The sequence below is a fragment of the Meles meles genome, chromosome 20 (genome assembly GCF_922984935.1).
Source record: "Meles meles chromosome 20, mMelMel3.1 paternal haplotype, whole genome shotgun sequence".
NCBI classification, from domain to species: domain Eukaryota; kingdom Metazoa; phylum Chordata; class Mammalia; order Carnivora; family Mustelidae; genus Meles; species Meles meles.
This window is the reverse complement of record NC_060085.1, coordinates 4,072,782-4,351,075: the sequence shown is the minus strand read 5'-3', so window position 1 is coordinate 4,351,075 and position 278,294 is coordinate 4,072,782. Positions and strand designations below refer to the sequence as shown.

The 278,294-nt window shown below is 54.4% G+C and overlaps 8 protein-coding genes and 1 pseudogene across 24 annotated transcripts in view; 4 read left to right on the top strand and 5 right to left on the bottom strand.

The window, feature by feature from the left end:
* The window catches only part of MLLT1 (MLLT1 super elongation complex subunit), a 65,015-nt gene extending 38,803 nt beyond the window's left edge, over positions 1 to 26,212 (top strand). Inside the window, exons 4-12 of one of the 2 annotated variants that reach the window (XM_045990616.1) lie at positions 5,838 to 5,981; positions 9,594 to 9,719; positions 13,684 to 14,238; positions 18,331 to 18,418; positions 20,268 to 20,376; positions 22,568 to 22,667; positions 22,969 to 23,040; positions 23,244 to 23,315; positions 23,502 to 26,212. In XM_045990616.1, the coding sequence (XP_045846572.1) occupies positions 5,838 to 5,981; positions 9,594 to 9,719; positions 13,684 to 14,238; positions 18,331 to 18,418; positions 20,268 to 20,376; positions 22,568 to 22,667; positions 22,969 to 23,040; positions 23,244 to 23,315; positions 23,502 to 23,630 (1,395 nt within the window). In that variant the 3' untranslated portion in view covers positions 23,631 to 26,212. The remainder of the gene's footprint in view (positions 1 to 5,837; positions 5,982 to 9,593; positions 9,720 to 13,683; positions 14,239 to 18,330; positions 18,419 to 20,267; positions 20,377 to 22,567; positions 22,668 to 22,968; positions 23,041 to 23,243; positions 23,316 to 23,501) is intronic. The other variant, XM_045990617.1, reaches the window with a different exon arrangement.
* Positions 26,213 to 29,076: 2,864 nt separating this feature from the next.
* On the bottom strand, positions 29,077 to 46,555 carry LOC123932815 (long-chain-fatty-acid--CoA ligase ACSBG2-like). Its single transcript, XM_045991449.1, has 13 exons — positions 46,492 to 46,555; positions 45,786 to 46,009; positions 42,353 to 42,441; positions 41,704 to 41,824; positions 36,957 to 37,037; positions 36,698 to 36,847; positions 36,408 to 36,584; positions 34,496 to 34,677; positions 34,158 to 34,391; positions 30,627 to 30,844; positions 30,229 to 30,386; positions 29,560 to 29,806; positions 29,077 to 29,165 (listed from the first exon to the last, which is right to left on the bottom strand). Exons 1-13 carry the CDS (start codon positions 46,553 to 46,555, stop codon positions 29,077 to 29,079), a joined length of 2,034 nt encoding a protein of 677 aa, XP_045847405.1.
* Positions 46,556 to 53,080: 6,525 nt separating this feature from the next.
* On the bottom strand, positions 53,081 to 77,048 carry LOC123932318 (long-chain-fatty-acid--CoA ligase ACSBG2-like). Its single transcript, XM_045990206.1, has 15 exons — positions 77,018 to 77,048; positions 73,230 to 73,459; positions 69,506 to 69,594; positions 68,396 to 68,516; positions 66,103 to 66,186; positions 63,425 to 63,574; positions 61,025 to 61,201; positions 59,067 to 59,248; positions 58,691 to 58,924; positions 57,116 to 57,333; positions 55,719 to 55,858; positions 55,308 to 55,554; positions 53,946 to 54,045; positions 53,681 to 53,785; positions 53,081 to 53,179 (listed from the first exon to the last, which is right to left on the bottom strand). Exons 1-13 carry the CDS (start codon positions 77,031 to 77,033, stop codon positions 53,972 to 53,974), a joined length of 1,962 nt encoding a protein of 653 aa, XP_045846162.1. The 5' UTR covers positions 77,034 to 77,048; the 3' UTR covers positions 53,081 to 53,179; positions 53,681 to 53,785; positions 53,946 to 53,971.
* Positions 77,049 to 104,141: 27,093 nt separating this feature from the next.
* On the top strand, positions 104,142 to 195,361 carry RFX2 (regulatory factor X2). 8 transcript variants are annotated; one of them, XM_045990192.1, is made up of 19 exons: positions 104,142 to 104,329; positions 154,507 to 154,619; positions 156,172 to 156,261; positions 158,249 to 158,328; positions 159,850 to 160,111; positions 171,149 to 171,223; positions 177,404 to 177,585; positions 179,710 to 179,829; positions 182,500 to 182,615; positions 183,495 to 183,613; positions 183,934 to 184,046; positions 184,503 to 184,657; positions 185,851 to 185,948; positions 186,249 to 186,320; positions 186,783 to 186,932; positions 187,501 to 187,709; positions 189,403 to 189,556; positions 190,578 to 190,620; positions 191,134 to 195,361. In XM_045990192.1, exons 2-19 carry the CDS (start codon positions 154,515 to 154,517, stop codon positions 191,244 to 191,246), a joined length of 2,256 nt encoding a protein of 751 aa, XP_045846148.1. In that variant the 5' UTR covers positions 104,142 to 104,329; positions 154,507 to 154,514; the 3' UTR covers positions 191,247 to 195,361. The 8 variants fall into 8 exon arrangements, with proteins under 8 accessions (XP_045846148.1, XP_045846142.1, XP_045846147.1 ...); XM_045990186.1 differs by having other exon boundaries at positions 183,363 to 183,613; XM_045990187.1 differs by lacking the exon at positions 104,142 to 104,329 and adding an exon at positions 152,662 to 153,090 and having other exon boundaries at positions 183,363 to 183,613.
* Positions 195,362 to 195,621: 260 nt separating this feature from the next.
* LOC123933312 lies at positions 195,622 to 195,802 on the bottom strand (annotated as a pseudogene).
* Positions 195,803 to 204,908: 9,106 nt separating this feature from the next.
* RANBP3 (RAN binding protein 3) lies at positions 204,909 to 256,466 on the top strand. 9 transcript variants are annotated; one of them, XM_045990196.1, is made up of 18 exons: positions 204,909 to 205,034; positions 223,767 to 223,822; positions 229,148 to 229,336; positions 237,055 to 237,091; positions 237,184 to 237,270; positions 239,152 to 239,223; positions 244,485 to 244,550; positions 245,289 to 245,381; positions 246,345 to 246,463; positions 247,538 to 247,657; positions 249,586 to 249,689; positions 250,812 to 250,890; positions 252,040 to 252,142; positions 252,705 to 252,814; positions 254,324 to 254,444; positions 255,270 to 255,412; positions 255,841 to 256,021; positions 256,128 to 256,466. In XM_045990196.1, exons 1-18 carry the CDS (start codon positions 205,013 to 205,015, stop codon positions 256,169 to 256,171), a joined length of 1,746 nt encoding a protein of 581 aa, XP_045846152.1. In that variant the 5' UTR covers positions 204,909 to 205,012; the 3' UTR covers positions 256,172 to 256,466. The 9 variants fall into 9 exon arrangements, with proteins under 9 accessions (XP_045846152.1, XP_045846151.1, XP_045846156.1 ...); XM_045990195.1 differs by having other exon boundaries at positions 252,690 to 252,814; XM_045990200.1 differs by lacking the exon at positions 229,148 to 229,336 and having other exon boundaries at positions 252,690 to 252,814.
* Positions 256,467 to 257,368: 902 nt separating this feature from the next.
* CAPS (calcyphosine) lies at positions 257,369 to 258,940 on the bottom strand. The gene is made up of 4 exons (XM_045990205.1): positions 258,664 to 258,940; positions 258,408 to 258,585; positions 258,063 to 258,269; positions 257,369 to 257,989 (listed from the first exon to the last, which is right to left on the bottom strand). The coding sequence occupies exons 1-4, from the start codon at positions 258,744 to 258,746 to the stop codon at positions 257,888 to 257,890; spliced, it is 570 nt and encodes a 189-aa protein (XP_045846161.1). The 5' UTR covers positions 258,747 to 258,940; the 3' UTR covers positions 257,369 to 257,887.
* An 863-nt stretch (positions 258,941 to 259,803) lies between these two features.
* Positions 259,804 to 263,744, bottom strand: VMAC (vimentin type intermediate filament associated coiled-coil protein). The gene is made up of 2 exons (XM_045989906.1): positions 263,537 to 263,744; positions 259,804 to 262,192 (listed from the first exon to the last, which is right to left on the bottom strand). The coding sequence occupies exons 1-2, from the start codon at positions 263,725 to 263,727 to the stop codon at positions 261,874 to 261,876; spliced, it is 510 nt and encodes a 169-aa protein (XP_045845862.1). The 5' UTR covers positions 263,728 to 263,744; the 3' UTR covers positions 259,804 to 261,873.
* Positions 263,745 to 264,815: 1,071 nt separating this feature from the next.
* Positions 264,816 to 270,223, top strand: NDUFA11 (NADH:ubiquinone oxidoreductase subunit A11). The gene is made up of 4 exons (XM_045992393.1): positions 264,816 to 265,011; positions 268,377 to 268,469; positions 268,561 to 268,683; positions 270,043 to 270,223. The coding sequence occupies exons 1-4, from the start codon at positions 264,915 to 264,917 to the stop codon at positions 270,153 to 270,155; spliced, it is 426 nt and encodes a 141-aa protein (XP_045848349.1). The 5' UTR covers positions 264,816 to 264,914; the 3' UTR covers positions 270,156 to 270,223.
* The last annotated feature ends 8,071 nt before the right edge of the window (positions 270,224 to 278,294 follow it).

The following is a 278,294-nucleotide window of genomic DNA, read 5'->3' as shown; positions in this document are numbered from 1 at the left end:
GAAGTGTCCACCGAGTGGACCCAGGGCCGGAGGGTTTTGTTGGGCTCCTCGGGGCTCCTAGAAGGGCCCTGTCTGTGCCCTGGGCCCCGGTACCAGGAGGGAGTCCGTCTGCGGCAGGCGGTCCGCAGAAGCCCCGGGCGGAGCTGTGAGCAGGGCTGATTGGAGCAAAGCCTGTGCCTTGAGAGTCTGTTGAATGTAGAAAACTTGAAGATCCCTACAGAAGTGGAGAGAGGAGCAGAGCAGACCGCGGGGCCACAGGGCGCTGCTCACTGCTCGTCCCAGCGTTATTTTTTTTTTTTTTTTAAAGATTTTATTTACTTGTCAGAGAGAGAGAGTACACACAAGCAGGCAGAGAGGCAGGCAGAGAGGGAGGAGGAAGCAGGCTCCCCGCCGAGCAAGGAGCCCGATGCGGGACTCGATCCCAGGACCCCAGGATCATGACCTGAGCCGAAGGCAGTGGCTTAACCAACTGAGCCACCCAGGCGTCCCTCCAGCGTTATTTTGAAGCAAGTGCGAGACGAGACGGCCTGCCTTTTACTCTGTAAATGTTTCAGTCTGTGTCTGTAAACAATAAGACTCTTTTAAAGTATTTAACCACAACGTCATGCAGATTAACAGTTCCTAAGATCAAATGTCCAGTGTCCGTTTTATTTTATTTTCACGTATACGTATATTTTAATAATTTGTTCAGATCGGGATTCAGAGAAGGTCGACGTCTCGTTGCTGGTCGCTGCGTTTCTTAAGCTTCTGTGAATCTCGCTTGTCTCTTCTCCCTTGCAAAGCATCTTAAGCTGTATGGGTTGTCCCGTGGGGAGGTTACGGACTAGAGCCCTGTAAGCTGGCAGGTAGATACAGGGCCACAATCAGGTTCACGTTTAACTATGTTTTTGAACCCTGAGGCCTTCTAAAAGGGATGTCAGACAGAAGTGCGGGCAGGGCCCAGATGGCCGGGACTTCGCCCCGAGGCCCTCCTCAGCTGGTGTGTTCTGAGGGGCACACGGGGTGGGGCAGTCAACCCATGGGTCCTCCAGGGCCAGCCCACCCTGCTGCAGAAGAGGGTGGGGCCCGAGGTGGTCGAGGGCAGCAGCTGAAACCACAGGTGTGGTCAGCCACCCCACGGCGGTGGGCGGTGGGCCGTGGCCGGGGCTCCCGTGGCCTGGACTGCCCGAACGCGGTGGATGAGTCCACGCGCCGTCAGCTTGGGCCCTGACACCAGTTTGTCCGGTTCCTCTGCGTCCTAGTCTGCTGAGTCTGGAGAGACACGCTGGCCCGTGGCCAGCATCCTGGATAGTGGGTGGCTGCCCGTGGCCCGCGCCGAGAACGTTGGAGGCCAGCTTCGGCTGCCTTTGCTGAGAGTGGGGCACCCGTAGGGTCTGGCTGGAAGGACAAGGATGTTGCTCTTGGGACTGTGGGCCCAGCACACCCTGAACTGGGGTGCTTCTCACCCAACACGCTGCTCTTGGAGGTGTTGCCGTGCCGCCTGCGTCTCCTGAGAAGCCACTGGTTTCCCGGGCTGGGGGTGTCGCAGGCCAGATGGAGGTCTCCGCGGAGAGGGAGCTCTGGTCAGCCCTTCTCAGTGCGCTGTGATGCACACCTCAGCTGCCGGCGGCTAGGCACACAGTGGGCACTTGGGGAAGGCCTCCGCCTGGCCCACGTGCTGCGTGCCCAGCTCTGGGGAGCCCTAAAGCGCCCCTCCTGCTTGGCTCCAGGGGCCAGGGCTTCCAACGAGTGCAGGCCACCCGTGTGGCACCAGGCAGCTCGCCCGCCTGTGCAGTTTCTTCGTCCGCGAAACGGGGCCGCTGAGAGCATCCGCACTATGAAGCCGTCGCATGTGTTAAGTGCTTAGAAAAGTGCCTGGCCATGGTAGACGCCGGTGGATGCCGGGCATGGCGGGCTTGGCCCTGGGCCTTCCGCTCCACCCCTGCGTGTGGCAGCTAGAGCCGCAGAGCAGCCCTTCGGCGGCCCCGTGAGCTCCTGTTTTCCTGCTGGCAGATCCTGTGGCTTCAGTCACTGTCTGGCGGGTCTCCCAGGTGACCTCCTACAGCCTAGAGCTCTTTCTGGTAAAAGCGATAGCTTCCCTTTCTCCACGGCACCAAGCTGAGGCCATTAGCTGCTTTTGCACTGAGTCCCCTCACAGAATTTCCAGGGAAATAGCGAGACATCTGGAGGAGGCGGAGGAGGGCGTTAGCAAGCCCCCCCCCCCCACCGCCCCGCCATCCCCTGGCTTCTGCACTTACAGCACGTGGCTGCGCTCCGTGGACGGTCTCTCCAGCCCGTGTCATTTTGGAGCAAGCCCCAGACGCCATGATTTCGTCTGTCCCTGTCTCAGAACGTGTCTCTAAGAGACGACGACTGCTTTTTTAATAATAAAATAGTAAGACCAGTATCACACCTACAAATGAGCAGTTCCTTAACGTGCAGTGTGGAAAGTTTTTTTCCTGTTGGAATCGGGATCCACAGGTAAGACCGCCGAGCTGTGATTCGTGAGTTGGCCCGGTGAAGAGGCGTAAAGAAGGGAAGAGTCTCCCTGTACCGCTGCTTCTCTCGGCAGTTTACGCGTGAAGAGACCGGCTCATTTGTCCTGGGTCGTTTGGCGTCACCGGCTCTCTGTCGTTTCTGTACGCGTGCCGTTTGCCATCCAGCGCCGTCCTCTAATTCGTGTGTTCCCAGTCCACGTGGACTAGAATGTGGAGTGAATCCTCCCTGGGAGGTGGTGCGATGGCCTCGTCTCTGGTCCGTGTTCGGGCTGTTGGCCGCAGCGGGTGAACAGCGCCCCCTTCCCTGACCCACTGGGAGGACAGAACGGCGGTGCTCAAGTTTCTGCCGCACGCGGTAGCTGGAGACGTCCGTGCAGGCTGCCTCTCGGGTCTTCTGTGTTTTCACCTCGTGGAACGGCAGGACAAATGCTTGATATGGGTTTTCTTGGTGCTTTTTTTGTTTTTTTCTCTCCCTTTATTTGCCAGGTTCAGACCCCGCCCCTATAGTGGCGTCCTGCAAGCCAGAGGAGGTTTGCTTCCTGGGACACAGATCTGGGCTTGTTCTTTCTTTCTTATTTTTTTTTAAGGGTTGCTGTTGTTTTTTTAAAGATTTTATTTATTTTTTTGACAAAGAGAGAGAGTGTACAAGCAGGGGGACTGGCAGGGAGAGGGAGAAACAGGCTCCCGCTGAGCAGAGAACCCAACGTGGGGCTCAGTCAACGTGGGGCTGGGATCATGACCTGAGCCGAAGGCAGACGCCCAAACACCATGCCACCCAGGCGTCCCTGGGCTTGCTTGTTCCTTCTCAGTCCAGATCCCCCCCCCCCCCGTAGACACTTCTGCCCCCAGGATGTGGCCAAGGCCCATCTCTCCAGGTCACCTGTTGCCAGCGCAGTCCTCCCTCCCTTTCCAGCTATAGCCATCTGGACTGTTGGGGCTCTAGGAAGGTCTGTGCTGTGGCCTGTGCAGCTTCTCCCCACCCCCTTCTTGACTGACTCATGGCCCCTCTCTAACTCTAACCCTAACCCTTCAAGGTGGCCCCCTGTCTACCCCCACTGTTGGGTCATGCTCTGCTCTTGCCTGTCTTAACGTCTCATTCCTTGGACAAAAATGTCCTGAGTGCAGGATGGGTCCCCACAGTCCCTGCCCCCAAGGGGTTCCCAGGTTGGTGGGGACACCGCCCCGCTGCGACAATTGCCTCCGTGAGGTTGGCAGGTACCGTGCAGGCATGGGGGGGCGTGAGCTGCATTCAGGGGTGCGGTAGAGTTTGATATGGGGGCTTCTTTCTCTTCCTTAGCGAGCAGTTGGAAAGCAGCTGGCCGGCGGCCCTGGAGCAGAGATCCCCATGGCTCGCCTTCACCCTCTTCCTGGGATTGCCGACCCTCCACGTAGGCAGGAGGAAGAATGATGCTGAGCCTTCCTCTCTACACTGAGTGTTTGACTTGGGAAGGCCAGCGCCCCCTAGGCCGACCTCCTCACCCCTCATCACTCAGACCAGGTCACATGTCCACCTCGGGCCAGGGGAACAGTTTCCAAGTCTGCTTTAGATGGGCCGGGGGTGGAAACCATTCCTGCTGACCCTGAGGGCTGCTGCGGGGAGAGCGAGGCCCGAGTTACCTTACTGGTTGGCACTGCCTTGGGAAGGCCTCTTTGCGTGTCTTCTCTGTACAGGCTTGAGGCTCCCAGAAGGCAGAGTCTGTGTCTCTTTCATTCAGCAGGTGCACCTTCTGCTTGTGGCCTAAATGGGGGGGAGGGGCGAGTTGTCCACACGCAACTGCAGGACCGCGCTCCTGTCCCCTTTATTCAGACACGGGCACAGGGCAGGCCGGTGTCCCACGCCCAGGTGTCGCCCATCCATCAGAGCTCAAAAAACCCAGCATGGCTCACATAAACCCTGCGACCGCTGGCCAGGGAGACGGAGGAGGAGAGGGAGGGGGTGAGGCGGCCCGAGCCCCTGGCTGCAGTCAGAGTGGCAGGAATGAGGCTCAGCCCTGGCCTCTGCTCCCTCTTCCCCCCAGGACTGTGACCCTGCCGGTCTGGGTAGAGGGAAGGGTGGAAGAAAGAGCGTGGGCATGCCTGTGTGGGAGGCTCCGTGCTTCTCTTCCTTCCTTACCCCTGCCTGCCCCATCCTGAAGTGAGAGCCCCTTCACCAGCACCCCAGCTCCTAGGTTTTCTCTCCTGCTGGAGAGCATTTTTAAAAATTGCCTATAATTCACGTATCAGAAAATTCCGTTTTAAAACGTCCAAAGTCCGTGGTTTTTTAGTATATTCACAGTGTTCTGTGGCCATCAGTCTTCTAATTGTAGAACATTCCCTCACCCCAGAAAACAGCCTCATCCCCACCAGCGGTCACTCCTCATCCCTAGGCCCCGGTTCCTGACAACTACAAGTTCCCCTCCCGTCCGTGGAGGGGCCCGTTCTAGACGTGTCACACACGTGGACTTAGACCGTGTGGCCTTCTGCGTCTGAGCGCCGTGGGCTCAGGGTCCGTCCCCCCGGGCAGCGCCTGTCGGCGTCTTGCGTGGAGGGACGCGTTATGTTCATCCGTCGTGACGCCGGGGTTGCGTCCCTTCGGACTGTGGTGAATCTGGCCGTGCCGCGGACACGGATGTGCTAGTGTTTGTGTGAACGTGTTTTCATTTCTCTTGGCTGTGTATCGGGAGACGCGTATGGGGCGGTTACTCTGCAGCAAACGTGGGGAGGGGCCCCCCCACGGCCCTCCGGGGTGACGGCCGTGGGCACGGAGCAGGGACGGCGCGCTCCAGGGGCACCCGTGAGATGTCCCTCTTCGTAGAGCCGCCGTGCTGGGGCAGGGCGGTGTGATCTCGTGGTTCGGATTGGCCTGTCCCCGATCATCAGGGATGCTGAGCATCTTCTCGTGTGCCTGTCGGCCGTTTGGACGTCTTTGGAGCTGCCCTCCCCCCTCCGCCAGGAAGGGAGCACGGGGTGGAGACTGTGGGGTCGCAGGCCTCAGGCCCCCGTACTGCCGCTCGCCAGCCGAGTCTCTAAGCCTCGGTCTCTCTGTTTGTTGATGGGTGCCGTGAGGGTCGAAGGAGAGGGGCTTCTCCACAAGCAGGAGTATGTCCAGTAACCGTCTGAGAACATCATTCTTCATGGTCTGTGTTTCTCTCGTGGAGCCTGCTTTGCTGGGTGCAGCGCAAATAGTCACTTAATTTATTTTGGATAACGGAGTAGAGAAGGAGGCGCACGAGAGAAGCATATAAGGGCCTTAGCGGGAGAGACAGGGAGGCCCGGCATAGGACGGGGAGAGGGCCACCGGCAGGGCGTGTGTCCTCTGGCTGTCCCCATGGCCTCCTGCCCGCCCCTCTGAGGTGAACTTCCTTGTCTTCTTTGTTGAAGGAGGAGCCCCGGAAGGTTTGCTTCACCTATGACCTGTTCCTGAACCTGGAGGGCAACCCGCCCGTGAACCACCTGCGCTGTGAGAAGCTCACCTTCAACAACCCCACCATTGAGTTCCGGTACAAGCTGCTGATGGCTGGCGGGGTGAGTGAGCCCCTGCTCAGACGGGCGCCGGGGGCGCCGGCCTCGGTGCTGGGGTGCCTGTGGGTCTCCCAGGCCTGTCTCTTCCGCATTGTTGGGTGCCCAAGACCTGGAGGGGCGGCCGCCCTGCGTCAGATCCAGGTGTCCCGAGTCGGTACTGGGGCGTTGTCCGCTGTGAACGACTAGTGACTAGTTACCCGCAGAGTTTCCTGGTTGACTGTGGTTAATTAGCATCTTTCTCCATGGGAAGGAGGGGTGGGAGGAACGGGCATGGGGCCAGGCTGTGAGCGTGGCGAGGCGCAGGAGCCAGCTTTGAACCGGATTGGCAAGGCTGGGCTGGGACTGCGCCATCTGGGGAGACAGCGGGGGCTCCCTGTGGGCTTCCCTGGTGATGCGCGCTGCCTGGTGGTTTTGTCCGACTGAGGCCAGGCGGAGACGTCAGCTCTCGGAACCCAGGCTTCTTGGGGAGCCATGTGGCTGGGCGTCCGTGTGTGGTGGCTGAGTGCCGGGAGCGCGGTTGAGAATTGGAGGAGGGGCGCTGGGTGTGGATGGGATGCTTGGGTGTGGAGGAGGAGGGGTGGCTTGGGGGAAGCTGGACCACATGTGCCGAGGGAGGGCCAGGTCGAGAATGTGGGGCATCCCAGAGCCCCCTGTTGGCGCCCCAGCATTGCTGGGCATTTGCCCAGCTGCCAGCCAGGAGGGCGCGGGTGCGGGCTGCAAGTGTGGGTGCGCGTGGTGGCCTGGCCGCCGCGCCCCCCCCCCCCCCCCCCCCCCCCCGGAGCACAGGAGTCTGGTTGAGCTTCTGTAGGCCTCCAGACCAGTCCTTTCTGACTCAGCTGGGGCTTTTACACTTTGTCTGTCTTTTTTTTTTTTTTTTAAAGACTTTATTTATTTGACAGAGATCACAAGCAGGCAGAGAGGCAGACAGAGAGAGAGAGGGAGAGGGAAGCAGGCTCCCCGCTGAGCAGAGAGCCCGATGCGGGACTCGATCCCAGGGCCCTGGGACCATGACCTGAGCCGAAGGCAGAGGCTTAACCCACTGAGCCACCCAGGCGCCCCTGTTTTTCTTTTTTAATAAAGGCACTCACTTAGTCATTGTAGACAATTTGATTATGTTCTGCCAGGTTCTTTGTAAGAAATGAGTCTGTGATCACCATCCAGCGCGTGACGGCTGATGGGAGCAGACAGGGAGGTGCCGGCACCCGTTCACAGAGGCACGCGTCCTGAAGCTTGCCTGGGCGTCCCGGAAGAGCCGAGGAGGTGGGCGGGGCTGCCGGGGTCCGGGGTGCTCCCCAGCTCGGCTTCGCCACCTTCTCTCCGCAGCCGGATGCCTCCCAGAGCCTGTCTCCCAGAGGCTGCGTAGCCAGCCTGGCTTTGGGAGGCACACGGCGCTTAGCATTCCTGGCCTCTCAGAGCTCCAGGACCCTGGAGGGACTGTCCCCGCTGCCCCCTGCGTAAGGAGGTTTTCTTTGCTAAGAAGAGATGAAGGCTCGATGTGCATCATCAAATAGAACTGGAGGGCGGAGGCGGCGACGGGGAGAGGTTGGGAGTGCAGGTCCGGCGAGCCGTGGGGCAGGGCCAGTCGTGGAAGGAGGAGGCAGAGCCTGGCACGGTGGTCTCTGCCCGGTGCTCCTCACCCCAGGGAGGGCCCCGGAGAACTGACTGGTTGGTCAGGCACTTTCTCACCCTTTGGGGCTGTAGGCCTCTGGGGCTTGCCCTGGGCTAGTAGCAAGCAGGGCCGTCCGGTTTCAGGGCAGCTGGAGCCCTGGGTGGGGTGGCAGCCCCAGCGCGCCTGCCGCGGTCCTCCCGTGCCGTTCGGAGCAGAACGTCCCCGCTGCGGCTGCCACTTGCCGTCTCGCGGCAGCTGACTTCAGACCCACCCGAGCTGATGTCAGTGCCGAAAAAACTGAAGTCGGGAGCCGACCCGTAGGTCGGTGAGACCTGCCTTGCTGGTGGCCCCTCTGCCGGCAGTCCCCTGGAGCCCTGTGACCCCTCGCCCGAGCTGTGGGCCCTGCTCAGCAGTGGCCAGATGAGCTGTGCTCCTTGCGGGATGGTCAGAGGCCTGTCCCCTCGGCTTGCCCCATCGGCGGCTCCTTCTGTGGCCGAGGGTCTGTATTTCTGTGGGGTGCGCTGGGTCGTCACGAGGTGCGGCGCCGGAGGTGGAAGGCGATCTGTTGGCTCACTTGACCTCTCTCAGAGGGCTGCTGTCGTGGGGAGAGGGACAGGAGAGGCAATCGCCGCGTTGTCCGGGAGCCACGTCGGGCCGCGACAGTCACTCGAAGGGAGAGAGGAGGCCTGAAGGCGAGAGTGGCAGGAAATGCGAGTGAAGCAGCGTGGGGACCTGTCTGTGCCCCTGCGTCGGGTTGTAGTTGCTTCTCTGTGTCCGGCGAGTCCTCGCGAGCCTGAGAACGTGGGGCTCTGCCCGCAGCCCGGGCTGCTCGGCTGGGCTCGGGGTGCCATGGCCAGAGTGTTGTGCTCGGACAGGCTGTGGGGAGCCACCAGGGAGTCGGGGGGCCACGAGGCAGGGGCACGAGGGGCTTCGTTGTGTTGCTTTCCACCCCGTGGCCCCTGACGCCAGCCTCCTCAGAGGGTTTGGCTGGTCAGGGAATCCCAGGTGCTCAAGGTTATGAATGATGCTTTTTCTACGGAGCTAAATGCTTTCCCCCCCTTTTTTCTTTTTTTCTTTTGTCTTTTTTTTTTTTTTACTGTGCGCTCTATTCTTTTGTTCTGCCTCATCGCTCTCTGGAAGGCTCCCTCTGAGTGGCTGGCCGCTGGTCATGTTAACACGTAGTGTCAGTACTCGGACGACCTGCCCCCAAGCCTTCTCTCCTTCAGCAGGTGCGGCAGGAGCCCGGGAGCCACGCTGGACTCAGTCAGTGTTTCCCGGGGGCACCTCCCGGCAGGACCCCAGGCCCTTCCTCCTGGCAGCAGTTGGCTGACCGAGCGGGGCGCCCGCCGCCCTCCCCGCAGGCTCGTGCTGCGCCTTCTGCAGAGAGCTGTGCCCACCCCTGTGCAGTGCCCTCCTGCCTCTGCCTCCCATGCTGCCGGCTCGGTCACCTCCACCTGCTGGACCGCGCAGGAGGGCGCGCCCCGCCCCCCGCCCCCGGAGACGGGGGACGCAGCCATCTGCAGTTGCTCGCTCCACCGCGCGGCTGCCCAGTGTGGGTGTCTGGCCGGCCTCTTGCCTTTCCAAACCGTGCTTCTGGTCCTTCTAAACTGCAGTGTGCAGGTCAGCTTGGGCCACAGCTGCTTTCTCGTGCTTCTCGGCACGCTCCGCCAGTCTTCCTGGCCTGGCCCTCCTGTCTGCCGTGCTCTGGACTCTCCTTCTAGAGGCCGTGCAGCCGCACCGGGGCCCAGCCATCCTGGGACCCCGGCTTCTCTTCGCTCTACGCCTCGAGCCCGCTTCGCTCCAAGCACTCAGCCCCCAGCCCCTCGTGGAGGACAAGCCTTTGATCCTTTGGGAAAAGTGGCCTCCGGCCCTCCCTTGCTCCTCCACCAGAAGGCCGCTCCCACAGCCTCTGGCCAGGCTCCTGAAAAGGCTGACTTCCTCTTGCCGCTCAGAAATCAGCCTGCCTCCTTGCTCACTGGTAACGTCTGTCTCTTCTTTATCACTAGGTGATGGTAATGCCCGAAGGAGCAGAAACGGTGTCCAGGCCCAGCCCCGACTACCCCATGTTACCCACAATTCCACTCTCTGCCTTCTCTGACCCCAAGAAGACCAAACCGTCCCACGGCTCCAAGGTTAGTGAGGCGGAAGGCCCAGTCACCCGGGAGCACTGGGGCCCAGTGGTGGGTCCTGGGCTCAGGGAGCCCCCTCTGCAGAGCTGGACCTTCCGTTCCCAGACTCGCTCCCTTGGCATCTTCCTCTTGGAGCGCTCGGCTCCACCGGGCCGCTCCCTGCCATTGCGGAGGGTCAGCGCCTGCGGGCCGCATGGATAGCCGCGGGGCTGTGGGCTCTTCGCCCTCTTCCTCTTAAGGCCAGAGAGCCCGCCCCGTCCTCACTGCTCCCACTGTGTCCGTGGGCCTTAGGACCCCTCAGACAGGACCCCGAGAGTCTCACGTGGTTGGGGGCCACGGACAGAGCGTTTGTGCAACAGCCACAGCCGTCCAGCTCCCAGGTCTCCTGAGCGTGGCCAGAATGCCCCATCTGCCGGGGCTCGGTGCCTCCTCCCCGGGCTGTTCCAGGCTTGGCCTCTTTCTTCGGGAGCAGCTCTCGGCGCAGACTGCTTATTTAGGGGAAGGGCCAGGGGGGACAACGTGGTGAGGAGGCTCGTTTCCCCCAAGAAGAAACATTTTAGTCTCTTGTCTCAGTCCTGTTGGGCAGGCGGCACTGTGCTTCCCCGAGACCTCTCTCTGAACTGTTCAGGAGTGGTCACTGGAGCCCTTCAGATAGGGTCCTGATGTGCATACAAGCTCGTGAGTGTGCGTCCTGTTCCCCTGTAGCCGCCTACGGGGCTCTGTGTCCCGGACGTCAAGCTTATCTGGCGCTCAGGGCACCTGCCTGTCCTCCTGCCACAGACCGAATGGGTTTATCCGCTTTGCGTCTTTGTGTTTCTCTTGCTTCACTCACTTGTTGGGTGCTGTGGGCTTGGGGCGCCCCAGGTGGCCTGGGCGGAGCTCTTGGCCTGTCTTACAAGCTCTCCTCGTCAGCAACCCTGGGAGGAGAGCCGCATCAGCCAGGCAGGGTCTTTCTGGCACTTTCCACAAGGCCAGTGGGTTTCTGACATCCCGGATTTGTCTGACTTACGCTGTCCAGACGTGTGTGGCTAGAGTCCAGGCACGGCTGCGGCTCGGGGGGGTTTCTCCCCTGCTGGCCCCCGGGCCTGTCTTTCCCTGGCGCGCGTGGAGGGTAAAAGGAAGAGAAACTCTTGCAGGAGATCTGGTGGCTTCTCTCGCAGCCATCCACAGTTATCTGGGGCTCTGCGGAATAGGAGTAGGAACTAACATTTCTTCTGTATGCGTCACTTGCAGGCCACCCAGACACCGCGAGGGAATGCCCTCCTGGGTGGCCAGGACACCGCCGGGGCTGACCGGGCCGCATCTGCTGGGGCCGCTCGCAGCCTCTCTCGCCGGGTCTTTGAGAGCCCCAGGAGCCCCCCCAGTGTGTTCACTGCGCACCCCCACCCCGTCCCTGCCCCCGGCTCTTTCTCCCCTCAGGCAGTGTGACTGAGGAGGCACCTGCACGGGGGGTTCTCAGGCAGCCAAAGGCAGGTTCTTCCCCGCCGATGGCTCTCCAGCCTTCTGCTCTGAGCCGGCAGTCTCACTCCTCTCCTCGGACGGCCCAGCCTTTGTGCCAGCCTCTCTGTCCGGCTGAGGACCTTCCTTCGGGCTCCGGCTGTTCCCCCCAGATTGCTTCTCTGCAGCCTGGAGCCAAAAGGTGTGCTCGGCCAGGCCACGTACTCTGGGCTGAGGGGGCTGGGGGGGAAGGCGTGGGTCCTCGTAGGACCTTGCCCGCTGGCCTGGGAACTGCTGGAGAGTCGGGCTGCTGCAGCCGCAGCAGATCATTCCCTGACGGTTCTGTCCGTAGAGGGCGCCCTGCCAGTCAGGGATCGCAGCCTCCTGGGAGCCGGGTGGGACCCTGGGAGGCTCATACTCCCATAGGGGTGGTGCCCTCTGTCCCCCCGCCCCGGCAGCCCCCCTGGAGCGCACACGTGGGGCTTCACGGGCGTCTGCACCTCGGTCTGGTGGCAGCCGCTTGGCCCACCTGATCTCTCTCTAAAATTTGGTTCTTAGTCATTTTGGGGTGACTAACAGCTTTAAGAATGTGACTGTGATAAGTCCTTACGCCTGGGAATATCTACGTTATGCTCAAGTTAGTGTGTGATTTTACCGAGCCCATGATCTGGGGGTCCATGTGCAGCCCCCCCGCCCCGCCCCCGGTGAAGAGCCGCTGCTGCGAAGGCCCTGGACGGCTGTGGAGGCGGGGCGGACCCCAGGGCTCGGGGCTGGGGGCTGGGAGGTGCCATGATGGGAACCACATTGGAGGCATCGGTCAACGTGCCTGTTGGCTCTGCTTGGACTCGCTTCTCGGCACTCGGACCGGATCGTGCAGCCCAAGCAGGCACATGGACACTGCAGGAAGAGACCGGAATGGCATGTGGGGTTTGCTTCCTGCCTCCCTCCTTCCGGGAGCAGCTTGCTGGGGCGTGGAGCCCCGTTCTGCAAGCCAGCCCCAAGGGGGCTGCCCCGTTAGATGGGCTGCTGGGGGCTCGTGCTGTGAGCATCCCTTCCCCCTGCCCTGGTGACATAAGAGCTGGGGCCGCAGCCCCCGGGGCGATGATTCTCCAGGGAGGTGGCAGCAACGCACGGCCACGTGGGGCTGTCCCCGAACCGTTGGCAGGTGTGGGTTATCAGTTTGCAAGAAGACGGCGACCCGCGTGGATCAGAGGTGGTCAAGGCTGCACCTTCGGTCCCTGTGGCTCTCTGCTGGGAGGGTCCCGTGGCAGTCTGTGGGAGCAGCAGGAGCCTTGCTGCTGGGGGTTTTCCTGGCTTGCCCACCCTCTCTTGCGTGCTCCAGGCTGTCCCCTTGGCACTTGGGGTGAACCAGTGAAATGTGGCTGCCTGCATGGTGCGGGTCACCCTCTGGTCCGGCTCTGTTGGTTTCCTGGCAGCCTTCGTTCTGCAGAGCCTTGGGGCTCCACCGTGTACCTGGCCGCCTGAGTGGGCTGGAGCCCTTAGCAGCTGACCGCAGCAGGCTCCTGTCTGGCGTACCCAGATACACAGGGTGATGGGGAGGGTTTCATAGGAAGGAAGCCCGAACAAGGTGTCCCATGGGGCTCCTGCCTGCCGACTGCACCAGCTGCTCGGGGCGGCGGGGGGTTGGTGGCAGTGACCGCAGCCCCCTGTCGGCTGAGTGCTTGCGGCCTGCCGGGCCCTGCGCCGTTGCCCAGTGAGGTAGGTGGCCCTGCCCTCCTTCAGAGGAAGCCCAGGTGTGCAGGGTTGGAGCCCCCCAGCCCAGCCTTCTCAGCAGCCCGGCTCAGGGCCCCTCTCTGCTTCCGTCCCCAGAGGGAGCTCGGTGACCTGGTGGACCAACGCTAGAGTCTGGGCTCCACCCTCAACCCTCTGAATTTCCAAGGAGGACACCCAAGAGTCACACGTGTTTTAGAGGCACTGCCCAGGTGGCTTTGATTCCGAGAGGTCTAGGAGCTGTGGCGCACAGGGCCTGGGAATCCAGCAGGTGCTCAGTGAAGGCCGGCCGTGGGGGTCAACGAACAGCTGTGCCGGCTGAGCACTGGGGCTGGGGTGCGGGTGACTGGGCAGGAGGCGCGCAGGCTCTGTGTGGGGACAGAAGATGGGGCGCCTGCCTGCTGGTGCCCCCCCCCGCCCCTCCCCAAGACCACGCGCAGCCTCCACCCGCCTGGGCCGCGGGGAAGCTGCGAGGTGGCGGAGTGGGAGCGGGTCGACGTGGCTCGCCTGTCTCATTTGTGACTCACCGTGTCCTCTTCTTGCATCCCTCAGGGAATGTCAGTTCAATTCAGAGTCTTAGCCTGCAGTCGCCGGGACCTGCTGACACCCCTAGTAGTTTAAAGGGACAGCTCCATTTAAACTCTCAGCTGCTGCCTTACTCTTTCGCTTTATGGAAGATTTTCTCTAGCTGAGTCTGAATCAGGTGGATTATACTTTGTAGGGGTCGGGGGAGGCGGAGCAGGGCGACCCCGAGATGCCATCTGACCGTGTCTTTCCCCTTCCTGCCCCGGCATTTCAGGATGCCAGCAGGGAGAGCAGCAAGGCCTGCAAGACCCACAAGACCGCCAAGGAGCACCGGGAGCGGCCGCGTAAGGACTCCGAGGGCAAGGCCCCATCCAAGGAGCCGGAGCGCGAGCAGGCCAGGAGCGCCAAGGACGCCACGCGGAAGCTGGGCGAAGGCCGGCCGCCCAAGGAAGAGAAGGCCCCACCGGCCAAGGCCGCGTTCAAGGAGCCCAAGATGGCCCTGAAGGAGACCAAACTGGAGAGCATGTCCCCCAAGGGCGGGCCCCCGCCCCAGCCCCCCCCCAAGTCTTCCAGCAAGCGGCCAGCCGCCGCCGACTCCCCCAAGCCCAGCGCCAAAAAGCAGAAGAAGAGCAGCTCCAAGGGGTCCAGGAGCGCCCCCAGCACCTCGCCCCGTACCTCGTCTTCCTCCTTCTCGGACAAAAAGCCAGCCAAGGACAAGGGCAGCGCCAAAGGGGAGAAGGTCAAGACCGAGAGTGAGCCCAGGGAGATCAAAAAGCCCCCAGAGGTGGAGGAGTCCAACTCAGAGGATGAAGCCTCCTTCAAGACAGAGGTGAGGCGGCGCCTTCCCCGCCCTCCCCGCCTTCCCCCTCCTGCCCCCGCCTTCCCCCGCCTGCCCCCGCCTGCCCCGCCCTCGCCCTCTCTCTCCGGGGCCTGAGCCGCTTGAAGCCTGTCAGCCCGAAGGTTACACGAGGAGGCTGGGGTCCGGGGTCCCCACTTGCTCTTTGTAGCTTTGGGCAAACCTCCACAGCTCACCGAGCCTGTTTCCCTTCTGGTCAGGCATGCTAGAGACAGTGCCGAGGGCAGAACAGTTTTGGTGCTTGGTTCAGAGCCCTCTTCTGCGGACAGCTCCCTGCACGGGCCAGGGTCTCGGGGACCGATCGTGGGCCACCGCGATGGCACCACTGGCGCCTTCCCTGGCCACGGCAGGGTCAGTCCGTCCGGAGACTCGCTCCCCCTGCTCCTGGGGCATCCCCGAGCGTCTTCCTCCGCTCTTCTGGTCTGGGAACTGCAGCTGGCCGCTGGGCCTCCCCACCCAGCCTCCCCACCTCCCCACCTGCCCTCCCCTCTCACCACCTGCTCTCGGACACGCAGCTCGCAGCTCCTGCCGCAGCAGCTTTTCTAGGCAACGCTGAAGGTCGCCGTTAGAGACAGCTGAGCCGTGGGGCAGTCGGTAGCCAGGTGGCTGCCTGGGGAGCCAGACCTCCCAGGGGCCTCCGGTGGCGGCCCCTTCTCTGCTCTGTGGCATCTGGGGTCAGAGGACAGGTGCTTGGCTAGAGGAGTGGCTGAGTGACCCCCAACTTGTGTCACCCGTCCCTGCCCCCACTGCCTTTTTGTGTTTCCAAATCTTCATTCACTCTGGGGGGCAGAAGCCTTGCCTTTGGTGTGGCCGCTCACAGCTCTGCTGGGACTCGGAGAGTGGCTCCCGGGGGCAGGCTGCGGGGCGACAGTTCGGCCCGTGGGTAACCATGTGCCCCGCTGGCTTAGGGGTACACACAGGGCTGTCAGTACCGTGTGCCCCACACGCCTCCATCTCTCGGTGACCTTGGAGCCCCCCGGGACGGAGCCTGTTCTGTGGAAGCCCCCAGCGGTCCCGGGCCACAGCGGGAGCTCCCTTGGCGGCTGGAGCTTCCTTGGCTGCTGGTAGCAGCTGTTCTGGCCGCCCTCTCCTCCATCTGCCCAGCACCTGCAGCTGTGGGCCGCTGTCCTTCCCTCCTCACCTCGGCTGCTTTCAGGCCAGGCCTTTCCGGGCGCAAGGCTGGCGGACCGGCACGGTGTGGGAGACGTGGTGCCCCCTCCCCCGATCTGCACACGGTGACCTGCTGCTGGCGCTCAGGCCGCCTTCGCGGTGTGGTCATCGTGAGCACTGGCAGGCTGTGTGGGGCACTCCCTGCCCCTGAGGGTGGCTGCCCTGTACGGGCCGGCTGGACATCCGGGGCCTGTGGCCCTGCGCACTGTGTCCCAAGGCTGGAGTTGCTCAAGGAAGTCTGGGTTCCTGGGCTTAGTCTCCTGGCTAAAGAAGAGCTTCCCATGTTCCGAGAGACCTCTGAACGACAGGGCTCAGCTGCTGGAGGTCCCTGCACGTGTGAGATCCAAACCACCCACAGGACGCCAGACGGTGACTCGCGGGCATTAGCCAACCCTGGGACGGCAGCGAGGGGCAAATGTCTGACGGAGGAGGCGGGCTAGCCGTCCAGACGCAGGCCTCCCCAGCCCTCGACCCTGGGGCCATGTGAGGCACCAGCACCCAAAAGCTCTGACCGTGTGAGGACCCCGAGTTGCCGTTCCCCATAGCCCTCAGAGGCGGCCGGGTAGCTCCTTGTCTGTGGCCCTGGGCCCAGCTCCGCAGCCGCTCCAGTGGCTTTTCTCTAGTCTCTTTGGCCCCTGGGGTTGCTGAGCCATTGGTCCCCATCCAGTCACGGCCTAGGTGGCCCTCCACCCTCCTTCTGGACACTCCATATGGCCTGAGGGCCGGGACACTTGGGCAGTGCTCCCAGTGAGCCCCGTGCGCTTTCTGACCTACACCTCCTTTAGGCTCTTGCCACTGAAACCATTTCTTGGTTCCCTTCCCCTGCCCTTCGGGTTGGCGTGGAAGGAAGAGGGACAAGTCCTCCTGAGAAGGGTGTCTCGCTGCTTGGCAGGGACAACACCAGTGCTCGCCTGTCTGACATGGCCCAGGCCGGTCCCTGGGGGCTCCCCACATCCAGAGTCTGCTGACCTGAGTCCCCCAGCCAGGCACGGCCACACCCCTGGTCTGGTGCTCAGCCCTTCCCGCCCCTGGCCCAGTCCTGTCTGAATCCTGTGCGCCCAGAGGTCAGTGGCACAGTTGACCTCGAGCTGGGTGTGCTGACATGTAGCACAGACACGGGTTTTAGGAAAGACCAGCAAAGTCGCTCTTTCCTAGGTAGGTAAACTGAGGCTGAAAGCCAGAGGTGCTGATGAGAAAGCCAGGGTCTGAACCCGGCTCGCCGGCACCAGGGTAAGAGCTCCAGGGTCTGCGTGCCTGTGGGGCCGCTTGGCTCTAGGCCTTTTGGGGTTTGGGGTTCGTGCTGGTGTGTGTCCCACGTCTTCGCTGGTCTGTGTTGATGGCTGTCTAGGCTGGGTTTCCCAGCAAGGGCTCCCCAGGGAACATCCCTGGCCGGTGGGAAGCGGGGTGAGGAGGGGGGACGCAGGGGTACGCACATCGCGAGGGCCCAGAGTAGCTTCCGGTGGGCTGTGCTAACCTGTCGAGAAAAAACTCCTTTAACTCGTCAGGCGAGAAGTGTTCTGTACCTGGGCAGCTGGCATCACTCTGTGGGTCTATGGGGGAGTTGGGCCCTCCTGGGGCCCCTTCCTCGGGCTGGGGGCTGCCCTCGCTCCACGGGTCATCTGGAGGGGCTGTCCCGTCCTGCAGCAGGCCAGGGGCTCTCACGCGGCGCCGGCCGGGACTGGACGGGCACTGCGGGCTGCCTACGCCTGTCTCCCGGCCCCCTCCTCCCTCCTCCCTCCTTGTGACGGCGTGTTGGGGGGTGGGGGGGGTGCTGGTCCCCGGTGCTGAAGCTGTCTCCCTTCTGAGGGTCCCTCGAGGCTAGACAGGGCTGGACAGACCCTGTCCCGAGGACAGGCCTGCTGGGGCCCCTGCATGCTGGGGCGCTCCGGGCCGAGGCCGACCTGAGCTGCAGGCTCTGCTCTTCTGCCCTTTGGAACCCGTGCCCCTGGCCCACGACCTCCTGGGCTGCCCCTTTGGAGTAGCTTGTTGGCAGAAACCAAGGGCCCAGGAACAAACGCAGCCTCCGTTCTGCCAGAGGCTCCCGTCACCCGCACGTGTTCCCCGCGGCAGGTGCAACCCCCAAGTATCTTAACCCCCCACCAATCCTGAGGCCTGGTGTCCTACTTTGGCGTTTACTGCCCCCTGGTGGCTGGGCTTGGGGCGGCTGGCCCCGGGAAGAGGAAGGAGAAGGGCCTGTGACCGGCGGTAGCAGGACGGGCCTGGCTCCTGTCCAGAGGGGCCTCACCTGCCTGTCGCACAGCCTCGTGGTGCTCGCAGGCACACGGTGGTTGGTAGCCCATGGCGGGAAGACCGCTTTGGGTCATCCCTCAGCCTCGGGATGGGCCGTGAGGAAACGAGCGGGAGAAAGAGAAGATGGGTTTGTACCCACCTTTCCTTCAGCTGATCCCGCAGGACCCCCGCTCACACCAGCCAGCGCAGGCCGCCACCGGAGGAGGTCAGGGCCCACGAAGAGATGAGCCGCCACGGACGCGCTGCACAGACGCGCTGTCCTTCCCGTCCCCCCCACCCCCCACCGCCAACCCCTGCACAGCAGTAAGAGCTTAACTAGTTCCCTGCCCTCCTGCCCCGGGGGGTGGACGGACATGTGGTCCGCAGCTTGTCCTGGAACTGCTAGGAATTTCAAGTCCCTTCGTTGCATTTTGAATGCAAACTTGTATCCTGGGACGAGGGGGGACCCAGAGCTTGTGTGAGCCTTAGGCCAAGGGTGCTGGGCTCTGGCGCCTTGGTGACCCTTTGGCTCAGGGTCTGGGTGGAGACTGGCCAGGCGCTCCTGCATTCAGAGAGCATGTACTGCCCGCTCCTTCCCTCTGGACTGAAAGTTTCTCTTGTTTTCTCTCCCCCTGCCCTGCCCATCCCCACTGCCCCGGGCTGAAGTCTGCGCAGTCGAGCCCGTCCAACTCCAGCTCCAGCTCCGACTCGAGCTCGGACTCGGACTTCGAGCCTTCCCAGAACCATAGTCAAGGTGCGTGGTGTGGAGGGCGGGCGGGGGACGGGTCTCAGCGCCCGCGGGGTGTTCTTGTACACGGTGGCCCCTGGCCACCCGGAGCCAGTGAGGCTCGGGGGTCTGGGCTCCAGAGGACGTCACAACTGTCTTCTCCGCACCGTTGACTTGCACGGGGGCTTGCTCCCCGCCTGAGCGTCCGCGCACCCCGAGCCTGAACGCCAGAATCGTTCGCAGGCGCGCACCTGGGGCGGGTGATAGGGAAGGCCCCGGGTGACAGGAAGAGTGGAGTGGGGGAGCCTGGCCCTGGATTCCCAGACTAGACCCCCAGATGCGTGTCCATAGGTTTGTGCAGGCTCAGGGCGACCGGATTAAAGAGCAACACTGAAGCAGGCCCCCCCCCACTGGCGGCCGGGCACGAGAAGTGGGGCTCTTCCCCGCTCTTCTGTCCTTGGTGTCCGTCTCCAAGGGGAGCCTCAGCTTTGCCTGCCTGTGCCCTGGGGCCTCTGGAGAGGGGCGCCTTTCTCGTTTGGGCCCCACCCCTGAGCAGACACCCCTCCTTGCCAGTGCCCCTGCCCCCCCGCAGACAGAGGCTTCATTTCCTCTGCCTACCCCCGACCCCCTCCTCACCTCACCCCTGCCCCATCTTCCCCCACCCCGTACTCACCCCTCCCCCACCCCCGTCCCCTCGGGCCCCCACACCCATCCCCACCGCCCCCTACAGTCAGGTTCAGACCCCAGCAGTCTGCATTGCATTTCTGTCTTTTCCCTGAATCCCTTTTGGGAAGGCTGGAGGGGGAGAAGCCCGAAGTCCCACTCGGCTGCTCTCAGAGCAGGGAGGGCCTTCTCAGGGGCCCCTGGCCTCAGGGTGCTGATATGAAAAGGCCACGAGGGGCTCACCCTCAAACCGGAAGCATTTCTTCTGGTGATTGAGGCCAAGATTGTCCTGCCCCCACAGTCTCGAATCTTTTTTCAAGGGTTGGGGAGAGCTGGGGACTGGAGCATGTGCAGGGGGGTGGGGGGGTTGGGGTGGGGGGAGGGTCTGGCCTGGAATCCAGACAGCAGTCGCTGAGGGGAATGGGGGATGGGATGCTCAAAGCCCACACTCTCTCCAAGGGTTCTTATCTACGGGGAAGGGAGGGGGAACCTGCCCAAGCAGGATCATGTGACCAAGGTAATTGAGGGCTTTGTGTCCCTCTGTTGCCTTGGTAACAGGAATATAAACCAAGATGCCGTCTGTAGAGGACTGGAACTGTGAGCCTCTGGAGAGAGGAGAGGACGGTTGGCCCAGAGCAGCGGAGGGGGTTGCCGAAGGGCTGGGCAGGCCCATACAGGGGCGCAGGCAGCCCGGGAGGGTGCTGTAGTCCCCAGGTCTGGCTGCCTCGCCCTCCCTGGCCAGGGCTGGCTTGCTGTGGCTCTAGGCAGAGGCTGTGCTCCCTGCACCCAGAGCAGAGGAGGACTGCCCCATCGGCCTGCGTAATGGAGGGGCCCCACAGTCCTGCTGCAGGCCAGGGGCTGGAGACCTGTGCGCAGGACCAGGGGCCAGAGGCCTGCGAGCAAAGCCAGGGGCCAGAGGCCTGTGCGCAGGGCCAGGGGCCAGAGTCCTGCGAGCAGGGCCAGGAAGGTAGGGGACAGAGGAGCCACGGGGTCCCTCAGGAAGAGGGTGGCCCTGGGGGCATTTCTTAGGGGTGGGTGGCGGACCTCACTCTGGCCGGAGGGACCTCCGAGGTAGGCTTGCATGGCTGTGTTTTGGGGTCATGGTTTCAGGAGGCTCCATGTGGCCTTGAGCGTGCAGGGGAGCCCGTAGGGTCCAGGCAGAGCCCTGATCTTCCTTCTCTGCCCTCCTCTCCCTCCCTCGCCGCGCTCCCAGGACCCCTGCGCTCCATGGTGGAGGACCTGCAGTCCGAGGAGTCAGACGAGGACGACTCTTCGTCAGGCGAGGAGGCCTCTGGCAAGACGAACGCTGGGAGGGATTCCAGGTGCCCGGGCCAGCGGGGAGCGAGCCGGGTGGGCGTGAGGGCGACCCGGGGTGGCTCGACCTGCCTCTGCTGCAGTTGGGGGGCTTGGGGAGGCAGGGCCGGGAGGGCAGCCTCCGTGGAGCCCCCAGCGTGCCTGGGGCTGAGGGCTCGGTTCCGTGAGGCTGAGGCTCTCTAGGCGGCCGGCTGGTGGGAAGGGCAGGGGTGCGGAGGGCACGACGTGCAGGCACCACCCAAGAAGGGAGTGAGGCAGTGCCCGGCAGCCCGGGGCCAGTCCCGGTCCAGGCTACACCGTGGTTGGGGGGGAGGGGAACTTGTTCCTCTGCTTTGGGGCCAGGAGGCCACCTCCCCCTCCCCCTCCCCCACGTGGGTGGCACAGGGTGAGGACGAACTGAAAACTCTCCTGGGACCTGCAGACACCCCAGCACGGGGAGATGCTGTGGCTGCCCACTGGCCTGGGGAAGGTAACATCTGTCCTTCCCTCGGAGCAGGGTGAGCCAGGCTCCTCCACTGGGTTCCCTCAGACCCTGGGAGCGCGCCCCCCTCCAGGACGGCTGTGTGTCAGCCTCCAGCCCAGAGCAAGTGTCGGCCTCGGCGCCAGGCCAGCAGATCGGCTGGACCAGGGAGTCAGCAGCCCGTGTCTCGGACAAACTGGGCATTGAGTCTGCGCCCCCGAGGGTCAGGGAAGCCTGACGGGGGCTTGAGTGGTGCTGTGCGGGTCGCGGTGGCTACCTCGCCGTCCTGAGAGGGAGCCGAGGGAGGCTGTAAAGGGGCTTGTGCTCTGGCTGGCAGGCTCGGGGCAGGGCAGCTGGGGCTGGGCCAGGGTGGGTGGGGAGCATCCCAGGCCAGAAGGGATGGATGGCAGTGTTTCCTGCCCCGCCCAATGTGCTGCTGGCCGTGTTGCGTGCAGCGTGTGGGGGACACTGGGAGCGGGGGGGGGGGGGCCGAGCGCTCACACCCGTGGCCCCCAGTCCTGAGGGGCTCCCTGAGCCGCACGGGGACCAGATGTGCATAAGCACCTTCAGTGTCCTTTTCCAGGGGCGGACGTGGAAGGTCGGGCCTTCAGGAGCGCAGGGCAAGGGGCCACACTGGCCCCATGGCTGCTTGGGACGAGCTGACAGAACCCCACCTTGTCCGTCTGCCTTGTGGGGAGCTGCTGCGCGGGGGGCCCACAGACGCAGGGGACTGCGGGGTGTGTGGGGCACCGGGGCTGTGCCTAGGCTGGCTGACGCGGAGACTGCCCGCCTGCCTTCCCTGCTGGGGACCCGCAGCTGTGGGAGTTGGGGCGAGAGCAGCCTCTGGGCCCCGAAGAGAGCAGGGCCCTGGGGCTGGGTGCTGCTTGTGGGAGGAGCCCACCCAACCCCTGAGGATGGGACAGTCCTGACCCTGGGGCAGTGAGAACAGAGCCCCCCCCCCCCCCCCGGGGGCTGAGGTTCTGGCCTCTGTGGGTCCCGCTGCCTCTCGCACTGTTCCCTGGGGAGGCCTGTGTCAGGCAGCGGGAGAAAGCAGCCAGCGGACGGCGGTGCGGTAGACGAGCTAGGCAGACGCAGCTGCGGGGCTGCTCCTTCCCGGTTCGGCCCTGGGGTGTCCCCAGGGTCTTCCCAAGGGTGCTGTGTGTGCCTGGCCCACGGATGGGCTCCCTCCACACCTGCGTCCTGGGCCTCCAGAGATTGGGGAATGCTAAAGGCAGCGGCCGGCACGTTCAGTGCAGAGATGGAGTGAGAGAGACGTGGCTCTAGGGTCATGCGTGTGGGGGATTCTGAACCCTGAGTCATCGCGCCCTTCTCTCTGAGACAGCCTGACGGCTCATCCCCAGGACAGGCTGCCCCGTGCCCTGGAGGGAGGCCAGCCGTCCCGAGCGCCGCAGCTCGGCGTGCGCGGCCACCAGCAGCAGAACCCAGCCCAGGAACGAGATCGGCCGACCATCCTCGGGTTGGGTTCCCACCCAGGAGCCCTGCGCGCCCCGCCCCCAGGTCCGGGCCTCTCAGGGTGCCGGCCTGCTGCTCTCGGGGCTCTGGGCTTGGAAAGCAGAGCTGCTTTCTATTGGCAGAAGCTGCCTAGAACTGAGTGAGGTCGGTTTAGGGGAGCGCGGAAGCGAGTGCATGGGGTGGACGCCAGGCCCGCGGGGCCGCAGCCCGGGTCCCTGGAAGGGTGGGTGGCGGAGGCCTGACCCGGAGCCGCGTCCTGTGTTCAGGTTGAGCTTCAGCGACAGTGAGAGTGACAACAGCGCGGACTCCTGCCTGCCCGGCCGAGAGCCGCCCCCCTCCAAGAAACCACCCCCGCCCAACAGCAAGGTGAGGGGGTGGCCCGGGTGGCCCACTCGGGAGGAGGAGAAGGGGGTCTCTTGGGTGATCGGTCTCTGCCTCAGCCCGCACATCCTGGACCTAGGGCTGAGGGACGGCCGGCGGCCTGCTCCTGGGCTGTGGTTCTCCAAGACTTTGAGGCTGAGGCTTGATTCCCCACCCCCGCCCCCCAGGCCCCAGAGAGGTATCTGCTCGCCAGGACGGGCAGGCCCTGGAGGGGTGGGAGGGCCTCTTGCGGTTGGGAGGAGGGGAGAAGGCGAGATCTCCGAGCAGAGCCGGGTTTGTCCTGCAGGCATCCGGCCGGAGGAGCCCGGAGTCCTGCAGCAAGCCTGAGAAGATCCTCAAGAGGGGCACCTATGACAAGGTGGCGGGCTGGGACTGGGCAGGTGGGGGTGGGGAGGACCCCGGGACCCCATAGCCGGATGCGCTTCTCCCACCGGGTGCCCTGTCCGGCCTTCCTCTTCCCCGGGGCCGTGGGCCAAGGTGGGTGGGCTTACAGGCCGGATGGGGCGAGCTGTCGGCGGGGGCTGCGGGCTGCAGGCTGAGCGTCGGTCCGCCGCCCCCCAGGCCTACACGGACGAGCTGGTGGAGCTGCACCGGAGGCTGATGGCCCTGCGGGAGCGCAACGTGCTGCAGCAGGTTCGTGCCCCGCCCCGGCCCGCCCCGGCCCGAGTCCTGGGGGTGGGGGTTGCCCGAAGTGTGCCTCCCCAGGGAGCCCTCCTCCAACCCCCGCCTCCGGCCTCCCCCGCACCTCGGAGCCTGCTGGGGGTCGGGCCGCCCCAGACCCGCCCCCGTCCCTGATGCCACCCGGCCACCACCTTCTAGATCGTCAACCTGATCGAGGAGACCGGCCACTTCAACGTCACCAACACCACCTTCGACTTCGATCTCTTCTCCCTGGACGAGACCACCGTGCGTAAGCTGCAGAGCTACCTGGAGGCCGTGGCCACATGACCCTGGGCCGGGTGCTGGGCCCTGTTCGCTGGGGCCCTGGGCGGCCGCATCCGGGCCCCGCCTTCCTCCTCCTCTCTCGACTCACCCACCCGCAGCACTGCCTTAGTGACCGCCCTGTCCTCGGCCCACATGGCCCGCTGCACTTTCCTCGCCGGCTCCCAGCCCGCCCTCCCCACCACCTTAGCGGGAGCCCTGAGGCTGCGGGGGGGCCGGCCAGCGCCACTGCTCCCCACCACGCAGGGGCCGTCCCCTGCTCCCCACTCGGAAAGCAGCGGGTGTTGAAGGCAGCACCGGCCTCGCTTCAGAAGGGGAGGAAGGGTGGCCGGCAGCGGGCCGCTGCTCCACGGAGGGGTGCGTGGCCTGGTCTCACTGCCCGGGCCTCTCCGAGCAGCCAGGGCCTTGCGTCCAGCCTCCCCGAACGGTTCACCCCCACCTCCACACGCCCCCCGCGCCCCAGGAGCGCAGAGGGCCGCCCCCCCGCCCCCCAGGCTCTCACTGTGCTGGGACCCGTCTGTATAGTTCTCTCTAGTGTGCGTGTGTGTCTGTAGGTACCAGAGCGGCTTCCGGGTGTGCGTTTCCGTGGCAGCGCTGCACGTGGGGGGTGGGGGGTGAGTTCGGCGGGACTTTTAGGTTAAGACGTTTCCACTGGTCTGGTCGTTGGGCCGGAGGCCGAGCTGGAGCAGCACGGGCCCTCTCCAGGCGAGGGGACGAGTCGTCCTCCCGGGCCGCGGAGGGCCCTGCCCGGGGCCGGCGAACACTACGACGGGCCAGCGGGTCCGCGGGCACCCAGGGGCCTGGGCGCACTCGGTGCCTGGTCGGACGGGCGGCCGCCCCCAGGAGCCGACCTGGGCTCCGCTGGCTGCAGGCCCTGCCGGGGCCGCCCCCTCCCCCACGGCTCGTCCTCTTCCTCCTTCCATAGGACCCTCTTCCTTCTGCTGTCGGAGTCTTCGAACTTTGAAAAAATGAGCTTTTGCCAAATAAGACGGGATAGTTTGTGGAGTTTTTTGAGGAGTGTCAGGACTCGGAGCCAGCTCCCTCGTGGCCGGGCCCAGCCAGTGGCAGGCCCTTCTGGGCACACGCAGCTCTGGCTGGGGCTCGGCCCTCCCACCCCTGCGAGTCACGCCAGTCCAGAGACCCAGCTACTCCCATGCCTGAGACTCTCCAAGGGCCACGCCGGCCCCTCGCTCTCAGCCAGGATGCCCTCGCGGCGTCAGACCCCCTGGGATGGGGCTCCTCGGGGCGGGGGCCCTGTGTGCTCAGCCTCTATTCCCCCAGACTGCGACTCAAGGCTCCCCCGACCACCTCCCCCGACTTTTGGGGGAAAGGACTGGGGTGGGGCCCAGAGGTGGGCTCACCCTCTCCCCCCCGCCCGCCATCAGAGGGCCCCCCCCCCCGTTCTGAGCTCCGATGCGGGGAGTACCAGGCTCCCCTTCCCTGTGGTTTCGTCTGTGAGGCAGACCCTAAGCACTCCTGGGGGAGCCCTGCCTCCAAGACTCCCCCAGACTTCAGCCTCCCTGGTGAAATCCCCAGAACTCGCTGGGAAGGCCCGGGAGCTTTGCAGAGGAAACCGCCATGACTCCTCGCCGTCTGCTCTGATTCTCTCCTGACCCCACTGCCTTGAGGTATTAGGAAGAGGGCGGGCCTGTGTGGCGGGCTCCGTGCCGTCACCGTCCCCTTCCCCAGGCAGGCCGACAATACTCCGAAGTGGGGCACCTTTCTTCTCTGGAAACTCTAAGACATTGGACTGAAGGAACCGGCCTGACGTGGGCCACACGGAAGGCAGCCGCTACCGAGCCCTCTGTGTGCGGAGGCTGCTGGGGGCCACAGCCAGGAGCCCGAGCTGGTCTTGCCCCTTCAGGAGCATCTGCTGAGAAGGGCCATAGGCCCTCCCGAGCTCCGTGTGGCAGCTTGGGCGGCGCTCAGCTCTGGAGCCGGGCCGTACCCAGGAAGCGGCTGGAGGAAGGCCAGGATTTGGCCTGCCCGCGGGAACAGCAGGGTCTGGCCCCTCCTGCTGCTTCTGGGGCTTTCAGAAGCACCAACCCACTTCTCAGTTACCTCCTCTGGCCAGAAGGCCCCAGTGCTGGCCCCATGACCACCCGATGGACGTGCCAGGCACCCAGGGCCCTGACCCCGACCGCAGCATTCCCAGCTGCTCACCACCACCACCACCACCCCCCCCCCGGCTGCCCGGCAGCTGGGCCTGCAAGGGCTCTGGGGGCGCTTCCATAGGAAGGGGCTGGCACTTTGTGGTGGCCTCGTGTTTAGTGTTAAGCCCCCTGCCCCCAGTGCAAATCCCTGTGTTTTGCTATCTCCTGAACAAAATGTAAACCGACACCTGAAAGCAAAAGGTATCGAATACCTTTTTTACCCATAAGGGTTTTTACAAAGAATGTGTCTCACTAGGAACTAGGACACTCATCGGCCTGAGACCAACTCCTGGATAAAAGGAATAAAGGAGAATCGTGTTTGTAATAAGTTACAGGATTGTTTCTGTCCTGGATTTTAAACTTTTTGTTAAATTGTGAAATTATGGAGGAGTTTTATAGAAAAAAAAGTGAAATAAAGTCAGATGGGAAAGCAGAGCTGTGTGTAGAGTCTCGTGCGTCCGCTTGGTTCCTCCTGGAACAGCCAGGAAGGGGGGAGAGGGTGGGTGTCCAGCCCAGGCAGGGGGCGTGGGGATGGGGAAGTGTGAGCACGTCGGCCTCCTGGAGGAACACAGACCACGTGGCTAGGAACCCAGGAGAGGGATGACGGTGGAGAATTTGGTCCTGGGTCCTGTTTTGGATGGTGTGTTCTTTCCCTGGAAGCAGGCAGCAAGGTTGGGGTTGAAAACCAAGCCCGACTTCACAGTGTGGGAGAACGGGTGTGTAGGGGGTGTGTAGGGGGGCGGGGGGAATGGGTTGGCATGGGGGATGGGAGGGATGGGGGGTGGGGGTGGGTTGGGGTGGGAGGACGACCAAGGGCAAGATAGGTAGAAAAGGGGTGGTGAAGCTTCCTTTGCTGAGAGCTGGGTGGCCTGCCTGCTGGTTTGTCCGTGGCTGCCCGAGTTCTCACCGGCCCCGTCCGCCCTGCGAGATCTCCATCCCCGAGTGCCCCGCGCGGCGGGCTGGCACCCGGCCACTCTGCCCACGGCAGCTGCGAGGGGGCCCCGGGGAGCCTGCCTTCTCAGCCTGCCCAGAACTCTGCTTCCCACATCAGGGCTCCCCCGCCTGTCTTTCCCACCGGAGAAAGATTCTGCAAGTCCCCTGGGGCAGTTTCTGCTCTGAGCTCCTGAAGAAGGGGCAGAGAGCGAGAGGGTCCCGGGGGTTCCCAGGGTACGTGGAGCCCCACCACACACTGAAGGGCGGACTGCCGGGGGCCAAGAAGGCAGCGGGGCGGAGAACCGTCGCACGGCCTCTTCCTGAGCCCGGGATGGCGCGGGAGCTGCCGCCGGAGCCCCCGCGGGGCGGCCGGAGCGTCCGGAGAGCCGCCGGCCTGCGGCGCCGCACGTAGACACATTCTGAGACTCGAGCCCGGGCACGTGCTCCCGCGGCTGCACACGCGTGTTGGCCCCGGGGAGCGCCCTCCTCCCTCCCGCGAGTCCATCTGGGATTCCCTGGCCTGAAGCCTGAGGAATTCTCATTAGCGGCAGGGAATTCAGTTCCTTAAAAAAAAGGAAAGAAAAAAGTCTGTGTCATCCTTGCTGCGTAAAGGCGTTTCCACGGGGTGCGGAGCTCGAGGTGGGCGGCCCCGTTCTCCCGTGGCTCTGCGGCCGCTCTGGGGCCGTCTGCCTCCCGCCGGATCGGCTGAGAAGTCAGCTCCAGCCTCTCGCCCCTTGGAGGCTTTGGTCTCTGATGCCTTTAAAGTTTCCTTTTCATCTTTCAGTTGGAAACAGTTGCATAACCTTTTGGTGATTTGTTTCTTTCATCCATAGGACGTCTCTGTCCCCTTTCAATGCTTTTGCCTTGGGTATTTCCAAATCTGACGTCGTAAATATCTATTTTGATGACTCCAGACGAGTCTGCAGGTTCCACAGGCACGTGATCCTCATTCCTGCTGCTTTTCCGCGTCCACTTTCTCACGCGTCCCTCTGGAGCCACGGTCCGCTCCCGACGGCGACAGCGCTCCCTCCCGAACAGCGGCCGCCCGCACACCTCTTCCTGAACGCATCTGCGAGCTCCGTCCTTGCGCGGCGCCGACGCACCCTAACCCGCACCACCCGTCCTGCGGGCGGGCTCGGGACGGGTTCCTCCCCCTTCTTCTCTTCCGTGACTGCAGACAACTGACTGCACGTGGGGGTGGCGGGTGGGGGTAGGGGCACCAGCGCCGGCCTCACCCGCCCGTCTTCCGAGGGGGCTCGTGGGCGGCGGCCTGCTTGTGCACCCGCGTGTGTTCCTCTCCGAGCATGAGGTGTGGCTCTTGGGTGCACAGTTCCCCGCTTGCCCTCCCGCCCTGTGTGCCGTCCACATCCCTCAACCCGCGGAAGCCTGGCGTCCTCGGCCCGCTTCTCCCTGGGCGGCCGCTGGGTGCTTATTCCTGGTCAGGCGTGATACAAGGTTTACGAGTTCTCTCCTCGGCGCTCCTCTCCTCGGCCCGTCTGTCACTGACGTCCCCTCACTGAGCTTTTCACTGCCGTGGCTTTGTCATTTCCTTACTACTAGTAGAACTAGTCCCCTCCATTAATGATCATTCCCTTCTTAGAGTTTCCCAGAGAGGCCCGTGTGGTTGCTTTCCCGGCTAGCCTCATCAGCCTGAGTTCTAGAACGTTTTATCTCGCTATCCTGAAGTTTCCTGTTAACATTTTAGTTTCAATTTTAATTAAAAAAAAAAAAAAAGCGTCCTGGCTGGCACTGGGTGGGTCCCCAGAGAATCCTTGGGGGCCGCTCGCTCTCTCCGGTGACTTCGAACAGCGCGGGGGTGGGGTCGTTCCTGCACCGTCTCTCCAGGGGGTCGCGAGCCTGGGCGGCCCAGCCTCACCTCTCTCACGTCAGAGTGTGTGCAGTGTTCAAAGTGAAGAAACTGTGAGCTTTATCACATCTGGTTTCGGCTTTCCCGGAGCCTTCAGCAGGAACTCCTCGGACACTGCGGCCGGGCTCCCTGTGGGGTGTCGGGTGGCGTCCCTGGCCTCCACCCCCCCCCCACGTGCCACTAGCACCCACCTGCCTAGTGGGGACAACCAAAAATGTCCCCAGACATCGCCATGTGTGTCCTGGGGGCGCAGGACCTCGCGGGGTAAGAACCACTGCTTTCGTGAAACCAGTTTTATTCACTTTCACCTTTAAACATAAAGCACCACCCCAGAGGGGGCATCTTAGTTAAAACCCATCCCGGTCGGCTGGGCACTGGGAGCGGCTTCCCTCCTTCTAGAAGGCAGCGCCTCAAACATCAGATTTTCTGGATCCTCCGATAGGGGTTCGGGGGCACAGGGGGATCCAGGTCCGGGGATGAGGCCAGGAAAGGCCACTGGTTAGTGGTCAGAGTCATCCTCGTAAAGATTTTCAATTTCAGCTTGGTAGATCCTGGCCACCATGGCCCTCTTGAGTTTGGTGGTGGCTCCTGTCACAGAATCACATGCAAGGCGGGGTCTTCCCCCCTCCCCCACCCCTGCAGGAGCCTCCCTCCCCGCAGGATGAGATGTTCGTGGGCCGGATTGGTCGTGGAGATGCAGGGGGGCGCCTGGGGTCGGAACAGTAGAAGGCTGGGATGGAGGGGTCCAAGGAGGGGAGGTACAGGAGGCCCATCCCAAAGTGCCCTGCGATTGCCCGTCCTGCACGGGGACCGCTGCTGAGGACCGCCCCCTCCACCCTCAGCCGGTTCCTCGGAGGGGCCGCTGAAACACGCAGGCGCCAGGGATCGTGGCCCGGGAAACGGTGGCGTCTTAAGGAGCACGAGCCAGGGGCTTGGGAGGGAGCCCCCCAGCAGGACGCCTTCCCGCCCCGCCCCCGCTCACCCAGCTCCCCTCCAGCCACCGAGAAGTCGGTCCTGAGGATGGTCCACTTCACGATCTTGGCGCTGTCGGAGGTGACCTCGGCGTTGGCGGCGTCGATGCCCTGACCGATGAACTCCAGGACGACAGGGTCTCCGTCGTAAACGATGTCGGACAGCCGGGTGGACTGGCTCCTGAGCTGCCGGCAGAAAGCCACCGCCTCGCTGGTCAGCGCGTTCCGGGGCTCCCCCGTGTCCGTGTTGATCTGGCACTGACATGGGGGGGGAGCAATGGGTCAGGAGGCTCCCTAGCTGCCCCCACGCCCACACCCAAGCCCACGAGCCCAGCTCCCCACACGGGGGCTCGCTCCTGTTGGCTTGTCTCTCTCCTCTCCACCCTGGGAGGGCCGCGTCCCCACCCCCTCTGGGGCCAGCAAGAAAACAAGCTCGGCTTGGAGAGACTTGCCCCCCCCCACGTCCCCACTTCCTCAGAGCTGGGTGGGCCCAGCTCAGCCCTAGCTGCCCTTTCTCTGGAAATGGGCCAGGAGCTTCCCCCCCACTCAGGGGGCCAAGGGACCGACCCCTTGCCTCTCCTCCCCCAGCCTCAGTATGCCCATCCTGAAACCGGGCAGCAGCCTCCGCCCAGCCCACAGCCCGGATCGTCGCGGGGCTCAGACTCGCAGCCGGGAGGTACCTTGAGCGTGAGCAGGGCACACAGGTAGGGCGCGTCCTGGCCCACGAGCACGACGTAGCGCACAAGGGGGATGTACTGCTTCACCCGCTCCTCGATGGGGTTCGGGTTGATCCTCTCGCCTGAACTGAGGGTGATGATATCTGCATGCAGACAGGGAGCTGGGGGGGCTGTGGTCTGAAAAGCCGCATCAAGTCAGCTCTCCCGCAGCCCAAGGCCACCCCCTGATGTTCAGAAACGACAGAGTTGGAGCCCAGGCACACAAAGGGTGTCCCTGCCTCCAAGCTGGACTTCAGTCCTCACCTCATTGTTGTGCAGTGCACTACCCGCACCACCGTCCACAGCAGCCCTGTGGGGCCCGCTCAGAGGCGCAGAGCACCTTGCAGCCTTGCCTTGCTCACCTCTGGTGTTGCCCATGACGTACAGGAATTTATCAATGTCCAAAAAGCCAAGGTCCCCCGTGCGCAACCAGCCATGGGCATCTATCTTCTCCTGGGTGGTCTCCTCATCGTTGAGATACCCCATGAAGACGTTCCGGCCCCAAATGTAGATGTCCCCAATGCCCTCCTTGTCTTCCTTCTGTGTCTTAATGTGGGTTCTGGGGAGGGACTTCCCGCAGCTGGGGACAGTGGGCAGGGAAGAGATGTTAGGGACACACCAGATAGAGATTCCCACTGGCAGAGGGGCAACCCCTTACCCTCCACCCCGCCACCCCCACACACAGCTTTTCAGATCCCAGGGCTTTCCTGCCTGTCCGGCTTCTAATGTCCTGTGGATGCAAAGCAGGGGGGACAGGGAGGGAAGGCTTGGCCCACCTTGACTTAGAACCAAGCTCGCTGGGTATGTGGACCTACCACACCCGGCTCCTGGCCAGCAGGAGCCCACGGATGAGCACAGGGGACAAGGCAAGAGGCAGGTGAACTCCAGACACCTTTTGGGTGGGACGGGTTGCTGTGAGAGGTATCTGGGCAGGAGAGAAAACAGGACCATCCAGGCAAGAATGAGGCATCTCACCACCTGCTTGTGTCCTCGGAAACTGGGGGTGGGTGCTGGGGCTGATGCTTTGCCTTCCAAAGTTCGAGGTTCCTATCTAGGCACCTGGACCCCAATCCTTGCCGCGCTTGCTCCCCAGGCTATCTGGAGACTCAGGGCGGGGCCTCAGCACGGGCCCGGCCAATGCCCAGGATATACCTGCGCGGACTGAATTGTGTCTTCCCCAAATTCCTAACCCCAAATGAGATGGTGATTGGAGCTGGTTGGGTTTCCGTGAGGTCCTGGGAGTGGGGACTGCATGACTGGACCAATGTCCTTTAAGGAGAGACACCCTCTCTCCACCATGCAAAGACACAGAGAGGGGCCAGCCGTCCACACCGCACGATCTCTCCACCATGCAAAGGCACAGAGAGGAGCCAGCCGTCCACACCGCAACCGAATCAGGGACATCACGGTCTTGCAGCCTCCGGAACTGAGACGAGTTCTCTGTGGTTCTTGAAGCCCCCAGGCCTGTGGTGCTCTGTCGCCGCAGCCAGAGCAGAGACACGCCCCTTGAGGCCAGACGCCCAGCTCCTCGTGCAAGGCAATCTCCGTTCACGGTCCCACGGCCCCCAAAGGAGCAAAGCCGCCCAGTGAAATTCTGGAAAACCCTGAGGCCTGGCTAGGCGCCTCTGCTCTGACTGGTCTCCCGGCTGCGGACACCACTTTCCTCGCTCGAGCTGCTCAGGACCTTGTGCGGAATGATAGGATTCTGGAAGCATCGGGGGCTGGCTCTGGCTGCTTGGATTGCGAGCCCCACCTCCCCCCACGGCAGGGATTCTTGACACCGGGTTCCTGCTGGAACCCTAGTGGTCTGACACCCCCGGCAGGCAGGGATCACTCCACATGCCAAGCGGTACCTAGAACGTGCGGCAACTCCAAACACCGCCACCCCATCGGGCGACAGCTCGGGCCGCGGAACCTGTCTTTCCTTCAGCCTCCGTGCCTGTCCCCCTTTCTGCCCTGCCTCTCTTTGGGTCTGGGGGTTGAGGAGACCCTGTGGGTGGGAAAGTGCTTGGTGACTGGCCTTCATCTTGTCTCTGCTGAAGGTCGCTTTCACCTCCCCAAAGCCAAGGTGCTCTCGGGAGGTACCGCAGACCCCTTGACCAGACACAGCTCGGGCTTCTCTGAGCTGTCTTCTCCACAACCCTTGGCCTTGGTCTCTAGGCACAAACCATCTCATCCACCCCTGAACAGAGAGACTTGAGAAAATCTTAGCATTTCCTAACGCTCAGGCCACACCCCCAGGATGGCCCCCGTCCCTCTTACATCCCTTCCAGAAAGCTCGGAGCTCCCAGGAGAGTTTCCCGGATGGCCCCCTAAGCCCCCTTTTAGGGTAGCTACTTTAAAAAAGCTTTCAGGCAAGTCCTCTCTCTGCCCTTTGAGATGCAAATCTACCACCCAGAACTTTCTCTGCTCTTTGAAATGTGAATGGTCAGGGAGGTAACTCTGGCTTTCTCCCCCAGCGCCTGTGGGAGGCTCAGGACCCCTCCCCAGAGGGCTGCTTGCTCTCATCTACACCTCCTGCCACAAACACACGGTAGGTTTATTTCTCTCCAGAGAAGCAAGTGCCGGTTGTCAGACCCGGAGTGGTTCCGTTAGTGAGCGCCGACCCCCTTTCCTGCTTTCTGTGACGGCCACTTCCCAGACGCCTGAAGCCCCCACCACATCCCTCGACCCCACAGACCCCTCGAAGACATCCAGTCCCTCGGCCCAAATTCAAGTGGAGGTCAGGTCACACAGGGCCCTCCTTCTGGCTGCTGTGGTAGTTGTGAATAAAATCTGTCCCTGTTACTTTAAGGTGTGTCTAGTTTTACCTTTGAAAGCGGTCGCCCCTTCAGAGGCCAGCCCCAGGTTAGGGAGACCGAGGGCAGGGGGAGAAAGGCAGCCCCCCAAAAGGGTCGTGACGTGTCCAAGTCAACTATTTTGTCCTGTTTTTTCAGCACATGCTGAGTCCTCCGGGAAATGTGCAGGGGTCCCTGAACGAAATCAGCGGCGGTAGTAGCCAGCCTCCAGATGGCTTTGCCCACGAAGAATCCACATCCTGGTGCCGCCCCCTCCCACCCTGGAGAGGGCTGGTCTTCCCGACCCCCACAGATGTCAGGGCAGAAATAGCAAAGTTCCACTTCTGAGGTTAGGTCATAATAGGGTTGCCAGATCAAATACAAGATGCCTGGCTATATCTGAATTACAGGTGCAAGTATAAGTATATCCCAGATATTACAGGGGATATACTTACAGTAAAAAAAAAAAAAAAGTTGTTTGTCTGAAATTCAAATGTCCCCGGGTGTCCTGTATTTTATTTGCTGAATCTGGCCACCCTAGACCTAAAGGAGAATGTGGTTTCCACTTTCCACTTCCACTTTGCCCTCTCTGGGGTCTTGTGTGGGGGAAGACTACAGCCACGGTGGGGAGAGGTCAGCTAGCAAAGGAGCAAAGCTGCCGTGTGCGGAAGCCAGCCTCCGAGCGGCTCCTCCGGCCCCGGTTGAGCCTTCAGATGAGGCCGCCCTGGCCAACAGCTTGACTGCGACCCCTTGAGGGACTCGGAGCGAGGACCACACAGCTCCTGATTCCCAGCCCACAGGGGCCACAGAATCACGTTTGTGGTACTAAGCTGTGAAGTTTCAGGGTAACCTTTACAAGGTGATGAATGTGTTCCCTCCCAAGGAGCCAGGGTGTCAAAAATGGCTGGACATTCGTAAAAAGAATGGTTGACACATTGAGGGGCTTCGGGTCACCCCACATGGGGATTCGCTTGCTTGTTTGACCTCGGATATGCGTTCCGCAGTGGGGAAGAACAGAATCGCGGGACCATGCGCCCCGGTCAAGGTCAGCCCATGCTGCCCACCCCCCACGCACCACCCCCGCGGCCACCTGTCCGCCCCTCCACTGGGACCCACCTCAGCAGCCGGAAGTCGTGCGGCCTGGAGACCGTGTGCACGCCCGTGCTCTCGGACAGGCCGTAGAGCGCGAGGATGGGCATGTTGAGGCTGAGGAAGAAATCCAGGGTGGCTCTGGAGAGCCCCAGGCCCAGGCTGAAGTACTGCCGGCAGCGATGGAGACCCAGGAACCTCCTGGCCTGGTTGAAGGTCAACCTCTTGGCCAGGCCGAAGCACAGCGGGGGATGAGTCTGCCTTGAGGAGCAGACCCAGGGGAGCAGAGCTGGGCCTTGGGACTCCACGCCGGCACCCCCCGCACCCCATCCCACCCCCGGGGCAGCCCTGAGACCCAGCCTCACCTGAACATCCGCTTCCTGTTTGTCCTGAGTCCCAGCCACATGGCCCACTGGTCGACCCTCCTCCGGAATGGGGAGGACGAGAGCTGGTCGGTCTTCAGGTTGTCCAGCAATCTGTCCCAGACCCACGGGACGCCATGGAACAAGGTGGGCTTCACCTCCCGGAGCGTGTCTATCAGGGAGCCCTGCATCACATGGCACCATGGGCTCCCAGCCAGCCCTGCCCCAGCCCCCTGGCCCCCTGCCCCACTGTAGGGCCAGGTGTGGGAAGCCCTTCCCTGCAGCCATGGCCGGGAGCCATGTCGTGAGGGAGGCAGGGAGCGCCAAGGGGGATGACCAGGACCATCTGCTCCCACCGGTCCTGATCAATTGGACACGCAGGATCCGTGTCCCTCCCCACGTGGCTCAACACATGTGAGATTCAGCCACAACGTTTGCTGCTCCTGGGATCCCGTCCACCCTCTCCCAGAACCCTGAGTCGGGGCAAGTAGCGGATGGAGAAGGGAAGGGAAGGTGCAGAGACAGAGACAGAAACACATGGAAAATGACAGACAAACACACAGATTAAGAGATGGAGGGAGAGAGAGACAAGATGAGACAAAGAGACAGAAGGGACGGGAGGGGAGGGAATGAGAGGACGTGGGGGATGGGGAGGGACAAACTCTGGCTTTATCACCATTTTCACATCTTCTCGGTTACCGAGAGAGATGCCCCAGTGCCCAGGAACGCAACATTGACAATGAAATGTGTAGAGTAAATTGGGACGAAGCCGAGCCACGCCCACCGGCCCCCACCGGAACAGAGGCCAGCCCCAGAGCTGAACTGGGTCACATTATAAAAGGCCTTTAAAGAGCTCCAAGAAGAAGAGCTTATGACACACGAAAATATGAAATCGAAGCTTTCGTGTCCGTAATGTTTTCCACCTTTTTCAATAAGAAATCTGCAGGAATTTGTTCTCTCCCTAAGCACCTACATGATTCACCTCAGTTCTGCCCCTCGGCCCGGGAAGCCTACATCCCCACCACCTGGCCCCTTGGCTGAGGGAGACGCAAGGATCCGGCGGGCAACCATGTCCTGGTTCTTCGCTTTTCCCTACTTCCTGTCTTGACAGGAAGTGTGTGATTTTCTACACTCAGAGTCAACGCGGCTGTGACTGAGGTCTCGTGACATATGTCAACGACCTCAGGACCCACACGACACCATCTTGACCATTTTCAGTGTACAGCTCCATGCCTTGAAGCTCGCTCACACCATCCTGCAGTCATCCCCACCGTCCATCTCCAGAACTTTCCATCTCCCCATGCGGAGACTCTGTCCCCATGCAGCACTGGCCCCCACCCCCTGCCCCAGCCCCTGCTCCCCCCCTCTCCTCTCTGGTCTGTGCGGATGGGACTCCCCTGGGGCCCTCCTGGGAGTGGGGTCCTGTGGGACGGGTCCTTCTGGGTCTGGTTGCTCTCGCGGAGCCCCGTGTCCTCAGGGTCCCCCCACGTGATGGCAGGTGGCAGGGTCCCTTCCTTCCTAGGGCTGGACCGTGTCCTGTCGGATGGGTGGAACTCATGTATTATTACCCACTGGTCTGTTGATGGGCACAAGGGGCGCTTCCCCTCACATGCTTTTTTAACAGCTCGATCAAGCCTCCTGTGCGGTGAGTTTTGCCCTGTGGGAGGAGCCGGATGGAGGCTTCCCATTCCCCAGAGCACGAGCTCATGCCTGCTCCAGCCCCGCCACTTCGCAGACGGGGAAACTGAGGCCCAGAGACGCAGAGGACCGAAGTCACACAGCAGGCTGGGGTGGGGGCAGGGGAGGCATCCCAGTCCTGGGCCGAGCTCCGCACAGAGGGGGACCCCCCCACCCCTCCAGCCTCCCCGGCCTCCCCTGCGCCCACGGCAGCAGAGGGCCCGGGAGCTCCGCTCACCCTCAGGGCATCTGGCTGGGCAAAGTAGAGGGCTCCGGCGACCGAGATGGAGACCCACACGTCGAAGAGCTGGGCCCCTATGTAGCTGAGCGGGAGGTAGTTCACCAGGACCTCCTGCGCCTCCGGGGGGCACTTGTAAGACAGTCTCTGGGCCGTGGCCAACGTGGTCCAGGTGATCTGCAAGACCCCGGAGCCGTCACCCGGAGGCTTGTTCTCCACCTCCGGGAGCTCACCTCCGTCCACACGAGCCCCAGAGCCCCGGGCCGCCCCTCTCCGGAGGGGACACTCACGTTGTCGTGGCTGAGCATCATGGCCTTCGGGGGGCCCGTGGCCGATAGTCTGTAGACCAGGGCGCAGCATTGGTTGGGCTTCTGGGAGTCGATGACCCGGTCCAGCGTGTCTTCCGAGACGCCGCCTGCCAGGTCCAGGAACCCTCTCCACTGCAGAGAGCCCGCGGAGGGGTGGGGGGTGGCCACGAGGGGACCTTGACCCTGAGACCTCAGCCCCCAGGCCACGCCCCCGACCCTGCCCTCCCCGGCGAGGACCTACAGAATACAGGTTCTGCAGCCGGGTCCGGATCTCCTCCTTGTACTGCACGATGGCTTTGAGGTGCTTCAGGGAGCCCTGGATCTACCAGACAGCGAGGGCTCAGGAGGTGCCGGGCAGGAGCTCTGGTCACAGTTGAGCCCCGAGCCCGCTTCCCCAGCACTTCTCCCACGGGCGGCAAGGACACTCCCCCATTTTTGGATTGTGGCAAAACACACAGGAATTGGCCGCGTTAACCATTTCAACGTGGACACTTGAGCGGTATTGAGTACATTCACGTGATGTGAATGTCACCTCTGTCTAGTTCCAGAACATTCCGTCTCCCCAAAAGGAAATCCAGTGCCCGTTAGCCGTGACTCCATTCCCCCGTCCTCCGGCCTATTCTGGATGTTTCGTATAGACAGAATCCTACACTCTGCGGCTGTGTGTGTCCGGCTCTTCTCACTGAACGTCACGCTGTCGAGGTCCACCCACGCTGGGGCGCGTCGATGCTTTCCTCCTTTTAGGGCCGAGGAGCAGTCCGGGGCGGGGATGGGCTGCCATTTATCCGCTCATCGGCTGGTGGGGCGCTGCACTGTGCCCCTGTCTGGACTGCCGGGAAAGTCTGTGTACGAACTTTTGTTTGCACACTTGTCCGTTCTGTTGGGTAGACCCCCCGGTGTGGGATCGCGCGGTCATATGATGGTGATTCTACCGTCGGCTTTCTGAGCAGCTTCCCACATGGCCACCCCATTTTCCCAACCCCCCCAGGCACGCACGAGGGCTCCAGGGGCCCCGCCACCTCACCAACACTTGTCACCTGCCCTTCTGACCATGGCTGTCCTCGTGGGTGGGAAGTGGCGTCTCGTGGCGGCTCCCCTCTGTGTTTCCCGGGTGACCGTGGACGTTGACCATCTTCTCTGGGGCTTACAAGGCCGTGCGTGTTTCTTCTCTGGAGAAATGTCGAAGTTCTTTGCCCACGTTTGAACCGGGCTTTCGTTGTGGGTGTGTTTTGTTTTCGAGGTCGAGGGATCCTGGGCCCATTCTGAAGGCAGACTGGATGTCCTCGGGTGTCCTAGGGCTGCTGGGACACACTACGGTGTCGGCTCTGAGCGGCTCGGTCTGCTCTCTGCTTAGAGTCTCGTAATCTCCAGACCCAGGAGTGGGAAGCCTGGGTCCCTTCGGGGGGCCCCACGGCAGGATTGCTCATTTGGGAACTGGCTTCTTTGGGTTGTTGGCAGAATCCGGCTCCCTGCGGCTGCAGGACCAAGGTCTGCCTGTCTCCTGACTGACTGTCAGCCGAGGGCCCTTCTCCGCTCCTGAAGGCCACCATATTCCCTGGCTCAGGGTCCCTTCCTCCATTTCCAAAGTCAGAAACCCGGGGGGCAAGGAGGTTGAGTTCTTCCCATCCTTTGAATCTCTCCGCTCTCGCCTCTGCCTTGTCTTTCCAGTTCTCCAGCTGGCAGGTTTATAGGAGACCCCTCCCCCGGATAATCCAGGATCATCCCCCAGCTCAAAGGCCTTAATCTTAATCCCATCAGTGAAATCCCTTTTGCCGCACAAGGTGCGGTAATCACGCGTCCCAGAGATTAGGACGTGGACATCCTTGGCATCAAGGGGCTGATCACACGGACCGCTGGGATTTCCTGAGAGGGAGGACTCAGGAATGGGGCCAGACTTTGGGTCTGAGCAGCTGGAAGGAGGAGGGAATACTGAGGGAAGAGCAGGTTTTTTGGGGGAAAATCCGGAGCTTGGGTTTGGACAGGCGGCGTCTGAGATGCCTCTCCGGCATCCCACGGCGATTATTGGGAAAGCTGGGGATAAGAATGCAGGAAATGTCTACAAACAGATATCTCCCGGGGAGAAGACACAGAACACGGAGAGCAGAGGTCTGCTGTCCCCGGCCTGGCTCTGTGATCAAGGTTCAAGCAAGTGAAGAGGAACAAGGAGGAGCCACTGGGGAGGAGAGCCGGGCAGTGCAAGTTTCATTATCGACATCGTCCCCACCGCAGCAGAGGCGCGCCTTCCAGGGGGAGAATGACCCAGGCCACACACCTGGTCGCCTGCCCAACCCTGTCTTGGGTTTATTTATTTATTTAGCATTAAAACATCGGTGGTTAAAAAAAATTACATAACAAAGTTTCCCATATTAACCATTTTAAGCAGATAGTTTGTGGTGTTGTGCATTTGCATGACTGGGAAACAGATCTCCAGAACTTCCCATCTCCCCACAGGGAGGCTCTGTCCCCGTGAATCATGGACCCCCCCACTCCCTGCCCCAGCCCTGGTTCGCACCCTCTCCTCTCTGTCTGTGTGGACGGGACTTCCCTGGGGACCTCCTGGGAGTGGGGTCCTGCAGGATGTGTCCTTCTGGGTCTGGCTCCTCTCACTGAGCTCAGTGTCCTTGGGGTCCTTCCACATCATGGCAGGGATCAGGGTCCCTTCCGTTCTGAGGCTGGACCATGTTCCCACATGGGGATGGACCGTGCCGTATGTATCCTTCATCCATCAGCGGATATCCGGGACATTCCATATTTTGACTGTTGTGGATACTGCTGCTATGAACTTGAATGAACCAAAGTATCTTCAACACCTTTCCTTACTTCTTTCAGGCACGCATCCCGCATGGGATTTCTGCTGCCTCTATAAAGCTTTGAGGATGCTCCATGCTGTGTTCTATAGTGGTCGCACCGGTTTACGTTCTCAACAGAGGACTGGATTGATGGACGAATAATTTACATTCAGTAAAAGTCACCTGTTTAGGTCCACAGTTTCATGAGTCTTTTTTATTTATGTTTAGAGAGAGAGAGCAGCAGGGAGGGACAGAGGGGGAGAGAGAGAGAGAATCTCAAGCAGACTCCACGCTGAGCTTGGAACCTGACCCAGGGCTCGATCTTGTAATCCTGAGACCACGACCTGAGCTGAAATCAAGAGTCAGATGCTTAAACGACAGAACTACTCAGGCACCTCCAGTTCCACGAGTCTTGACAAACTTACAGCTGTGTGACCACCACCTTCATCAAGATCTAGAATATTTCCATCGTCCCATAAAATTTCCTCAGCTCCTTTGTGGTCCGATTCCGCCTTTCAACCTGGGAGCCACTGTTCTGGAGTTCTGTCCCGTAGCTTTGCTTTTGCTGGGGCTTCCCATATATAAACTCCCACCATGGGTAACTTCTCAGCACGTTTTGGATGCAGCCTTGTGATTACACATAACAGGAGCCCAGTCCTGTTTGGTGGTACTGATGGACCACGATTCATCCAAATGATACAAAAACAGCTGGATCTTGGTTAATGGATGTTTGGGCAGTTTTTGGCAATCATGCCTAGAACAGCCACAGACACTCACATGCAGGGTAGACACATGTTCTCATTTCTCTTGGGTATGTATTCCAGGGTGGGAGGTCTGGACCATATATTACGTGTTCGTTTCACTTGCTGTGAAACCATCTAGCCATTTTCCAAGATGGCGGCGCCATCTCTGCCAGCAATGAAGCAGCATTCTGGTGGCTCTCTCTCCTCATCAACACGCGGTATGGTCTGTTTTAAAACTGGAGTCATCCTCGTGGGTGTTCCGTGGTGGCCCTGTCTTTGCCTACATGCCTCTGTCTGCTTGTCTTGGGTCCTCTTAGGGTCCCCACTTCAGAGGGTTCAGCTCAGGCTCCAGGATGGCCAGGAGCTGACCCAGAAGTTTCAGCTGTAGGACCATCACAGTTTCTCCACGGGAGGGAGAAGAAAACCCAGAGTCTGGGGCGACCAAACATGAGTAGGCATTACTCTGATGTCCACCTCCTCTGGGTGCTCCATATGCCCGTGGATCTCTCCCCATTCCTCCTTGGAACAGAGATCAAATAGGAATGACTGTACCATTGATGATCCTATTGATGATAGCGTTAACATTGAACACTGACCATGCTAAGCTCTGTCCTAGCCTATTTCAGGTGTACTCAGTTCATTCTCAGAACCAAACCCATTAGGTAGGTCCTATTACCACTCCCATTTTACAGGAGAGGAACCTGAGGCACCAGGAGGTCCAACACCTTGCCCCAGGGCCCAGACTTAGTGAAGTAGCTTCCGAGCCATGGACCCCACACCCAGAACCACCTCACTTGGAGCAGTGTTGGCCCAGAGAAATTCAGGATCTGTTGTACAGTTCCATTAAGATGAAACATCCAGAACAGGCAAATCCACAGAGACAGAAAGAGGGTTGCTGGTTGCCAGGGGCTGGGGCCAGGGGAATGAAACATCCCCACTAATGGGCGCAGGGCTTGCTTTTCAGGTGATGGAATGTTCTGGAACCAGACAGAGGTCTCGGTTGCATAACACTGTGAGTGCCCTCAATGCTACCGAACTAAAAAGGGTGTCAACGGTATATTGTATATTGTGTGCATTTTACCACAATTATTTTAAAAAGGTGGGAAGAGAGGATCTGCTTACAGTAGACACATTGAGGTCCCAGTTTGGGGTGTGTTGGGGGTCAACCCCTGAGCCAGCATTGAGCGGGCTCTGACCTCCTTGGGCTTGAGCACCGGCTATGGTCAGCAAAGCAAGGGCCATTTGGCAGGAACAGCACATGCCTGGCACCTCTTACAGGCGCCGGACCTGCCCATGCATGGAATCCACAGTTCCCAGCTTGTGAGTAACCGTGGGATGGTAGGTGCGTCATTCATTGGATCCGTTTTGTCTACTAGGCAAAGTCTGTGTCTTTACCTGAGCTGTGCCCTCCACCAGGCATGCCCGCCTGGCTCCCGCAGTTCCCCGAGTCACTGACCTGGATGATTTTCTGCAACTGCCTGTCATTATCCACCACAAAGATGTCTATCTCTGAGCTTTCAGCGATGACCTGGCAGGATTTGGGGGAGTTGGTGGCCAAGATGCCAACAGAGAAGCCTCTAGAAGCAGAACCCAAGAGGTGAGGACCCACTGGTGAATTGCAGGGTTTCCAAGAGGCCGGCTTTGCCAAAGGAGAGACAGTCCCTCAGGCAGAGCCCTTAGTATGGCAGACAGCCTCAAACACCCACAGTATGCCTTGTTTGAAGGTGGGTCTCAGGGACAGCTTGGGTGTGAGCCCTGCCCTCCAGAGGTTCCCGAATGGTCTGGACAAGTAGGGGAAGGCTCAATGCTGGAGAACCTTAGGAAGTGGGGAAGGGTTTTTGGAGGAGGGGTCATGGGTCTGGGCTTCACAGGATGTGTAGGAGTTCGACAGGTAGAGAATGTCAGGAAGCGTGAGCTGGTTGGTGTTCAGGGCTGAGCCCTTGACAAGTCCCACTGAACACAGACCAAATAGGAGCCTAGTCTGCTCCTTGAACTGGGGACTCTTCCATGAGACCCCCTACAGATTTAAGAGGAGGGATGAGCCTTTGCTGGGCTGGGGGCTTCCTGCCTCCATATACCCCAAGGAGATACCAGATAACTCTTACCCAGCCATGATAGCACCAATGCTGGCGATGACCCACTCCTCCGAGTTTAACCCCATGATCCCCACTCCGTGGAAGCGCTCCAGGCCCAGCTGGGGAAAGAGGCCCTTGTGAGGCACAGGGTGCTCATCTGCCACTTGCCCCTCCCTCCCTGCCCCGGAGTCAGAGCCTCAGGCTGAGAACACTGGGCTCCCTTTTCTCTGTTGACCATTTGGGCTTCTGTTTGCTGATAAAAGAGCTCATCTCCCCCATTACAAGCTACCACATATTCATCTAGGGCAGTGGTTCTCAACAGGGACGACTCCACCTTCCCAGGTGACTTTGGGTAACATGGGGAGACATTTCTGGGGAAGGGAATGTGCCGACATCGAGTGGGTGGGCACCAGGGGTGTTGAGAAACATCCTCTAGTGTACAGGACAGACCCGTCCGCAAAAAATGATCCAGCCCCGAGGGTCGATAGTACTGAGATTAGAAAATACGAATAAAACATGCTCCCCCCTCCAACATTTTTATGAATAAATATTTGACAAAATCAGGGCTGCAGTATGCCTATATTATCATTAACACGCCATTGTTGGTAAAACCAAACATCCTGACTGTTTTCCCAGCCTTTAAATATTTCTTTATGGTATCAAATATAACACCTCAATGATATTGGGTAACATAGAGATGTCACAGTTTGGGGGCATCTGGCTGGCTCAGTTGTTAAGTGTCTGCCTTTGTCTCAGATCATGATCTCAGGTTCCTGGGATCAAGCCCCGTGTCGGGCTCCCTGCTCAGCGGGGAACCTGCTTCTCTCTCTACCCTTCACCAGGCTTGTGCTCTCTCTCTCAAATAAATACATAACATCTTTTTTTTTTAAAGTCATAATTTAGTGACCCCCCCTTTATTGGTGGATACTTAGGTAAGATCCTTTTACCCCTCCATTTTTATTAGATAAAATATTGGGAGAACATCTGCCTAGCTCAAGCTCTGTATACCCACATTATTTGTGCTGACATCTGGATTGACTTAAAAATTCAAAATGGCGCACCATTCATCCATCCTGGCAGAACCAGGGGTTGCCACCACCTGGCCCCCAGGTGGGCCTTTCCCCTCCACTCTAGTCTTCCGAGCACAACTGCCCACTGCTCATGTCCTTGTCTAAACAGGGCACCATAAAGTCAGCATAAAGAATTGTTGATGTTACCCACTCCCCTGTGCTGACCCTGCCTTCTGCAATCTCAGTCAACAGCAGTTCCTTCAAGTTGCCCAGTCCAGAAATCCTGATTATCCTCAGTGCCTTTCATTCTCCTGGACACCCAACTCATCCAGACATAATGTTGGCTCTGCCTTCAGAATCTGACCACATCTCATCCCCTCCCCTGCTACCATACTGGTCCCACACACCTTCTCAACCTCAACTGGTGTCTCTTTTTCCACCCAGTCTGTTTTCTCTGCAGCAGCCACACAGTGCCTGTGAGTACCCAACTCTGGGCACATCTCTCTGCTTACAGACCTCCATGGCTCCCACCTCATTACTGGTAAAAGCCCCCAAGACCCAGCAAGACCTCTCCCTATTGCCCCCTGCCCTCATCACCTCCCTCTCCCCCTCATTCACTCTGCTTTAGCAACATGGGCCTCTTTGCTATTCAACCAACATGCCAAGTCCCGTCCCGCCCCAGGGCCTTTGCACATTTGTTCCCACTGCCTGTAACACTTATCCCCAAATACTCACCTAGATTCCCCCCTCCCAGCTGTTTAAGTCTTGTTGAAATGCCACTCTCAGAGAGTCTCTCTTTGGCCACCATAGGGTAAGATTGCAACCCCTTCCCCAGCTCGTCTACCCTTTTATTTTCTTTAGTTTTCTCTGGATCACTGTCTACTTCCTGCATACTTGTTTGTTACGTTGACTGGACAAGTCCCTAGAGGTCTCTTACTCCCTTTCCTAATCTGAATAACAGGCATTCCTTTATTTAAGACATACCCAAGGGGCTAGATTCTGGAGGCCTGCAATGAATGAGGTGGTCTAGCCCCTTGCCCTCTGACCAACTAAACAAATAAAATTATACAACTATGTTGCCACATGGCTATGAGAGCTGGGCAGAACATTTTCAAAGGGGCTATGATAGAGTGTGTTGGGGGCTGGTGAGTCTGGGGACCCAGGGTGATCAGGGATGACCTCGCTCAAAAGATGAGGCATTGGAGGGGCACCTCAGGAGCTTAGTCTGTGTCTGACTTGTGATTTCAGATCAGGTCACGATCTCAGCCTGGTGAGGTTAAGCCCTGGACTCAGCAGGGAACCTGCTTGAGATTCTCTCTCCAACTCCCTCTGCCCCTCCCTCCAGGAAATAAATAAATCTGAAAAAAAAAAAAAAAAAAAAAAAAAAAGGTGAGACATTGGCAAAGAGACACAGTAACTACGGTAAAAATAAAGCTAACGCTGATGTAATGCTCAGCGTGAGTCAGGGGCTGTCTGATAGGTGTAAACTTCCTGAATTCTTTTTTTTTTTTCTTTAAAGATTGTATTTACTTCTTTATTTGAGAGGGGAGAGAGCACAAGCTGGGGCAGGGGCAGAGGAAGAAGGAAAAGCAGGCTCCCGGTTAGGCAGAGAGCCTGACACCAGGCTCAGTCCCAGGACCCTGAGATCATGACCTGAATTACAAGCAGACACTTAACCCACTGAACACCCCAGGCGCCCCAACTCCCTGACTTCTTGTAGCAAACCCTTGTTTTATACTAAATTTAATAAAAATAAAGTAAAAGGATCTGTCCATATGTAACTTTTACGTTTTTAATATCATACATATAAAAAATAGATATAAAAATCCCCATTTTAGGGCGCCTGGATGGCTCAGTGGGTTAAAGCCTCTGCCTTCGGCTCAGGTCATGGTCTCAGGGTCCTGGGATCGAGCCCCGCATCCGGCTCTCTACTCAGCGGGGAGCCTGCTTCCTCCTCTCTCTCTGCCTGCCTCTCTGCCTACTTGTGATCTCTGGCAAATAAATAAATAAAATCGTTTCTTTAAAAATCCCCATTTTACAGATAGGGAAACCGAGGCACGGTGAGGCTGGGTCATTAAAAAAACGGCTTGAAGCACAACCAACACCCAGTGTTCCATTAGCTTTATGGGTACATACAGTGATTCCACAAGTCTATACTTGATGCTACGTCCACATGCGTAGCCTAAGTCATTTTTTAAACAAAAAAGTCACTGGCATCTAACCACACCTGGTGCTGAGCGAGGTTAAGTGATGTGAGCAAAAATGGGCAGGTAAGGGCGGAGCCAGACGAAAGGATGCCTGTCCAGGCCGGCCTGGCAGGAGGGGCGCTTAAGGAAGGGGCGGGGGGGGGGGCGTGTCGGGGAGTGGCGCAGGCGCGGTGGCCCGGGCACAGCAGTGCGCAAGCGCAGAGCAGAGAGCGCGCGTGCGCGCAGGCGCAGGAGGGCACGTGGTACCTTGAGGAAGGCCTTGGCGGCGCGCCGGCACTCCTCGTAGTACTCGATGTAGGTGAGCAGGTGCCAGCCGTTCCTGTGCTTGGAGCCGAGCGCGATGTAGTTGGCGTACCTGATGGCCGTGTTCAGGACCATGTCGTGCACGGTGATGGGCGCCTGGCTGGTGATGGAGTCCTCCTGCCGCAGGTGCACCTCGCCGTCGCGCTTTGACGTGCAGTAGGGGTGCTCTGTGGGCAGGCGGGGCTCGGGGGCAGTGAGACCCCGGGTGGGTGGAAGAGGGGCAGGGCTGTGGCCCTGGTGGCGGCAGGGGCGGTTAGAGCAAGGGGGGGAGGGGGGGAGTGGGGGAAGGCATGGCGGATGGAGGGAGAGAGACGCCGCCGCCAAGGGAGAAAGGTGGAGGGGGATGGGGAGGCACGGAAGAGGGCGCAGGGACGGGTGGACAGACAGATGCACCGGCCCAGACAGGGGGCTCGGCAGCAGCCCACCAGCAAGCAGGCAGCTCAGTCGCAGGCCCGCTGCCCCTCCTGTGGACTCCCCAAGGACCAGCGCCTCTGACCGCTGTGTCCACCTTCGCCATCTCCCTCCCCTACTCTCAGCCGCCCGGCCAGCCTCGCCCAGCGCCCTCACCTGACCCCGAAGATCCCGAGGCTGGCTCACCCACCTTTGGGGGGGTGACTGGTTTCTGTGGGGCCCAAAGAGCCCCCCTTACCTTTGGCTTTAACGTCTGATCGCCGATCTCTGTCAGTTGGACTCAGTGTCTTGCGTGAGGACATGGTATCCAGAGTACCTTCGGCCTCACTTCTTACGGCCTGGGGAGCATCGGGCCTCCTGGGACATCCACAGAAACACACTTGCAGTCTGGCGGAGGGCTGCGTGTCCAGGCCCCTGGAGGCCCGGGGCTCCCAGCCACTCGCGGGGGTGGTCGGGGAAGGCTGCTCTGAGCAGTGGGTAGGAGTTGACTTGGCAAGGAGGGGAGGGGGAAAGAGAGAGTGTGATGAAGGCCGTCTGGGCTGGGGTATAAGGAAAAGTGGGGGAAAAGGAGAAAAAGAAGCCAGATAGGTGGTGAGAGTGGGATCAGCACGGGGTCTTGCTGGCTGTGTTAGTAAAGAATTGCTTTCTGGTTCCTTCTGTGTCCAACCCCCACGCAGTGTGGAGACTGGCTGACCCCTGACGGGAGCTGAAATGCGTCAGCTCCCAGCCCCTGCCTTCCGCCCACCACACATTTTCACCCTTCTCTGTCATCGGGGAGGCTGTGCCCACGTCGGTCTGGCAATTCTTTTTATGAGCTTTGATGACCCCCCTGCTCTAGCCACAGGGGGACAGCAGTCTCTGGACTAGACATCCAGAATGTTCCTGCCTATGGCCAGCCTTTGTGACCTCACTGTGGATTCTGTAGCCTGGAGTCATGATGGAGATGTGGCCTGTTGCTGCTTGGTAGAGGCTTGTCTTAGGGGCCAGGGGTCTGCCCCCACAGCCTGTGGTTCCCAAGGTGACTGTTCCCAGGGAGGAGCTGGCGGGCAGCAAGATCTTGGCTTTAAAGCTGGCAGCTGGAGGGACTCCATAGTCCCTGCCCAGAGTTGTTAGCTTTGGGTGACAAAGTTCACAGGAGACCAGAAAGGGAGTAGTGAGATGAGGAGGCGCTGTGGAAGCCACGAGGTCTCAGAGGCCAGCGAAGCCGAGCGTGTCAGAGAGCCAGTTAAGGTCGGCAGAACCCGAGGCTCCCAAAAGGTGGAGAAGGACCTTGAGTCGCTGTGCCTGGGGGGTCCTGAGTTCACCTGCCCATTAGACGCGGTCTGGAGCTAGAATAGTTTCCCGGATGGCCATACAACTGGATTTTTACGTATTGCGTTGGATGCTGTTGAGGTCGATAAACCAAAAAGGCATTTCAGGGCCTCTCTGGTTCCTCAAAAAGTCAAACATAGAGTTACCATATGACCCAGGAATCCCGTTTTGGGGAATATACCCAAGAGAACGGGAAGCAGGGGCTAGAAGAGATTTTGCGCGCTCACGTTCCCAGCAGCCCGATTCACAACAGTTCAAAGGAAACCACTGTCCACGGATGGATGAAGGATAAACAAAATATGTCCATCCGTGCAATGGGCTATGATTCAACCTTAAAAAGGAAGCCACGCCGACACCTGCTACAACGTGGATGAACCTCGAGGACATTGTGCTCATGATACAAGCTGGACAGAAAAAGACAGATTCTGTCTGATCCCATTTGCGGGAGGTACTTAAAGCAGTCAGACTCAGAGAGACAGAAAGTAGAGTGGTGGTTGCTGGGGTGGTCGCGGAGGTTCCAAGTCTTGACTGATTTGGAAGAGAGTCACGTGAGGGGGAGAGCCAGGTGCTTTCTGGGGCCCGCAGTGGGAGCCTCCGCTTCCTGCTTTGGCCAGAGGTCTCCTCAATCTGCAGCTTCTTGGGCATAAGCAGTTGCCCTGAGTACCGTGGGGACAGAGGGAGTCTATCAGCCGCTGGAGAGATGATGGAGCCTTCTCAGCTGGGGACTTAAGAGTTGTTCCTGAGCAGGCTTTTCCAGCCCTATGAGCGATCCCCGCATCCTCCCCGCTCAGCTTTTTTGAGCTATCATGGACAAACTATAAAATGTACCCATTGCAACAATCCAGTGATTTTTACTAAACGTCATATAGTTATGAAGCCATCACCATAATCATCCTGAAAGTTCCCTTGTGCCTGTGTGACATTGACCGTGCTCCTCATCCCAGCCCTGGGCAACTACTGATCTGCTCTCCATCCCTTTGCCTTTATTAGACATGTCATATAAGTGAAGTGACACTGTGTAGCCTTTTGCGTCTGGCTCCTTCCACATAGTGTGAGTTCATCTGGGTGTGTCTGTTGTCCGTGCGTTCTTGTGGTTGAGTAGGGTTCCATGATTTGGATGGTACTGGGTTTGGTTTATTGATTCATCGGTTAGTGGACATTTGGGTTTTCTCCTAGCATTTGGTGATTATGAATAACGCTGCTGTGAACATTTGTGTACAAGCCTTTGGGTCATTTCTCTTTGGCGCATACCTAGGAGCTGAATTGCTGGGTCATACAGTAACTCCGTGTTCAACATTTTGAGAAACTGTCTAAACTGCTTTCCACAGCGGCCCTGCTGTTTTCAGTCCCTCCAGATGCTTGCTGACACTCAATATTGCCAGATTTTAAATTTTTAGCCGTGGGGGTGTGTGTAAAGTGCTGTCTCGTTGTAGTTTCGACTTGTGTTTCCCTGATGATTGGCGACATGAAGCATCTTTTCACATACTTAGTGACCGTTTGTCTGTCTTTAGAGAAATGTCCAGTCAAATCCTTTTCCCATTTCTAAATTTAGCCATTTGTCTTTTTATTGTTGAGTTGTATGTGTTCTCTGCATATTCTGGTTACAAGTTCTTTAGCAGATACATGATTTTTAGAACTAGTTTTTTCATTTGAGACAGAGAGAGAAAGCACACAGAGGGAGATGGAGAAGCAGGCTCACCCATGTGGGACTCCATCCCAGGACCCTGGGATCATGACCTAAGTCAAAGGCAGACACTTAACAGACTGAGTCACCCGGGCGCCCTGCAGATACGTGATTCTTTTTTTTTTCTTTAAACTTTTTCAACTTTTTAAAAAAGATTTTATTTATTTATTTGACAGAGAGAGAGATCACGAGTAGGCAGAGCAGCAGGCAGAGAGAGAGGGGGAAGCAGGCTCCCCGCTGAGCAGAGAGCCTGATGTGGGGCTCGATCCCAGGACCCTGAGATCATGACCTGAGCCAAAGGCAGAGGCTTAACCCGCTGAGCCACCCAGATGCCCCAGATACATGATTCTTAAATACTTTTGTCTTTTCAGTTTCAAGTTTGACATTTACTTGACAGTATGTTTTGAAGGTCAAGAGCTTTTAAATTCGGTGAAGTCCGGTCATGTCATGTCAATTATGCTGTGTGCTTTGCAGTCACATCTAAGAAATCTTTACCTAATCCCAGGGTACAAAGATTTTCTCCTTACCCCTAAAGTTTTGTAGTTTTGGCTTTTATATTTAGGTGTATGATACATTTTGAGTTAGTTTTTGCATGGGTGTGAGATGATCATCTATGTTCTCCTGTTTTGTTTGCTTTGGGCACGTTATTGTGACATTATTCATTGCAAAGATGGTCCTTTCCCCCACTGAACCCTGGGGCACCTTCATCAAAAATTAGTTGGCCATAAATGTGAGCTTTCCTTTCTGCACTCTCTGCGGTATTGACCTTGTACCACACTGTCTTGGTCAGTAGCTTTACAGGAGGATGTGAAGACAGAAGTCTCACGTCTTTGTCCTTTCATTAAAGGCAAGGATCTGGGGGACGGCAGGCAGGAAGAGTAAGTCATTCCGGGAGACACAAGGATTACAAGGACTCTGAATAGGCAGGCTCTTTAGGGCAGCCTGGGACGGCTGACGGAACCGACGGGCTCTGAGTTCAAATTCTTAACCTCAAAGCATGTTCAGAGAATCCATTGGCAGAGGCTATCGGTGACTTCTTAACCTCTTCCAGCTGTAGGTTGCTGTTAACGGTACCCTGAGAGTGGAAATATTGAAATGGTATTATTTGGGAAGAAGATTGTATGACTTTCAGTGCCCCGAACTTTTATTTATTTATATTTTAATTAATTTTTTTTTCAAATTTTTATTTAAATTCTAGTTAGTTCACATGTGGGGTAGTTTTGGTTTCAGGAGTATTATTTAGTGATTAATCTCTTACATAGAATACCCAGTGCTCACCACAGCAAGCGCCCTCCTGGATACCCCTCACCCCGTTTAGCCCACCCCCAACCCACCTCCCTTCCAACAACCCTCAGGTTGTTCTCCGTGGTTAACTGTGTCTTATGGTTTGCCTCCCTCTCTCCTTCTCTTTTTTCCCCCTTCCCCACATGTTCATCTCTTCTGTTTCTTAAATTTTGTATGAGTGAAATCAGATAGTATTTGTCATTCTCTGACTGACTTATTTCACTCAGCATAATTACCCTGTAGCTCCAGCCATGTCCTTTTTCTTCTTTTTTAAAAGATTTTATTTATTTGATAAAGATCACAAGTAGGCAGAGAGGTGGGCAGTGAAGCAGTCTTCCTGCCGAGCAGAGAGCCCGATGCAGGGCTCCATCCCAGGACCCTGGGATCATGACCGAGCTGAAGACAGAGGATTTAACCCACTGAGCCACCCAGGCGCTCCTCCAGCCAGGTCCTTATAAGTGATAGGATTTCATTCTTTTTGATGCCTGAGTATATTCCATTACACACACACACACACACACACACACACACACACTCAACATCATCTTTATCCATTCATCTGTCTATGGACATCTGGGCTCTTTCCAGAGTTTGGCTCTTCTGGACATTGCTGCTATAAACATTGGGGTGCAGGTGCCCCTTTGAATCACTATGTTTGTGTCCTTTGGATAAATACCTAGTAGTAAAATTGCTGGGTCATAGGGTAGCTCTATTTTCAACTTTTTGAGGAATCTCCATAATGTTTTCCAGAGTGGCTGCACCAGCTTCCGTTCCCATCAACAGTGTAGGAGGGTTCCCCTTTCTCCCTATCCTTGCCAACATCCATCATTTCCTGACTTGTTAATTTTAGCCGTTCTGGCCGGTGTGAGGTGGTATCTCATTGTGGTTTTGATTTGTATTTCCCTGAAGCCGAGTGATCTTGAGCACTTTTTCATGTGTCTGTTGGCCCTTTGGATGTCTTCTTTGGAAAAATGTCTGTTCATGTCTTCTGCCCTTGACTGGGTTATTTGATTTTGTGGGGGGTAGGCTCTGTGCTGTTGTCTCTAGAAAGTCTCATTCTGTGAGGGTCTTGCCCTGCACGTGAACCAAATTTCTGCCCAAATAAAGCTGCTGTCCCCCTGTGGTCACTCTCAGACCCCCAATCCCTCTGACTTATTACAGCTTTCTCGGAAAGAATCCGACAGAAACCATGCTGTGTTCCTTGTAAGTGCAGGTGTCAGGAGGTGAAGAAGACCTTGACCACCGGGTCAAGTTGGTGTCTCTCAGGTTCCCCACCTTAAACTGATCTTTCCTGCTGTTACAACTGATCAGAATTTTGTCGGGAGGTATTATGAGATGACACCAATTATCTTCCCTAGCATCAAAGCTCACCAGCCAGTGACCTCGGTGCCCACTGACTGCTCCTGATTGTCTCCCCCTCCCTCCCATCATGATTGCCAAACAGAGTCTTTCTCATCCCGTCATTCCTTCTGTGTTATCGTGTCACTGTATGACAATAACGACCACCAGTTATTCCGTGGGAAAACGGCCTCGGAAGGACGTGCATTGACGGCATGAGCTGAAGCAAGAAGGCAAGGCAGCACTGCGTTTGATCTCCAGGGGGTTTCGAACTTTTCAGCATGTCCACAGACCACCACGGATGTGTGCTTGGGGGCATCGATTTGGGTGTTACAATTAAATTTTAGTGAGCAGGCAAACTTGCAAATATAGAAGCTGGAAAATAAAAAAGAAGACAGACTATATTTGCATATGAAAAAAAACCTAAAAACCTACGAGGTCCATAAGGAAGGCCGTCAGATATGCCGTTATCCTGTGTGCGTCGCATTTGTGTTTTTTGTTTTTTTTTAAAGGTTTTTATTTATTTACTTGTGTTTTGTTTTGTTTGGCAAGGAGAAGGTCTTCATATGTTTCTAATCTATTTATAATTTTGTATTTTAAAAAGAAAAAGGGCCCTGGACTACGTCTGAGTAACGGAATCTTAAAAGACTGGAAATTTTCTTTCTCTTGTCCTTGTAGGCTGTCCCTCTCTGGCCTGGGAGGTATCCCTTCCACTGATCTTTCGGGGACCAGGCCTGTGGATTTGCCGTATCAGGGTTGGTCTGCCTATACGTGACCTTTGGAAGAACAACAAACTTCTGTCTTCTTTAAGTTGCTGTTATTTTGGGGCCTTAGGACAACAGAAAAACTCATCTGCAAAGATGGGGTTCATCAGGAACCATAGCTGTTAGCCAAGACTGATGGGGGCTTTGATGGTGACGGTTTACCCGTAACGAGGGGTTTCGGGCCTCAGACGTGCCATGCCATCTGCCTTCTCCGTGCCCCTTCACCTGGGAAGGTGTGAGTCTCCAACAGCTACCTTGTCAGATGGGGTCTGTTTTTACAGATTCCCACCCCGTCCATGCAGAGAGTTGAACTCACAGAGCCCGTCAGAATTTGAACCCAGAACTGATTCCAGAGTCCGAACTTCTCAACAAAGGACAGAGAGCTTGAACCTGGGGCCACGAATCCAGACATGGGATGCTGAATTACTTTATTATCAGAACTTCCTGGAAGGGTTTCCAGGTTGCCTCCAGGAAGATGAATCGGTTTGGGGACCCACTTCTTCAAACTCGTGAAGGCTTTTCTTTCTGAGGCCTCCGTCAGTCCTCTGGGGGGAAAAGAAAATCTGCCTGGAACCCAAGGGCTGAGATCTTTTTTCCGAAATGAGCAGTCCTTTACAAACCTCCCCGTAAGCTTCCCTGGGATCATGCCTTGAAGATTCACAGGGATTCAGGGATCTGTGATGATCCAGAATGACTGGAAATGTGGACACAGGCAGGGAGAGAGGCCTCAGAAGAAGCCAACCAGTCAGTCCCTTGCTCTTGGACTTGCAGAAAATAAATTCCTGTGGGGGAAGCCTGCGAGTCTGCAGTAACTTTGTCTCTGCAGCCCTGTAGCAAGTTCATGTGGGTGAGTTGGCTAGTGGGGGGCTCAGAAGACGAGGCTTTGACCACAAAAGGATTGCCAGGGCCCTTGGGACAACAGAAAATCTGTTCTACTGTCCTGCTCTTATATCCAGCTAGATTCCCCCAAACCTCTCAGAGACCCCTGGGGAGAGGAGAGGAACAGGGGTGGGTGGGTGAGAGTCATTCAGACCCCCATCCCTTACCATCTGCGATGGGCCAACACACCTCAATCCTTGGGTTCTTGGCAAGTAGCCCTTTTCCCCACCGAAGTTTCTGACGAAGCTACAGTATAACATCTGGGCATTTTTCTGGAAGAAAAAGCATGAGTTGAGCCCCGACCTAGAATCCCCGCCAAGAAAATGCGTGTTTGTGTGTGGCCTCCCAGCTCCACTCACAGACCCGCCTGCACGCAGTGGGACCACCCCTGTCGGACCCGTTCGAGGCACAGCCCAGCAAAGCCAGTCTCACCGTCGGGACAGCCAAGAGCAGGGAAGTCAGTGGTAGAATTTCTCAATTTGCTTTTTGTATTTCTGGGTGATAAAATGTCTCCTAATCTTTGTCGTCGGACCTGTCGAGAAAGGGGAGACCAGTTCAGAGGTGGGTATGAAATCAAAGTCCACATGTCCCGTGTGTGGGCCGCAGGGTCCTGTGGCAGGGGCAGGCTGGGGCCGGCTCTGCCATCAACTCCGCGCGTGCCTCGCCTTCCCCATCCGTGGGGGGGGTGACAGACCCCGCCCCTCGGCCTGCTGTGGGGTGAGGACTATGGGAGCAGGGAGGCAGACAGCGTGCCGACCTCTGTGGCTCATGTGGCCTGTGCATCCCATGAAGGGGGCACACCAGCCCCTGGTTTTATAGGCAAGGAAACGGGCTCAGAGAGGGCCAGTTGCTCTGAGCTGACCCAGCACATATACGGTAGTGGCAAGACTTGAATTCAGGCCCCAATCCATGCCCCCGGCTACTCCTAGGCTCTGGGTCACCTTGGGGTTCAGGCTTCCCAAGCTGTGTCCCGAGCAGCCCCACAAGGACTGCGTTTTCAAACTGGTCGGAAGAACCAAGGATCGGAGGGACAAGTCACTTGGAGGGAACAGGATTTGAGCCCAAGTTGTTGGAGGCTATGTGCTTGCCTTCACCCTAACTCTGCAATCCACGCCATCAGATTAGAGCTGAGTGCTGAGAGCAAGCCCCAGGAAGGACGCTGAGGGAAAGCAGAACCCCCAGCCACCCTGGCGTGAGCCATCCCCTCGTGGGGCACAGAGACCAAGATCTGAACACGTAGGATAATCCCAGACTATGGCGTGGCATGGGGGCAAGAAGGCAGCGGTGTCGGAGTGGGGAGGGTGAGCTGTAGAGTTACTCTGTTGAGGGCCATGGTGAGTCACGTTAGGTCCGAGAAGGCCACTCGAGGAAGTGGCCTGTAGGGTGAGACGTGGACAATGAGAAGGAACCGAAGAGTTGAGTTGGGCGGGGGGCGGGGGGGGGGCGTTCCAAGCAGAGGGAGTAGCAGGTGCAAAGGCCTGAGCTAGAACTACACCCGGAGGGTTGTGGGAACAGTGCGCAGGCCTGTGCGGTTGGGCCAGAGTAAGTGAAAAGGAGAGGTCAGCAGGAGAAAGGTCATGCACGGCCATAATGAGGAGTTTGGCTTTTATTCCAAGAGCAGGGCATGGGGGAGAAGGGACATGTGTGTGGGGGGGGAGCTGCGCACCAATGAGCTGAAAGTGGACCCTCGGAGCCCCAGTAAAGGGCACATCTCCTCAGTTCCCATGTGGCCCTGGACACTAGCAAGGGACCGGCCTCCAAGTGCCAAGACCACCTGCTCTCCGGGCAGCTCACCCAGCTCTCCGTGGAGGACAGAAAAGTCCTTCTCCAGGATGGCCCACTTATGGATCCTCTGCGCGTTGGAAATGGCTTCCTCATTCACAGCATCTATGCCTCGCTGGATGGCCTTGTAGACCAGGGGGTCCTGCAGCTCCAGGATCTCAGAGACGGTGGACACGTGGCTTCCCAGGTTCCGGCAGAAGTGGATGGCCTCCAAGCTTAACTTGTCCAGTGGCTCTCCGTTCGTCCTGTCGACCTCACACTGGCGCAGGACACCCTTGTCACCACACCCAATGACCACACACACTCCCTGGCCACATCCGAGGACCAGGAAGTGGGTCTTGAACCCACAGGGGTGTGTCCTCTGGACCCTGGGGCAGAGACTAACCCCGCTCCCGCCCCTGCAGGACAGCAAACCCATGTTACCTTCAACGTCAGCAGGACGCTCAGAAACTTTGCTCTATCTCCCACTAACACGGCATTACTGACTATGGGTATCTTCTCTTTAACCAAGTTCTCGATGGGAATAGGGGCCACGTTCTCACCGCCAGCCATGATAAGGATTTCTGGAACAAAGCGTGGCTCAGCGAGGGTTTGAGAGTGACAGTACAAAGGGCTTGCCCCCACCCCGGAGAATCAGAGAGAGATGCTGACACAGATGACCACTCACTTAGAAAACCCTAGAAGCAGAGAAGGACCCCCGCCCACAGCCGGGACTCCCACCATGCCCTCCTCCAAGCCCCCGACCCAGCACCACTCTGGTCCTCCTCTTCCTGTCTCCTTGAAATTCCCATCAAAAATGTCCAGGTCCAGGGCTCCTGGGTGGCTCAGTGGGTTAAGCCGCTGCCTTCGGCTCAGGTCATGATCTCAGGGTCCTGGGATCGAGTCCCGCATCGGGCTCTCTGCTCGGCAGGGAGCCTGCTTCCCTCTCTCTCTCTCTCTCTCTGCCTGCCTCTCTGCCTACTTGTGATCTCTCTCTCTCGCTGTCAAATAAATAAATAAATAAAATCTTAAAAAAAAACTGTCCAGGTCCTGCGGACTTCACTTGGACAGCGCCCTATGAATCTACTGCCTGTTTCTTGGGCCTCTGTACCCCTTCCAAGCCCTCCGAAAAGTCTTGCTTGGAAGATAACACAGTGCTTCTGGCCGTTCCCTCTGTCTCCGGATTTTCCTACCATTTGGCAACCCCAAAAGAACCTTTAAGAGAATTGTGTCACGTCCCACCCCACCCCCAGCCTCTCAAATTCTCTAAGAGCCCCTCCTCCTGTCCCAGATCTGTTCTTCTCTTTCATCTAAGGATGCTGGCTGCCTCCTGTCCCACCCACCCAAACTCCCTGTGTCTTAGCCCATGATCTTTCAGCCATCCCTACTGAGGTGGTTAAGGCAGTAGCATCGAACACTGCTGTTGGTTTAGGGAACCCTTCTCTCTACCTCGAACGCTTGTGGTTTGGACGAGGACTGCCAGGATGAGCATGTGACCAGGTCCGACCAGTCCGCACCCTCTAGTCTCTGCAGAGGTTTATCTCGAGATGGGATCCAGTGAGAGCCGGATCTAAAACTGTGGCTATGCCTTGGTGGTTAGGGTGAGCCTAGACTGTTGGCAGCCATCCTGTCACCAAATGGGAAAAGCCTCTCCAAGAACGGCTCCAAGGCACCAAGGACAGCTCTCAGGAAGCGAAGGACCAAGCAATTCCTTTGATGCTATTTTGGCACCTGGGTCCAGCCACGCCTGAAGTAAGACCTCTTGGACTACCCCACGTTTGAGCCGATAGTTCCTCTTTTTCGCTTCAACCTATTTCAGAATCGAGCTCACTGCCAAGTACCTTTGATGCGGCCGGTGATGTAGAGGTAACCGTGGTTGTCTATGCGGCCCAGGTCCCCCGTGTGTAGCCAGCCTTCGTCGTCGATGACCTCCATGGTCATGTCTTCCATTTCCAGATAGCCCATGAAGACGTGCCGGCCCCACATGCAGATCTCCCCGATGCCGTCCTTGCTGTGCTGGTATAGCATGTTCTTACATCCAGCCATGATTTTGCCACAGCTGCCGGGGGGCGGGAGGGGGGAAACCAGAGCTCAGGGAGACAAGGTCACCCACCTGGGGCAGCCTGGGTCCGCAGCCCGGGCTCCCTTGCGGGATCTGCTGCTCTCACCCTCCCCAGGACCCGGTGGGCATGAGGAGGTGTACCGATGGTCCCAAGAGAAAGAAATACAGATGGATTTGGACTGGACACAAAGAGGGTTTTTCCCAACTTCACCCGTAACAAAAGGAACGTGCAGGAGAGTCATGTTGAGGTACCATTTTTTTTTTACCAACTGCTTTAGCACCGTGGACAGTGTGCATGCAAAACGTTCACTTCAGCGCTCTTTGTGGAGAAGAAACCCTAAGTACCCACCGGTAAGGGGACCAGTTTGGTGAATGATGGTGTGTGCATGCGGGGGGATGCTCTGCAGCTGTTGAAGATGGGACAAGTGCTTTGTACAGGGAACATTCTCTACGAGATGGGAATCTGGCCAGCCAAATCTGTTTGATTCCTGAGCTTGGATGATGTGAGTCAGGGCCGATGGGAAGTTCATATTATGAACCTGGATAATGAAGGCCACTGGGCTATCCAACCTCCTGTGGTCCCCGAGGGCCAGATGGCAAGTAGTCATTGAAAGAGGCTGATTTTGTGTTCATTTTAGCATGGAAAATGCTTGGAAATGTCCAGGCACTGCTCATACCAGGTTAGCTTAAAGACAATGGTGGGGTGGTCTGGCCTCTGGAAGGGTGTTAGAGGTTGAGTTGAGCCCCTCTCTCCCGTCACATGTTGTATGGCTAACTCCCAGCCCCTCAGAATGTGACTGGATCTGGGAACAGGGTCATTGCAGATGTCTTGAGTTCATTTAATATGAGGTCATACTGGAGTAGGGTGGCCCCAAGCCCAGTCTGCCCGGTGTTGTCCTAGAAAGGGGAAGCTTGTATTTCAGACATGCTCGCGAGGAGAACCACGTGTTGATGAAGGCAGAGATCTGGGGGATGCGTCTAAAAGGTCAGGCTTGGAGCCTGGGAGAAAAGGAGAGGCTCCAAAGCCTTGGAGCTTGGGAGAAAGCTAGCAAGGGCCCATGGACATGTTTGAGATGGAGCATGGCAGAGATGAAGGGTCTTCGAGGTGAACCTGGGTTAGATGAACCTTGAGGGCGGCATCTGGAGGCAAAACTCACAGGTGACAATCCATGGGCTCTTGGACACATGGGGGCTTCCCTTGTGAAGATTTAGGGCTTGGAAGCCGGAGAACAGGCATCATCCTGGAGACTCAGGTCAGGGTTTATCTTAGCAGCATGGCTTGCCCACCCTCGCCCCTTTAACTCTAGTACCCCGTGTTGTTGGAGGGCTGGGGGTCTTCCCAGGAGGCTGGTACCTGTGAATCTTGTAGTTATTCTGGCTGAACATGCTGTGCGGTCCTGTGCATTCCGTCATACCGTATATCTCATTTATAGGCAAGTCCAGGCTTAGGAAGAACTGAGAGATCTGTTGGTCGAGAGGCGCAGCCCCGCTGACGGAAAAGTGGCAGTTATCAAGGCCAAGGTCACTCCTGACTTTGCTGAACACCAGGGCCTTCGCCATGCGGTAGCTCCCAGGAGTGTCATGTTCCCTGTGAATAAGAACGCCAACGCCCTTGGCATGGCTCAGCATCCATGGCGCTGAATGGGGGTTGGTGGGCACCCGCTGGAGAAGGCCGAGCCCCCTTCCACATGGCGCTCTCCCTGCCTGGCTCCGCTGGACCCTCCACCTACCCCAACATCCTTTTTGTATTGACCTTTAAGCCAATCACTCTTCCCCAGGAGAACACCTTCTTCCTCAAGCTTGAGAATTTGACGCTCTTTTCTTTGATTATCTCCTGCATCTTTTCCCAAATTCGGGGCACCCCCAGGAAGATGGTGGGCTTTACCTCCTTCAGAGTGCTGATCAGGGTACCCTGCAAGAGACCGAGCTGGGTTAACCACACCCGCCCCCTGCCTGGAGCCCAGATGTCCCATCTCTGCCCAGCCCATTAGCTCAGCCCTGGAGAAGCTTCTCTTGGCTGATTGGACCAAGGCGAGCACCCACCCCAGGGGGCCAACCCACTGGCGGGCTGGGGGCCAGTCTGTTCCCTCTCTGGGTGAAGCCTCGGGATTTGGTGGAGAGCACCCACTGGTGACAAAGGCCAACCCAAGGAGGCAGTGGAGTGTTGCACAGCTGTTAAAAAGGATGTAAGATTTGGTCCCAGACAGATCTGAGTTCATGCAATCCCTTTCAAAATCCAGGCAGACTTTTCCACAGACTGACAAGCCCATCTCGACATTTATATGGAAATGCAGAGAACCTAGAACGACCAAAGCGGTTTTGGAAAAGAAGAACAGAGTGGGAAGAATTACCACCCGATTTTGACATTTTTTTTCTGCAATAGGGTGATCGGCCGTCCCGGTTTGCTCAGAACCCGAGGAGCTCCTGAACGGTGGGATTCTCAGTCATAAAACCGGGAGTGTCCCAGGCAAACCAGGGCAAGGTGAGCACCATGCCAGAAAGCCAGAAACTCCCAGTTGGTGCAGTTTGGATGTAAGGCTGGACGTACGGGTTCAACGGGACGGAATAGAAATTCAAACACGAGTCTCTACATTTATGAGCAATTCTCAGTCCGTGAAAGTGCCTGCACGACTCAGCGGAGGGGAGGCTAGTCCTATCCTGAAAAGTAGAAGCAAGAGCTCCATTTAGCATCTTCTCCCCCAAGCAAAAGTGAACTCAGGACAGAGCACAGACCCAAGCGTGAGCGAGAAAACTGGAGGGTCCGTGGGGAGCACCACAGAGACCCCTGTGGCCCAAGGACAGGCCAGGGTCCCGCACACATGGCACCACACTCACGAAAGAAGAGAGAAAAGACTTCATCAGAGTTGAGAATGAAAAGACACGCACCCGGGAGAGGGCTTTGGCGGACTGATAATCTGGTCCAAAACCGCTGTAAGAAGAGACATGGCCACGTTTTGAAGTGAGCAAAAGGTTGGCACAGACGCTTTTCTCCCAAAGAAGGTCGCCAGTCGGTCACCAAGCCCGTCAGGCGGCGCTCGTCACCTGCTCGGCACGAGGGCTGCCGCCTCCCACCCACTTGCCACTCTGAAAACAGTCTGGCAGTTTCTTAAAACGTGAAGATAACTTTACCACCCGCCGGGTGCCGGGTTGGTTGTTTGGAAACTGGATAATTTTCGGAGATGATAAGGATACGGGCAGATGGGAGCTTCTCAGGTCCTGAAGGTGCGTGGGTGCACATGACGCAGTCAGCCAGAGAAGAAAGTATTTATCGAGTGGCTACAATGCCCCAGACACTGGGCACTGGGGTGGGAAGGGGGTGAAGAGGGACCAAGGGGACACTGAAGCAGAAAACAAAATGACAAAGATGTGGGTAAGGGCCTTGAGATGGGTTTGGTTTGGGGAGCTTTTAGGTGCTGGGAATACTGACTTAAAAAAAAAAAAAAACAACCCACACACATATTCTGCTTTCAAAACAAGTCACATCTTCATTTTGGATTGTTCGGTGCACAACCCACACAACCATATGTGGATGCCTTGATTTGGGTAAAGATAAAAACTATAAGAATGTGGTCGACTGTTTCCATTGTTCCTAAATGGAGTGTAAGATGAGGAGAGAGAAGGAACCCCCTGGATCCAGGGCACATGGACGTGAACCCAGCCACTGACCCCGGGCTGCCCTCAGCCTTACTTTGAGAGCGTCTTGTTGAGCAAAGTAGGTGAAAGCCCCAATCTTCATGGGCAACCACATATCCATCATTTGAGCTGCAATGTGGCTGAGGGGAAGGTAGCTGACCACCACCTCCTGCTTTTCTGCGGCACAGGACAGGCCACTGTTCTTTGCCACTGCACCCGCCGTCCACGTGATCTGGAACACAAGTCGGGCTTACGATCCAGGGGGCTCCCCCCGACCTCACTGGAGGGCCATTTAAATGTGATTACTTAACAAACACTTACACCACATCTGCTGTGTGCTGGGCCCTGCTCTCACGCTTTCCAAACATGAAGTCATCCCATGCTGGGTCAGTAACTACAATCCTTTATACTTTACAGGCGGAAAAACAGAAGCCCAGAGTGGTTAACGAACTTGCCCGAGGCCAGGAGGAGCTGTAAAAGGTACTGGGCAGCTTTGGACGTTGAACCGACCCCCCCTTGGATCCAACAACAGAGCCTCGCATCGGAATGTCTACATGGAAAGTCAGAAATCTTAACAGATCCAGTAAGTGGCCCAGGATCCCATCCTGGCTCCATCGTTTGCTAGCTTGGCGGCTGCAGGCTCTTTGCTCACCTGTAAAATGGGCACAGGGGCTTCTCGTGTCCTGCAAACCAAAAGGCCACTCATAATCCCATCACACAAATACCCCACAGTTAACATATGCTTGTTTCTCCTTCTCCAGAATGTGCCTCGATGTGTCGTTTTTGCAGACGTATAATTTTGCAGTCTGTTTTTCTCACTGGTGTCGTCCCTTTCGGGTGAACAGTTACCTTGTTAATCCTGCCACACAGGCCTCCACACCATTCCTCTCACACACGAGTCAGGGTCTTGCCTCAGGGCCTTTGCACTGGCTGTTTCCTCTGCTTGGAATGCTCTTCCTCCAGCTTGCCCCGCAACTGAGTCTTTCTCACACTTGCCATTTCTGCTTGAATGCCGTTCCCCCGCAGAGGGGCCGTGTCACGCCTCGCAGACTGAAGTTGCCGTCGTCTAAGTCACTAGGTGCCATCACATGCCCCAACGGTTCATGACACCTTACCTCCTGGTAAGGGGTTTAGCGAGAGGTTAAAGGGTACCCAGCTCAGCGTGGCGCCAAGTGCCCCGGGAACGCGAGCAACTTTGAACGGTTGATGCGTGTGGAGAGAACTGGGATCACTTACTCTGGGAGGCAGCTCGGAGAGGCAGAAGCCGTTCTCATCTCCGTCTTACAGATGGGGAAACAGAGGCCCAGAGAAGGGGAGGAACTTGTCCCAGGTGACACGGCTGGCAGGTGGGAGGGCTGGGATTCGGAGCCAGGCGGCCTCGCTCGAGGGCGACTCTTGATCTCGGCTCAGGTCGTGATCTCAGGGTTGTGAGACTGAGTGCCAAGTTGGGCTCCACGGTCAGCGGGGAGCCCGCTGGAGATCCGCTCTCCCTCTGCCCCTCCCTCCACTCTCTCAAATAAACACGTCATTCAAGAAAAAATGTGTGCCGTGTAGCCAGCCTGCTGTGGAAAGAGCCTGGCAGAACCGGGAGGGTCGCCGTGAGGACTTACCAAGCGTAAAGCTCTCAGAACGGGGCTTGGCATGTAGCGAGCGTGACTGTCTCTCCTGCTCTTTTTTTTTCTTTTTTTAAGCAGTGTATTGAGGTGAAACTGACACAGTCTGACACCCCCTGTTTGTCTGCACCAGTGAAGCCATCACCAGCCTCAACATCGTGAAATGGGGTCACCCCTGTCATGCCTCCCTTTGCCACCCACCTCCCCCCGCCGCCACCCCCGCAGCCCCAGGTCTGCTTTCTGTGCCTACGGCTACGTTTGCGTTTCTTAGGGTTTTGTGTAAATGGGATCTTTTAGGACCTGTTCCCCTTATTCTCCTGTACCAGTGGTCTGAGCTACTTTCACCTGTGGACTCCGTCCAGGCGCGCATGTGTCTTTCCCAGACACGTAGCCCTTCTGGAGTAACCGAAACATCAACTTCCGCTTTACTTCCAAGAAGCACAGAGCGTATACCCTGCTCTTCTACCGGCTCGTTTTACTGTCGAACACTGGTCTACGCTCTCTAGGAATAGATCAACTCAGTTCATTTTCAGAGCAGCCCGGGAGGCAGGGGCTGTTGTTATCATACCCAGTTTAGAGCTGCGCAGACAAAGGCTTGGAGAGATTAGGTATCTGGCCCAAGACCACGAGGCAGGATTTGAACACAGGTCTGCTCTAAAGCCCCTGATCTCCCCCCTGCACTGTGCTGCCCTCTTGGAAGCGCTTCGCTGGCTGGGGAGCCCCAGGGGGCCAGATCCCCGAATGCTACCCTGCCCCCAGTGGGGTGAGAACAGGAAGAGCCGGAGGGCCACTGGCCTGGGTGCTGTCACATTGGCACTGGGTTCATCACCACTGGCACTTACGTTGTCATGGCTTAGCATCACTCCCTTGGGATTGCCTGAGGTCCCAGAAGTGTAGATGATCACAGCGCACTGATTAGCCCTCTGGCTTTCCATGATCTGGTCCAGCTGGGAGTCGGGGATGTCGTTGCCCAGGTCCATGAAATCGTGCCACTGTGAAGAAGACACAGGCAGAGGATGGGGACTCGGATTGTGCGGGGGACCCTCGACACAGTGGTCCCCTTCCCCTGTCACGTCTGGGGCCGTGGGCTTCTCTAAAACATGATTCCCAGCGAGAGGGAGGACTCAGAGTCACCAGTCGTGGTGCCTCTGACAAAAGCCCTAAGATGTTTGCTTCCCCTCCTCCACTTCCTGGTAGGCTGCTGGGTCTGCACCTGTGACCGCAGCTGGTCCAGTCACAGTGAAGGTCAGGGCTTTTGCTGGAAGTGCGGGGACTGGAATGAGTCATCCGGGCATGAATGAGTCAAGATGTAGCCCCAGAAGCTGCCTAAGGTCACGCAGCAAGCAAACAGGAACTAGCAGTCGAAACCAATGCAGTCACACTCTGCTCTTACTGACCTTCCAGAATGATGCCTCGGAAGGAACTGCTGGGTTGTATGGACTGAGTATCACACAGGACCTGCAAAAATTCTATCACTGAGCCTCCCACCCACCAGGCTCTGGAGGAGGGCAATGCCCTGAATTCAAGATGGCAGGTGTGTAGCACCTTCCAGAAGCAGAACCAGGGGGATGCCAGCCCTGTGACATCAGGTCATGTCCAAGGGCATGTCTGCTTGGTTCAGCTGAGAGGGCGTTGCTGGCTTCCAGGGGGTGAAGGTGGGGGGCGCCACTCGGCATCCTGCAGTGCGCAGGACGGCCCCGCGACAGAGAGTTATCCACCCCAAACGTCTGTAGCAACGAGATTGAGAAATCCCAGTGTAAGCAGTGTGGCTAGCAAGAGAATTTTTTTTGAAGTATCCAGACCTCAGGTATTGTTGCTCCGATGGTCACTTTAAACCTCTCAAAAGTCTATGATTCCGGTCAGTTTTCTTCCTTATTTATTCATCCTCCGTGGTCTTAGTATTCGAGTGTTTTCTGGAAGGTGTGAACACTGGCAAGGTTTTGGTCGGCCAGAGAGGATCGTGGGCATCTTCTGTCCCGCCCGTGTGGGGGCAAACCTAATAAACGTCGTGACGTTGCGGGACTTGTGATTTGAGCCGTGGGTTTGAGAGTCTCATCTCGTGGATATTAACGGGAGCTTGTCCTTGGGCCTCATGAGCCTCCTGGCCCGGCTTCTGTGAGATAACCCAGTGTATCCTCACACACAGAACCCGTGCTCTGGCTAAAGCGTGTCTCTGTTGCTTGTACCGGCACGTTTCCTGACTAAAACACACTAAGGCGGGGCGCCCGGGTGGCTCAGTCGGTTGAGTGTCTGCCTTTGACTCAGGTTATGGTCCCAGGATCCTGGGATCAAGTCCCTCGTTGGGCTCCCTGCTCAGCCGGGAGCCTGCCACTCCCCCTGCTTGGGCGCTCTCTCTCTCTCTCTCTCTCTCGAGTAAATAATAACAAATCTTTGAAAAATGAAACATAAAACACCGTGAGGCCGAGTGCTTTTTCAGAAACTGTGATGGCATTTATGGTTTCACTCTTTGGTGGCCTTGCCCCTCCCTCAGGAAGAGGCGGTCTAGGTCCCCCCCCCAACCCCCCCCCCCCCCCCCCCCCCCCCCCCGCTCAGCAGACCTTTTGGTCGGCCGTGGCGGGCACAGTATGTTGGAAGTGGTGGTGTGTGGCTTCCAAGAGTAGGTTGTTAAGAGCAAGACATCTTCCACCTGGCATTCTCTCTCTGTCTCTCTCTCTCGATGTTTCTGTAGAGTTCTGAGCCAGGAGTAAGTGCAGAGATCCCTAGGTCACCATGCTGGAGAGGCCGCCAAGAGAGAGAGGGGGCCCAGGAGCCCCAGGTGCAGAGTCCAGACCAGAGTGAGGACTGGGGACTTAGTTAGCCTCCAGTGCAAAAACTAAAGGATATGCAAGCAACAAAATAAAAAGGACAACAAACCTTTGGCAATCAAGAGAAATTGTATTTTAGTGCAATATGTTTTAAGTCACTAACCGTCAAAAAATCCATGATGAATGAAATAATAAAAATTTTTTTTTGAAAAATCAAAAATTTAAGTGAAGACAGGCTCCACCAGGGCTGTTGGTCCAAGCCATGGCAGAAATGCTCAGCCCTGTATTCGTATTTATACATACTAAGTGATGGTTCATGGTTTTAGTGACACTATTATTGATGACTTGGCACATATTAAAGCCGCAAGTCAAGTTTTAACAGATTCTGGTTGGGATATAAAGTAAATATTTAAACCTAATGCTGTGGGTTTTCCCACACCCTACTTTTCAGTGATGTAGTATTTTTTCAATTGCCTTAATGTTCTGAAAAAAAGAAGTAAGAATAAAATGATTGTTGTTGTCTTAAGCCACCAATTTTGGGGAGAGACTTTAGCAATAAATTTATATTTATTATATATATATATATATATATATATATATAAATTAAATTTATAGCAATAAATAACCAGAACAGACATCTGCCCATCAATCAGACCCTTCGCACCAGGAAGAAAGAGGAAAGCCCTAAAGGCCCCATTGGCCCGCCCTGCGGGGCCACCTTCCCCTTGGCTCAGCAGCCCCCGCCCCACACTTACAGAGTACAGGTTGTTACTGCTTCCCTTCACGGGCAGCTTGTACTGGACGATCACCTTCAAGGGCTGCATCCTGCTCTGTGGAATCTGAAAGAAAGTTCCACGTGGGCCTCATGGCCCTGGGAGAGACTGAGGGTGGACGCCTCTCCTAAGCAATGGCCCCCAGTGACCCCAGCCTCTTTACTCTCCCCTGCCCAGCCTGTACAACACAGCTCTTTGTCCCAGCTGGCAGGACACAGCCTGATTGTAGGACGGGGTTCTTTGTGCGCAGTATCAGTAGCTCCAACACTTAAAGGCTGATGAAGACGAGAGCCTCCTGAGTCCTGCTCCCCTCACAGAGTCATGGTTGTTGGTTTATGAGCCCACCCCTTGCACCGTGCGCCCAGGATCCAGCTACCCTCCTAGCTGGAGCTAGGCAACAAAAATCCTCTGTGCAGGTCACTGGAACCTGGGCAAGCTCAGGACTTTCTACTTATACCGAGGGCTTTCAGGTTCAGTAGACCACGCCTGCGGGATTCTTGTACCCTGTTGACACAAAGGAAGGGTGTGGCTCCGCAGTTTGTCTAGCCAATCCAGTGATGAAGTCACTGCCAACATCCGGTATGGTAATTATAAATAAAACCAACTCTCCAGCATAGGTTGAGAGAAGAGGACAGAAGGTCTGTGAACAGTGGGACAGGAGGTTTCCAGAGAGAGAGGGAACCGACATCCAGAAAGCTTGGAACAGGAAATGGCCAGAGAGGTTTGAGGACTCTGTGAAGTCTCAGATGGCTAGGATGAGGATAGAGGGAGAGGATTGGGGTTGAGGCAGGGATGGATGGTGAGGGCCATGTCGGGGACACCTTGGAGGCAGTGGTGAGGAGTCTGGAGTTTATTCTAAGGACGTAGGGAGTCAGTGGGGAGTTGGAGGGCTGTAAGCCCGTGGGCGTCGCCTAGAACAAAAGACTTCCAAGCAGAACCGAAAATCCAGTTTGGGAGGAGCCTGTCAGAAGCCTGGCTTTGAATCTTGCATACAAAGAGTATGCAGTATTTTCTAATGGTAGAAAAACCCAAATTGTAAGCCAGTATTTGGAAGAAAGGACCCAGTCCTCACCCACTACTCATCCCAGTTTGTTCTGTTATGAACAGAACAAATAGGGAATGATACGAGTATTGGAGATCGTAGAGGCATGACTTAAGAAAACAATTTCAGAAAGCTCAAGGCTGAAGGGAGAAGTCTGTTCCCCCTGAACCAGGTCAGGAATTAGGCATCCGAGGAAGCTTGGTGGCAGAGTGTTCTACTTCACTGAGTCTAGCTGGATTTCATGAGTCTAGAAAGTCTAACCTAGCTTCAGAGATGTTAAAATGTGGGAAAACATGACCAACGATGATTGGAGGATGCCATTGACAGCAAGACACATCTCATCTCCAGAGACATTAACAAGCAGAGAAGTGTGTAACTCAGAAATATGATGTTGGTGCAGCAGCCACAGGGCCCTTGGGCTGAGTCACAGTGAATCTGGTCACCTGCCCTCACCCCCACCCCCGAAGGACTCCTCTACCCATGGGATCCACCTGCCAAAAGCTGGGTCAGGAAATTGCAGTTCATTCAAACACTAGTAATTGAAAAACTTTCTACAACATCCACACGAAGCTACCACAAGAAGAAAAAGGGAACACGAGGGGAGCCAAATTTTATACGTAAGGAAAAGTCACCACAAAGCTAAGGAAAATTGCCACCCAACATTCCAACATGGGATTTAAAACATACAAAGTAAACACAGCTGGAAAGGAAGAACACAAAGCAAAGCTACAAGCACTGAGCGAAGAGAGAGCCATACCAGAAAAGGTGAAACAGGAAGTGGTAGAACTTAGCGAAGAAATGGAAGAGAAAGAAGAAATTCAGGAATGATGACAGTTACCTAAAAAATGACCATTATAAGGGGGTGTAAGCCTCAAAATGCTTACATTTCTAAAAGAAAACAGCGGGCTGTATATAAAGTAATACATAAACACATTTAAAAAAATAGAAGCTTACAGGCTAGGGAGCCTACTTAAAAAAATAAAACAAATAAAGGGGACTTAAAAAAATAGAATCTCAGTAGGAAATGAAGTTAATACAAATTGGAAGTTAGATCCCTGCCACTCTACCCTGTTCCCCTAGTTATACGTGGAGGACACTTACTGAACCCAAGAATGGGGCCAGCCCCACCATCCAGCCTATCATTAACATCCACCTGGGATCAACGGGTCAGGTAGTCAGAGCCCTGCAATCCCCCTGGGTGACTGGTGGGTGGTGTTTGAGTTTGGGCTTTACCGAAAGGATTTTCCTTAACTGTAGGTCGTTCTCAACCAGCAGGATGTTCACTTTGGCATGACTAATGACGTACTGACAAGCCTCCGCAGAGTTGGTGGCGTAAATACCAACACAAAGACCCCTGGGGAAAGAAAACACACGTGCGTGTGTACATCTTAACATGGGAATGTTCTGGAAGGTGGAGGGGGGCGCACTAGAGGCAAGTTCTGAGTTTGCAGCCTTGGTACCAGCTTCCCTCCCTCCACAACTTCACCGTGATGAAATGAAGCCGCAAAATAAGGGTGAGGAAAGCAGCAAGTGCTATAATGGCATCGTGGTGGCTGATCACGGAACCCTCACAGCATCCCATTTTAAAGATTCAGAAACTGAGCCTCAGGGCAGGGAAGTCAGTTGTTCGGGGTCCCAAGGCAACTGAAGCTAGAGGTGGGGTTTGGACCGCCCCACTCAGGCACCTGTTCCCTTCATTTGACTGCCTTTTGTTCTTGCCTTTAACCATTCTGTTTTCCAAATTTGTCTTTCCCTGATGGCTAGTGATGTCTAGCAGCTTCTTCAAGGTCTTGTTGGCTACTTCCCTTTGTGAGCTTTCTGTTCCAGTCTTTTCCTTATTTAAAATCTTTCTGTCAGGACACCTGGGTGGCTCAGTGGGTTAAAGCCTCTGCCTTTGGCTCAGGTCATGATCTCAGGGTCCTGGGATCGAGCCCCACATTGGGCTCTCTGCTCAGCGGGGAGCCTGCTTCCCCTTTCTCTCTGCCTCTTTGCCTACTTGTGATCTCTGTCTGTCAAATAAATAAATAAAATCTAAAATAAAATAAAATCTTTCTTTTTTTCTTTAAAGATTTAAAAAATAATCTGTACGCCCAACGTGGGGCTCAAACTCATGACCCTGAGATCAAGAGTCACATGCTTGGTCTTTTTATTACTCAATATAAAAGCACCGTACGGATGGGAGATGCTAGTCCTTTGTCAGGTTGGTCGGTCAGTGGGTCTGTCTTGCCTCCTAACCTGGGGTTGCCCCTGAAATTCCCGATCACATCTCAGAGCCAGCCCCGGGCTGCCAGCCCAGAGTCGCGGCTCGCCCACAGTCAGAGTCAACCCAGCCCACAGTCTTACCCTGCTAAGATGGCACCGAGGGAAGCAATGAACCACTCGATGGAGTTAAACCCCAGGATGCCAACTCCGTGGAAACGCTGCAGGCCCAGCTGGGAAGGCAAAAACAAACAAACAGAAAGCAGAAACACAAAGACGTCTTGTTTCTGGGTGGGATCTGCTCACTGGGATGTGGGAAAGCAGATTCCAAAGCCCATGAGGTCACACTGGGAAAAGGCAGCATTGATCCTAAAATCTGGGGTGTGATATTTTTGTGACTGTTAGGAGGCCGCTTTGCCTCCCTCTGCATAAGGCACCATTTATTCTTGTTTGTATGTATTTTATTTTTTTATTGTGGTCAACTGCACAAAGCAATTTTGAGTGCACAGCTCAGTGGCATGAACCACACTCACACTGTTGTGCCGTTGTCACCACCATCCGTCTCCAGAACTTTCCATCTCCCCAAACAGAGACTCTGTTCCCGAGAAGCATGGACTCCCCACCCCCATGCCCCAGCCCTGGCTCCCACCATCTCCTCTCTGTCACTGTGGACGGGACTCCCCTCGGGCCCTCCTGGGAGTGGGGTCCTGCGGAATGTGTCCTTCTGGTTCTGGGTCCTCTCACTGAGCCCCGTGTCCTCGGGGTCCCGCCACGTGGTGGCAGGAGTCAGAATGTCCTTCCGTTGTTAGACTGAATAATAATTTGTTGTATGGGTGGACCACACTATACCTTATCCATTCATCTACCAAAGGACTCTTGGTTGCTTCCACATTTGGACTGCTGTTTATCATGGTGCTGTGAACATGGCGCAAAAGTGTCTGTCTGAGTCCTTGCTTTGAATCCTCGAGGAATTGTTGGGTCCCATTGTAATTCCGTGTTTTATCTTTTGAGGAACCACCACACTGCCCTCCATAAGGGCTGCCCCATTCTACATTCCCACCAGCAATGCACAAGTGTACTGGTTTCTCCATGTCCTCGTTGACACTTGCTATTTTGTCCTTTTTTCAAAGATAATGGCTGTCTTAATAGGTGTGAATTTATTTTTATAACAGAAGTAGTCCAAGAGTGATAGCCTGAAGTGGTGACAGATTGCACTTTTAAAGGTGTAGCCTTGGGGCTCCGGGATGACCCAGTCAGTCAAGCATCTGCCTTTGGCCCAGGTCATGATCCCAGGGTCCTGGGATTGAGTACTTCTCCCTCTCCTCTGCCTGCCGCTCCCCCTACTTCTACGCTCGCTCTCGCTCTCTCTGTGTCAAATAAATAAATCTTTCAAAATAAATAAAGGTGTATCCTCGATCTGAATGTACTTGAGAATGAACCGGAAACCCAGACCTGAAGGTAATCCTCCTTGGGGCAGGTCCAGGCTTTGCCACACCCCAGATTTTAGGCTCAATGCTGGCTTTTCTTAACGTGACTCCATGGAGTTTTGGGAACCTCTAACTTTGTTGGCTCTTTTAGTCATCATGGGGCAAAGCTGGCAATGACCCTGTTCTTGAGGAAAATGTAAGCATTTTGAAGATATCTGCCTGCCGGTGCTTGCTTCGGAGCATGATAAGTATTTCTGCTTAGTAACAAACAGGCTGTCTCCTCTGCAGGTAGACAGTCTTTAGTAATATGCAGATAAACGGATTTAGTACTGCTTAGATCCCTGAGGATTGGGAGAGTAGGGATCTTTGAATCCCCAGATCTAAGGACATAGCCAAAGAAGATCATCTCTCAGGAGAGGTGAATCGTCACAGCACCGTGGTGGGGCAGCCGAGCAGAGACTCCATCCTGAAAGACCGTTCTCATCATTGCTTGGTGAAGACATGAAGGTGTCAGAGGGAAGGGGAGAGAGGAGCTAAGGTCTGGGTCAAAATGTGACAGCACTTTCTATAAATCAAAGCCACCAGGCATTCCCTTTTATAATAGGAGCTACCTATCGTATCCTTATCTCTTGCTGCCTAACATATCACCACAAACTTAGCAGCTTAACCCAACACATGTTTTATTATTGCAGTTTTCCATAGGTCAGAAGTCTGGGGACAGCTTCACTGGGTCCTGTGCTTAGGCTCTCCAGAAGCTGCAGTTAAGGTATCTGCCGGGACTGTGGTCACCTCTGAAGCTTGAGAATCTTCTCCCACAGTTACTGTTTGCTGTATTCATTTCCATGTGGTTAAATGACTGAGGTCCCTGTTTTCTTTCCAGCTATCAACTGGGGACTGCTTTCCCAGAGGTGGTCTGTTGTCCCCTGCCACATAGCCCTGTCCACAACATGGCAACGTGCTTCCTCAAAGCCAGCGGAAGAATCTTTCGTTTAATGGTTTTCCTGATTAGGTCAGGCCCACCAGAGCCCTTGCTGTTTTGATATACTCAATGTCAGCTGATCGGGGAGCTTAATTCCATCGGCAAAATCTCTTCACCTTTGCCAGCACAGGAGGAAAATCCCATCATAGTCCCAAGTCCTGCCATACTCAAGGGGAGGAGTCTGTCCATACAGTGTGATTATACCAGGGGTTGGGAATCTTGAGGGGTCATTGTAGAATTCTGCCTAACATGCCTATCAAAGTAGCCAATATGCACATTTTTTATAATGTGATGTTGGCAAGAATAATAGGTAAGCAGAGTCTCTCACACACTCTGAGTGGGCCGATAGAAGCACTGTCTCTGTAAGAATTCTTTGTACAAAGAAGGTTCTCTGTGCCTCCATGTATGGTAGCAAGGCCCGGAAACACCGTCACTACCCACCAGTATGCCAGTATTGTTACATACATATTTGTAGTTGCTGAAAAGAATATGGATTTGTTTTTAGTGAATCAACATGAAAGGAACTCAGTGTGGCAAGCGGCTTCCAAGATGGTGCTCAGTGATTCTTATCTCCCGGGGTCTGTGTTCCTGTATAATCCCCTCCCACATTGTGTCAAGGCTGGTCTATGTAACCAGTAGAATACGGAAGAAGGGATAGTATGCCACTGAGATTAAGTCATGGAAGCTATGGGAAGATATGATTCCCATCTTGTTCACACTTTCTTTTGGATCACTCATTCTGGGGGAGCTGGCTGCCATAGTCTGAGGACACTCAGCCCAATGGAAGAGGCTAGGGAACAAGGAACCAAGACCTCTTGCCAATCGCCGGCCATGTAAGTAGGCTTACAAGTGGACCCTCTGTCCCTAGTCAAGCCTTCAGATGGACAGCTTGACCACAGCCTCGTGAGATACCATGAAACTAAATTTTGGGGTAATTTGTTATGCAGCAGTCGCTAACTAATACATAAAGCTTTTAAAAAGCAAGATGTGGGGCGTCTGGGTGGTTCAGTCAGTTAGGCATCGAACTTTGGCTCAGATCATGATCTCTGGGTCCTGGGATCAAGCCCCGAGTTGAGCTCTGTGCTCAGCGGGGAGTCTGCTTGACCCTCTCTCCCTCTGGCTGCTTGTGTTCTCTCTCTCTCAAGTAAATAGGTAAAATCTTTTTTTTTAAAGCAAAAAAAAAAAAATAGCAAGATGCAGAATGATGGGTAGAGTAGGCTACCATCTGTGTAAAAATTTGCTTGTAGAGAAATTTTATAATATATACACATAGTTTATTCCCCAAAAGGATTTACAAAAAACTGGCAATGATGGCTGCCTCCGTAAGAGAGGGGTCAAGAATTAAAGGGAAAATTCTCACCAGTGAACCTTCATATCTTGTGGTGCCTCGTGCATTTTATACCGTATGTTTGTATATGTAGAATGAATGATTAAGTGATGAATGAATGAATAACTCATTTACCTTGATCAAGGCTCTTGCAGCCTTCCGACAAGCCGCATAGTACTGGTTGAAATTCAGGACTTCCCACTGCTCACCGTTCTTTGTTGCAAGGGCTGGATATGCCCCAAATCGTTTGACTGACTCCCGAAAAAAATCAGGGATGGTTACTGGGGTCTCATGGCCTGGCCCATGTTTTGATAGCCTCAGAAGGACTTCTCCATCTCGATGAATGGTCCACAGCCCAGGAGTAACTGCAAATGGCCACCAGGGTTGGTGGCAAACATTTTTATTAATTTAATAACTTTGGGGGAGGAGTGTCCTTTTTGGGCTTGAAGGGCTGAGTGTTGAATTAATCCCACTCCCCGGGTGAAGTCATATGACCAATGCCAGCCCATTCACGCTTCCTCTTTTTTACTTTTCCTTGCCCCCCCCCCAACAATTTCCTGTGAAAATTTCACACGTACAAGAAACCTGAAAGGTCTGTAGAGCCAACATCCTCTTACCACGTGGTTTCCACAACTGCTGGCATTTATTCCGTTTGCTTTATCCTATCTCGGTCCCACCATCTCTCTACATCCGTCCATCACTCCGTCCATTTCAACGCTGCGGCTGCCCATCCATTTCCCCCTTGAACACTTTAGCATGTGAATCATTAGCTCGAGTTCCATATTATTTATAGGGTTTGTTTTTTTTTTTTTTAAGGTAAAATGGACGCGTGGCAGACTACATATGCTTTGGTCAGTGAAATGTGCGAAGTGGCTGTTGTGCGTTTCTCCCCAGTGGAAGGTTTAAGAGCTGGTGTGTGACATCCATACCCCGTTCTCCTTACAAAAATGGTGTGAGCACATGTCAGGGAGGAATCCTAGTGCCAGATACACATAATGCAGGCAAGAAACAAGCCCGTGTTTTGTTGAGCTGTTGAGGTTTGGGGTCGGGTGTTAAAGCAACATCACCCAGACCACCTGATTCCACCAACTTATATGGATCAGGCAAAGGGGCTGGCTCGAAGCCAATTTGTTTTCCTTCCTCACTCACCTCCTTTCAGGAGTGAAATGGTTGACCCCTAGAGAGAAGAGAAGAGGGTTTCCTGTGGAGCGAGTTGGTATGCAGTGTGTTGCTCATCACCCCCCAACCATGGGCCAAGTGAGAGAAGATTCTGGAAACCCTCTTGGAGAAATGGGTGTGTGACTCTTGACTTTGAAACTTATCCACTGGAGGTCTGGTAGCTGGAAATGGCCGAGCAGACAGCGGGGTTGGGAGAACACCGCACGTCTACCTGCTGGGGGACACTGATTTTTCCCCTTGACTGACATGGACCTCATGGAGAGACTTTTGGCCGGAAGCCAGTAGAAAGAATTCCACTTCACCTGGAGATCCGTGTTCAGAGGCAGACCGTGAGAAAAGTCACCAGTGGGCGCTGAGCAAAGAGCGTGAACTATGTATTAGTCGGCTAGGGCCGCCATGATGAAGTTCCCCAGACTGAGTGGCTGACACAACGGAAATCTGTTCTCTCAGTTCTGGAGATGATGCGTATGGGATCAAGGTGTGTGCACGGTTAGCTCCTTTGGAGACCCTGATGGAGAACGGGTTCCATGCCTCTCTCCTCGTTCCTGGCAATTTGCTGGCCATCTTTGGAGTTCCTTGGCTTCCAGAAGCTTCATCCCAGTCTCTGCCCTCAGCTTCACGTGGCGTTCCCCCTGTGTGCCTGTCTGTGTCCAACTTGCCCCTTTTCACGTGGACACGGTCATTGGGTTAGGACCCACGCGAATGACCTCGTCTTACCTAATGACACGTGCAGTGACCCCTCTTTCCAAATAAGTCACATCCCGAGGTGCTGAGTGTTGGGGCACGTCTTTGTGACTATTCTAGCACAATGCAAGACACTTACAAATAACATTTATTTCCCATAGTTTTGGGGGCCAGGGAGTCGGAGACCAAGGCTCTGGCAGATTCGGTGTCTGGTGAGAACCTGCTTTCTGGCTGACAGCAGCTTCTCACTGCGTCCTCCCTTGGCAGAAGGGATGAGGGAGCTCCCTGGGGCCTTCTTTATCAGGACACTGATCCAGTTCACCTGGACCTCGTGGCCTGATCCCTCCTGATCGGCCCCACCTTCTAATGTCATCCCCTTGGGGTTAAGTTGCAGCATAGGAGTTTTGGAGGGTCACAAGTATTCAGACCATGGCAGGGGGATAAGTTCAAGCCATGGCAGCCAACATCAAGGCAAGGCTAGTTCAGAAGTTCCCCGCCCCCGCCCCCAAGGAGAGTTAGCAACAGGAGGCATGACAGCTTACAGTGGGCAACGCTGAGTGGGGGGGCATCCTGGAGGGGATGAAAAAACAGCTCAGCAGGCCTCCCCGCCCCCACTGCTCCAGGCTTCCAGCCTGAGGCCTGGGAGAAGGAAGAAGCTTTAAATGGGACAGAAATGTGGAGGGGTGTCACCTGGACCCTGGTTAGGGATATTTTATTGGCTGTATTGGGTTGAATGATGCTCCCCCAGAATTCATGTACAGAATCTCAGAATGTGACCTTATTTGGAAATAGGGCCTTGGCAGCTGGAATCAGTTGAGGATCCCGAGATGAGATTCTGGATGTAGGGTTGGCCCTAAATCCAATGACTGGTGTCCTTAGAGAAAGAGGAGAGGACACAGAGAGACTCAGAGAGGAACATCACGTAATGATAGAGGCAGAGATAGCCATGATGACTTCCAAAACCAAGGATCACCAAGGATTGCCAAGGGCCACCAGGAGCCTGGAGACAGGGAACGGACTGTCCATCACAGCCTCTAGGAAGAGCCAACCCAGCCGATCGCTTGATCTCAGACTTGTCGCCTCTAGAGCCCTCACAGAAGGCAGTTTCTCTTGTTTCCACCACCCAGCCTGGGCCCTGGGAATCTGACAGTGACCGGAACGACATTCTGAAGATCGCTGTCACTCGAGAATGGTTATAAAAGCTGTCATTCCTGCCAACATTTTAGGCACTCGGAAGAGGGCAGCGGTGAAAGATAATGAGTTCACTCTGTCTTGTGATGTTCCCTGAGCTTTGTTCCGCCGGCAAAGTGGTTACAGCATACAGAGGAAAATCATTATCGCTTACCTGCACTATGGAGTTATTATATACATATAAACCACAAATGGTAACACAGAGTAGCATTTAATCACAATATACCTGTACTCTATGATATGTATTGTCTGTACTATATAAATACTATTACATCTGCGTGATACGTATGTAGGTACATCTGCATTGTATTATTACATCTGGTCCATATTACATCTGGACTCTATCCCTCTCTCTCTTTCTATATATAGAATTGCATCTGTACTTTATATATATACACACACACAATGATACCCACTATATGTCCTGTCATATTCATATCTATACTATATATATTAATTACATTGTATACACACACACACACACGTATAATTATATCCACACTATATATAATGGTTGCTGGGTGCTTTACCCACACGGCTGTCCTAATAGGGAGGTGTTGTGGTCAGCATCCCGTGGTACAAACAATACAAATGAGGTTTCCAAAGAGCGGGCCCTCACCCCCGTCACAGGCCTGGTGGAGCTCTGCTCAGACAGCAGCTGGCCTGGGCGGCCTGTGCTCCCTATCAGATGTAGGCAGGAGTCGCCCGTCCCTCCACCCCAGCTGTAGGCACATCAGCCAAAGCCAGGGACCCAGGCGTGGAACAAGTGTGCCCTGACTCTCGGGGGGGGGGGGGTTGCTCCTTTATGAAAAGGCTTGGCTGAGTCTGTGCCTCGTTCCCTTTCCCATATGCACTCGAGCACAACATACCTTTGTTTTTACTCATGTCTCCTTCAGGGTCCTTAATCTCCACTTCCCGAGTCTTGGGGTTTTCGGCCTTTCCAGGTCATGCTTCACAGCACTGCAAGGCACAAGGCAGGGAACTTAGCCGGGCCGGCAAAGGGGCTGCAGGTCTGAGGCCAGCTTCCATCCACTGGCCATGTCTGCCTAGAACCCTGGGATTGATTAGTCACGCTAGTCCCAGGCTCAGGAGGGGAGGAGAAGGGTCCGTGTGACAGATCGTAGAGCAGTTGTAAGTCCAGAGGGCATTCAGTCTGTGAGTTTCCAGAAGTCTCTTAAACGGCTGGGACGTGACAACCAAGCCCACGTGTGGTCCTGTGGGTGAGGAAACATCCTGAACTCTAGCAAGGGAAAGAAACCCATGGGAGAGTTTGACTCTGGTTGGTTGCCTTAAAGATAATATGACATGAAAACCTGAAGGACATAAAGGAAAAATAGAAAATCTTGCTATGTTAAGAAGTTTTTAATTTCCACGTGGCAAAAGAATACCATAAAAACTCAAAAGATTCACAACAAATTGAGAAAAAATACAGGTAACGTGTCTAATAGAGAAAGGCCAGTTTCCTTTACATGGGAAGAACTCCAGTGGATCTGTAAGAAAAACTCCCGGTACCCCAAAGGGCATAAATAGAAAGTTCCCTGAAAACATTTAAAATGACTTCCTTGTCATGAGAGAATACAGAAGAAAATATTGTGATATATTTCACGTGTCAGATTGAGTAGGCTCAAAAAGACAGAAAAACACTTTATATCAGTGAGAATGTGGGGAGACAGACACTCTTGTACATTGTGAGACTGAGGTGGCCCCCTTGGAAGACAGTGTACAGAGGTCAGACTTCAGATCACATGGTTGCTAACCCATCCTTGGAGGACAGTGACGATTCTGTCTGCCAGGGTCCTTGCATGCTCATGAACTGGACTTCATTGTTTGAAACCTTTCGTGTCCGATGGGTTCAACCACCACTCCTTAACCTTGTCTGATTTTCAGTGTGCTAATCCTTAAACCTATTAAGCAACATTCTTTTAAACATTTACTTGACAAAAATTAATGGTTGTTTTCCTAGACAAAATTATGTTCCCCAAAATTCATATGTTGAAGCCCTCACCCCCCAAGTGTGACTGTATTTGGAGATGGAACCTTTAGGGAAGTAATTCAGGTTACAGGAAGTCCTAATAGTGGGGTCCTGATCCAACCGGATTAGTATCTTTATAAGAGGAAAGGACACCAGCCCTTGCTCTCGCTGCATCTTGTGAAGACACGGCTGTCTGCAAGCTATGAAGAGGGCTGTCCCCAGAAACCAGCCCCCCTGACACCTTGATCTTGGACATCCAGCCTCCAGAACCAAAAGAAAATAAGTTTCTGCTGAGTCACCCATTCTGCACTACTTTGTTACGTGGGGTAATCCACTTGCATAAATGTTGAGAAGATACTAAATCTCAAATGCCATTTAGTGAACTTAGGAATTTAACAAATCAAAATTTCCGAAACATCCGAACATTGGCCACATGTTTCATTAATCAGATTCCCCTAAGCATGTAATTAAAATCACAAATCCAGTATGTTATTTCGTTCCAATCCAAGATGTCTGCAGATATCATCAGCGGTGCCCTTGGGGGCCAGAATTGCTGGCTGACATCATTTGAGAACAGTGTGTCGGTGGTTTCCGTGAAGGAAAATGGTCTTATCTTCCTCGTGACAAACATTATACTTGATACCAGAGTCAAGCAGTCCTAAACTCTAGATTTGCAGTTCATGTCCTACAAGAACCTGAAGATACACTGTCTGGCAAATACAGCCCCATAACCTGTGCATGGTTCTAGGATAGCAGACTCTAGCCGTATATTTCAGTGAAAATGAGTAGCTAGAAAAGCACATTATAATATGAACTGAAATGAGTCTCTGTGGCATTTATACACACGGAGTAGATCAATCAATGGAGGAAAGCAAATAGCCAAACATAGCCGATCTGAGGCTAGGAACACGCGTGCAAAAACATTCATAAAGTGTGCTACAAAAGAAGAAACCAAGAAGTCCAAGGTCCTCCTGGAGAAGCTCGCCCTGGCTCAGAAACTTGGTGTCCCTCACCCCGATCTACCCTTTTATCTTCATTTGTCCCTCCCTCCCTTCCTTCCTTCCATCACCCTCCCTCCCAGCCATCCATCCATCATTCCATCCTTCCCTATCATCCATCCTTCCACCCACTCGTCCATCTGTCTACCCATCACCTAATCAACTTCCCTCCCTCCCTCCCTTTGTCTCTCCCTCCTCTCTCCTCTCTCCCTTATCTGTTTCCCTTCTTCCCTCCTTGCTTTCTTCTGTCTCCTCCTGCTCTCTTCCCTCCCTCTCCCTGACCCTGCTTTCCCTCCCCTTCTCCCCCTCTCTTTCTGCTCCCTCTTTCCACATCAGGCTCAGTCTTCAAAATCGGTCCCCAAACTACTGCTCCCCCAGACAGGCACAGCTCTCTGGAACCTGGGCTCCCTCCCATGAGCCAGAGAGACCCTGCTCAATGGTAGATTCCATCAACCACATTCAGTGTGTGGATTCCAGCCACATCCCAACCCAAACAAGGCATCTGTGGTCAGTGGGGACTTGAACACTGACTGGATGTCAAACGACGCGAAGAAAGGATGGTCACTTTTTGAAGTGTGATGATGGCTTTGAGACTCAGTTAAAGAATCCCTGTTGCTGAAGGATTCCATGTGAAATAACACACTATTTGGAGTTTGCTCTAGAACAGTCCAGCAGGAGCATGGCCGCATGGAGAGAGACAAGGACAGCTCCATGTTGACAATTGGTGGAGCAAAGCAATGGATGGCTGTTGCTGTCGTTGGGAGGGGTGGATCATGACTCTATTTGTGTTGTATGTGTGTGTGTGTGTGTGTGTGTGTGTGTGTATGTGTGTGAAATGTTCCATCATAAAACTATAAAAAAATAAAAATAAAATGAAATGTTGGTCTGACCATGTCCATCCTCTGCCTGCAACTCTCCAGGGCTCCCACCTCCCTCAGGGTGTAAGCCCATGTCTTCTTTGTGCCCACAAGGCCCTGCGCGGCCACCTGCCCCTCCCTCCCCTCCCCTCCCATCTCCATGGTACATCCATCCCGTGGAACGCCACACCACAGGGGATGGAACTGTGGATGCAACCGTTTAAGCAAATCTCAAAGACCTGAGGGAAAGAAGCCAGACTCGAAAGGCCACAAGCCTTATGATTCCATTTATGTGACTTTCTGGAAAAGGCAAAACAGTTGTGACAGAGAATAGGTTGGAGATTGCCAGGAGTTGGGGGGTGAAGTGGGGTTGACTGTGAAGGGGGAGCAGGAGGGAATTTGAGGGTGGGGTAGCAACAGTGACTGTGCTGCTGGTTATACGACTCCAAGCATTTGCCAAAACTCTAAAACTCTACACCAAAAACATGAATTCTACAATGTGTGAATCAGGTGTGCTGTGGACCCTTCAAAAATGTTCCGTAGCTAGTTCATTGGGTTTTCCAGTATCACTAAAGGTAAAAACTTAAGGAGCAAATAGCCTGTTAGCAATCACTTCCCATCTCCTGTTGAAACTTAGTTCCTGTCCGTAGTATGCCAATTATGTATTGTTTAAAAGCCTAATCATGGGGCGTCTGGGTGACTCAGTTGGTTAGGAGTCTGCCTTCAGCTCGGGTCATGTTCCCAGGGTCCTGAGATCGAGCCCCACATCAGGCTCCCTGCTCAGTAGGGAGTCTGCTTCTCTCTCTGCCCTTCCCCACTCATGCTCTCTCTCTCAAATAAATAAAATCTTAAAAGAAATAAAAGCCTAATCACACTCCCCAGTATTGTTGCATGGTGATAGCATTCTTTCAAGCTATATTTTTATTCTGTCAGTCTAAAGAGAAAAATTTCATCCAGCCAGTTTTATTTTTTAAAAAAATTACATTGTGGGGCGCCTGGGTGGCTCAGTGGATTAAGCCGCTGCCTTCGGCTCAGGTCATGATCTCGGGATCCTGGGATCGAGCCCCGCATCGAGCTCTCTGCTCCGCAGGGAGCCTGCTTCCTCCTCTCTCTCTCTGCCTGCCTCTCTGCCTACTTGTGATCTTCTCTCTGTCACATAAATAAATAAAATCTTTAAAAAAAAAAAAAATAAAAAAATAAAAAATAAAAAAATTACATTGTATATAAAAAGGCTTACCTTGGCAAAGTAGAAAAAAAAAAGAAAAGGTGTACTATACAACAAAATTATGTTTCCCCTGCCAAAGTAAAACTTGGCATAAAACATAAAATGAGTAAGAATGTAATAAAAGATCTACCTCATGCAGGGCGCCATGACAAACATTTGGGTCTGCTGGAGAGGACCTCAAGGACAGATCTGCCCGGAGTTCCAACCGGGAGTAGAACCCATATGAAGACAAACCAAAGTAGACTGGAGACACCAAAGAATTACCCACCAAGGGGTGGGGTGGGGAACGACGGGTCAATGTATACAGAGTTTCCTTTTGGGGCGATGAACCATTTTTTTTTTAAAGATTTTATTTATTTGACAGACAGAGATCACAAGTAGGCAGAGAGGCAGCCAGAGAGAGAGGGAGAAGCAGGCTCCCTGCTGAGCAGAGAGCCCGATGCGGGACTCGATCCCAGGATGCTGGGATCATGACCTGAGCTGAAGGCAGAGGCGTTAACCCACTGAGCCACCCAGGTGCCCCGCAATGAACCATTTTTGCAACTGAACAGAAGTGATGGTTGCACAAGACTGTGAGCGTATTAAATGCCGCTGAGCATCCACTGTAAAAAGGTTAATTTGTGCTAGTGGGTCTCATCTCGAGGAAAATTCATACACACCCCAGAGAGGCCGGTTCATGGTCACTGAATCTGAATGTTCTTCAAGGCAGGGTATTAAATCAGAAAAGCAAGATGAATCTTGCTGGACAACATTGTATGTTGTATGGACAACATACAAAGAGGTGGCCGTTTGTGCAGGTGAATGGGTCTGTGTATGTGTTTGTGACTCAGGAAAATATGGTTTTGCCTCTGGTCTAAGGAGTTGTTGGCTCCGTGGTGGTCATAAAGCAAAATGCAAGCGATCTGACCCTACTGCTGAAGCTGTGAGAAGGGGAAGATGATAGGTCTCACATCATTAAGTGCCCACGGCCATCGGGGGGCCTGCCCTGATTTCTCTCAAGTTGAACCATCATCAAGAACGTTTCTTACACATTCAGTGAGGGAGAAGGACAGAGATGGTTCCTGGGACCCTCTTCTCCTTGTGTCTCCTGAGCACCTACTGTGTGCCAGGCAGAGTTCTAGGCACTGGGCAAAAGATGGAAAAAAATCCCTCCTCGAGCTGACATTCTAGTTGGAAAAAATAGCCAGGAAAGGAACAAAGATCAGTTCAGATCGTAACAGGATGAGCCTCAAAAAACATACTGAGTGAGAGAAGCCAGATGTCAAAGGACACAGACGGTGATGCTGTTTGTAGGAAATGTCCCAAACGGTCAAATCCATAGAGACAGAAGGCAGATGAGGGGGTGCCTGGAGCTGGGGACGGAACTATGGGGAGTGACTGCTAATGGGCATGTCCTTTCCTTTGGGGGTGATGAAAATGTTTTGGAATTGGTAAAGAAGGTGGTTGCACATCAGTGTGAATGTCCTGAGTGCCACTGACTTGTGCACCTCAAAGTGGTGAAGCTTGTGATAGGTGGGTATCCCTTCGATTAAAGAAAATCTCAGGTTGGTGATGATCCCAATGAGAACAACAGAACAGGGTGTTGTAGTAGAGAATGCTGGGGTGGTCAGGAAGGCCCCTCTGAGGAGGTGTCATCTGAGTTGAGTGAGACCTGAAGGATGTGGAGTTCTACTGGCGTGTGTGTTCCAGACAGAGCAGACTGTGGGTGCAGAGGCTTGGCTGTTCCAGGTGCAGACATATACAATTAGCCTCCAAGAGCAAGGGGTGTATAGAAATAAATGCAAAGACAGCCTTACCTCTTGCCTTACCCCTCACCTCCTTAGCTCCATCTACTTGGACCTTCTCTCTATCCCCACACACTCTATTCTCCCTCTCACCTCAGGGCCTTTGCACATGCTGTCTCTTATGCTCAAAACACTGTTCTCCCTAATCTTCATCTATTCCTCCCTCCCCAGACTCAGCCTCTGCTTATGAATCTGTTCTTCCCAGGAATATCCCTTGTTATCCCAGGCTGATCTAGAGCCTACTCCCTCTCATTCCACCCTCTCTCTCTCTTTATTTCATGATCTAGCTTTAACTAGGTGTGTGTGTGTGTGTGTGTGTGTGTGTGTCTATCTTGTTGATCACTATATCCCTAACACATAGCACAGTGCCTAGCACATGAAAGGGGTTCAATCAATATTAGATGAATGAGTATATATCCAAATATATTGATTCAGTAGACCTGTGGTTCCCAACCAGGGGCCATTCTGACCCCCCAGAGGACACTTGGCAATGTCTGGAGACATTTTGGTTGTCACAAGTTGGAGAGTACTACTGGCATCTAGTGGGTAGAGACGAGAGGTTGTTCAATGCCCTGCAACGCCCAGGATAGCTCCTCACAACTAAGGATCATCTGATCCCAAATATCAGTAGTGCCAGCACTGAGAAACTTTGGACGCGACAAGACAGTTACAAGGTGCAGATGGCAAGCACTTAGAGTATTTTCTACAGAGAAAGATAATATGGGAGCTCTACCCAGAGACATTTCCTGTGATCTTGGACTGAGAGGATCCTGGTAAAACCAGAAGTCTTGTTAAGACCAAGACTGTTGGGGCACCTGGGTGGCTCAGTCAGTTAAGTGTCTGCCTTTGGCTCAAGTCATGATCCCAGGGTCCTTGGATCAAGTCCTGCATGGGGCTCCCCACTCAGTGGGGCGTCTGCTTCTTCCTCTCCCTTTGCCCACTGCTCCCCCTACAGCATACTCTCTTTTTCTCTGTCAAATCAATAAATAAAATCTTAAATTAAAAAAAAAAAACAACAAGCCTGTTCATGATGGAACAGCAACGACAAACAAAGCAAGTAACAAATGGGTCTTTCCTGTGCACCGAGCACTATTCTGAAAGTTTTATGTGCATTAAATCATTTAATCTTCACAATAATCCTAGGGGGTAGGTACTGTTATTTGCTATTATTCCCCCATTTTATAAATGAAACTAGAACACAACAAGATTAGTTTGCTTGTGGTCACAGTATAATTTTTTCTTCTAGTCTTGGGAGCACTCATTCATTCAGAAGCAGCTGTAAGTGGAGATGGTATGACTCTTCACCCAAATCAAGGTTGAGTCCAACCATGTATTTAAATAATCTTTACCAGAAGCAGAATGTCTGTGTAATGAGGCGCCTGGGTGGCTCAGTGGGTTAAGCCGCTGCCTTCGGCTCGGGTCGTGGTCTCGGGGTCCTGGGATCGAGTCCCGCATCGGGCTCTCTGCTCAGTGGGGGGCCTGCTTCCCTCTCTCTCTCTGCCTGCCTCTCTGTATACTTGTGATCTCTCTCTGTCAAATAAATAAATAAAATCTTAAAAAAAAAAAAAAGAAAACAGTAAGTCAAGACAAGTCACTGACCGGGATAAGAGATTTTCTCTGTTCATATGCCAAGAAAGAACTGATATCTAGAATATGAAAAGAGCTGCTCTGGATTAAAAAGGCATAGATAAGTAATCCAACAGGAGATGGGCAAAAACATGAACAAGCAGTTCACAGGAAACATGAATGGATTATAAACACAGGACAAGATGCTCGTGTTCTAGATAATGAGGAACATGAATGTTAAATGAAATATTTCAATCCCAGTTGATACAGAAATGCATCCAAGTGCTGGAAGGGAAAGGGAATGGGGGCTCTCCTCCACTGTGGATGTGAGATAAAGACAGCACACCCAATTGACAAAGCTCTGGTGTTAACCATTAACAGTGAACGTATACATATACCTGAGTTGGCATTTTCACTCCCGGGTACATATACCCAAGAGAAACTCTTGCATATCTGCCCAGGAGACATGAACAACAGTGTTTGCAGCAGCAGTGTCTATAAGAACCCCACACTGGAAAACCCCTAATGTCCATCTACAGAAGAGTAGACATATCCATTATGTTGTATGACACTGTGAAGAAAAATCCAAGAACATACACAAAAAATTGGATGCATTTCCCGGTCATGGTGCTGACAAAGAAGCAGTTGTAGTATGATTTTTATATATAGTTCACAAACAGGCAACATTAATTAGTACTTGTTTGGGTGCTAAAACTACAGGAAAGTTTCTGCAGACAATTCAGGGTAGTGGTTACACTATCAGGAGAGGGAGGAACATGAGAAAAAGGTAGGACACAGAGGATGTACAAGTTACTAGTTACATTTTATCCCATAAAGTGAAATAGGCATAGACATTTATTGTTATTCATTAAATTTTCAGATTTTTTTGTATTATTTTATATGCAAGGTGTTTCACAATTTATTTTAAAGATTTGTTTATTTTAGAGAGAACATGGAGAGGGTGGCAGAGAAAGAGGGAGAGACAGAATCTCAAGCAGACTCCCCATTGAGCATGGGGACACAGAGCTTGATCCCACGATCCCAAGATCATGACCTGAGCCAAAAATCAAAAGCCAGACATCTAACCAACTGAGTCACCCAGCCTCCCCATTTCACCATTTTTTAAAAAATATTTTATTTATTTATTTGACAGACAGAGATCACAAGTAGGCAGAGAGGAAGGCAGGGAGAGAGAGGAGGAAACAGGCTCTCTGATCTGCAGAGATCAGATGTGGGGCTTGATCCCAGGATCCTGGGATCACGACCTGAGCCAAAGGCAGAGGCTTTAACCCGCTGAGCCACCCAGGCCCCCCCCCATTTCACCATTTTGAAAGGCCACATAGCATTTACTGTAACTGCAAAAATTATTCAACACTAAACATCTTGTCAATATGAGTTACTGCATTTAAGAGAGAAAGGGTGAAAAAACATACATGATCTCTTCAAGATAGAATTTGATGAAATATCTGTTGTTTATGAAAATTCTTAGCAAATAAGAAATGGAAGACTTTCTTTAACTTGATAAAGTATATCTGGCAGAAATATTCAATAAATATTATAACAGCCACAAAAGCTCTGGAAGAATTTCTAAGAAATCAAGAATAAGACAAAGATGTCAACTGTGACTGCTACTATTCAGCACTGATGAAGTTTCCTAGCCAATGCAATAACATAAGAAAAATAAATGAAAGAAATATGGATTGTAAACAAACAACACTGTCATTTTGCAGATAATATGATTGGCTCCCTAGATTATCCAATAAAATGAAAAGCTATTATAAATAAAAATTTCTGTAAGGTGATTAGGCAAAAGACCAATATTGAGAAAAAATCAATAGCTCTTTTGTACACCAACAGTGATCAGTGAGAAAATGCAACAAAAAAAAGATACTGAGGGTCTGGCTCAAGGCCAAAATGTGTGCCTGCAGTAAGGCTAAATCCTACTGAAATATACCACTGAATGACAGCCAGACACTGAATCCCAAAGGACCCCCCCACATGCCCCTCCCCCATACCAATGTCACTTGTCATGAGTCCTGGCCATCACAGCACGGCATTGGTTGCTGAGACATTTGGATACTCAGAGCGTTTTCTTCTTCCACAAAGATCATAAACAGGTTGCCTATCCTGGAAATCTGGACATGTGCTGCGCCTTCCCAGACCTCGTCACCGTCTGGGTCCAGCCAGGATGGTAGTGGTAACAAGAAGCAGAAAGGTGGGCAGTATTCCTTCCCGACAGCCCTTCTACCCCCACTCAACATTCCAGAACATTCCATCCCAGACACCTCTTGTGACATCACTGGCTGTCTCTAGCTCCCCACCCCACCCCCACCCCTGGAGGAAACTGCTTCTGGGGCAGGAAGATTGCCGTTCTCTTTTCACTCATTCATTGGTTCACGCGTACATATGTGCACACGTTGCACTCCTCCAATGGAATCTGTGAAAGTTACATGGAGCTACCACACTTACGTTGTGCTAGATGCTGGGGACACAAAGAGCAGCACAACCAGATGAGGTCTGTTCAGGAACCCAGCAGGAAACCTAGAATCATACAAATGAACGCAAACTTACAGTCGTGCAGAGAGACCCAAGTCAAGTGGGTTTGATGAAGGACCTGACATGGGGAGGTTAGGAGAACTTCCCTGAGCAGAGACAGCAAGGATCTCGCCACTTTCAATTACACTACCCTGTGTTATGTATCTTCAGACTGCCTCTCCTTCTCTATGTCTGTTTTGCTCATTGCTGCATCCCTGGCAGGGCAGAGAGTAGGTGCTTGATACGTAAAGATTTATCAACCAAATATTCTGCCTGCTAAGAGAAAAGAACAAGGAGTATTCCACTATCTCTGGAGACTTCGGGGTGGTTCAGGTCCATGGCTGACCAGTGTTCACCCCACAGAGTACTGAGGTGGCTGTGGCTGGGAGAGCCAGTGTCCACCAATAACCATTTGGCTCCTTCTCTAGACCCCTCGCCTAATGGCTGTGTTTCCCAGGCCCCTTATTCCTACTTGTGGTCATCTGGCTGAATCCTGACCCATGAGATGGGGAAAGAAGTGATGGAGGCCACTTTGGGGTTATGCCTTTAATGGACGGGATATGGCGTTCACTGATAGGCAAATTCACAGAGACAGAAAGTAGGATGGAGGTTGCAAGGTGCTGGGGAAGGGGGATTGAGGAATGATTGCTAACAGCTATAGAGTCTATCTTTGGGGGTGATGGACATATCTCGGAACTCGATAGATGCGATGGGCGCACAACACCCTGAATGTACTAAATGCCACTGAGTTGTCTGCTTTAAACCGATTAATGGTTAATCTAATGTGAATTTTCCCTCAAAATGGTTAAAATAATTAGAGTATTCTGACCCTGTGACATGATTTAATACTCAGGATGCACTCCATTAGGGCAACTAAAGATCAGAGAGGCCGAGCCACTTGGCTGAGGTCACACAGGAAGCCAGTGGCAAAGGGACAGAAGTCACACTCGGTTCTGTAACTGTGCTCTGTCCCAGCTCTTCACAGAACCTGGCTGTGTGGCCATTCCAACCAACAAAACATAAGGGCAAGTAAGCTTCTGGAAACATCTGCTTCGAAGGGCAAGCAGGAAAGGAAAGATCACTGAGCTTTCCCCTTCCCCCCTCTCCCTGCCTGGAATGGGGATGTCCTTTGTGGAGCCATGGCAGCTGTTTTGCAATCATGAAGCAACAGTAAGGGACTCAGGAAGCCAGCAGCTTAGGACACTAAGATCCTGGGCTCTTGATGGCAGCAGTGTACAGATGGCTGTATTTGTCAAAGCCAGCCTCCGTTCACATAGATTTCCCATCTGCTAAGAAAATATAAACCCTTATTTTTTTAAAAATTATTTATTTTAGAGAGAGAGAGAGTGAGCATGGACATGAGTGTTGGGGGAGGGGCAGAGGGAAAGGGAGAGAGAATTCTCAAGCAGACTTCCTGCTGCGTGTGGAGTTCAATGCACAACCCAGTCCCAAGACCCCAAGATCATGACCTGAACCGAAATCAAGAGTCTAGACACTTAACCGACTGAGACACCCAGGGACCCCCAGGCCCCAATTTTAAAAAAAATAGATTATTTTAAGTAATCCCTGTGCCTGATGCGGGGCTTGAACTCCTAACCCCGAAATCCAGCGGTATGCTCTGCCATCTGAGCCAGCCAGGTGCCCCAAGCCCCTCTTTCAAAACCCTGCTTTGGGTAGATTTTCTTTTAGATGCAGTCAAATGCTAACTGCTATAACCTTCAAGGGATATTTCCGGGCTGACCAGGTGTTAACAGTTTTTGAAGGACATAAGTTATCTAGCTAAGTAATTAGCCCCCCACATTTCACAAGACAAAAGTCTTTTTTTTTTAATTTTATTTATTTATTTGACAGAGAGAGATCACAAGCAGACAGAGGCAGGCAGAGAGAGAGAGAGAAGCAGGCTCGCCGCTGAGCAGAGAGACCGATGCGGGACTCGATCCCAGGACCCCGAGACCACGACCCGAGCCGAAGGCAGCGGCCCAACCCACTGAGCCACCCAGGTGCCCCTCACAAGACAATAGTCTTAAACTCACATGTTGCTCCCGTATTTTTGGCAGTGTGCATCAGTCCAGCTCTGTTGAAGAACACCTTGGCTGTATGTGTCAAAAATTTAAAACCTATACCCGTTTTCTCCTGTCCCTGTATTGTGTTAATTCAGTATTCTATGGGGCTGACCCATTACTTGTTTATATTTAAATTAATTCCTAAAAATATTATGAAAGTCACTGAAAAAATAAAATTAAGTTAAAAAAATATTATGAAAGTAATGCACATATGTAATTTTTTAATCTCAAAATCGAACTAAAAAGTGGGCAGAGGATATGAAGAGACATTTTCCTAAGGGAGACATGCAAATAGCCAGCAGGTACATGAAAGGCGCTCGACATCACTCATCATCAGGGAAATGCAAATGAAACTTACGATGACCTATCGCCTCACATCTGTTAGAATGGTTGTTGTCAAAAATATGAGATAACAAGCACTGGCGAGAACGTGGAGAAAAGGGAACCCTTGTGCACTGTTGGTAAGAATGCCAATTGATTGGTGCAGCCACTGTGGGAAAGAGTATGGAGGTTCCTCAAATTAAACCATTAGACCATCTGACCCAGTGGTTTTTACTTCGGGGTATATACCCAGAGGAAGTGAGAATAGGACCTCAAATCATGTTCATCACAGTGTTTTGTTTTGTTTTACAATAGTCGAGATAGGGAAATGACCTACAGTTGGTCTATAATTGGTTGGATAAAGAAAATGTGAGATGCACGTACACACACACATGGACATGGGAATCCTGAATCGCCATTAAAAAAGAGGGAAATCTTGGGGCGCCTGGGTGGCTTAGTGGGTTAAGCCTCTGCCTTCGGCTCAGGTCATGATCTCAGAGTCCTGGGATCAAGCCCCGCATCGGGCTCTCTGCTCAGTGGGGAGCCTGTTTCTCCCTCTCTCTCTTGCCTGCCTCTCTGCCTACTTGTGACCTCTCTCTGTGTCAAATAAATAAATAAAATATTAAAAAAAAGAAAAAGAACTGCCATCGGCAGCAACATAGATGGACTTTGAGGGCGTTATGCTAAGTGAAATAAATTAGAGACTAATACCATACGGTCTCACTTATATGTGGAATCTAAAAACAAGACGAAAGGAAAAAAACCGAACTCACAGATACAGAGAACAGACTGCCAGTGGCCAGAGGTGGGGCGGTGGGCGTGGGCAAAATAAGGGAAGGGAGTCGAGGGGTACAAACTTTCCGTTCTAAAAGAAGTTAGTCCGGGGGATACAATGTGTACAGCATGTGTTCGGCATCGTGGCTACAGTTAAGGATACAGTGTTGTGTATTTGAAAGTTGCTGAGAGAGTCGATCTTCAAAGTTCTCGTCACAAGAAGAACATTTTAAGTACATACGTTGACAGTGACAAGATTTATTGTGATCATTTTGCAGCATACCCAAATAGAATTACGGGGTGACCTCAAACTCCTATGTCGGTTATAGGTCAGTAAAAAATAGTAATAAAATAAAATAACAAGCCCCCCCCCCAAAACCCCCCACCGGTAGTGGCCCACGGATCGGTGGTTTAGCATTACCCATGTAGACCAGCCCCAGGGATGTTCATCCAGTTTTACTTTTCTAGAGAATATCCGTAAGTTTTCTCAGAGCTCCCCCTGCTGGGAGCTTCCATCTCTTACCCCCATTCCCACCCCCCCACCCGGGTATCTGGGGTCTCTACCTCTAGGCAGCAGAGATGGACTGCCCGGACATTAGTTAGGCTGCAGTGGGTTGTTTTTTTTTTTTTTTAAGATTTTATTTATTTATTTATTTATTTATTTATTTATTTGGGATAGAGTGAGAAGGGACAAGCAGGAGGTGGGGTGGAGTGCCTAGGGAGAGGAGGAAGCCGACTCCACTGAGCAGGGAGCCGGACATGGGGCTCGATCCCAGGACCCTGGGATCATGACCTGAGCTGAAGGCAGACACTTAAACGACTGAGCACTCCCCTCCCAGGCGCCTTGGCTGCTGTGTTTTTTAAATTTGAATTTTTTATTAAGATAATACAGATACATTGTTTCACCCTTGTCTGGGTATCTAAAGGCTCAGAACAATTTGTAACAAAGTGACAGTTCCCTGTTCCACTTCTGCCCGCTCGATCCCTTCCTCGAGTCACCAACCATTTTCAACACCTGCTCTTTCCTCTTGTATGAACCTCGCTTTCAGGCATTCTCTTTTTTGACTTCCTGTTATGACCTTGCTCTCCGATGATGTCCTATGTGCTTTAATATCTTTTCCCATTATATTTGCCTTAGGCTTACCGGTACCTTTCTGTCTTTTTTTTTTCCCCAAAGATTTTATTTATTTATCTGAGAGAGAGAGAGAGAGACAGCGAGAGAGGGAACACAAGCAAAGGCAGTGGGAAAGGGAGAAGCAGGCTTCCGGCTGAGCAGGGAGCCCGACTCGGGGCTCGATCCCAGGACCTTGGGACCGTGACCTGAGCTGAAGGCAGACACTTAACAACTCAGCTACCCAGGAGCCCCAGCTTTTGTCTTGTTTCGTCTTTTTGGTTTTGCCATGGACCTAAACATCTAAGACAAAGATTGACAAACTACAACCCTTACACCAATCTGGCCATCTGCCTGTTCATATAAATAAAGTTTTATTGATACACAGCCATGCCCATTCATGTATTTCTTGTTTCTGGCTACTTTGTGGTGTAACAGCAGAGCGGCGAAGTTGCGACAGAGACTATATGACCCACCAAGCCAAAAATGTTGTTATCTGGCCCGGACAGAAAAAGGTTGCCAACCCCTGATATAGAATAATTGATCAGTCCTTTCTTTCCCCTCCTGGGAATCTTGGACTCTGAGCCCACTCTCCCCTCTGTTCCAGCCTTCCAGTCTGGTTGTTTGTATGTGCGGTGAGGTCATGCAGGATTTGGGTGAGTCCTAAATTCAATGACTAGTGTTTTTATAGGAAACACACACACACACACACACACAAGGAGCCAGAAGGGGGCTCCCGGAGGAGACAGCTCCCAGCAGAGGTCCCAGTTCCCACATTCACATGTATTACATTCTCCTTCAAATATAATTTCACTTTTTGTAATTTGTGAATGGCTTGTAACTTCCTATCACCTGTCAACTATAATTTCACCTGTTGCGCCATTTGCAGAAGTTTCCGATTTCTTATCAACTGTGCACCCCAAGTTTCTTCCGGCTGTGCCTGTCAAGAATTGGAGGAAACTGGAAACCAACTACATGTCTGTCAAACTCCTCAACAATGTTTTTAAAAAGGTGAATGAGTGATGGGCTCCATGATAACGACGAATCTCATAGACATAATTTTACACAAAGAGGTCAGACCCAAGAGAGGACATTTCCAGAAGACTGAGATACCTAACGGATATCAGAAGGGAGTCCTTCTACAATTTGGAGTTGAAACATTGAGTTGCACATTTTCGTCTGTATCTTCACATTTCTTAATATCATTTTGGCCTGTGCTCACCACAAGATAAAAAGAATGTATCCTGATATGAATCGACGGAACAGCTTCTTTCCCCCGCTACCCAACACTCCATAAACCGAAAATGTTAAAATAAAACCAGAATCCACCATAACTTTGACAACGTAAGGAGCTTTGTTCCATCGGCGTTTAAACCCCAGCGCAGGAGGAATGGCAGGTAGGAGAAGCAGGCTCCCCGCTGAGCAAGGAGCCTGATGCAGGACTCCATCCCAGGACCCTGGGATTGTGACCTGTGCGGAAGGCAGTTGCTTAATCAACTGAGCCACCCAGGCGTCCCCCTTCTGTCATTTCTTAAAAGTCACTGATTTCTGTGCGTGGAAGCTAGACGGCTCACCCATTGTCAGGATCACAACTAGTGAGGTCACAAGTAAGCCACGAGGCGAACATTCTTCGTTTCATATTTCTGAAGCAGGCGGTAAGAATTCTCAGTGGCTTTGGTCATTGAGTTGTTTTAACTGCACCTTTTTAAAAGCTGCTCCCATGTCTTTTCCCCCCTCTTCCTGCCTTGCCCCTCTGATTGGCGGGCGACGTGGAACCTTGGCCCAGGCATCCTACCCCCTTCCTCCCCTGGTTGCCTAGAAGTGGTTAAGACAGTTTGCTGAAAACAAATGGGAGTGAAGAAAAAAAATGTGGTTGACGCGTATTCAGCCTGTCCTTTTCGGAGGCTGTTCGAGGTCACAGCAGTTTGCTATGGAAATGATTCAGTATCGCAGAGAAATGTGATGGCCGATGGCCAGAAAGTCATGAGAAAAAGATCTTGGTGGCGCACAGGTGTTTGCCACACAAAATCCCCTCTTCTGAGGCTGCATCGTTATGGAAATTGTCCCTTTAGGCCACCCTTGAAAGGATCCGATGCTCACGCTCAGGTCTGCGCCAAAAAGAAGTGGCTCTTAAAACACCTCCCCCAATGCATAAATGGCCTTTAAAGTTCTAATGGTGCTGGTTAATTAACAGTCATTAGTTAAATAAAAACAGTCAATTAGGAAGAAGCCCGTCTGGGAGGAAAAAAAGAAAAAAGTTTTAACAACCACGGAAGGGAAATCCTTTCAAGAAGATTTGGAGAGCGCCCAGAGGGATGTGTTTCGTACCATTCCTGCACTCAAGCTCATTTTAGTGGTCCTGTGGTTTTATTGGCTGATTCTTTACTTGCAAACATGTGGTTAAACCTTTTGTGTTGTTTGGTTTTTATTTTATATTTTAGCAGAAAATATCTTTTCATTTTATTACGCCTTTGAGGGTTTTTTACACCCCCTCCCCGCAAAAATCCCGTGGGACAAGTCATGTTTGTGCTTTGTAAATACAAGGACACATGCAGACATGCAGACAGAGAGACAGACAGACAGCCTCGATAGTAGGACAGGATCTACGGAGAGAAGCTCAGCCTTTCGCCTGGTGTTTCTATTCCCTGTTTATGTTTACTCTGTTCCAAGAAAACTCTCATATGCAAGCATGCTGCAAGGGGAGCAGCGGGGAGGGGCGGTCCTGGGTAGAGGTCAAGTGCGTGCTTGGTTCCCACCCCCACTCGGCGGCTCATTAGCTAGCTCTGTGAGTCTCCTGCAAGGACCTTCTGGCTGCAGTCAGCAAGACTGTCAGTCTGCAAAGGCGGCGGGACTCAATATCCTCAATATCCGTATCCGTCTGCAGCCCAACCCACGAGTTGCAGCAGCTGGAGTGTTGGCTGGGACATGGAAATTTCAGGGTTAAAAAAAGGTTTTTTTAAAGGTTATTTTTCAGATATAATTTCTATAACATAAACTTCATCATATCAACGTGTATAATTTGGTGGTTTTAGCAGATTTAAAGTGTCGTGGGCGGGGCGCCTGGGTGGCTTAGTTGGTAGAGTGTCTGCCTTGGCTCAGGTCATGATCCCGGGGTTCTGGGATCGAGTCCCTTATTGGGCTCCCTGCTCAGCAGGGAGTCTGCTTTTCCCTCTCCCTCTGCCATACCCCGTGAATGATCCTCCCGGTAGTTAAGAGGACGAAACAAGCAGGATGTTGCCTTCCATATACCCCCTTCCCTCTACCACCGCCAACGTTTCTGCTCCTCCGGCTTTGTGCACCACACTCTGGCCCTGCCATTTCCCCTCTAAACTCTTTCCTGTGTGATATCCTTGAGAGCAGTGTGTGGTTCAAGTAGCTTCCTTAAGCAGGCAAAACGCTCTTTTGGGAACGGACTGTAAGCAGACGCACTAAGGGAAATGTCAGCCTCTCCTCGGCCCACGGAGGAGCAGAGGTTCCTTCCTCTCCTCCCTGGCTCTCCCCCATGCCTAAGGTCAACAGGAACCTGGCATTTCTTTGATGAGGGATTACTTGGACCTGGACCCGCATTGGGATCCTGGGAAGCGAAGAGTGACGAACAGAAGGTAAGTCCTGAGCTGAATTTTCCTGCAGGAAATTCACCCCCCATCCCCTGCCCTAACATGATCTATAGCCACTCCTTGGGCTGGAGATGGCGGGATGGAGATGGAAAGTTATGGACCATCCTGGAGCAATCTTGTCTGTCTCTTGTGGATTCTATCAGAGGCTTACAACCCTTTTGATAAGCACAGAATCGCACTCTTTCCCTCCTCGTTCCCCTCGTGCAAAAGCTTCCTCAAAGTTTCTGCCCATCTCACCTTGAGGGATTTGGGCAACAAAAGAACTGAAGGCAGGGTCTCTGAGAGATGTTTGCACGCCCACTTTCCAGCAGCATTATTCACAAGGGCGGAGAAGTGCCGCAACCCAAAGGGTCCACCAGTGGATGAACGGATAAATGCAGTGCGGTCCATCCACGTGCTGGAACATGGTCCAGCCTCAGGAAGGAAGGGACCCTGACGCCTGCCACGACACGGAGGGGCCCTGAGGACACGGGGCTCAGCGAGAGCAGCCAGACCCAGAAGGACACATCCCGCAGGACCCCACTCCCAGGAGGGCCCCAGAGGAGTCCTGTCCAGACAGGAGAGGAGAGGGTGGGAGCCGGGGCTGGGCAGGGGGTGGGGAGTCCGTGCTTTGTGGGGACAGAGTCTCCGTGTGGGGAGATGGAAAGTTCTAGAGACAGAGGGTGGGGGTCAGTGTGCTTCATGCTGCTGAGCTTTATACAAAAATGGTGAAACCAGCAAATTTTATGTATATTTTATCTCAAATCTTAAAAATGTTTTAAAAAGATAGATTTGGGCAGGTTTGCACCTGCATGGTTGGTGATCTAATGTCCCTTCATTCAACAGTGATTTTCTGAGGAACACCGCTGCTCCAAGCTTGGTTCTGGCCAGACAAGGTTTCTTCACCGTGGCTCTTGACCGTAGGGCTGGATTATTCTCTGGAGCGGAATCATCCTGTGCGTGATAGCGTGTTGAGCAACATCTCTGGTCTCTTCCCACTCCGTGCCAGGAGCCCCTCTTAGTTGTGACAACCACAAATGTCCCCAGACATTGCTGGGTGTCCCCTGTGGGGCAGAATTGCTCTTGGTTAAGAACCTCTGCTGTAGGTGATGACGATCCCGGAGAGAAGGCAGAAAAGGTTCCTGCCCTCATGCAACCTGCTAAGCCTGGATGGGGTCGGGGAGAGGCGGTCCTCAGGAAGAGCAAATGGAAACGGCGCGGAACTGGCATTTCCACCGGTGACAAGACACAAAGATTATGAACTCCGGACTGCAGGTTTTTCAGAAGAAATCGCAGCAAAATATGGTCCCAGCCCTTGGCTGCACACCTATGCTGAGGGTGCCGAAGGGTGACGGCAGGAGGGAACGTGTTCAAAGGGCATCTGGGCAGGGAGCTTCCGGGGTGCTGAGTGCTGGGTATGGGGAGGGCCTGGTGAGGGCATCCCAACGGCACACCTGGGCTCTGGGACCCAATAGGGTGGGGTCTGTGTGCTGTAGCGGCTGCACGGAGGCATGCCAGAAACTGAAGGGCCAGAGACATCTGGGCAGCCGAGGGAGGCAGTTTGTTGCTAAATCAGGATGGGTCTGTTTGGGAAGAGGCCCTCATGAACATGAAAAAGCTGGTGTGGAGACATCTTTGATGCTTTCCTTAAGCCTGTGCTGGCTTCCCTCCACAGAGGAGCCAGCGGTGGTTCCCGAATTCCTAGGGACCAGGAAGAGAGTGAGATGGGCCAGGTAAAAGCAGTTGCCGGTGACAGCCCGCCAAGGTAGTGGTTGGGGTTGGGGGGTTGTGTATCCAGGGTCAGCCCCACGAGATCCCCTGCATTTCATTTCATGCTCTGCCGTCCCTGTCTTGAAGCCTCTAATAATTGTCAAACAAGGAGCCTTTCTCTCCACAGGCTGACACAGGCAGGATGCAGCTCAGTATTCCGTCTCCAGGGACTTTAGTTTTCTTCTTCTTTCAGGGGCGGGGGGTGAGGAAGCGAGAAGGGGAATGTGTGGTAGCGCTAGACATCAGCGAAGTGCAGACCTTTGCGTGGGAGAGCCATGACATTGCCGGTTGCCGCTCAACTTCCACTTGATCTTAGCCAAAAGGCCGAGAAGGGATTGCCGCTCAACTTCCAAGGATGTTTCCCTTCACGGAAGGGTCAAGGGCAATTAATTGGATTTTCTCGAAATGTGATGGGGCAGGGTCTCCACTTTGTCCCATCTCTATGGAGGACAGGGGTCATTTGACAAGCCTAAAGCTCCTGCTTCCTCACATCAGACCGAAGTAACTTACTACACGCAGCCAGTTCTGCTATAAGGTGATATAGGCATTCCTAAAAATCATTGCCCTGGGCAGAATTGCACAATAAAAACCACAGATCTGTGGTAAACTCGGATAAGGACAGCGATACCCAAAAACGTCATCGTTGAGTTACATGCTTTAAAAAAAAAAAAGAACTAATTAATATGGTAGCTGAATTTTAAAATAACTTTATTGAGCTACAATTCATATACCATAAAATTCATCTTTTTAGGGCATAATTTGGTGGTTTGAGATTATGCACAGAGTTGTGCAGTCATTACCACAATCAATTTTAGAACGTTTTTGTCAATCCAAAAAAAGCATGTCCCCATTAGCGTTTCCTCCCCATCCTCCTCCCCCAGCCCCTGACAACCTCTAATCCTGGTTTCTGTCTCTGTAGATTTGCTTATTCTGGAAATTTCACATAAATAGAAGCACACACTGTGTGGCCTTTAGTGTCTGACTTTTCTCACTGAGCATCACATGTTCAGGGTTCATCCATGTGGTAGCGTAAGCCCGTGCTTCACTCCTTTTTATAGCAGATCAACGTTCCATTGGATGGATTTACCATGTTTCCTTTATTCGCCCATTCATTGGGGGTTATTCGGATAATTTCTGCTTTTGCCTGTTTTGGATAATGGCACTACAAAAATCTGTCTACAAGTTTTTGTGTGGACATATGTTTTCATTTCTGTTGGGTATATATACTTGGGAGCGAAATTGCTGGCTCGTTCGGCAATTCTATGTTTAACTTTTTGAGGAATCAACATTCTGTTTCCCAGAGTGGCTGTATCACTTTACATTTCTGCTAGCATTGCATGAGTGTTGTGATTTCTCCACATACTTGCCAATACTTGTTATTATCTGTCTTTTTTTATTATCGCCAAACCAAGGTCATGAAGATTTACTCCTATATTTTTTCCCCAAGAGTTTTATAGTTTTACATTTAAGTCTATGATCTATTTTTTTTGAGCAATAGTACAAAGTTTATTGAGTAATAGAATACAAAGTTCCTGAAGAGGGAGTTCCTGAAGTCTATAATCTATTTTTTTAAAGATTTTATTTACTTATTTGTCAGAGAGAGAGAGGGAGATCACAAGCAGGCAGAGCAGCAGGCAGAGGCAGAGAGAGAAGCAGGCTCCCTGCTGAGCAAGGAGGCCGGTGTGGGACTCGATCCCAGGACCCTGGGATCATGACCTGAGCCGAAGGCAGCGGCTTAACCGCTGTTATCTGTCTAGCCTTATGCCGGTACCACAATATAGTTTCGTAGTATGTTTTAAAATCAGAAGTATGGGTCTTCCAATTTTCTTCTTCTTTTTCAGTATTATTTGGGCTATTCTTGTTCATTGAATTTCTATGTGAAGTTTACTTCTGTGAAATTATCAATTTCTGTGGGGAAAAAAAACCCAACTGGATTTTGATAGAGATAATCTGTAGATGAGTTTGGGGAGTATTACCATCTTAGTAATGTTTTAAATCTGATCCATGAATATGGGATATCTTTTGATTTACTTGGGTCTTCTCTAATTTTTTTCTATGACGTTTTCAAGTTTTCATTGTACGTATCTTGGCTTCTCTTATTAAATTCATTTCTCTGTCTTTTATTCTTTTTGGTCTTATTGTAAATGGGATTCTTTTTAAAATTTCATTTTCAGATGAATGTTAATGGTTCATGGTTATTATATAGAAAACCAGCTGAGTTTTATATATTGATCTTGTACTCTGCAACCTTGCTGAACTGATTTATTAGTTCTAATAGCTTTTTAATGGGCTCCTTAGGATTTTCGACATACAAGATCATGTCATCTGCAAACATACTTTTCCTGCTTCCTTTCCAATCTGGGTGCTTTTTATTTATTTTGTATGCCTAATTGCCCTGGCTAGAACATCTAGTACAATGTTAAATAGAAGTGGCAAGAGCAGACATGTCTGCCTTGTCTCTCTATACATCACATCTTCTTCATCCATTCATCTGTCTGTGGACATCTGGGCTCTTTCCACAGTTTGGCTATCACGGACATTGCAGCTATAAACATTGGGGTGCAGGTGCCCCTTTGGATCACCACATTTGTATTTTGGGGGTAAACGCCCAGTAGTGCAATTTCTGGGTCATAGAGTAGCTCTATTTTCAACTTCTTAGGAACTTCCATACTGGGGAAGCCATATCCCCCACTATGGAGATGGGGGAAAGCATTCAGTTTTTCACCATTAAGTATCATTGTTTTTGGTGCATTTATAGATGTCCTTAATCAGGCTGGGGAAGTCCTCTATACCCAGTTTGTTGAGTGTTGTTGTTGTTTAAATCATGAAAGAGTGTTGGATTTTGCCAAATGTGGGTTTTTTTTTTTCTGTTAAAACGATCCTACAGTTTTTGTCCTCTATTCTATTAAAATGATTAAAATTTTTATGTCAAAACAACTAACTTTGCATTCCTGGGTAAATTTCACATGGTGGGTCAATCTTTTTATATATTGCTAGATTTGGTTTGCTAGCATTTTGTTGGGAATTTTTGCATGCACGTTCATAAGGGATAACGGTCTGTAGTTTTCTCTTTTTTGTGATGTCTTTTTCTGGCTTTGGTATCAGGATAGGATAACATTGGTCTCATAGAATGTTAGAACGGCCTTACAGAGTATTCCCTACTCTTCCATCTTTAAGAACAGTCGAAGGATTGGTGTTAATTCTTCTTTAAACATTTGGTAGAATTCACCAGTGATACCATCTGGTCTTAGAATTTTCTTTGTGGGAAGTTTTTGGATTACTAATGCAGTTTTTCTCCTTTCATAGGTTCACCCAGATTTTCTGTTTCCTCTTCAGTCATTTTCTAGGAATTTGCCCATTTCATCGAGGATATCTGATTTATTGGCATACAGTTATTCATAGCCCTGCCTTACCATCTTTTCTATTTATGTAAAGTTGGTTTGATGTCCCCTCTTTGATTCTCAATTTGAGTAATTTGAGCCTTTTCTCTTTTTATCTTCATCAGTTTAGTTAACGATTTGTCAGCTTTGCTGACCTTTCAAGAAACTAACTTGTGAGATTCTTAAATTCTCTTTGTTGATTTTCTTATCTCTATTTCATTTATTCCCACTCTAATCTTTATTATTTCCTTCCTTCTGCCAGCTCTGGGTGTGCTTTACTTTTATTTTCCAGATCTTTTTTTTTTTTTTTAGATTTTTATTTATTTATTTGACAGACCGATCACAAGTAGGCAGAGAGGCAGGCAGAGAGAGAGGAGGAAGCAGGCTCCCTGCAGAGCAGAGAACCCGATGTGGGGCTCCATCCCAGGACCCTGGGATCACAACTCAGAGCCAGAGGCAGAGGCTTTAACCCACTGAGCCACCCAGGTGCCCCTATTTTCCAGATCATAAGGTAGAAGAATTAAATTATTGAACTGTGGTCTACCTTTCCTTTTTAACACAAGTGATTACAGCTATAAATATTCCTCTACATTAGCTGAATCCCACAAATTCTGATATGTTGTGTTTCATTTTTATTCATCTCAAAATACTTTTTGATTTCTCTAATTTCTAATTTTCTTAGTTCTTTTAAAAAATATTTTATTTATGTATTTATATATTTATTTATTTGAGGTGGGGGTAGGAGTGGAGGGGGAGGGATAAGCAGATTCTGTGCTGAGTGCAGAGCCCAACTCAGGGCTTGATCCCACGACCCTGAGATCATGACCTGAGCCGAAATCAAGAGTCAGATGCTTAGCTGACTGAGCCATCCAGGTGTCCCTCTAATTTTCTAATTTTAAAAATTTCTTTTAAAAAATAATTTATTTATTTTTCAGAGAGAGAGAGAGAGAGCGAGAGCCCAGGAGAAGGGAAAGCAGCAGGCAGAGGGAGAAGCAGGCTTCTTGCTGAGGAAGGATCCTGATGTGGGACTTGATCCCAGGACCCTGGGATCATGACCTAAGCCGAAGGCATATGCTTAACCGACTGAGCCACCCATGCAGCCCTGGTTTCGAATATTTTAAATTCCAAAGTATTTTCTATTTTCTCACCATCTCGTCTTTGAGATAGCAGAGTTGTACATGTGTTCAGTGGTTAAGAGATACATAAATAGTACTGTAAATATGGATCAAGTTGGGACAAAGTTGCATTTTCAAAACAAGAGTTATAGCAGAATGGGCTGTACAACATGGTCACAAGGCACCTGCCATCACGCCCCAAAATTTTATCCCTCAGCAACCCACAACCAGTGCATAGAATGTTCTCCAAAATGTACCTCCCGGCCACCTATTCAGCCCCACCCCCAGGTCCTTAATCCAAGCCACTATACTTGTCAGTCTGGGAAAACTCCAACAGTCTCCTGAGTTCTCACTGTCTTTCTTGCCTCCTACAGTCTGTTCCCCGGGCAGTGAGCTTTTTTAAAGTGAGAAATCAATCTGATTACATCTCCCTTCTGTTTAAAACCCTCCAATGGCTTCCCAGTCTGATAAGAACCCCTTCCCATGGCCTACCAGATTTGGAATGAATTGATCCCCTCCATCTCAGTACCCCTCACTGACTTATGACCTCCCCATTCATACTCCAGCCATATCCAGTGCCCCTGCTGTTTCTTTAAAATGAGTTTCCATCCCAGGGATTTTGAATTCTTGATGTTTTCTTCCCTTTGCCTCATTATTCCAACCTGGGCCCAAATGTCACCCTCTCAGAGAGCCCTAGAGTGACCAGCGCTTCCTGCTTGGTCCAGAAACTTCCCATATATAGTACTGAAAGCGTCACGTCCTGGGAAACCTCATAATCTCAAGCCATCCAGAATTGTTTTTTAACAATCACCCCTGAGTACACCATCCGAAATACCCCCGACCCAGTCATCCCCTGAGTTGTTATTATATCACTTTTCCTATAAGTGTGAGAATTGTGTCCCTAGCACCTAGAATGGTGTCTGACAAATAGTAGGCACTCAGTATTTTTGGCTAAATTAATAGTTGAAGGAAAGGAACTGATTCCTGGGATCCTAAGCTTATGACTCCATCACATAAAATTCTGAAAGAAACAACCTGTTAGAAAGTGGCAAAATCAATTCATCAGGTGACCATCAGCATTTTCATTAAAATGAATAGAATAGGAAAGATCAAGCATTCCCTAAAGTATCATGGTATGGAAATTTTGTTTTAGTTATTACATGTTTGTTTGGACCGGGCATTTGGGTCAAATGCATTTCTTGCTGCGGCGTTGTGGTCAAAATGTTTGAAAACCACCCAGCTACTAGTCAAATGCATGGGCTTTGGCACCAGACTGAGGGTCTGAAGCCCTTGCAAGCTGTTTGGCACTGTGCAAACTCACTCATTCCTTCCAGACCTCAGTTTCCTGGTCTGTAATGTGGGGATATCGCATGCACATTTCTCGGGATATGAGTGTGAGATTAAAGTGAGTTAGCATACCAAAAAAATGCTTAGATCAGTTTCTGGCACCTAAGAACAATTTAATCAGTGCTCACGAATATGATTATTTGTTGAGTGAATGAATGAATGGATGACGAATGAATGAATAGGTCTGAGGTCTAATCTTCCTTGAAATTGCCTTGCCTGTTTGTTTCCAGAACGAGTTTTGTCTCCAGCCCCTTCTCCTGAATAACTATATATGTTTGTTTATTCTGTTTATTGTCAATGTCCCAGGATGAGAATAAAATCTCCAGGAGAGTGTGGGTTGTTTATCCTATACAGGGCTGAACCTACCATCTGGGGCGGCGGGGAGGGAAGAGGGTTGGCAAACATTTTCTGTGAAAGGCTGGATAGTAAATATTCTAGGCTCTGCTTATGTCATTCCATCTTTGTGCAACGAATTAACTCTTCAGTGCTCAGCTCTGTCCATGGATTGTGAAAACAGCCTCTCAAATTCTCTTAAAAGATGGGCCTGGCTGTGTTCCAATAAAACTTTATTCACAAACACAGGCAGACATAATTTGGCCCAAAGGTGTCGTCCGCCAACCCTTAAAGATACTAAAAATACTGGATTCAGTAATGCAAGAATTTCACACATTTTTCACCTGCCACTGAAGTTTCTTCTTTTGGTTGTTTAAAACCTCTTAAATCTTTTTCTTTTTTTAAAGATTTTATTTATTCACTTGACAGGTAGAGATCATAAGTAGGCAGAGAGGCAGGCAGAGAGAGGGGGGAGGAAGCAGGCTCCCTGCTGAGCGGAAAGCCCGATGCGGGACTAGATCCCATGACCCTGAGACCATCACCTGAGCGGAAGGCAGAAGCTTTAACCCACTGAGCCACCCAGGCGCCCCTTAAAATATTTTTAAAGAGGTTTTAAACAGGGGCGCCTGGGTGGCTCAGTGGGTTAAAGCCTCTGCCTTCGGCTCGGGTCATGATCCCGGGGTCCTGGGATCGAGCCCCGCGTCGGGCTCTCTGCTCAGCGGGGAGCCTGCTTCCTCCTCTCCCTCTGCCTGCCTCTCTGCCTACTTGTGATCTCTCTCTGTCAAATAAATAAATAAAATCTTTAAAAAATATATATTTTAAAACTCCCAGCTTGTGGTCCATGAAAACCAGGCAGCGGGCAGAACTTGGCCCGCAGGTCGGAGTTTGGGGACCCCAGACTGAGACTATGCCGGGACGTCCTGAAGGCCCCATTAGTGTCGCCGAAATTTAGCCTTCCGGGAGCAGCGCCACCCACCGGGAGCCCCGCGCGCTTCCCGCTCGCCAACCCTCCGAGCAGCGCGCTCCTCCCGCCAAGCCACGCCCTCCTTCGCGGCGATTGGCCAAGCCTCGCCCTCATCCTCGCAAGGGGACGCCCCCTCTGACGGACACTGCGGGCAGCCAATGGAGTACCGCAGGGCCTCCTGGCGCCCGTGGGAGGCGGGCGTAGGCGGGCCGTTGAGGGGTGGGGCGTGGAGCCTGGTAACCGTTGCCGGTAACAACGCCCCGCCCCATCGCGGCGGGCTGGCTGGCGGGCGGGCGCGCGAGGCAGGCGGGCGGGCGGCGGGAGCGGGAGGAGGAGCGGCCGCCGCCGCCACCGCCGCCGCCATAGAGACTGTAGCCGTGGAGACTGTTACTTACCAACGGGGACCAACACGCAGCCGTCGCTGCTGCCGCCGCGGGAGCCGCTGCCCGAACCCCCGGCCCGAACTCCAGGTGACCGATGCGACCGCCCGGGGCCCGGCCCGACCGGGGAGTGCGGGGGGCGGCGGGGATCCGGATCGGGGGGTCGGGACGTTCACCCCAAACGTCCGGGGTGGCGCGCCCGCGGGACCCGTCCCTTCAGCCCAGTTCGCAGCGCGGCGGCGTCTGGGGGAGTCTGGGAACCACCCTCCGCCCTTTTACCCAAACTCGGGGGCAAGTGGGAACCGTCGCCTCACTTTTCAGAAAACTTCCTGAGGTGGGGGCCCCCGAGATCCCTCTCTCGCTCTTACCCTCTCACTCTTACCAAGTCCCCGACTTGGGTGTGCCCCGGGACCCCTCAAACTTTTACCTTCAAACTCCCTGAAGTGGGGCTCCCGGGAACCTCCTCTTACTTCACCCCCAAATCCTGACGTTGGGGGCGCCCAGGGACCACTCTCTCACTTCCTCTCAAGCCCCTACCTTAAACTGCCGGAATTGGGGGCTCCTGCAGACCCCTCTTATCTTTTACTCCCCAAGTCTCTGAAATTGGGGTCCCCGGGGGCCCCCCTCTCAATCGCGAGGGCCTGGAAGACTCCTTTTCACTTTTGCCCCAATTTCCTGGATTTGGGGTGTCTTGGGGACCGTCTTCTCATTCTGACCCCTCCCTCCAGAATTGTGAGCTTGAGGGCTCCCGTGGGACCCGGTTCTCACTGTTTACCCAAAAGTCGATGCGCTTGTCTTGGCGAAAACGCCCCCCTCCCTTACTCGCCCCAGACTCACCGAGAATCAGACTCCCCCGGGACCCGTTTCTCACCTCTTTACCAAAAATCCTCGTGGTTAGGCTCTTCGGACCCTCCTCCCCTCTCTCCCTTTGAGCCCCACATTCCAGAGTTTGGGGGATCCTGTGCCCGCCAGGGCTTCCACCCCGCTCGGGAAGCCCCTTTGCACAGCCGCCGCTCCCCTATTTGGACTGATCTCCAAGCGAGGAGAGTTTCCCCAGAAGTTGTGTGCGTGTGCGTGTGCGTGTGTGTGTGTGCGTGCGTGTGTTTTAATGTACTGACTTACTTTTTTAAAGAGCCTAACCTGTGGCCCAAAACTGCTCGGTGACATTTTCTCCTGGGATTGTGTGAGTGCGTGTGTGTTTGTGAATTTGAACCCCACCCCTAACTCCCCCTCCCCCCCCCCCAAGCGCACTCGGCACACACAGACACACAGACACCCCCCCCCCCCCGCCCCCCAAATACGCTATTCCTTTCCCCTCCTGAGAGAAGCCAGGGGCTCCCTCCCCACCGGTCCCTGTTGGCTGTTTTCGCTGCTGCACTAGGAAAGTTCGGTTTCCCCATCCTAGTGGCTATTTCAAGGGCCCCTGGGGCCGAGGTGCCCCTGCCGTTCCAGCGGAGGCGGGGGTGGTTCACCGTCCTAATTTTAACCTCCTGGTTGCCCTGCAGGAATGAGGGAGGGAGTCCAGGTCCGCGTTCTCCATAGACCTCCTGCCTGCTTCTGGCTGTTTTCATGGTGCACCCCCAGCACACACGCACGCGCATAACACAACTATTTCTTGCTCGGTGCGATTAACCGGCGGTGCAGACTTCCCTGAGTTTTTTCCCCTCCCAGCCAGCTTTATCTCGGCAAATCCAAAATATCAAACTTTATGTAAGACACTCGGTTTCAACTAAGACTCCCCCAACTAAATCATTATGCTAATAATAATGACCCCAAAAGCAACAACAAAACCTTTTTTTTTTCCCCCTGCGCATATTGTCAATATGTTTTTATCCCTCGGCTTCATGCTCTGAAACACTGTTTGTGTGCTTCTGTAAAGACCCTTACCCTCCATCCTGGGAGTATCAGGGCTGGCTGCCTGTTCTTTCTCCCACTTGAGTTTAAAAATGTGAGCTCCCCCACCCCCAACCAAGAATCCAGTTTCTTTAGTCACTGATCACTGCTATCTTGGCCAGCCAGTGAGCTTGGTAAATACCAGAGGGGACTGGGTAGTTTTCAAAAAAAGATTTCCGATACATGATGGACAAGCCGACTGTGTCTGTGGTCCTGGGCTATTCGGCTGGTTGAGGCTGGGAGTGAGTCCAGATACCGTTTGCTTCTGCAGTAAAAGCAAAACTGAATTATTTAGCTTTTAGGTACGTTCCTCTTGTGTGCCGGATAAACTCCAAAGGAGCATCTGGGAGCAGGGGGACAGTTATTAATTACACTAAGCAACAGAACGAGTTCTTTGAAATTCTATTGATATTTGCACTCTGGGCTAAGGACATACATTGCCTCTTTTTTCAAAGATTTTATTTATTTGAGAGGGAGTGCACGAGCAAGGCAGGGGCAGAGGGAGAGGGAGAAGCAGACTTTCCGCTGTTGGGCTCCATCCCAGGACCCTGAGATGGACCCTGAGATGGACCTGAGCCGAAGGTGGCCGCTTAATCGACTGAGCCCCCCCAGGCGCCCCAGGACATACATTATTACCTTAATATTCAGCTTTTAGCATGTTTCTCACCAAAGCATGGCCGGGCTGGGGCCAGTCACCAGAAATGCAGATGCTGGGAAATATCTCATTCCTATGAGCTAATTTGAACTTTCAGAGTTGAGTTAAATTAATTCTTATTCATCGATATTTAATTAATTGAACTTCGGTTAATGTTATAACTGAGTCAAAATTTGGAATGTACCGCTGAGATTTTTATAGACATTTGCGGTTGTTTTCCTCGTAAAATTCCAGGGCCAGTAGGAACCGTATCTTATCACTTTGACTCTTTTTAATTAACTGCAAGGTGACCACTTATTTAAATAATGCTTATTTGTAAAATGTGAACTATTTAAAAGACAAGGAAAGTTCGCCAAGAAATCATCTTGCTAGTTGGGACCCTTGCCAGACTTGGGGGGCCTAAGGTGTAAGGCCCGAGGCACCCCGCAGACACATCCGCATTTCCACTCCAGGCTGCGGACATTCCACCCAGTGGGTCCGTAAGGACCAGAACCTGAATCCAGTTCGGGTCAGATTTTATCTGTGCCAAACTGACAAAAAATTTTCCAGTTTTCAGAGCCTCTTGGAGATCGGCATTGTTATAAGGGATTGTGGACTGATGTATTTAAAAAGCCTTTGGACTCCCTCTCTGTCATTTAAAGGATGAGTCTCTGTCCCAGGCCAAGTTCTCTATAGACACGTGCCTGGCACCGGGGGTGTCCTTCCTTTGCTGAATGAGTGAATGAACGGAGTATGCGCGGGGAATGACAGAGGACACTGACAACCACTGACATGCTTCTTGGAGAACGCAAGAGCCGCAAGGGAATCCTTACAGGGGTGGGGGGCGAGGGGAGAAGGGAAGGAAGACCCAGGCTCTTCCTTGAAGAGAATTAGGGTGCGTGGGATAAGGAGTAGGGGACAGAGGGTGGGGAGAAGAGCCAGGGAGAGAGCCCCACAGGTCTGGGGATCGTCTGGGCCTGGGAGGCATGGTCTGCCTAAGAGAACGAGGAAGATCTTTCTCATAGATGGATTTCTGACAGCCCACCTAAGCACAAGGTGGCCAAACCGAGCTCCCCATGGGAGCTTCAATCTGCTCGTCCAGGCCCTGCACCCCGTTAGTGAGGACCGGCCGGCTTCTCCTGGTGGATGAGGCCAGCACTTGGTCGTCGGCCTCTTTTCTCGCGAACCATCAGCAAATGGTCCAACCGTACCGATCAGTGGCGATCTGGAACCTGACCGAGCCTCACCACCTCCGCTCCCAGTCCCCGCTCCAGGCCCGATGGATGGATGGCCCCGGCCTGTTTGTTAGCCAGGTCGGGGTGCAGGAGGGGGTCATATTACCTTCCTTGTGTTTCCCTCAGCGCAGAACCCTCCCATGGCTCCCGTCTCACCCCGAGCAAAGGCCAAAGTCTCTTCCCACTCTGGGCCTCTCCACCCCAGTCCTCTGTGGCCTCATGCCTGACACTGAACTTGCCCATCGCTCCACTTCAACCCCTCAGGCCTCTTGGGAGTTCCTCAAGCTTTCTGCCTAGAAAGCTCTTCACCCAAGTAAGGGGGGGGTGCTCTCACCCTGTCTTCAGGCCCCTCCCCAGGCCACCCACTCAAAAGCGACACCCACTTAGATTCCTTCCCCACTGTCTTTTTCCTTAGCCTTTGTCACTCGCGTGCGGGACGTAATGACGTAACGCACATTCATTTTTATTATCGCCATCTGGCCCCCATTAGAAGGGGGCCCCTTAAGGGGAGGAAGCTGTGCGTGATTTATTAACTTCTCTTTCCTCCGGGCGGAGCACGATTCGGACGCCGCGTGGGCACTCAGTCAGTATTGGTTAAATGAATAAATAAACAGTTTCCCGCCCACCTGTGGGGGAGGCTCACCCAGAAATGGACAGTCGCTCCTTACCTGCCATATGCCGCCGCCCCTGCGTCTCGGAACAGCTTGGATTGGACGGAGAAGGGCTCGCGTGTGCGGTGTCTCTGCTGCTTAGCCCCGGGGGCGGGGGTGCCGGGCGCTCCAGGAAAGGCGCGGCGCCCGTGAACTAGTGAATTAGGCAATCACACTATCTGTCATCGGGCATCCCTGGGCCTGGCCGCGAGTCGGCGGGCCGCAAAGACGGGCCGTTTGCTCTTTTCTCACCGTTGCTACTATTCTGGAGTAAACGAGCTGTCTTGGCCTGGGGATGGTGTTCTCGGGTTTTCTGACCCGTGCGAGTGCCGAGGAGGCATTAGGAAACTGTGTTTTGCCTGATGGAGCCGATGAGCCTCCCTGTCATTCCCGGGGGCGTGCGGGGTCGGGGTGGGGGTGGTCAGTGGCCTTCGTGAGTGTAGAAGTTCCCTGGGACAAAGATATCGTTCCGCAAGCCTTAGCGCTCGGCAGAACCACCACCAACAAAGGCCTGAGTCCCCCAGGCTTGGTTGTGGCCAAGGCCCCTTGGCATCACCCAACATCACCCCCTCGGGGGTCCCTGGCAAGTGGCCAACTCTGCCAGCAGAACTGACACCCGGGGACGTCTAGAAACTGGTTTCTCTTCTCTGTTCCCGCTGGCTCGTGGGTGCATCCTGGTCGGAGCCTGGAAACCCGCCACTCAGAGGTGAGACCCAGCCCGCTTTACATGCCAGGACTCGAGTCAGGCCCTCAGGAGCTGACAGGCTGGCCCGGCTCCTGGCTGAGCTCCCTTCGCGCTCCCCAGAACGCATTCCTGCCTTATGATACACGGGTTTCGTGCATTCGAAATCCCTGCCGTGCGCCCTGGCAGCTCTTGTTTCTTATTTTCAATTTTCTTGATTCCCTTGACTTTCCGAGAAATAATGTTGACTCCCCAAACCTTAGGTGGTACATTACAGCAAAGGGTTATCAGACACTGTGAGTCAGACCACACCTGCCGTAGTCCGTGTTTAAAAAAATGGGGAAAAATTCATACAGCCGTTAAAAACGCATCGTACTTCATGGAAGCCCTGGTACAGTGGTTGTTCTCACTTCTGTGCCCGGCGGCCCAGGCATGCTATGGGCAGTAAGCCTGTAAGACCGAGGCCTCTGCAGTTACTTTGAGCGTGTGCACAGTTTGAGCGTGTGTACGTGTGGAAGAATTAGGCCACTGGGCCCAGGGTTGCCCTTCTGGAGGTGACAGTTGAGTTGAGACTGAAAGGAGGAGGAGGAACAGCCGCGTGGAGGTCAGAGGGAAGAGCCTTCCAGGCCTGGGGTGGGGGTCAGGTGCAAAGGCCCCGTGGCTGGAGGACACAGCGGGACCCCGTTGCGGCAGACAAAGGCAGCCGTGAGGTTGATGCCTGGTGAGCAAAAGGAGGAAAGCAGAGGTCCCCAAAGGCCATGGGGGGAGAGTCTGGATGCTATTCTGAGTACAAATTAGATGGTCTAAGTCCAGGGCTGCCCGGTGGTGGCCAGCTGTTTACTGGAAGAGCTGCTTTCTGGACATCTGACTTCTGTTCGTTCCTTCATTCTTCGGAGTCAAGCACCAGCCTCAGAGGCTACAAAGACCAAGCGCAACGAGGAGAGGAAGACAGTCTCAGACGTGGTGGTGCTGGACGTCGCCGTGGGGCAGGCCGTTGGGTGGGGACAGTGGGGCGGTTGGGCTGGGTTCAGGGTACAAGGGAGATGAGAGCAGGTGTCAGAAAACTACGGCCCCCCAGGTCCATTCCCGCCTGCAGCCGGTGCCCGTGGGTAATGCTTTCTTGGGACTCAGCCCTGACTGCTCATTTACACACCACCTCTGGCTGCTTCTGCAGGGGAACCGCAGAGTGTTTGTAACAGAAGCACAAGGTGACCAGCAAAACCTAAAGTATTTACTGTCTGGGCCTTTACACGAAAAGTGTGCTGAGCCCTGGCTGGACGAGTGGGGCTTGTCTCTGGCGCTGGGCCGAGACCGTGGCAACGTGGCTTTGTGCTCCGGCACGATTTGGGAGGGTCTGGAATCTGGAGTCATAGTCCAGGCGATGGGCGACAGGGGCCTGCCGGACAGCACAGGCCAGGGGGCGCTGGGGAAGACAGCAGCTCCTTCTCAGGGCTCAGGGACTTAGGGACTCACTGGGCCAAGAGTCCAGGGGGGTGGTTCCAGGCGCCCAACGTTGGGGATCTGGCACAGTGTGTCACTGCGGTGAGTCAGGGACCGCGGGAGAAGCTGGTGTCACACGGGCAGGGAAAGTAATGAGTTCCCTCGAGGGCTCAGCCGGCTTGAGGCGTCTCAAGGGGACATCCGGGTGGGGACGGCTTTCCAGTAGGCAGCTGCATTGCAGGATCTGGAGCTACCTGGGCAGGTGCAGGCTGGGGGTTAGCTCCTCGGAGCCGTCAGAATACAGGTGGTCCTCTCAGCCGTCCGAGGAGTGGGTACGAGTGAGGACAGAAGCAGGAACCAACGAAGAGTCAGCAGAGGAAAGTGGTTTTTTTTTAAATTGTGGCAAAATACACGGGACGGACAATTTGCCGTTTTACCTATAGTCAGGTGTGCAGTTTGGCGGTACTGAGTGCATTCGCGACGGCCTGTGGTCCCTCGTTTCAAAACGTCTTCGTCACCCAACTAGAAGCTCTGTCCCCAGGAGCAGAAACTCCCAGTTCCCTCGCCACCTTCCCAGGCCCCTGGTAGTCTTTAATCTACCTTCCGTCCCTCTGAATTTACCTTTTCTAGATGTTTCTAGAACGTTTCTAGAACATGTGTCCTTTGGTGTCTGGCTTTTCTCACTGCGCACAAAGGCCTCCAGGTTCACCCACATCGAGCGTGTGCCAGAATGAAAGCCCGGAGTGTGGATGGGCCACACCGTGTCCGCCCACTCACCCGCTAGTGGACACGTGGGTTGTGGCCACCATTTGGCTACTGTGACAAATGCCGGACGGAGGAGATCTTGAAGGGATTTTGAGGCGGAAAGGGGAGCAAGGCAAGGACCGAGCCCCGAGGAGAGAGAGGTCCGTAGAGACCAGGAGGATTAGACGAGACCCGCCCCGTGGAAGGAAAGGAAACAGCCAGTCCCCAGCCACAGACAGAGGCCCGGCTCCCGCGCGCCTGTCTCCGCCGCACACTGTTGAAATCCTACTAGTGACAGAGTCCGCTGCTAGAGTTGTCGTCACACCCAGTTCTGTTCTAATTTTTACAGTGCAAACTGTTTATCTTCTAGAAGCAGTGCCGTGTTTCTAGGCTGCGTTTCTGTCTGAAGGGTGACCCGCAGAGGAAGGGCTGGGAAGCAGCCGCCCCCGACATTACCAGCCCGCAGATAGGTGCTCCTGCTCCTGCCCAGCCGGTGAGAACCCAAGGGAAGGGCCAGGCAGCGCTTCCCCCTCTCCATCCTCAGAACATGGGCAGATGTAGCCTGCTTCCAGGTCAAAATAGATTTGGAACCCCAGACCCACGGAAGATAGCCTCAAGTATGTGCTTCTGATTTTCATTTATTTTTTTTTTAAAAGATTTTACTTATTTATTTGATAGACAGAGATCACAAGTAGGTAGAGAGGCAGGCAGAGGGAGAGGAGGAAGCAGGCTCCCTGCCGAGCAGAGAGCCCGATGCGATTCAGGGCTCCATCCCAGGACTCTGGGATCATGACCTGAGCCGAAGGCAGAGGCTTTAACCCACTGAGCCACCCAGGCGCCCATGCTTCTGATTTAAAAAAAAAAAATTTTTTAATTTATTTGACAGAGAGAGAGATCTCTCAGGTAGGCAGAGAGAGAGGAGGAAGCAGGCTCCCCGCCAAGCAGAGAGCCCGATGCGGGGCTCCATCCCAGGACCCTGGGATCATGACCTGAGCCAAAGGCAGAGGCTTTAACCCACTGAGCCACCCAGGCGCCCCCATGCTTCTGATTTTTCAAATAATTTTTCATTTTCTAGAAGAATTCACCTTCGTGGGGACTTCTGTGTATGAATTGCTCTCCGGGAGTCTCTGTCCTATGTGCGCCCCCCTGCAGCGAGCTTCCGAGGAGCTCGCGCTCGGTCGAGTACTTAGTGTGTCCCGTAGCCTCGGGGGCCAGGTGAGGGCGGTCGAAGATGCCGCGGGAGTGGGAAACGGCCGGCTGCCCGTGGCAGCTGAGCTACGGCGGGAACAGGAGCTCTTTCAGCAGCTTCTCCGTTGTGTGACTCACGGCCTGGTTGTCCCGGCAGCTCTGGAAATGCCTCGCAGGAGGACATAGAAAGTATTTCTGGAAGCCCCGCGTGACTTGGCTGCTTGCTCATCCCACTTTACACCTGGGCACACGTCTTTCGGCTGGACAGTGCCCTCTGGGGCGGGGGGGTGGGGGGGGGCAAAGGTTCCTGGATTGGCGGTGATTTCATGTCACAGACTGCAGGGGGCGGGCGGGGGTCAGAGGGCCCGCAAGGCAGCGACAGGGCAGCGACATGGTGTCCCCCCCCCCCCCCGCCCCCGGGATGGCAGGCTCCCACCTTCCTCCCACCTGGGTGGTCTGCCCAAGCCTGGCGTCTGTCCTCATTCTAGCCACAGGGGTGACCGGAGTCTTCGTCCCTCCCCATGCCGTGGGCAGGCGCCCCGGCCGCCCCCAGCTCTGGAAGCAGTACTTAATGCTTGGGTGCCAAGGAGCAAGGAGCGTGCCCCGCCGACCCCCTGTCCGTGCACAGAGCCTGGCTGCCCGGCCTCCGATGATGCTTCCTGTCCGGTCTCTCCTCCCACCCGCCTTCTGGGCCGCGGCAGAGGGTCGCATGGGGACGTTCTGCTCCCAGAGGCCAAGCCCCCAGGCCTTTGCTGTAACCACGTGGTGCTCAGCTCAGCGTTCAAGGCCGTTTTGAGCCTCAGCTCCTTTTCCTCGTGGGTCAGTCCTCCAGATGGACTCAGCACACCTTACACGGGTCTCCTGCTTTTGGCTGCCCTCTCTCTGAACTGTCAAGTCTACTCAGCAAAATCTTTTCTCTCAGGACCCTTGCCTGGGGCTCTCTTCCCGGGGAAGCCCAAGACCCGACGTAGCGAGCCGGACGGACAGATGTTAGGACCAGGTTCGGGTCTCTCCAGTGCCTTCAGGATGCTGAGCTTCCACTGGCCTCCGTCGGCCAGGGGCGCGCACCCCTTCCCCCCAAGTCGTGACAACAGCTGTGTCTGCAGGCAAGTCCGAATGTCCCCTGCGGGGGGAGAGTTAACCCTATTGGGGACCCTCGGATTCTTCGGCCAGAAGGGGTGTGACTGCCGCATTGCTGCAGCCCGAGGCTCCTTGGACATGTGGTAGTGCTTTGTGGAATGTTCTGGGTCGTAAGCTCCTGGAAGACAGGGGCAGCGGGGCCTGCCACACTTTCCACGGGGCTTCATGTTTGCCTCAGACACCGGAGCCCAGAGCGTTCTTCCGAGAGTGAGGCCCGCATCAGGTAACGGCAGCCTTTGGTTTTAGCAGAAATCAGACATCGTGAAACCCTTGCCTGAGCTCCAGTATCCTTAAAAACGCCATGTTTTCGATTCAGTCAAGATTAACATTCCAGTCCTTTCGAGACGTAGTGTTCCTTTACCAAATCGCCAAAGAAATCTTCATCGAAGGCCCTTACCATTCATTGACTCCCCTTTTTGCTCCGCTAAAATCGCAAGTCACGTTCTTTTCCAGAAAGTGCAGGGACCTTAGCTGGGGGGATGGAGCCTTAGAACCCAGCCACAGCTGGGTCCTCCGAAGGAGCCGTGTACACAGTGGAGAATATTAAATGTCTCGTTCTGTGTCTAAGCCAATTGCAGCTTCTCAATTCGTGCTTGTTCTGCTGTGGAACTTTCGAAAGATTTCACCTGATCAGAAAGTTGATGTGAAACAAATCCTGGTCATCGTGGCCATCAGAATTGTCTCATCCTCAACAGGTGGCCCTCGCGTTTTGGGCAGGTTTGGAAGGCTGCCCTGCTGGGCTGGAGGACGTAGTTACTGAGGACCCCTTGAGGTTGTAGGTAAATATTTGTAACCCTGGCTCGCTTCCTGAAAGATCCATTTCCCCAGCGCTGTTCCCCAGCTCGGGAGCTGTTCCCAGTGGCAGGTGCTGGTTCAAGGTCATGGGCCCCGTGGTGGCGGTGGATGTGTGTGGGGTGAGTGTGGACGGAAGCTCATCTGATTAAAGGCACTCCCCCTCCCGTGGCCCCTTTTCGTCTTATCTTTGAAAGTGCGAACATGAGCCAAGTACCCACCCAGGCTGGGGCGAGCCCCCACTTCTGAACTTTCTGCCGCGGAGTTCCAGATTCTAGTTAGACCGTCACGTTTCTCGCTGGGAAGAGAAGTACCTGTTAACTCCGGTCAAAGTAGAAAGCAGTTAACAGGCTGGGATGCCCTTCAGGGAGAGCAAGGCCCCCCCTTGTTGTTTGCCGGTAGAGACCCTGAGATAACTGTATGTTCACTTGTCCATTTCCGAAGCTCTTAGCTAAAATGACACATGCCATCCTTTAGTGTGCCCTTGACCTTCTCTGAGACCTTCCAGTGCTGTAGGGATTCTTGTCCAGGAGAGCTGGAGACACCTGGATGCAGGAACGTATTTTCAAGCAGCCGTGGTTCGTGTCCCCCCCGTGAGCCCTGCTTCCCTGGATCCCGGGCGTTTCCAGCAGAGACTGCCTTCTGCAGCCGGGATGGGTGAGGGGAAGCCGCCTGGCAGCCCGGCACTTCTGACAAATCCCTGTGCTTAGACCCAGAGGGAGGGTTTTTCAAGAAAGGCAGAGAGTGGCCTGAAGATGAGGCGGGGAAGAAAGAGCAGCCAGCCCTTAGCAGTCAGAACCGTTAGGTCCCAAGGTTATGTTTTAAAAATAAAGGGTTGCCACGGCCTCCTACCCTGAGCACCTACCATATGCTTGGCGTTTTACACGCATTCCTTCTAACCCTGGCACGGCCCCAGCAGGGTCAGTCGGATCAGCAGGCCTGGACGAGGGGAAAAAATGCCTCCCGTGCTTCCTGGCCCCTTGGGTGGGGAGCCGAGGAGTCCTTCCTCCTGCGGGACCCAGCTCCGCTTGCTTTTTGGCCTCAGGGTCGCGCTCGGTCAGCGCTCGCCTTCTCTTCCCTGTAGCTTTAGAGCGGGTGAGCCCAGGGCCGGTGAGGACAGCAGCGCTGCGAGCGAAGGGGAGACGATTATCTTGCTACCGTCATCTCAGTGGTCAGCTTTGAAGGCGGGGGTCCCCCTGCCTTCTCCCCTCCCCCCCACCCCCCACCACCTGCATGTCCCCTTCGGACCCCGTCCTTCCCATTCCTGCTCGTGCCGTTCTAGTTCAGATCCTCTAGCCGAGCTTCCGACTGCTGCCCTCGGGAGGACGTGCGCCGGCGCGGGCCCTCCGGTCCGCCTTCTTCCGACCCTTTCATGCTCCCACTGCCCTCAACAGTGGCCTAAAGTGGCGGCTGGTTGGGGGGGAGGAGGGTGTTGTGCGAAGCATGACGTCTTTGTGCGACACTATGGCATATCAGTGCATTGAATGACATGCGCTCGCAGTGTTTTTAGTAAATAAAACATGATTAAATTACGAAATGGGATCGCGGCGCGCAGTGGCCACCAACAGCTCACGTCCTTTAAAACCTCTGCCGTCCAGTCTGGCACGACGGGCTGGCCCAGTGTTTCCCAGCGATGGGGGACTTGTAGAGCGCGTTGTGTTGTGTTGTGTACTGCTGGTCGCTAGCAGAGAAGAGGAAACCTGTACCAAGAGCTTAAGAAATATTTGTAGGGTAAATTGGCTTTAATTGGAGAAATACATCCATGATGTGTTTTTCTGCAAATCGGCAAAAGTGCCGTTACTTCATTTGAGCAGAGAGAGCCCACAGAATCTTTTAGTATTCCAAGCGAAGTGGGGCGGAGGGGGTTTCAGCAAACGTTCTCTAGCAAGGACCCGATAGTAAATATTTTAGGCTTTGGGGGCTAACCAGGTCTCTATCTACAACTACTCGCTCTGCCCTTGATGACATAAAAACGCGTGAGTGTGGCCGCGTGCCAATCAAACTTCATTTACGGGCACTGAAATGTGAATTTCATATCATTTTCATGGATCACAAAATATTTTGACTCTGATTTTCTTTTAATAGCCATTGACGAATATAAAGACCATCCTTAGCTTCTGGGCCATGCAAAACCAGGCGCTGGACTGGGCGGGGCTTGGCTGGGCGGGGGCCCTGGTCTGCTGACCTCTGCCCCGTGGGACGGAGTCCAGGAGCTCCACCCGGCATTCCCAGCCTTCCTCCGGGTGGCCCCGCCTGTTTTACCCCAAAAAACCCCCCTCCTGTGCCCTCAGCTCCAACCCGCTCAGTGTCTTTGCCCTTCTCGCGTCCAGGCCACTGCACACACCCTGCTGTGCCCTGCTCCTGCTCTTGAACTAGTCCCTCCTCCCCGTGTGCCCCACCCACCGCGACCTTGGTAGACCCTGCCCCTCCCGCAAAGTCCAGCATAGGACTGTTCCAGATTTTCTGCCCCAGGTTTATGGTGCCAGGTCCCAGCTGGAGTCTGTACCTGTCCCCTGTGCCACAGAGTCACTGGCGCAGCTCCTTTTCTCTCCCGAGATGAAAGGACAGAGACCACGTCTCACTGGCTTTGTGGGACACCAGATAGAGGAGTTACTTGTTGAACTGACTCAGAGTTCTTACCAGGTGCACATCTTACCAGGCTCTAGCAATCATTTTGCGTACTTTCTCGGAGCATAGGGCCTCATAAGATATTTGTGAATGCACAGTTCGGTGATTCCTTCTAGAAGTGTCCTAGATCACAGCTGTCCGGTAGAAGCGTAATGCGAGGTGCCTGTGTGATTTAAGATTTCCCAGTACCCACAGTGAAAAGTAAGAACAGGTGAAGTTAATTTGAATAACATATTTTATTCAATCCAATATGTCCAGCAAAATAGTTATTTGAACATGCGATCCACGCAAACACATTTCCATCGAGACGTTTTGCAGTCTTGTGCACGAAGTCTTTGGAATCCGGTGCCTGCGTTGCGCTCGCAGCACTTCCCAGTTTGGACGAGCTACGTGCCAGGGGCCCAGTAGCCACAGACGGCCCGAGGTGTCAAAACCAAGCCAGGCGGGACACTCGGGTCGGGTTGTCACTGTTCTTTTTAAAAGGCCACCGCTGTCTGAGCTACGAACCGGCGCTCAGACCCTTCCCAGTGCCCACGGTCTTGGGTCGGTCCCAAGGCGTGAGGAGCCCCGCCCACCTGACTCTAGGGTTTTCTATTCTGTGAAGTGGTTGTGGTTGGGCTTTGCCCGCGGGTGTCCCCTCTGTGCCACTGAGCAGTTTGACCCAGAATTCTGTAGTGACCCTTTCAGGACTTCGGGATCCTTCTGGGCAGTCCCCAATAAGTCTGTTTCCTTCCTCTTTTACGTTAGGGAAATCATTTCATTGTAAAGCCTCCAAAGAGGGCCCAAAATTATAAAGGAAAAAAAGAGCCCCTGGCTTCCTTCTCCCCTCTTTCTCTGCCCCTCCCACCACTAACACAGTTCGGTGTGGATCCTCCGGGGTATCTTGTATGCCTATAAAACGAACACACTGACGCGTTATTATTTTTTAATTGAGATGTAACTCATATGCCATAAAACTCTCCCTTTTTTAGTATGTTCATGAGGTTATACAGTTATTACCACTGTCTAGTTCCAGAACATTCCATGACCCCAAAAAGAAACACTTCGTCTGTCCGCAGTCCTCGCCCACCCCTCCCCAGCCTCCAACACCCATGAGCCCCCTTCCTGTCCATGGCGGGGCCTGTTCTGGGTGTGTCGCCCACATGGTCTCACACCCCATGTGGCCTTCTGTGTCTGGTTCCCTCCCTGAGCATCGTGGGCTCGGGGTCCCTCCACGGGGCTGTGAGTGTCAGCAGCTTGCTCCTTTTAGAGCTAATATTTTTTCTTTATTAAAAAAAAGGACCGCAGGGCGCCTGGGTGGCTCAGTGGGTTAAAGCCTCTGCCTTCGGCTCAGGTCATGATCCCAGGGTCCTGGGATCGAGCCCCGCATCGGACTCTCTGCTCGGCGGGGAGCCTGCTTCCTCCTCTCTCTCTGCCTGCTTCTCTGCCTACTTGTGATCTCTGTCTGTCAAATAAATAAATAAAATCTTTAAAAAAAATTTTTAAAGGATCACATTATGCCCACTTTTCTGCAACTTCGCTCTCATCTAACACTTAGTCTGTATCTGTCCTTATCGCTCTCTGTGTCGGCTTCGTTCCTTCTCGTAACTGCACGAGATCCCACTGAACCGCTCGCTGTGCCCCACGGGACGAAATTAGCACCTTATCGAGAGGCCTTGGGTTTATCCTTTTTCACTTTACCAACAACGCTGCAGTAAACATCCTTGTCCAGCGTATTTGTGCACATGTGTGGGATGTTTGCAAATGCCCGGAAGGGGAATATCTGGGTAGAAGGGACTTCCTTCCCTTCGCATTAGATCTTTTTCACTGATGTCCACGCACCAACCCTGCAGGGACAGTTCCTTTGCACTGTGTCCTTGCCTGTGCGACACCGCCCCAGCGTGTCCACCGCACCGCCTCCTCCCGCCCCCACTCACACCGTGGTCACCTTGACGAGATGCCTGTCCTTTCCCCTCAACTCCCCATCCCACCCAGAGCAGAGCGGCTCACGGACCTTGGGGCAATCTGGTGAAAACGTGTGCCCCCTCACCCCTCCTGGGATACGCACAGTGAACCCATCCATCAGATTCTGTCTGCCCTTCCGGAGGTCCGCAGACCCCTTGTCGCCCTTCTCCGGACCAGCTCCTGCTTCCGAAACTTGTTCCCCGTCCACTCTGCTCTGCCCCGTTCCGAGCCCACAGGTGGCTGACTCAGCCCCAGCCTGTCACCACGAGCTGCACCCAGGTCCGCGTGTGCCTCTGGGGAGGCCCAGCCATCCAGCCGGTTTGTGCCCACACAGGTTCACCCTTGTTGCCCTGGCTCTGAGCTGACTCTCCCCAGCGACGGCATTTTCCCGCCCCTCTGAGTTCCCCGCTGATGCCTGGTTCCAGCTCCTTGCCACCTTGGTCCTCGAGCAAAGCATTCATTCTGCGGCCCTCCCAGCACACCCGTCCCCGCAGTGCCGCGGGCCGCCCCGGGCCACCCTCCATCCATAACCTGCACCCCGGGTCCTGCCCTCCGCGTGCCAGCCAGGACCCGGCCCTGCTGCTGCATCTGCTCTTTCAGCTCGAGGCGGAAGCTCGTTCGGGCAGACCCCAAACCCTGTGCTCTGACCTCGGTCTTTCCGCTGTAGTGTAGACGCGTCCAGGTAGACGCTGTGTGGTTTGGATACCAGAAACCCAACGCCCTGATCACGGAGAAGGTTATCCATCCTTCATCTGTGTCTTCCTCTCACTTTAAAGGCAATGGGTCATAGTTTTCTGTTTACCTACCTTCTTGCCTGCCTACCTACCTGCCTTATTTAGTTTTTAAGTCGGCTCCACACCCAGCGTGGAGCCCAACGTGGGGCTTGAACTCATGACCCTGAGATCAAGACCCGAGCTGAGACCCAGAGTCGGAGACCTAATCTACTGAGCCACCCAGGCGCCCCATCTTTTTAACATCCTTTAAGATTTCTGAGACACGAACCTAATCTGGTGTCTCTTTCTTCGTGCTTCATGAGTGTAGAATATTCTAGAAACCACCCGCCCTTTCTCCAGTGGTCATGTTCACATAGGGCTGTAATTTTCTCGGCTCCAAAACTGGGCCCCGTTCTCGCTTCGAGTCATGGTGGTGAAGGGCCCTCCTCCAGCTGCCCATTTCTCCCTGGTGCCCCTCCCCTGGGTCTGTGCACCCCACTCGTCTAAGCAAACGTTTCGGCATTTCTAAAACAGACTTCCTTACATCTTAGGCTCCCTGTCACTGGAGGTTTCCAGACAGAAAGTCTCTTAGGGACTGCGTGCAAAGGGAATTGCGCTTGTTAGCAAAGTTTGTTTCTGGAAATCTTAAGAATTATTTTGACCTGAGACCCCTGGCTGGCTCAGTCTTGATCTTGGGGTCATGATTTTGAGTCCCCCGTTGGGTGTAGAGATTACTTAAAAATAAAACCTTTAATTAAAGAATGGGATTTTGAACTTACAAGTTCTCAGGCCTAATTTTCTCGTTGTTTTGAGCGGTATCACGTTTCACTTCTAAAGTAAAGCATCTAGGGACAGTTTTTGTTTATATATCCTCTGTTTTTCTGCTTGTCTGGCATTTTCCAACACATCTGCCGTGTCACCTTCCTTTAAAAATTGAGACCAAATTCACAGAACATAAAGTCGACCTTTCTTGGGGGGCACCTGGGTAACTCAGTCGCTTGAGTGTCTGACTCTTGGTTTCGGTTTGGGTCACGATCTCCGGGTGGTGAGATCGAGCCCCGCATTCAGGCTCCACACTCAACGAAGAGTCTGCTTGAGATTCTGTCTCTCTCTGTCTCCCTCTGCCCCTCCCCCTGGCTTTTGTACTCATTCCCTCTAAAATAAATAAATCTTTTTAAAAACTGGATCTTTTTAGGGCTCCTGGGTGCCTCAGCGGCTTAAGCCTCTGCCTTCGGCTCAGGTTATGATCTCAGGGTCCTGGGATCGAGTCCCACATCGGGCTCTCTGCTCAGCGGGAGCCTGCTTCCTCCTCTCTCTCTGCCTGCCTCTCTGCCTACCTGTGATCTCTCTGTCAAATAAATAAATAAAATCTTAAAAAATATATTTTAAAAACTGGATCTTTTTAAAGGACGATTTAGTGGTTTTTAGGATATCTGAAATGTTACACAACCATCATCACACCACCATCTAACTCTAGAACATTTCCCTGACCCCCCAAAGAAACCCTATTCCATTAAGCAGTCACCCCCGCAACCCCTGACACCCACGAGCCCCCTTCCTGTCCACGGATATGCCTATTCTGGACATTTCCCACATGTGGACTCACACCCTGTGTGGCCTTCTGTGTCTGGTTCCCTCCCTGAGCATCGTGGGTTCAGAGTCTGTCCCCAGAGCAGCGCCTGCGAGCGCCTCACCCCTGTTCGTGGCTGAGTAATCTTCCAGCATATGGATTGGCCACAGTCATCTGTTGATGAACATTTGGGTGGCTTCGACTTTCTGGCTGTTACCGGTAATGCTGTTGTGAGCACGTGTGGACAGGATTTTGTGTGCAGATAGATTTTCATTTCTCTTGGGTAGATACGCAGGAGTGGAGTTGCTGGGTCATATGGTCATTCGTATTCAACTTCTTGGGGAACTGCCAAGTGTTTTCCGTGGAGCTGCACCATTTTCCATTCCCACCAGCCACGAAGGAGGGCTCCAGTTCCTCCTCACCGACACGCTGCTTTCCCTTGCTTTTGTCGTAGCCAACCCAGTCGGTGTGTGGTGGTGCTTGTTTGGTCTTTACGTTCCTCTTCCAGGCGGCTAATGGTGTTGAGCATCTTCTCATGTGCTCAGTGACCATTTGTATACCTTCTTTGGAGAAATGGCTAATAAATGTGTCACCTCTCACAGTTTTCTTATCCACGTGTTTCTCTTCCTCTGTGAAATGCCCGAAGACCCTGAATTGTGAAGGTGCAGGACACACGTCAGAACTACGGCAAGGTTGGGGCCCCCAGGTGGCTCAGTGGATTAAGCCTCTGCCTTCGGCTCAGATCATGATCTCAGGGTCCTGGGATCGAGCCCCGCATCGGGCTCTCTGCTCAGTGGGGAACCTGCTTCCCCGTCTCGCTCTGCCTTCCTTTCTGCCTACTTGTGATCTCTCTCTCTGTGTCAGATAAATAAATAAAATGTTTAAAAAAAAAAAAAGAACTATGGCAAGGCAGTGGAAGGACGGCAGGGTCAGAATCGACAGGACATGGGGGCTGTCCTCCTTTACAAGAGTGTCCCTAACCATATGGGCACGGCGATTTCCAGAATGTTATTTGTAAATGAAATGTGCTGGTTGATTCCTGTCTCTTTATCCAGAACTATTTTAGTCTGTCTTTTAGAGACACAAGTCCAAACATTTGAGTCTAGTTCAGGTTCAGAAAACCAACTCCTGGGCTAAATCCAACCTGCCGCCTGATTCTGGATGGCCAAGAGCTCATAAATAACTTTTTATGTTCAAATGGTTGGAAAAAAATAAACAGAATGATAATATATTTGGAAACATACGACATCATGTGAAATTTACATTTCAGCATCCATAAATGGAATTTTGTGGGCAGATGGCCATGCTCATTAGTGTACATCTTGGTGGTGGTGGTCTTTGCCCTCCAATAGAAGCGTTGAGTAAGTGTCAGCAGGGACCATCTGACCCGCAAATATTTGCTTTGGGGCCCTTTACTGAAAAAGTTGACCAAGAGCTGGTCTAAGGAACAGTCCAGGTTATGTTCGACTAGAGCTAGTGCTAGAGTAACATCACGCGTATATAAAGACGATGCTGATTGGGAGAGTCGTGAACACCTTAGACTCTCTGCTAGTGATTAACATTACTGTATATATATTTTTTTGCTTCCTCCAATGCTAAGAGGAATGATACTTACTTTATTAGCTTCTCCTGTTTGCTGTAATTAAGCAGAGTCTTTGTCTGACCACATCCATCTTGCTGGCTGAGCCCCCTTTGCCTTTTTATGTCTCTGAGACTGTGCCTTTTTTTTTTTTTTCTTTAAATTCCACAGCACCCTGGCTTTTTTCTCCATGACATTCCTCCTCGTCTTTCAGGCCCCCAAGAGCCGGGGTCAGGTTTAGACCAAACTCTAGGATGGGAAGTTGCTCGGCGGCCGGGAAACATGTTTCTCTTCTTTCTGGTCTCTGGCTCTCCAGTACTCGAATGCCTTCTTTCGGCAGGTTGCCTCAGCTCTGGGGGGATTCGGTGTGCAAATCACGGCACCCGGGAGTGATTTCTGAGATGAGTTACTGCTGCAGGTGCAAGGAGGTGGGCTCCCGCGTGGGAGACACCGACGTCTCTAACCACCGACGTCTCTAACCACTCGTCTTCTTATTGCAACACACTTGTAACAGTGACGCAGAAGAAGTAAACATGTGTGATGGTTCATCAGTAAGGAGCAAAGCCGGTGTTTAGAGATCAAAAAACGCTATTTCCACATTTCGGCCATTTCCGACTGTGCTAAAATCCCACTTAAAATGAATTCTGCATGATCTCAAAATCTTCTGTTGTAGCCCAGTTTTTTTAGAGTTAAGACATTCCTAGGAATCACTGCTTGAGCCAGGACTGGGGTTGGGCTTCTCTGGGATAAGCTTGGGGGAGCTGGGTGGCTCAGTCACTTGGGCATCCGTCTTCTGCTCCAGTCGTGGTGTCGGGGTCCTGGGATCGAACCCCATGTCGGGCTCCCCACTGGGAGGGGAGTCTGCTTCTTCCTCTCCCTTTGCCCCTCTCCCTTCTCGTGGTCTCTCTCTCTCTCTCTCTCTCTCCCTCCCTCTCTAATAATAAAAAAAAAAAGTCAGTGGGACCTCCCCTTAACCTCCTTGTTGCTAGCAAAGATGGCAAATTAGGTATGTTTTCTTGGTTCAGCTGGGGTGGACCCTATAAAAAAATGTGAGTTCTTCCTTCTCCTCTCTATTTCCCGCTGGCAGATGTTTCTTTCTCAGGTTGCAAATCTGTGGCAGTCCTGGGCTTGGTGGCCTGTGGGTTAATTATTGCCGAGGTGGTCATTGAAGGAATAGCTACTTCAGCATATACTACTATACATAGTATATACATATATACTACTATAGCACAACCCATTTCTGGACTGTTTGAATTCCTAAATGTGGGCTGGTGGGAAAGAAGCCTAGCTGCCTTCAGACTGTGGCTTCCTGCTAAAGACGGTGTATGTGACTCACTCGCCTCCTGTGGCGGTCACTGGCCCAGTGTTTCTGCTGTCTGTGACTGGGGCCCAGGGCTGCCATCGTGCCCCTCCTTCCAGGAAGAGAATTGTATCACTTTCTTCTTAAGACCACCGACCTGCCTGGGTCATACAACGAGGATTGTCTAAACTAGAGTCCTCGAGTTTATCAGCTTAAGTTTAAATGCCACTGTGCATTTGTCTTGGCACAATGTCAAGACAAAAGACAAGTAGCCCAGTGCTTCCTAACCTTTCCTTAGTCGGGACCTCTTTGGGAGACTGCCGAAAGTTGGGAATTTCTCCCCAGAAGAACAGGTGTAAACACGTGTGACCGCACTTAAACTTCATGTTCAAGTTCAGGTTCATGGACTCTCTGAAGTGTGACCCTTGTGAATTCACAGACCGAGTTACAGGATCCTGCTTTAGCTACATGAATGGGCATGTGGCAGAGTTTAAACCACTTCCAAACATTCTCTGGATTTTTTAGAAGGGCCAGAAATCAGATGGAAATCTAGCACTTTGGTAATAAACAGAAAAGGCGAGGGTGCTCATGTGCTGTGGGTATCTCTGTGGAGATGTGTGGTCAGCTATGCAAAACTTCCATTTGAAAATAATCATGAGAAGGTCTCCACGGAAGACAGAAAGTGTGCACAGACATACCCCTCACTATTGCAAGGGCAAAGTAGTAATTCACCTCATTTATGTCAGGTTCTTTCACAAATTCATGTTTTGAGTGTCCTCTCTGGCAAGATTAGATCTTCACGTATGTTACTTTAACGACTTCTTTATAATATCTTATTCCAACGAGGGTGCCAGGACCATTCAGTAGGGAAGGGATAGTCTTTCCCACCAATCGTATTGGGAAGCTGGATATCTCCCTGCAAAAGAAGGAAGCTGGACCCTTACCTCACACAAGATTAACTCAAAGTGAATCAAAGACCTAAACATCAGGGCTAAAACCTAAAACACATAGGGGAAAATCTGCATGACATTGGATCCAGCAGTGATCCCTTGAATATGACACCAAAGGCAAGGTCCCGAAAGGGAAAAAATAGATAAATAGGGATTTATGAAACTTAAAAGCTTTTGTGCATCACAGAGCAGTATTAACAGAGTGAAAAGGCAACCCAAAGAACAAGAAAAAATATTTGCAAATCATATATCTGATAAGGGGTTAATATTCATAGTATATAAAGAACTCCTACAATTTCACAACAACAAATAAACAACCCAATTAAACAGTGGACCTAGGACTTGAGTAGACATTTCTCCAAAGGAGGTGTAGAAATGGCCGATAATCACATGAAAGGACGCTCAGCCTCACTCGTCATTAGGGAAACACAAATTAAAACATAACGAGACCGCTTTGCACCCTCAGGACGGCTATCAGTTAAAAACCCCCAAACAAACAGAAGAGTGCAAGTGTCAGCAAAGCTTTGGAGAAGCCGCAAGCCTTCGGGACGGCCAGCAGGAGCGCAAACTGTGTGACCGCCGTGGGAAACGGTAAGGCGGGTCCTCAGAAAAATGAAACACAGGCTCACCATGTAAGCCAGCAATTCCACTCCTCAGTGTAGACCCAAGGAACTGAAAACAGAGACTCGGACACCCGCGCTCACAGAAGCATGCTTCCCAATTAGCCAAGAGGTGGAACCCTCCCAGGCATCCATCCACAGGTGAAGGGATAAACACAGCTGTGGTTCGGAGGGTACTATTCTGCGGGAAAAGGAGGGAAATCTAACACCTTCTACAACGTGTTTGGACCTGGTTGACGTTATGCTCAGTGAATTAAGCCAGCCACAGAAACTCTGTATGGTTCTCCCCTTGTGGGGGCCCAAGAGAAGCCAGAGCCACAGAGACAGAAAGTTGATAGTGGGGGCCAGGGGGACAATTTGGGAGGGGCTACTGTTTAATGGGGACAGAGTCTCGGTTTTGGCAAGATGGACAATGAGGGTGTTTGCCCAACAACGGAAAGGAGCTGGCGCGCTCACCGAACGGTTCCAGTGATAAATCCTGTTCTGTATGTTACCACAATCCAAACGAATAATAATAGACTCTCTGGTTGTATCTTCTAGGATTATGTTATATTCCTCCACAGTTCCTATTTTGGGAGTCCCGTCTCACCTGCTGAAACCTAGGATCATAGCTTTAGTAAAGACCCTACGAATTTATTCTGTGCTCGTATACTCGTTGGTTGATGCCTACGTCGTTAACTCCGTTGACTCGCACACTGTTGCTGGGGAGAATTACACTTCAGAGTCAGTGGTCCTTACTAGAAAGGAAAGCACGAGGCAGACCGAGGACCGATTCCACAGCAAGTTCAGATGTGTTCTGCCCCAAATACGCATGTCTGGTGTTCTGGGTCTGGGTGTTGATATAAGTCCTGCAAGCTGGGAATATCTTCTGCATTTTCAAACGGTTGGAAAAAAAAAAAATCAAAAGAAGGCTATTGCGTGACACATGACAGTTATGTGAAACTCCCAATTTTCAGTGTCCATAAGGAAACTTTTATTGGACCAGACCCCAGGCCAGGACTAGAGTAAGGCAAGCGAGGCACTCACCGTGGGCACACAATTTAAGGCACCCCAAAAGCTCAGTTGTCAACATAAGTACTATTTTAATGCAGTATTTTAAACATCGAAAGAAATGCCACCAACAAATCCAGGATGAGCAAAATATCAACATTTTTTAAAAAGATTTTATTTATTTATTTGACAGAGATCACAAGTAGGCAGAGACAGAGGCGGGGAGGGCAGGCTCCCTGCTGAGCAGAGAGCCCGACACGGGGCTCGATTCCAGGACCCTGGGATCATGACCTGAGCCAAAGGCAGAGGCTTTAACCCACTGAGTCACCCAGGCGCCCCAAAATGTCAACATTTTAAAGACAGGTCAGGGTTGCTGCTTTCCTTTGCCCCAGGCTCCAGTGGGGCTCTGAAGGCAGCCGTGCTCATTCCTTACTTAAAGACTTGGGCTGCTTTCTAGAAACAGGGAGAGCTGAGTAGTTTCGACAGACACCTTACGGCCTGTGAAGCCAAAAAAGGTTCTCTGGCCCTTTAAAGAAAAAGTTGGCCAACACTGATTGAAATCAGCATACTATATTCATTCCCACCAGTGCATAACTATAATCAAACTAGAGATTCAATGCCTTGTCCGGGTCCTCCGTCTATTTTTTTATGTGCCTTTTTAAAAAATGAGTGTACACTTGTAAATTATTTAATTTTTGGATAATGGCATCTATAAGTCAATAGGGAAAATTAACACTGAATTAATAAGCAAGCTGATGCTTGTGGGCTGTGGTGATTGAGTAAGTGTATAATTACCTGCATTAAAATTGTAGAGGCTGTCGTTTATTTTCATGGTGACTAAATAATTAGTTAACCCTTCGTTTACTGGGCTTGTAACGTTACTTGGCTTCTTTATAAAATGATGTCTTTCCTGTCCACCTTCCATATATAGGTCTTAATAAGCTCAATTAAGAACTTAAGCATTAATTATTATTAAAATCTTGAAATAGTAAGTGCCATGGGAACTTCCTGGCTGGTTTTCCTGCTTTTACTCTCCCTCCCAGTAGTCTAAGAAGAGCGCTCTTTTAGGAACGTAAACCAGAATATCTTGTTCTGGGGCTTCTCTCGGGAACTAGAATAAAATCCAGACTTTTTTTTTTAATAAAGATTTTATTTATTTATTTGACAGACAGAGATCACAAGTAGGCAGAGAGGCAGGCAGAGAGAGAGAGGGGGAAGCAGGCTCCCTGCTGAGCAGAGACCCTGACATGAGGCTCGATCCCAGGACCCTGGGATCATGACCTGAGCTGAAGGCAGAGGCTTTAACTCACTGAGCCACCCAGGCGCCCCTAAAATCCCGACTTTTGACTAGGCCCTCAGGGTCTCTGTTGCTGTCTCCAGCTCCCTACCCTCTCCTGCCACAGGGCCTTTACACCTACTATTCCCCGTACTGAGAATGCTGTCTTCCAGCTTCTCATGTCTGGCCAGGTCTCAGCTCAGTGCCATCCTTCATGACACCCTTAACCAGCCTGGTAAAAGCTTGGGCACCCCTTTCCATCACCCCTCCCCGCCAGCTCTGTCCCTCTGCTGTGTCCTTTTGTCCTGGCCCAGATCTCTCTGAAATAACTTTGTATATCTGGCGATTGGTTTCCTGTCTGAGTCCCCTGCCTGAGGATGTCAGCTCCCCAAGACCTGGCTTGTTCACAGAGCCTGGACTAGGGCCTGGTCCTCAAAACGGTCAGTTTGTTCCTTTTTGTTTATTTGTACCTCACATTTACATACGGTCATGTTTACCTTTCGGGGTGTACCGCTCTGTGAGTTTTCACACACACACAGATCCTTGGAACCAGCACCCACCAAGAGGGCGTAGAGCTCCAACACCCCAGTGATTCTCTTGAGCTGACCCTCTGCAGCCGGACCCTAATGCCACACTTGACCCCCAGCCACCATGCTCTGCTTCCAGTCCCGTCACTCAGCGTGATACCTTTGACGTTCGTCGTTGCATGCCTCAGTGGTTTGTTCTTTGTCTGTCTGAGCTGTAGTCCCTTGTACGAATACACCACTGTTGGTCTGTCCAGGAAATGTCCTCTCGATGTTCAGCGTTGAATTCCTATTAAACCTCTGGTCACGAGAGTGGCAGCATAGTGTAGATCAAGTGAGTTGAACGCTAGTGGTATTCCCTGTGCACACCGCATTCCCTAGGCACAGTGTGCAAAGTTACGAGAACTGATGTGCTTTCCAGCACTTACGGATGTTACCCCAGCTGTTAAAATGGTACGTAAGTAATACAAGAGTCGTGTTCCTATAAAGGACCATCATCCGTGGAAGTCAATTAAGAAATGAAAGTTTCTCTCTCTCTCTCTCTCTTTTTAAGATTCTATTTCTTTCTTTCTTTCCTTGAGAGAGAGAGAGCCGGGAGAGGGGCAGAGGGAGAGGCCGAAACAGTTTCCGAAGCAGTGTGGAGCCCTGTGCAGGCTTGATGGCGGGGCACAGCCTCACGACCCTGAGATCATGACCTGAGCCCAACATCAAGAGTCAGGAGCTTAACCGACTAAGTCCCCCAGGCGCCCCAAAACTTTCTCTTTCAGCTTCCTGTCTCCCTCACCTCCCATGAAGAAAGCCCTATTAGTAATATGATTGGTGTCCTTCTAGACCTTTCTAATGAATTCACCTATTTTTATAACCTATATAGCTGCATCATTTTTACATGAATTTATTCTTGAAATAGTTGCGAGCCTGCCGTGTGCCAGGCAGAGCAACTTTAGAGAACACACTGCGTTTTTTTCTGATGACCTCATAGCCTCATGGCAAGGATGTGCCATAATTTAACGATTTCACCACGGAGGAACATTTAAGTGGTTTGTAATTTTTTGTGACTGCAAGTAACGCCATCGGGGATATGTTACCCTTATATCTTATTTTTGTAGCTTTTTGGGGGTGTATTTTATTTATCACGAAGTTGGCCCATCTAGAGTGTATAAGTCAGTGGGTTCTAATACAGCCTCAAGGTTATGTGACCATCACCACCGTCTAACTCCAGAATATTCCTCTTGCCCCAAAAAGAAGCCCCGTCCCCAGCAGCGGTCACCCCACGGCCCCTGCCCCCAGGCCCTGGCACCCGCTAGCCTACTCTCTGCAGATTCGCCCGTTCTGGACATTTCACACGAACGGAGCCCTACGATTCGTGGCCTTCTGCGTCCTGTTCTCTCACTGAGAGTCGTGTTTTCAAGGTCCCCGCGCTATGGCGTGGGTCAGAACTTCAGTCCATATGGCCCAGAAACATTCTGTCGTATGGCTAGACCACATTTTGTTTCATCAGCGAACGGACAGCTGCGTCGTTCCTACTTTGGGTTACCATGAACCTGCGGTTACGAACATTGGCCTGTGGTGCTTGGCCATTTGCCTCTTTGGACCTGTGTGTTTCTGCGGGATAAATTCTGAGGGAGAAACGAAACCTGGCTTCTGGCCAGCTCCTCCCCGTCTGACTACGCGGGCTCAGTCACGTCCTCGGCTTTGAGGGGTGCTCGGAGACCGACCCTGCTTTGGGCCAGGAACCCTCTGCTTCCCCCGCAACTGGCCTGAGTTCTGCATGCCAGGACGCGGTTCCCGAGAAGGGAACGGGAGCGATGATCAAATGTAATTGTTGTAACTGCAAGGCCGCGATATTACCTTGGAAGGAGAGCCTCTCCATTGGCCCGATGCTGGGACAGAAAGGAGTATGGGACAGAAAGGAGTATGAAGTATCGGCCGAAACAACGAGCCCCACAGATATGCCCGGGAATGAACGCTGAAATCACAAATAGCAAAGCGCATCCCGCTTTTAGAGTTTCAGATATTTAAATAGGCACAAATCGGCAGACGCTCTTGGCCCCCTTAATGGAGGGAATCACAGCAACGGCATTTGCTGACATTTATCGAGCACTTATTGCGGTTGCGGCTAGCGAGGAAACTCCACACCTCGTAGGCTTCTTTTTCTTTAGCACAGTGACCCACAGAGGTAGGCAGACTTGATTTTCTCCACTCACCAATGAAAAAATGGAAGTTCTGGAAGCCTTGAGTCACTGGCTGCCTGTAACCAGCTAGAAGGGTCTTATTTGTCTGGTGTCCTCGCTTTTTTCAGGCTGCTTGTCAAGGGGAAGACATGCAGGCCCTGGACGCTTTCCCCTGTTGCGCACTGAACAGGAAGAAGGTGCTGATCCCGGAGGAGAGGAGGAATGAGGGGAAATGCTACAGGGAGGGCACCGGCCCCTTGATGCGTGTCTCTCTCTCTCTCAGCGAGCACCCTTTCCCTAGGTGCACCTTGCCCTGCCCCCAGCTCCACAGCAGTCCCCATTTTGGGGGGCTGCTTTGGGCGGGCTACCGCGCCTCTGTCTTCTGGTTGCTGGAATGTTGACCTTGACTGGGGTGCTGCCCAGAGCCCCCACACCCTGGGGAGGCCTGTCTCGCGGCCACAGGAAGTCCTTTCGTGGTTGGCCGTGCTCACACACAAGTGAGGACAAGATGTACACTTGGCGTCTGCTAGAGAGGGAAGCGTCTGGCAGCTTTCTGCTGGTGTCCTGCATCCCCCCGGACGTTCCCCTCATTAGCGCGCCGAGTGAGAGGCTGGGTAGATGCCGCAGATCCCCAGAGAGGGCCAGTCGGCCCACAGCACTGAGGTCGGCCAGCCACATTTAATTGCATCTGAAGCATGAAATTTGCGTCGGGAGAGAGATTTGACTTTCCCAGGATGCCATCGCGTCTCTGTTCTTCCCGTCGGTAGTAAGCCTCGGAGGGCTTTTTATTGGTTCAGCCTTTCTTTCTTTATCTCAGTAGTCTCAAATCTCACCTGTATGAAATCTCTCAAATATTTATCTTTTTAAAAATCACGCTGCAGTAGTAGTGACTGCTTCTCAAAAGCAACGATGGTCAGGATCACCCAGCAGCTAGGCTGATCTTAACCCCCGAGACTCTTCTAGAAGAAGCAAGGAGGACTGGAAGCAGTGTTGGACCTGGGGGGACTTGACAGGGGCTGGGGGGGCGGTGGTGGTCAGGGGAGGCCACTCACTCTCACTTGAGTTCTGTTTCCGGGGACTCCTCTCGTGGCTCTTGCCACCTTCCAAGCAGAGCCAGAACATTTTATTCCAGTTTTTTCCAAAATTATCTTCTGCTCTGCCTTGGGAGCTGACTTGATATGGAGCTGGGCACGGAGTTCCAAGCCAGCAGCTCACAAAGCTGGGTGTTTGTGGGGACAGTGCAGATAGCTCCGTGGTCTCCTGCCTGCCAGTCCTGCCCAGCCGCGTGCCAGCCAAGAGCATCTCCCAAGGAAGACGAGGGCCCATCGCAAATCTTTGTGCAAGAGAAAAGCCAGTTAAAATATCTTCAAGGTTTTATGGCACCTTTTTAAGTTAAAAAAAAAAAATACATTTCCCCCCAACCTTATCATTAGAATGCCTTTCTAAAATGGCATCAATTTTAGTGTATCTTCTTAGAATTAATTAGTTTTGTTTAAAAACCTAAAATATCTCCAAGATTTCTCTCTTTGGATTTAATTAGAATAATGAGTTTAACGTTTTTTTTAAAACTGTTTTGCACTGGGGTTGATACTTTCACGGGGACAGAAATAGAATGTCCTTTTGTTCTCGTAGGATGGGACAGCGGAGACCGGACGAGGAGGGAGATGACAGGTTGGATAAACATGTCCAATTCTGCCCTCCGTGGCTTCGTTTTCATTTCCTCCGTGATCCCTGGGTCCTGCTGCTGGGTCTCTGACTAGATTCTGGGTCCCGGGCGCCTCGAGGGGCAGCTGTACCCTGGAGACTTAAGGCCCCTGCCGCCGGCGGGTGGTGCCCCGAACCGGCCAGAGTGCACTGTGCCGCCGGCCCAGGGCCGTGAGCACCCGTGGCCCCGCCGCAGGCCTCTACTTCTGGAACGCCCACAGCAGGACCGCAGGCTTCCTGGCCACGCTTGTTTATCTCACGTGAAATTTTGGGGTAATCTCACATAGTTCGAGCATGACTTAGCAAGAAGTACACTTCTGTTTTTCAGAGCGACTCTAGGACCTCTTCTCGCTCGAGCTTGCGCGTTTGTACGTTGACAGAGCAGAAGAATCCGCTGCATTCGCACTAACCCTGGTTACGGCGGGCGTGGGAAGATCGGACGTTTTGCTGGATTTGAAAAGAGGTGTTGACGCGTCCTAAAGGAGGCAATGGAAAGAGCCAGTCGTGTGTGGGTTCTGCAAGGCTGTTTGGTGGGGAGACGGCAGGGTGGGGGGGCGAGTGTGGGGCTGGCTCAGGTCACTGTAACCAACAGACGGGCTGGCTTCTAAACCACAGGCACGTCTGGTTCCCGGTTGGGAGACGAGGTGCCGCCGCGATCCGCGAGGACCCTCTTCTGGGTCACAGACGACTCGCTGTGGCTTCACGGGGCAGAAGGGAGGAGGGGGACGTCTCACCCCATTCAGGAGGGCTCCACCCTCATGACCTCACCCCTCCCCATAACCCCCCCAACACCTTGGGCATTGGGTGTTCCCACGTATGAATTTGGGGGAAACACAGACTTTCAGGCCTGCGCGTGGTCAGATGGGCTCATCCCCAGCTCCAGCTAGTCCTTCTCCGCCTGGCTCTGCGGGAGACTCTGCAGACCCAAGGCGTCTTGCATGATGTCCTGTTCCCACTCCAAGGCTTCCAGCCTTCCTCCTCGCTGAGGGTAGAGGCCTCCCAGCAGCCTCGCAGGGGCCGGCGGTCTGGCTCTCCCAGGCTGGAGAAGCTTTGGAGGGTGCTGGAATCATCACGGGGGGATCCCCTGGCTGAGGGATGCGATGGGGGACTGAGAGCCCCCAAAGATGACTTAGGGGCACCCCACTTCCCTGCATCTGGGTTGAGGCTCTGCCTTCTGTCCTGGGCTGGCGGACGAATGTCCGTGGTCAAATGTCCGTGGTCAGGTTCCGGCCGGCCCCTCACTCCTGCAAGATCTCTCCGTCCCATCGCGTCCGTGCACCGACACGCCACCAGCCGTTCCCCGCTCTCTCGCGGGTACCCGGTTCCTCCCACCGGGTCCTGCCCATCCCAGTGCACACCCGCTGTTACTTCTTCAGAAATCCTCTCTTGCCTGGACTTCCCCCACCAGTGGCCATGCCCTTCCCTTCCTTTTCTTTCCAGCAGAGACGTCCCGAGAGCTGTGTGTGCCTGGGGTCTCCCATTCTACAACTCTCCGCCACTCTTGAATCCATGTCAACACCTGTGGACTTTGCTTCCAGGGTTCCCCAGAACTGCTCTGTCGTGTCACAGCGATCTGTCCAGTCGTCAGTTTTCACCCCCCGCCCCCAATTCGGTCAGTGCTCAGGACACCCTTGCTCTTTAGGATTTCCTTCTCTTTAGGATCTCTAAGTGGTGGAGAGCCAAAGAGCCCAGCCCTGGGTCTCGTCTCTGCTCTCCTTTGAGGAGCTCAGCCAGGCTCATGGGCTTTAAATAGGCCATCTGTACACTGCTGGCTTCAATCCACATCCTGAGACACTCCACATCTCTACATCTATATAGTGATACTCTAGCCCAGGTCATCTGTACACTGATGGCTCCAGCCCATGTCACCTACATAGACTGCTGGCTTCAATCCACATCCTGAGACACTCCACATCTCTACATCTATATAGTGATACTCCAGCCCAGGTCATCTGTACACTGATGGCTCCAGCCCATGTCACCTACATAGACTGCTGGCTTCAATCCACATCCTGAGATACTCTACATCTATATAGTGATACTCCAGCCCAGGTCATCTGTACACTAATGGCTCCAGCCAACCTCTTGCCCCTCACACCCTCACATATATATTCTGCTGGCTTTGTCAGCATCCCAACGTGGTGTCTTAAGAGCCTCTCATACCTCACACCTTTAAAACTCCTCTTCTGGGTGCTCCCCAGGCCTACTTCTCCTGCAGTTTTCCTGCTCTCATCCTTTCACTTGCCAAAAATCTTTGAGCCCCTCTTGACTCCTTTCTCTCACACTCCACATCCAACCCATTAGCAAATCCTCCTGACTCCACCTCGAGAATTTATCCACATTCTGAGTGCTCTGCCCCCCTCCGCGGCTGTCATTCCAGCGTGGCCACGTCGCCATCTCTCACCTGATCATCACACTGCCCTCTTAACTGCTCTGTTTCCATCCTTTTCCTTCTTCCCTCTTCTCAGCCCAGCAGCTGGAGGGACCTGGTTAAAACCAAGTCAGGTCAGGTCATCCCTGGGCTGAAACCCTGTGATCACTTCCACTTCACCGCGAGCAAAAGCTGAAGCCTGTATGATTGTCTGTGTGGACCCTTTCCCCTCCTTCTTGTCTCCTGGATCACTCGGCTCAGGTCACCAGCCTCAGGGCCTTGGCACTGGCTATTCCCTCCACAGGAACGCTCTTCCCCCAGGTATCTGAATAGCTTGTCCCTCACTTCCCTTGTGTCCTTCGGCGTCTTCTCAGGGAGGCATCAGCAATCCTGTAAAGACTGCAACCCCGGCTCACCCCAGTGCTCCCTGTCTCTGCTTCATCCCCCACCCCCAACCGTGGCATCTAGCGCCCTTCTGACATACTATAGATCTTCTTATCTCATTTACGGTTTCCGTCCCTCCCCACCCACCCCCACCGCCTACTAGAATGTAAGCTCCATAAGGGAAGGGAATTTTGTCTGTTTTGATTACTGGGCAATGCCCGGCCCATGCTAGACCCTCAGTATGTTTTACTGAGATCAATGAATAAGGCACGTAGGACCGCGTCCACGTCAGTCCTCTTTCCAGAGACGGGGTTTGGGACCCTCACAGCTGTGTGCCAGAGCCTCCCTTCAGATAGGGTGTCCAGGCTGAATTGGCAGTGTCCCCTCGGTGGCGGGAGCGGGGCTGCTGGTGGTTTCTCCTCCAGTCTGGGGATCAGCATTACTGCTTTGCCACACATTAACAGCCTAAGAGTCTGGCTTCAAATCCTCCATCTTCCTGGAGCCCAGGTTCAGATTTTAATAGTGTGGCATCTGCCTCCCCTTATTCTCAAGGAGACATGTCCATTCCAACCTGTTTATTCTAAGGACATCTCCCGGATGCTCTATTATGAAAACAAGGTTTCTCCATGTCATCGTGTCTGTCTCAAAGGCCAGGTTTTCTGAACCTGGGCTGAGAGTTGCCGGGTTGTGTCTTAATCACGCACAGATCTGTTAGTGCCTGGTGCCTTTAGAACCTGAAATGCGGACCCACTGTGGCTAGAGCCACAAGCTTCCTATTCTGCCAACAGGTTTTAAGATCCTTGGCCACACTACCCCCACCCCCATGGAAATAAGGCGAAGGCCTCATTTTATATCCCTTGGAACTCTGCCGTCCCCTTGTAAGATGGGGTGCTGTCCTCTTCTGTTCCAAGTTCCAAAGCCCAAACTTCTCTGGACAGAGCCAAGACTAGGTTGGCTTTGAGGTTAGCCTCGGTTTTTTGGCTTTTTTTTTCTCTCTGTGGGTCAAGATGGGCCAACGCCAGGGACCTCCCTATAACCTCTTTCCGGGGCCGCGCATCCCTGTGCTTCCCAGGCCTGGCTTCCTCTTCCTCTTCCTCTTGCTGAGTGGGGCAGGAAGAGCAGATGCAGGGATGCCAGATGCTCTGGGTTCCTTCCCACAAAGTCCCAGGAGGCATTTCTAATGCTGAGTCAACGATCTGGTTCGCAACCTATTTATCTGCACACATGACATTTTCAAAAGTTCTTTAAACTAGGTATCTACTCCTCTGTTCTTACGTCTTTTTCAAAGAGCTCAATCCCCAGTGTGTTTTAGTTTGTATGATCCCTGCCCAGAAAACCCATGTGCAGCTATGAATATCCCACATTGTTTGCCCGATGATAAATAAGTTCTTTCCTCTTGGAGAAAAAGGCACTTTCTCCTCCCGGCACCAGGAAGGACTTTAGAAGTCCCTGCTCTGATGCTGACTGTGGGGAAAGCTGGTCCTTCTTGGGTTTTGTTATTTCAGAACAAATATGGTAAACTGTTTCCCCCTGGGTTGCTATGGAGAAGAGATTATTTGCCTTTCTCTTAGGGCTTCTGAAAATAATAGATTACATATTTGGGAGGGTTTTGTTTTTTTTTTTTTTTTTTTAGATCTGGTTAATGTGAGATAGAGGGGATTGCTCCCGGGATGACATTGTTTGGTTTGGGAAGTATTCTTGCTGTTGCCCAGCAACAGGCTCTTAGAGACGGGAGTGGACTGCGTTGTCCCTGGCAACCGTTGTTACTCAGCAAACAATGAGAGCCGGCGGAGAGCGCCGGGACTTCGGGCGGCAGGTTTTAATTGAACATCTGCATATATTTTTCTCTGATGAAATTATGTTGGCATTTGACTTGCCATGACAGGTAGCCCGGGGTCCACCTGGGGTCTCCTGGGCAGAAAGCGGGCTGTCATTTTGATATCTCATCCTGTATAAAGCCGGAGGAGCTGATGGAAGGGGAAAAAAAAAAAAACCAACTTCCAGCCATTTGTGCCGGAGACTGCTCGCCGCTGGAGACTTATTTCCGTCTTCAGTGGAATTTCTTTTTTGATCAGATTCCTCGTGTTTATAAAATCATTACCTGACCAGCCTTATCGAGTGCTTTCCAGCAGGACGTTTTCCTTGCGGCCGCTGGGGAGTATCAGAAAAGCCAGGTCGTGAACCCAGGGGGCCACACGCGTCAGCATCCACACGTGAGCGTGGCTGGCGACGGGAACCAGACCCAGAACCTTCTGGCTCTTTAGTGTTCCTTGCTATTCCTGCTAAAAAGTTGGGAATGCAGGCGCCCCTCCGGGGAATGGGCATATGACTCTTCTTGGGGAAGCAGGTGTGTCCCCGCTACCAGGAGCGGGACACCCTCTCCTTGACGACGGACGGTTGGCGGCCACTGGGAGGATTCTGATCAAAACTGTCACCCCCCCACCGCCTCCTCAGCCAGCCAGAGATAGCGAATGTTTACCAGGGCCCGTTGCTTGGGTAAACACTGCCCCTGAACTTCATTCAAAGCCGGTGACACATTTCTTCCCCCACCCAACCCCCCTGCACCGCCCTCCACACCCCGCCCATCCGCCAGAGCTATAAATGGGGCGGTGTTAGTCAGTGCTGGTTTTCGGTGGGGGCTCCGTCCTGCCGTGCTCGTCTCTCCCAGGCGATCTGTCTGACTAAGGCCGCAGCAGCCGCACCCGACCCGCCTGTATCAGAACCCGGCGCCCGCGGTCAGTCAAACAGCTCCGTGGTGAGATCCGCTTTAGTTGTACCGATCGGCTTTTTTTTTTTTTTTTTTTCGGGCAGTTCAGTCTGTAGCTGAATGCCCCGAGCAAATGTCCGTGGCACTTGCGTGCCTGTGCTCCAGCTGATAGCTCGGTACGATGTAAAGCATCTGAGCAAAGCTTCCCAACTTTCCTTTGCAGCCAGAACGTGTTATGGGATGTCATTTGTGTTCCAGAACAAATAAAAGCAGGTCATATATGTATATATATGGCAAGCTTGTTAGCCGCCAGCCCGAGGGGCAGGAATTAAGCTCCAGTTACATCAAGTGTTCGTGGAATCAAAATGAGTAAGTTCTGCCTTACACAAGGATCCCCCAGGAGATTAAGGAGAACACAGGGTGCTTCCTGTCACCTGGGGCAGCAGGACGGCTGGAGGTCAGTTGTGTACTGAGAAAGCTCCGTCCTTCCAAAGAAATGCTCCTCCACATTCCAGGAAATGAGCTGCGACCAGTGCCAGGTTAGGCAAAGTCATCGTTCAGGAACCGTAGCCTCATTTAAACATTCTCTTTTAAGGGGATCATTTCAAAACTGTCCCCAGAGCTCCCGCCCCCCACATCAGGCCTTGCAGCTTGGACAAAGGGCCTAAGGTGTCTGGGCCCTTTCACCGCGCTGGGGCAGGAGCGGGGGCCCGTTGACCTGTAGGGGCCCCTCCGGGAGTCCCGGGGGAGGTGGAGCTCCTGATTTTCAGCTCCGCCCTTTCTCTGCTTTGAAACTCCTGAGTGAGTTGCTGACCGGAGAGGAGTGTGGGGGTTTGCTTGGAAAGGTCCCGGCCGTGATGTGGGCAGCAGGAGAAAAGCCAGACTTTCTGCCCGAGTCCATCGTGGAGATCCTGCCCGTCGCTCTGGCTTATTGGCCATTCCTGGGAGCAGGAAGTTCCCTTGTCACAGGCAGCGCTGTCCAGTGTGTGGTGGGGTCACCAGGCTCAAAATCCCGGCAGATGGCCTGGAGGAGGGAGCTCCCGGCTGGCCCCTGGTCCCTGCCTTGTTCCTTCTCTCTCAGGCTGTAGGGAGCGCTCTGAAGGCTTGGTTTTTCTGGCCGACTGGCGGGTCCAGTATAACTGGGCGATAGGAACAGAACCCGGAGCAGCGAGCCTGGAGAATGGCTTGGCTAGTCTAGAAATACCAGGTTTAGCGAGGTGGCGGCGTTAGACCAGTGGTTCTCAAAGGGGGTGACTCGACCCTCGGGGAACACTGGGTTGTACCATGTTTGGTTGTCGTGACAGCGGGGCGGGAGCTGCTCCTGCCTCCCCACCGTGCCCCGGACACCCCACAGAGAACAGTCTGGCCCCCAGATGTCCGGTGTGGGGAAGGTGAGAAGTGGTGGTTCAGAGCAGGGCGTCTCAAACTTTAAGGTGCAAACAAATCTCCTGGCAATCCGGCTTGAAACGCAGGTTACAGTTTATGAGCAGTTCCAGAAAAGGCAAAGCAGTGCCTCTGCCCCTCGGCTGACCTTGTCCCCTCGGGGGCATTCGGTTTTCACAACTGGGGGTGCTCCCGGCATCAGGCAGGTGGGAGCCAGGATGCTGCTGAGCCCCCCGGAGCCCAAACAGGTCCAGCTCCAGCGACCGCAGCACTGAGGCATGGGAGCCCGCACGAGATGACGGGGGACTGGGTGGCAGGTTTCAGTCGCTGTGCAGGGTCTGGCCTGAAGCAGCTGGTGGCGGCTCCGTGCTTCTGCTCTAGCTGTCGTGGCCGGGGCTATTGGGGGGGGGGGGTGTTCTTTGAGGGCCTCGGTCCTGCTCTGCAGGGTCACATTCACCCCTCCTGGCAGGCATCGTCCTCACCATCGCTGGGACCCCCGTCCCGGCCTCCAGTGGTCCTCCACGCCGGAATGGCCGCCAGCCCCCTTCTCACTGCCGGCCGGGACCGCCGTAGCCTCGCCGGCCACCCTCGATTCCGGCGAGACGTGTGTTTGGCGGCGGCAGCACAGCACCGTGACCCGTGGTCCTGCGGGCCTGGGCTCGGACGGGGGCGGGGGAGGGGGGCGAGTGGCCGGGTAAGGGTCCCGTTTCAACCCTGCACCGAAAGTGAGAGGAGCCTGGCTTTCTCCACGGAACACCAGCAGAAGTGGTCGCAAAGCAGAGGTGGGGTGGGGGGGCTGCGGGAGCGAGTGTGCCCGAGGGGACAGGGAGCAGGGGCGGAGGGCCAAGAATGACACGGACAACAAGAGGGACGGCAGGTGGCCTCGGTCTCCAGGGGCAGGGAGTGTGCCCGGCTGGGCAGGGGTGGGGGGCACCACGGGATGCTCGTGGGGCCAGATGGAGGGAAGAGTGTCATCGGGGCCATTATCGACGGGTCCCTTCCAGTTACCCAGTGGCCTGAACTTTGACCTGCCTGAGCCTCAGTCTGTCTGTTGTGGTTTCTAAAATGAGGATGATAGGCTCGGTCGGTGGAGCGTGCGACTCTTGATCTCAGGGTTGGGAGTTCGAGCCCTGCGTTGGGGGTAGAGAGGCTTAAATAACAAAACAATTTAAAAATAAAATGAGGATGTTAACGGAGTGGCTTCCTGAAGGGTTAAGAAAGATCCCACGTGTGGCCTGCTGGGCCCCGAGTCTCTTCTGCACATCAGATGTCCTGGGCTGCTCGCTCCTCTCACTCCTTCCCACTAGGTCGTATTTTATTTATCGGGCACCGCCCGGGGTCCAACCCGTCCCTGCACTTCATCCTCCCACCCCTTTGTCAGATTAGGAAACTGAGGCCACAGCCCCAAGAGTGTAATGGAACTAAGATCTGAACTTGTGTCTGAGTCGAGTCTGTGCCCGTCCGGTGTCCCGGCCACCTTAGCGTTTGCTCTGAACTTGTGCCTGCCGTGGTTATGGGATCAAGGCTTCTGGGTCTTTTCCGTGATGGAACTGAGACGCAGGAAGTAGGAAGGGAGCCGGGTATCCGTTCCTGGGGGCCCCCACAGAGCCAGGCTCTCATCAGGCTTGGTCCGAACAGGCAGTCCCCATGTCAGAAGGTCTGCCGTGCCCAGAGCGGGCTGGGCTGCCTCCTGAGTGTGAAGGGGGGGCACGCCAGGCACCAGCCGGTGCACGACACTCAACCTTCCCAGGGACCCCGGATGCTTGACACCAGAACGTTCCGGACACGACCCACCTCTCAGTAGTGAGACTCTGTAGTCCTTGATTTAGAACACACGGTGCTCTGCAGGCCGGCCCAGAACCTCCAACATGCCGGGCAGAGGCCGGGGTCGCCCTCCATCCCTGGGAGACGGTCCCCAGAGGAGGCCTCAGGGCTGGATCACCACTTAGACATGGCTGGGTGGCCAAGGGAGACACCTGGTGACTCGGTTTAGTCCAGTGGCTTAGGAAACACAGAAGTGGCAAGTTTGAGGGAAAGAAGTTGCCTTTTGGGTTTCTTAGAGACCAAGCCTGGTGGTGTTTCCGTGATTGCGGCTGCGCGGTGGAATGCGGTTGCGGCCGAAAGCCTGTCTGCTGGGTGAAGGTGTCGGTGAAGGCGGGGTGGTTTTCATTCACTTTTCCCTCCTTGAATCCATGACGTTGCAAGTGGCAACTAAAATCAGACCACACGTGAGTCGAGGCAAGCGTAGCTTCGTTTGGGCTGTTTTTAAATTAATAGTCAAATCATGTCTCTTTAAGAGGAAAGTAAGTGGGTGTTGTCCTGTTACGATGGGGGGAAAGGCCCCTGTCCTTGGAGATCGGAGTAGCCTGTCCCCCCAAGGAGGACGGGGCCTTTGGCTTCAGGGGACCCCAGCCCCCACGTCCTGCCTGGAGCCCTGAGGACGGCCAGCTTCCAGGGCTTGGGCCCCCTCCTCTGCTGGAGAGCGAGTGAACGTTTGGCCCCAGAGAAGAAAACAGGAACAGAAGCCCAGTTCTTACCAACAGAAAAAGGAATTTGAATTCTGTAGATACTTTATTCCAGAGTAGCTCGGAGCCAGCTCCGGGATCCTTCCAAGTCCACTGCTGCAAAAGAAAAAGAAAAGTGAAAAGTTAAGGCATGACAGGGCACCCAGGCAGCTTAGGCAAGGAGGGAGTAATGAGCCGCCCTTGCTGGAAGTTGAGGCTCGATGCTTCTAGAACGGTGGGCTTTCTTTCCCGGGCCTGGTCTTTTCAGCCTCTCTGTCCGGCTCCGTGGGGCCGAGCGCGGTGCCCTCTGTTATGCTTCCTGCTCCTTGCTGCCTGCTCGTCCCTTCCCCTCAGGCCCGTCTCTCCAGCTCGTGTCTCAGACCCTGCACCTCCCCTAGAGCGGGGGCTCTCCATCGGGGCAATCCTGTCCCCTGGGGCACATTCGCCGGTGTCTGGAGACTCCGGGCAGAGGGAGGTTCCTGGCCTGAGGCAGGTGGGGTCCAGGGATGCTGATCAGCACCCCACAGTGTCCCAGATGCCCCCCGCTCAGCAGAGAACAACATGGCCCAGTGTCAGCAGCGCCCAGGCTGGGAGCCCTGCCTCGTGCCCACTAGTGGGCGCCTTGGCAGTGACCCCAGAGCAGGAAAGGATGTGGTTTCTACCATCGTGCAGCGTCAGTGAAGACACTTTTCAGCCAGGAGGAGACGGACGTGAAGTTCTCCGAACATACGCATCTCCTCTCAGAGCCTGGAGCCAAGCAGGGCTGTCCTGAGGGTCGAGCCCCAGCCCCAGGCCAGGGGGCACAGCGCGGACGCGCCCCCTGCTCCTTGGACCCGGCCCTCACACGGAAGGGATCGAGAGAAGCAAAGGGACAAGATTTTTCTCGTAATGCCACTTGGAATGTGAACACAGGCATCCAGGCAGACGCGGGGGTTTGAGACAACTGGTACTCTCGGAGAACATTCTGGACTTGTCGCTTCTCATTCGTGGGGAAAATAGGGATCGCTCTCTCGGGGGCCAAGGGAGCCTGGTGCCATCCAGATGCCGCCACGCCCCAGGAGAGCATGAACCTGTAGCTTTGAGGAGGCCCCGTGTCTCTCCCCAAAGGCAAAGGAGAAGGCCACATGTGTCCCCAAAGCGGAAGTTAAGGGGCCAATCAGAAGGAAGGTAACAAAACCCGGTGCTTGCTCTTTGCTCTTTACCCGCAGATGACAAGCTGTTTTCGGAATACCATGAGACCTATGTAAGGCAGGTGACCCCTCCACTTGGCATATGGAGGAACAGGAATAGAAATGAGATGGCTTCAGGTCGCAGTGAGTCAGCGCCGGCCAGGAGCAGGGCCCAGAACTGCCCTCAGCTTTTTCTGCGTTTCCTTTCCTGTCATTACTGGTTACTAGGCAACCGGAGTATTTTCCTGTAAACAGAAACCTCTTCCCTTTGTGCCCAGGGGCAGATCCATTCATCGGGTGTAATCCGGGGCAGCCGCCCCGCCATCCCCGGTCCCTGTCGCCTCTCACTTACACTGGGGGAACCTCACACAGGCTCCCCCTGCTGAGTGTCCCCGGCAGCGTCCCCAGGTCTGCTGTGCCTCCTCTGCGGTCCAGCAAGGCCACACTGGCCCACTTCATTCCTCAAGTGTGTCTTCATCGGGGACCAGATGGCCAATGAAACGTGCTAGGCTTACAAACAGCACGCTGGGTGTGTTTCTGAGCCAACCGGGAGCTGCGGGCCAACCTTACCAAGCTGGGCAATGGCTCGTATTCGAGGCCTCTGTAGACCTTTTTATTGGTCATCCTGAGGCCCCTGGGACCCAGTGGAGAGCGGCCACAGATGAAGGGAGTCAGGGAAAGAATGCTCGGGCCCGGCCTTGGGCAGAGGAACAGGAGAGAGGACAAACGAAGCTGACTGAGCAGATAGGGAAGACCGTCAAAGGTTCCCACCCAGTTCCTGTTGCAAGTTCAAGTTCTGAGCAGAAGTGCAGACCCACACATGGACCTGCGAGCATGTGTCTAGGGGTCTCAGGGGACGACTGGCGCTGAGGAGCCCGACCAGCAGAATTTAGAGATTCCCAAACTTCCTGCAGAATGTGGCTGGTCGGTGCCCCTGTCTTTGGGGCCAGCCCTCTCCCTGCGTCCCCTGCCCTGCCAGGTGGAAAGGTCACTAGATCCAGCCTCACACCTTCTAGAAGGACCACCTGACCTACTGCCCTCATCTCCAAGGACCGCTAGCGTAGCAAACCAGAGCTTGCGGAGAAAGGCCTCGACAAAATGGGCTGGCACTTTCCCTTTGGGGCTGAAAACTGATTGCCAGGTGGGTTTTTTATTCAACTTGTTGGTACGGAAAATTCAAACATCTACTAAATGAACACAGAGTATAATGAAGCAGGTGCCGCGATCCCCAGCTGCACACTTACCGTCACTCCGCCGCCTCGTGCCATTTACGCCTCCGCGGCCCCCCATCCTCCTCTCCGTGATTATATTTTTACACTGTCTTTCAGGTTAAAATTTACATACGGTAAATGCACAAATCTTGACTGTCTGATATTGACAAACGGGCATTCCGCGTAATACACACCCTGTTCTCATGGAGAACGTGTCTGTCCACCTGCCCGGAAAGTTCCTGCCTATCCCTTCCCCCTCGGTTCCTGCTCCCTCTACACCGATCTGATTTTTCTTTTTCTAATTAAAGATTTTATTTATTTGACAGAGAGACAGCGAGAGAGGGAACACAAGCAGGGGGAGTGGGAGAGGGAGAAGCAGGCTTCCCGCTGAGTAGGAGCCTGATGTGGGGCTCGATCCCAGGACCCTGTCGAAGGCAGACGCTTAATGACTGAGCCACCAGGCGCCCCTGATTTTTCTTTTAAACCTTCGGTTCATTTTGTCTGTTCCACATCATGTACTCTTTTGGATACAGTTTTTTGGACTCAGCGTAATGACTCTGAGACTGACCCGGGCGTTGCGTGTGTCCGCGTTCGTCCGTTTGTATTAACCAGAGATAACCCGGGAGCAGTCCACTACCAGCTTTCTCGCCACATCTCTTGTATTTTTTTTTAAGTGTTTGCTTTAGGGATTACAATCTTCATCTTTTACTTCAATCTATAGTCTCTCATCTCCCTCCTGATGATGGGCATTAGAGTTATTGTGCTTTTTGGATGTTGTGAATAAAATTGCTGTAACTCTGTGCGTACAGGGACTTTTTGTAGATGTGCTTCCATATTTCCTGGATGAACACCTCGGAGAGGAATTCTGGGCTAAAGGGTGGGCTTAACTTTCCAGAAAACTGTCAGACATTTTTTTTTTCCTGATCTGATTCTATCCTTTTACATTCCCACAAGTGTGTGAGAGATACGATTTCTCCCGGTGCCCACAACATTGGTTATTGTGAGACTTATTTTAGCCATTCTAGCAACGGTTTACTGGTATCTCATTGCGGCTTTAATTTGGATTTCCCTAGCAACTAACACTGTTGAGCACCATTTTATATACTTGTTGGGCATCTGGAGATCTTTGTGAAGAGCCTGTTAGAGTCTTCTGCCCATTAGGTTGTCTTCTTATTATTAAACTGTAGGAGCTTTTTACATATTGTGGATAAAACCTTCTGTTAGATACATGTTTTGCAAATATTTTTTGTAAAGCCCAGACTGTGGCTTAAATGATTTGTGTGTGTGTTTTAAGAAGTTTATTTATTTAGGGCACCTGGATGGCTTGGTCGGTTAAGTGTCTACTTTTGGCTCAGGTTGTGATCCCAGGTCTTGGGATCGAGTCCAGAGTCTGACTCCCTACTCAGCAGGGAGTCTGCTTCTCCCTCTCCTTCTGCTCCTCCCCTGCTCTTGCCCTCTTTCTCGCTTTGCTCCCTCTCTCAAATAAATAAAATCTTTTCTTTTAAAGTTTATTTATTTATTTTTAAAGTAATCTCTGTACCAGACATGGGGCTCAAAGTAATGACCCTGAGATCAAGAGTTGCGTGCTATTCCAACTGAGTCAGCCAGGTGCCCCTGATTTGTGTTCTTGAAGTCTTTTAATGGACGAATTTTTCAGTTTTCACAAATCTAATTTATCGAGTTCTTTGGTTATACTTACTACTTTCTGCATTCTGTCTAAGAAAATTTGCCTACGCCTCGGTGTTTTCTCGTAGACGTTTTACAGTTTTAGCTTTCAAGCATAAGTCTAGGATCTAATTTAAAATCATTTTCATGTGTGGGACAGGATAGGAATTGAAATTCATTTGTTTTCTTCTTCCCATATGGATATATCATTTGTTTAAACAACCTTCCTCTCTCTGTTGAATTGCCTTGACACCTTTGTCAAAAATCATTTGAGGAGGGAAGGAGTTGGGGCTTCATTAAGGAAAAAGAAGCAGTTGGAAATGTAAGTATGGGCTATTTACTTTTATATTGCCATCTTTGGTTTATTAATATTTCATATCATTTTTGCATAGGTGTTCCTGAGTGACATTGGTCTAAATACTTCTCTTGTAATATCTTTTTCAAGTTCTGGCACCAGGCTTTTGATGACCTCCTAAAATGAGGGAGGTATTCCTTTCTGTATTTTCTGATGGAATTTGTACATTAACTCCTTTTTCAGTGTTTTATAACATTGAACAGCAAAAGGCTCTGTTCCTGAAGTTTTCTTTGTAAGGCTTTTAGTAACATATTCAGTCTATTTGCTAGATATGACCTTCACATTTTCTGTTTCATCTTGTGTCAGTTTTGGTATGTTGTGTTTTTCCCCAAAAAATGTTCATTTGATCAAAGTTGGTGAATTTATTGGCTAAAGCTGTTCATAAGTGTTCCTTACGATTTTGGTTTCTCAAAGATTTATAACGGTGTATCTCATTTCATTTTTCATATTGGCAATTTGGGTTTTTTTTTCTTTTCTCTTTCTTATCAATCTTTTATAGAGAGTTGTCCATCTTTTTTTTTAGACTTTATCTTTTTTAGAGCAGTTTTTAGAGCAGTTTAGAGCAGTTCACAGCAAAGCTAAAAGGAAGGTACAGAGATTTTTTTCTGTGTACTCTCTGCCCTCACACATGCCTAGCCTCCCCCTTTATCAACATACCCCCACCAGAGGGGTGCATTTGTAGACGAGACTTGCACTGACATGACATGTTGTCATCACCCAAAGTCCAGAAGGGACATCAGGGTTCATGCCTGACGTTGTACATTCTGTGGGTTTGGATGGATGTATGATGACATGTATCCACCATTACAGTATCACACCAAGTCGTTTCTCTGCCCTAAAAATCTTCTGTGCTCCACTGATTCATCCTTCCTTCCCCTTAAACCTCTGGCAACCACTGATCTTTTTACCCTCTCCATAGTTTGTCCTTTTCCAGAGCTGTCATATAATTGGAATCATACAACACACGTGTTATTACTTAATAGTATACTATTACTTAATAGTATGAATTTATGTTTCCTCCATCTTTACGTGGCTTTTATAGCTCATTTCTTTTTCAAAGAAATTTTGGTTTGGGAGAAATTTTGGTTCTGTCATTTTCTACACGGTTTGTGGAGTTTTATTTCATTTTTTCTCCTTTATTATTTCCTTTTTCTGCTTCAGTTCAGTTTGCTTGTCTTTTTATGGCTTCCTAAGGCTGAAAACTTAAATGACTGATTTTTAAGCCATTTTTTCCAATTTGTTTATAAAACTAAACATTTCCTTCTAGGCACTTCTTAGCTACATCCCTAAATTTTGATATATGGTGTTTTCATTATTAATCAGTTCAAAGTATCTTCTAATTTCCTTTATACTTTATTCTTTGCCTATGGATTATTTTAGAGGGGTTTTTTAAATTTTCTAAATATTTAGCATTTTTCTAGACATCTTATTGACCTCTAATTTTTTCTCTTATTGTCAAAATGTGTATATACTCTGTATAATTCAATCTTTTGAAACATATTGAAACTTGTTTTGTGACCCAGAATATGACCTATCTTAGTATACATTCCTTGTAACGTTTGAAAAGAACGTGCAGGTTTGGTTGGTTGTGCGCTATAAATGTCAGATCTCTGCGGTTGGTGGTGTCACCCAGATAAACCCTTATTGCTGTTTTTGTTTAGTTTCTGTCAATATTACTGAGAGAAGAGTGTGTAAAATCTCCAACTGTGACTCTTTATCTATTTATTCCTTTAGTTCTGTTAATTTGTGTGTGTGTGTGTATTTTGAAGCTATAGTACTAGGTGCTTACACTAATACAATGATTATGTCACTATCAGTTTATGAGGATGAAATGTCCCTCCCTCATTATCTCTAGTAATATTCCCTATCTTGAAGGAATTTTGTCTCAGTATTATAGCCACTCCAGCTTAATTAGAGTTTGCATGCCGTATCTTTTTCCATTCTATTACTGTCCACCCATGTGTGCCTTTGTATTTAGTAAGTGTTTCAGGGGGCCTTGGTGGCTGAGTTGGTTGAGCATCCAACTCTTGGTTTCACCTCAGATCATGATTTCAGGGTCATGGTATTGAGCCCCACATGGGGCTTTATGCTCAGTGTGGAGTCTGCTTGGGGTTCTACCTTTCCCTCTCCCTCTGCCCTTTTTCCCCACCCCCCATTTGCATGCACTCCCTCTCTCTTTCAAATAAATTAATAAATAAAATCTTTTAAAAATTTAAAAATAAAAGAAGATTTCTTTTAAAAAGGCAGCATATCAGGGGATCTTTTTTTTTTTTAATTGAGGCTGACCATTTCTGTCTTTTCATTCAAATTTTGATCTTTGTATACTTAGTATAATTATTAATGTATCTGAATTTAGGAAAGCCATTTTGCTATTTGTTTCATCTTTTTTTCCCCTATATTCTTCATTAGCTGCCTTTTTTTAAGGACAGGTATGTTTAACGTTTCATTTGCTTCATTAATTTTTAAGCTACATGTTTTGGGGTGGTTTTTTGTTAGAGATTACCTTAGGCATCTAAGGTAATCTTAATGTATACAATGTATAATGTAAAGATACATCTTAATGTATCTTTAATTTACCACAAATAAGACTAATACATGTAAAGTGCAAGAACCTTGCATGTCTATTCCTATTTACCCCTCCTCAGTCCTTTGTGCTGTTATTGTTGTATAGATCACTGCTGCATATGTTACAAAAACACACAATAGATTGTTATAATTTTTTGTTAAATAGATGTATTTTAAAGAAATTAAGAGAAGAAAAGGAAAAAAAATACACTCCTTTGTAATTACCCACATAGTTATAATTTCAGGTGATCTTTATTCCTTCTTGAAGACACAAGTTTACCATTTCGTGTTATTTCCCTCCACCCTAAAGAACTTGCTTTTGTGTTTCTCATAGTGTAGGCAACAAAATTTCTCGGGTTTTGTTTATCATAAAATGTCTTTCACCCACCTTTCTTTTAAGAGTAGTTTTGCTGGGTATAGAATTTTAGGTTGACAACTTTTCCCCACCACTTTATATATGTCATCCCGTTGTCTTCTGGTCACTGTTGTCACTGATGGGAAGTTGGTTATCATCCATACTATTATTCCTTTTCATATAAGATGTAGTTTTTCTCTGGCTGCTTTCAAAATTTTCTTTTTCTTTTTTTTTAATTTTAGCAGTTTAACCATGATACAGCTAATTTGGTTTTCTTTGTATTTATCATTCTTGGGTTGATGTCTTTTGCCAAATTTAAGAGATGTTTGTCCATTCTTCAAATATATCTTTTTCCTCCCCATTCTCTCCTTTTCTTCTGGGACTTCAATTACGTATACGTTAGATTGCGTGTTCTGTTCATTTTCCTCAATTTTTTCCTCCTCTCGGTTCTTCAGTTTGCGTTCCATTGATTTCTCTTCGAGTTCACTAACTCTTCCTTCTGCCATCTCTAATCAGCTGTTAAGTGTATCAGTGAAATTTCCCTTTGAGTTATTGTACTTTTCAGCTCCAGAATTTCTACTTTTTTTTTTAACAGTTCGCCTTCCACTGACATTCCTGTATGTTCCTATATTGTACATATAACGTCCGTTAAGTTCTTGGACATATTTTTAGTAGCTGCTTTATCTGTACCACCTGAATTGTCTTGGTCTGGTTATAATTCACTCCTCCTCTCTTTTTCTTGGGTATGGGTCATAGCTGTTTCTTCTCATCATCCGTGGTCTGTATCCGACCCTGGATATCGTGAATGCTATGTTGCGGAATTTCTGGATTCCGCTGTGCTCCCCCTGCTCATGTTTATCTTGGCTTGACTCAAACCCTGTCCCTCATATGAATTTCTTTTTCAGCAGCAGCTGAAATCTCCTCCTAGTTTGTTCATCTTTGAGCTGCTGGGTTTCCCCCCAAACCCCTTCTCCACACAAGTGTGGTTTAGTCAGTTGGCCGAAGATTTGGATGGATTCTAGGCAGATCTGGGGGTGTGCCCCCTCTGTGGCTCTCTCTCTTTCAGGATTTCCCCCTTACTATTCTGAACTCTCTCCTCTCACACTCAAGACAACCAGATTGTTGCTTTCTGCACTGAAGCATTCATGGACTGGGGCGTGCCCCTGGCAAAAATTCAGAATCACTGGTCTGACTGTGGCAGAGTCTTTCAAGGGTGGACTCCCTGGCAGGCTCTGCCTACCTCGGCCACCCTTGCCCCACTGTGTCTTTAAATTGTGTGTGTGTGTGTGTTGTGTGTTTTAATATTTTGTTCAGATTTTTTAAAAAGATTTTTATTTATTTATTTGACAGACAGAGATCACAAGTAGACAGAGAGGCAGGCAGAGAGAGAGAGGAGGAAGCAGGTTCCCTGCTGAACAGAGAGCCTGATGCGGGGCTCGATCCCAGGACCCTGAGATCATGACCTGAGCCAAAGGCAGAGGCTTTAACCCACTGAGCCACCCAAGCACCCTTGTTCAGATTTCTTAATGATTATCTACAGGAGGGTTCGTCCCATCAATGCTCTACGGTTCCTGAAAGCCAGTGTTGTTGGATGCCTCTTAATAAGCAGTTAAAACAAACAAACAAACACCTTAACTTTGATGTGTTAAGAGCCCTTGATTAATGGACCCAAATAAAAAAAAAATTTCAGAGAAATTCAACTCCGGAAACCGGATCAGCCTATAGGCAATGTATGACCTTGGTTATCTTAGATGGATAGGGAAGGATTTCATGCCCTCAACATGCGGGAGCAGCCAGGCTGGCCCACATGGCATCCGTCAGTCTGTCTGTCTGATGCTAGCATTAAGGGATGTGTTCAGGGGGAGTAGAACAGTCAGTCTCAAAAGGTCATTACATTTCCCAGGAGAGTCCTACACAGCCTTAAAATAACTAGGTAGGTTGTAAATGACACCTTTTTTTTTTTACATTTGGTTTTATATTTCTTTTTTTTTTTAGATTTTATTTATATATTTGACAGAGAGAGAGAGAGAACACAAGTAGGCAGAGAGGCAGGCAGAGAGAGAGGGGGAAGCAGGCTCCCCACTGAGCAGAGAGCCCGATGGGGGGCTCGATCCCAGGACCCTGAGACCATGACCTGAGCCGAACTGAGCCACCCAGGGGCCCCTGTAAATGACACTTTGCGTAGACTCTATCTGCAACACCACGTACCATTCGGTATACTGCGGTATGGGCTGTGATACTAAGGAGACACGGATTTATTCATCTGGTAAATATTTATCAACTGCTCAAGTCACACACGGCCCTGAAGCACTACCAGAAGCCATCGCACGGGATGCTTTCGTCCCAGCTGTGCTCCTCATGGTATCCATCCCTGCCTGCGTTTCCCGGGGTTGTCATTCAAAGTACCCCAGACTCGGGGGCTTGAACCCGAAGGTGTCGGCAAGCAGTGTTCTCTCTAGGGAAGGATCCTTCCTGCCTTCTCTGGTTTGCGGTGGCCCGAGCCATCCTTGGGTCCCTGTCATGTTGCTGCATCCCGCCCTCTCCGCCTCCATTGCTACGTGGCCTTCTTCCCCACGTGTCCTAGTCTGTCACACCAACGCCGTCCTTGGATTTCAGGCCCGCCCTACTCGGTATGACCTCTTCTCGACCCTTACCTTGACTATATCTGCGAGGACTCTCCAGATGAGCTCACATTCAGAGATTAGGAGCAGCCCTGAGTTTCGGGCGTCACTGTTCAACCCACTGCAACTCCCCAGAGTGACTTGTCCCTTGTGCCCAAACTCCTGTCTTCAGTGTCAAGGGTTGTGACCTGGCTCCCGAGTTCCCAGGATTTGGCCATTTTCTTCGGGACTTTATAGGCTTCGGGCACACTGCTGTCATTTCCCACCAGCCGCTAATCCATTTGTCTTTACGGGCCGGCGGCTTCATCCTCCTAACAGTGCGGGTCGTCCCTTGTGGCCCCTCCAGTCCTGTCATGTTGGGGAGATGGGGCCGCAGGGACTCCGCCCTGGACCCAGGGGGCCGTGGACCCCAAGGTTTTGAGTCGAGACAGTGCCATTTGTCTACCCATGCTCCAAACCCACATCGCTTCACCAAACCCGAATTACATGAACCAAGGACCAGCAGCTGTGGTCGGTAGCCGAAACCTGGCCTGTCACCCTTTTTTCCTAAATAAGGTCTTACTAGAACACAACCAGGATCTGTGTGTGTGTGTGTGTGAGAGAGAGAGAGAGACAGAGACAGAGATAGAGACAGAGACAGAGCAGTGACCAGTCTTGTGCCAGGACAGCAAAGTCTAGTAGTTGGAACAGGACCGGACGTGCCTAAAGTCTTTGGACCTTGGCAGAAAAGCTTTGGCGACCCTTGGCCTGAACACCGAACACTAAACAGTGTGACAGACAGCACGGGGCAAACAGCGTGTTAAACTAGGAAATACACTCGTGTGAAAACCTGGCATGATCTTGAATAACTTGCATTCTGGAAGGTGCGTTCTGGCCCCAGTGAGCCGAGCGTGGGCTCGCTCTCAAGCCTCATGCTCTCACGGGCTCCCCTGATTTTAACAAGGCTTTGGAGCACAATGATTTCTGCCTGCGAACAAGGATCTGGCCTCTGAGTCAGCTTTCTCCCTCCGTCACCATGGATTCTCTCCACAGAGAGACCGAGTCCAGCGATTTCCTCCCCCTGCCGCCGAAGGGACCCACTTTCTGGCTTCAGATTGGAACAAAGTGATGGTGGGGGACAGGTGACTGGTTCCGACGTTGGGGAGACTGTAATAAGACCTTGACTAAGCAGCTTCCTACAGAATGATTCCAAAGGTCAGTTTTGTTGGGAAGGCGTGGAGAGTGGGAGTCCCAGGAAATATACATTGGAAATTCTCCATCTCCTCCTCCCCTGGAAGAGAAGAAAGCAGGCAGTGTGGGTCACCGCGTGGCTCTGGGGACATCTAGTGGTAAGGACTGAGTCAGGGAACCAGGAACCCGCCACAGGCACAGGCCACATCCACGGATCCATCCAGTGGCTCTCGTGGTACCAAAGGCTTTGGGAGGGGAACGGGCCGAGTCCTAGAATCATCCGCATCGGGGAAGATGGGGTTAAACCAACACTCAGAGATTAAACACCCGCACCGGGCTCTCTGCTTCCGTCTGTCATCGGTAGAGGTGGGAGTTCTTGCGGGGCTGGGAAAGCTTATGTGAACTTCTGGCATCCGTCCTGGGCACTGCAGTGTGCGCCGTGTGCCGTGCTCTCAGGCCTCCTCATGAGAAGTGGGACTTGATAACTGGGGGGGACAGGGGTGCACCTGCCCACAAAGCCACGCCCTCTCCACAGTTCGCATATTTACCAACTTCTCCAGGGCAGCTGGTTCTTAAAAAGCCAAGACTGTTTGCCTGCGAGCATTTTCGTGGACTGGTTGTTTCGTATCCTCTGCCACGCTGTCTTGGTATAAAATGAGGCTTTCGGGGCGCCTGGGGGGCTCAGTCGGTGAAGCCTCTGCCTCCAGCTCAGGTCACGATCCCAGGGTCCTGGGATAGAGCCCGAGTCAGGCTCCTTGCTCGGCAGGGGAGCCTGCTTCTCCCTCTCCCTCTGCCACTTCTCCTGCTTTTGCCCTCTTGGTCTCTCTCTCAAATAAATAAAATCTTTTTAAAAAAATGAAATGAGTCTTTTTGTATAGAATTTTTAAACTACCTCTTTGAAAGATGTACGCATCTGGCTGCAAAGAAATGCCCTTTTATGCTTTCTCGTGGGCGAGGATCTCTAGGAACAGAAGGCAGGACTTCTATCCAGCCCAAGATAAAGTGCTTCTTCTTTTTCTTTTTTTTAATTCATTTAAGACAGAGAGAGAGAGAGCATGAGCAGGGGAGAGGGACAGAAGGAAAGAGAGGGAAAAGCAGACCCCCCCACTGAGCTGGGAGCCCGATGCAGGGCTCCGTCCCAGGACCCCTAGATCATGACCTGAGCTGAAGGCAGATGCTTAACCATCTGAGGCACCGGGGCGCCCCAGATAAAATGCTTCTTTACTCCCATTGTGTATCGCCTTTTCCCCCCTTGGACAATGTCTGGAGATAGCTGGGGTTGTCACCATGGGGTGGGGCGGGGCGGGGAGAGCAGTGCTCCGGGCATCTAAGGAGCAGAGGTCAAGGGTGCTGCGGTCCGCGTGTAGGACGCATCCCGCGCCACTTGGGACTTCATGATGGCAACCCCGCTCCACTCAGTCTCTCTCCGCCTTTCTTTAGAACTGAGCATGCAGAATGCGGAGAGTGGATCCGATTCGCCGGCTTCTGTGACCCTGTGTCCGTCGGCGGCAGCGCAGGCCCCCGTGGCCCAGCCGGTACCAGCCTCCCCGCAGGTAACAGAGCGGCCGCCTGCTGCCTGGGTCTGGGCTGTTCCGGGAAAACCAGTGTGGCCGGGGAGGGGGGATCGCATCCTCTTAGGTTCTAAAAAGCACCCGAGTCAGCAGAGAGAGGAATCTCTACTTTCCCAAATTAGCATGTCCGTCGCTATTTGTTGAAAAGGTCCCACCAAGGACTCAAGGATATAAACATGAAAAGAAACCAACTTAGTCTGTTCCTATCCTTGAATGGAATTTTTCTCATACCTGGGAAATGGCCCTTTTACCCAGGGAGACTTTATGGATAAGGCTAAAGATTGGTTAGAGTTCTAGCATTCGAATGGATATGGGCTTGAAAATTTGCAAGGAGAGACCTGCCACGTGAAGGCTCCTGACTTCCAGGTTCCTGCCGTGGGTGGAAATACACCACAGACCCAAACGCGGAGCTGACACGAAACCACACCAAGCCGAGGCCAGTGGAACAGACTGCAAGCTTGGAGACGTGTGCAGAGGTCCACTGGGGCCATGTGACCCCTCACGAGCACGACTCCAGAAGTTAGAAGCTTGATAGTTGCTGAAGCTAGAAAAGCCCCCTCATTCAGCAAAGCCCAAAAGGCAGACCTCCAAGTGGTTATTCATTTTAGAATGCCTAATCAGACTCGTTTAGCTTTTATTTCTTGCAAATACAGCAGGGCCCCCCCACCCCGCCCCGGGGGCCTCGCAAGCCCCGGGCGCCAAGGGGCTGTGATCTTTCCCTGCCCACTTGGAACCTGACCCATCAGCCCTCCACCCCTGGCTGCCTCGGCAGGCCTCAGACTCCGGCAGGCCTCAGACTCCTGCGGGCCAGGACCTGGCTGTCAGGTGCCAGGGCCCACACAGCGTCCCCTCCCCAGTTCCAGGCCTTCCGGCCCCCCGCTAGAGATGCTTCCAGTCTCCGCAGCGGCCCACATGCCCGTCCCCTGCCCCGCCCCCCAGGCACCGCCTCTGCTCCCCACGGAGACTTCCTGCTGCCTACTTGGGGCACTCCCTTTCTGGAAAGCTCCAAGCACTCTTGTTCATGGGCGGCCCTGCCTTCCCTCAGCAGTAGGAGGCTCTCTCCTTGCCAGAGAGAGGAATTCCTGCTGCCTCGCCTCCCCAGGCGCACCCCTCACGCTTCACGTCCCAGCCCTGCGCTGTCCCGCCCAGTTTCCCACCACGGCAGCCGCATTCTGTCCCCAGCTTGGGGCCAGGGCCGGGGAAGGTGATGTGGACAGCTGTCTGGGGGGGTCCTTCTTGTCACCCGGCCTCTCAGCTTGATGCCGGCAACAGCCCACGCCCCCTTGCGGAACAGACAGAACCCAGGGAGGGAGAGCTGCTGGGGACAGGTGGGGGTGCGCGTGCTCGTGCATGTGAACGAGCGCGCGCGCGTGTGTGTATGTGTGTGTGTGCATGCACCTGTGCACACACACACCATCCTGTCCTCCTGTCAGGCCTGCTTGTGTTCCTGGAAGGTGGCGGTGCTCTGGCTGTAATCTGTGTTTGCGATAAACTTTGACTAAAGTCTAAATGTCCTTCTCTCCTTCCCTTTTAGAGGGTGTTGGTCCAGGCAGCGGGCTCGGCTCCCAAAGGGGCCCAGATGCAGCCAATCTCCCTCCCCAGGGTGCAGCAGGTGCCACAGCAGGTAACCACGGGACAGGGGGCACGGGACACGTTAACCCGTAATGATCCGGAGCCCTCTCTGAACGAGGCATCTTTTCCTGTTGTTGCTGCCCTTTTGTCTTTGATATCTTCAGTGCTTTGCCAGAAGGTTCTTTCAGAAGCTGTGTTTAAAAAAAAATCTTTTACTGCAGATAGTTCGCCACAGGCCAAGAAAGCTGACGATCTTTCATCCATTCAGAGCTCCAGCATTCGGGGTCCAAGCCAGCACCTCGATAGAGCACTGGGGTACCGAGGTAGACACGCAGACAGAGAAGCCACGTTTCGCGACTGAAGGAACGTGGAACTCGCTGGGGAAGCAAGCGTGGTGCCCTCAGACCAGTGCCGCGACCCAGGAAGTGCTTCTGGTGAAACCCGGGGACCCGGGAACAGAGCTGCAGGCCCTGGGCCCCCAGCCACACAGCTGCACAGAGCCCGGCTGGTCCACAGCAGTGGAGGGCAGACGTTTTCTGGAAAAGGCCACATAGCACGTGCTGCGGCTTAGGGGTATGGCCGACCCGGCCACCCTGCTGAGCACGGCCTCTGTCCCTGAGAGTGGCTGTGCACGGAAGTGCAGGGGTGGGGCTGTGCGGGCAACTTCGTGTCCAAGGAGAGGCAGGCCGGACTCTGCCAAGGGCTGGAGGTCGCCGGCTTGAGCTCGGTGACACGCTGAATTCCAAACAGTGTGGGCCCTGGGAACCGGGCGCATTAGCCTAGTGACCGCGGAGACCAGACAGCACGCCCCTGTCCCCAGGGGGCTCTGGCTTCGCTTGCTGGTGTGTTCAGAGGCACTGGTCTGAAGGCAACTGGGGCAGGTTTCAGGGTCTGGGACAGAAGCAGAGGCTTCCGGGAGGCACAGCAGGGAACCAGCGCCTCTGGCTCAGCTCCGTGAGGGAGACTCGAGTGGTGTCGTGATACCAGAAGCTTCCTGTGGGGCTGGGCCGGCCCCAGCCTTTCTCTCTGGGCGGCTTGGACTTGCAGAGTGCCTTCTGCATCTCCCCCCATCCCGAGGCACAGGCTGGCCCCAGCACATCAGTCCCTGGAACCTTCTCGGGGATGCTCCCTATTCCAGGGGCTGGTGTGCCTCCTGCACCGCGCTGGCTGGTCCTAGGAGTGGGGGATCAGCCCCAGCCTGCCGCACCACAGAAGGACTTAGAGGCCACCGTGAAACCCGGCCCCTGGTTCTCTCACCCCACAAGGAGGTTGGATGAGGCATTCGTTAAGGTTCCCTCTGTGGGGAGGGCGTACGCTTCTGCGCATGGAGCTCGGGCATCCCCCCCCACCCGCCCCCCACACCCGGCCAGCACCCCTGTCTGCCGAGATGCTGACCTGACGTGGCCACAGGTGAGGGCAGGGGCGTGGCAGAACGGGGCTGGGGGCTTCCTGGGGCCCCTCTCCGCCTCCCACTGCATTCTGCTCAGACTGAAGGTCTCCCCAGTGTGGTTCCCAGGACCCCCGCCCCTCAGGAGAGGGGTGCCAGGGCCACCCAAAGGGGACATCAGAGAGACCATGTAGAGTATGACCAGCTCGAACCCTCTGCCCTGCCACGGATGAGGGGTGTCTGACCCTCCCCCCACCAAGATCAAGTTCTGTCCACAGCTCTGGCTTCCGCCCAGCGGGACCTGCCCCTCTGCCCAGTGGCTGGCGGGCGGCAGGGACCGACCATCCCAGCTAAGCTCTGCAGGACTGGGCCCCCCGACCCCGGCCCGCCACAGAATGGAGGCTGCCCGCCTCGCTCCCCTCAGGAATGAGCCGCCGCGCCCAGAGAATGCGTTGGAGCCATAGGTCGGGAGCAGCTCCACGCCCGTGGGACCTCTTGGGGACCAGCTCTCCTAGTTTCTTGGTCGAAGGGACGGCTGGGGGCAGGAAATCGGAAATGTAGGAGTCAGTGTTCACAAAAGGCGAGGGCAGACGCGCCGGGGGCCCCCCCAGGAGCCCGCGTGCGTAACGCCAGGTCCCCGATGTCGTTCCAGGTGCAGCCCCTGCAGCACGTGTACCCGCCGCAGGTGCAGTACGTGGAGGGCGGAGACGCCGTCTACACGAATGGAGCCTTGTACGTGGGTCTCCCCTCCCCTCGCAGACGAGCGTGGGCCACATCCAGAACTTTCCTTCACGGCTCCCCCCACCTCTTCCCATTTGGGCCTGTGTGTGCGGGAACTTCTCCTCCTCTGGGTGATGTGGGACCTGGTACAACGGTCCTAGGACAGGAGAGCCCTGTGGAGATTTCAGAAATCATAGGCTTCTTCCTGGTTCTCACTTCCAGAAAAGGCAGGCTTTCCACCAAACAAAACAAAATATTCCCCAGTCCGGCCTTTTAGTCTGAAGATTCCGTGTTCACAGTCCAGACACCATTGCTCTCTCCACCTCTTCATCCTTGCCTGGGTTCACCTTTGGCTCTTTGCAATGTTGATAAAACTTGATTTTCTGTTCATCAAGGACTTCTAGAGAGTTCTGCCCTTGAACTATGGGGTGCTTAGGGCAGAAAATGATACATTTTCTGTGAAGCTCATTGCGCTCCAGATGGGAGCCCTTTGGGTCGTTTGATTCCCACGACCTCCTTCCAGAAGTTCAGGGGACGGGCGTGAGGGTTGGCTGCGGTAATGGCCGGAGCTCTGTGCGTCTCTGCCACACGCCACTGAGACCTGCTGTGCACACGCGGACCACGTCCGTGCCTGGGTGGCCCGGGAAATCCGAGTGAGGTCTGTAGGTCGCCCCAGTGTCAACTTCCTGAGCTTGACCTTGTGCTCCGGTTAGATCGGCTGTCACCCCGGGAGGCGGGACAGAGGTGCAGGCCTCCTGGACGCCAGTCGGTGGGGCCTCGCTGCCACCCAGAGGTCACCAGCTCTCTACATGTCACTAAGCCTCAGGCACCACCTTTTCCTGGGGCCAGCTCTACATGAGCCAGCAGCACCTAAACATTTGAGTCTCAAACCGCAGGGTGTATCACTTCATCCAAATGGGGAAGGAATAGCAGACAAATTCTTGGTATCACTTAGAAATTCTTTTTATTTGGCAATTTCTTTTGGCGAACACTTTCTGTTTTGCAAGAATCACAGACTCTGAGGCAGTTGCTGACTTAGGACCGAGTCCCGTGTGCCCTTGGTCCCGTCTCCCCGAGCGGTGACATCTGGCCAGAGCATGATCCCAGGAGACTGGCAGTGGGATGGGCCGTCAGCGAGCCCCCGAGCCTCGTTCACACGTAGCAGCCTACACACCACCGCGTGCGTACATGCGTGCGCGTGTGTGAACGTGCGTGAACGTGCATGCAGTCGAGGCCATCCTACCCCTGGTGCAGATGGCACGTCACCGCAGTAAGATACGGAATTGTTCCGTTTCCACACAGGAGCTCCCCCTGCAACCCCATGACACAGAACTTTTCAGTGGTGGTTCCGATGAGTCATCCCGTGATCCTTAATATTTCCAGAAATGATCACTTTGAACTTTGTTTGCACCGCCCTGACATTTCGTGTCTGAGTGACCCCGCATGCTCGGTCTCCAGGGGCTCCAGCTGTAACGGGAAGTCTGGCCGGAGTCCCGTGGAGACTCAGAGGCCGCCCTTCTCTCTCCCCGACAGACGGACGGCCTATGCCTACAACCCCGAGCCTCAGATGTACGCCCCCAGCAGCGCAGCTTCTTACTTCGAGGCCCCGGGCGGCACCCAGGTGACCGTGGCAGGCTCCTCCCCGCCAGCGGTCCCCTCCCACAGCATGGTGGGCATCACCATGGATGTCGGGGGGAGCCCTATTGTCTCCAGCGCGGGAGCCTATCTCATCCACGGGGGGATGGACAGCACCAGACACTCCCTGGCCCACACCTCCCGGTCGTCGCCAGCTACGGTATGTATGAGGCTCGCGGGGGCAGCAGGGTAGCCCCTGAGTAGGCCCCCCTCAGCGGCAGGGATGGTGCGTGGAAGGCAGCCCGGGGTGCTGGAGCCGGAGCCCTGGCACCTGGAAGGGCGTGTGATCCGAGGAAAGTCTCCACCCCTGGGAACCAGGTACTCTGTGGCAAACAGAGAGAGCCAAAGGCCCCCCCCCACCCCAACGCTGGGCTGCAGTGGAAATGGCGTCTAAGCCCGGCCTCACCGTGCCCGGGGGACCACCACCGCTGGTGCTGGTGTCGCTCTCCTGGAGGCCCTGGGCCCTTCCATCCGTGTGATCACTGGAGCAGACTAGGCTCAGGGCTGTCCCCCTTGGGAACTGCACGCACTCATTGCCGCCACGCTCCTGCCCCAGGCAGTTCCTGACCTGCCTTAAAAGTCTGTCTTCTCTTAGCGTCTGTTTTCCATGCTTACTTTTATCTCATTCAGAAAATTAACACCGAGTAAATGTGACCCATTTTGGCGTGCAGCCCTGAGGTTTGACACAACAGCCTCGTCCCGCCACCCATAGCCCCTGGCAATGCTGATCCGCTGTCTGTCACTCTCGCTCTGTCTTTCCGGGAATGTCGCATCCAAAGAACATACATAGTCGGTGACCTTCAGAGGCCGCCTCTCTCACTCGCAGGGTCTCTTTAGAGACTCAGTCACATCGTCTTGTGAATCAGTGCTCACTCCTCCGCCCCTGGGTAGAGTTCCGTTGCTCCGCAGCTCTTCCATCCAGTCACCACTTGAGGGCCATTTGGGCAGTTTCCAGTTTGGGGTGATTGTGAAGAAAGCCTCACTACGCGCTCACGTACAGGTGTTGGTATGGACATATGTTTTCCTTTCTTTTGGATCGATACCTACAAGCGGGATTGCTGGTTCAGACGGTAAGTGTGTGTTGAACATTACTGGAAACTGCCAACCGTTTTCCCAAGTGGTTGTACCGTTTTGCGTGTCCCCCCCGCCCAGTGATGTATCTTCACCAGCACTTGGTGTTGTCAACCATTCTTCACTTTCCACGTTCTGATGGATGCATAGTGGTTGATCGGCATTTTCTTGATTGCTAACAGTGGTAAGCAGCTTTTCACGTGCTTGTTTGCCTTTCATTATATGCCCTTTGGTGACCTCTCAGTTCAAGTCATTTGCTGTTTTTTAACTGGATTGTTTGTTTGCTTACTGTTGAGGTTTGAGAGTTCTTTATGTATCCTGGGTACAAGTCCCCCATCAGATAAGTGATTGGCAGATGTGTTTTTGTGTCTTTAGAGTGTCCTTTCATCCAAAATTGTGTCAAGTGTTTCCTCTCACTTCACTGTTGCGTTGGCTATTTACATAATTTTAGAATTTTCTACAGAAATTTGTCGTCCTATCTATATCTACAAAAAAATTCATTGCGAGATTTTGGTGAAGCAGCATTAGACCTATAGATCACTTTGGGGAGAACTGACATCTTTCTGATGTCAGGTCTTCCCATCCATGAACATAGTATATTTTTTCCATTTACTTAGATCTTCTTTGATTTCCATCATCAGCATTTTGTCATTTTTTGCATGCAAATTCCATACATATTCTATTAGATTTATGCCTTAATATTTTATGTTTCTGGAGCTATCGTATGTGGTGTTGATTTTTAACTTTGTTTCCAGCTGTTGATTTTTGGCTGTTGGCCTTCCATCCTGCGGCCTTGCTGAACTTACTTGTAAAAGCTACAAGACTTTTTTGTTGTCTGCAAATAGGTACAATTTTGTTTCTCCCTTTCCAAGCAGGATGACTCCCATTCCTCTTTCTCATCATTTTGCACTAGCAGGATTTCCAGTATAGTGCTGGACAGGAGTGGCAAGAGCGGACATCCGTGCTTCGTTCCCAGTCTTAGGGGCAAGTCTTCGGTCTTTCTCCGCTAGGTGTGATGTTGGCTCAGGTTTCCATGAATGCCCTTTTTTAGGTTGAGGAAATTCCCCTCTATTCCCTCGTTTTCTGCAACTCTTTATCATAAATGAACATTAATTTTTGTCAGATGCTTTTTCTTCATTTATATGATCATGAGTTTTATCTTCTGTACATTGTTACTGTGATGGATTATGCTGATTGGTCGTCAATTTAGAAGATAACTTCCTCTTTTGGAGTGGGGCTAATAATCTCCCAAAATAGAAGATGATCCTCCTGTCGCCTCCCTGTCCTTTTGGTCCTCACGTGCTTTGGGGTCACCTGACATCAGAGAGTCTTCCTCCAACCCCGGTGTCTCTGTCCTCTATGTCCAGAGTGCTCCCCAGGACCCGGTTCTGTGGGCAGGGTGGAGAGAAGTCACTTGCTCTCCAGAGGCCTTAATGTGTGGGGCGGGCCCTGGTACACCAGCTTGCCCCTTGCCTCACTCAGTCCCTGCAGCCCACCAGGGCCTGGGCAGCCACAGGCAACCACACATGGCCTCCCTTGGAGGACTGGCCAAATAGATGTGAGTTTCGAGCTGGTATCGATGAGAAAACATTCCTCACAGACCACATTAACTGTCACAGACATGACAGGTTTGATGTCAACGAGTCCAGTCAGTGTGTGATACCAGAATATCCTGGGATCACGGGTCCCAGATTTCCTAAGAAACGATAGCGTTCTCCATGGTCCACACTATCCTGTTGCAAAGAAGTGTGCAGCCCAGACACCGGGCAACGAGGCTACCATGGTTTCTCATCTGAGTTGCTTCAGAAGATCCATGTTTTTAAATCCTTTGGGAATCCGTGAATGGGCTGTGTCTGACACCCCTCTCCATGCGAGCCCCAGGAGCGATCATCTCAGAAGGCAGTCCGATTCCTGACCCTGCCCACGCTGTGCTTCGACTTGCTTTGGCATGGGAACATCTCACGCGCGTCGCAGCGATCTGAGGGGCTTTCCGGGAGCTGAGAACAAGAACAGCCTTGAGATTGCAACAGAATTGCAATACGTCTCCGGCATCCAACACTTGAGGCCGGCCAGCTTTTTCCGTCAAGAGCTTTGGGACCTTAAGTCATTTCTGGAAACAGCGTGAAGACCAGAGGGAATCATCTGTCTAGCCTCAATGAGAGATTGCAGATTCGGGGCGGGGGGGGGGGGTGCAGATTTTCTTGAGTCTTTAGTTCCTCAGTGTTATATAACTCTTCAAACTGAGTGGCCTACATGAGGAGCGCTGGGTAAAACCACCTGCTGTGGCACTTAGAACCACACGGAGCCCGAGGTCTAAACCCAGAGGCTTGCTCTCGCTGTTTCTGCCCAGGAGTCGCCCTTTGGGTCGTGTCGAGGGGACACTGGGGGCTCTCAGGCTGCACGAGGTAGAGACCCTGCCATCCGGGGCTGCAGGAGGCCAGGCCGTACAAACACGGGGCCCCCACGGGCCACACAGCGTGGACCGATGAAGACAACGTTCTCACCAATTCTTACACTAGTAGATATGCGGCCTTCCTGCCCATGGCGGGACCGTGCCATTGCCGTGGTTCATTAGCGCCTCTAGGTCTGGCCCTCAGGAAGGATATGCTGACCCAGGGGTCACGTTCCCCATCTGAGTGGCGTCTTTGTAAACTCTTCGTTTCCAGGAAATCGGAGTCCTAGGTCACCAGGAGCGGCGGGTACTGGGTATTCGGATCACACAGAGATCGGGACGGTGTCCTCCCGGGTGACGCCGCTCGGGATTGCCACGCCCCAGGTCCATCAGCACGTGCCATGCCGAAGCCAGAAGGGTGAGGAGTGAGGTCACCTCAGAGAACAGCGGCAGGCGGGTCCTGAGCTTTCTCAGGCTGCGTTCCGCTACCGAAAGAGCTTGTGTCCGCTTCGTGGCACCTGAGGTGACTTTCAGATGTGCCCAGGACTGCACCGTCCATTTCTTCCTCCCCCAGACGAAGGGCAACCCGCACGTGCTGGCTTTGAGAAGCCGGGGTGTCAGCAACCTGGCCCTCCGGGACACTTGGAGTCTTCGAAAATCCTGAGATCTGGTTCCCAATATTAAAAGACACACTGTTTAGGGCCCTGGACTGACAGATTCGAGTTCTCCGACATACAGCCTGGAGATACGCCCCTTGAAATCACAGGAATCTCTTTCCTGGCATCGTCAGAAACTCAGCTCCTCCTTTCCTACACACAAGGAGCGTCTCCCCCTGACCACCCGCACGTGGGTTCAGGAAAGTCAAATCTCGTAATCTCTCTCCAGCTCACCAGCGCGGAGTCCAGGCCGGGGAGACTGCGAAGGGACCACTGGGGCTCCCTGGGTGCGGCCTGGCTCCCCACACGTGCCCCTCCGGGGTCTCACGGCCTCTCTTCCATGCGGCCGGCGGGGCAGGCTTGCCACCACACGGCTCCGAGTTCATGATCAGTCGCCAAACGTGTCTTCTTCGCAGCCTGCATTTCCAGTGAAGACGCAAATATCACCCATGTACCAAGCATTTGCTAGAAGCTTCCTCATCCTCTGCACATCAGAGCTTCCGTCCAACTGTCAGAGCAAAAACTCTGCAAGCAAATGCACATTGAGAAAGGGAGTTTGCCAAGAGCATAATCTGCTTTGTTCTGGGATTCAAGTATTTCTCATCACCTTTTTCTTTAATTTAATAGACTCCTTTTTTTTTTTTTTTTTTAAATTTTAAGTGCCACTTTAGGTTCAGAGGAAAATCGAGCGGGAAGTCAGAGAATCCCTGTAGCCCCCCTCCCCCCCCACGCCCACGGTTGCCCTCATTAGCCTTTCGCGGAAGTTCCGTACTGTTGTCACCCTCCATCTCGACCCACGGTCACTATCAACTAAAGCTCGCGGTTCCCATTAGGGTCCGTGCTTGGTGCTACACATGCTGTGGGTTTTGACACATATTCAGTGAGATCAGCACTTCGGAAGCTGGTTTTGCACATTTCTTCGTGCAGGTGGGAGTAGTACGTGGGTTTGCTCAGGAGCGCCGCTTTTTTTTTTTCTCTCTCCTGCCTCCGGTGACAAAGTTAAAGAAGGAGAATGTCATCCTGGAAAGAAAGCAAGAAAGCACGCTGTGGCGCTTATTCGGAAACGTCGCACATAATTTACCAGGGACGTCGTTCCTGTTCCGGGACGATACAGACCCACTTAGAAGGTCAAGGGCGACTGTGGACAAATGGGCTGGTCATTGATCTGATAAAATCCTCTTCCATTCTTCGCCCATTTCTCAATTTCTGGTATTTTCTCTCATGGCTGTGGATGCGAAAGGACCACAGTGTGTGGGGCTCTGGATGGGATCCCGGACCCGAGAAAGGACATCAACACAGTGGTCATCACATTCTACTTAGGCCTTCCATTGACTCATCGCAGTGCATGGGGGTTGGTTTCTGGGCCTTGATCCTTGTGCTAAGATCATGCGAGATGCTAACAGATGGGAGGGCTGGCTGAAGAGTACACAATTCTTAGTGCTACTTTTTCTACGTTTTTGTAAGTCTGGAATTATTTCCAAATGAAAAGTTTAAAAATTCTTTCATTCAGTAGACCTCTATTGCTTGAAGTTCTAAGAATTGCGAGAACTAAACACGTCAGCCGCTGAAAATGATTATCCAAAGTCCCCAGGGCGCTCACAATATTGTGCAGCTATCCCCTCTCTGCCCACGTCATTTTTAAAAAGTCAGTTGAACAATAAGGTCTAATACATCCGTAACGTGTATTCTTGGTAGAACTATGGGGCAGCGGGGAGCAGCAGACTATGCGCAGCCAACTCCAGCCAGCTGCCTGACTTTGCAAATAAAGTTTTATTGGCACACGGCCACGCCCATTCCTTCACTTGTCTGTGGCCGCTTTCCAATCCCACCGACAGAGTGGAGTAGTTGTGGACAGAGACTGCCTGGCTCACAGAACCCAAAATATTTACTTTCTGGCCCTTTACAGAAAAAGTTGGCCAACCTTGATCTCTAAGAACTGGCTCAGAAAGATAATCACACAAGATTCCGTGATAGCAGAACTGAATATGTGGCACAACGCTGCTGTTGCGCCAGCGGTGGTCATTGTGGCCCTTGGCAGAGGGGACCCCTATCCAGTGGCCCCTCTTTTTTTTAAGATTTTATTTTTTATTTATTTGACAGTGAGAGATCACAAGTAGGCAGAGAGGCAGGCAGAGAGAGAGGAGGAAGCAGGCTCCCTGCTGAGCGGAGAGCTGGATATGGGGCTCGATCCCAGGACCCTGGGATCATGACCCAAGCCGAAGGCAGCGGCTTAATCCACTGAGCCACCCAGGCGCCCCTCCAGTGGCCCCTCTTAATGAGATTATTATGTTATCAATGGAATGGCCACTTGGGCGTAAGCTCATGACCTCAGGGAAGTAACCTCCACCCTCCTTAGGAGCCCCCAAGACAGTCCTCACAGCAGGTGGAATTTTGCTAGGATTATACATGAAAGGAGGGGTATTTTCTAAATAGTGACTTATTTGAATATACTTGGGAGCTATTAAGACGTGTCTGCTATTTGCTATTACGTTAGGGTTCTTGAGACACTACATCTCTGATCGGGAGTCCTTACGTGTTCTCTGCCCTCCTTCCGGACAAGCCCTTAACGCGTGACATGTGTCCTTCCCCTCCGCCCTTATTCTGTTCATAATTCATGTAGCAGAAACCAGTATTAAGTGGCCAGTGAAAAGGAATATTGCTGCATTCACTGAGTGAAAAATAAAAATGAAGGTCCTGATAAGGTAAGAAACGGAAGCATAAGCATGTGCACAACACCAAGAGGGAAGGAAGCTGCGCAAGTTCACAAACCGGAAGTGATTTTCAGGAAGACTGCCCGGGGGGCGGGGCGGGGGGGCACCACTGCGTCCGGCCTTGGCTCCTCCTTACTGTTCCATCCGCTGGCCTGTGCAGGTAGCATCTTGATAAGTATTTTTAAATAGCAAAATGCTGAACTCCAGTCAAATATAAAATTAGTTTTTATTTTAAGCATATTTAAACACTAACCGCTCCAGCCACTGAGAGGATTGAGCCAGGCGTTTGGATTCCTGCGGTGGGAGTCACTCCGGCCGGTGTGTAAGGAAGACCCGACTTCAAGTGCAAACGCTCCTTGTTCTTGGAAGCAGGACCCGCCGCCTCCCGCACGGGGCTGGGCGGTGGCGCCACAGCGCCCTCTGCTGGACGGACGTGCGCACTGAGCCGTCAGGGCTGACTCCGGAGCGTTAACCTCCGCATCCCGCCTTGGGCGCGGTGCTGGGTGGTTTCCTGACCTTCACCACCTACTGATGTTTACTCGAAGATTTAATTTTAAACACAGTGAGGGGCCTCTGGGTGGCTCAGTGGGTTAAGTCTCCGTCTTGGGCATCGGGCTCTCTGCTCAGCAGGGAGCCTGCTTCCTTCTCCTCCCCCCCCCCCCCATCTCTGCCTGCCTCTCTGCCTACTCGTGATCTCTCTCTGTCAAATAAATAATTTTTTTCAATCTTAAAAAAAAAATAAGACACAGTGAACACCTTGGGAGTTTCCACTGTGCATTAAATTAATTTCCTGCATCCGGGGACTTGATCAGACCCTACTTAAGAGCTATGGGTTCTTTAGGAAGATCTTAGGCAGCAAGCCTTATTTTGTGTTCTTTTCCACAATAGGGTTTTTAGCAGTCAGTCCTAAACATGTCCGGCACTCCTCTGGGTGTCCCCAGGACCCTCCCAGGGGTCCTACGGGGTCAAAACTGTTTTCATAATAATGCTGAGCCATCAGTCACCACTTTCCCTCCGCTGGCATCTGACTGATTGTGCAAAACCAACATCCATGAGCCCCCCGGGTCACAAATGCTGGTACAGAGCTAGGCAGAGGCGTTGAAGTCTCCCAGAAGTCACCGTGGTCTTCACCACCCTGCACTCACAGTGAAAAGGAAAAGAGAACAGCGGGTGGGGTCCTGCGATTTCCAGTTAAGGGTAACCCACGGTCCTTGGTGGAGCTATTAATTGCTATTAATTGTATTAAATCTCAGTCCTAGAGTTGACATCTTTCCAATAGTCTGTGTGACAAAAAGCACTTCCTCTGCCAAAGGATGATGACTGCCCCAAGGAAAAGCCGCCGGACAAGCAACTATGAGCCAAACCAGCCATTTTTGTCAAGAAACAGTGCTTGAAGGAACAACGGACAAATGACGATTATTCAGACTTGGGGAACTGGCAGGCATTTTCTCAAAAATGATCGGCGTGAGATGGATGTATCCAGGAAAGCAGCCGACTGATGTGGTTGCCAATACATTTTCAACCAAAGAAGAATTACAGTTTTGAGCTTAGTGGTGATATTAACCAGTGTGATTTTTCAATCCTGTGTCATGAAGCATGTCCGCATTTGGAACATCTGCCAAGTCAGTGGACCAGTATTTTCCAAGTGACAAAGCCACGCGTGTGGGGAACAGATCCATTCAAATGGCCAGGGAGAATAGTGGTTTTTTTAATTAGTTGTGTATTTTTTATCAAGGTCAAATTCACATAACATAAAACTCATCATTTTAACCACTTAAAAGTATATGATTCAACAGCACTTAGTACATTCTCAATGTTGTACAACCCTTACCTTCTTTAGTTCTAGAACATTCTCATCAGCCTGGAAACTGGTAACCCTGATGGTTTAGCAGTCACCCCTCCCCACCATTCCCTCCTCCTTCAACCTTTGCTGACTGCTCTGCTTCCTGTCTCTAGATTTTCCTGTTTGGGACAATTCATGTAAATGGCATCATGCACTCTGTGGTCTTTCGTGCCTGGTTTCTTTCACTGAGCATCATGCTTTCGAGGCTCACGCACATGGTAACATGTACCACTACTTCCTTCCTTTTTGTGGATGCACAGTGGATACAAGACCCTTATCAGATATACAGTTTGGAAATATGTTCTCCATGTTCTGTGGCTTGTCTTTTCACTCTCTTAACAGTGTCCTTTGCAGTACAGAAGTTTTTAGTTCCGGTGAAGTCCCGTTTATCTCTGTAAAGACTTTTTTTTATCTTTCGTTTGTGCTTTTGGTGTCATACATAAAAAATCCATTGCCAAATCCAAGGTCACGAAGATAAACTTATTGTACATGACTGCTTTATGTCTTCTTCTAATCGTTTTATGGTTGCTGCTCTTACATTGAGTTCACTGATTCATTTTGAGTTGATTTTTGCATATATTGTGAGGTAAACGACTCTGTTTGTTTGCGTGTGGAAACCCATCTATCCTGGCACCGTTCGTTAGAAAATTTACTTTCTCTGTTCAGTGGTCTTGACACCCTTGTCAAAAATCAGTTGACCATAGACATACGGGATTATTCCTGGATGTTTAATCCCATTCCATTGACCTATGTACATCTATATGTCTGTCATTATCCCAGTATTGCCCTGTTTCAGTTTCTGTAGCTTTATAGTAAGTTTTGGTTGAAATCAGGAAATGTGAGCCTTCCAAATGTGTTCTTTTCAAGATTGTTTTGACCATTCAGGTTCCCTTCAATGCCGTACAAATTAGGATCAACTTGTCCATTTCTGAAAAAGCAGCTGGAAATTTAATAGAGAATTTGGATAAGCATTGCATTAATCAGCTTGGAGAGTATCACCATCTAAATATTAAGTCTTCTGATCCATGAACATAGGATGACTTCTCTTTATGTGGGTCTTCTTTAATTTCCATCAGCAATGTTACAGGTTTCAATATACAAGCATTTTACCTCATTGGCTAAATTTATTCCTGGGTATTTTATTTTCTTTGATGCTATTGCAAATGAGATTGTTTTCTTTATTTCATTTTCCTATCATTCATTGTTGAGAAATGTAACTGATTGTTGTATGTTGATCTTGTATCCTACAACTCTGCCGGGTTTGTTTATGAGCATTCGTAGGTTTTTTTTGTGGCTCCTTCCGGATTTTCTATGTCTAAGATCATGTTGTCTGCAAACAGAGATAGTTCTACTTCTTCTTTTCCGATATGGATGTCTTCTGTTTCTTACCGTTGCCAGACTGCCCTGGCTAGAACTTCCAGTAGAGTGTTGAGCAAAAGTGGCGACTGGACACACACAGCGGCGGTCGGAAGAGGGGATGGGCAGAGCCGGATCCCTCTTGTCCCTGCGCTCTGCCCCAGGAGCCCCGTCCAGCTGCTTTTTCCAAAATACGTGTTCCACCTGCTTTTTGCACATGCATCACTGAACGAAGTCTGCCTTCCCGGCGTGTTCAAGGATGGTCAGGGTGTGCCTTGGGTTTATTCCCTTTCATTGCAGTTCTCTGCCTGTCGTGGCGGGCTCCAGCAGATTCCCCACTTCCACTTAACATGTACAAGGGGGCGTCAGATTCGGCGCACACAAATGTGGCAGGGGCCGCACACAGCCGGGTGTCTCCTCCTGTCCAGCGGCCTGCTAGACCACCTCAGCTCCCTGCTTCCATGAGGTCCTTGGAGCCCAGCTCAGAACCCCTTCTCCCAGGAAGACCTTCCTGTTAGCTCCCCGTGACTGTCCCTGGGACTTGTTCTCACTCCTACATAAGCTTGTCTGCCCAGCCATGCTTTGTAAACCTTCAGGAGCATATCTCCGGGACGCGTCCAGTGGTCCCAGGGTTTGACACCTCTCAGTGGCAGGGCCAGGGTCTTTGGCCTCGTTGGTATCTTCCTGGAGCACCCAAGAGGGAGACCCTGGGCTTTGGGCCAGGCCAGGCCGGCCGGGAAGTCGGCAGTGCCACCGGCTGTCCTTGGGTGGACAGCGGATTCTCTGCAGCAAGCGGCGACGGGTCCGGGGGAGCAGTGGGTGGTCGTTCTGCTGGCTTTGCCTCTACCTGGACTCCCGCCTCTGCTCAGGGTTCACGCAGACGTGCTGAGCTGCAGCAGCCCGTGTTTGCAGACTGCTTCCTTGGCGCCCCTGCCCCGGCTCCTGCGCTCAGCCGCATGTCGGGAGTCGCGCCCCGCTCCCCGCAGCTTCCCCCCAACCCCGCACCTAACCACACGCCCGCACCCGCGTCAAGCCTTGTTTTTATCTTGTAGGTGCTTGAATCATTATTTGGATATTAATAAAAACCAATCTTGGCTGATGCTAACCATCTGATTTCCTTTTTTTTTTTTTTTCTGTTTTGTTTTGTTTCTGCACACATTTTCTTTAGCTTGAAATGGCGATTGAAAACCTCCAAAAAAGCGAAGGGATCACTTCACACAAAAGCGGTTTACTCAACAGCCATGTAAGTGTGTGTCCACCTGGCGGCCTGCCCCGCCACTCTCGTAACCTTCGTAGGCATTTTAAAAAGCAAGCGAAGGCCATGAAATGACCCTTCTCGGGTGCTGAGAGAAGGGGGAAAGCCCACCTAGGATGCTTCATCCAGAAAACAGACAAACAAACAAAAAAAAACAACCTTTCAGCAGTGTGAGGGAAAGGGTCCTGCCTCCAAGCAGTAACAGCACGTACCCTCCCGGCGCTCCCAGCGGGAAGCATGAGAGGGGGCAGGCGACAGGCGTCATAAATAACATGACACTAAGAACAGGCAGGAACCACAACAGAGAAGGCGGGACTCGGAACGCCTTAATGACTCTTAGCTGCGTTTCCAGTCCGTGATCAGCTCTTCGGGGAAAAAAATAATAACACTAGGAGAAAAGTGCAAAGCAACACACTTCTACTGATTTTAACTGTATGGCATCTTTCTCCTTCACTCTGCCCCTGGGGAGACTGCTGGTAGCTTCCGTGCAGGAGGCAGCTAATGTCCCTGTCTCTGGGCAGCTTTGTGAGGCAGGACGGGACTGTAAGAGTATTCCCTAAGACCCTTCAAGACTTTAGGACTGCCCAACGCGTCAAGTGAGGCGTTGGCTCAAAGGGCCGTGATGTTGGGGCAGAAACCCAGCTAGGGAAGGTCCAGAAACTTCTAGGTTTCTGGACTGGCACAGGTGTGCTGGGCTGCTCCATGTACACATGACGAGAGCAAAAGCCCTGAACTCCTGGGCCTTAGAGGCCCGGTCACTGGAAGGGAGAGCAGTCTCACACCTGTTGTTGCAAAGCAATAAATATACAAGGAAATAAAAGTGTCAGGCCCCTGCTGAGTGCCCTCCCTCTCCTCTCACCCTGGACTAGGTGGCTCATGGCCTCCTTGTCGCCAGTTACTGCTGGCCAGTGTCAGCCCCGTGGCCAGATCTGGGGAGGGAGCAATTGCCAGCGTGTGCTTGCTCAGTCTTAAACTCGGGCCACCGTGCGGGCAAGTCTGCACAAGGACCTGTTCAGCAGGGCCCTGAAGCAGACACACGTGGCCTCGACAGTCAGCCCGAGGAAGGCAGAACGGGGTGCAGACCCCAGGCAGGCAGGGCTCCGCAGGAAGTGTAAAATGTCTGCGGGGAAACGCATGAGCCGCTTGTCTCTGGCTGCAGGGGTGCTTCTGGCTTCTAACACATTTCCTTTGGAAGGAGACTCCTCTGACTGCTTCCCTGCTGGTTCGGTTTCCAAGCAGGAAAGGCTCCCCGTGTCTGTTTCCCCCTGGCCTTGTGTCGTGTGTCAGGGAGCCGCGAGCAGCCGGGCCTGGCCGTGGCGGCTTAGAATCAGAGAAGAGAAATAAGATCTTTGGGAAAACCACCTGGTGCTCGTCCCGCTCATTTGAGAGCGGGGAGGGGAGGGAGAGAATGGGTCCTGGCCCCTAGGAGGGCCCCATGGCCCTGCGGCCGCTGGCCACACTCACTTATGACGCTTGTCACCCTGGCTGCTCGCAGCCCACAGTCTGAGTGCGGGGCGACGCTGGCCGAGCCCCAGCTCCTTTGCAAGCCCCGCCCTAGGACTGACGAGCCGGGCTGGGGGCCTCACCCCATGGACCCGTTCTCCTGGTGGCCTCCCAGCCGACCCTTCTCAGAGAGCCGGGGTGGCGGCGGCGGCATCGCACCCGCACGCGCGCTGGGAACGTGCGGGCAGTAGGCAAGCAGGGCTGAGAAAGTGCGCCCAGGTCACACCAAAGCGCACACAGACACCAGCCGTGGAGGTTTCCTGCTGGAGCTGCTTCCCGTGCTCTGCGGGGTTTGCTTGCTTCCCGAGGACGAGGACGACGACACACTAGCATGGGGCCGGGGGGCAGGGGCAGCGAGATGCCCCGAGCCTGGGAGACGAGACAGCGCCTTCCAGACCCAGCCAAGGTCGGGGTCTCCGGGAATTTCCCCAGCCACCTTCGAGGGGCTGAGTGAAACCCAGGGGGTCTACCGGTGGAAGAAACCTTCCAGCCTGGGGTCAAAAGCCCCACAGGAGGCAATGGGCCTCGAGCGGTCTCAAAGGTGGGGACGGGCAGGTTTGGTGGCCTGAAAGCCAGGGAGAGCTGTGTGCAGGGACGGAGGCAGAGCACTTGCCCCGGGCACGAAAACACCTTCCCCACCGCAGCTGGGTGCCTGGCCGGGCCTGGCGGGGGGCACTTCAGTCAAGGTCCCCTGCCTCGAGTAGGGGAGGGGCCTGGGCTCCTCCCAAGGCTGCCCCTCAGCCATCCCCCAGATCCCTGCTCAGAACAACCCCCCCCAGGCAGGGACACCCCCCCCCACTGGCTCACAGTCACTATCACACAGGGAAGGCGTGGTCTAGATAATAAACTCCTGCTACTTCCAGACCCCCGGAGGAGGACCTGCTCGTAGATTAATTGTATTTAGATTCTGTGACTTTTTTTTCTAACCGAGGAGCACAAATTGCCGATGATCACGTGGTCTTCAGTTGGTGGCAGACCGCGGGCCTGTGTGATGACAAAGCGTGCCAGGCAGACCAGGGTTGGGGTTTGGCTTGAATCGGCAGCTTCCTGGGCTGGGTCCCTTGTCCACAAATTGCTCCAAATCATCATGGCAAAGGCCTCCAGCAGCTGTCTCGCTCAGACCGCTGGTTTCTTTCCCGAAGCCCCTCACCGTCTTGCTGACCGCACCCCGGCTCCCGGTGGAACGGCGGTTTCCCAGGGGGCACCGCCGCCAGGCCTCTCCCACCAACAGCTTGGAGCTGCGGCTCAACAGCGGCATGTCCAAAGCCGAGCCCCGACGGCCCCTCCAGTGCCCGCGCCTCCCACCATCCTCTGCTGCTCACCCTCTCTTCCCATCCTTCTCCCAGACTCCCCGCCTCCAGATGCTCTTGACCTCACCTTCAGAACCATCCCGAATCAGAGCACTTCTCCTTCCCCCACCAACAACCCGTCCTGGCCACCACCTAGTGATCCCTTGGCTGCTGCCCTCCCCCAGCTTCCAGGCCCTTCTCACAGCAGTGGCCAGAGCGATTCTACTGAAACCAAAGTCAGATCATGGCACCTCTCTGTTCAGAAGCCTCCAGGTCCCCTGTCACACTCCAAGTAGAAGCCAGCATCCTCCAAACAGCCTCCAGGGCCCTGCCCCGATGGGCCCCGTCCCTTCCTTCCCCTCCCCTCCTCCTCCTCCTCTCACAGGCCCTCTCACTGTTCCTCCAACACACCAGGCCCGGTGCTGCCCCAGGGCCTTTGCACAGGCTGTACCCTCTGCCTAGAATGCTTCCCCGTGGCTCCCTCCCTCAGCTCCGTCAGGACGTAACACTGGTCACCTGAATCAGCTTCCTCTCTGTTGCAAAAGGGGGAGAAAGTGTAACCGATTGTTCCGGGGGCTGCCAGAGGTGTCCGCTCTCCCCAGAGTTACTTCTGCTTGGGAGATAACCACGCATCACTGATGTCAGAGCCAGTGTAATTACCCAGTGAAGAGATCCATTTTTGCTTTCCACAACATGGGGCTGGGGGAGGGTGATAAGCCGAAGTGAACGTTCTTCCCCAACGCTTCCTCATCCCTGTGAGCTGGTCCCGTTGAGGGCCCTTCCAGCGCACCACCCACGGAATCTGACCTCACCCTTCTCGCCTGAAAGTCCATGTTCCCCTCCCGCTCCCAGACGATTCCCTAGGAAGCGGCGCTCTGGGCTCCCTGGGGGGTTAGGGAGGCAGAGAGAGAAAGACTCTGCACCCTGACCTTGGTCTTCCCGCGTGCTGGGGGCCCCTCTGTGCTTCAGGACCCCTTCTCTTGGTCCAGAGCACTTCCTGGGGGTGCAAACGTGGGCAGACCCGGTTCCATCTCTACCTGTGTGGGGCTCTTATTCTGGTGGGGGAGACGAGCACTAAATTTATCTCCGAAGAAAAACCCTGGGGCTCAAAGGACCGCCTCAAATGCCAGCCCTTCCTCAGCTGGATCCCGACCTGCAAATAAGAGAGGGTGGCAGCCGGGGAACCCAGTTACCCCCGTGCTTGTCGCTGGGGGGGGCAGCTTCCTGGCACCGATGGGTTTGTGCTCACCCCTCCAGCCCCTCCAGATGCCCCCCTGTCCTACCGTCCCGCAGCCTCCCAGAGCCCAGGCGGGCAGGGGTGCTCACGGAGGGGAGGAAGGGGCACCCCGAGAGTCCGAGGGCAATGCCACACTGACGTCACAGCAAAGGCTTCAGCTTCCAGCAGCGAGGGGAGAGCAGTCAGGGGCCAGGGAGGACCCAAGGAGGCGGCTCCTGGGCCCGAGCAAGACTTTGGAGAGGACGGGGCGGCAGAAGGAGCACACTGGAGAGCTGGGAAACTAAGTATCAAGTGAGGCACCAGGAAGTTCTTTTCTGAAAGGGGCCGCTGAAGGGAGTGAGGGTCCTTCCCGGGCGCCGTCCCATCTCCCTGGGCCTCTGCAGGGGGGGCTGCGGCTGCCCTCCTCCGCCGTCGCTCTGTGCCACCTCGTGGCTCCCTGTCCTGTCCCGCAGCACCCCCCCCACCACCACCTGCCTCTCGCTCGGCCTGTGCTGGAGCAGGGAGGTCCGGGGCTGAGATGAAGGGACGCCAGGCTTTCGCCTGAAGATAGCCCGAGACGGCCAAGAGGCGCCAGGTGGGGCTTAGAGGAAACAAACTTGGCCCCGAGCTGACAACTGTAGACGTGGGCGTCCCTTACTCTGTTCTTGCCACCTCTGTGCCTATTAGAACCTTCCCGGAGTAAAACTGTCTCTTAAAGGGGAGACTCCAGCCCAGCCCCCAGCGTGTGTGCTGGGTCTGGACAGGGCCAGTGGCCCGAGGTTGGCTGGGGCTGAGCTGTCCCTGGACTGATGCTCACTTTGGGTCTAGAAGGGCGCAGAACGTGTGCGACGTGCCGGGCCCCCCTGGGTGGGCAGAGGACAGGGAGCCCCTACAGCTCGCGGCTCAGGCAGCCCTCCCCACCCCTGACCAGCCTTCCCGCACAGGTTCCGGCCTCAGGCCTAGGGCCTACGCAACCGCCCTCCTCCAGATCCCCAGCATGGGTCGGGGCTTTGGTATTCACACCTCAGACGTCTCCTGATCAGGGAACAGACACACACTGCTCTGGGGGGGTCTGGGCAGGTGGACCTCCTCTGCGCCGCTGCCCAGTGTGAGGGCTTGACTCTGTGTGGATGGCTCCAGCCTTTCTGACCCGATGCTGAGCTCTTGGGGGGGAGGGTGGGCAGCGACTTGGCTGCCTTCCGGCCTGGGCACAGAACCTGGCACGGAAGCCGCCCCTCAGTCCCATGTCCCCTTTCTGCTTACAGCCTCTCTCTGCGTCAGGGACATGAGGATAGGTCAGTCCACCTCTGTCCGCTGCCCTGTCTTTTGTTGTTGTTTCAGAAGGAAAAAGAAAAGGCTTTTCTGAGAGAAAACACACCACACAATCCAGAGCGTATGGTTTGGGCCACGCGGTCATCCCACCAGCCGTGGGAACACAGACCTCTCAGCCAGCACACATGTCCTACCTCAGAGAGGAAGGGCAGCCACTCGCATCAGGTCTGAGAGCTGCTAGGAAGAGGGGCAGGAGGAAGGGGTGTCTAGGAATTCTCAGCCTGTTCTAGTAGAATCTGGCTGCCGCAGAGTGCAGAATTCCTGGTTGGGGCCAAAGATAGTAGCACAAGCAATAGGGCAAGAATTCAACCAGGACTTTCATATTCACTGACCAGCGATGAAACAGGTGGCCAAGCTCCAGCCATCTTAATCCTTAGATGAATGATTTGTCCTTCAATCACAAGATATTAGAAGGTGGACACACTCCAAAGGCCCACGTCGCCCCCTTCAGTGCTGGGGGCAGTGCTCATGGGTCTGCGGAGCTTCCTTCAATCCTCTCTGTCTTGACATTCCTGTACGTTTAAGAGACATGTTGTATCTAAATGATTAGGAAACACACCCAAGAGGTCTCAATCCCTTGCAGGTTTTTGTAAATTAAGTCAAGGAATCTGAAAACCACGCTGAACATTGAAGGAATAAATACAGGAGCGGAGAGAAGCTATTAATTCATGTGCCCAGAATCTCTCCTATCCAGATCGGTGACAGTGGCTATGAATTTCCTCCTCATGTTAATGGAGAGAAAGTATGCGCTTCTCTTAATGAGTCCACGTTAGCGTTTCAGCATTTGGGGGGATCCTGACGAATGGAAGCATATCTTTCTTCGTCCAGCTCCAGTGGCTGTTGGATAACTATGAAACCGCAGAAGGCGTGAGTCTCCCCAGAAGCTCTCTCTACAACCATTACCTTCGGCACTGCCAGGAGCACAAGCTGGACCCTGTGAATGCCGCCTCCTTCGGGAAGCTGATACGCTCCGTGTTCATGGGCCTGCGGACGCGGCGGCTGGGCACCAGGTGGGTACATGGGGGTGCCGGGATCCCCACGCCCACCCGTCCTCCTCTGTCCCCTATGCAGATATGGAGCTTTTGGAGAAGGTGGTCTTTCTTCTTCTGTCCACATGCCTCTGGGTGGACTTGGAGTTGTTCTGAATTGGCGGCCGCACGGGCCTGACCAGTCCAAGGTGTTGGCTGTGGGCCATCTCTCTCCTGGTGACTTTGCTTCAGCACTCTCTCTTTGTTTAGAATTCTCCATGGTTAACAGGTTTTCTTAAAAAGCAGCCTCTGGATTACCACGTAGAGTTGGATTCATGATTTTTTGATGCTTTCTCCTCTGCCTAGACCAATCCACCACAGCCTGCACTTGGCCTACAGCAGCCAGGGACTGTCACGTGTCACAGACTTAATCCCAGGCAGGAAACAAACGCTCCTCCCATTAGAAAACAGCAGCCATACTCTATTCCAAGTGGGTGGGCTAAAGCACACAGAAGGCATTTCCTGCATGGCTGCTGTCTGTGAGGTCACACGGGGGGGTGGGGGTCACTCACACACCCTCAGAAACTGGTGTGGGGCCAACAGAATGTTCTCTGCCACCCTCTGATCCTTTATAGAGGACATCCTTACAGAGCATCAATGGATAGAGGAGAGAAGGATGGGGAGCCCCTGTCTCTGGGGCCATAGCCACTACTGCCTTTGGGGCCTCTCCAGAAGGCTCATGCATGGCCCCCGCTGTCAGAGTGTCCCAGATGCTGGCCTCAGGATTGGGGCTTTTCTCCCCCCTGCTTTTCCTCCTGGCACCAGCCACGCTTCTACCTCATCCAGATAGGACACCCATGCTCCACCCACTTGTCCCTATTGCCAGATACGTCTGTCCTTCAGTACTTCTCTCCTGAGGAGCCCTTCTGGCCTACTTCTTAACCACATTGTCTAAAGCCCTTTGATCATTCATTTCTCCCACAATAAGCTGATAGTGTTTCCCAAAGTTTGCCATTTTCCAGATCCTGTTGTCAGACGACTGGGGGCAGGAGGTGGTGATGATGATGATGTTGATGGTGGTGGTGTTGGTGGTGGCGGCGATGGTCATGGCAACGGGGAAGATGGGGATGATGATGGCGATTGCGTCGATGGTGGTGATGATGGTGACGGTGTGATGATGATGACGATAATGAAGGTGGTGACGGTAATAATGACGGCGATGATGGTGATGGTGGCGGTGATGAGGACAGCGATGATGGCGATGATGGCGATAATAACGGTGCTGGCGGTGATGACGTGGTGAAGTGGGGAAGACTGTAATAGTGTGATGAGGAGGAGGAGGAAGGCGGTGATGGTGATAGTGAAAGTGATGACGGTGACGATGACGGTGATGGTGTGACGGTGGGATCGTGATGACAGTGATGACGATGGTCATGGTGGTGATGTTGGTGATGGTGGTCGATGGTGATGGTGTCAATGGTGGTGACGATGGGAATGATATGATGATGACAATGACGGTGGTGATGGTGCTAGCGACAGTGATGACAATGGTGAAGATGGCGATGATGGGACGGTGATGACGGTGACGATGGTGATGTTGGTGATGGTGGCGGCAGTAACGGTGGTGATGACGACTAGTGATGGTGGCGATGATGGGACAGTGATGACGGTGATGATGGTGGTGGTGATAAAGACAGTGATGATGGGACAGTGATGACGGGGATACCAGTGATGATGATGACGGGGATGCCAGTGACGACGCTGATGGTGCTAATGGTGATCATGACGGTGATGGCGATGGTGAAGATGGGGATGATGATGGTAATCGTGTCCATGGTGGGTCATGATGGTGATGGTGTGATGATGACAATGACGGTGAGGATGGTGACGATGATGGTGGGGAGGCCATGCCCGATTAAACAAACTGGACCGCTTTTCCCACTGCAAGACTTCCCAGAGCCTTTAGAGTACTAAGATCCAAGGGGCAATCTCCAAGTAAAAGAATTTCCTAACCTCTCTGATCACGGAACGGCCCCGTGAACATTTCCCCCATGGTCCAGGGAACACTGAACCCGAGCACCCAAAGTGAAGGGCCAAGACGGAGCACTTGTCTTGTCATTCAGAACATCTGCAAAGAGAGCTGACCCTGAGATGCTTGGTTTCTAGGGGCAACTCCAAGTATCATTACTATGGGATCCGCCTGAAGCCAGACTCGCCCTTGAACCGGCTGCAGGAGGACACCCAGTATATGGCCATGCGGCAGCAGCCCATGCATCAAAAGCCAAGGTGGGTGACCTGGGCCCGAAGGAGCCTGAGAACCAGCTTTCCTGCTCAAGGCAAGGGTCAGGTCAGGTCTGAGTTTCACTTGGGAGGACATACAGAGAAGTGTTTCTCAAACATGAAATACAAAGGTGGGAGGGGACTCTCCAAACTGTGATGGAAAAAATAGATTCATATGAACCTGTCTCCAATGCCCTGGGAGAGCCAAGCCACAGGAGGCTGGAAACACAACCTCGTCCAGCTAACAAAGCCTTCAGATCTTTCTCTTTAAAAAAAAAAAAAAAAAAAAAAATAGGATTACTTTTTGTAAAGGTTTTATTTACTTATTTATTTGACACAGAGAGAAAGATCACAAGTAGGCAGAGAGGCAGGCAGAGAGGGAGGAAGGGAAGCAGGCTCCCCGCTGAGCAGAGAGCTCAAAGTGGGACTCGATTCCAGGACCCCAAGATCATGACCCAAGCCGAAGGCAGAGGCCCAACCCACTGAGCCACCCAGGCGCCCCCAAAAAATAGACATTATTTCTTAGAATGGTTTTAGATTACCAGCAAAATTGGGTAGAAAGTGCAGTTTTCCATATGCCCAGTGTGCTCACATGCACCGTGCTCCCGCCATCAACGGGGCACCGAAGCCGTGCATTGCTCACAGCCGGCAAACCGACGCCGACGCTGCCTTATCACCTCATGTCCAGGTCAGTCTGGGAGCTCCGTTCCACTGGGTTTGTACAAACGTAGAATGACATGTCTCCGGGATTATAGATCACACAGAGTCGTTCCGCTGCCCTGAAAATGCTCTGTGTCCTGCCCATTCATCCTTCCCTCCTCCCCTCGACCTCCGGCAGCCACTCACCCTTCTGCTGCTCCCAGAGTTTTGCCTTTTCCAGAATACCATAGAGCTGGAATCCTAGATCTTCAATTTTCAACTATGGCGGGGGGCAGGGGGTGGGCAAGAGGTAACCCTGAAACTAACCCAAGAAGCCTGGAGAAGGAAACTTATCTACTTAAGTCGCTGCTCCTTCCTGACATTTGGATCCAATGGCTGGAAAGGCCTGGTCATTTTCTGGAATGTTCTCTCCTCTATCCATCACACACTGCCTCATCTTTTAAGGCAGGGCTCAGCAAACCTTTCTGTAAAGGGCCAGAGAGCAAATATCTTAGGTTTTGCAGGCCAGACAATCTGTCCAGACTATTCAGCCCTGCCGTCGTAAATGAAGCCAGCCCAGGTGATGCGGAGAGCAGTGGGCATGGCTGTGAGCCAATAAAACTTTATGCCCAAAACAAGGAGCAGCACCGGCCCTCCACAGCTGTGGTCTGCAGGCCCCTGGTTCAGGGCCCCACTCAAACGCCATGTCCCTGGCCGTCCTGCAGCCACGTCTCCTTCCCTGCTTCCCTCTGTCCCTGGCTCCTCTCCGGAGTCTAGACTGCTCCACGCGGCCCCTTCATAACTTGGCCCATCCGTGTACAGCTCAGACCCCACTTTAGCGGCTCTAAGGCCGTCCCAGTGACTCCAAACCTCATCTCCAATCGCGGGAGTTGGAGGTCACAGAAGACAGTCTCCAGAACATTCTCCAGTAGCCAACACGAGAGTGGAACCAACAGGCCATCCTGAAGCTGCTGGTGCACAGACGTGGACTTTGTAGCCGCTGCTTGGTGTTAGCGTCGGGCGCCCCCAAACACCCGCGACTCAGCGCACCAGCAGAGGGCTACCTCGGGAGTTGCCACATGTCCCATGGCGACGGGCTCATGCCATTTACGCTTGCAACCCCCGCCCGGGTCCGGCGCTCCACACCTGTCTGAGAGACTTCTGTCTGTCCTCACGGGAAGCCTGGCCCCACTTTCCACAAGGAAGGGCGCTCCCCACTGGAGTCGGGCCCCCCCTGCTCTCCGCACCACACGCCGTCACCACCCCGCAGCCGTCTGCTGGGCTCAAGGCACCCCGGGCCCCGGGGAGCCCTTCTCTGTGAGGGTCGCCCATTCGCCATCAGGACAGCGGTTTTCTGGCTCTGCTTTTGCTCGGGGCAAAATGAAAATCCCAGAATTTCCTTTGAGACCATTGAATAGTAAGATACTTGTGAAGTTCACTTATCTTCTGAGGGAGAAGTATTAGGGGAAAGAGGATACACACGCCCCCACACACAAGCAACCCCGAGTACCCCGAGTATCAGCGGCTGCTTGGATAAGCAAATGTGTCCGTCCATCCAGACGATGGAATGTTATTCAGTCTTAAACAGGAAGGACCTCTGACACCTGCCACCACACGGAGGGACCCCAAGGACACCGGGCTTAGCGAGAGGAGCCAGACCCAGAAGGACCCATCCCACAGGACCCCACTCCCAGGAGGTCCCCAGAGACAGGAGAGGGCGGGAGCTGGGGCTGGGGCGGGGTTGGGGGGAAAGTCCATGCTTCAGGGGGACAGAGTCTCCGTTTGGGGAGATGGAAAGTTCTGGAGACGGAGGGTGGGCATGACTGCGGGACGGTGTGAGCGTGCTTCATGCCACAGAGCTGTGCGCTTAGAGACGGTTACGATGGTGAATTTCATGTTGTGTGTATTTTAGCACAAGTTTTTAAACATTATACACACACCCGCAGCCCAAACTGAACCCCGCTCGGCTCTCTGCTCCTTGAGTCCCTTCGGGCCGCACAGCCGGGGCCTCATGGTGGCGCCGTGTCCCCTGCCCAGGTACCGGCCAGCCCAGAAGTCGGACGGCCTCGGGGACAGCGGCTCGCACGGCAGCCCGCGCAGCGCGCCGGAGCAGGCCGTGGCCGCGCAGAGCCTGTCGCACCAGCAGTACCTTGGTGAGTGCCCCCCACCCCGCGGCAGGGCCGGCCAGGAAAGCGGGGTCCGTTCAGCTCTGCCGGCACCAGCCACCTCTGCGGGGCTGCGCTGAACAGCCCGGCCTGCGGAATACCTCTCCAATCACGCAGACGTGTTCTAGGTCAACCTTCAGGGCCTTCCCCAAGATTGCAGAGGAGTCAGCAGGTGCCCCCAAAATGAGTGTGTACAGAATGACCATCAGAAAAAGAAGCAAAGCAAAGGAAATGCCCATCGGGAAGAAGACCAGATATATTGTAAAACCTGTTGCCTGGGGACCTGGCTGCCCTCCTCGGTTCTCTTCCCGAGTTCGCTGGAGCATTTAGGGTGCTCAGGATTCCTTACAACTGGCTCTGCGTCCTGGTGGCCTGACCCACGGCTGCCTGGCCCTTCCCTGCCAGAGCGCCGCACCCCGCCCCCGCCAGCCCCGCACCTGACTCGAGCCTGCCTCTCAGCTCGTGCCCAGGGAGGCTTGCAGAGGCCGCGATCACAGACACACACACCGAAGATGGCTGTGGCCTTTGGGGATATTTAGTGTGTTTTTCGAGCCCAGAGAGAGCCCTTAAGGGAAGCAACTTGGGACAGCCACAGCCGGCCCCCTCCCCAGACTCGCTGCCCTGGGTGGCCCCCAGGCTGGGGTGACGGGAGCGCCCGTGGAGTGCCGGGGCCTGGGCTCAGGGCTCATCTGTGTCAGTGTATTCACTGTCCCCTATTCTGTCCCCGAAAAAAAGCAAAGCTTCAGAGTTGTGAGAGCCAGGGCTGGCGGTGGTGGGGGTCACCGGCAACCCTGACCCGAATCCCCCAGCACCTGCGCCGGCTGCCTGTGGCCCTCCTGCAGCCCTGCTGGCCCGCTTTCCTCCCAGATGTGTCTCACGTCTTCCCGGAGTTCCCTGTGCCCGACCTGGGCGGCGGCCTGCTGCAGGAAAGCATCTCGCTGCACGACGTCAAGGCCCTGCAGCTGCTCTACCGGCGGCACTGCGAGGTGACCACCGGAGGGGGGGGGGGACCCGGAGGTGGGGGCAGGGCCGGGTGGAGCGCAGAGCGACCTCGCACCCCGCCCCAGCGAGGCACGTCAGCCTCCCACGTCGCCAGCGCTGCCAGACTCTCAGACCATCAGGTGTCCCCGGGTGACCCCAAGGAGGTGGGAGCGGCCCCCTGCTGCTTCTTATGGTGTCGCTCCTGACTTCAAGGCGCCCCCCTGCGGCTCCTGTCACAGCTGCCTGCTTGGCATGTCCCGACGACACGTGATGGGCCACTTTAACACGCACATCCGTGAGGTCACCGGGCTGTGTTTATTCACAGGCAACTTTGGACGTCGTGGTGAACCTCCAGTTTCACTACATTGAGAAGCTGTGGCTTTCCTTCTGGAACTCGAAAGCCTCCTCGGGTGATGGCCCTGACTCTCTACCTGCCAGGTAACAGCCTTTGTCACTCCCCTGCCTCCCCTCCCCCGTCCCCAGGGAGCCGCTCTGGCTCCTTTCCCAGGACCCCAGGGCTAACCTGCAGGCTGTGGACACCCACATGGTGACCCACAGACAAACGGGTCCCTTTCCCAGAACTGGCGCTCAGAGCGCCCCCCACCGTGTGTGTGTGTGTGTGGTTTCCCTGTGTGTGTGTGTGTGTGTGTGTGTGTGTGTGTGTGTGTGGTTTCCATGCTATGCGTTGCCCATCCCCTTGCTTCTGCACGAGCGACTGTAGAGGGAACCCTATGCCGTCCCAAACAGAGGACGTGTTATCCCCTGGCCACAGACAGGAAGGTGGGCAGCGCGGGCCTGCTGGGGAATTGGAGGTGGGGATGGGGGACCCTGGGGAGGGGTCCATCCCGCCACCCTGCAGGCTGCGGCTCACCCCGGCTCTCCCATTCCCCACAGCGACGGGGAGCCCGAAGGCGCCGTCCTCCCAAAGGACAAGCTGGTGTGTCTGTGTAAATGCGAGCCCATTCTCAAGTGGATGAGGGACTGCGACCACATCCTGTACCAGGCCCTGGTGGAGATCCTCATCCCCGACGTGCTGCGGCCGGTGCCCAGTAAGCAGGGCTGCTGGCTGCTGCTCTCTCCGCCACCCCTCTGCTTTCCTTGCCCCCCGCCCCCCCACCCCCAGGAATGAGGCTGCGGGGAGGCCTGCCACCCTCGGGTTGCCGCCTGCCAGTGCTGGCTCGGTGCTGCGGGGTTCCCAGTGACGTGCGGGCCTCTGAGTTCCTCTGGGGCCCCGGACGCCCCGCAGGAGATCCCTAGAGGGTGGGCGGAGGTCAGAGAACAGCCCACCCGTCAGTGGGGTTGCTGAAAGCCCTGGAGAGGGTCTCGATCCACTGTGCCCCTCTGCCCCCCGGGAACCACCTGTGGGCCCCTCTCCCAGCAGTGACACGCACCCCCTCCCCCCCACGGGGCACACCCTGCCGGTCCCTTACAGGCTCTCCCTTAGGGTCTCCAGGCTCCTGAGGAACCTAGGCCCTGAGGCCTCGCTCTTGATGAAAGACTGAGGGGGTGGGGAGTGGCCCGTGGGTACGCCTGATGGGGCCCTGTCGATATTTGCGCCAGTGGGCATGACCGAAACTTCGGTCTTTCTTGATGAACCGGTGTGCTGCTTTTGGGCCAGAAAATGGGAAACGGCCAAACCATCGCGTTTCTCCTTCGGGCTTGCCTGCCGGACACTGTTCATGGCGGCGCTCGGTTAGAGTCTCTGTGTTAAGGTTTGAGTCGGGGTATATTTGCTTTCACATTTTTGGAGTTTTTTCTTTTTAAGCAGTCCGATTCGTTTCTTATTTGCAAGCCACCTCACAATAAATTTGCAAGTTGGTGGAAGATATGTACGTGAATGTGTCTGGCTCGGGGCTTCTCCTCGGCACTGTGGACTCTCCCTGGAATGGGGGGGCGTCCTGGGCACTCTGGGGGTTTGAGCCTGGCCTGCTTCATGCCAGGAGCTCCCCGCATTGTTGTGAGGCCACAGACATCTGCGCACATCCCCCAGCGTCCCCTGGGGGCAGAGTCATGCTGGGCGAGGAAATAACAAAGGCAGGAGGGAGATGAAGGCCCCAGGCGGCCCCCAGTCCTTACCCAGCACCTCCCTCAGTAAATGCCCGAAGTCAGCCAGGTCCCGCGTCCATCCCTCGCCTTCCCTTACTCTAACGGCTTCACTGCGCGTGCGCCTCTTATGTTCCCGCTGATCCTGGTCAGGGTCAAGACCCTTTCCCACTGTAACTATCGTGGCTTGTGTCTCCAGGTACCTTGACACAGGCCATCCGTAATTTTGCCAAGAGCTTGGAAGGCTGGCTGACGAACGCCATGAGAGACTTCCCGCAGCAGGTCATCCAGACCAAGGTAACCGCTCGGCTCTGCCCGGGCTGGGAAGGGTTCCCGGAGGGGCTCTGCCTCCCGGCGAAGCAGGCCACCCCCAAGGGTCCTGAGACCCATGAGTCCCCCCGCCCAGGAAGCCTCGTGGATGCTGGCGCTGTGGGATGGACACCAGCAGGGAGGGGCACGACAGAAGCTGTCATTTGCTGTGCTGCATTTGGGTGGACACATGGAATGTCCCTATGCGCCTCATAGGAGGGAGGGCTTAACCTTGCGGTCGCCCTTCCTGCAACAGTCTCGCCACAAAGCAGAATTTAAAATGTGCAGAGCGGGCCTCCATGCACGGGAGAGCGTGACCGCCGCCCTCGCACACGCCTCTTAGGAGAGACCTGTGGACAGGTGAGGCCACGTTCCGAGCATCGGTCCTCCCTGACTGCGGTCTGGAAGGATCAGTTAGACCAGCGACTCTGAAACCTCAGAGTGCATGGGAGTTGCCAAGGTCATGGTTAAAATCGCAGAGTCCCAGGCCCCCCCACCACAAAGCCTGATCCAGTGGCCCCGAGAAATCTGTATTCCCCGGCCCTGGCCCCTCGAGAGAGCCAAAGGAATTCTAGAAACAGCAGCATAAGCCACCTCACCGAGGCTATGGCGTCTGCTCTAGATGCTGAGACGCCTCGGTGAGGTTCGTATCCTCTGTTTAGTCTCACTCTCGGGTCCTGAGACAGTGGGAAGGGTGAGTCCCTCTGCTCCCTCCCCTCCGCACTGTCCTGGAGCCCAGGCACCCTCCTAGGGGGAGAGAGAACCAGCTCTCACCCGCCCCCCTTCACCTCTGCGCCTCCTGCCCCTCCCCCCCGGCCACAGGTGGGCGTGGTCAGCGCCTTTGCCCAGACCCTGCGCAGGTACACGTCCCTCAACCACCTGGCGCAGGCGGCGCGCGCCGTGCTGCAGAACACCTCCCAGATCAACCAGATGCTCAGCGACCTCAACCGCGTGGACTTCGCCAACGTTCAGGTGACTTTCTCCAACGCCATTCCCCGCTGCCTGGGATGGGGCACAGGGACCCGGCTGTAGATCGGCGATGCTGTGTGTGTGTGTGTCCCATCCCGCTGGCCTCGCCTCCCAGCCTCCAGAAAAATGCTCAAAACCATAAAACGCAACCAGCAGCAAAACCCGGCGGGCTTGAGAACAGGGTCAGGGCGGAAGCCCCCTGCAGCCCACCCAGGGGCCCCAGGCCTCCAGGAGCTGGGACCCATACCCTGGTTCGCCCTCTTTAAGAATCTACCTTCCTGCTGCCGTCTTCACAGCTGTCTCCTCCGGGCTCCGAAAGTGCAGGCTGTGCTCATGCGCGTCCTGCCACAGCGATCCTGGCGCCAGGTTCAGGCTCCGGGTTCACCCACTAAATAAACGCACACTTTTAGCAAAAGGAGCACTTAAAGTAAAACACCGCAAACGCACGGTGTGTAATCTGAGCTCTGGTCCCGGGAAGCATGGTTTACACGCTGAGAACCAGGACAGGCTCCCTCTCTGGCTGCTGGCCCGGTGGGGGGAGCCCGCCCTCACCTGCCGCCATGCCCCGCAGGAGCAGGCCTCGTGGGTGTGCCAGTGCGAGGAGAGCGTGGTGCAGCGGCTGCAGCAGGACTTCAAGCTGACCCTGCAGCAGCGGAGCTCCCTGGACCAGTGGGCCACCTGGCTGGACAGTGTGGTCACCCAGGTCCTGAAGGAGCACGCCGGCAGCCCCAGCTTCCCCAAGGCCGCCCGCCAGTTCCTTCTGAAATGGTCCTTTTACAGGTAAGTCCGGCTCGGTTTCCAGGAGAACTCGGGGAAGGCACAGTGTGCGGACGGATGCAGCGTCTGGCCTGCGACTTTCCTTCCAGACCTACGTTCTCCCCTGGCTGATGGGAGGCGTCGGGAGAAGGGGGCTGGCGGGGCCTCAACAGCCAGGCCACAGCTCCCAGGGCCGGGGAGGGGGGCAGGCAAAAAGACCACCGCCCCCCTGGGGACCCCAAATCCGAGTTCGCTTGTTTACCTTCGGGGGCTTGGCCATACAAAGCCAAGAAGCATCTGAGCAGAAAACATCCCAAATCCCAAGCTGTTCTGCCCTGTCCACTGACTTGACCTCTGGGTCCGCACCTGTTCAAGCGACCTTTGCCCCCCACGTGCTGGGCTGTCCACAGTCATGGCTAAGCTGTCCCAGATCCATAGCCCGCTGAAGCCGCCTGTGTCGCCCCGCTGCCAGAGTGCCGGCAGAGCGCCCGTGCACGCTGGCCCGGGGAGGCGTGCAAAGCCTTCAGTGGGACGGCCCCCACTGCTCACTCTTGCACACCCCGTCATGCCCACTCAAGCACAAAGCTTCAGCCCATTAAATAAAACAGAACAGGGCACGCTACCATTTTCAAAGTTGATTGGAGCAGCCCCCAGGCCGCAGGTGGTCAGTGAGCGAGGGGAGCGGTGTTCGCAGAATATTTGCGAGAACAAAGCAAGGAACTGAGGTCACTGCCTTTAGCTTAAGCGCCGCCGCAGCAGGGGGAGCCTGGCCCTTCGCAGCTGGTGGCTCGACGGTCACTCTCAGGAGCCCGCGTGTCAGCTCTGGCTCAGTCCTGGTTTGCTTGGGCCCCAGGGTGTCGGGAGCCCCTGCTGTGCGAACGCCCTGCACAGGGGGCTCACACATGTCTTCCCCCTACCTTGTCCCCTCCTGGTTTTTCTTTTGCTACCACAGTGACAAGTGGGGAAACTCTGAGGGGGGCTGTCGGGTGTTGGGGTCGGGTGCCAAGTAAGCTCAGCCCTTTAGGTCAGGGGTCGCTTTTTCTGTGGAGAATCAGAGAGTAGGTACTTCGAAGAAAGAAAGAAACTCGTCAGCACATGACACGTAAATGAACAGGCATGGCCCATGTGCCAATAAAACTTTATTTCCAGACGCTAAGGTGTGGATTTCAGGTACTTTTCATGGGTCACGAAACGTAATTCTTCTTTGGACTGTGTTTCCAACCATTTAAAACTGTAAAACGCATTCATAGCTCACAGGCTGTAGAGGAATGGGCAGTGGGCTGGAGCCGGTCTGGATTTGGGCTTCCCAGCCTGGCTGCAGTTGAAAGAAGCAAAAGTTCCCTGAAGTTCTGTCTTGTTTGACACCTACACCCCTGACTGAGGAGTGAGGCTGGATAGGAGGGGATCTCAGGAGGGAAGGCCGGGAAGGGCTGCCTGCTGTGGGCAAGTCGTAAGGGCACCACGATGACCACAGGCCATTGGCTAAAGCTTGTGTCAGGGACACAAGGTCACGTTCCCACAGCCTCTTGCTTACAGCTGACCGCCCTGCCTGCCTTTCCCACCCCCACGGGTCCCCACCGCAGTCATAAGGGACACAGGGGTGGTCTGGGTGGCTCGTGAGTCCCAGGGGCCTCCTGAAAAGCCTGGCTCATCTGCCTGCCTGCAACCCCGTGCTCCCCGGAAGGCACCCCCCAGCCTCTGTCTGCCCATCCCCCAGCTCCATGGTGATCCGCGACCTCACGCTGCGCAGCGCCGCCAGCTTCGGCTCCTTCCACCTGATCCGCCTGCTCTATGACGAGTACATGTTCTACCTGGTGGAGCACCGCGTCGCAGAGGCCACCGGAGAGACGCCCATTGCCGTGATGGGAGAGGTGAGGGCCCTCCCGCCCTGGGGATCCTGGGACAGCATGTGTGTGTGACACAGCGGACAGAGAAGACCTTTGCCAGAGGCCTGTGGGTGGGAAAGGGCTCGCATGCTGGAGCCAACCGACCTGGGTTCAGACCTGTCCTCTGCCACCGAGGGCGCTCCTGCCCCTGAAATGAGGCCTGGAACACCCGGCCCGTGGCGGGTTGGAAAGCACATAGAAAGTGTACCATTCTGACCATTTTGAAGTGAATGATTCAGTGGCATTTAGTACATTCAGAGTTGTGCAACCACCACTTCTAATTCCAGAACATTCCATCGTCCCAGAGACTAACCTCACCCCTGTCAACAGTCACCACCATCCCGCTCCCCAGATGCTGGCACCCGCTACCCTCCTTTCTGCCAGGATCTGTCTATCTTGGGCATCCCACAGGGGTGGAGTCCCACAGGGGTGGCCTTTCGTGCCTGGCGTCTTTCACTCAACGCAATCCTGTCAAGGTGCAGCCCTCCACGCTGTAGCGCACATCTTTGCCTCACTCCTTCTGTGGTTGACGAGATTCCCTGGGATGGCCGGTCAGCATTTTGCTCTACCCATTCGTAGGCTGATGAACAAACTGGCCGTTTACAGCTTTGGGCTGCTGTGACCATCTGAGCACACGTTCTTGTTTGAATACCTGTTTTCATCTCTCTCGGGTACATTCCTAGGAGCAGAATTGTTGGGTCATGTGGGATTGTTTTGAGGAAGAAATGAGGTGATGCTTGGAGAGCTTTTAGTACACAATAAGCCTGTCACCATTCAGAGGCCACAATCCCTGTCCTCTTGGTGGCCTTTGCAGTGGGCACCCACTCAGCCCTCCAGCAGCTCCCAGGCAAGATCCAGAAGGTGCCAGAGGAGATACACTAGCTTCAGCGCCCCTTCTCCTGGGGGAAGCGAAGCCTGTGTTAACTGTGGATTGAGGACAGTGCTAACATTCACCAGGACCAGGCCCCTTCGTGGAGGCCCCTGACTCTGGGCTTCTCTCTTTCAGTTCAACGATCTTGCCTCCCTGTCGCTGACGCTGCTCGATAAAGGTGGGTGTGTCCGTACCTTTTCCACGAGGCTCTCCCAGGGGCTCTTCTTCCCACCCTGGGCCTAGTTGAGATCAAGGCAGCTCCCAGGGCGGTTGAGGGCTGTTAAGAGCTGCAGGTGTGGCCAGGACGGCAGCAGGTGTCCCAGTGATGCTCATGCAGGCCCGGACCCTGCTGGGGCTCAGAGAAGCTGCCCCACACCTCGTCCTCAGGTGGCTGCTTTGGGCCACCGTCTAACCCTGCTCCCCAGGCACCCCCACTTCAGGCCCTGGGCTGCCTGCATCCACCTGCCCCTACCCCAGCCCATTCCCTGCCCCACGCAGTAGGGGGCACCAACTGCTGAGGGGGACCCTGCCAGGAGTGTGACCCAGCAGACGCACACTGGTCAAGGGAGGGAAGAAGGCCTCCCTGGGCACTGCAGGGCAGCATCCATGTCTGTGCCCCTGTCCGAGCACGTGCTTCTCTCTCCCTCCCTCCTGCGCCCCACACCCCTCATCCCCAACACTGACCCCGCAGATGACCTCAGCGAGGATCGCGGCAGTGAGGCCGACTCCGACGCCCACAGCCTGGGCGAGCCCCTGGTGAAGCGGGAGCGCAGCGACCCGAACCACTCCCTGCAGGGCATCTAGGTCCGGGGTGCCCCCCGCAGGCTCCAGCCCCGGCCTCCGAGCTCTACTGTAATGTGCCTCTTAGCTGGTGGGACCTTTGCTCTGACTCACGGGGGCGCCGGTGCACACTCAAGGGACACGCCATTCCTCCGAAGAACATCATCGTTACCCACAATGGAAGGTCCCATCGGGCTCCCAAGTGCCTGAGCTGCTCACCTCGTGCCTCCTGGGTCATCTTTTCCTTCTGAGTGTGCTTACCCTCTCCTCTGCCGGGCCGTGAACTTCGGTCCGAGTCTCCGCATCCCGCCCGAGACCTGGAAGGGGCCGTGCTGGGCGAGCTGGCACCTCTACATTGGGCTTCTCGGTTCAGCCGCTTCCAGCTTCCACCATTCTTTTTTAAAATTTGGATCCCAGGAGGGAAAGGGTGGTCCTGCAGCTGCTGGGCAGTACTGAGCGGACTGGTGTCCACAGAGCCCCCTGGCCCGGTGCCCCGTGGTGGGAAGGGACCACCTCTGCGCTGTGCCCAGGGCCTCCTGCCCTGTCGGCTGGGCCGAGGCGTGGAAGTCGGCCCCCAGGAGTCCCATCTGCAGACACCACAGGTCCCCAGAAGCAGCTGTCAATCACCATGGCCCCATGTGGCCCGAAGAACAAGTCACGGAAATGGCCTGCCCATGCCAAGATGTAGTGGTGTCTTCAAGAATCAAAACCAGAAGTTTTATCAGCAACCGGGAGGATCTGGGTTCTGTCCAAGTTCACGCCAACATCAAGCCAAACTGCTGGGTCTGGAATGAGTTTGTTCCGAGGGGGCTGGGTGCTCGGTGTTTCCGTGGTGCCTTCAGAGGGCAGCCATCGGGCCATGTCTGCCTGGCTTCCGTTCCATAGAATCTTCTGAATGCCTGCCTTTGAATTAGCAATCCTGGAGCACTTCAACCCGGCACGAGCCCCATCTTGAACTGCTCAAAGTCAAAACTCTTCGCTGGGTGAAATGAACCCCGAGGACTCGCATAGCCCTTGAACTATGAACACTCCGGATCTGTATCCGCCATAACACACTGCACTCGGTTAGCTCCGCGCCAGAGTCCTGCCCCCAAACCAACTGCAACAAAGACAGACAAACCTCTGGTCTAGGAAGCACCATCTTATGAAATGCAATAGTTTCTCTTTTTGGAAATATGTTTATATCAATAGTTTTGTGCTCTAATTGTTATTAGAATGTTTCTTATGAACATGTATATTGCGGTATATTCGGTCCCCCATATTTTTTTTCATTCATGCAGAAGGTACTAATGTAAACTCACGTGGCCTTGAGAAAAACCTTACTTCCCGACAAGCTGCGCACTCCTAGGTCCACCCCAGGTGTGCAGAGCGGTGTGGAGGGGAAAGACGGGAAAAGCTATAGGCGCTTGTTTTACAAACCAAGTCTATCATACTCACAATGTTTGTCTGGTTTTACAGTTCAAGACTTAGACGAAACCAGACAGAAAGAATGTCTTTAAAATATATATCTCCCCTCCTGGGAGCCATTTAAGCTCACGATTTGTGGATTGTGATGGCCTGTCTTTTCTTCCACGTGGGGTGAGCGGTACAAACTGGTTCCTGCCTTACGCTCCTGCCTTTGCAGGATTCCACAAGGAACAACACAAGTGACGGTAAAGACATGCGTCTTCCACGCCCGTTTTCGTGCTTCGGGATCCACACTCCAGCGCTTGCCCACCATACGCGGGCGGTCGCACACGCGCGCGCGCACACACACACACACACACGGTGGCCCTGGAGAATGCAGACCTCCCTCCAGGCCCATCCCTTGCCCCGGACTGCCAGCCTGGCCGGGCTCCTGCCAAGCGAGGCTCTGAGGAGAAGCAGCGGCCTCCAGCACCTTCTTCTTGGCTCTCTGGGGAGTGTTCCAGAAGGAGCGGATTCCCTGAGCTTCATTTAGCAAGGCCAGCTCTGGGCAGCCCAGGAAGATGAGGACTATCTGGAAGCAGACCAGACTTACCCAGATACGGCAGAACGAAGCCCCAGCCCCAGGCACCAATGAAACCCTCCGGTTGCTCCCAGGACTTACTCGGTAGAGGGTTGGGGGCCAAACTTGGGAGTCCCCTGAGAATCGCTGCGTGAGCTTGTTTGAATGTGGCCAGTGCCTGGTGGGATTACCATGGGGGCTGGAAATCCGTGTTGTCTGGACCACCCCTGGCGGAGGGGAGGGGATCGGACACAGGATTATAGGACTTTGAAGAACCCCTGCAGAGGAGACCCAGCAGGCTCAGGAACGAGGGAAGGCCCACCGATGGGAAGATGTTCCAGAAACACGGGACGCCATTCCTGGTCAGCCGCCCTGAAAAGTTGCTCCTCTGTGCCAGGCAGGTGCCCCACGTCCCCCAGGGATACTCAGCCTTGGCCCCAGCCCAGGCCCATCTATCCCCAGTAGACGTCCTGAGGCCCCTGGGTGGCGCTAAAATCATCCGCCTCCGGAGACCTCCAGGGGCCTGCACTGGGCTCAATGCTCTGCCGTCACTGTCTTAAGATTCTCAATAGTTTTTGAACAAAGAGCCCACGCTTTAGTTCTGTGCTGGGCCCCAGGGCAAATTTTGTGGCCAGTCTTGGGAAACTCCCGGAACATGACTATGCAGACTCCCCTTCAGCTGAGCGGCTGGGCCCTGTCCCTGTGGTGAGTCTCTGCCAGGCTCTGAGAACCCAGCGGAACCCCGACTCGCCCCATCCTCTTGTGGTTCATGATTGCAGTCCCTCTGCAGCCTGACATCCCTGAGCACGGCCAGTCCTTGCACCAAGCAGCAGCCACCCCCAGCCCTCACTGTCTAAGAGCCAGGCCCGGTGCTGGGATGGCAGGCTGCCTGGAGGAGGAGAGCCAGGCCCTGCTCCTGGGCCTGCGTGGCTGGTGATAGAATGAGCCCAAGTGATGTCTCCATGACCACTGCCCCAGGAACCAGAGAGGAGATGAGCAGGGGAGACTGCCGAAGGCCCACAGCCTATCAAGTCCCCTAGAAAGTCCACTGGGTAGGGCCAAACAACAAAGGGAACCTAGTCCTACCAAGAGCCTCTGGGAGGTTCTAACTAATTACAACAACTCCACAGACGCTTCTATCCAATCTCCTCTTCTTGACAGTAGGTGTTACCCACATTGTACACATGGGAAAATTGAAGCTACTGGCTGGAATGCAGATATGATGGCTGGAGCATCAGCAGCCATTTTTAGACCTTGAGGTGGGGATCCTATAATAAAGAAGGCAAAGCAATGAGACAGAAGGAACCTGGATCCCTGGTGATCATGGAGCTGCATTACAATCCTGACAACCCACAGCCAAGAGTTCCATAAGCTGTACTGGGGAGCGGGGGGGGGGGGGGCAGGGGAACCCACAGCTGTTCCTGCCTCTGGGAACTCTCTGGAAGAACTCTGAAGCAAGCTGTGAGGTGCACCCCCTGCACATACACACACGCTCCAGCTGTGAGTGCACTAAGAAGGGAGAGGCTCTCCCTGGCTGAGGATATCAAGCCCTCCACCACTTTCCCTCCTGCAGCTCTGGCTGCTGCCCGTCTTCTCCTGGCTCCCATTCCAGAAGTTCATCCTTCCACACCTTCTGTGACCTTGTCCAAACCCAAATCAAAATGCTCCTCCACGTGCTGCTGACTTGCCCCACAGCAGCCCAGCCCACCACTGCTCAGAAGTGTGGGGTGCCTTCCCCCCCACATGGCAAAACAGGAGCTTAGCAGCTGACCTTTCAGGCCGCCGGCTCTTGTCTCCGTCACGGCGCTGCCCACCATCCATCCAATCGTCCAGACCAGAAACCCAGGGCCACCTGCATTGCCCCCACCCCTTCTAGCCTCCCCAAAATGCCCATAACATGGTCAAACTCTCCTTCCTCCTTGCCACTCCCCAACTCCTGGCCGGGAAGGCAGCGTGGCGGGGGAAATAGGGCTAGGCTATGAGCGTTTGAGTGCCGACTCCATGGTCACGGGCTGTGCCCTCAGGTACATTACAGCTGACCCTTGAACAACATGGGGTTAAAGGCGCCAACCCTCCTTGCAGCCAAAAATTGCACATATAACTTTCGACCCCCCAAAAAACTTAATAGCCTACTGTTGACTAGAAGCCTTACCAATAAACAGTCAATTAACCCGTTTTGTTTCTTATATGTATTATCTACTGTATCCTCAAAGCAAGCCAGAGAAAAGAAAATACTAAGGAAAGAGAGGAAGGAAGAGAAAGGGCATTTACAGCACTATGCTGTGTTTATTGATATAAATCTGCACTATACTGTATTTATTGATATAAATCCGCACGTAAGTGGGCCCACGCAGCTCGAACCCATCGTGTTGGAGGGTCAGCTGTACTTTTTTTTTTTTTACTAAACACATCTTTTATTTACTACTTTAGTGGGGAGGGTGCACCGTTCCTGGAGGTACTGCAATACCAGGTCAATGCGTGGAGTGGACGGAGCAAGCTCCTATTCCAACTCCCTACTCCAAAAATCTATTTAATATATTGTCCTCGGATAGAGGACGTATCAGATATTAAACTGATAAGAACAGATACCGCGTCAACTGTACTTAAATCAGATCCTCCACCTCTACCTCACAGCCTTGTGAGCTTTAAATAAGTTAATACTTAGTACTGGAGTAAGCACTCAGTTGTGTCTCAGCCTCAGCACTGTGGACACTTGGGACCAGACCATGCTTACTGGCAGGGCGTCCTGGGCACTGTGGAACGTGCGGCAGCCTCCCCGGCCTCACCCCTCCCTGCCGAGCACCTCCCCCCTCCAGTCACGACAACCACAGATGTCTCCAGACAGCACCCAGTGGCCCCTGGAGGGGGTGGGGCAGCAGAAGGGACCCCGGGTGAGAACCACTGGGTGAGAGCACTGTCATGACCAGTTCCCTGCATCTTTTGAACCTTGGCAACCACATCAGTTATCACCTTTCTTCCTCTCCCCACACTTCACACAAACCCTTACCCCCTCCATGCTCTTATTTCTCGCTCCTGGAACTCAGGAGCGGTCTCATCTGGGGCTCTTTCCCCTTCCCTGTACTTCCCACCTAACCTCCATGCCTTCACACACACACACACGCCCACCTCTTTAGCGCTTCTCTTATTTGACGCCTCCTCCAGGAAGCCTTCCTGGAAGCTCTCCCACTAGATTAGTATCCTTTATACGCCACCTTTCCCATAAGCACTGTGGGTGCGTAGCTCTTGTCTGCCGTGCTCAACACCGTATTTCCCCAAATCTAACACAGTGTATATGTAGGCTCAGCCCACATGTAGAACTGAGTAAAGGTCTCTGGGAGAAGGTGCTATTCACGGTAATCATGGGAATGGAGGGGAAAGGAGGAGAGAAAATGCATGGAGAACACTAAGACATGGCCAAAGGAAGGAAAAATCCATTCAGGAGGGCACCACCAGAATTATTTTTTTTCTAATAGGAACTGGGCTTTAGAAGAATTTTTCTGGTACAGTGGATTATACATAAGCCAGAAGCAAGGCCAGTTAGGTACTTAGTAAGATGGTATAAGTGAGGGGTAGGGAGTCAGGGTAGTGGAGATGGGCTAGTGGAGATAGAGCTGGGGAGGACAGCAGGCAGAAGCGAGAGGTCCACTACAGCCCCGTGCCCAGTGGCAGATCAAATGGTTATGAAATCAAGTTGGTGGGTTATGACCAGTTTAGTTTTTTTATTTTAAGATTTTATTTATGTGAGAGAGAGACACAGCTAGAGAGGGAACACAGCAGACGGAGTGGGAGAGGGAGAAGCAGGCCCCCCGCAGAGCAGGAAGCCCGATGCGAGGCTCACTCCCAGGACCCTGGGATCATGACCTGAGCTGAAGGAAGACGTTTAACGACTGAGCCACCCAGGCACCCCAGGTTTAGTTGTTGATTTTTTTTTTAATGGACCATGATAAAAGTAAAAAACATGAGATGTATGGATGGGATAAAGATAAACTTAACTTTGTAAAGCTGTTTCAGTATAATAGGTGCATAGACATACACAAGAGGGCATCAGGCTGTCACGTGAGCCTAATGTACAATGTACTGGACATAGGAAACGCACTGACCACACATACGTATCAAAAGCCACAAGTACTAACCGGTAATTCTCAACCTATTTTGAGGTCATGGGTCTCTTCCAGAATCCTCTGTGATAGATGTTGGTGGGGTTTTGCCATCCAGCATCCGTTCCACCTTCTTTTGGATTAACACCCTGATTCCCTTTTGAGGAAGGACTTTTCTCCCTTGGATTTAAATACCACCTCTACGTGGGCACTGGAAGGAATGGGCTAGGCACGGGGGGGAGCGATAAGGTGAGGAAGGGAGAGAGGGAGGGAGACCTGGAGGGCTTCCTAGGTCCTAGCCAGGACTTAGGGCTTCATTCAAGGAGTGAGAGGCCCATGACCTCAAAATAGATTGAGAGCTCCCCTCCATCGGCTCTCATGTATGACTACCCACCCGACACCTCCACTTGGATATCTCAAGTGACAAATGGCATCTCAGAGCAGCAGCTGCCCCTGGAGGCATTTGCTCAAGGGTTGATGATAAGTAGTTGGAGGCACGAGCTGGCTGGAGTCATAAACCGGATGGACGGGGAAAGCAGGGTGGGGGGTGCCGGCTAACAGTGCCCCACCATGCTGGACCCAACCAACACTTTCTCCTAGAAGTCTGAATTGTGAGCTGAATGTATGGCTGAAAGCAACAGAAGTGTGGGGGCTCTCCGAGAGGTGTCCCACCCATTCTGCTAAACTGGCCACCAAGACCTGCTGGCGCCCACGCGGTTTCTTCTTTTCCCCTTACGAGCATCTTTATAACTTTCCAGCAACTTCTCCCATTGCTTACATTTGCCAGAAGTGTTCTGGGGTTTTTGCAACCTGTGTCCAAATCGACACACCCTCAGTACCCAGGAATTTTGCAGTCGCACTCAGAAGGGATTCTCCGACCTCCCTGAGGTCCTCCCAGATGAAGGGGCACCGTTTAAGAAGCGGCTCGGAGTGTAAGCGGCAGAGCAGCAAGCGCAGCGCAACCAAGACAGGATCTGTCTCCGCTGGCGCAGCCAGCGCCTACCTGACCTGGTTCATGGAAGACGCCAGACCCCCCAGCTGAGACCCCTCCCCAACTGACACAGAGCCTTTGAGTGCCCAACGAGTTCAATTACTTGGAAGGAATTGAATGGCTTCCCAATCCTCTGCCGCCCCCCAGTGGTCACTGTGTGACATGGCCGCTTCCTTTTCTCCAGGGGGACACAGAGAGCTAGATTTTTGCCCAGACATGAGGCAGGGTTTTTTTGTTTTTTTGTTTTTTTTTGTTTTCTTTTTTAACTAAATTGCAACAGTGCGAGATAGGAAAGGCCACAAGCAACAGATTGAATGAGCTAGCTTCCTTCTTTCCCTCCTCTTCCTCAAATAGTCCATATTTATTTACATAGATTCAGAGTATCTCCCCATGAGATACTCAGTAATTACACTGGGCAAAGTAGGAACCCGGCAGAGGCTGTCTAAACCAAGCAATCTGAATTGTCATCAAGCACGGTACAAATCGACATCATATGCCTCCTGATGGGACGCACCTAGATCGACACATCACTCCTGCGTTATTCCTGCCAAAAATTGGTAACCTGAGTTTAATCATGAGGAAACGTTGAGTCAAACCCAAAATTAAGGGACATTCTTCCAAATACCAGTGTCATGGTCAAGAAAAAATTAAGACCAAGAAACTGATCCAGACACATCTGAGAGCAACGTGGGATCCTGCACTGGATCCTGGGACAGGGAAAGAAATCAGTAGTGAGGAACGGTTGAATTTTTTTTTTTAAGAATTTGTTTATTTGACAGAGATCACAAGTAGACAGGCAGGTGGGAGGGTGGGGGGAAGCAGGCTCCCCACTGAGCAGAGAGCCTGATGTGGGGCTCGATCCCAGGACCCTGAGATCATGACCTGAGCGAAGGCAGAGGTTTAACCCACTGAACCACCCAGGAACCCTGGAATGGTTGAACTTTAGATAAGATCTGTGTATTAACGAATGTTATTGCATCCGTGTGAATTTCTTTGTTTTGGTCATTGCACTGTGGTTTTATGTAAGATGTAATATTTAGGGAAGCTTGATGAAGGAAATATGGAAAGATGTTAGGGTTTGAAGCCGATGGCCCAGAAAGAACTCTTGAGACGTCTTTAGTGCAAAAAAGGTGGTTTTATTAAAGCACAGGGGCAGGACCCAAGGGCAGAAAGAGCTGCACTGGGGTCATGAGTGACTCATTGTAACTTTCAAGTTGGGAGGTCATTAGGGATAGCGTAAGTCTCTAAGGAATTCTGGAAGCAGGGTTTTCAGGACCTTGAGGGGGTACCTTTGTTAGAAAAAAGATCATTTATTACTAATAAAACCTTAGTCATGAGACCCTTCAGATGTATATCGATGGGTCATATGCTTGGGGGATGACTGCCAAAGTATATCTTGGCAGGGGGGAGGGGAGTAGAGAGAAAGGAAGTTTTCAAATGAGTTTTTATATGTTAAAGTAGATTTACAGGATCCTGGGGGTCGGGCTAAGATTGCCTTTTGCTCTTAGCAAAGTAATGTAATAAGGCAGTTGACTGTCTGCCTGTTTCAAGGACTTGTCAATAGGCTGGAAGTAGTAAGGAATTTAATAATTTTCTTTTGCCTTTGTTTCCCACATCAAAGATTATATAGAATTCTTTGCGCTATTTTTGCAACTTTCATTTAAGTGTATTTTAAATTGAAAAGTTAAAAACCACAAGTAAAGTATAGTACGTATTTCCTCCCAATTCCGTACTATATTTAGCTGCTGCAGAATATGGGAGTGAGGGATGCGATTGCACCCAACTTGGGTCAAGGCCCACCCCACCCCCCCATCAACATTAGCATCAGCCACATGGGACATCCTGCTGTCAGGAACCCTCCGTGTGGACTGAGGGAGAACAGGAAAGGGTGCTGAGTGGAGGAGGCAACCCAGGATGACCCCCTTGCCCTCACCTGACTCTTGAGCTCCTTGAGGGTGGGGGACTGTGTAGCTAATTAATCTGTGGGGCCCCAGTCTCAGTGTGGGGCTGGGCACAGAGCAAACACCTGCCCATGATGGGAAGAGGAGAACCTAATTGCAGCCGTGAAGGCCCTTTTTACTAGAACCCAACTACGGAAGCCATTTAGAACATGGCTGTGATGGAAGTTCACAGTACTCAGAGCACCGCCAGGGCTTGGGGGTTCCTCACACTTGCCTCCTGGTGATCCAAGGAGGAAGCAGACAGCTGAGAAGCCAGCCAGTCAGCAGTTTATGGTAGATCCTTTGGGTCCTTCCATATCCCACTCCCAACCTCTGTATTAGGAAAAACTCCAAACTCATTGCTGTGGTTTACAAGGTCCCTCATGCACCCTCATCCCTGACCTCATTTCCTCACTCTGTTCTAACCGCACTGAACTCCTCTTGGCTCCTCCAGCTCACCAAACTGGTTCCTGCCTCAGGACCTTTGCACTCACAGATCTTCTACTAAGTGCCACCTCCTCAGAGGGGACTTCCCTGACCAGCCAATCTGAAGTATCCCCTTTTTCTTTCTTTCCTCCCTATCTCCCTTTCTTTTTGAGTAGACTCCTTGTCCAGCTTGGAGCCCAATGTGGGGCTTGAACTCATGACCCTGAGATCAAGACCTGAGCTGAGATCAAGGGTGAGATACTTAACCAACTGAGCCACCCAGGCACCCCAATTTCCCTTTTTCTCTCACTGTCACAATACGCTGTTTTAGTTTTTTGTAGCACTAGTCACTATCTCCTACGTTTGCCGGTCTATTGTATATCTCCTTACAAAAGAATGCAAAACTCCACGAAGGCAGGGTCAAAGCTCCAGGAAGCCAGGATCTGTCTTGTTCATCCTGGGTCCCAACATGCAGAACAATGCCTGATGCACAGCAGAGCCACGGATACACACTGCTGTGTAACACCCGTCTCCTAGACTTACGGGCTTGTAATGGCAGTCGTCATTTACTTGGTCTCTCATGGTTTCTATGTGTGAGGAATGGGAGCGCGGGCTAGCTGGGCAGTGCTCAGGGCTCTGCTGTGTGGTGTCTGTGTCTCAGCTTCCTCACAGCATGGCGGCCTCAGGGCAGATGGGGCTGTTTACACGGAGACGGAAGGTTATAGGTTTGCTGTTCCAGCAAAGCAGATGGAAGTTGCATCCTCTGTCCCTGTCATGACCTAGCCTCCTAGGTTGGCGTCACTTTCACTGTGTCTACTCATCCACTACTAACAAGTCCACCTCCACTCAAGGGAAAGGAACGGGGACCTCACTTTTTTGATGGAAAGAGGGTCAAAAGAATTTGGGACCTTGTTTTCCGACTACTACAAGTGATAAATATTTAATAAATAAATAAATGTCGACTAAGTGAATTTGTTAGAGGAGACCAGATAAAGCAAGAACAGGCCTGAGGGGCGACTGTTGGCAGCCACTGGCACTTTGGAGACAGTTGTGAAACCAGCGGAAACTTAGTTGGCTCGTCAGGCTGATAGGTCTAGCATCTCTCTAGGTCCCTTGAAAAACAGCAACTGGGTTATATTTAGCAAGTGATGAGGTGTTGCTGGGAGGTGCCCAACGTGTGGGATGAATGTGGTATACGAAATGACTCTAGGAGACATACAGATATTGCATTAGATGACACCGAATCACATGGTTTAGTTATCCCATTTTCAGTCCTCCTTTAGTACTTCTCATCGTGTCAAGGAGAGTCTCCGCTGAGTGATTATATGCCTTTAGTTACCCTCTAATACTGTGCTAATATCTCTTTACATTGAAGAAAAAGCAGGCTTGGGGCTTAGCACCTTGGCAGTCAATGTTTACCCAGAATTTTCAAATTTTCATGTTTATTTTTACAATTATCTCCTACTCATGGCTCAGTGGTTTTCTATTCAGATGGTGATATACGCTATTTAGTGTAAATGTAAACCAATAAAAGGCCTGAAAAGTATTAAGCTCATTAAGGGTCAGAGTTAGATACATGGCAAAAGCCAAAAAGATCTACCCAAGAGAAAATATATATAAAATGGAATATAATGAATATAACGAAGCCAACAAACTAAAAACGAGAAAACCTGAGCCTACACACTGCCGGAGACCTGATGGACTTAATGACCACCAGGGTCCTTTCGAGCACTGGCATTCCGGCTGTTCCTAGAGAATTTCTAACACAAGGTCTGTGGCCTGGGCTTCTATTTTGGTGGCAAAATGTAGGGTAGGAAAATCAAGGTGTTTATTAAATAAAATTAGTGCAATTCTTAACAGTATTAACCATTTCTCACCCCCCAAAATAAGCGAAAGTTTCTGAGCAGTGTTTCTCAAGGTCGGACATGCAAAGGAAGCCCCGGGGACTCTGGTTAAAAATGTGGCTTCTGATTAAGGTCTGGTTTAGGACCTGGGGTTCTGTATTTATAAGAAGCTTCCAGGTGATGCTGATGTTGCTGATTTGGGGACCACACTGGAGAAAGAGCAAGCTCTGGGAACAAATACAGTGTGTTCTGAGCATCTCCTCCCAGCTCTGAAATGAGTGATGCTCGCATTAGAAGACTGAAATCAGCCATGGTTGAAGAATTTACACCAAGAAAATCAGCACTACAAACCAGGGCTTGATTTCATTGTTTTATTAATTATGCTCTAAGCTAAAAAAAAAAAAAAAAAGGTGATAGGAAATATATAAATAAAATTTATAATAAACGATAGCACCCAAGCACACATATAAATACATATAAGTACACACAGACTGATACACACATTCTCCTCCAGAGAAGCAGCTGTTAACCATTTGTGGGGCCCCACAGGTCCTACAGGTGCATACAGGACAACCACGTAGATTAGGGATTGGCAAAATCTTCCGTAAAGACCCAAATGGCAAAAAAAATTTTTTAAAGATTTTCTTTATTTACTTATTTGGCAGGGGGAGAGAAAACACGAGTGAGAGGAGAGGCAGAGGGAGAGGCAAACTCCCTACCGAGAAGGGAACCTGAGGCAGACTCAATCAACCCCAAGCTCCTGGGATCGTGACCCGAGCCGCAGACAGACGCTTAGCCGACTGAGCCACCCAGGGCCCTTCCAAATGGCAAATATATATTTTTTAAGATTTTTATTTACTTGACAGAAAGAAATCACAAGCGGGCAGAGAGGCAGGCAGAGAGAGAGAGGGAAGCAGGCCCCCCGCCGAGCAGAGAGGCCGATGCGGGACTCAATCCCAGGACCCCGAGATCATGACCCGAGCCGAAGGCAGCAGCCTAAGCCACTGAGCCACCCAGGCGCCCCCCAAATGGCAAATATTTTAGGTTTTGTTGGTCTGTCGCCGTCAAAAAGAGGCGGCGCGGCTGCTGCAGCTTGAAAAGCAGCCACAAACAACATGTAAGTTAGTAAGTGTGGCTCTTTTCAAAGAAAATGTTATTTGTGAACACTGAAATTGAAACTTCATCCAACTGTCCCATGTCGTGGGATCTTCTTCTTCTTCTCCTTCCGATGTCTTCCAACCACGGGAAGTGCGGGACCATTCTTAGCTCCCCGGCCACAGGCGGCCGGCCGCCGCAGGACCCCCTTGTTGCGAGATCACAATGGGAGAGAGCGGCGCGGCGCTCACGGCGCGCTAGAGGCGGGACACAGAGCCCCGGCAGAGGGCTCAGCAGGCGCACAGACCCGACGGCTGGAAGGACTTCGGCATGCTCCGAGGCCCGGGGGACCCCTGTGGCTAAACTGCCCCGCGCAAGAAGGGGGCATGAGAGCCGGACGCGGGGAGCTTCGTGAGCCTTAACGAGAGGCTCAGAATTTACTCCAAACTCGGGAGAGAGCTCTCCGGGCGCGCGGAGCCAGGATGGACGCTTGATCCAGTTTATATTTAAGGACTATTCCGCCTGGCGCTGGGCGCGACCGGAGCGCGGGGCCCGACAGGGGGCGGCGCGGTGTCCCCGGGGGAGAGGCGAGGCTGGCCTGGCCCCGCGTGGCCCGTGTCCCGGCGACAGAGCAGAGCCAGGAATGCGTTCAGACGGACTCCCGGCAGGTGAGCCGAGGCGGCCAGGAGGCGCGGCGGGCCCGACACCTTCCCTCCAGCCCGGCTCCCAGACCCAGACCCTTGAGGCCCCGCCCGCGCCAGGCGCCGTCCCGGGACCCCCGTCCCGGTGCCCACGCCCCCCTGTTCCCACGCCCCCCCCCCCCCGCGGGCCCTCCCCGCCTGATCCCTCCGACCCCTCCCCAGCCTCCCCCACCGCCCCACGTGGCCTGAAGAAAACGCTGGTCTGAATAACTGGGCCCTCGGAAGGGGAAACTGAGGCGCCCCGAAGCCCTCCTGTCAGGCCTGCGCTCGTGGGAAACTACCCCCGCCCCCCCCCCCACAGATCCAAAGATTCACCTCGGGAAAGGTCTCGGTCTCGGCTCCCTCGGCGGCTCACGGTTCCACCGCAAGGAACTGGGAAACCAGCAGAAAGCTGGGGCGTCGAAACACAGCCCGCTCGGCGCCGCCTCACAGAACGTCAGCTCCCCAATGCGCGCGACGCTCACCACGCATGCGCCCTGCTCTGGCCCCGCCCCCTTAGTCGGCGGGAAAAGGAGGCGGGGGCAGTTAGTGCGCAGGCGCGTGCTCGGAGTGTGGCAGGGCCGGGACCGCCCGCCGGAGCGCGAGTCCGCGCCGGTCTCAGCGCGCAGGCGCGAGCTGTTGGCTTCGGTCGGAGTCAGATCGCCGAGGTGCGCACGCGCGGGAGTTTCTGGCAGAAAGCAGACGAGCCCGGGCCGGCGCGGGGCCTTGTGGGAGGGCTTAAGGAAGTAAAATGGCGGACCTGGCGAACGAAGGTAGGGGAGGCGCCGTCGGGGGCCAGCTGCCGGCCAGGGAACGGGCGGTGGGAGGCCGAGGGGCCACAAGCCCGAAGGGTGAGCACCCCGGAGTGCGCGGGACTGTGTACTCCGGGATAGCGGCCCAGCGGGCCCCACAGCCGCCCCCCATTTCGTCCCCTCAGGCCGGGCTCACCGGCCCGGCCCATCACTCCCGGCAGCCTCGGCCCTGCCACCGTCCGGCCAGACGGCTTTGAGAGGCCGCTGGAGCCATAGCTCTGAGGCCCTTCCGCTCCCCGGGCCAGGTCGGGGCCCGAAGGGGGCGGTAGGCGCGGCCTCAGCGCCGTGGCTTCAGATGTAAATAGACCTCCGGGCCTGGTCGTCGCCCAGCGCGCCACGCTCCCTCCCGCGCCTCCTCGTTCCCGGGGACCGGCTTGTCCCTTTCCCCGACCTGGCGCCGAGGAAGCCCACCCCCGAATCCGGTGGGGTTCTCATCCTACGCGGGCCCGCTCCATGCCCAGGATGGAGGACACCTGATCTGTTCCCCCACCCCCTCCCCGAACTCGGCCCCCAATTCCCGCCAGTTCCCCCACATCCTCAGTGGCGACCTGAGAGTCGCGCCTCGGCTCCCTGCATTTAGGCCTGGCCACAGGATGTGGAGCCCTGAAAGCGCCGGCTGCTTTTTGGCCCTTTTTCGCTGCACTTCCAGAGAGGGGGAGAGAGAGACAGACAGACAGACTGTGCGAATTCCTTCCTCTCTGGAGCGCTGACATCCCACCCGAGCGTTTTTGACAAGGTTACGGTTCCAAAACCTCTCGAGAAAGCACTCCATAAGCTGGTAGTCTGCTCGAATCAATAGTGGTGTCGGTATCGCAGCAGCCTGAGGACTTCCGAGGCCTATTTTTAGCTCCCTCCGTTTCTAGGTGCACGACTGTGGTTCTGGCAAGCTGTCTACCTGCCTGGCCCGCTTCCCCCATACCATGCTCTCTGCTACTGGAGAGTGTCCCCAGGTTTCCATACCGACCTGTAAGAATGCAGGGATGAAAGAGTTAACTGCCCACCCTGGCCGAGCCTTCCGGGGGTGGTACCCTGCACCTTTCAAAGCCTGACTCCTGTTGTCTTGAAATACTCCTCACTCACAAAAGATCCCTGAAATAGGTACTGTCAGCCGGTCCTCTTGGTTAGGAAACCGAGTTAGAGCGCTGAAGTTACTTGTCCGAGGCAGGTCACACAGCTTGTGAGCTGCAGGAATGTGTGAATCAGGGAGACGGGCCTCAGAGCCCAGCCCCCCATACACGCCCCCACACCCCCTGCCACCTTGCGCTGTAACTCTTCTACAAGACGGAGGAGCCCGCAGAGGGCTGAGGCATCCCAGTTCATAAGATCCAGTTAGAGGCAGGAGAGGGAGTGGAGACAGGGGAATCACTGTGACATGCTGCAAGTATTTATAGGTTTGGCCCATTCAGTTTCTTGAACTTGTTGATCTTCACAATAATATTGTCAGGTTTTACTAGCAAGGTGGGCTTATTCGGGAGTAGCAGAGAATGGCAGGGTAAGACAAGCAAGCAGGGACAGAACCATAGGCGAGTTTCGCAATGAAGGACAGGAACAGGATTTTAGGGAGAAGGGGAAAGTTGAGCACTTGTTTGAACCAGAAGTCTTTCCGAGAAAAGCAGCAGTTGGGGGGGGGGGGGGATGACAGTTTCTCATTGGCTGAGTTACAGTGGTGGGTGGTTTCCTATAGAAGACTCAGGCTACCTCCTCTGTCAGGGCCTGTAATTGACATTTCTTTCCTGTAGATGTTCTGTTGGGGGCTGTAACTGGCTGTTCTCCCCTGATTTCTGTTGCATGGTGAGGCAACCCCTTTTGGCCTCCCTTTGACCCCCCGCCAAGTTTGCTTTAGTGAGGTTTTTCTCATTATTAATTTTCGCAAACCGAAGACTCAACATATCCAGCATCATAGTCGACATCTGCATGTAAGTGTCTTATCGAACAAAATCCCTGCCTTTACCCCCAACACCTGCCCACTCCACAGTCTTCCTTCTATTTGTAGTAAACGGCAAGTCCTTTCTTTAATTACCCAGGCCAAAAACCTTGAAGTCACCTCTTCATTCCTCTCATATGCCGCAGCAAATCCTGTCAGTTCTGTCTAAAATATCTCCAGAAAGTGACCACTTCTCATCACCAGCGCTGCTTTTCACCACTTGGGCCTCCCTTCCAACTTTACCCATCGAACAGCTCAGTCCAGAAGCCAGAGTGGCCCTGTTTTACCTCCCTTTCCTCCCATCGCACCGCTCTCTCCCAGACTTGCTCTGCGCGAACCACTCTGCTTTCCTCAGTGTCCCTCAGTGGGCTCTACACTCACCGCCTTTATGCCTTTGGACCTTCCGGTTCCCCTGCCTGAACCAGTCTTCCCCCAGATGCCCCTGTGGCTCACTCTTTTCACCTCCTCCAGGTTTTTACTCAAATATTACAGAGAACTTCTCCGGCAACATATTTTAAATTGGATCCACATTTCCTATCCCCTGTATCCCACTTTATTTTACTCCCCAGCACATAGCAACATCTGACGTACGAACTTTACTTGTTTGGTTGACTACCCCTCTAGAATATAAGCTCCATAAGGGCAAGGATTTCTGTCACGATCACAGATGGATTTCCTACATCTAGAACAGTGCCTGGCACAAAGTAGGTATCCAAGAGACGTTTGTTGAATAAATGAATGAATTCATCACTGAGGACCCGTATTGTGAGGTGTACTTTTGAGCACAAAGGGGAAGTTGTGGATTCCTGTTTTCCATGGATACCATTTCTAATATATGGGCTGACACGTGAGCTTTTGATTGCTTAATTGAACAGTAAGTATAAAACAGGAATAGAATGCTTTATACTGAAAGTGTTTGCCTATTCAATGCTACCCTCACTCAGTACTTTGTGTAACACTAGTTCTGGCGTAGTTGTCCTCAGGACGTAAATCTTAGTGGCTTTTTGGCTTGTACAGCCTGCTGAGATGTTTAATTTATTATCTGCTGTGTAAACGAGGGCTTTCTTGCCTTTGCGCTTTGAAGTTTCATGGACTGCCCCATATGTGTGTTTTTCCTCCTGCTGTTTGAGCTCCAGTCAAATGCCCTCTTAGCTTCCATTTTTCCAGAGTGCTTTTCCAAGCTGGTCCTTCTTCACACCCAACCCTTCTGTCGCTCTTCCCTGGGCCATTGCTACCTATGCGCCTGGGCTGGGGCATCAGAGTCACCGGGCGAGCTTTCTTAAAGCCAAAAAGGCTCAATCCCCACACCCCACCCATTCCGATTCTGTGGGGCCCTGGACATCTGTACGGTGAGAAAGCAGCAGGGGTGATTCCGATGCGCAGCCAGGGTTGAGAACCACTGGCTTGAGTGGTGCAGATTAGGTGTGCTGTGCTTGTTCGGAAGGAAACGTTTCCAATTGTGTATTTAATACAGCATCTTGTTGGCCTTCGTTGCCATGGTGATCTCTTCAGGGATGGTGACAGCAACTCCCACAGCCCTTTCTTGGTACTCCCATAGTCTGACTTTTAAAGTCCAGTTGGAATGCTTCTCCCCTAGGAGACAGAGAAAGTGTGTGCGTGGGGGTCTGTGCACGTGTTTACACTTGTGTCCAGGGATACTCTCTTCTGCTTGGCATTTCGCTGTTGATAAATCCCAAACACATTCATCTTTCTCTCCCTGAGTTACTCAGCATCATAGATGGATGTCAGGATTTGAATGCTGAGTTTTGTGTCTTTAGAAGGTAAAGAATGGGCAGAGGGTGAGTAAAGTGTATTTAACCTATAGAATATCTTGGATTCCAGATCCCAGTGTTTAAAGATAGCACATACATATGAATCCTTGCTGGCCTGCGGACATGGTATAAAGCAGCGTTCTCACCTTTGGCCCTACTGACATTTGGAGCCAGATAATTCTGTTGTGAGCGCTGTCCTATGCGTTGTAGGGTGTTAGCAGCATAGCACCGTCCCTAACCCTACCCACCGTTTCCCGGTAGCACACATCCTCCCCTGTACCCCTCCCTACCCCAGCGGTCGCGACAACTAAAAATGTCCTCAGACATTGCAGAATGTCCTGGGGCAGGGGGGTGAGGTAATGTCACCCCTGGGGTAAGACCCGCTGGTGTGAAATAACGGCAGGGCACAAGCTTTGCCTTGCCAAGAACTGGGTTTGTGTTTAGACTCTGCTGTGTACTCTCTGGATGACTTTGAGCAAATTTCTTAACCCTTTTGAACCTCGGTTTCCTCACCAGTGAAATGGGAATCATGATAATCATGGGTATTTCATGGCTTCTGTGAGCACTGGATGAATCAATACATATGAATTATTTAATACCTATCTGCACACACAGTAATGAACAGTAAATGGTAGCTATTTTTTACTACAGTGGACTCATCCTGTGGAATGGTTTGGTGTTAAGTCTTCAGGAGAGAGAGAGAGAGCAAGAAATGAGTGTGCCTAGTGAGGCTGGCCCTGGGGTGAGCCATGATGGGACCCCAGCTGGAGCTGAGCTGTCAGCCCTGCTGGGCTCTGTCTTGCCTTCCACATGACCACCTGCCCAGGGTTCTCACCTTCAACACCACAGACGTTTGTGGCCATCTAATTCTTCGGCACGTGTAATGCCCTGTGCCTTGTAGGGTGTTGATGAGCTTCTCTGATCTCTTCCCGCTAGACGCCAGCAGCACCCTCCTCCCTCCCCCATCATGACAACCAAGAATGTGTGCAAACATTGCCCATGTCCTGGTTGGGGGGGCTGGGGTGCAAAGCGGCCCGCAGTTGAAAACCTCTGATTTAGCCTGACCAAATGTCGCTCTAGACATTTTCACGGGTGGCTTGGCTTTTCTCAGTTTTCACCTTACTTGATGACTTAAAACTTAACGCCTGAGAGAATGAGCTACAAGTGAATTGATCGGAATCCTCGAATCACTAAATTCTCACCATCTCCTGCCACAAACTAAACTTTTAGGATGAGTAAGAGACAACTGTTTCAAAACTTGTCGTAAAGTGATGATAAACATTAACTGGGATTTGTTCTGAGATAAGAGTGTGTACGTGTGACTGTGTGGTGCCCCTTCCGTCCGTAGCATGTGGGGCTGGTGGTGGCTGGGCGGTGTCATGCTACCTCTGAGGCTGCAGAATCTTTATCCATTTTGAAGAAAAATTATGTTTTGGTTCCGTTATATAGACCGAAAAGGTCAAAGTTCTGCAAAACTTTTGAACCGTGTCTTCAGCCTGCCTCTCAGTTAACTGAAAAGTGGGATGACCCCAGCGGTCCTGTTGTCGCACATTCATTGTGTGTCAGGGCTAGTCGGGGTCTGGTTTGTTTATACTCTGGGGGAGTTAGAGCGAGTGGAAGCAAAAGGAGCGAGTGGAGGTTAGAGCAGGCGAGCTCAGATGGCATTTGGAAGAGTGGCAGTGTGTGGGAGTGGCAAAGGGGGCATTTTCGGTACCAGTTCAGTTTGGCCTAGTTACTTTGTTCAGGCACAGAGAATAGGCCGGGGCAGAGTGGAAGGTGAGGACCATCTGGGGGGTCTGAGAAGGGCCTTTCTTGTGTTGTGAAAACCCCGAGACAGGCAGGGGGCCGAGGAGGCTGGTGTTGACTTGGCCCAGTCTTGGTAGCTCTCCATGGTACTTTGAAGCCGTCCAGAGGCAGGTGGGTTTCCGCCGTTACCCGCTCAGGATCTCGTGGAGCTGGCGGAGGTGGCAGCGGGCAGCAGGAGTTCTTTGTTTTGTTTGAAAGGGATTTGTTTTTGCCACCTGTGCACAGTATCCTTCCCGGGTCCCGTGGAGTCTTGTTCGTGGTCGGAGTGAGTTTGTACTACTTGGGAGAAAACCATGTAGCTAGGGCCTCAGAGAAGAGCCCCCCGGCTATCCACAGTTGGCTTCATCCTTGGCAATCTTGACACTCGGTGCTGTTGCCTAGTACTTGTCGTGAGTCTTAGCCCTGAGTGCATTCCATACTTGTTTAAGGAGCCTCTTGAGGAAGATTAAAAGTGACGCCTGGGCCACCCCATCAGTGATGGTGGCAGGAGGTCCGGAGTGTCAATAGTTTTAAAAAGCTCCACAGATGTTTTACAACACGAAACCAGAGTCAAAAACCACAGGCAGAAGTTGCAAACTTGCTTCAGGGGCGAGCAGATGTGTTTAATTTGGCCCGTTTAGGAACTTTTGTTTGTTTTTAGTTAGGAACAAACATTTAAGAGTTCTGAGATTTCAAGGGGGGGAAAATAGTCTAGGTTTCTGATTTCTCTTGAAAAGCAGGAACCAGGCTCTTCCAGGGGTCTTGTGCAGTAACAGGTCGCCAGGACGGAGGAGCAGCTGCCGCCCTTAAGATAGGACTGTGTGCCCCAAATTATAATGTTGAAGATACAGCAAACACATGACATGCATAGGAGAGAACATTAGATGAAAATTGTAGACGCACTGTTCGCAAATATATAAGACATGTCTGCAAATAAGGAAAAAGACTTGGAATGCTCAGAATAAAAAGATAGATTGTGTGCCCCCCAGGACACCACAGTCCCCACCAAGTAGTTTGGGATCTGGCCCGCTTCCTTCTTTTCCGGTGCTTGCCTGACCTTGGTTGGCATTTGGGTTTCAGCCCTATTGTACCGCCTCTTAGATGCAGCTGTCTGTGCCCGTTAGCAGAGAACCTCAGCGTAAAGGTTTTGACGGTCTGTGATGAATTCAGGATTCACTGTCCTCTGACTGTTAGCGCTCAGAGAGCAGCATGTGGCAGTGATTCTCCAAGATGGCCCGGCAGCCCCTGGGAGTCCCCAAGACCTTTCAAGGAGACTGCAGGTTTAAAACTGTTTTCATAACAATACAAAGACACGGTTTGCCCTTTTCACTCCCATCCTCTTGTGAACAGACAGTGAAGTTTTATCTGAAGGTTGTAATAGCGTCATACAGCAGCAGATGGACTGCGAAAGCAGATAAGTGACTCTAGCTGTCTTCTCTTAAACCAGACATTGAAGAGATTGGTCAAAATGCAGAATAATGCCAATTTTCTCACTAATTTTTTTGTTTTAAGAATTACTTTTCATAAAATTTATTGTTTAGCTAAGCCTTTACTATTATTATCCTAAAGAAGTTAACATTTTGGTATTTTTTTAGCTTTAATGTCTAACCTGGGAAGTATCAACAGCTGTAGCCAACAGTTACAAAAGCTCGTAGAGAGTTTCAATAATTTACAAGCGTGGAAAGCCGTCTTGAGACCAAGCAGTTTGAGAACTGCTGGCATGTGATAGCAAAGACTCATTGTAAAGAGCCTGAGCGGAGCCTGTTGTGAGCTCGGCGTGGGTTTCGGCCCCATCTCTCCAACCCCGGGCAGTTTTAACTTGGGACTGACTGGCAGACCCCAGGTGACTGCTCGTGGCACAGTTGGAAATACCTGGATTGCCTGTCCTTGATTTGTGTCTTACCTCTGCCATGTACTTGCCCAGGATCTTGGGCAGGATGTCTGACCTCTGTTCCTGCATCTGTAGCCTGGGGATGATGCTGATCAAGTCTGAGGGTCATTGTTCCCAGAGAATGTTTGTCGGGTAACTGACCCACTGGCACGTGCGGATGTGCTCTCAGTTTCTAGTGGATGTTGCTCTTGGATTAGCTGTCTGGATGGAGAAAAACCTCCTTTTGGATTCTGTTTCTCCACCTCAGTGTTATTGACATGGGGGCTGGCAGGGGCTGGCAGGGGCTGACCTGTGCCTCGCAGGGTTTAGCAGCATCCCTGGCCTCTACCCACGAGATACCAGTGGCATCCCTCCCCCCCGAGTCATGACAAGGAAAAATGTCTTCAGACATTGCCAGATGTCCCCTCCCGGGCAGAATTGCCTGAATTTAAGAACCCCTGGGTTAGGGGAGTCCACTGACCCCCAAGATACTACATTCCCTCATCATTTGACCTAATGCGGTCCTAGGATGTTGCACACATTTAAATGTACGAAGTATGGGGAGGGCGAGAAGAGGTGACTCACAGAAGCTAGGGGGTCACCCCAGTTTGTACTGTCTGACCCACTGGGAACTTATTTTGGTGTATAGTGTGAGTAAGGGATCTTACTATGGCTTTTTCCAAGTAATTAATGCAGAGTTTCTCACCTGCAACATCGTTAGCATTTGGGGGTGGTTTGGGGACCTCCTGTGCACTATAGGATGTTGATCAGCGTCTTTGGTCTCCATCCACTAGATGCCATTAGCAGTTCCCCCACATCGTGATAACCAAAAATGCCTCTAGACACTGCATAGTGTCCCCAAGGGGCAAAGTCACCCCTGGGGGAGAAGCACTGGGTTATGAGATTAAGTAACACTGTCCAGGAATAGATTATTTGCCAACTGGAATTTAGGGCTCACCTTCCCAGCCACCGTTTCCACTGTGGCCTCCTGGCAGATACAGAGGCATTGTGGACCTCATATCCCTGTGGTGGAGGAACAGCGTTTTCCATGACCTTCAGCACTGTCTCAGGTTCAACATAAGGACCTTCAGAGAAGCTCTGGATCTAGGCCATTCCATGTCACAGGCTGAAACCAAAGGCCACACAAGCAAGGAGAGTCAGCTGGTGCAGTGCACCTGCTTCCAGCAGCTTCCAGCCCATGCTCATCCCTTCTAGTGGATCAGTAGCACTGATTTCATGAGCACTCGTTCTCTTCCGGAAAACTTACCCGTGCAGGGCCCTGTCCTTGGCTGTCCCTCTCAGAGAGAAATAGGTATTTGCAGAGACAGTAGTAGTTCCTCCGTGCACATGTTTAGAAGGCAGGCCTGGCTTCGTACAGTAAGTTTAAAGTGCTCTTGCTTTAGTTAAACTCCCCAGGTTTGCCGCACAGAATCTCGGGAACTTGCTGACCCCGAATGAATGCCTGTGTCACATTCGTAATAGCAGAGCGGGAGGGGGGCGCCCGGTTCTTAAGAGTTTGGCTTTCTCAGGTCAGGAGTGGGGGGAACAGGCTACTCTTGCCACAGAAGGGAAATGATGTCACATTGATGGTGGTGGCCGCTGGGGGTCTGAGAGTCCAGGGCCTGGATCAGTCATTAGCACCATTGGAGGTCCCCCCCCACCCCCGTTATGGGCTCTTATTGCCAGACGAGCGGGACTTGATTTAGCTGACCACGTCTGCCCCTGAGAGCAAGATGACTTCCCCCACCCCGTTAAGATCCCCTCAGTCTTCGCACAGCTGGGGCTGCAGCAGGCTCAGTCTCCAGAATCTGCCCGAATGCCCACTTTGCCCGGCTCCATGGCCCGGGACTAGCCCAGGCTGCCATTATCACTGGCACTTGTCACCTGGATGACTCCTGAAGGCTGTTCAGTGGTCCCCTCGCATGTGCTGCCTCTGTGAGACCGGTCCTCCCCAGCAGCCCCAGGGAGGTCTTCCCCAGAATTTTTTTTTTAAGATTTTATATATTTATTTGACAGGCAGAGATCACAAGTAGGCAGAGAGGCAGGCGGTGGCGGGGGCAGGCTCCCCACCGAGCAGAGAGCCCAATGCGGGGCTTGATCCCAGGACCCTGAGATCATGACCTGAGCCGAAGACAGAGGCTTTAACCCACTGGGCCACCCAGGCCCCCCATCCCCAGAATTTTACACGAAACCTTTCTCACACAAAAATGAGAAGAATTGCGTGAGGACCGCTCACTGACAGTGCGACCCTTCAAAAATATAAACCAGGTCCTATCATGACTCCTCTGGCTTCCCTTTAAACTGGATAAATCCAGACTCCTCACCGCAGCCCCCTCCCCGACCTCACCTCCTACTTTCCCCCATGTTAGCCTCTAGGTTCTTTCTGTCTGTAGGACTTTTGTACCTGGGATTCTCTCTACACACTATACTCTGCCTTCACCTGCCTTACCCCCTTATGTCCAAGGTTCAGATGACAGCTTAGGGCGGCCATACCCAACCATGCACCCTATAGTGCCCTCCTCCCCATGCTCTTCCCGCCACCCTGCTTTATCTTCCTTATAGCACCTATCTCTTCCATCCTGGCACATGGTAGGTGCTCAGTAAATCGTGCGGCTGCAAGCTGGGCTTATCTGGTCGGCTTTCCATCAGGTCAGGCTTGAGGGATTCTGAGCAAATGAGCATGTGAGTTGTCCCAGCATCTGGGCAGCTTTGAGACGGGGCCAGATTTTGAGGCATTTATCAGTGTTGGGGACCTAGGAGTTGGAGACAGTCCTTGAATCCAAGACTGGTGGTGCTTTAAGGCGGCCTCAGTGTTCTTGCAGTCTTCTGGGTATAATTATAATAATGGTCGTAATGCCCAGGCCGAATTCCTGCTGTGTGCTGGCCACTTCCCAAACACTTTGTCTGCATCATTTCAGTTAAGCCTCCCTAGAACTGCCCTGGGTGTAGCACCGTCCCTCTTGGACTATTGGGGAACAGGGAAGGTCTGTTGGGTCGCCTAGGATCCCAGCCATAAGTGCTTGAGGCCGATTTGAATGCCCACAGAAACCAGAGCCTGCGTGTCCTCAGTTTTGGTCTGCTGCCTCAGCAGAAGTTCTGTGGTCCTGGGATTTGCTTCCTGTGGGGGCATTTCCGTTGTCTTCCCTGGAGCTTTCCCCCAGGCTTCATTCAGCCCCTTTGATTTCACCTCTTGGCTCTGCCCATGTCGTGCCACCTAGTGGCAAAACAGAAAAGTGCTGCAAAGCTGGTTCTCTGAATTTCTTTCTTTCAGGTGAAATTGCTGACTTTGTAGGATTTATTTAACACGTTTGTGGGGTTTCTCTTGGATTCAAGGCACACGGATGCCCAGAGCACAGGTTGTGTCCCAGCTGCTTATAGTCTGGGCGAGTGGGGGGTGGGCAGGGATTGGATGGTTTGACTACAGGGCCGGTTTGTGTAGAAGGAAAGAAGGCAGAATGGGGCTTGGCCTTCGGTGGGACCTCAGGGGACCTGAGGCACCGCCAGCTTGGAAGTCAGACTTGGGCTCCTGGTTCCAGCTCTGCCGCTTACCAGCTTTGTGACTTCAAGCAAAGCACTGTCTGTCTGAGGCCTCTCCATCTCATTTCATGATTCACAGATGAGAGATGATAAATAACATGGACATCACAGGAATGTGGTGATGTTAAATGAGACTGGGTGTCCCAAGCACGTTCTTCTAGGTCTAGTAAAGACCGTTCAGCAAATGTGACTCGCTTGTTGCTCCTGATGTTGTCTGAGGTATAGGGACACAGCAGTTTAAGAACATTGAAAAGTGGCTTGGGTTTCAGGAGATGAAGGTCATGGCAGGATGAAGAGCATTCCAGAAAGAAGTGCATAAAATAAAAGATACCATCATCTCCAAAAGGCCCCCTGTAATCTCTCCGAGACCAGTGTAGAGTTGCCTGGGGAAAAACATACTCAAGTACCAAAAAAGGAATTAAGGGACCCACCGCCCTCTGCTCGCTGGGCTGGGTGGCCACTGAGCGTTCAGGACACTAAGATCAAGAGAGGCATCACCTAGCAACAGCATGTTTGAGCTCACTTCCATTCTTTCCTAGAGAATCAGTGTGCGAATACAGCTGACACGTCAGTGACAAATTCACCTTTATGTTGCTGCTCAGAACTGTTTATAATAATTCCTGAGAAGAGAAATGACTTGAAGGGTTGAGATAGTGAGTGTCGTAGGATTAAAGGAGTTGTCACGCCTTAACAGACTGCTAGTTGTGTTGCCAAGATGTGTTCCATATTTTTTGCACAGATAAGATTAAGACACATCAGCCCAGGATTAAAGCTCATTTTACACAAGTACTTTGCTGACATTTTGGTCAAGAGTTCCAAGTGGGTTTCCAGATGGGGGCTGTTTCCTGGCAGGTGTTTGAGACATCATTTAGGAGGGGAATAAACAGAACAGGCCAAGATAGTCCAGATTTGCTTCTCTGTGTGTTTTCCTGGGCCTCCGTAGTTTCTTCTGTTTGGTTTAACGGACAGTCCTTGGAGACGAAGGTTGGAGGCAGCCGCTGGGGGTGTCCGGGCTTGTTGCAGGGCCTGCCCATAGTCCTGTGCACTTGACTGCTTCCACAGCGCGGACAGAACGTGTGTGTGTGTTCAGCCTAGATTCTGCGTATGTTCTGCAGGGCACTGTGTGGTTAAGCCTTTGAAAGATGGAGACGACACGTCTTGTTTCACCATAGAACGTCCACATCTCCGGATGTGTCTTCGTTCTGTCCTTAACGATCCTAAGGACCCGCTGTTGGCCTGGTGGCCCTCTTCTCTGAGGCAGAGGGTCTCATGACTTGAAAGCTTCAGGCCCACCCCAAAAATCGTTCACCCTCTAGTTTCCTTTGTGCTTTCCTGGAACGATAACTGACAGCTGCTTTCTTCCCGATGTCACTTCTCAGAAGAAAAGAACGCCTGTGTCGTAGCTCCAAGGCCCAGCTGGGCAGAAACTAGGGAAGGAAGCAAACCGGAGTCTTAAGTTCTCCCTCTGGCCCTTGCACCTGGATGGCAGTGTAGCCCAGATGCAGTTAGAGACCTGGCCCCACCTTGGACCAGTCACTCAACCTCTGAGTCTCCTGTTTCCTTCCCCTTAAAGTAAGGACACCGGTACGACCTCTCCCCAGAAGTGATTGCCAGGAGTCAGGGAGATGGGTGATGGAGTGCCTGCCCGACCGGTAAATACACACGCGCCGCCTGCTGGCCCGCATACGAACCCACCCGAACGAAGTTCGGGGGAAACCCGCTGAGGAACGTCCTTGCTGTCAGTCACACACACTGGCCGGGAGGAGTCTGGAGCTGGGATCCCGAGACCTCTGTTAGCCTGGAGGTGGAGAAGCATTCTCTTCTATCCCGGGGCCCCCTCCGGGGTCCAGGCCAGTTCTTTGCTCCCCTTCCCTTGCCTGTAGCGGGCAGCAGACGCTCCACCTCCTGACCCCACGGCTGGGCAGCTGCCATCACCCGCCCTGCCCCCGAGAGGCTCTTCTACACTGGCTTCGGCGTGAAACACCCTTGCGGTGCCCTTTCCTTTCCCCATGCTTGCTGCCTGGGAGATAGACACACATTCCTTTGCATTTTAGGATTTTGTCTGTCAGTCTCAGCACAAAAAAGACACAAAATCCTGAGTCCTGGTCCCTGGCATACTTACAGGGGTGGTCTGGGGAGCTTAGTGTTTCAATTCTCTCACGTGTGGGAAGGTTTAAAACTCTCGTCCTCCTGATCCCAGAGTCCTGGGATCGAGCCCCGCATCGGGCTCTCTGCTCAGCGGAGAGTCTGCTTCCTCCTCTCTCTCTCTCTCTCTCTCTGCCTGCCTCTCTGCCTACTTGTGATCTCTGTCAAATAAATGGATAAAATCTTCGAGAAAAAAAAAAACAACTCTCGTCCTCCTTTTGGGGTTCTTTATCACTATTTGAAGAGGTATTTTATGGGCCCTCCCCCTAACACAGACAGCATACAGCAGATAATGGACGTTCCTTTCAGGTGAGGCCTTTTCGGGCCTTCCCACACCTGTACCCAAGGCATCTGAAGATTTTCTCTGTGTCCGGGGGCCCCGGCTCAGTTCTGCTTTAGGAGAAGGGCCCGCCTCGGAGCCCCCTGCTTCTGCCCAGAGACTTCTCCCTCCCTCCCCTGTAGGGAGAATGGTCTGTGGTCCCTCGGGTCGGGAAGGAGCCTGCGTATCGGGGACCCCTGCCTTCTTTGGAGCCATCTTCAACTCTTTTCCTCAAGAAAGGACCTGCCTGCGTGGTGCTCACCTTCCAAGAGCTTCTCCAGTAGACAGCGAAGGGAGGGGCGCACCCTGCTCCTACGGCTCTGGGCCTGGGTGGTCTGTTTTGTGTCTGTCCTGGAGGGTCTGGAGTCAGCCGGTGTGTTCAAGCGCTAGTAAAGCAGCAGGCGCCCGCAGGCGCCACCTTGACCTTCCTGGAGTTCTTCTGGTACACCTGGCTTTCTGCTGCCTTAGTCTCCCCCATTCCTGCTCACCTGGCTAACTGCTGCTGTCCTTCCGCTTGGATGGTGCTTCCCTCGAGAAGCCTTCCTGGGTGCACTCCTTCCGCACAGCCTGACCAGAGCCTCTGCTCTGCACTCTGAGTCCCCTTTACACTTCTCCCGCGTTGCGGCGTTCCGCTAGAGACTAATGGCAGCTCTGGGCAGGCAGGGGACATGTCTCTCCATGTCACCACCATACCGGAGAGGCCTGCATGAGGCCTGGCACCCAGTGGGCACTGGGGTGTGTGGCGCTGCAGAAAGCCGCAGTTGCTGAAGGAGTGTTACGGTTGAGTCTGTGCACACAGCAAGCTGTGCATCTGGGGGAGTGGTTCCCAGGCTCCGCTGCGTGGAGTGGGGAGCCTTGTCCGTCGGGACCGTGTCAGCGGAGCCTTCAGGAGCAGGGCCCGCGTGAGGATGGGTGAGGGGGTGCGTGTGGAGAAATCCCAGACATCTGGCGGAGGTATGAAACAGCCGAAATCTTTTTTTTTTTTTTGACAGAGAGAGAGAGAGAGAGAGAGAGAGGAAACACAAACAGGGGGAGAGGGAGAGGGAGAAGCAGGCTTCCCGCTGAACAGAGAGCCTGACGCAGGGCTCAACTCCAGGACCCCGGGGTTCGTGACCTGAGCCGTCCCCCTCCCCCTGTCAGTGCCTCAAGAGCTCAAATCTGTAGCCTTTCTGCGACTGGGCTTGCCTATCCTTGTTATTACCAGGACTGCAGAGACCAGACCCAGGACAGTCCCTGGCCTTAGGGATTACCACTGGACTGTCCCATTTTGCATCTTTACCTCACAGTTGGGCGGAGGGTGGCAGGGGACAGGAGGGAGAGCATGCCCTGTGGGCCAGATGTCAGGGGGGCTCACTCCTTTCCGCTGCTGGCGTGTCCCCACCCCTGCTGTTTGCCTGGGCGTTCTGGGGCCTTTCCCGCCTGGGGCCTGATGGGCACCTGGGATCACACTGGGGCTCAGGCCGGGTGTGGTCTGGCCTGCGTGAGCTGAGCTGGAGAGCTGGGATGAGGGCAGAGCATCTCCCACATGCCACCCCGAGGCGCGGTCGTAGTTTGAGGCCTCTTGCGCTCTGGGTGTCAGCCCACTTCACACACCAGTTTCGGCCACAGTCATCCTCAGAATACAGTTCTCAGGCCTCGTGTCAGGGAAGGGATGAGGAAAGAGGGGTTCCCTAATCAAATAACTTTGGAGAACATTTAGGTACACAGATTTCTTTATTGTTGATTTTCTTAACCCTTACTGTGCGGGTGTCTTGAGCCAGTGCCCCAGGGAGGGCGGCTTTTTTCACAAACTCATTCAAAGAATTGATTTTACAGGAACAAAACACCTGGTTGAGAGAATCTGGATCAAATAGTTGGCATTCGATTAACATTTTAATACTTTAGGTCTTCACGTGGCTGAGTCTCTAGAACTCTCTGCTGGTAGTTTCCCTTCGCTTGTGACAGACAGGCTGGGCTGGGCACTCAGGCAAGTCACAGAAGCCTCCTTCACTGCTCTGCTCCCTGTTCGTTCCCCAAACCGGGGTTTCAGCTGCCTGGGCGAAGGCTGCTCGTCCAGGTACATAACCAGAAGCAGTTCGACAGGAGCCGGTTGAGATCACAGGCCGAGGCCGCCGGGGTGAGCGTGGGACAGGCCTACTCGGAATGGGGTGCGCTCGAGTTGGCCTTTTGTAATGTCAGTGCTGATTTGCAGCTATGAACTTCGGTGCTCCTGGAGCTCAGTGGGAGTTAAATCTGTGTGACTGGTGCTTTCTGTCTTTGGTGGAGAACTGACGGACGCTTGTTGCTACGGTTTAGTTAGTGGGGTGGGAGTTCGTTATGACCACCAAACCATCCGTCGGTGAGGGTCGCAGTGGGTCCTGACCTCGCCAGTCCTGGCGACGTTTCATCGGCTCCAACTTCCTGCTGAGCATCTGTTACGTGTGTGGCTCTGAAGGTGCCGCGGTCCACATAACAGAGGCCCCGCTCCTCTGGGGCTCCTGATCCGGGGGGAGATGCTGCCAGCGAGGAGATGGACAAGTCACCCCCCGACAAGCTCCAGGCCCCGTGCGCAGATGCACCCATCGCTTTTCATCAGGTATTTGACCCCGTGGTTTTCTGCCCCTGGCTTCCTGTTCGCCATTTTTCCTGTAGGGCCTTGCACAGAGTCAGGGCTTAGTAAATATCTGTGCGAGGACACGGCAGCTGGTGTTACAGGTGTGAGGACCTGCAGAGGGGTCTAGTTCAAAGACTTACTGGGCGGTCCTTCCTGGAGCACACCGGCTGCTGGCCCAGAGCTGTTTCAGATGCCGGATCCGTGGTCCGTCAGCCTCCCTGACAGGTAGCCTCAGTGTGACCCGGGGTGGGGTAGAAGCCAAGAGCATGCCCTGGGGGCCCAGGGGGGCAGCTCAAACTGGGAGCTTCCTGCAGGGTACAGCGCGGGGACCTGAATGAGTGTTAGCCCCGGAAGAGAAGATGAGAGTGTGTTCCGGGCAGAAGACCAGACGTATAACGGAAGCACGGGGCGTGCAGGGGACAGCGGGCCCTTCAATGTCACCGTAGGGGTCCCGCCAGGGTGGCCTGTTGGAAGGAGCTCCGTCCCTAGTCTGGGGGGCAGTGCTGAGTTTTAAGTCTGTGTCTCACACCATTGGCCTGGCTGCTCTGCGAAGGGGGACTGAAGGGAGTGAGAGCGGAGGCGGGGAAAGGAAGGTCTTAACTGCAGTAGTGATGCCTCGGCCAGGAGTCAGTGCGGGGCTCCGCGTGGGCCTCACCGGCTTCCAGTTCTCCGGGAAGCTGCTTTCAGAGCTCCCACCCCACGGCCCTCCTGTGGCCTCTGTCCACCCCCGGCTGAGCACCGCACCCGCTTGCATGCGGTTTTCTTCCGGCAGACGGACCTCTCCCAGCTCCTGCTCAGACCCTGCCCTGTGGCTTTGTCCTGCCCAGAGACCAGAGGCAGCCCGGACCTCTCAAGTTTGCCCAAATCTCTGCAGCCCCTTCTGGGTGCCTGCAGGTCAGCCGCCACAAGAACGTTTTTCCCCTATCGTCCGCATGGTTCTCCCTCTGTTCTCGTCCTTCCTCGGTCGCCTTCCATCCGTTTCTCCAGCTTATCAATGCCGAGTGCTGTTCTTTGACCACAGGGCAGCCAAGGGAACAAGGCGCGCTCCGACCCCATGGATTTGATGCCGTAGTAGGGGAGACAGAGCATAAACCCGTAATGACTGCTCTCTCTGATGGTGGTACCTCCTGTGAGAGAACGTGTCTCTGCTCCACTGCCAGGCCAGGCAAGGGTTCGTCTACCGAGTATCGTGTGTGTTGAAGTCTGCAGCGGCTAGGCCTCGCCCCTCAGGCTGGAGGTTGTTTGAGGACAGCAGCGGTTAAGACGGGCTTAAGCAAAAATGAGCGTCTGTTGGCTTACCTGAACAGCCAGCGGGGGTGGGGTTAGCTTTAAGCTGTGCCGACCCCGCCGTGTCCCCAGGATGCAGGTTCCTCCCCCGTCTGCAGCTCTGCTTCCCGCTGGATCGACTCTGGTCCAAGGTCCCTTTGGTGACGTGAGACCGACCGCTCACAGTCCCGGGGTTGCCTCCTGCCGGCCCTGCCGCCGCAGCAGAAGCAGCACCCCCTTCCCCGGTAGCTCCAGTAAAAGTCCCATCCACTGCCAGCGGCCTGGCCTTACCACGTGCCATGGTGTCCCCTGGGGCCGGAGTACCAGGTACTCTCCTCCCCGGACCCAGAGCCAGGGGCGAAGGAGGGCTGGTTCCCTGAAGAAGTGGGGGACCGGAGGGATGCTGGGCTGGGAGTTCCTCCCCGTGTGCCTTCACTCGGCCGCTGGCTGGGTCAGACGCAGAAGTGAGCTGAAGGGCAGTGGTGGAAGTGAGGCGGACGCGCCGCTGCCGTCCAGAGCGCCTCCCGCATTCCTTGGCTGCCATTCACCGTCTGGCACGGCGCCTCCATTCCCTCCTTCGTCGGGTTTGTCGGGCAGCACCAGCCCCCATGCGGGGAGAGGGCTGCTTAGGGAATCACGGCAGTGGGGCAGGCGGCGTCCGGGCCTTCCCCATGGGTGAAGGTCGTCCTCCTGCACAGTCCCAGCTGGCGGCAGGGGCAGGTGGCAGAGGGCTGCGGATGCGGCTGCCCGGGGACAGGAGGCCGAAGGGGTTGCCTGACAACGGCAGGTGGCGCCGCCCTGGGCTCGTCACGGGACCAAACAGTTCAAGGGTTTCTTCCCTCAACAACTGGGCAAGATGGACTCGGGTTTTTTTCAGCTCCTCAAATTCTTTTTTGTGGCCGGCGATCTTGCTTCGAGATCCATGCGGACTGTCGGGTGCCTCAGCAGGGTAAGCGCGCCGCAGGCCATGAGCTGTGTGGCCGGAGGCGGCCGTCCGGTCCGGCTACCCCCAGGCCCCCCGCTGGCCTCGAAATCGGAAAAACCTAAACTAGTCTCCAGCATTTGAAATTGGGGAGTGCCACGTAAGAGCTGACCCCTCTGCGCCTCGTCCCTGCAGGGCGAGCGCTGGTGGCGCTGGGGGGCAGCCGCGCCCTGGGTGCCCCACAGCCTGCTGCGCTGCCCGCGGCCCTCCCCCTGGCCTGGGGCGGGGCTCTTCTCAGTGCGTCTTGAAACCTTTTTCCTGGTGTATAATAGGCACGCGGAAAAGTGCACACACCCTAACATTAGGTGCCGGGTTCTCACAAACGACACGCCCACGCAGCCGCTTCAAGAAACCATTTTCTGAGCGATTTGATGTTCTTCGGAGTTACCAGTTTTATTTTGGGTTTGTTTTTTGTTTTTAATTTATTACAAACAAATGTAGCTTTGTTAACTGTATGACTGTAGTGTTGGGGGGAAAAAAACCAATTTTTCTTTTTGCAGAAAAACCTGCCATTGCTCCGCCCGTCTTTGTGTTTCAGAAGGATAAAGGACAAAAGGTAAGGGGCCGGTATGTTCTCTCTTCACGATTACTCTGATTTGTTTTATCCCAGAGGGCTCTCCCAGGTTACACGGCCAAGGGGGCCAAGGGCGCTTCTGTCTTTCAAGCCACCACACGGAGCTTGAAGGGAAAAGGTCCTGTGGCTTCAAGTTACCATGTGAGAGGTTAAGACGGGCGTGTGTGGAAAGGGCTCAGATTTCTTGCTTTTAACAGTGGCAGAAAGATAGTTTCTAATCTCTAATGCTTTGTTTTAGAAAGAATGTACATTAAGAGTAGAAGAGAAGAGGTAGACGGAAGAGGGGAGGGAAGGAGGAAGAGTATGGTGGGTTAAGGGGGAAGACATCACCTTTACAGATTTCAGGGAGATGCTCTGAGCCCAGCCAACTTGGCATAAACGCACTTTGAGGAATTACTGGTTGGCTTGCGTTATGTATTTACCGTCCATCTTTGTTACACATTGCTTTCCCCTCTTGGATTTTAAATGCCTTGGTTGCCCTGACGTGGGGAATACTTTGCCCAGTTCGTAGCAGTGAGCTAACAGCTTCTTAAAGTCCTGCTCTGTGTGGCGGCAGCGTTCCGACGTCACGTGCGCTCTTTACCTAGAAGTCCTTGACGATTTGGCAAAATCAGTGTGGAAGGTCCGGGTTGTGTCCAGAGTTAGTTGGTGTTCTGCGGTCGACGCTTCCCAAGCTTTTAAGAAGGACTCTGTCCAGCAAATGGATGGTCCCTCCCACCCCTGCCGCAGGACAGCAGATGTGATGTAATACCCCTTACCAGATTTCAGAGGGAGGGACCAACGTGCCGCGCTGGGTTCTGTGTGTTTTGAAATCCGTTTGCATCTTGTTGATAAGAACAGCATTTTGAGAGAATGCTCTGGTAGATCCCCAGTCCCCTGGCAGGGTGGCCAGCTCTGAGGTTGGGGGCTGCTGCTCTGGCGATTTGGGATTCCTAGAAGCTCAGCTGCGGCTCCTAGATCCCATCCCTCAGCCTGAGGAGAGAGGCCAGACTTCTGTGTGGCCCACATTGTCCTGGACTGCATTCAAGTACTGTGCCAGGAAGGAGCATGCGTGTGTGCAGGGGGGCAGGAGGGAGAAGTGGCTGCCCAACCACCCCCACAAAACGGACCCCCTTTCAGCGTAGCTTCTGTATGAGCCAGGGCTGACCTGCTAGGCTTGCTCTCACATTAAACTTTCCCATTGTTCATTCTTGTGCTAAAGAAAGAATCATAACACCCGAGGAAACATTCTTCCTACTCTGTTTCGGTTTTCCAGGTGGTAATTTCAAGACACATCAGCCTCTGCGGTTTCCTCTCCCATGGGCCCTGACCAAGACATATCACTTAATTACATGTATTTTTATCATTTGTCTTTTGGAGCTTCCGTCCCTGTGAAGGGGCTGCGTTTCTGCTAGCTTTTAGAAATGCCCGTGTTCAGTTTCTGTTTTAGATATGAAAGTTGCTTCTCTCAGGATTTTGTAGAATTTTGAATTTTATTATGATCTTTTGAACCACATTTAAACGGGTCAGCAAACTAATCAGACCTGCCATCACCGCCTGTTTCTATAAAAAAGTTTTATTGGCACACAGCCATACCTTTCCTTCTGCGACAGCAGAGTGCAGTAATTTGGATGGAGACATACGGCCCACAGAGTCAGAAATAGTTTGTAGCTGACCCTTTCTTTATAGAAAAAGTTTGCCAACCCCAGACTTAAAACAAGCAGTAGGAATTAATAATTCTTTAAAGCTGAGACATTTGGACAACCAGCAGGACAAAACACTAAAATGTAATATTTGGCTGATTTTAAAATATTTTTTAAATTACTTGTTTCCACACCAGTACTATTTTCACAGCTGAGGTGGTCCTTGTCTGTGGCCTTGTAATTCAGAGGCTGACTCGTATGTGTTGCCTGCGGAAGGTTGGGGCAAAGTTGCATCCGACGAGGAGCTGGGAAACTGCTCGTGGTCATCTTAAAATGTGCAGATGTAGTTCTTATCAAAATACACACTCAGAGCCAGCTCTGAACGGGCTTCTAAAAATAACTGCTCTCCGGCTCTTCGGGGCTCAGCCCTCCGCTCCTGTCGTGCCTCTGGGACAGCACCGCCAGCAGGACACGGGGAACCTCCGTGTGTGTACGAAAGAGGAGCCTCCCGCGAACCGTCCGCCGGGGCGGCTCTCTGAGCTGCTGGGTGGAGAGTGGCCAGGCAGAGACGGAATCTTCCTTTCTTTCTCTGCTGCTTAGGACAGCTCGGAAGTACGAGAGCAAGCCGCGTTTGTTTCTCCTCGGCTTCCCGTTTCCAGGGAGATGGGCAGGCAGAGCTGCAGGCAGCAGCCGTGGCATTTCAGACAGAAATGGGGGTTTGAGCCTCTTTCAGGTCCTGTGTCTCTCGCCGACCTCCAGCCCGTCTGCCCCTCAGCCCGCAGAGGCAGAGCGGGGAGCAGGCTGCATGGGCTGCCGTGGCTTGTTGCCCCTTTTCTCTTCAACTTTGTATTTCAAAATACTCAGGTCCTCAGAGAAGTTGAATGAATGGTACTGTGGACATTTGGGTGTCCCTCCCCAGGCCTCACCAGTGACATCTTTGTCGTAAGTGCCAGAAGCACACGACTCCAAGTGGCCCCCATCTGCTGTTTCTCCCCTAACTCCTGTCGGCGCTCCCGGGGTGAAGACCGCTGCTCTCTGTGGCCACTGCTGCTGTCACTCCTAAGAAAAATGATCGTGAAGTCAGAAATGTCCTTTAGTGTATATAGTCCATGACTGTGTTGTCCTGTCACCAAAATGTTCCTCACAGCTGTGTCTTGAGCCATTTCTTGATCCACAGTGATCAGGAAGTCCCACCGTCAGCTGTGGGACCGCCGGCTTCCCTTTCAGCGAGCAGTCTCTAAACCAGCCGGGGGGCTGCCCTTCAGAGCTCGTGGCCCCCCTGCCCAGGAGACACTCCACAGGCCCCACTGTTACTACTGAGTCCTGACTGACGTAAAAGATTTGAAATCGGAAAAAAAACGAAGCTGCTAGCCCAGGTGTTTTGTTTTGGTTTTGGTTTTTGTTCAGTAGCAAAGTCACTTGGCGTTTTCTGTCCTTTCCATCCAAGGCCCAAGTTGCGTTTATAGCAGGCTGCGGATTGGTGGCGGCAGCCGCCAGTGGTATCGCCGGACAGGCTGTCAGAGCCCCCGTTCCCGTTAGAGAAAACGATTCACGGTTTGACCTCCAGTCCTGATGCCTAAAGCCCCGTCCCAGAGCCCTGCTGACAGTGCGCCATTTCCCGTCCTGCCTTCCACGTTCTCACCCTTCCTCAAGAGGGCGCTCTTCGTGACCGCTTGCATTTATGCGTTTCTGGTTTTAGTGGCAAAAATGAAACTTTTTTTTCCCCTTAACTGCCTTGCATGGAGACGGTTTTGGTTTTGTTTTGTTTTGTTTTTTTCTTTTTGATGTGAAGAGACTTCGAATCTTAGAAGGTAGTAGTTTCATTGACTGTGACGACTGTTTCTTCCGGATACTTTATCTTCCAAAAGCTTACTCGTCTGAACAGGTGAGGTCTCACGTGCAGGGTGTCGTCCGTTTGTGAGAAAGACAGAAAGCCATTGCAGAAATGCTGTTGAGCAGGAAGTAAGGCTCCCTGAAAGTGCTGCCACAGAACGTCTAGACCTCCTCTGGAAGCCTACTGTTGATGCAGCAAGCCTATCCTGTGTGCACCGGTTTATTTTTGGATTTTTGTCAGCCATGTGAGTTTCAGGATGATGTCAAAAGCGACCAAAATCTTGATGTCTGATTTTAACAAACATGTTGAGGAACTACAGGTCCTGTCTTGGTTCTCTAGAGCTCACTTTTCTTGTCCAGCAAAGTCACTCGGACCCAGGTAGAGAGTGCTGGATGGCGTCTGTGTTTCTTTTTGGTCCTCTAGTTTGGGCTCCATTTCGAGTTCAGCACCACCAGGGCACTTGAACACTTACGCTCAAAAAGCAGGGGTTAAAAAAAGAAAATCCCCTGTGGTTCCAATTAGAGATAGGCCGTTTTCTGTAGAGCTCTGGGTTTAATTTTTCTCTTATCAGGTGTTGGTGCTTGGACCAACCTTCATGTCCTGAGTAGGTTGGAGGAACAGCTTGAGAAGAAAGGCCTTTGTGCGTGTGGATCTCCCCTGGATAGGAAGAATAGAGTTTGGTGATTTTTTAGGTGTGTGGATGAGTTAACATTTTGTTTCTTTTGCCTTCCTCAGAATGTTTGAAAGTTCTCTTAAATCCTCTTTACAGAGTTCCTTTCATCCATCAGGCTCACCTTTAGGAACTAGCCCCCAAGCCCCGTCTAAAGAGGTTTAAGTCACTTCACACTTGGAAGAAACACGGCCAGGTCTGTGGAAAGACAGGGCAGCCACGTAATTCAAAAAGCGGGAGAAATGGCTCCGTGTTGCAGACGGTGCCGAGCAGATCTGGGGACCGGAGCCTCTGTGTTCCAGGACACAGGCTTCTTAACCCATTCCTCAAGAAAGGAGTCAGCCACAGGGCTCTGGGTCCTCGGGAGCCCCTCCAGAGTCCCAGCACCTCGAAGGAAGCTAGAAGTATTGGACTTCCAAGGACAAAAGACTTCCAGAACCAGCTTTCTCTTGCCCTGTCTGTTTTCTAAATACACCCTTGCCGAGGTGTTCAGGGTGACCATGGGAGAATTCTAGGCCAAGGGGCTCCTTCCTCCACCTGAACTCCCCAGGTGTCTGCCAGCTGGCTTGGTCACCACACATCGGCACTCACTGAGTGCCGAGAAAGCGTTGCCTTGATCTCAGGTATAAGCAGAACAAATTGGAAGCTGCAGGAAGCACTCTAGCAGAATGAAGAAGCTGTGGACCCTCCACGCCCCATTTTGTAGCTGTGTGCTATTCCAGGCCTGCCTTCCCCACCTTAGTGGACAGACATGGTGCTGAGGGCCGACTTTCCCATCAGTATTCTTGCAGAGATGGGTCCTTAACCCCTAGGGACAATCAGACATAATCGCCCCTGTCCCCCTCTGATAGAGCCTCTGCCCCCATTTTGGTCACCACGAGTGTTGTTCCTCACGTTCAGCCCATAAGCACCGTAGCTCTGTGCTGCCTGCTTTTCCGAAGGGGGCCCAGGCCTCCCGCAAAGTTAAACCGCAGCCAAATCCACGTTCATTTTCCGTTCTTCCATTCTGGAGGGCCAGTTTTGTGGAGCAAAACAACAGCACTTGCCAGCTTTCTTGGCTCGTCCTCCCAGGCAGGAGCTGCTGAAGCCTGAGCGTCTCCAGCCCTTTGATCCCTGCCCACCCCCGTCCCATGTTGCGGCCTGTATTTACATTGAAGGAAAATTGTCTTTTTTGCTCCCAGTCCTCTGCAGAGCAAAAAGACTTGTCGGATTCGGGAGAGGAGCCTCGGGGGGAGGCTGAGGCCCCCCACCATGGCACGGGTCACCCCGAGTCAGCTGGTGAGCATGCCCTAGAGCCTCCTGCCCCCGCTAGCGCTTCCGCCAGCACTCCTGAAGCCCAGCTTCCTCCTTTCCCGCGAGAACTGGCAGGGGTAAGTCCGCCTCCACCCAGCATTCCACAGCCTGGGGGTCCCAACCCAGATCAGCCCCTTTCCCTTCGGGTTCCTCAGATCTAGACCCTAAACTGCAAGCAGCTGATGATGACTGAAAACGTGATCATGATCTCTGCAGCTCCCTTTAATTCTTGGTGCCAGAAAGTCAGGACAGATGGAGTCCCCTTTTACACGGAGACTTTCTGAATGGGGGCATATGTACACCCATAGCAAGGACCTAATCCTGTTTCCTGAAAGAGACATGAGGGGTCGAAAGAGGGATTGAATAATGGGCTAGAACCTTCCAAACCAAATTCGTCCCCCTCTCTGTCCTTCCTATAGTTCTTTGTCCTCTCCCTGAATTTGGGCATTCAGGTTCAGGGTCTTAGAAACACCAGAAGCCCCGACTTCCTTGATCTAGAGGAAAAGGAGGTGTCTAAGGCAGACTGCTTTGCAAGACCAATTGTGTTTGGACTGTGGTTAGGCTGTGAACTGCTTGTCTTCAATCAAAGCAGGAAGAAGAAAGGACTCTTCCTTTGAATCCAGAGGGAATCCCTTGAGCCCTTTATCTTTGTATTGAGAAGGCTTTTGAAGATTATAGGTGGAGAAGATTGTGAACTCTCGAGAACAAGAAATGTCTTGAGTGTTTGGAGGTTGATAAAATGGGAAAGGTAAACATCATCCTACATTCAGGATTGAAAACCATGTGGGTGCCTAAGCCCCCCCATTCTCGTGGCAGGGAAAAATGGCTCCCAGGCAAGCAAACAAGGGGCCCTGCTGTGCACACCAAGCACTGGGCAGCCATCCAGGGCGTCACAATCCCAGACATCAGTGATCCCCTGTGTTCTGAAGGAAATCACTAAAATTCAGTAACAGCCCCCAGACCCTGGGACACCCAGGAAGAAGTGAAGGTGAGGTTGGAGGCCAATTTTAACATTTTGGAGCGGAGTCAGTGCATGGTGGGAAAAGAAGGAACCGTCTCTACCACGTGCCAGGTAGGAGTGAGGGGGCAGTCCCTCGTGGCATACAAGTGGGTTTGGGCCCAGTAAAGACTCCAGCCGGGAGGCACTCACACCAAAGTGTCGTAGGGGCGCAGCCCTCCTGAGAGCACTAGACTGACAGAGCAGGAATGAGGAGGTGATCGCTTTCTCGGTTCGGGGCCAGGCAGCTCCGGGAACCTTCTCCTGAGTCGGTATTAGGAGTTACTGTGCCTTCAGCCTTTGCAAGCACAGGAAATCGTGTTCTCAGTTCCCTGAAAACAGATGACCTTCAGGTGGATCTGCCCAAGAGGCTCGGGGCGTTTTGCGGCTGCCTGGTTTGAACGGCACGCTCAGAGAGCAGCCTCGGACCGAGGGGGCTGAGGGCTTTCCATTGCGAGTAGCAAACGGGGTAGGTCACAGAGGTCGAGGCCCAGCAGCTGCTGCTCCAGAGGCACCTGGGGGGGGGTCTCACCTTCTGCTTGTGGCTAGGCCAGATGTGGATTTCTGAGGCCTAGCCAGTGGGACTTGACTTCTCAGTTCCTGTGGACTCTGGGTCAAAGGCTCTAATCCCAAGAAATTCAAACCATCCCCAGCCCTGCCCTGGAAGGTCAAGTGTTAACAGTAGGGAACCTCAGGCTGGGTTGTGGGTCACTGTAGGAGGAAGGCAGGACTGGGGGGAGCGGTTGATGAATGTACCAGCAGAGCGGCGAAGGCCATGCGCGCGACATACACACGTGCTCTCAGTCCCGAGAGTGCCACTGTCACGTCATTTGGTGACAGCTCTGAGCCAACCGGGGCTCGCCGCCTTGGGCTTTCAGCGCAGAAGACTCTAGCTTGTTGTCTCTGACTCCCATTAACCGGCGTTCTTTAGTGATTGGGTGTGTTCAAGGCAGAGTAAGTGTCTTTTAGGTCAATTAGGGCATAACTCAGGGCCGATGGAACCCGATTCCAGCTTCCTCTCAGGCTGCCGCGTTTCTTTGGTTAGCTCGGACTGGTCGCTTTTGCAGCCAAACAGATTGGGATCTCGCCCCGTACCACACTGGAATGCAGGAGACCTCCCACCTTCACCCAGCCAGTCGCGCCCATCACGTTCAACGTTCACTCTGTTCTTTATTGCTCGATCCCCAGAGGGAATGTAAAGTTGCGAGTTCTTTATAATAAATCGTGACCCTCTGAACTGGTGCTTACAGAGGACGCGCTCATCTTTCAGTCTCCCCAGACGCTGGCCATCGAAGACTCAGTACCGGGAACAAGCCTCTATATATCAGACCTCCTGGTTCTCAGAAGACAGCTTGGAGTAGACCAGACCATGTCCGGATTAAGCTCTCTGATCCGGAGAAAGCAGGCAGCTCTTAGTGCTTACTCTGAGCCTGGCTTAAGTCCCCTGGACTGAAGCTCAGAGCCTAAGCCTTGTGGAGCCTGAAATGTGTTTATTAGACCCACCAGGAAGCTTAGACAGGTTCCGGCACCAGCCCCCTCCCTGGACAGCTTCCCTCATCTTCCAGCTTCTGCACGGGATTTGACCCTCATTCTGCTCCCACCTGACATTCAGAGCTTTGGAGGCCACAGCTCTTTTTCTTTCTCAGTGTCTGCCTTTTTGGTCAGGACTTCTGAGCCGGTCATCTGGGTAGCAGAGTGAACAGCGTGGGATGGCCAGCGGTCCATTTGAAGACAAGGACGAGTCAGCGGGCTCCTCCCGTGGTTGATTTTTCGTCCTGGGCATCCATTTTCCTGCAGCCACAGACAGCAGGCTTTATCACCGGTCAGTCCGTATCGAGATCACTGAGGCCCAGGCAGACCACATGGGGATCTGGCGCGGTCTTGTTTTCTGGTCTTGTCTGCGAAGTCAGGAAGGCCCCAGGTGCTGTCAGTCCCGCTTACCGTCGCTGTGTGTCTGTGTGTCATCTTCTGAGACACAGCGTCTAGCTCCATTCCTCCCCCTGGACTGGCCTGGCACCTTTGTCCTCCTTGAGGCCACACCAGGCAGCCTCATGCGGGCCATGTTCTTTCAGGGCTTGGGAGGGAGGGGAGGAATCCTTGGTAAATGCTAGCGATCGTCAATTTTCAGTTTCATCCTTTCATCCGAAGCTGCCCACATCGGCAGTTCCGGGCCCCCGTTCTGGGTTAGACGTTACCATCGGTTTCGTACCGGGCAAGGATGTGCACACCTCACGGAGTGAGCCACTCCCCTGCGGTTCCCATGGCTCTGAGGAGGGCAGGCTGCCCCTCCTGCCGTCCCCCCCCCCCGCCCCCCGCCCCCAGCAGCCGCCGTCGTGGGGCTTTGCGCCTTCTATAAGCCCACTTCGCTCGCTCGTGCTTCCTGACACCCAGGAAGTGCACGGACGGACTCTCCTTGGGCTGCTTTCTTTGCTGCCTCCTTATGTAGAAGTTGGTGTGGATCATGTTCATCATGTGGTGTCCCAAACGGGCACTGAGCCCAGTGTCACCTAGGTATCATCCCAAAGCCCTAATCTTCACAGAGGTGGATTCTCGCGTGGGAGGAGGCAGGGGCGGAAATGGGACTTTGACACCTGCTTCTGCGCTGGCTCCTCCGCAGAGAGGAATCCCGGAAGCCTGCTCGCACAGTCGTCCTCACATGAGTGGCCGTGGCCGTGGCATTGGATGCAGACTTCCAGGCTCTGAGGGTTGCGGCTACAGGGCGCACCCCGTGTGTATCCCAGGCATTGTTCTCAGCTGACCCTGGAGTGGCTTTTCTCCCTCGCTTGGGGTGAGGGGTAGCCCCCGACCACCAGGCTGCTGGGTGTGCACAGAGTGTGTGTGGAGCCAGCATTGGCCTCGTTTGGGGCTGGGGTGGCGTAAAGGGGAGTTGCTTCACCCCAGACCTTTCCCCGTTGGGAGAGAAGACAGCACGAGACACCAAGACAGCAAGCTCAGACCTTCAGTGCAGTTGCGGGGATAGGAGATGCAGACATCAGGCTTCTTCTCACTCCGGCCACTGTTGAGGATTTCTAGAAGAGTCGGTGTATCCAAAGGCAAGCAGAAATGACTTCCTCGTGCATTCTGTCTCCTTGCTTCCTTGTGCTAGTTCCTACTGAGGAAAGCTGCTGGCATCAGTTTCCTCACTGCTTCTGAGTTAGCTAGTTCAGACCGCACAGGGGATTCCAGCAGCTTCTGGAAGGTTCTCCCTGGTGGTGTCATTTCCTGTGTTGTCCTCCCCTGGCCTTGGCCTCTTAGCCTTTCCGGGACCAAGAGGCCAGTCACATGCCTTTTAGAGGAGATTTAGAGTGTGGGTTTGAGGGTCTCCTGGATCTGAATCTTGTCTGGCCAAGCACTTTTCTCCAGGTCGCTGAAGGAGCTATGGCCAATCGGGCTCCACTTACTGCAGTGCACACAGGCCGGTCGTCCTTGCGCACGGCCTCCTGGGGGTTGTGCGCCTGAGCTGTGAGCAGAGCAGCCAGACAGACGCAGCAGATCATTTCCAGCTGGGACACAAAACAGGCTAGAGGCCCGAGGGAGGCTGGGCGGTGAGGTGGAGAGGAACAGCTTCCACTCGCTGGGTGGTAGGGCAGCGAGTGAGCACGGGCTCACCCTGGCGGAGGCTGGCGGAGGCCTTGGTGAGGCCGCACTGCACAGACCTGCAGGAAGTGCGCTCCCGGCCTTGGGGGTGGCCCACGCAGAAGGGACGTGGAGGCAGGAGCAATGCTGGCGTGTTCGGAAGACAGGAAGGAGACAGAGGCTGCAGCGGGGACAGACAGCAGGGGACACAGAGGCCTCAGCTCCTGGTCTGGGCCCACTTCTGGGCAGGGGCCCCTAGCACTCATCAAGTTCTAAAGGAAACTCAGATTGCTGGGAGGTTTGGGGTGTTGTTGGCATAGATAAGAAAGTTACGTGCCATTAAGAGCTCCAGAGTACACAGAGCTAAACGGACAGAACTGAAGGGAGGAGAGACGATTCAGTCATAACCTTGGAGAGCTCAGCACCCTACTTTGGTAGTCAGTAGAGCATAGGGACAGGGTGAAGAGAGAGGGCCTGGACAGCACTCTAAACCCAGCTGGCCTAGCGAGCTGTCTGCCCTGGGGAATGCCAAGGGCACTGCTACAGAGTGCCCGGGACATCCTCCAGGTCAGCAGACCATTCGCTAGACCACAAAACAAGTTTTGATAAACTTAAACTAACTGAAATCATGCCAGGTCTTTTCCAACCACAGTGGAGTGAAATCAGAAATCTGTAGATTTCTGGAAATCCACACACGTGGAAATGAGCCCTGCTAGCCAGCGGGGTAAAGCGAAGGTAGGTGTGGAGGTCTCTTGGGGTCGAGGTGGGGGAGGCGTACCCTTTTTGGCAGCTGAGGAAACAGGAAGCTAGAGTCTGGCCAGCGCTCAGGGCCACTGTTCTGCGTGTAACACGGGGACCCATGCCTTAGCGGCATCTCTGAGGCCCACAGAGGGCTGCGATGTGTGTCCCTTCGCTGAACAAATTCCAGGTGAGCTCCTGCTGTGGGCTGAGGGCCAGTGACCTCCTGGAACTCGAGCTCCTGGGGACCCTGGCTCAGGTGACACTCAGAGTGAGAGGTGCAGGGGGCAGGGCTGAGGGGTTCTCATGTGAGAAGCCAGGGAAGAGTGAGCAGAGTGAAAAGAAGTCAGCTGACGAGGGAGGGGTATTCACAAGGCCATTTCGGGATCCCAGAGGTCGCTGTCAAAGTGGCAGATCCCACGGGATCCGAGAGGCTGTCTCTTGTGGGACTGGTGCAGCCGGGATCCACTGAATGACGGTGGAGAGGCCAGTAGCCATGGGACCAGAGCTGGGAGTGGGCCCAGCCACTGTGAAGGAATAGGAAGGGGCTGCCCGATGACTGCACCTCGGGGATGTCCCCCAAGGAAGGGGGCAGTCCCGAGAGAAAAGGCCTGCTGTGCCTGTGGCTTGGCTCTGGGTTATCAGATGCCACCCCAGGCCTGGACCCAGGGAGAGGAAGGCACGGCCAGAGTATGGGTCTCGGCAACACCGCCAACGCTTAGTCCTGGGCTCGGGACCCTCTTAACACCCACCTGGTTTGCCCACCCTGACCCCTCATCTGGGTCCCTGGGGACATGACTCCACATCCTGACTTCCCAAGGGCATAACATCCAGCGGAAGTGAGCTCGCTGGGAGAGCCCCACCCCCCACCCCCCACCGGTCCACATGTCCACGTGTCCGCCTTGGCTGGGTGTCAGGTCAGATGGAAGGCTGCCTCACCTGCTTATCTCTGTGGCCCGTCCATCTCCCTGCGGCGGTGGTGCTGGCACCCCCGTATCCCAAGGAAGGAGACAGAAGCCTGGGCGAGAGAAATGATTTGCCCGAGGTGTACCTTCAGGTGTCAGAGCTGGGAGAAAGTGAGCTCTGCGGGCCTGCCAGAGGGCTCAAGCACCTTCGCACTCTGCTCTCATGGTTCCGCTGCCAGTCAGTGCCCAGCTGGGGCATGGCGGTACCTTCACAGTCACAGTTGCCCTGAGACCCGTTGGCCCCCTGTTGTGTTAGGAGGGGTTTGTTTCCCAGGTGCTCTGAGGGACGGCCTCCTCGCAGCCTTCTGATCCCCCCTTGCAGGCGTGGGGACACCAGGCTCCCTTTCACGGAGGCTTGCATTTCCAACTCAAACCCAAGTTGTTGGCCCACTTTGGAGGAGAGTTCAGGTTGGGATCCTTTTCTCTCCCTGTCTCTTGGGTCGGGGTCCACAGACTCTGGGCCTCTGTCTGCAAACTAAGACGGTGACGTATGCACGTGGCCCTTCACGGAGACGGTGCCGCCAGGGCTCTCGCCATGCCCACAGCCCGTTACTGACAGGGCAGTCGCTGCATTTCCGCCCCCCCTCCCCCCGCAGCCCACAGAGCACTTTCCCAGGCGTGCCTCTAACCCCTAACAGCTCCTCCAAGCAGGCGGTCCTCCTTTGGCTAAACTTGACCCCTAGGGACTTTTCTGAAAATAAGAAAATTGGCTCCTCTGCTTGCGCTCACGCAAGTGGCCCAGGAGGAGTGGGGCTCACCCCTCGACGTCTGCTTCTGGCTGCTTAGTTGTGAAAAGTTGCAAGTCTGTGAGGGATTGGATATGCTCTAGGGGTGTGAGCGGGGCTCATCTCAAGGCTTCTCGATGGCTCGTTGTTCATGCTCTAAAGCTAAAGGTTGTTAAGGAGGATTTTCTTTGGCTGCCTTCTGTCTTAGCTTGTGATTTCTCGGTAGGTTGTGTGGTGTGCCGAGTTGTTACATTGGACGATTGTATTCCCAACACTTTGCAGCAGGCTTAGGTCTGTGGCATCAGAGTCCCCTGTGGCTCTGGAAGTAATGGTCCACCTTGGAGCGGGTTCCGCAGTGTGGGCCGGGCCGGGCCGGGCCAGGGAAGGAGATCTGCGATCCGGTGTTAGGCCACTTTACACAGTCCTGCTGCCCTCCAGAGTGGAACAGGTCGCTTGCCGGCTCTTGGCAGAATGAATTTCAGCCAGATGATGTTTCGCTGTGCACACAGTTAGCTGTGACCTGTGCAGAGAGAGAGAAACTAGTCTTCGTGCGGTGAACACGTTCTCAGCCTTTAGGAGGACTCCTTGGCCCATGGCCTGGTAAGGCAGACACAGAGGGCTCCTGGGAGGGCTTTTGAGCATTAGGTTGAAAGTCTGTCCGCGTCCTGGGTGCCTGAGCTCAGGGAGTTGGCCCTGAGCGCTGGTTTCAGGATCCGTTCATGACAGAGCTCGAGCTGCCGGGTGCTGGGCAGCCCGGCCCTCGCTCACCGCCCTGCCGTGTGCTCTCATTTCAGAGGCCAGCCGGAGGCTCCAGCCCCGAAGGTGGAGAAGGTGAGGAAATCTCTAAAACGTCTCGTTCTCTTTGGTTGTAAAAGTGGAAGCAGCCTGATTTTTCTCCTCCTCCTCCTCCTCCTTTTCCATAGATTCCGACCGAGAAGATGGAAATTACTGCCCTCCCGTCAAGCGAGAACGAACGTCCTCTTTAACCCAGTTCCCGCCCTCGCAGTCAGGTAACCGTGGCAGAGCGGCGCCGGTCGGTGGGCGCGTCCGTGCTCGGGAGCCCGCCGGCCCCTGCCATGCCTCACGCTCGCGCCGGTCTCGTGCCCACATCCAGTTAGAGTCGACCTGAGACTCGGTCTCTGTCAGGAACGAAGCTGGAGGTGCGCCCCCCTGGAACCAGTGACTCTCGACAGGGTCGTGAGGCCGTGGACTAAAAAAAGATGCACCAAGAAAAGGGTCCCTCTGAAAAAGGACTGTCCGTCCTGTTGGGGGCTCTGGGCATTAATTACTTGTCCTGCTTCCCAGGTTTGTGGCTGTGTCTCTGGACTAAAGGTGTAGGAAGTGGGAAGTAGCGTGTCCTCCTGACCCTCCAGCCGTGTGCCCAGAGCTTGTCCGTCTGGTTGAGAAGCGCAGACACATACACAGTACATGGCAAAGTGGCCCCAGAACTCTCTTGGTGATGGGGCGCTGTGAGCTCCCAGAGGAGGGGGGCTTTATGGAACCTTGAAGGGTGGGCCGCAGGCCAGGACCCTGGGGAGGTGGCTGGACCCCGAGGGCGTGGAGGCTCTGGGTAGAGGCCAGCAGACCAGCCCAGGGACTTCTTACAAAGACCGGTGCAGCAATGAGGCAGTTTCCCAGGATCAAGAGAGATGCTGGGGTATTTGGGGGAGGTTCTGTGAGCCCTGGGGACAGCCTTGCAGATTCCAGGGTAAACATAGCCTCAGGGCTTGCCCCCTCTCCTCCCCATCTTGACTTGGTCCCTCCCGCATCCTCCGTCTTCTCAGTCTTGGCTCTCTAGCACAGAGACACGTAGAGACACACAAATACTCAGGAAGGGTCCCCAGTTACCCAGCTTGGCATTCCTTCTTGGGCGGTGCATGTGAAGCATTTTATACCTGTGAACCTAAAGGATAGCACTTTAAGGGGAAGAGATGCCCTGGCAGGCGGCTGCTGCTTGCAGACGTAACAGGAGGGCCCCACGGAGAGGTCCTTTTGAGGCGGATCCTTCAGCACCTGGATTTCACTCCTGTTTCCCTTAACACTCACTGGGGATGCTGTGGCGCCCTGTCTCCTGACTGCCGGAGGCCCTCCTGCAGGGCTGTGCTGTCCTTTGTGCAGGCCTTGAGCAGCCTTCAGGACCGTCCGTGGCTTCTGGAGACCTCCTTTTCTCCCTTGTTGCCAGGGCGTTCCTATGAGACAAGGGAGCTTCTGCTCCCTGATCGCTCGTATTCCTTCCCGATCACTGTGCCCTGCTGAGCCGCATCCTGTGGCAGAAGGTGCAGCGGAGAAGAATGGTGATTTGTGCTATGGCCAGAGGCTACAGGGACAGAGGACCGCCAAGCCTCTCCTTCTGCTCCAGCGCACTGGCATGGGAAATAGCTCTTAGTCCCTGGGAGTGCGGACAGGAGCCCGTATCTTGGAAGGCGTGGTCTGTGTCCTGCATTCTGATTCTGCTTAGCTGTGTTTTGTCTATGCAGTTCTTCAGCTCTGAGGCCCATTGCATTGTTGCCTGGCCCGCACCCAGGGAAGCAATGGATAAGTGTAAAGTAAGGTCCCAAACAGGTGAGGGGATAGGAGCGCAGCCAACCAGCGAGGCTTTGGCAGGTGACGAGCCGGGCCTGAGGCTTGGTACATCCGGTTCATTCTGCTTCCCTCCTGGCTGCTCCCACTGGGGTCTGTAGTGCCAAGGAAAGCCAGGGTCGTGAGGACAAGACAGACGGCCACAGTAGACTACAGCATCTAAAGGCCCGGTTCGTAATGCTGAGCCCCCCACAGTGTGGCTTGGAGATGGAGCCTTCAGGTGGGAGAGGTGATCGGGTGCCCGTGTGCCCTGCCTACTCACACTGTTTTTCCTCTTGTTCCCTTCCCCGCCCGCACCTCCTTGTCGGCAGTATCAAAAAACAATGTTTTTATGCCATCAACCTTCTGCGAGCCATCTGCAGGCAATTCTGACTCAGAACCAGGTGAGCCCTCATGTCCCTTTGCCTTTTACTACCAGTCACTGGGGGTTTTCCCGGGATGAAAGCAGTTGGTACTGTAAAATAGGATCTTAAAAAGGAACAGGCAGTTTGAAAACCGGATTCTTTTTCAGTTCCTAAGTGTTTTCCCAAATCTTCAGCTCATGGATTTGGAATCCAGCACGAGGCAGGCTTCATAAGGCCTTCATTTCTTGCTTCTACAGGAGGGCCTGGTCACAAGAAGCCTTTAAGGTGTTGGTTGGTTTTTTTTTGTTCTTTGGTTTTTGTTTGTACAAAAAGCAACTGTAAAGAGGTATATTACTCGTTTTTCAAAATTACACACAAGTAATACATTCATACCGCTTTTTTGAAAAGGCAAGTGGGAAATACGTAGAGTAAACGAATCTGCCTGCCCCTTTCCCTCTCCCACCCCAAGGTAACTGCTGTGAGGTCAGTGGAATTTTCCTGACCCTTTCCTGTGCATTAGAATCTCACATTAATCCATATTGCTTAGACCTGTTCAGATAAATATGTAAGCATATTTAATCACAGCTTTAAACCTTGAAGGAAAGTAGCTTGCTCCCCTCTGAAGACTATGGAAAACCTTCCTTTTTTGGTCTTTCGCTAGAGATCCAGCTCCCAAGATTTCCTGAAAGTTTCTCCCACGTGGCTGAAATTCCTCATAAAAGATTTAATGAGCAAGTTCAACTCCCCGAATTCTGTAACCCAACCTGCCTTATATGAATTCATTGCCGACTTCAAAGGCGTTGCAAGACAAGTCACACTCTGGCGTGAGGGCGATGCTTTTATAACTTAGGGGGTGGACTCAATAGCACCATTTCAAACAATAGACTTTATTTTGACTCTGAAAGCAAACTGTTTTGAGCTGAACCCCTCACCGGGTCCTGAGAAGGAGTTTGGTTTGTCAATCTTTGGAAACCCCGGGAGTACTGGCTTAGCACGTAGCGCTGTGAGCTGGAGGGGGGGTTGTTAGCCAATGTGATCCTTTTCTGGTCTAGGGGACCAGGCCCCGCGTCTAGAGGCGCGTCTAGATCGCCTCGTGCTGTCCATTTCCATTCCAGGTCTCGCCATCATCACCTCTGAGATCTTTCTTTGAGTGATGGCCTCACTCCCTTCTCTTGCCCCACACAACCTTTATCCTGCCGCCCTGAGAGCAGGGCCGCCCTGAGAAAATGGGGGTTCCCAGGCCTGCTGAGGGGTACCGACGCAGCCTCACTTCCTGGTCCCTGAGGGAGGCTGGAGTCCTGTCAGTCCTCTTCTGTCCTTGCCTGCCTCCCTTTGTTTTTTAGCTTTTTTTTTTTTTTTTTTTTTTTTTTTTTTTGCTGGGGGAGGGATTTTTAACTGATGCAAGAATTTAGTAAGGCACTTCCTATCCCTTTGCCCATTCGATTTCCCCAATCGTCCCAATGATGTGCGCCTTCATAGCAGAGAGGTCCGAGCCCAGATCGTATACTCCATATCTCACTTTCCATCTGGAATACTTCCTCGTTCTTTGCTTGATGTTTATGGCCTTGAAGATTACAGGCCAGTGATTTTGGAGTTTTTCTGTCTGGGTTTGTCCACTGATTCCTGGTGGTTCCGCCCAGGTGGTGCCTTTGGGGCTAGAATTCCGCAGAAGTGAAGTTGGGTTCGTACTGCCCCGTCCCGGGTGGTGCGCGGAGCTTGCCTGTCCTGGTGTCTGTGGGGCTGATTTCGCTCGCTAGGTTAGAGAGGGCTCTGTCGGTTTCTCCGCTGTGAGATCATCCTCTTGTGTTCTGGAGAGAGACTGAGATGCGACGAAAGCTCTTTCCTCTCTCTGTTGCCTTCCACTGTCTGCCTCCACCAATGCGGGATTAGTCATTACTCTGACAGTTGATCGCCCAAGGGGCTGGGGGGCTCTGCCTTCCCTGTTACTAGTGCACTTAATTGGAGTTCTGGAAGAAAGCGGTCCTTCGTGCCCACGTAGCCCCTGGTTACGGCTGCACAGCAAGATGGATGCGTGGATTCCTGCTTTAGTTGGCAACTTACGTCCTGTCCTTACTAGCACAGAATTTCTTTTAATCGTCCCAGATTTGGCTTGCGGGAGTCCCGCCAAGCGGATTCCTGTGTCCTTTTGCCACAGCTCATTATTCTTTGAAGCCCTTTTTTCTGTCCTAACAAGACGCTCCAGGCTCATCATCGGCCTCACGGTCCTTCTCAGTGGAGCGCCGTCTCCAGAAACCAAGATCCACGTGCTCAGCAGGCTCACCGCCGCCAGGCTCTCGCGGCGCTTAGGCCCCCTTCGTGCCCAGAGACGAGGACACACACCCCCGTACATATGCACACACCTGTGTGTGCGCGTCCACACGTGTCTCTGTCTGTATCTGTCTGCACGTGTGGGTAACCCTGGGTTCACGTGTGCTTCCAGTCCAGCACCAATGGGGTTTGCCTGAGGCTCCCTGCTTCGTACTTCTGCCTCTCTCTCTCAGAGAGACCTGGCTCCCTTTGTCCGCAGTGCCTGTCCCCATCGCTCTAGCCCCCTCCCCCACCCCGTACATGCCAAGCACCCTCCCACCTGCCCTGGTGCCCCCTTGCCCCTGCCCAGCCTCCACCAGGCTGTCTCCTCTTAAAGTCTTTTCAGCCTCTGGCATATGCCAAGTTGAAGTTCCCCTGGGGGATGAGCATTGCTTTCCTCACACGTCACTTGGGGTCTTCCCCAGGCAGGGCAGAAAGCACCCTCCAAGGAGCCCGCTTGCTTCAGTCCTAATTAGGGGGGGGATGGAGGCTGCTTTAGAGGGAACCACCTCTTACCCCAGTGAGCTCACAGTGGGGGCACGTGTGTGCCCTCAAGAAGATGCAGACACGAGGGGCACCTGGGTGGCTCAGTGGGTTAAGCCTCTGCCTTCAGCTCAGGTCATGATCCCAGGGTCCTGGGATCAAGCCCCGAATCGGGCTCTCTGCTCCGCGGGGAGCCTGCTTCCCCCTCCCCCTCTGCCTGCCTCTCTGCCTACTTGTGAGCTCTCTCTCTCTCTCCATCTCTCTGTCAAATAAATAAATCTTTAAAAAAAAATAAAAGGCACAGGCATAGTCACTCGTTCACCACAGTGACCCTGTCCTGTGTGCTAGGGCTCTGGCGGTCAGCAACAGCTTTTCAATGCACCCTGGCCATGCTATAGGCAAAGTGAGTTTTTTGAGGTCACAAAAAGAGAGCATGTCTATGTTGGTGAAGATGGGGACCGCGGGCTGGCCAAGGCTTGGCTGCCCTGTGAGCACGCCTCCCTGCTGCCTTGGGCTCCTCCTGTCCCCAGTCCTCAGTTGCCGTGCCAGGTGTCGCACGCCTTGTCTGTCTTGTCTGTCATCTGTTCACTGCGGTGCTCTGCGTGATCTCTCGTGCGTCTGCGGGGTGGGCCGGGTGCCAGGCCCTGTGCTAGTGGATGCTGGGGGCAGGGGTCATCCAGGCCTGCGCCCCCGCCGGCCAGCCTCAGCTGGCTGCGAGGGTCAGTGGCTGCTAGTTTTGCTCCACACAGGGTGGGAAGGTGGAGATCGATCGGTAGCCGCGACGTAAGCACTGCAAACCCAGCTGTAAGGCCTTTTAAAAATTATCTCAATTGTGAATTTCATCTCCAATTTTTTTAATGCTTGTAAATTGCCAGTCATCTGCTGAATAGCCCTGAGCTTTGGAAACGGGATTCACTATTTCTCTCCTGAAAAGGAACATCTGGCAGCACGTCTTCCCCGCACCTGCGGCGTCTCATTCTCCCGAGTGTGGTTTGTGCGACCCTCTCTTACGGGAGAGACCCCGGCGCCACTGACGCAGGCTCTCGGCAGCCCGGTGGACTCCGTTCCTTCATACTAACTAGCAGGGAGAGCTTTTGTAGTTCTGTTTTGGCCCAGGGAAAACAGTTTGGCCGACCAACGTGCAGACAGCAGGAAGAAGGCTTTCCTGCTTCATTGAGAATTCTGATTTGACTTTGTTTTATGCCTCTGAGTTTGGTCTGATAAGGCATTCGTGTTGTTTCGGTGTGCAGCTGGGTGGTTTTTAGAATATCCAGAGTTGTGTGTGTCCACCGTCATTAATTCAGACCATTCCATGACCCCACAGAGAAACCCATCCCCATGAGCTGTCACTCAGCACCCCCTCCCCCAGCCCCTGGCAACCAAGAATCCACTTTCCGTCTGCGAGGGTTTGCCTGTTCTGGGTGTTTCATGTAAACAGAGTCACGTACTGCGTGATCTTCTAAGACCTCCTCCCATTCGTTTGTCTCTCTTCCAACGATGTTTTATTGTGTTTTTTGGTTTGCTAAATTGATTCCCAAGTACTATTCTCTTCGGTGCTGTTATAAATGGAATAACAGGTTCTCATAACTTCATTTTGGACTGTCCGCTGCTAGCACAGAGATACAGTTGATATTTGTGTATTGATCTTGTTTCCTGCACCCTGACAAGGGTGTTTTCTGGTGAGGTGGACCTTTAGCCCAAAAGTGAGGCTGCCTCTGGTGGCCCCGGGTGCTGCTGTCCCTGTGCTTTCCCGGGAACAGACCTGATCTCTTGGAGCCACAAGGCTTTTTCTGCTGATCCTTCCTGACAAGGCAGATTAGACTGTCCCCACTCCTCACCCCCTTATGAGATAAGCCACCTCACCAGCATACACACAGGACCAGTGTGGACCAGTGGCCCAGCCGAAACCAGGTTTTAAGCCGTCGCCCTGCTTCCTTCCCCTCGCTTCTCCTGGGCCTTCGCGTGTTCTTAGGAAGCAGCAAGGTGAAGCTCTCCAGGCACATCTGGAAAGAGAGAGCAAGCCTGCCATCTGCCACCTTTGATCTTTCCCCGCAGAAGACGCGTCTCATTTCCCAGACATCTGCTGGTGGCACAGAGGCTTCTCCTGATTACACATGCGTCCTCTGACGAGTCCTCTAAGAAAGGGAGACTGGTCCCGGGGACCTTTCATTGGGTGGCTCCCTGATATTCTCCAGGGCCCAGGGGTGGACCAGCCTTGCACTGTCACTTTTCTCTCTCGCCTTCGGCAGCCCCCCCCGCCCCATTGTCAGCACCTAGCCTGGAGCCAGCACTTCCGGCAACCCCCTGGCGCCTCCTCGTCCAAGCTGCCTTATAACCTTGGTTGGTTGAACCGGGCCTCTGCGTTTCTGTTTTAACTTGGAAACATTGCCCTGGTTCTCCGGGCTCAGGGACACTGAGGTCCAGACCACAGTCTTCCCCTGCCCTTGACCCTCTCAGCTTTGCTACTGCCTAGGCAGGCCTGCTTTTTATCTTTTGTCTTGTGCTTATAGAGGAAAAGAGCAGTGGATTCCGGTTGAAGCCACCAACATTGATCCACGGCCAGGCACCCAGCGCAGGTAGGTGCCCAGCTTTAAGGAGCAGAGTGAGAGGGCTGTCTATCTCACCCTTCCTGCCTCTGCATCTGTTTGCAGAGCGGCCTTATGCAGCCCCGGCGGCACGCTCCGGGCTCAGCCTGCTCTCTAGGTCAGCTCAGTTCCCTGTCGCACACGCCCTGAAAAGCCGCTTGCAGGAGCCCATCAGACCAAGGAGATTGTCCCCACCGTGAGCCCTCCACCACCAAGGATGGGGGTGGGTGGCGAGGGAGCAGACTTGGCTTGGTGGGGGGCTCTGTGCCCAGCAGTAGCTCAGTTGGTTCAGGCTGTGTCTCCCGAGCATCCCGGCCCCAGCGTGCCACGGAGAAAGCCTAATCAGCGGAGTGGCCACGATGCAGTGGCGTGCCGCTGGGGAGCAGGGCCTGGCAGTGGTGCGGAGTTGGAAGTGTTCTCTCGTGCTTCCTGCCCAGTCTGTGTTTGGCAGATGGATTTTCTCGGCATGACACTTGGAAAAGCAGGTGCAAAGGGTATTTTTATGTGAGCCCGAGCAGAGTCCTAAACTCTGGGGGGCTGCCTGTGGTTCTCTGCTTTCCCTGCACCATCTGCGCTTAGTGCTTGAGGACAGCTGTCCCTTGGTTTCCCCCTGTAGCATTACTGTACTCACTGAATTAATTTCTGGAAAACCCCTGAGAGCCAGTACGGGGCTGTGTGTTTCTGCCTGCGAGGTCCAAGGGCCCCAGGCAAGCCAACCTCTGTTCTCAGGTCTGCCGAGCCAGAAGCCCAAGGAGCAGCAGCGGAGTGTGCTTCGCCCCGCAGTGTTACAAGCCCCACCGCCAAAGGCGCTCTCACAGACTGGTAGGAAACAGCCCTGGCACCCAGGCTCCCACGCAGGGTGTAGAGCATTCCTGAAGCGGGCGTGGCATGGCTGTGTTTTGACACAGGTGACTTCCGGCCATATCTGCTGAAGGCACTCAGAAATAGAGAGCCGGGGAAGCAACCCCTTAAGTCCGTGGTGAGCCCAGGGAGGACAGAGCGTGGTCCTGCCGTCTCCCTGTGGCACCAGGCCAGGGTGACCGGCATACTTTCTGCACACGCTGGCTTCATAAAAGCTGGCTCCCTCCCGAGTCTCTGCAGTCCGTCCCAGCAGGTTTGCAGGTGAAGGTCGGCCCTGTGTGTGCAAGAGACTCGAAGGGTCATTTGGGTCCTGTGTGCGGTCTCACCTGATTTGCCATCCGTAAGCCCTGCCCCTTCCACCGTGTTTCCCTGGTCTCCTCACAGCTCGTGGCGGTTGCTGGACCCTTAATTTCTTAATGTTCATGAGCTTTTCTTGTCTTCCTCCTGGTCTCTCCCTGTAATTCAAAAAGTCTTCGTCAGAAGCGATCCGACATCCCGCACGAGGGAAATAGTTATCTCTAAAGAGTTCCAACAGGGAAGCTTTCTGATATGCTCTGCCAGCCAGTCAGCCAGATCGAAACCTGTGTGTGCCACGCGACCCCAGCTAGTCCCAGGGAGAAGTCCGCAGACTCAAGATGTTACGAGGAAAACCGTGTTTTCTAAAACTCGTAACTGTTCCTCGTTTTTCTCTTTTTTACCTTAGCAATATCGCTTCTAAGTACACTGAAAATTCCTTTGTGGAATAAGCAATAAGATATTCTCACTTCTGTCAGGTTTTAGCTCTGGGTTCGTTTGGGGTTTTCTTAATGTAAGAATTTTCTTTAAAAAGGAGAAATTACATGATTGGTCTAAATGGTAGAAGGGAGCACTCGAGGTCCCACACTAAACCCATGTGACCGCCCTGCTGTCCTCTTGTCCTTGTAGTCCCGAGCAGCGGCACCAACGGGGTCAGTATCCCAGCAGACTGCACAGGGGCCATGACAGCGACATCGCCCGACAACCCTGCACGGAGAAGTCCCTCCGACGAGGCACGAGCACTTGAGGTGTGTCTGTGCTGGGCAGGGAGCGGCGCGGTGGGGGCCGGCGGGAGGCGTGTTAAGGCTTTCTGGATTTGCTCAGCGGCGTGCGTGCGCAACGGCGGCTGATGGCCAGAGTTGTTAGAACACCCGGGATGGTCTGTCCGCTGTTCCGGAGCGCGGCCCTGCCCGGGCCTGGCACCGCCCCGCTGCAGGTGGCCGACGGGCTCTCTGCCCAGCGGCTTCTGGGGAGTCCCTGAGTCTGGGGGACTGGCTTCCGTTGATGAGGTCTTGTGCCATTTTATACGGAGAGCTGTCTGCCCTGCCCATTTCCACACCGGAACAGCTCAGGGGTTCATACACGTGGGCCCGTTCTAACTGAAGAAATCTACCGGGGGGGAGGGGGTCAGCTCAGCACTTTTTTTTTTTTTGAGCAATGTCTAGGGTTCTGGGAGGGTTACATAGGCCAAAAGCATGTGTTTTCTAGTAGTATTGCCCGGCAGCTGGAGAATGAGGGGCATGTTCTGAAGAGCCTGCGTTTGCGGGGGGCGGAGGCAGATCCGACGTGCGAGCTGCAGCACCGCACCACGGCTTCTGGACACAAAGCCAGGTTGCGTGTGTGTGTCTCTCCTCGGCCGTTTCGGCAGCTGAGCTGCTGCCTGAGGCTCTGTACCCTGCACCTCCCCCACCCCCCGGAGATGCTGGCGCGCACGTGGTGGAGATGACAGGCTCCGGTTCATTTTTAGAACATCCCTGAGTGCACCCCTCCCGCACCCCTCGAACCAGTTAGCGGAATTAAAATTAGGGACCATCTCTGCAACCTGCTGCTACTTGGACACTTGGATAGCTAGGGCGGCCGGCGCAGCGGGTCTGCTGCACGGCCGGGAGCTGGAGGGAGACCGAGAAGCGGCCCGGCCTTGCCGCCTCCGGTGTCCCTGGTGATGCGAGGACAGGCCACGCCTGGGCAGCGCCAGCCGCCCAGGGACCCGTGCCAGAGGAGACACAGCGAGCAGATGGAACGGCGAGAGATGGCCCGTCTTGCTTCTCGGGGCTAACCTGTCACTTCTTTTCAGTTGTCGTCTTGTTTGTGTTTCTAACTAGGAGAAAGAGCCCCAGAAAAATGAGTCTAGCGATACTTGTGAGGAGGAAAACTGTGAGAAAAAAGAGCAAGTTGCACAGCAGGCGTTTGTGTTCGGGCAGAACCTGAGGGACAGAGTCAAGGTGTGTGACCAGAGGCCTGGCTGAGCGCTTGCACTCCTGGGTCGGTCTGTCCTGCCTCCTCCAGGTTACACCACAGGACTCCACTTTTCCTTACAAAGGGCGGGTGGAGCCAGAGACGGTGCCCGTGCGCTCGTCCGGTGGCTCGTGCTGCTCCCGGTGGTTTCCTGTGCTGCCTGCCCGCCGTCCCGCACGGCACACGCCCCGGCAGGCTCCCCCGTTCTCCCGGGAGCAGCAGACAGAGAGGCAGCCAAGCATGCCTATCCCTGAGAAACCCACATTTTCGGAGCAAAGGAGACAGACAGCGTGACCCGATGCTTTCAGCGTGGCCGGAGAGATTGTTGTCTGACTCATGGGCTTCCCTGTCTTGGCACTAAGCAACGTGGAGACCAGTTCATTCGCAGCTGTTGGAGGCCTGTCCTGGGTGCTCTAGGGTACTGGGCAGCATCCCTGGCCCCCATCCTCCAGGTGCCAGGAGTGCCCCCCTGCCCACCATTGTGGCAACCAAAAGTGTCCCCTTTGTAGTGCTGAGGGTTCCCTTTGGGACAAAGTCACCCTTCATTGAGAATTATTACCTTATTTTATTAAGGCAGGGCAGGTAGAAAAAGAACTTTCCTCTCCCATCGGAGGCAATAGCACCTGTCGTCTCCCCCCCACTGCCCCCAAGCGCTACTGGCATAGTCTGGGGACTTTGAGGCAGGGGTGGAGAGCGTCTGGCAGTGGCAGGGGTCTGGGCTCGGGACCCCGTGCGCTGCTGCTCTGGGAGACCAGAATGGGGCAGCACTGCCTTTCCAGCCGCCGCAATGGAGCATCCCTCTGGGCCATTTCCAGCAGCTCATCTGGCAGGAGCTCCTTGAAAAGCCTGAGAGCATCAGTGGCTGCATCTGGGGACATCTGTGGTTGTCACAACTGGGCTGTAGGCACTGTTGCCCGTCCAGCGGGTGTCAGCCGGGGATGCTGCCCAACGCCCCGCAGTGTCCGGGCGGCGCCCCCTGGAACAGCGGTCTAGCCCTGATGTCCACGATGCTGAGGAAAGGGAATGGAAGTCTCTCCGGCACGTGGAAACCATCGGGCTGTGCCATCTGCCTTCTCCTTCAGTGCTCACTGTCCAACAGAGACACATGCCCAGGGGTGAAGAATAGGCTGTTGCATGGATTCAGCTGAAGTGATGAGCCCCTTGGGGGCTGCTCGCTCCAGGGAGGAGGACACAGGAGAAGGAAGGGCCTTGAGGTCCACCTGTTCTGGGGAGCAGGGTCCTGGCCTGCGCTGTCAGGTCGATTCTGTTCCTAGAGTTGAGGGGGATGTCTGCCTTGAAATTGGGGTGGGGGGGCCACATCTTACAGAGGCCCAAGGCTCACGCGTCTGTGGTCTCACAGTTACATGCCACTTTCTGGGTGGGGGTGACTTCCTGGCACCCCGAACCTCTGCTGTCTCACTCATAGGTCGAGGTTGATGATCTCTACCCCCAGGGTTCCCGGCAGAATCACATACAGTGACACGTTTAACAGCTGGCGTGGCAGTTAGCTAGCAGAAAAGAAGCCCTTAAGAAACAGTGCTTTTACTATATTCATCATAAACCCCTTAAAATTCCGGGTTTGGAAGCGTTTTATGACCTCTCATTACAGAGCATTGGTGAAAAGGGCAGTAAGATACCAACCTGAGGGTTTTGTTTTGCTTCAGCAAGGTAGAAAAAGCTTCCCGATGCCTTACAAACTTTCTATCTTGACTGTTAAAAGCAGAAATGGTGAAGTTGATTACAGCCCCCCCACCTCGTGTGCGCGTGGCGTGTGCGCGCGCGCACACACACACACACACACACACACACACACACAAGCTGTGCCATGTGGCCTGGGGGTATGCAGACGGGCGGAGCCGGAGAGGTCCCGAACAGCGGTGGCCTGAGCAGTAAGTGTTGCCTCTCTGTTTCCCAGCTAACACATGAGAACACTGAAGTAGCGGACATGGAGAATGCCGGACACCCCAGTTCAGAAGCGCCAACTGCGACCAACTATTTCCTTCAGTATATCAGCTCCAGGTGTGTGTCTTGGGCCTGGTGGCCAGCTTCAGAGCGGCCCAGAGTTGTCCGTCGCCCTGAGCTTGGGGCCCAGGGAAGAGACAGCCGCTGGACTAGGAGCCAGCCCGGTCCTTCTGGGAGGCAGGATGGAGGTGGGGGGGTGGGAGGAAGCAGATTTCACCAAAATCCTGCGCGCCCCCTCCCCGGCTCCTCCCTTTATTCCCACTCTGGGCACAGCTGTGGAGGGGCCAGGATGGTAGGCTTCGACAGACAGGCAAGGCAGGACCCCTGTTCTGCTTGGCCCCCAGAGTGACCTCCGTCACCTGGATCTCATGCCCAGAGCAGAACCCAGTGGGCCAGTGGCTGGCTGGCCGCCTTCTGTTACCTGCCAGGTCTGTGGATGCGCCATGGGTATTTCAGAGAGAAAGCGTGTCCCTGCCTAGGGACAGGCCGCCAGACCGGATAGAACATGGGTTTGGACTTCAGCGAAGCCTGACACGAATGGTGGGACCTCACACTTGGCTGCCCGGACCTTGATGAGCACAGTGCAGTGGATATTGTCTGAAAGACACGTTTTTCTGCACCGCAGCATTTCCCAAGTTGGGATGCACTCACACCTGTGACACTTTAAACTGGACAAAACGTGGTGACATCAGCTCCGAGGCCATCCAGTGTTACTGCCAGTGTCCCGGGCGTGGGAGGCGCGCCCTCCTTCGTGCAGGCCGGGGCTGGTGGGTTCTTTCAGGGAAGTAGGTGGTGCCTGGCCTGACCTCTGTGATCAGCCTCTCCGAGCTGATGTCCTCTGTCACCCCGATGTGAGCCCAGCCTCGAGGAGGTTGGGGATGATGAAGTGGCTGTCAGGCACGTCATGTAGTACCCACACACCATGGACCCTCGGAGGGAGGAGCCAAAGGTCAGTTGACCCGTCGGCACAGCCTGACTCAGAGGCTTGTGTGTCCCTGGAGGGCCTGACCTGTCCCCCACAGGGGAGGCCGAGCAGTGCCTACAGCCGTGCTCTCTGCACCAGGGGTGGGCCTTTACCCACTCTGCCCGTGCACACGCGCGTGCGGCCCAGGCGAGTGTGCCACCGGCCTGCCCTGCTCCCATGGGGAGCCCCGCACCCACAGCGCGCCCTCTCTTCAGTTTAGACAACTCGACCAATAGTGCCGATACCGCCAGCAACAAATTCGTGTTTGGCCAGAACATGAGCGAGCGCGTGCTGGTGAGTGGCCCCTATGGGGACTGTTTTTCCTGGGGCCCCAGGGCAAGGGACGTGTGAATATAGCTGCCCCTTGGCCTTCTGTAAAGTGGGGATGCTTCCAGTTGCAAGAGAAAGAAGACCCAGTTCCGACTTGGGGCAGGGGTTTTGCACCAGGAGGCTCTCTCGGAGCTGGTGTACGAGCTTCCTGCCTTTCTTCTCTGCCGGCCAGCTAAGCCTCGTCCCAGGACCAGCTTCCCCTTAAGTCAGGGGCCATGCTTCCTCCTGGCCAAGGCCGGCTGCACTGATAATCATCAGACCAGAGTCCTTAGCCACGTGCCTCTGAGATGCACCCTGAGACACCTCTGGAGCCAGTCCCTTGGCTCCCCCTTCAGCAGCCCGTCTCTGCCCATGAGGCTGCAGCGCGGAGAGGGCTCTGGGCACACGGCCTTGAAGGGCCCGTGCAGTGCCCCAGGTGTCTCCTGCATGCACCGTGGCCAGGCTGTCTCCCCTCCCAGAAAGCCTGGCAAGCTTGGGATAGGGTTCTAGGATTGTTCGCCTGCTTCCTTATCTTTGTTCCTTTTCTTCCCTTGTCGAATGTGTAGAACCCCACTATTTCCGTTTTGAGTGTGGTGAAGGGGCCACCATGTGTCCGCTTTGTTATTTCTGTCTTTGTCTCAGTCCGTGCCACTTTGGGGGCCTCCTGCTGCTTTTCTCGAGTGGCAGTACAGTCCTTTTCCTGTTTAAAATGAGACGGTCCAGAAATAAACAGCTGGTGGCGCGCACCGCCCTGAGATGTCAGGGGAGGCCCCACGCGCGGACTTGGACGGCAGTTCGCCTAGAGCAGAAGGGCAGTCGGGAGGACGGAGCTGCCTGTTTCGTGAGGGCGCTTTTCTGCTAGGTTTTACCACCAAATGGTGCTCGAGGATCACTGTGTGGAGACACAGCCGCAGGCTGGAACCCACCGCCTGGGGAGGGGTTGTCTGATCTCCTCTGCTGGGTCCGGGTGGGTCCCCAGCGCCGGGAAGGAAAGGGCTCCTGCAGGAAAAAGCCCACTGCCCGGAGGCAGTGCCGAGAGCGGCCGCGCCGGCAGACCGGCTTCCCGTTGGGCTGCGGCGCCCGCCAGGAGCACCGGGCCATGCTCTCCTCCCGGTGTGCTTCGGTCCGCTGCAGAGCCCGCCCAAACTAAATGACGTCAGCTCAGATGCCGCCAGGGAAAATGCAGCTGCTGAGTCCGGGTCCGAGTCCTCATCCCAGGAGGCCACCCCCGAGAAAGGTATGTCGCGGTGCCACCACCTTCTGGGAAGCGTACCGAGGGACAGGGGCACTGCCCATCCCCATCCCCGCCCAGGAGGGACACGGGCCCCAGCTCACGGCCGCATTGGTAGCCACACGTGAACCCCGCGCCGGGGCGGAATTGGAAAGCCGTGGCGCTGGCTTTCAGCACGCAGAGAGGGCCCTTGCTCCTCCTAAAACAGAACATTTGGGATGGCTCTGGGGGTCGGGTTGTGGAGGTGGCTGTCCCCCTCCCTTCTTGCCCTGAGGTGGGGGAGGGGAATTTCTCTCCAGGGCTCTGTGGGAAGACTCCTGTCCCCCGTCCTCTGCCGAGTGAATGGCAGTGGGCGATCTGGAGCCACGCTGGCAGCTGGCTCCCCGATGGTCCCCCGCAGCATCCGGGGCCACAGCGCTGTGTGTTTGGGGTCCGCTCCCTGTCCCAGGAGCTGGCACCCTTGAGACAGAGGCAACCCTTTTGTTGTGCCTGCTGTGAGGAACACATACACGCACACACACCCCCCAGCAAATAAATAGTCAATGTCGTTTAGCTAATAACATTTCAGAGTCCCTGGCCGAGTCGGCAGCCGCCTACACCAAGGCAACAGCACGGAAGTGTTTGCTGGAAAAAGTGGAAGTCATCACCGGGGAGGAGGCGGAGAGCAACGTGTTACAGGTGAGGCGGGTCTGGTCGGGGGCATCTGGCTGCAGTGGGCCTCCTGGCCCTTAGGTGGTGGTGCGAGAGGCCAGCCGGAGCCCCCAGCCTCTCTGTGCACTGAGGGGTTGGACCCCCGTCCTCCAGCACGCGGGCTTCCCCATGCAGCGATGGAAGGGCCGGTGCCCATGCTCCGGGCCTTGTGGCGGGGTTTCTGAGAGCGTAGCCCTAAGGGACTTCTGGTCTCGCTTCGGTGTGGAGCGGAAGGATGTGTTTTGAGGCGTTCTCGGTAGTTCAGGGAGAAACTTGTATCGGGCCCCCAGAATGAACAGCTGTGATGGTTTGGTCAGGCTGGCACCCCGTGTTATTTTATGAGGGAACCGGGATCCCGGGTGCACCCCAGACCCGTCCTGCCTTTCCTCTGCTTCCCGGTTCAGTGTGCCTTGTTCACCTGCTTTGCACTGTTGTGCGCGTGCGTGTGTGTCTGTGACCTGCGTGTGTAGAGCCTCGGAGAGTTTCTGATGTGGCACTTCAAGAAGTACACGGCTCCTGCACGCTCGGCACTCTCCGAAGTGTCTGCGAGCAAAGACGCGGCTCGGTGAAGACCCGCACCCTCCGGGGCAGGGCCAGCGGGGTCCGCGTCGCGTGTCTTTGTCTGTCGAACGCTTCACTGAGCCGGAAGACGCACACCGTGGAGTTGACTCTTTGCAGTGTACAGTCCGGTGGTGGTTAGTGTGTTCACGTAGTTCGGGAGCTGCCGCCACTATCCGTGTAGGACATTTCGTCCCCTGGAGGAAAGCCCCACCAGCAGTCACCTCTCAAATGCCCTCCCCGGCCCCCACGAGCCCCCTCCCCGTCCGTGGAGAAGCCTGTTCTGGAAATGTCGCCCTGCGGACTCATGCCCCACGCGGCCTTCTGTGTCTGGTCCCCTCCCTGAGCGTCGTGGGCTCGGGGACTGTCCCCAGGGCATCACCGAGGGATGTGCATAGAGGGACATTGAGGTTTCCAGCTTTGTAGCCGGTGTGAAGCATGCTACGGTGGACGCTGTGTACAGGCTCGTGTGCAGACGCGCGTCACTTCCCTTGGGTAGAGCTCTCGGAGGGGGGCTTCTGGGCTGCACCGCGGCTCCACACGTAACATGGTGAGGGACATGTTTCCGCAGCAGCCACGCCACGTGCCATTCCCGCCAGTGGCGTGTGAGCTGCTCGGTGCTCCACCCTGTCCCCGGTGCCGGCTCTCACCCTGCTCTCAATGCCTGCCTAGTGAGTGCGTGCTGCTGTCTCCTTGGCATCTGCTTTTTATCTCCGGTTCCTTAGTGACGCTTTCCTGCTCCTCTGACAACGTAAAATTCACCTTGGCTGGAGGAGAGGATGCAAAACTGGCCAAGGACCAGACGTGCCCCCGGGCCAGAGTTGGCTGGCCCCTGCCCAGTAGTTCACGCAGGCCGGGTCGGAGGCTTCCCGGCGTGGGTCCACGCTGGCATCTCCCCGCCAGGACCCCACTAACCCCGAGGGCCGCCTTGTGTTCCAGATCCAGTGTAAGCTGTTCGTCTTTGACAAGACCTCACAGTCGTGGGTGGAGAGGGGCCGGGGGCTGCTCAGGCTCAATGACATGGCATCGGCTGACGACGGGACACTCCAGTCCCGACTAGGTGAGAGCCCCAGCACCCGCGGCCTGCAGGCCCGGGCCCCACCCCGAGGCCCTCGCTGCCAGCTCTTCTGTGATTGTCCTCTTTATGAGTGTGACAGTAAATGAAACTACCTACTTAGCAACTCTTGAACATGTTTTCTAATAAAGTGCTGGCGGTTTTATGACGGAAAGGGAAAATAAGAAATCAGACAGCCCCGTACAGCCTGTAGGCCTTGCCACACACCTTCCCCCGGCCCATCCCGGCTGCTGCACGCGTGCCTCAGCGGTGGGCCCACTGGGCGCGGGAGGCTCAGGGAGTGGACACGGGGTGGTCACTTGGACCCCACCCGCAGCCTCCCTGAGCTGGCCCACGCTGCTCCATCCGGGGCCCCGGGTTGGGGTGGGGAGAAGTTGGCTGGTGGGAAGACAAGGTCTCCCCGCCGCGTCCACGGGGTCAGGGCACTTGCGGGTTGGACGGGGCGCTGATAAACCAGGCAGGCTGACGGCGGCCTTGGGTAGATGTGATGCGTACTTCCAGAGAAGGGGGGAAGGTCTGGAAGAAGGTCTGTACCCTCTTTTTCTCCACTTTTTCTCCACTCTCTGCTCTGCTCTGCTCTGGACCAGCAGAACCCTGTCTGTGCCGGACATGGCCATGAGGGAGCTGGGTGGCACAGGGCTGGCCCCCAGCGTGTTGGGCTCAGCAGACTGGCGGGCAGCTTATATGGACCTTGAGAGAACAGCGGGGTTTCGCCCCCGTGGTGTTTTCCTTTCCAGAATGTGTCCATTCTCCCAGCTGGCTGTGGGGTGGGGGTCGGGGCCCAGGGCTGAGTGGCCGTGTCCATTGCAGTGATGCGGACCCAGGGCAGCTTGCGGCTGATTCTCAACACCAAGCTCTGGGCCCAGATGCAGATCGACAAGGCCAGTGAAAAGAGCATTCGCATCACAGCCATGGACACTGAGGACCAGGGCGTGAAGGTTTTCCTGATCTCGGTGAGTAGCCCGGGGGACGGGACAGGCTACTACCGACCTCCTGGGGAGAGGAAGTACCCGGCCCAGCCCCCACAGGGCTGCAGTAAGCACTACCCCTCGGGGGTGCTCTGCACCGGCAGTATGGGCCAGGTTGCGAAGGGGGAGGCCTCTAGGTCGGCCAGTTTCCAGAGGGATCCGTGGAAGAGACAGGAGTGGGCCTGCGTCACCACGTGCCATCCCTGCGATGCACCACGTGCAAGCTCTGGGTCCCTGGGAAGGACTGGCCGGGGGCACCTGGAGCTTCGGTCCACCGTCCCTGAGCTTATGGAGGAGAGAGGGTTAGGGTTCTCCCAGACTCAACCGGGGACTATGGGATCCCATCACTGGGGGGCAGCAGCCACCCTGACCAAGAGCTCTTACGGCCCCCCACTTCCCTCCGCCTGTCCCAGGCCAGTTCCAAGGACACGGGCCAGCTGTATGCAGCCCTGCACCACCGCATCCTGGCCCTGCGCAGCCGCGTGGAGCAAGAGCAGGAAGCCAAGACGCCTGCCCCGGAACCCGGGGCAGCCCCGTCCAATGAGGACGACAGTGACGAGGACGTCCTGGCTCCATCGGGGGCCACTGGAGGCGGTGAGCCAGCGGTCCCGGCCCTGGCGGGGATTGGGGAGCCTGACCCCGGGGGATGGGGCTCCAGCCAGGGCAGGGACCTGATGGTGAGGCCGCTGCTTCCCAACAGGTGCCGGCGAGGAAGGGGAGGGGCAGACGGCCGGAAGCACATAGCGCCGGGAGCCGGCTGCCCGCGAGCCTGCTGCTTTGTCCGTCTGTCTGCCCAACCGCCCGCCCCACCCCGCCGGCAGTGTGGAGGCGCGGGGCTCGGGAACCACACTCCCCGCTGGGTTGGCCACAGTTCGGATCCGCATGTCCCGTTCAGAAGCAGACTCGGGAACTGCCTGAATGTGGTTTGGGACACGAGACCTCATCATATTGATGAGCAAAACGAAAAAGAACATTTCTTCCCTCCCCCTCCTTTGAATTGAAATGGCACATTAAGACTTGTCACGGCTTCTCACTGGGACTGGGACGCCTTGTTTCTTCACCCCTCCCTCCTCGTGTCCCCGGCCTCTCTGCCGCCGCCGCCCGCCCAGGCCACCGGGTCTGTCCACACGAGTATAAACACTGGGCCTGCTGGACGCTCTGTTAACTACCGTATCCAGTTTCCCACACTCTGATCCGGGGCTTGTATTTTTAGATCTTTTTCCCCCAAGGCTTTGTGTTTGGTTTCTGAGGTTAAGACTCTCCTGTGCATTGAGCGGGTGCAGCTCCGTCCTGGGCCACATCCTCCTCCCGCCTGGGCTCCCGGCCTCTGTGCTGGGGTGGGGTCAGGCCCCCACTTGTTCCCCACCCAGGCTTGCTCCAGGGCCAGTCATGGGGTATTGAGGGGTTGGGCCTCAGATGTGCAGAGAGCTTATCTAAAAACAGGGTCACTGGACCTGGGAGGGTCCCTACCCAACCCTTGCCTTTCCCCGTCATGTCAGTCACCCATCGTTTGGCGCCCAGGCACAGACCTTGCTGCTGGCCATCCCTTGCCCGGCCCTGGACTACATCACTGCCCCCGAAACCATCCAGGACCAGGGGCCTCTGTGAGAGGCAGAGGAGGGACCTTAGCGGGGCCTTCGAGGGGGCGGGCAGGGGGCTGGTTCCAGGCAACCAGCCGTCTCCCGCACTCACCCACCTGGGGCGGCCTGTGAAGAAGGGCCCTGTGTACAGGGCTCTGAGGGTGTTCCGAGGACAGTGCCCAGCCCCACCGTCGGGTGAGCGGAAGGCTTTGTCTCCACAGCTGCGCCGCGCACGCCTCGGCTTGGTTGTGTGCAGCCTGGGCCCCGGGAAGACACCAAAGGCCCTTCCAGCAGACCCAGTCACACTTTCTGCTTTAAGCCTTAGCCGACTAGTGACAAGTAAAACCAGATAATGCCCATGTGTTTTGGAACATTTATGTAAGATTGTCATATGAAATGTATTTGGGAACTACATTAAAACTTTTAACTAAAACCCTGGCCTCCTGCATGCCCCAGGGGCCTCAGGAAGCCGGACAGCCCGGCCAGGAACAGCCTCCACCTCTCAGAGCCGCCTGGCCTGTCTGCAGGCCCCAAGCCCCTGCCCCACACCCCAACTCCGGGCAGGTGACTAAACTTGGCTGCCTTCCAAGACTGGCCGGCTCCACGCTGAGCTGTGCTTCACGGAAAGGCTGTTTGCTTCCCTGCCCAGGGGCCGGCTGGCTCCCGGGGGGGTGGGGGGCAGCTGCAGCAGCTCTGTGAGGCCCAAGGTCTGCATAGCCTGGACAGAGAGGGCCTTGCTCCCTGGGGTCCTAAGACCTGATCCAGCCAGTCCTGGGGCCTCCACGTTGGGCTGAACCCGAGGCTCTGGCTCAGGGGGCCAGGGTGGGGGTCTGTGCTCTGGGGTGGGGGCGGGGGCGGTGGCTGAGCAAGTGTGCACGGCTCACAGCTGCCAGGCGCTGGTCATCATGGCCACAAACTCCTCATCTGAGTCCACGGAGGTGCTCACGCCGCTGTAGTAGTCCTGAAATTCAGCCAGCGTGACCTGGGGACAGACAGGCTCTAAGCAGGGACCAGAGACCCGGGCGGAGGGTGGGGGGCTGTCTGCGGGCACCCACCTGCCCGTCCTTCTCGGAGGAGTCGAAGTTGTCCAGGAAGCGGCGGAGCACCTCCTCCTCGGTCCACTCCCCACTTCGCACCTTGGGGTGGGCGCGGCCACTGTACACCCCCCGGAGGTCGTCCACGGTCACCACACCATCCCCACTGCGGTCCAGCTTGGCAAAGGCAGCTGCAATGACCGCCTCCCGGGCTGGGGACATGGGGGGCTGGAAAGGAGCAGGGAGAGATTGGGGGGTCTAGTGTACCCCAGTCTGGGGCTCCCGGGCACCCAAGGTCAGCACAGACATCAGCGAGCCCATCGAAGCACCCCCCGCCCCCTCGGACAGCAGGGTGAAGGGCCTCACGCGCAGTGCCCTCAGGAACTCCTCCAGGTCGAGCGTCCCGCTGCCATCGCGGTCCCAGCGCCTGCACACACCCTCTGCTTCGGCCGCGTCCAGCACCAGCCCCAGCTCAGCCAGGCCCCGCTGGAGTTCCCCCGAGTCCAGGGTCCGGCTCCTGTCCCGGTCCAGGCGGCGGAAAAACCTGAGGGGTATGGGGCGCAGTTAAAAAGTGGTCCCTGGGGCCAGGGGTTAAGAAGTTTTAAGGGGACAGCTGGCTCACCTGGCCAGGCCCTGGATGCCCACGGCCCCTCGGGACAGGCACTGTGCCCGGAGCTTCTCCACAGTGGCGTCCACAGCATCCATGGCGGGTCGGGCGCTGGGCAACGGGCCGGGGGAGAGTTCAAGGAAGGACTCCCACTCGGCTGACCAGGCTCTGGCCCGGTGCCACGAGCCTGCCTTGTGCACCTGCCTGCTCACCTGGCCTGCAACTGTCCTGGAGTCCGGACAGCCACTCCTCTGGCTCCTGCCTGTTCTACCCAGCGCTGGCAGTGCGTCCTGCCTGGCAGGCCTGTTGCTAAGGGATGGTGGCTCAGGAGACTGGGAGGGGCCCCAGCTGTAACCCTCACCATGCCAGAGCCTCACGCTCTAGACACGGCCCGGGGCGGGGCGGGGCGCAGAGTGGCAGGGCCAAGAGGGACAGGGCAGTGCTCTCGCTGGCACCACCACCCGCACTCTGCCCTGCTCGCTTCCAGCCTTGCAGTGCCCGGGTCTGGGACAGAGTCAGACTCAGAGAGGGAGTGGGGGTGGTCCCCCTTCCCGGCCACAAGAAGGAGGGATGGACCACAGCCCTACGGTGTCCCAGACAGAGGCAAGGCCATGCCGAGGAGGCTCAAGCCCCAACTCCTGTGTGACCTGGAGCAGCTCCCCTCCCCTCTCTGGGCTCTACTGGTCCCCTGTCCTGGTGCTCAGACCAGTGTGGCCAAGCCAGGACACAGCAGTCTTACAGACTCTTCTAGCGTTCAGTCAGACAGAGCAGTTCCCGGTAGTTATTCCAGAGCCGGTGTGGGGTTTCTGTTGACGTGGGCCTTTTGGTGGTTGGTTTTTTCCATTCTCAAACATCACGTGGTGGTCTTGCTTCTAGCAAGGCAGGGGAGCCAGGGCACTGCGGTCCCAGATGAAGAGGTGGCCCCGGCCCCCCATGGCATCCAAGAAGCGCCGAGGCCACCATCACAGAAGGCCTCTGATTGAGACGCCCACTAAGCGTTCCACCGACTGGCAAGACCGAAAATGACACTGAATTTCCAGGAAGTAAAGTGTGCCCCGTTTGGGGACCCATCTGCCGCAGAGACCCAGAGGTCATCAGAGGCTTTTCGAAGCCTGGACTTGGACACCACACAATGGTGGTGTCGGAAATCGCTGCTGCTGTCAGAAACCAGTCCACGGGTTGCACGCAGGCCGGCACTGTGGGTCAGATCACTGCTGATGGGACACCGTCGGCCTTATGCGAAACTGCAGTGACATTCTGGCGGCTCGCTGCAGTCCATAACTCTTCGAGTGGGCAGAGAAATGCCCCATTGTGTTTTTCATGAGGGTTATAAAAATCACACTTCTTTTTCCCCGTAGGAAAACGTAAAATACCACCGCGGTTATTATAACTCTGCTTTCGCATCTCCTCATCTGAAGAGAATCAGAATGTCAACAGTAACCCCTCCGGAAACTGGAAGTGGCCCAGGCCCTCCCGACCCCGAGGCCAGCTGACTTCACCACCCTGAGCCTCACTTTCCATAGCTGTACGATGGGGAAGCCTGGGCTGCAAAGATTAGACACGAGTGCCCGTGACTGTAACTTGTGTCCCCCCGCCTAGCAGGACCCCCCCCCCCCGGGGCCACCTCTCCAGCCCCCACACAGGAAGAAAGGACGAAGGCCCAAGGCGAGGAAATCATCCAGTTTATTCTTAAACTCAGGCAGGCCTCAGCCCGCCTTCCCCTCGTACAAGCAGCACCCCTTATTGACCCAGAGAAAATGGGGCCATTGTTACTGCGCTGAGGGGTCACTGTTAGACACCGGGCAGGTTAGCAGCACCATCCTGAGGGCTGGGGACGGACAACGACCTTTCCAGGCCGAAACGGGCCCTGCCCCTCAGTGGTTCCTGGTGTGACGGTTCCCTGAGTAAGGAGGCAAGAAGACATGGGACCTGGCTGGGCAGAGAAAGGCACAGGGTTCCCTGGTTTGGTTGGGGGAGGGGGGAAGGCACCCTGAACGTCTCTGGCCAAGAAGAGCAGCATAGAAATAAGGAGTTTAAAAATAGATTCTCCAGGGAATATCAAAAGGAGCGAGCTGTTTGCTAGAAAAGCCGAACTGGCTAGGGCCGCATCAGATGTGCTGGGGGACCCTGGCTCCCTTCAAGGGCCCACAAACCCCATCCTGTTCCTACTGAGGTCCAGGGTCCCAGGGTGCCCCTGGCACTGGTGATAACGAAAGCGCTGCCCTCGGGTAGCTTACACTCTGGTGACAGGACATCCCCTGAAGAAAACAATGGGTAACAGCAGGGGTAGGCAGGGAAGGCCCCCCCACGCCCCCACCCCCCAGAGAACACCAGATCTGAGTGACAAGGAATGGGTCATGGGACAAGCAGAGGGAACAGCCAGCGGAAAGGGATGCCTGAGCTCTCCCTGGGGCAGCACCCCAACCCAGCCGCCAGTATGTCAGCATGTCTCACACCCCTGCTCTCTTCTGGGTTAAAGGCTGACAGGCAGGCAGGTTTAGGGGAAAGAATCTAGGATTAAAAGTTCATATAACCAGTGCAAACCGGCACAAGCCTTGAGGTTCCCAGTTCTTGTCTGGGATGAAGAATAAGAAAGCTTTAGCCTGGGGTGAGGGATGCTTCAGAAGGAACAAAAAATTGGGGGAGGCGGGAAAGGGGGAGAAAAACGTGAGGCCATCTGCCTGCACAGGCGAGAGATCTCAAACTCAGATGCCTCAGGGGCCAAACCTGCAGCCCTACGAGAGATGAAGCAGCCAAGTGGGCCTCACACTTTGGCTAAAGAGGGTACCCTGAGCTCAGATCCAAGTAGGCGTGGCCAAGACTGAAGCCAGAAATCCAGATTTTTGTGAAATGTTGCCAATTTTTTCAACAAGTTGATTGATGTAAAGTTTTGTTTAAAAAAAAGGGGGGGGGGGTGCCTGGCTGGCTTAGTTGGTAGAACATGCAACTCTTTATCTCAGGGTTGTAAGTTCAAACCCTACATTGGGTGTAGCTACAGATTACTTAAAAATAAAATCTTAAAAAAAGAAAAAAAAAAAAAAAACCTGTCTGGGCTAAATGCCTTTGGGCCTTAGGCCGCCTGTTTGAAATCTATGACCTTTTAGCAGGTTTTGATGGTTGCAAAAGATTACGGCTCTGTCATGGGGCCCCCTCTGGGACACTGGTGACCCCCAAGGACACCCACAGCAGTGGAACTCTGTCTCCATTGTGTAATGTCCTCCAGGCTCACACCGTGGTCCCAAACACTGCAGGCTGCAGGTGGTCCCTGTCCTCCTCTTCCCCAGTGCTGTTGGCAAGGCGTGGACTGGGCCCACCAGGAAGTGGGTGGCTGGGGTCTCTGGTTGGCAGGGGCCCCAGGCGTTCAGCCTCCGCCAGGGCAGCCAGCAGCCCGGCCAGGGGTGGCCGGCGACGGCAGATGTCCTGCAGCAGCTCCGCCCGGGGCTGCAGCTGCCCAATGAGCTCATCCCTCTGGCGTACAGCAGCCTGCAGGCTGTGGACAGTGGCTTCGGAGGTCAGCAGCTGCTCCTGGAGAGCCGCAATCTCACTGGCAGAAGGCAAGACAGAGCAGTTACGGTACTGAGGGGACCAGAGATTCTCCTCCTCCCTGCCCCTGATTTCCCGGGGCTCCCCATCAGGATAAAGGCCACGCTCCGCACCACTGCTTCAAGACCCCCTTGTTACGGATTGAATGTGTTCCCTCAAAGTTCTTATGTTGAATCCCTAGCCACATCCCCCCATGTGATGTATCTGGAGATGGAGCCTTTGGGATGAGCTCATGAGAGTGGGTCCCTCATAGAATTAGTGCCCTTGTAAGAAGATACACCAGAGAGTTTGCTCTCTGGCCTTGTGAGCACACAGCAAGAAGAGGACGATCTGCAAGCCAGGAACTGAATCTGTCTGTGGGACTTCCCAGCCTCCAGAACCGTGAGCAGAAATCTTCAGTTGTTTAAGCCCCCCAGCCTGTGGCATTCTGTAATAGCAGCCAAAACAGACTAAAACCCCCTGATTGCTCCCCTGCAATTCCCTTTTTCCCTACATCGTTTCCTAGTTGTTGTACGGCTTAGATGGCTTTTTTTTTTTTAAGATTTTTTATTTATTTGACAAAGATCACAAGTAGGCAGGGGGAGGGCGGGGGAGAGCAGGCTCCCGCCAAGCAGAGAGCGTAACAGCGGGCTCAATCCCAGAACCCTGGGATCATGACCCTAGTGGAAGGCGGAGGCTTAACCCACTGAGCCACCCAGGCATCCCTAGATGGCTCCTCTTACAGGAAGCCTTCCATCTAGGCCCGCTCAGAACCCTATGTGCCTTTCCATCACAACCCCAACCACCCAATGTTGTAACTGCCTAGTGATGTGTCTGCCTAAGGGCTGTGCTACTTAGGTCTCACTTGTGTGCTCTAGCGCCCAGCACACTGCCTGACACAGCAGGTACTCAGTAAAGATGGATGAATTAATCCTACCAGCTCCGTTCCCACCGGGCCCCTGACCTCCCTCCTCCCCGAGCACGTGTCACATTCCTTTCAATCCTCAGCCCCTCTTCAAAACCAGAGGGGTTCCTCAAAAACGGCTGGTATGATCCCATCCCCCTCTGCTCCAGAACCTGCCATAGATCCCAGTGCCTAGGAGGTCGGTGACCCCTGCGCCACTCGGAAAAAGCCGATTTTGCACTGTGGAAAAGTGGGCTCTAAGTTAGAAATCTGCACTTGTGCGATACCTCTTAACTTTACGTGCCGGTGACTAATTCGAGTATTTTGGTGCTTTTTTCGATCCCACCAGTAGTCCAGCCCGCGCGGGACTGCACACGGTTCCCGCGCCTCTCCTCCCCTTCCAGTCTCGGCTCCGCCTCCGCCCACCTCAGAGAAGTCCACCTGGCCCACCCCGGGCCTCACCAGTCCTTGGCGCGGCCCAGCTGGTCCAGGGCAGCACGCAGCTGCTGGTCGTGGCGGGCCAGGCGCTCGGCCTGGGCGCGCACTGTGCGCTCCGCCGCGTCCAGCCGCGCCTCCAGCTCCGCGACGCGCCGGTGCACAGCCGCCAGGTGTGCGTTCGCCTCGCGGATCTGCAGCGGCGGCGGCGCCGACATGGCCCCGGCGCGGTCCCCGGCGGCCCGGAACCGGCCCGGGCCACGCCCCCCGGGCCACGCCCCCGGGCCACGCCCCCGGCGGGCCACGTCCCCCAGAGGCCAGCTCAGGACCTCGGCGCGATTGGCCGCGACACGAGGGGTCGCGGCCTCCTCAAACCCGAACACCCTCACTGGTCCCGGCACCTCGAGACTCCGCCCCTGAGCCCCGCCTAACTCTAAGATTGGCCAAGGTCCTGACAGGCCACGCCCAGTGGGGGGCCGGCGTCCTCGGCGGCGCGCCCCGTTCAGGCTCCTGCGACGGGACTGGTCCCTCCTTCGAGACAGGCCCCGCCCCATTGAGAAGCCAACACCATCATTGGTCTGGGTCCTGTGGGCCTGGAAGTCTGACCCCGCCCTAGGCTTCGCCCCTCTCAGATCCACCCAACGGCCACGGCCACGCCCCTTAAGCAAATATACAGCTCTGGATTGGCCAAGTCCCTCTCGGGGCGCGTCTCCGGTTCTGGCCTTGCCCCCAAGTCTAATGCGGAGATCCTCTGGCCCGGGGCTTGGAAAGCCAGCCACAAGGTGGGCACAACTGGTGTCCCGCTAAAATCCCAGCCCTGAGATCCGTACCTTTGCCGGCCCCCGAACCTGGCCACGCCCCAAAATAGTCGCACGCGGTTCAGAGCCCGGCTCGGGGACCGGCAGGGCGTGACCACGCCCCCACGCAGATTCTGGCGCTGGGAGTGGTCACATTTGCGCTGTGCCCCGCCCCAGAGGTACATCTTGCTCCTATCAAGTGGAGCCCCGCCCCGCACCCGAATCTGCGCTTGAAGATAGGCCTAGTACCTGTCATAGCCCGCCCCTGGATTAGGCCCCACCTCCGGGAGTCAACCTTTCCTAACCTAGGACCGTCTGAGTTGGAGCTACCGAGCTCTGCCTTCACTGAATATGGCTGACCTCAGTTTCTCCTTGATGAAGTCGGCTGGGGATGCACGCGTGCTTCCTTGACGCCAGTCCCGACTCGGCGCGTGCGCGCCGCCGTGTCTGTGTCCGCGGCATTCAATAAAGTTGCACGCTTGTTGTCGACCCCTGCGCCCGAGAGGTTGCGCGCGCCGCCCAGGAAATCTCGCGAGAACGAGCGGTGGCTGCCCTTGGGCGCGGGGAGCCGGCAGGCTTGTGTGGTGAGGGGTCGGGGTTTCGCAGTTATGGCGCGGACGCTTCTTCAGCGATACCTGGACATCCCCGATGGCACCGAGTGCCACCGCAAGACCTACGCCAGCACCACAATCAGTGGTGCCGCTGGTGAGCGCCGGCCGGGCCCCGAGAGCAGAGGGTGCAGGGAGGTCGTAGAATCGCTGGGGGCGGTCCCAGGGCGTCCCGGGGCGCTGGGGGTCTCGCAGGTGGTGTGAGGTTGTCGCCGGGGTGTCTAGGGCGGCCCTGGGTTGCTGGGGAGCTCTTGTACGAGATAGACTCTGTGGGGGTGTTGGACTAATTCAGAGGGCGCGGGACGGCCACAGGGTCACTGGGAGCTGTCGGAGGGGGTGGCAGGAGCGCTGGGTATCTCACGGGGTGACACGTGGTCGTCGTGGGGGTGTCTGAGGCGGCCCTGAGGAACTCTCGTGTGAAGGAGGTCCGGCAGGGTTGGAGGACGCCGGGAAGTGGTACGTGTGACAGGCTGGCCACTGGGATCGTCAGAAGCGGTTGTCGGGGGACTGGGACTTGGGGGTTATTGTTGAAGCTGCGCGCAGGCTCTGGAGAAGTCGTTGAGTGGCAGAAGGCCGTTCTTGAGGTCAAAGGAGCTGGGGATTCAGGAGAGGTAACGAAGTTGAGTTACTTGGGAGAACCATGGGTAATTATTGGTGTGTCTCGGGGCGGGTACAGAAGTTTGAGAACGTTGAGATCAAGTCTTTTTAGGGTTCAGGAGAGTGGGATGGTTAGGGTTATCTGAAGCCTTTACTGAGACCACCAGAAGGGTCGCAGCGGTGCCGAGGAGGTCACAGGTGAGATGGGTCCGGGGCTACGATAAGGATAGCCTTGGGAGGACAGAAGAGGACTCAGCCCTGGCACTCTCCTGCAGGGGACACCTCAGCGTCTCGCCCCTTCCAGTGTCTCTGAGAAGTAGGAATGACGGTTTTGGCCACCTCCCTATCTCCAGCTCCTGAAACGAAGCCTGGCAGAAGTTGAGTCTCCCCTGGGAGGCATTTGATCAAGGGTAATCATTGCTCTCCTTTTCTGAGATCAGCGATTATCCTGCCCATTTTTCAGAGGTGGAAACTGAAGGTCAGGGAGGTGCGTTAACTACCCCAGGGCCTTTTCGAGCCGGTGTGCAAATCCACGTCTGCTGATCTGCTCCTGGGGGTGGCCGGGGCAAGGACTGTGCGTGCAGGTTCCCTGTGGAGGGGCCTCGGGAGACAGGGTGGATGGGGAGTCCCTGGGGATGACTTTTGTGGCATCTGCTAGAGTGGTGAGTTGTCGGGACACTAGAGGTGTGTGGCAGGGTCTCTGGGGGGCCTTTGGAGAGAGTTGCGCGGTGCGGGATTGGACCAGTGCAGGGAGACGTTACTCCGGCACATTCTTCTAGGGAGATGCTGACATTGGGGGATGCCTGGCAGGACTTCGGGGAGGCTCATGGTTGTGTCTAAAGGGGAATTAAAGTGGGGGGAGTGGCCTGAGGGGCATGGGGGGGTCTTCAGGGAGATTTGGGAAAGTGGGTGGTTTAAGGGATTTTGAACCTGAGAAAGACAGTAATGTTGGTGTTTGTGAGTAGGAGTGCGCCCGTGTGATCACAAATGCGCAGGCCATGGGGGTGGACTGAAGTCCCAGGAGGCCGTTGGGGGAGACCGAGCACGTTCCAGGAGTGGGGTGCTGCTGAGAGTGAGGAGCCTCGGGGGGGCTTGCTGGAAGGGCTTTGAGGGAGTGTGGGTGGGGACTTTTGACAGAGGGGCATGCCAGGCAGCTCGGATTCGTGGTGGTCACCCGCTCCCGTGAGCCTTTGAGGGTGTCGCTGCGCGTGTGTGTCGCTCACTGCGCCCGCCTGCATTCTCTCTCACTGGCCAGCTCCACTCAGCCTACAGGACTTGGCTCCTGGATCCTTCCTTACCTCCCTGCCTCAGTGAGAGAACGCTCTCGTTTTCTGCTCGCTTTCCCGGAGGAAAGGGATCCTGTACCCGCCTCGCAGAGCTCAGCACCCTGGGGGGGCACAGTGACCCTGAATGACTCTTGTGGATGGATGGGTGCTGGATGGATGCATGAATGCGAGCACACAGTGACGGTGACAAGGGGTGACCGCATGCAGTCCCTGTGAAGGGAGGAGGGATGGAGAGGGCGGGTGGGCGGAGCGTGTTGCACTGTGTCCGGAGGTCACTGCTGGAGGCTGATAGAGAGCCCGGGGCAGGTGGGGTTGGGAAGGGGGCCTTTCGCGGAGTGATGGCAGGCCATGGAAAGGTCTGAGGCAGCAGAGATCACACCTGTGGCAGGTCACTGTCTTGGGTGATTGCTAGGAGACAGTTGGGGTGGGGCGGTCTCTGTCCTGGGATAATCGGGGGCTCCCGGGTCACCCACTCCCAGTTCTAGGACTTGCATGGGGATTAGGATGGTGGGGCACGGTCTGTGTGCAGCACGGAATGTAAGCTGGCAGACAGGTTGGGACAGGCTGGCCCTGGGAGGTCCCTGTAGTGACTGGGCCATGCCGCGTGTCAGCAGGGAGAGGAGGGGTGTGTTGTCTGCCTGAGCAGGGTCAGCTGGGGCATGGGGAGTGTTGGGCTGTTTCTGTTGATTTGGAGCCAACCAGGTGGGCTCTGGTCTGCCCCCCACTGAGGAATTTCTGCCCAGGGCCTTGCCTTGGCCTCACCCCAGACCCACACAGCAGCCCGGACCAGTGTTTGCTCAGGGTGCCTCAGGACAGAGCCTCGGGCCTCACCACCCACCTGGCATTCAGCTCCAGGCCCAGCCCCTGCCAGGCCCCTCATGCGTAAGAGCCAGTGTCGGGCTGGGAGGCGAGGGCGAGCAGAGATGGAAAAGCTGACCGGAGTGTCGAGGCTGGGTGGGCGGGAGCGGCTTCCGAGCCAGCCAGGTGTGAGGGATGGGCACAGGCCCGAGCTGCCAGCAGGGAGGGGGCCCAAGGGTGATGAGCACAGGCCTTGGCAGCCGCGGGAGCCAAGTCTCCGCCAGGGAGCCCTGGGCCCCATGGGAGAAAGCAGCCTTGGCTGGGAGTGGGGAGCAGGACCCGGACGCTAAGCCCGGCGGGGCGTAGCCGCGGTGTCTGTGCTGCCGCTTGAGGCTGGAGAGCAGCCCCTCCACTTGGCCCCGGGCCTGTTCTCGTGTCTGCTGCAGGCTGGACCGGTGCACTGTGGAGGGCGAAGGGCCCTGGCCTAGGTCAGGCCTTGAGGAGGGAGGCCTGGGGCCGGGAGGTGGGGGCGAGAGCCCAGGGCTCGGAGCAGTAGACGGGGTTGGAATCCCACCGTGGCTGCCCAGTGTGGGACCCTGGGTAAACCTCAGAACAGGCCCTTCCTGGGTGAAGGGATGGTGCTAGGAGCTTCCTTCCGGGCGCCATGGGGACGGAGGGAGAAAGGGTTTCTCTGCTAGTGGAGGGGCCTGCCCCCAGCCAGGGGCCCTCCTGGTCTCAGCGCCCAGGCGCTGGCCCAACACGCCCCCCTCTGGTTCCACAGGCCTGGTCGTCTCTGCCTACAGTGTCATACTCCAGCCCCCGGATTCCTTCCTGGAGGGCGTGGCGAGGACAGGGCGGTACACATTTACTGCAGGTGAGCGGGCCTCGGCTACTCCTTAGGGGCCCTCGCGGCACTGGCCCCTTGGCCCTGACTCAGCGCTCACCCCCCACCCGCACCCCAACAGCTGCCATCGGAGCCATATTTGGCCTTACCTCCTGCCTGAGCGCCCAGGTCCGAGAGAAGCCCAACGACCCCCTGAACTACTTCATTGGAGGCTGTGCCGGAGGCCTGACCCTGGGAGCACGCAGTGAGTGAGCCCCCCATCCCTGACCTCCGCTGACCACAGCCCCCCATTGTGTCCCAGACCAGGGACCAGGCGGGGCCTAGGTGTGTGGGATGCTCGCCCTGCAGAGGAGGGGGCAGTCCCCGTGAAACCTTCCCGTGACTTTTGAACCTCTGTCGCCAGCCAGTTCAGTAATACTGAGAGCTGCCTTGCTTAAGCACCTACTGCTTCTCCACCTCACCAAGCCCAACCAGCTCCCTGTGGCTCCCGGTGGCGTTCAGCCTGACCCCCGAGGGTCAGCATGACCTGCCCTGTCCCCTCTGCCCTCCCCTCCTCCCCTCTCCCCCTTGCTCGCTCCGTACAAGCCGCCCAAGTGCCTTGCTGTTCTCCAAGCCAGGCCCCGTCCTGCCCATGGGCCTTTGCATGTGATATGCGCGCTTCCTGGAGTGCTGGTCCCCCCGATGTCAGCACAGCTCCCTCTTTCCTGTCCAAACCCCCCGTGTGTGATCTGGGACCCCCACTGCCCTCATTCCATATGGCCCTCCCTTGCTGCCCCTTGTCAGAGAACACTAGGCCACGGCCTGGCTCTGCCCCTGCCCCACGAGCGTGGAGACCGTGCATGGTCCTTGTGTTGCCGTCCCTCTCGCAGCACCCAGAACCCTGCCTGACCAAACGCACAGCCCTGCGGGGGAGCTACACTCCCCGTGCCCCCCTAGAAGGGCGCGGACTAGCTCAGGGGGCTTGGGTGGTCCGAGGTCACATGGGAATCAGCAGAGCATTCCTCCCTAGTGGAAGGCAGGCCGGAAACCCAACACCAGCCTTGCACACCGGAGCCACTGGGAACCCAGAGCAGACACCGCTCTCTCCACCTCCCACGGCCTCAGGCCTAGCAACTGCTCTGGCCCAGCAGCTGGCCAGGGCTTGGTGGAAGGTTCCAGTCCGGCAGGAGGGCACGGTGGAGGGAGGTCTGCAATCCTAGGGTTTGACACACACCCCCAACCTGCCAAGGGGGTGAGCCCTGCCCTCAGGCTGGCCTCCCTGCCAGCGACAGCCCTCGGGCAAGCAGGGGCCCCCTGTACTCTCGCTTTCACGGTCCACAGAGCAAATATAGGGCCTGGCACCTGCAGCCAGGGCACCAGCTCAGACTCGATCAAGCGCGGGTGCCCCCCTCCCCACACCCAGACCGACAGCCTAGGTTCCCGCTTCCCTCCTGCCTCGGTTGCCGGGTTTCCACACACATCTTCAGCTGAGGGTCACCGGACTTAGTCCTCGAGGAGCCCACAGCCCCGTTCCCTACACCTCGAGGGAAGGGCGTGCCCTGGGGCTCCTGGGTGGCCGCGGGGGAGCCCCACACATGCCTGACGCCGCCCTCCTGACTGACAGCCCACAGCTACGGGGTCGGAGCCGCCGCCTGCGCGTACATGGGCATGACGGCCGCGCTGTTCAAGATGGGCCAGCTGGAGGGCTGGAAGCTCGTCTCGGCACCCAAGGTGTAGTCCCGCCGCCTCCTGGGTCTGCGGGCAGGTTCCGAAGCAAAGAGAAATAAATTCTGTGTATACTTGTTCGTGTGCATCTCCCTCCCCTCCTCTCTGGCTCTCTGGGGTGAAGCCCCGTACCCGGCGGGCTAGCCGACAGTGACATGCCAGCCGCAGCCCGGCAGGGGTCCGGGACAGAAGGCCTCTGGGTTGATTCTGGCAGGGCCAGCGGCGCCGGCTGGGCCCTGAAGACAGGAGCTGTGCAGCCCCCCACACACAGCCCTCCCTGCAGGTCCCAGGCCATCCCGTCGCTGGGCACCCCCCAAAGCCAGCAGCGTGTGGAAGACACACCCGGGCGCATGCGGGGCCTGACTCCAAATTCTTGGGCACTGGAGCAGAGCACCCCAGACAGGCGGGCCCGGGGGCCTTGTCCCTGCGCCACAGACGGGTGGCTGACAGGCCACCAGGAGCCTGCAAAGCAGGGGCCCGTGGCGGGGACCAGAGAAGCATCCTGATCCTCGCCAGCCGCCTCCTGTCAGGCGCAGTGATTTAGGCAGCCTCGGAATGCTGGCGCGGCCCTGCCCCCGGCCTTCTGCAGAACTGGCTCTGGCCGGGCGCTCTGGCAGCTGGAAAGGAAGGCTTGCTCCAGCGTGTCGTGGCGGGCCATAAATTAGGGCTCTCTGGGCTTTACCCTGGGGAGTGGGGTTGGGCGTGCGCAGGGATGGGGTCCTGGCAGGGTCTGGGCACGGGAGGCCGTAGGAGCCGGGCCGCGATGCCCCTTTCTCCTCTGCAGCCCGCCCTGGGAACAGCGTGGTTGGAGGCAGACTGGAGGCCTTGCTTTCCTCCATCCTGCCCGGGTCATCACTCAGCTGGATGTTGGGCAGCTCGGATCCAGTACGTGCGGACCCCGGGCCCTGCTGGCTGGGGCCAGCACCGCCTCACCGCCTCACTGCCCCGTGGCCACTCCGGGTCTCCCGCCAGGGCGGGCACCAGCCTGAGAAAGACTGGGAGGGGAGAGCTCTGGGGTCCCAGGCCTGCACCGGAGTCCCAGCTCATGGTTCTGTACTGCCTTTACTCTCGGTGGCAGGTGAGGACAACAGGGTCCCTCCCTCAGCAGTGTTCAAGGAAGAGGGAAGCGCCCCTTCCCGTGCATTCTGAGCGGGGACAGGTCCTTAGGCTCCCGCACCAGGCAGGCGTGTCCCTACAGCAGCTGGCAGGGGGCAGAGCCCAGCGATGCGTGGCCCCGGCCCTGGGCGGTGGAGGAGTTGGGCTGTATCCCTGCCCCTCTCCAGGCCAGCGTCCACTGCCTCCCACTCTTCACTCCTCCTGCCCACCACAGCAGGCTGAAGGGGGCTTCAGTGAGTTGTTTCCACGGACCTGCTGCCGAGGGTAGGGTTTGTGGTCACCAAGGGCCGGAAGAGGGGGACCTGATCAAGGCCCAGCAGTCACTTCTCAGCCGGATCCACCCAGGCCTCCCCTCCCCATACACCCTTCCTCAGCCCCCAGGCTCCTTTATTTTAGAAAGAGAATGAGCACGAATGGGGGAGGCAGAGAAAGAGAATCTCAAGCAGACTCCACGCTAACCACAGAGCCCGACACGTGGCTCGATCTTACAACCCTGAGATCACAAGTTGAAACCAAGAGTCAGGCACTTAACTGACGGCCACCACCGTCCCCAGCCCCTGGCTCCTTGTGAAGCCCAAGCCCCAGAGGAAAAGCAAAAATTCACAGCCAGCCAGCCCCTTCCTGCCTCCTAGTCTCAGTTTCCCTTTTAGCTGGCTCAGACCAGGGCTGTGTTCGACACCTACTCAGCCCTCTCTGGGCTGGCCGCCAGCGTTGGAGCAGGCCTGCCAGGCCCCCCAGAATGGGGCAGGAAAGAGTGGCTGCCTGCTGGGCTCCAGGGACCCCTGAGCCCAGACCCCCTTGCCCATAAACATTTATGAGGCTATGAGGAACTGACATCATCCTGCCCCACACACAGACCCGGGGCGGGGGGGCTCTAGTTTATAGTATCCAGTCCCCCGACACACACATTGCTTGGGACCCCACCTCCTGCCTCAGCAGCCCTGCTTGGGGTAGTAAAGGGCCTTTCCAGAGTACGGTGGTCCCCCCGCCCCCATCCTGAGCTTGATGAAACCATTTCCAGCCCCCAAGCAGTCTGGTCTGGAACAAAGGGAGGAACTCAGGGGCGCCTGGGTGGTTCAGTGGGTTAAAGCCTCTGCCTTCGGCTCAGGTCATGATCTCAGGGTCCTGGGATCGAGCCCCGCATCGGGCTCTCTGCTCAGTGGGGATCCTGTTTCTCCCTCTCTCTCTGCCTGCCTCTCTGCCTACTTGTGACTTCTCTCTCTGTCAAATAAATAAATAAAATATTAAAAAAAAAAAAAAAAAGGGAAGAACTCAGGGCCTTCCAGGGCAGGGGACTGGGGAGAGCAGGAGGGCTTCCTGGAGGAGGACGAAGCAGGGAAGGGAGAGTGAAGATCTGAAGTTGAGGTCTTGCTAGATGGGCATGAGGGGGAAAGAAGTCCTGGGCAGAAGACAGATCAAAGGCCTGATGCGGGGGACAGAGCAGAGCCGGTGAGCGAGACAGAGCCTGCTGTTCACGCTCCCCAAGGCCCCCATCCCTGGAGACACGCTGCCCAGTGGAGACAAGTCTACAAGGACTGACAGCCCTCCAGGCTCTGCTGCACGTTTCGGGCTCTCTAAACCGAGAAAACGTGAGCGAGCTAAATCCCACCCAGGAGAAGAGCCCGGGAGCCCGTCCCCACTGGCGGAAGTCTCCGTTGTTCCCGTTAGCTCATCTAACCCTTGCCGCAGCCCTACAAGGGCGCTGCTCTCCGGGTCCTGTTCCCCAGACGAGGACACTGAGGCCCAGCCAGGCGGCTTCCTAGGGCCTGGCTTGCGGCAGGCGCACAGCGTTCGTTCTTTGGAGGGGATTAGCCATCATGGGCAACAGCCTATCTCTGAAAGACTTCCCAGGCAGTCGCGATTGGAAAATAACCAATCCAGTTATCCAGTGGGAGAGGCAAGTGATCTCAAAAATGACACCCCCACAGGTTCCTTTAAAAAGTTACGTGGGGAGTCTCTTCTGAGGTTGTAATTAGCTTAAGTAACAAGCCCCAGTTTGTTGACGTGCCCTAGTACAGATTTACAAACCCATTGAAGAGAATGAAGAAAATTTAGCTTTGATTCATCAATTGTCATCTACTGAAAATACATTGGATTTTATTTAAAAATCGTATTATAAAAATTTCAAATAGTGAAAAAAAAAAAAAAAAAAAAAAGTTACATGGGAGGGATGCCTGGGGGGCTCAGTTGGTTAAGCACCCGCCTCTTGGTCTTGGCTCAGGTCTTATGAGTTCAGACCCCACATTGGGCTCCACACTGGGCATGGAGCCTACTTAGAAAATAAAATTAAAGAAAAATTACCTTGCACATGGGCCGGGGCAGGACACACCAGTCTATGGAGAAGGGCGTGTGGGGCCTAAAGGGCTCATCCTTTTGTCCTCTAACCCGTCTGTGAGTCTGCCTGACTTTAGACCTGTCCTGGGTCTGCCCACTTCTCCCTCCCTCCATGGCCCCCAAGCAGGGCCAGCGCTCATCATCCCCCTCCTGCCACGCACAGTCTCCAGGCAAAGCTCACTCCCACCCTGCAATCTGTCTTGCCTGATGCAGCCACCAGAGGGCGCCCGTGAGCATCTGGGGTGGCTCCTGCCCTACATCCACAGCCCTCCGGGGCTCCCCATATCCCTCAGAGTAAAATTCCAAGTGCTCCCGGAGGCCCACAGGCCCTGCATGACCTGCCTGTCTCTTCCCTCCCCTCCCCTCCCTGCTCTCTACTCCTCTCTCCCTCTGCTTGCTGTTCCTTCAACACACCAGGCCAATGAAGCCCCCAGGACCTTTGCACTGGCTGTGTTCTCTGCTTGGAACACTTTTCCCCTACTCACAGAGATGACATCCCCCCCAGCCAGGAGCTCCCTACGCACCCTTTACCTACCTCTGGGTTTGCCCACAACACGTAGCAGCTTCTGGATCCCAGGTCACCATCACGTGCACCGTCTCACAGACCATGTATCTGCTTGAGGGCTGGGACATGTCCCGGCTATTACACCCTTGGGTTGACAAGCAGCCAAGGACCACAGCCGGGCTCCATAAATCCGTGGCCCGGCCCTGCTTCCTGGGTACCAGCATTCACGATGCCCCCACTAGATGATGGCTGGGCTGGGGGGCCTCAGGGGGAGAAACCGTCCATCAACCAGAGCACAAGTCCAGACTTGGAACCCACTTACGGTATTTACTGAGAGCCTCGTGTGCCAAGCATTGTCTCAGGGTCCCATCAGCCAACAAAACCAACGACATCCGTCCTTGGTGAAGGCCCTGAGGCCGGATGGAGCCTGGTGCACCCTCATGCCCACCCCCCTGCTAGGAGGCCATGTGGCTGGATTGGGGGCACAGTGGGGTCCCTGTGAAGTGAGGGGAGGGGTCAAAGTCAGGGCATGTGTTCCCAGGGGGACACACAAGTCAGGGTGGGGTTTCTGTCGGGGGTGGGGTGCTGACTGCGGGGAGACTGTGAACCCCATCCTGCTTTCCCTGCAATGCTTCCGGGTTTCACTTCTGAGTGAAGACCTCTCCCTTGTCCCGGCAAAGACCCCAGAGCAGCACCAGTCCACCTGAATACCCCCAGTAGGGCTGCTCTGGAAGGGGGTCTGAGCCCCACATGCCTTGGGGCACCAGACAGCGGTGCCCACAGGGTCCTCCTCACAGAGGGGCAGGTGGGGGGGGTCTTCTGACTGGGTTCTGATGGGGAGCCTCAGCCCAGCGTGGCCACCTCAAAGCCTGAAGCCAGATTAGTCCTCACTCCAGGGGTCTGGAAGTGGGGGAGGCAGAGCTTTGCCCCCACCCAAGCTCCTGTCCGGCCTGACATCCAGGGCTCAGAACCCAGCGGAGCCCCCAGTTGCGTGGCTACAAGTCAGCTCAGGCATCCACAGCCAGAGAGTGACTTTGCTGGTGGGGAAACTGAGGCACAGACTAGTCATTACCGCCAGAACCTGTGGTCGGTCCCCTGCAGTCACCCCTCAGCCTTTTCCTCTGGTCCTCCTTGGATTGGAAGCAGAGAGAGGCCCGGGTTGGCCCCCAGCCCCGTGTCCTTCCTCAGAGCCAGCAAAGCCGCCTGGGAGCTTCACAGAAGGCTGGGTGGTCGGCCCCGGCCCAGCCCAGCCCCCGGCTCACCTCCAGGAGCCCCTCTGGGCTCCGAGCAGTGCCTGACCCAGAGCAGGAAAGGTGTGAGCCAGGGCAAGGCTCCGGGGACCGGACAGGCAGGGGGGCTCTCAGCCCACTTGGAGGGGCTACGGTCAGACCCACGGCCTGGCCTGAAATCCTCCCTCCTTTCTGAAAAACCCATCTACATGCTTTTTGCTTTGCCCTTTCCCCCCCCCCCCCTCCACAGCAGCCTTGGTTGAAATCTATTTTACAGTTTCTTTTTTTTTTTTTCAATCGGTAAAACCGACTCAGACCACAGAATGTACAGTATGCCAAAGGGTGTTCAGAAAAAAAATACCTCTCTCCCCAGCCACCCCCCACCCAGCGCGGTTTCTTGTTTCTCCTTCCAGCAATGTTCCATGCCGAAGCAAACACGTCTGTGTGTTTTCTTTTCCTCCTACAGAAAGTCTAACACACTGTCCCCGCTGTTTCAGGACCTGAGTCTGGTTTCCCGACAACAACACATCTTGGATTTCTTCCTGCCCAGCAAACCCCCGTGTCTTGCTTTTTAACGGCCACATAATATTCCGTCCTGTGGCTGCGTGTCGTCCCTACTGAAGCACCTTTCTCTGTTCCCGGGTTTTTGCTACTAACAAGAGCCCAGCCGTGAAGAAGGGCCTGTTCTAAATGCCATTTTGCATGTGGGTAAAGACACATCATGCTTCCCGAAGTCTGGCATCAGAGGGCTAGGTTTGTTGCATCTGGTCCCCGCCAATTGATACATTGTTACAAACTAATACATTGTTACAAACCAGCGTCCACAGCTGACATGAGGGCTCTAACTTGCTGGCGCTGCACATTCTGGGGGTTTGGAGAGATGTGGCATGGCCGATACCCACCTTTGCAGTCTCACTGCCCTAAAACTCTGGGCTCTGCCCATTCACCCCTCCCCACCCACCACCACCCTGGGATCCGGGGATCCTTTGACTGTCTTCAGTTTAGCTTTTCCAGAATGTCACAGTTGCAGTCCTCTGGCGTGTAGAGCCTTTTCAGACTGGCTTCTTTCACTTCTTTCATATGCATTTAAGGGTCCTCCGTGTCTTCCTCTGGCTTGACCGCTCGTTTCTTTTTAGCACTGAATAACATTCCATTGTTCTGGCTGTCCCGCAGTTTATCCGTCACCCGCTGAAGGATGTCTGGGACGCTTCCAAGTTTTGACAGTTGGGGAAAAAGCTGCCATAAACATGCGTGCGCAGGTTTTTGCGTGGACATGAGTTTTCAACTCCTTTGGGTAAATACCAAGGGGGAGCAGTTGCTGGATTGTATGGGAAGAGCGTGTTTACTTTTATAGGAAACCTCCGGAAATGCCTTCCGGAGCGGTTGGCCCATGTCACATCCCCACCGCAGGGGACGAGAGCCCTGTTGCTCCACGTCCTCCCTGGTGTCTGTGTCGTCCGAGCTCCAGATTTCAGCTGTTCCAGTAGCCGTATATAGCGGCGTCTCGCGGTGGCTCTCATTAGTCTAAATGTCCAACCATTTTCTTGAGCATCCACCTGGGAGCCTGGCATGGGTCCAATATCTTTTTTTTTTTTTTTAAGGTTTCATGTATTTATTTGAGAGAGAGAGAGAGAGAACATGAGCGGGGGTTGAGGGGAGGGGCAGAGGGAGAAGCAAACTCCCCGCTGACCAGGGACTCCCCACTCTCACCCCCGACTCAATCCCAGGACTCTGGGATCATGACCTGAGCAGAAGGCAGACGCTTAACCGGCTGAGCCACCCAGGCGCCCCTCCGGTATCTTTAATACAAAATGATTTCTTTGCAATTCAGCCTAGGAAGGAGGTCGTACCAGTACCCCCTTTTAGAGATGGAGGAACCAAGGCTCAGAGAGGGACGGCAACTTGTGCAGCTTCACACAGCACACGAGGGCAGAGCCAGGGCCTGACTGACTCCAGAGCACTTCCGCCTGCAGTGTCCCATGGCCCCGGGCCCTGGGGACACAGCAATGACCAAGGTAGATCCAGCCCAGGGGATCTGGACCCTCCTGAGGCTCCCAGTCCAGTGGGGGAGACAGACACGAGCAGGCAGCTACAACTCGGGCTGACCAGGCCTGCTGCTGACCAGAGCCGTAATGGGGCTGAACGGGCAGAGAGGGGCCAGGAGGGATCATCGGGCCTGATGTCCAAGGAAGATTCAGTAAACTCCCAGGGGTAACAGGCTCAGCTGAAGCCGGCTCGTGGAGAGTCAGAGGGCTGAGCAGGGGGGCAGGAGTGCCAGAGCAGCCCTGTACCCCCTGACCCAGGAGGAGCTTGCCTGGCATGGGGGGGGCCCTGCAGGGGAGATAGGTAAAGGCATCCAGAAATGCACAGCCCCGTCTCCCGTCTCCACGGGAAAGGAAATGGCAAGGTGTGGCCTCCCACTCCAGGCTGGCCCCCTGGTGGGCCAGGACGCCCCTCCTTCCTCACCCCCACTCCCTCTCTAGCCTCCATTAGTGAGGCCACCTGCTGTGGGGGGCCTCCGTCCCAGACCTGCCCTGCCCACACTCTGCCCCAGTGACCACCATTAACAAGGGATAACGAGCTAGAGCAAGCGAGACCTGGAGGGGCGGAGCGGGGATAGAGAGACCCCCTGGGCCCCCTCCCCATCTTGCTCCCTCACGCCCTCCACTCCAGCCCCTGGGAAACTCATCAGGAGTCACCTTCTGTGGCTTACTCAATCTCTCCGTCACCTGCGTGCCCGCCCCCTCCCCCAGTCGCCCCCTCCCTCACCAGTGAGGGTTGTCAGGCTAAGCAAACAAAAACACAGATGGCGGGTTCAGTTTGAACTTCAGATAAACAAGGAACCACGTTTTAGGGTATGCTAGCATATGTCCCGGCCAGCCTGTGGGACTCATTTATGCTAGAACCTGACCCACTGTTTATCTGAAGTTCAGATTCAGAGGATGCTATCTGGCAGCCTTTTCTAGC

Bases quoted from the DNA above. Each gene is read 5' to 3' on its own strand.
- RANBP3 (XM_045990195.1), top strand. From the start codon at position 205,013: ATGGCGGACCTGGCGAACGAAG. The intron at 252,143-252,689 runs GTATGTCGCGGT...AATGTCGTTTAG, and splicing joins GGAGGCCACCCCCGAGAAAG to CTAATAACATTTCAGAGTCC. The intron at 256,022-256,127 runs GTGAGCCAGCGG...GCTTCCCAACAG, and splicing joins ATCGGGGGCCACTGGAGGCG to GTGCCGGCGAGGAAGGGGAG.
- NDUFA11 (XM_045992393.1), top strand. From the start codon at position 264,915: ATGGCGCGGACGCTTCTTCAGCGATACCTGGACATCCCCGATGGCACC. The intron at 265,012-268,376 runs GTGAGCGCCGGC...CTGGTTCCACAG, and splicing joins CACAATCAGTGGTGCCGCTG to GCCTGGTCGTCTCTGCCTAC. The intron at 268,684-270,042 runs GTGAGTGAGCCC...CCTGACTGACAG, and splicing joins CCTGACCCTGGGAGCACGCA to CCCACAGCTACGGGGTCGGA.
- LOC123932318 (XM_045990206.1), bottom strand. The intron at 68,517-69,505 runs GTAAGACTGTGG...TTCTTTCCCCAG, and splicing joins CTCGGTGCCATCTTAGCAGG to GGGTCTTTGTGTTGGTATTT. The intron at 59,249-61,024 runs GTAAGGCTGAGG...GGTCTCTTGCAG, and splicing joins CTCAACAAGACGCTCTCAAA to GGTACCCTGATCAGCACTCT.
- VMAC (XM_045989906.1), bottom strand. From the start codon at position 263,727: ATGTCGGCGCCGCCGCCGCTGCAGATCCGCGAGGCGAACGCACACCTG. The intron at 262,193-263,536 runs GTGAGGCCCGGG...GCCTTCTGCCAG, and splicing joins CTGGGCCGCGCCAAGGACTG to TGAGATTGCGGCTCTCCAGG.
- CAPS (XM_045990205.1), bottom strand. From the start codon at position 258,746: ATGGATGCTGTGGACGCCACTGTGGAGAAGCTCCGGGCACAGTGCCTG. The intron at 258,586-258,663 runs GTGAGCCAGCTG...CATACCCCTCAG, and splicing joins GGCATCCAGGGCCTGGCCAG to GTTTTTCCGCCGCCTGGACC. The intron at 257,990-258,062 runs GTGGGTGCCCGC...GTCTGTCCCCAG, and splicing joins CCTCCGAGAAGGACGGGCAG to GTCACGCTGGCTGAATTTCA.
- RFX2 (XM_045990186.1), top strand. From the start codon at position 154,515: ATGCAGAATGCGGAGAGTGGATCCGATTCGCCGGCTTCTGTGACCCTG. The intron at 156,262-158,248 runs GTAACCACGGGA...ATGTCGTTCCAG, and splicing joins TGCAGCAGGTGCCACAGCAG to GTGCAGCCCCTGCAGCACGT. The intron at 184,047-184,502 runs GTAACAGCCTTT...CATTCCCCACAG, and splicing joins CCTGACTCTCTACCTGCCAG to CGACGGGGAGCCCGAAGGCG.
- LOC123932815 (XM_045991449.1), bottom strand. From the start codon at position 46,555: ATGTCCTCACGCAAGACACTGAGTCCAACTGACAGAGATCGGCGATCA. The intron at 29,807-30,228 runs GTACCTCCCGGC...CCCCCATGTCAG, and splicing joins GTGCCCTGCTCACGCTCAAG to TGCCAGATCAACACGGACAC. The intron at 29,166-29,559 runs GTGAGCGGGGGC...ATTCTGTGACAG, and splicing joins GGTGGCTGGAGGGGAGCTGG to GAGCCACCACCAAACTCAAG.